The sequence below is a fragment of the Oryctolagus cuniculus genome, chromosome 15 (assembly GCF_964237555.1).
Source record: "Oryctolagus cuniculus chromosome 15, mOryCun1.1, whole genome shotgun sequence".
NCBI lineage: Eukaryota > Metazoa > Chordata > Mammalia > Lagomorpha > Leporidae > Oryctolagus > Oryctolagus cuniculus.
In genome coordinates this window covers 53,689,033-53,977,390 of record NC_091446.1, presented here as the reverse complement: position 1 = coordinate 53,977,390, position 288,358 = coordinate 53,689,033, and the positions used below count along the sequence as shown (strand labels likewise).

Here is a 288,358-nt window from a genome sequence, read left to right as displayed (position 1 = left end):
TGGGACAAAATATTTGCCAACTATGAAACTGATAAAAGATCAATATCCAGAATGTATAAAAAGCTCAAGAAACTCAACAACAACAAAACAAACAATCGAATTAAGAAATGGGCAAAGGACTTGAATAGGCATTTTTTCAAAGAGGAAATTCAAACAGCCAACAGACAAATGAAAAAATGCTCAGGATCACTAATCATTAGGGAAATGCAAATTAAAACCACCATGAGGTTTCACCTCACCCCAGTTAAAATGGCTTTCAAACAGAAATCAACAAACAATTAATCCTGGCGAGAATATGGGGAAAAAGGTATCCCCCTGTTGGTGGGAATGTAGCCATTGTAGAAGACAGTATGGAGATATCCCAGCAGTTTGAATATAGATCTACCATATGATCCAGTCATGCCACTCCTAGGAATTTATCCAAACGAAATGAAATCAGCATATTAAAGAGTGATCTGTACCGCTATGTTTATTGCAGCTCAATTCATAATAGCTAAGATACAGAATTAACCAAGACATCCAACAACTGAAGACTGGGTAAAGAAATTATGGTATACATACACTATGGAATACTACCCAGTGGTAAAAAAAGACAAAGAAAAGAAATTCTGCTTTTGCAACTGGAAACCATTATACTTAGTGAGATAAGCTAGTCCCATAAAGACAGATACCATATGTTTCCTTGATCTGAGGTAATTAATAGAATACCTCAAAGGTAATGTATAGAAGTGCAAGTGACATTTTGAGATTTGATGACTGTTTACAGCCTTTGTCTAGACTGTTGAGGAACAGTGTTATTTTCTTCATACTACTTGTTGAACTCTTTTCTTATAGTAGGGCTAATCTTATGAGTATAACATAAATATATCTTTGTAAATACATAGATCTTTGTAACAATTACGAGTGGGAATAGGAGAGGGAGGAGGAAGACGAGTTGGAGCGTTGGGTGGGAAGTATCACTATGTTCCTGAATCTGTATGTATGAAATACTTGAAATTTATAAATCTTAAATAAAATTGAAAAAAAAAAAGCTCAGGCCCAGATGGCTTCATAGGAAAATTTTATTGAATATGGAAGGAAAAAAGGAACACCAAACCTACATAAACTCTTTTAGAAAATAAAGGAGACAAATAGTGATTGGGCTTTTTTTACCCAGAGAGAGTTCTTTGTTCCTGACTTTAGTTTGGTCTGGCTCATCCCTGGCCATTGTGGGCATTTAGGAAATGAGACAACAGAAGAAAGATATGTTTCCCTTTCTCTCTCTCTTTCTCTGTCTCTATCACTCTCTCTCGCTGTCTCTCTCTTTCATTCTACCGATGAAAATGAATAAACATTCTTTATAAAGATAAAACTAAAGACTAATATCCTTCATGAAACTGGATGCAAAAATCCTTAACCAAATATTCAAAAAATTAAGTCAAGTAATATAAAAAACAGATAATACATGACAACCAAGTGGTATTAATACATGATGACCAATGAATTATAAGGTTGGTTGAACATTCCAAACTCAATGAATGAACATAACAATATAGAACATAACAGAGGAAAAATATGGTCATTTCAATAGAGATATAGTAAAAGTATCTTTGCAAAATGAATGATCTATTCAATCTAAAAATTCTCAGCAAAATGTATATATTCAGATAAAAGAAGAAAACTAGCTACAACAGTACTTAAGATGAAAGACTGTATAATTTCCTAGGAAGACTAGGAAAAAAGCAAGAATATCTGTTTCTATTTATTTTTTACACTGTGTTTAAAGTCACAACCTATAAACGAAAGCAAGGAAAAGAAATAAAACATACATATCAGAAAGGAAGACACAAAACTACTTGCATTTTTTAGTAAACTATTTTTATTTATTGAGTGTCATTAAGTATTTGCTTGTCCAAATTTGTAAGGACTCTACAAAAAACCTAAAAACAAAACCTACTGTCACTAGTCAGATATCTCACACTAAGACATCCCATGATACAAAGCAGTAGAGCAAAATCAGTTGTTTCTAGATACTGGAAGTGAACAATTACCATGCATTAAAAACCTTAATGTGCTCAGAGACAAATTTAACAGTATGCATAATACCTATACATTAAAAATGATGAAACACTTTTGAATAACATTAAAGAAAACAATTTGAGAAAAATCAATACCCATGAACTAGAAGACTGAATATTGTCAAGGTATTGATTCTTTCCAAATTTCTTTATAGATTCCATGTATTTCCTGTTAGAATTTCAGCAGAAGAAACTGTCTCTGAAGAACTTGTCAAAATAACTCTAAAGTTCACATGGGAATTCAAAGAATACAGAATTTTTAAAAAGAATGTAGGAGAGCATTTGTCCTAGTGGTTAAGACACCACTTGGGACACCTGCATCCCTTGGTGCCTGGGTTTTAGTCCTGGATTCATTTTCCATCTTCCTACTAAGGCGGACATGAAGAAGCAGTCATGATGGCTCCAGGATTTGCTCTCTTTCCGTCTTCATGGGAGACCAGGATTGAGTTCTTAGGTTTTGGCTCTGCCTATGCATATCAAGAACCTTTTGTGGAAAATGTATATTGTGAAAAAAATTGTGTGTGGATTTCAAAATGTTTAGCACCAAAGTAAACTTATCAATGAATCCAATTTTCCATGATTTTTGAAGTATCTTTACATGTAGTATTGTTTTTTATATTTAAATGTCTGACATACATAAAATTTTTATTGCTGTTTAATAAGTGAGGAGTTCAGAATCAATTGTGTATTTTTCTAAATAGCTACCCAATTGTCCTATGATCATTTATTTAAAAATGTATCTTTTGGGGCCAGCATTGTGGCATAGTGTGTAAAGCTGCCACTTGAAATGTCGGCATATCATTTGGGTGCTAGTTGGTGTCCAAGCTGCTCCACTTCTGATCCAGCTCCCTACCAAAGGCCTGGGAAAAACAGCATATATGGCTGAAGTGGTTGAGCTCCTGCCACCTATATGGGAGACCTGAATGAAGCTCCTGGCTCCTGGCTTCCTCCTGGTTAAGCTCTGGCCATTGTGGCCACCTGGGAAGTAAACCAATGGATGCAATAGACCAATGTATTTCTCCATGTCTCTCCCACTATGTAATTCTTTCAAATAAATAAAATAAATATTAAAAAGTATCTTTTTTCCCAGCAATTTGAGACATCATCTCTCTATATATATCAAAAAGCCACATATACTTGTTCTAATTTTGTGCTCTCTAGACTCTTATTTAATCTATTTGTTCTTGAATTAACATTACATTGTTTAATTATAGTGAATTATAACATGATTTAAGATACTTTTCCAGCATTTTCTTAAGTATTTGCTGTATATTTTGAGAATTAAATGTTCTAGCTTCATAGAAAATGTCAGTATTTTAGTTGGGATTTCATTTTTTTATAATATATACTTTGTATATTAACTTGAGTGATATAAACCAAATGGATCAAATTACCCATTCCAATAATATGAGCTATCTTTCTAACCAAGTGTTTTTTTTAATTTTCATTAGTGTTTTAATATTTTTATGTGTAGGTTTTGCATATTGATTGTTCATTTTATTTCTGGTTTCTCACTTTTTTAAAAAAAGAATTTATTTATTTATTTGGAAGGCGGAGTTACAGAGAGAAAGAGAGAGGAAGAGAGACAGAGAGAAACAGAGGTCTTTCATTCACTGTTTGACTCTCAAATGGCCACAAAGGCCAGGACTGGGCCAGGCTGAAGCCAGGAGTCAGGAACTCCATCTGTCTCCCATGTTGGGGTAGGGGCCCAAGTACTTGGGCCATCTTTGGCTGCTTTCCCAGGCACATTAGTGGGGAGCTGGGGACCTGGGGAGCTGGAGAAGAAGTGGAGCAGCAGGGACTTGAACCAGTGCCCATATCGGATGCCGGCAATTCTGGTGGTGGCTTAACCCACTGTGCCACAACACTGGTCCCATGGCTTCTCTCACTTTTTCAGTGGTGGTTGTGAATTATTTCCTTCTAGGTATTTTAAAACTAAATGATTTTTAATATCTGAAATAAAATTTTATATTAAATTTATATCTTGACAACTGAGGGAATACTATTGTTTGAGTTAATGTTTTCAAAACTCTTTATACTACCATAATTCATTTATATAGAAATATTTTATCTTTTTTAGTAATGATTATTCTCAAAATTATATTATGATTACATTGGGTAATGTTTCTAAAACAAGAATACATGGAACGGAAATGATAAACATCCTTGCCTTATTCTTGTCATAGTGAGAATTTATGCACTATCTTCCCATAAAATACTACTTTTTGAGTTGAGGAATGGATATTCAGAAACACATAGACATAATTATTTTAAGGATGAATTCACTGAATAATACTTCAGAAAGATTTTTTTAAGTTTGAAATTGATGTTGAATTTTCAAATGCCTCTTTCTTTCCTTAATCCTATTATTGTCCTGAATTACATTAATGTAAAAATGTTATTTGGGTAGGCCATATTATTCTATTGTTGCATTTTAACTTTGTTTGCTGGTATTTAATTTGATATTTTTGCATTGATATATTTTGCATTGATATATATAAATGAAGGTTTTAGTTTTTAGAGCTCCAGTTATCTATGTTTCATGTTATATTCTCCTCATGAAAATAATTTAAATATGTATTTCCTTTCAATGTCTTCTATGAATGTGTTATTTTCTGTAGTTTTAATAATTTCTAGCTTCAACGATACATTTTCCTCATAAAAATTATTCAAATAATTTTTTCCTTCAGTATCCTCTGTGAAGTTATTATCTATTATTTGCTCACGTCCTAGAACTGTATGTTTTTTTAGGAGCAGATACATGAGGAAATTCTAAAAAGTTGCTAGTGGACATTACATAATAGAATCTTGGAATTTTTAAAATTTATTTTATTTATTTGAAAAACAGAGTTACAGAGGGAGGTAGAGACAGGGAGAGAGAGAGGTCTTCCGTCTGCTGGTTCACTCCCCAGACCGCAACAGCCGGAGCTATGCCGATCCAAAGGCAGGAGCTAGGAGCTTCTTCCAGGTCTCCCATGCGGGTACAGGGGCCCAAGGACTTGGGCCATCTTCTACTGCTTTCCCAGGCCATAGCAGAGAGCTGGATAGGAAGTGCCGAGACTAGAACCGGCACCCATATGGGATGTCTGTGCTTCAGGCCAGGGCTTTAAAGAGCTGCACCACAGTGCCGGCCACAGAAACCTGGCATTTTTATCTGAGTATATAACTGATGCATGCTTATTGAAAAATGCCTACAAAGTAGACAAAGTTAGTAGAATAAAAATATGATAAATAATACTAATTATTCATTATTTTGAATAACCTTTTTTTTGTTACCAGATGCTAAAAATTTAGTAGGGATCAATGTCAGAAAAATGAGCATGCCTTAATATCTCTTCTCTCATTACAATGTTATCCTCAGAAGCCCAACTTTTGATTTATTAATATATTTTAATTTACTTATGCATATACTTTATTGTTTTTATACTAAAGGTATTTAAAACATTTCCATATATGTGGCTTTTTAAATAAGTTAATGATCCTATAATTTTAAAAGAGTAAAAGGAAAATTTTCTTGGTTATTTATTTATTTATTTATTTGAAAGGCAGATTTACAGAGAGGCAGAGGCAGAGACAGGGAGAGACGTCTTCCATCTGCTGGTTCACTCCCCAAATGGCAGCAATGGCCAGAGCTGTGCCAGTATGAAGCTAGGAGCCACAAGCTTCCTCCGGGTCTCCCACGTGGGTGCAGTGGCCCAAGGACTCGGGACATCTTCCACTGCTTTCTCAGGCCACAGGAGAGAGATGGATCACAAGTGGAACAGCAGGGACTCCACCTGGTACCCATTTGGGATGCTGGCACCGCAGACAGCTGCTTTCCCCACCATGCTGAAGTGCTGGCCTTGGAAAATTTTCTTAAAGACATAACTCTAATCGAACCAGATGGGACCAGACTATATTAATTATATGAATAACCAAAAATAGACCAAAATGAAGGCCATAATCTGAGAGCAGAAAAAACAATTAGGGCTTATTTTAACCTTTTCCTTTAAATAAGTCTTCTGTATACTCCTGAGTTTATTCCCTAGGTAATAATGTCTTATATTCTTCTCTTAAAGATTTATTTATCTGAAAGGCAGAGTGATACAGAGAGAGATTTTTCTATCCACTGGTTGACTCCCCTAATGGCTGCAACAGCCATGCCTTGGCCCGGATGAAGTCAGGAGCCAGAAAAGCCATTGTGGTATCCCACATGGGTGGCACGGACCCAAGAACTTGGGCTATCATCTGCTGTCTTCTCAGGTGCATTGACAGGAAACTGGATTGGAAGTTAAGCAACCAGTAACGGAAGTAGAACTCCAGATACAGGATGCTGGCACAAGTAAGTAGCTTAACCCACTGCATAACAACACTGGTCCCAGCATCTTCTTTATGACTGGATCTTTTTGTCAAGTGCAGCTACCCACATATCGATACCTGATACATTTTTTTTTTTTTTTGACAGGCAGAGTGGACAGTGAGAGAGAGAGAGACAGAGAGAAAGGTCTTCCTTTGCCGTTGGTTCACCCTCCAATGGCTGCCGCGGCCGGCAAGCTGCGGCCGGCGCATCGCGCTGATCCGAAGCCAGGAGCCAGGTGCTTCTCCCTTGGGGTGCAGGGCCCAAGGACTTGGGCCATCCTCCACTGCACTCTCTGGCCACAGCAGAGAGCTGGCCTGGAAGAGGTTGCAACCGGGACAGAATCCGGCGCCCCAACCAGGACTAGAACCCGGTGTGCCGGCGCCGCAAGGCGGAGGATTAGCCTAGTGAGCCACGGAGCCGGCCCTACCTGATACATTTTTTAAGACAGCAAACAGTACAAAAGATTTGTTTTCAGTTTCTTTGCTCTGTTTCATATGTCTCTGTTTTGCTCTTATGTTCCTGTGGGATATTTGAGCATACTTTTAGTATTCTAAAATGTTTTAATTTACATATTCTTCAGTTTCTGTAGTGATGGTCAAGGTATAACTACATGCACATGTGACTTATCACAGTAGGCTGATGGCACCATTTTACTACTTTGAGTGAAGTTTAGAGAGTTTACTCCCATTAGATCCCTTTATCTCCCACATCTAAAAAATATATAACTATTTTATATATTTCTTCCACATAAAATTGAGTACATTAGATGGTATCAATTTTCGCTGTTTTCGCCATATACAAAAACCTCATGAGAAGTAGAATTATCTATATACTTACTTTTATCCTTTCCAATGTTACTTCTGTAAGTTCTAAGCCTTTTGTTAATAGTGTCTTCCCTTTTGGAGAATTTTCTTTAGCCATTCTTTAATAGAAGATTTGCTAACAACAAATTCTTTTAGTTTTCCTTTTTCTGAAATGTCTTTTATTTCTCCTTCATTTTCAATGGCATTTTTTAAAAAACAGATATAGAATTTGCAGTTCAGTTATTTTCTTCTAATACTTGTGAAATGCCATGTCACCATTTTCTGGCCTTCATGGTTTTGGATGCAAAATTGGTATTTTCTTATAAGTAATATGTTACCTCTTTCTGGCTGCTTTAAAGATTATTTTCCTTGTTTTCAGTTTTCAGAAGCTTAATTATGATGTACAGAAGTATTTGAGTATAATCTTTTTGCAGTTTTCTCAGATTCTTGGTTCTTCAGGTTCATGTCTTTCACCAAATTTGGGTAGTTTTTGGCCATAATGCCTTTGAATCTTTTTCCACTTCTACTCAGTCCCTTCTAAGCTTCCAATGATACCAACATTAACTCTTTTATTATAGTCCCATAGATCCTTGAGGTCTTATTTATTTCATTTTCATCTATTTTCTCACTGTTGGTCAGATTGGCTAAGTTTTTAATGATATGTCTTCAAGTTTACTGACTCTATACCCTGTCATCCCCAATCTATTAATGTGCATATTCAATTAACTTTTTTTGGTTATTGTATTTTCCATTTCTAGGATTTCCATTTGATTGTTATTAAAATTATTACTAGAAGTCAAACAATTTGTAATTCTTTGCTGAGATTTTCTATGTGTTTTTTAGAGAATTTATGATTGCCCATTGAAACATTTCTATGATGGTTGCTTTAAAGTCCTTATCAAGTTGTCCCGACATCTGACTCATGTTGGTACCACTGGTTCTTAATAGAATGAGTAAATGTCTATTTATCCTAGATATTTTTATTATATTATATTATATTATGATCATACTATATTATGACATTATGACACTCTGGTTCCTATTTAACCGGCATTTTTTTCCTCCATGTGCAGTTCATACTTCTGCTAAGGTGCACCTCAAGGTCTGGCTGGTTGTATATGCTCAGCTTCTTGCAGGGTCTCTTCTACCACTCCTGGCAAAGGTGGGAACAGGCTCACACTACTTGCTGCAGGGTACAGATGGCAGCTTGGCTCCACACAGAGCCTTATAATACCAGGTAAGAAGAAGTGCAGGTCCAGTGATCCTTGCTCCTACTAGCCGTTCTGCCCTTTTGATGCCAGGGTAGGGGTGGAAGTTCACCTCCTCACTGGGTTCTGCTGATACCAGAGGAGGGGGCAAGTAGATAACTACCTTGCTTTCTACCACTTACTTCCGCTTCCTTGGTGTTAGGTACCTATAGAGGTTCATTTCCTGCTGAATTTTGCTGGTATATGGAGTATGGTTAACCTGGAACACCTTTTAATCTCATCTGGCACTTGCTTGTTCAACCTTGTTTATGTTTGGTGGGATAGAGCCTCAGCTGACCACAGGGCTGCACTGTTACTTCCTTAGTGGAGAAATTCAATCACTGCATATTTTTAATAGGCAAAGGATCTTCATTTCCCTGCTGAGCTCCTCAAACACTAATCAGATGTGGGGAATCAGAGTGCTGACTGTTTTTCATGTGGGCAGGGGACTGGAGTGGAAGATAAACTTCCTACTCCATGACTGAAACTACAGGGGTAAAAGGTATGTTTGCTTTCCCTTGGTGTATGGCTAAAGTAGAGTAGGACTTCACATGATTTTAGTTCATGTGTTTCCTGATCCTTTGGTTTGGAATATGCATGCTTTCCTTTGGGCCATTTTGGTCAGTGACAATGGCATGCCTGGGTTGTAGGTTTCTGCATTGAGCCCTCTTAGATGTGTGGAAGGCAACAAGGAGACCCAGATAGCTCACCAACATGTTGGTCCTCAAGTCATAAGGTCCTTTGCAGCCAGATTTCTTCTTTCTTACATTCTGAGAATTCCTATGCTTGTGTTGTTTAGGGCTTGCTGCTTTTTTTTTTTTTTTTTTTTTTTTTTTTTTTTTTTGTATGTTTGTTTGTTTGTTTGTGGAGGACAGAGCCTGGGAGAAATGAAACTACTCCATCTTGGCAGAATCAGAACTCCCTATCAAAGGAAGATTTAGATTTTGCAAAACCCACAATGAGCCTTCATTTTTTATTTCATGTGTTGCACAGGATTCATTCAACTTCCTGACCCTCCTCGTCAAATGAAATGGTATAAGATCAAGAACAGACCCAGTTTAAGTCATCATTAATCTGTTAAAAGAAGAAGAGGGGAAATAAACCTTTTCTCTGACTAACTATGTCAAAAATTTCTTAATATGTCTTTACATAATACATGATAAGTGAGAATATTTGATCTAGCGACAAGGGTAATATTTCCTCTGGATTTATATCTACCATTTAGCACCACCAAGTTTAGTTCATGAGCACATTTAATGATAAATATCCCTTTTAGGTTAATTTTTCTATATCTAAAATAGTGGCCCAGTGGGAAGTGATGGCCAATCCATTCCTCAATGGTTTCAGGTAGGAAATGGTGAGTTCATCATCAATCTTACTCTTCAGTCCTTCAGGGAAAATTATCTTAACAGAACATTGTAAAGCTAAATACATTTAAAAGATTATCAGAAACAGATTATAAATCTAAGCATAAGTGTCATGATTCTGGGCACCAATTAAAATCACCTGGGGAATAGGAAAAAATAATACTAATGGGATTGCATTGACCCACATAAATTACATAAGGATATCTTGGGTAAGGCATGAGCGTTAGTATTTGTTAATGCTCTCAAAGTGATTCTAATGTGCAACCAATTTAAAAGTAATTCATACAGGTGGTGCTGTTTTCTAAGACAGGGAATTTATATCTTATAACTACTTGCATCAACCATACCAGATAAAAATTCTAGACTGACTTGAAGGTGTACTGATTGTATGAGAGGTAGCTTAAATACAATCCCTTTAAGACTGTTCCTTCCAATTTTACTAGACTTGTTTTGCTACCTGAAAGTCTTTCAAATCAAGTGAAAGAATAGGAAATGCTCAAAAATATTATCAGCAAATAAAGAATGGAGCATCATGAATCTAGAGAGATGGGAACTTTAAAAGTCATGTCTCTTTTATAGAAATTGTGTTAATAGCCATCCAGTTTAGTTTGTCTGGTTCCTTAACTATGAGAAACATAAAATTCAGCCTTATAGAACAAAACCTTAATTTTCAAGAAGTACTTTCCAGTGAGTCCATAAAATGTAAAGAACTGATACTGTTGGATTTCTGTGTAGAGGGCACCAAACTGTGAGCCCACTGTTCCTAGTAGAGGGAGCTCATATTTGACCTGTCAAGCCAATTTCATTGTATCCATGGAGAACATTTCTAAGCAGGAGTTTCCATTTTTGAATTCAGGGTTTATTGGGCTGGTTCTCATAAGTGGCAAGTTAGTCATAACTAGAAACTTTTATCTAGAGGAGTGGTGTCAAGCAAAAAAGGATAACAGCAAGAAATTTCGGCCCTTCATTCTGGAAAAGGCTGGGGGAAGGTGCCTGTTTATGAGGCTGGGTACGTACCCACGGAATACATCACATGTCAGGGCTTCCTCAGCAGAAAACAAGTCCATATGTCAGTGAAATATTGCAAGGAGACATTACAGAAGCTTATGAATGAGATGAGTGTTATTGGGACAGAAACATCAAAGGTTGCTTAAATCATTTCTCAGGGAACGCAACTTCTATGGTTCTTTAATTTATTTTACCTTAGGAATATGGACAAAGGATTGGAGAACACCAGGCCTAGCCATCTCCTTTGTCTAAGAAGAGTGAGTTTGTTGATGATAAAATTAATCTTTTCTTTTCCTTACATTTTGATATCTGATATGGGCATTTGGTGTAATGGTAAAGATGCTGTTTGGGATGCCACATTCCATATCAGTGTGCCTGGCTTTGAGTCCCAGCTCTGCTCCCTATTCTAGCTTCCTTCTAATGCAGACCCAATGAGGCAAAAGATGATGATTCAAGTAGTTGGGTCACTGCCACCCATGTGGGAGACCTGGATTGAGTTCTTGGCTCCCAGATTTGGCCTGGCCCAGCACCAGCTATTGTCAGCATTTGGAGAGTGAACCAACAGATAGGAGTTCTGTGACCACCTTTTTCTCTTTCTCTGGCTCTAAGCCACTCAAATAAATACAGTGAATAAGTTAAAAAATAGTTTGTTTAAAAGTTTAAGATTTATTTTTTGATTTGAAAGGCAGAGCTACAGAGAGGCAGAGGTAGAAAGAGAGAGAAAGTCTTTCATTTGTTGGTTCGGTCCCCAAATGGCCGCCATGGTCACAGCTGGGTTGATCTGAAGCCAGGAGCCAGGACCTCCTTTGGGGTCTCCCAAAGGGTCTTCCCTTGGGTTCAGGGGCCCAAGAAGGGGCCATCTTCTACTACTTTCCCAGGACATGGCAGAGAGCTGGATCAGAAGTGGAGCAGTCAGGACTCAAACCGGCACTCATATGGGATGCTGGCACTGCATGTGGTGGTTTTACCCACTATGCCACAGCACTGGTTCCTTAAACTAACTTTTTATAAACTGTTTCCCTGATTCACCTATCACAGACTATGGCATATTAAGAGGGTTTCCACCAAATTTTTTTTCTAATTTCCTCTTGGATTTCACACTGACAAGGATCTCCTTTATGTTTGTTGATACTGATGAGACATTTGCAACAACTGCTCCTAGTGGCCAGGTAGTTTTGAGAGCATCATACTTCTCTTGATTTGGAGCATAAAATCAGTCTAAGATTTGTAATTTTCTACTCAAATAGGCCATTTTTCTTGATATAACAAAGTAGAAAGGCTCAAATATAGCACAATTAGCCAACCTGGCTTCTAGAAACTTTATAGGGAATTTAGCAAGTGCACAGTAACCACATAAGTAACCCAAGGAGTTAAACAGAGTTGTTCATGTAGGACAAACAGAGGATTCCTTGAAAGTTTGCCATTCCAGATTTCAAAGAAGGAGTAACAAATAATTCACTGTTCTAAAGACAGTGATGGTTAGGTTAATACAAATTTGTTTAATGTCTACTGCATGCTAAAATGAGAATATAAAGCAATGGATAAAATATGGTAAATGACCTTTAGAAACTTACAGATGATGATAGTCTATTTTTATCCAAACTTGACCTGGTAAATATCCCTGGTTTCAGAAAGTGTTGAAACAATTTTAACTTCTGCTTCACAGTTCACCAATGATTACATAATTGACTACAGTCCTTAATTCCAGCCTTGAATATAATTACTGCTGGTTGACTTACTCATCTCTCATTTTATATATTTATTATTAAAGCAATTCTATAAAAAGAATTCTAGAAGCATTCAAATTATATGAAGATGGTTCACTGGACAAAGTGCATAAATTATAGCTAGTGGTTTTTCAAAGTCTTAGCAGGCAGCCACCAACGTTCTCAATATTTATTGGCCTTCTCTTACACGTCTATGTCCAAAAGGAACATGAGCCTCACTGTCCACAACTACAAGGAGCTATATCACACATCCAGGATATAAAGCTTGTTCCATGATTAATTGGGTCTCCAAATATATTGAATGAGAGTCAAATGAAAATAAAAGCTCCCGATAGATAACTATAGTGCTTGAAAATATTTATTTTCACTTAATGATAGCTACAGAGTTTCTCCAAAATTAAGATGATTATCTCAATGTATATTACATGTTAAAGTGAAATTAAAGAAAAAAAGGATTCAGTTTGGACAAAAGAAACGATTGTGAAGAGAGGTCAGCTACATTACTTCACCTCTTTCCATATTGGCTAACTAAATCATGTGCTCACTAGATAACTGGGTTTATAAATGAACGGCTAAAAATGTGTATGGTCTTACCCATGAAATATTTTCACAGAGACAAAAAAAGTCTGACTAATTTGAGTTAGACTTAAGTCGTCTTTCTTTTGCAATGATTGATATCATGAGACAATGAAAGAGTAATCAACTTCTACTTCTGATGTGGTCAGATATTTGCCAGGAGAGAATTTGTGAAATTCTCTTCACACTTCAGACTATATCTGCTCATAAGACAACAAGGAAAGACTAAACTGATTATTGAGGCCCTACCTAGTTCTGTAATTCCATGTCACCAGACACAGATTCTGAAGGATTTTATATCCATAATAATCATATAAATGATAAAATTGACCTGGTGTTATTAAAGCGTATTCTTATAGGATCAAGTTCATTTAAGGACTGAGGAACATCCTAAGCTGAGAAACACACTAAGGCCAAGACCTAGGATATAGCTGCAGCAATTAAATTGCTGAGCTCTTAGAGGAGAGTAAGGCTGATATTATCATGAGATATGATGATAAAATTAAAATGCTTTGCATAAATTTTGGGGCTATATAAATGTCATAAATTAGGCATTATTTTTACTGTGTTTATTGAAGGACTAACATATAGAATTGATTTCAATAGGACATTGCAGAAGTTAAGGACAATTTGGAAGAAAATTCATTTTTTATTCTGACATTCCTTCCATTTCTTCATCCAAACAGTATTTATGGAGTTTCTTCTACTTGTAAAGTACCAGTGGAGGAATTGAAGATGTGTCTAAGATTCTTTCACATCCTCAATGAGTCTGCACTCTAGTGAATATATATGAAACAGCATAGTCTATTTTTCTTTAATAGTTTTATGTGTAGATGATCATTTTCCCTGACTAGGTTTTATGTTCTTTAAAGGTCCAAACTAGATGTTTTTTCTTTTAAGCTCCTACAGAATATTCAATAGGCTGTTGGGTATATTTAGTTAAAAAATGAAAATAATCTCTGGGATAGGATTATTTAAAGTGCTATACCAATGGACATTATGATCATCACTTACATTTGAGACTTTCTGTAGTGCAACTCAGAAAGATATATAGAAACTTAGATTTCATCACCTTGATATAATACTGGACCACCAACAACCAACAATAATAATACAACCAACAATGAACTATTCCTGAGGGCTAATTATGTGCCAGCACTATGTTATATATTTATATTCATTATTTCATTTACTCCCTACAACAATCCCTTTGAATTGAAACCTAAGCTCTTCATTTTACAATGAAAAAATCAAGATTTGCAGATGATAACCAAAACCACAGGGTTAATGAGTGACAGAACTGGAAATGGAATCCAGGCAGTACAGTTAACCAATATATGAAAGGAGATTGTGTTACAGGGAGCTGAATCTACCTAATTTACTATGTAAATAATATACAAAATGGGGCTGACTCTGTGGCATAGTGGGAAAAGCTGTCACCTGAAGTGCTGGCATCCTATATAAGTGCCAGTTCAAGTCCCAGCTGCCCCACTTCCCATGCAGCCTTCTTCTAATAAGCCTGAGAAAGCAGCAGAAGACAGCTTATGTCCTTGGGCCCCTGCACCCATGTGGGAGACCTGGAAGAAGCTCCTGACTCCTGGATTTGGATTGGCCCAGCTCTGGCCATTGCAGCCATTTGTGGAGTGAACCACTGGATGGAAGATCTCTCTCTCTCTCTCTCTCTCTCTGCCTCTGCCTCTCTGTAACTCTGCCTTTCAAATAAACAAAAAACATCTTTAAAAAATAATATGTTGGCAGGCGCCACAGCTCACTAGGCTAATCCTCCGCCTTGCAGCACCGGCACACCGGGTTCTAGTCCCGGTCGGGGCACCAGATTCTGTCCCGGTTGCCCCTCTTCCAGGCCAGCTCTCTGCTGTGGCCAGGGAGTGCAGTGGAGGATGGCCCAAGTCCTTGGGCCCTGCACCCCATGGGCAACCTGGCTCCTGGCTTCGGATCAGCGCGATGCGCCGGCCGCGGCGTGTGGCTGCGGCGCGCGGCCACGGCGGCCATTGGAGGGTGAACCAACGGCAAAGGAAGACCTTTCTCTCTGTCTCTCTCTCTCTCACTGTCCACTCTGCCTGTAAAAAAATAATAATAATATGTAGAATTTCAGACCAATCTAGACTAGTGGTTCTCAATGGAGGATGATATCCCTGGAGATACATGGCAATGTCTGCATACATGAAGATGCCAACTTGAGAGTGATACAGAATCTGGAGTTTAGAGGCTAGGAATGATGCCTGATATTCTGGCCCAAATGTCCATGAAGAATCTTCAATATAGACCTCTCTTTCCATGCCAGAACAGTTTTGTTGACCATGAGTGACTTCCTTCTTATAGCTCAAGCAGTCATGAACATACATACCCTATAAGGTTAACACAAGGTCAAGCAAATATGAAGTACAGTTAGGATCCCCGAGTTTCTATGGAAGACAATGCCATGTAGGATATTTAATTTTTTTCCAAAAGGAAAGAAAAGCATCTGCATCTGATATGCATCACTTTTTGATGGAGTTTGGAATCTGTAAACATTTGGTTTATAGGTCATTCTGTATCTCCCAATTAGTCCCTGTACTTCCTGCTAACTTTTATTCATGTCCTCTAGTTTTTCTAAAATATAAGTATAGCTTAAGTCTTTCTTATATTTGAGACTCTTTCCATCCAGCAGTTATATGGCTTTATCTATGAGTAGCTAAGATAAATAGCTGTAGCAATTTCATGGTACTTTAAGTCACATTTCTTGATTATCTCTGGATTTTCAGGGACCATTAGAGATCCCCGCGTGAATCTTGGAATAATGAAAAGTACATTTCGGCAATGACTTTAGGTACTCTGCTATTGCTGCATTGATTTAGAAACACATTTATAAATCATTTTTTTCCAATTTTAACTTGTAATAAAATGAGTCTTAACCAAAGTGCCCTTTTCAATCTAAATGCTTAGGTTTAAGCACAGCAGGCCAAATTGAGAATTAATTAACATTTTGAAGCCATAGTGCTATATTGTTTAATCTTAAGTTGTACTTCAAATAGCAATTGATTTCTATACCACAGCAAAACAACTGTTCCTTCTTCCCATGCCCTTTTAAATTAAAAAAATGGATAGTGTATATTTAGAGCATAAGATTAAATAATGCAATCATTAAATGTTTTTGATGAAGCCACCATAATATCTTATTACAGAACTCTGGTTTCCCCAAGTCATCTTTATAACTTTGATAAACAATTATTACTAAATAAGTAAGACAGAAAACCAACTAATACTGAATGCATTAGTATAATTTATGTATTCATAAACCTGATAATAGACATTTATTTCTAAAAATTCTTAAAGTACAGGTAATAATGGAATCAGTCAGCAATTTGCCACTTGCAATTAATCACTCTCTTCATATTCACAACATTCAATTTTTCTTGCTATTTGAGAGAGTAATGATTAATTGATAGAAGTTTAACAAGTGCACTAATAGCAGGTGCTCCTAATTGCAAAGTCTTCAGAATGATTCTATCCAAATCTACTTTATGCTAATTTGTACAGCATTAGTCATAACACTTTATGATTTTACTTTTAAAATGACTTTTCTTTTAGTCACCCTAATTTAATTAAGAATTTTAACTAGTTGCGTGTATCAAGAACACCAATGAATTTTAAATTTCTGAGTTTGATTACCATAAGAGATTAACAAGAAGGCTCATAAAAAATGCACGGCTGCCAATTAGAAGCATCAACACTGTGTAAATTAGAATTTGTTAATTGGTTTAGGAAATGTAAATTCAATTTTTTGAAATTTTATGAACTGAAAAATTGATTATATTTTTGTGAGCCTCCAGAAATATCTTATTAAGTGATATTTGTTTCAGTAGTTTCTGGAATTATACTTGTACTTTAGGCACAAATGTTTCTATTTCATTTGTTTCAAAAATATCTGACTTTAGCATTCATTTTTCATCCAAAAATATTTGCCCCTAATCATCTATGCTACTAAATGAATACTTAAAAACATATTTTTCTTTCATCTGTCTTTGCTTTCAGCTAGGTGGATAAAATATGCATCGTAGGTAAGGTCTGCTATTTTGTACTTTCAATATTAAAGTCCATGTAATTAATTCAGTTTCCTTAAACACTAGGTGTTTATGACTAAACCTACAGATGTTTTTTCAAAGATGCATATTGAAATAGCATTTCAGGTATGCAGATTAACACACTTTGCCTCTAGGAAATAGACCTAGCAATCTTACATTTTATGATTATAAGAAGAGAACTATATTTTTAGCATGCATTGTGGAATGTGGCAGTGTTAGCAATGTAAGATCAAAATCTCTTAACAAAGTCTATACACAGTTGAGTACCAACCTTTCATCAATTACTCGCATGCTATGCTGCAGTCAAAAACCACTGCTGGAATTTAGGTCAGGCCTAAAATACTCTTTTGGCTGTGTCTACGCAGTATACATGAGGAGATAGGGGAAGAACAGGGCATTAATTTGCTTTGCAAACTGGGCATTCTGTACATGTACTGTCCAAGAAATATGACTCATTTCCAGGTTTCAGATTTCAAGGTTTCAGATTCAGTGGATGTAGTTGGCTATACCAAATCTATATCATTAATATATCATCCCAAATTGGTACAACCTGATTACTCTATTTGTGCATAGCTTCCAAAGAGATAAGACACTGGATAAAACCAAGGGGTAAAGGAAACACAAATTAATGTTTTCTCTTTCAGTCAATGGGGTAGAAAGGAACTTACTTTCTATAGAGAACATACTTCATGCATTTGGTTCTGTACTCCTTATCTTTAAGCAGAATGTGGGGCCCCAGACAACTAGACTTGGGAAATGTGTAGCAGGAAGAAGATATTGTATCAGGGAAGGAAGCTGCATGAATCCAGACTTAAAAGAGATGTAGTTACTAGAAATCAGGTGGGTTGTACCAGAGCATCCGCTGATTATGGAGACACAGGATGAGTTTGTTTTTTCAACCCTGATATCTTCCTCTTTTCTTCCGTCCCCTCTCCACCATGATCCTCAAGTTACGCTAGTTTAAAAGAAAAGAGTGGGGGCTGGCATCATGGCATGGCAGTTGACGCTGCCACCTGCAATGCCGGCATCCCATATGGGTGTTGGTTCGTGTCCCAGCTGTTCCACTTCCAATCCAGATCCCTGCTTGTGGCCTGGGAAAAGCAGCAGAGGATTGCCCAAGTACTTGAACCCCTGCTACTCATGTGGGAGACCTGAAGGAAGCTCCTGGCTCTGATCTGTCTCACTCCTGGACATTGCAGCCATCCGGGGAATGAACCTATGGATGAAGGATCTCTCTCCCTGTCCCCTTTGGTTCTGCCTTTCAAATAAATAATAAATCTTTTATAAACGAATACAATAGAAACAACTTCCATTTCAAAAATAAAAGGATTAAATAAATTAAGATGTTAGTGGAATAGTATGCAACTATTAAAATGATAGATAGATAGATAGATAACACCATTCTGAGTAGCATGATAAACTCTAACAGTACTGTTCCATCTCATACAAGACACGAATTATCCTGTTGCTACCTACTTATTAGACACTTTGTAGTCATCATGGTTATTAGATTGACTGTCAGAGTATGACAGTGCTTGTATTCAAGTATTTTACTTAATGATGGCCCCAAAGTGATGTTGGCAATTCGGGTATACCAGAGAAGCTATGAAGTGATTCTTTAAGCGAAAAAATTAAGTTCTCAACTTGATAAGGAAACAAAAAATCATATGCTGAGGTTACTAAGATCTATGGTAAGGTATTGTTTTTAATCTCTTATTTTGATGAATTTATATATTAAACATCATCATAGGTATGTAAGTATTGGAAAAATATATTTGTAGGGTTTCATACTATCAGCAGCTTCAGCAATCTACTGGGAGTCTTAGAACATATATCCTGTGGATAAATGGGAGACATTTTCTATTGACATAGAAATAAGTTCACAAGCTATTAATTTATTGAGGCACCTATATGTGGCATACCTGTTATGTGTCAGGTATGACCTAGGTGTTTCAGCAATAGATAAAGCAGTTCTTAAGGAGCTTACATTCTAGAGGGCTATTCATAAAACTAAAATCTAAGCAAACAGGGACTGTTTCCATGAAGAAACAGATAGGGTAATGGGCCAAAGGAGGGAAAAAGTGACATTTGATTAAGTGAAAATTTGAGAGATTTGAGACTCACTCAGTTCTGTAGATCAAAAGAGGATAAGACATTGGAATAAGAACATCCCCAGCAGAGAGGCAAGTCAGCAAGAAAGCTCTGAAATGGATGTATGAAGGCCAAATGTATGGGCAGAAAGAATGGCCAAGGCTGGAAAGGAAGCAAAACAGCAAGTGCAACAAAGAATGGAAAGAAAAACCACAGTGACAGGAGTGAATTGATTACACTCATTACCCACACTCAGTTATCTTTTCCAAGGATGCCACCGAGTAAGCAAGTATCATATAGCCTGAGGTGGCAGTGACTCTGGGTCTAAGGAGGAATCTCTCAATGGTATATTCTCTGAGTATTAATAAACAGGAGTGTCAAATGCATTGTCTCATATCCAGTGGGGTACGGACAAGTATGGCTGCACCTTCATATGTTTATTAGAAGTAGAAACACTATGTGAGCCAGTCACACACATCTGGCTCCTGTGCTCTATGGGCTGGAAGTTTTTACATCCATCTTAAACCTGTTTATTATGGGAGTGTATATTCTGGAGGAATGGGGGAAACAGTCATTGCCACCAAATTCCCTAGGTAGAAGACTATCTCTTGGGGCATTTCAACTTTACTTCCAATTTGTCATCCTTTTCCCACTTTTATGGATGTACTCTATGATATTTTTTCTGTAGTAACTGAAGGCCTCTTTTAAGTTTCACCCCCTTTGAACCTCCTCTCATAATGTGGCATTGGGAACTTCTATGGTATGCACAAAATGTCTAATTCTCTGCTCTCCAGTTGGGGTCTTATGGAGGAATCCTAAGCAACACCGTTCCATGTGAAGTCACACTTCCTTAGGTTAATGAAGAAAACAATATTTATCTTGTTCAGGGTATGGAGCAATGCTTGATGAATAAATACTCCAAGTGTTTTGGAAATGTAAGTGTTGGTATCATTGCAATTATAATTAGCTGATCCTACCATCCAGACTAAGAATGAGCACCAAGTTATGGTTGACTCTTTTTTTTTTTTTTCAGGAGTAAGGGAAAGGGTCTATTGGGGAAAACCCAGCAGGCCAGAGGGAAGGGGAGAGGAAGGAAAAGAGAGAGAAGGAGACTGTAAGAGAGAGAGAGACAGAGAAGAGAGGAGATAGCAAAGAGAAAAGAGAGAGAGCAGAGAGAAGAGAGATGAGAGGGGGAGAGGAGAGGAGAGCAGAGAGTGCAGAGAAGAGAGAGCGAGAGAGCCACCTGTTCAGGAACAAGTCCTTTTGAAACTTTGCCAGGGGCCGGCTCCGCGGTTCACTAGGCTAATCCTCCGCCTTGCGGCACCGGCACACCGGGTTCTATTCCCGGTCAGGGCGCCGGATTCTGTCCTGGTTGCCCCTCTTCCAGGCCAGCTCTCTGCTGTGGCCCAGGAGTGCAGTGGAGGATGGCCCAAGTGCTTGGGCCCTGCACCCCATGGGAGACCAGGAGAAGCACCTGGCTCCTGCCATCAGATCAGCGTGGTGCGCCGGCCGCAGTGCGCCGGCCGCGGAGGCCTATGGAGGGTGAACCAACGGCAAAAGGAAGACCTTTCTCTCTGTCTCTCTCTCTCACTGTCCACTCTGCCTGTCAAAGAAAGAAAGAAAGAAAGAAGGAAGGAAAGAAGGAAACTTTGCCAGAGGGCAGGCAGGGAAGCAGGAGCAGAGAATCCCATTAGGATGTGGGTGTAGCTTGACAACAGCGATTGGGCCATGTGACCACCTGGCTTCCAGCAATGGGAGTGGGGGGGCTAGAGCCTAGGATGGTGTCAGGGTGTAGATCATGCCATAGATAAAACTGCGCCATTTTCCTCACATTCCCCCTTTTGTTTTTTATAAAGAGGAGTTGTGTGGGATTACATTAGCCCCAAAAGTCCAAGAGGGGTAGAGGGATGATAATCTGTCTTTAGAGCTACTTCCTGCTGACATGGGACGACGAGATACCCTTCGCTGGCATGGGGCGATGTCTCAGGCCGCTGTCTCCTGGGTGGGGAGCCGACTACATTCCTGTAGCAGCATTTGGTTGACCGCCTGGTTGCTGAAGGCCTTGGTTTGTTCCATTATCACCTGCTGTAAACACTTAAGCAGACACTGTAGTATAAAAGTCAGGGTGAGAATAGTAACCAATGATCCTAAGAGTGGCATTAACCAGGTAATGAGAGGATTTCATAGAGGAGAGGAGGTGGGGGGGGTTCTCTGGAACCTTGTGAGAACAGTTTTATGGATGTGGTTTAAAGCTGATCCCAACCAAGACCAGGAGAAAGGCCACTTAACTTTTGCAGGTAGCGGGCTTTGTCTGTAGAGAAATTCTGAACAATCATACAATATTAAGTAGGAGAGACAACCATCAGTACACACAGGTTGGGAGTAGAGCCATTGATGTTAGAGTAGGGGCTACGGTTACAAAGGAATGAGGCCCAAGTGGGCTAGATACAAAGGACAGAATCATTATTAGAGGACCTAAGAAAGGTGCTGTCTAAGCCACGAATAAGTTCTCCGATTGAGAGGCAAATAGAAACTGACAGAAGGGGCTTGATAATAATCTGGCAGGTGGGGTACATCATAAGGGAGATGTGAACCTCTTGGGGAAGGCACCCTGTTGACTTCTATTACCTAGCTGGCCTGGGAGGAGAGCTGGCCAGGTAAAGGCAGGTGGCATCTCACACAGGAAATATACAGTTCTGCCTGCAATGTTACTCACCCTACTTGACAGTCACCTCAGCAGCAGTGGTTACCTTGGAAGTTGGGCTGAATGAAGGGCTTTTCAGCTTGGAGCCAGCAAGATCTTGGCTCTGACCTAGGGGTCCTTCGACTCCAGGGCAGTTCCATTTCTAGTGATCCAACTCTTGGCTGGTAGAGCTGCCAGGGCTCCTCATAAGCAGACTTCTGCTGATTTTTTTTTTTTTTTGACAGGCAGAGTGGACAGTGAGAGAGAGAGACAGAGAGAAAGGTCTTCCTTTGCCGTTGGTTCACCCTCCAAAGGCCGCCACGGCCGGCGCACCGCGCTGATCTGATGGCAGGAGCCAGGAGCCAGGAGCCAGGTGCTTTTCCTGGTCTCCGATGGGGTGCGGGGCCCAAGCACCTGGGCCATCCTCCACTGCACTCCCTGGCCACTGGCCACAGCAGAGAGTTGGCCTGGAAGAGGGGCAAACGGGACAGAATCTGGCGCCCCAACCGGGACTAGAACCCGGTGTGCCGGCGCCGCAAGGTGGAGGATTAGCCTAGTGAGCCGCGGCGCCGGCGATCTTTTTTTTTTTTTTTTTTTTTAAGATTTTATTTATTTATTTGAGAGGCAGAGTTATAGACAGTGAGAGGGAAAGACAGAGAGAAAGGTCTTCCATCTGCTGGTTCACTCCCCAAATGGCCGCAACAGCCAGAGCTGAGCCAATCTCAAGCTAGGAGCTGCTTCTTCCGTATTTCCCATGCAGGTGCAGGGGCCCAAGCACTTGGGTCATCTTCTACTGCTTTCCCAGGCCATAGTAGAGAGCTGGATTGGAAGAGGAGCAGCCGGGACTAGAACCAGCGCCCATGTGGGATGCTGGTGCCGCAGGTGGAGGATTAACCTAGTGTGCCACAGTGCCGGCCCTGTGGCTGACTCTTCACCTTCTCTACAGATGCTCTATACTTTGGAGGAATGCAATTTAATGAAGCACGTTGTGAGTCTCAACTATTGTAAATGCCAAGTGTAATTATGAGAAATATCATAGTTTTGGTATGAACCATATAGTAATATTAGGTTCTGATGGGTTTCATTTACATTATAGATCATGTAGTCAGGGTCTTACTCTACATTCTCTGAAGTGCCCAGTAGCCTGCTGGCATATCACAACTGTACAATAAAAGCAGTAATGAACTTGAAATCTCCTCTCCTTTACAAGAGCTTGATTTGCTTCCATATTAAAAAAAAAAAAAACTAGAAAAGAAGAGAGATGCTGTCTTATTTTTGCAGAAGGTAAATCAAAATCTTTGCTAATGGGAACATGAAATTTTTCTTCTCCTTACCAATCAGGAAAACACAAATTATTTACCCTGATAAGTCTGGTTGTATTGCTCTTAAATCATTTATAGTCCACTAAGTGCTTTGAATAATGGAGGAGCTAAGAGGGCCCCTGATTTAATTTTGTCTCCTGTGTTTCTTCAGTATCTCTGTGCTTTCTTGCATTTAGGGGAATAGCACAGAAAAGAGAGTTAGGATTTTTTTTTTAAAAAAGAAAGCTATTAAGAGCTTTTACAAGGGACTAGACTTTTAATAAAACCTCTCTGTATGCATAAAGGGCAATCCTCCAGAGATCTGGAAAGAGGCAACCTCAAAGTTAAACATTTGAAAAGCAAACTAAATTCATGAGTTTAAAATCATTTTCTTTCTTCTTCCACTCTGATCTTCCTTATAATAGATACAACATTGGTTCAGTACATTCCATAACCTAAAGTCTCTGATAGATCATAGTATCAAATTATAAGAGCATATATTTGCCTGTCATTTTAGTTTATAAAATGCCACATTACACATGTATTCGTTTTCTATTGCTGTCATAACAAATTACCATGAATTTAGTGGTTTGAAATATATATTTATTATTTCAAAGTTCTGTAGGTTGAAAGTAGAGGCTCAGGTTGGATCAGCTGGCTCTGCTCCAAGTTTCAGAAGGCTGAAATCACGGTGTCTGTGGGGCTCCATTCCATTCTGGTGGTTCCTGGGCTGTGTTCACTTCCAAGTTTTTCACTTTGTTGGCAGAATTCAATTACAGGAGGTTGTAGGGCTGTGGTCTTTATTTCCTTGCTGATTTTGGCTGAGGGTTATTCTCAGCTTTCATAGACTTCCTGTATCCCTTCACTAATAGCATCCTTTCTCCATTCACAAAGCCAGTGGTGGTAGATCAAGTCCTTTCCCAGCTTAGAACTTTTGTGACTCCCCCTTTTACTTTTCTCTCCTCTACTTCTCATCTGAAAAAAAAATCTTCTGTTTTAAGGCCTCATGTGACTATAGACTGGACTCAGTTAGATAATGCAGAATGATCTCAACATAGAGAGATCATGTCAGCAGATAACTTTTTCCATCTGTTCCAGAGATTGATGCACAGACATCTTTGGAATTATCATACTAGGTAAGGTGGGCACTATTATCTCAATTTTATATATGAAGAACTGTAGGATCTAACTAGCAAAAATTATTTAACCCAGGACATAGAGCAAATAAATGAAAAAGCCCAAGGATCATGACTAAAACTCTTTTACTATTTTCAGTATTCTTTGATTGATGTTTCAGCAAAGATGGCCAACAGCAATTTTTGCGTACGTTTTCTTACTGCTAATAATGCTAGAGAAAAGAGCATTTCCTCTCTCTCTCAGCCTCATATTACTTTGAAAAAGGACTCTGATAGGTCTTGTTTACATGTGCCAACAAAAGACTAGTTAATCTGTTCTCACGTATGGGTGTAACACAGATAGCTTGTCTTAGTTATGCCTCCAACCCTCTGCCAAGAAAAGTGCAGCCAACCTCATGCGTTGCAGTTAGGGCATTTTCTGAAATAGGGAAATGATAGATTTACTGAAATAGAAAATGATAATTTGACAAATATATCAGGTCATCTTTATTCTGACATCCAAATCACCCAAGGATCATGTTAAAATATGGGTCATGATTCAGTAATACTGGAATTAGACCTGAAATTATGCATCTTTAACAAGCTCCTATATGATGCTGATGTTATTGCTCAATGGACTACATTTTGAGGAGCAAAGCACTATACTATTAGGGAAGCCCACACAAGCACATAGAAAGATAATAATAAAACATGAAACTGATGATTCAAGATGATGACAGAAGGGACGTAAAAAGAAATCAATGCCAAGTCAACAGATACCACAAGAATACAAAGAAGAGAGAATTTATTTTTGTCTAGGGTCAGAAGTTGTCAAACTATGGTCTGAAGTTTAACCTGAGATCTTAAATAAACAAAATCGATACACCATTGGCCCAACTAACCAAAAAAAAAAAAAAAAAAAAAAAAAAAAACCAGGGAGAAGACTCAAATCAATAAAATCAGAGATGAAAATGATACCACAGAAATAAAAAGAATCATCAGGAATTACTACAAAGAGCTGTATGCCAACAAATTGGGAAACATAGAAGAAATGGATAGATTCCTGAAACATACAATCTACCAAAATTGAGTCAAGAAGGCACAAAAAATCTAAACAGACCAATAACCAAGATGGAGACTGACTCAGTAATAAAGACCCTCCCAACAAAGAAAATCCCAGGACCTGATGGCTTCACTCCTGAATTCTACCAGACTTTTAAGAAGAATTAATTCTAATTTTTCTCTAGTGATTTAAAACAATTGAAAGGGAGAGATTCCTCCCAAATTCCTTCTATGAAACTTGCATCACCTTAATTCCTAAGCCAGAAAAAGATACAACTAAGAGGATTATAGACCAATTTCACTGAAGAACACAAATGCAAAAATCCTCAACAAAATACTAGCTAATTGAATCCAGCAACACATCAGAAAGATCATTCACCCAGGCTAAGTGGAATTTATCCCTGGTATGCAGGGATGGTTCAATATTCACAAATCAATAAATGTGATACATTGCATAACTGAAGAATAAAAAACATAAGCTATCTTAATAGAGGCAGAGAAAGCATTTGATAAAATGCAACATCCTTTCAAGATTAAAGTATTAAGCAAATGGGTATATGAGGGATATTCCTTAACACAATCAAAGCAATTTATGACAAATCCACCGCCAGCATCCTACTGAATGGGGAAAAGCTGGAAGCATTCCCCATATTATCCAGAACCAGATGAGGATGCTCACTCTCACCTTGCTGTTTAATACAGTCCTAGAAGTTTTAACCAGAGCCATTAGGCTAGAAAAAGAAGTGAAAGTGATGCAAATTGGAAAGGAGGAAGTCAAACTATCCCTATTTGCAGATGACATGGTTCCATATACAGGGGATCCAAAAGATTCTGCTGAGAGACTATTAGAACTCATAAAAGAGTTTAGTACAATGGCAGGATATAAAATCAACACAGAAACAATCAATAGCCTTTGTAAACACAGACAATGCCATGGCTAAGAAGGAACTGTTAAGGTCAATCCCATTCACAATAGTTCCAAAAAGAATTAAATAACTTGGAATAAATTTAACCAAGAATTTCAAAGATCTCTATGATGATAATTACAAACATTAAAGAAAGAAATAGAAGACATTAAAAAATGAAAAAGTTTTCCATGTTCATGGATTGGAAGAATCAATATCATGAAAATGCCCATACTATCAAAAGCAATTTACAGATTCAATGAGATCCCAATCAAAATCCAATGACATCCTTTGCAAATCTAGAAAAAAATATGCTAAAATTCATATAGAAATACAAGAGATCCTGAATAGTTAAACAAAAACACAAATGGAGGCATCACATACCAGATTTCAAGACATACTAAAGGGCAGTTATAATCAAAACAGCCTGGTACTGGAACAAAAACAGATGTGCTGACCAGTGGAACAGAATAGAAGCTACAGAAAGCAATCCAGCATCCACAACCAACTTATCTTTGACAAAGGAGCTAAAATCAATCCCTGGAGCAAGAACAGTCTCTTCAACAAATGGTGCTGAGAAAATTGAATCTCTGCATGCAGAGTTATGAGATAAGACCCCTTTCTTACACCTTGCACAAAAAATCCACTCAAAATGGATCAAAGACTTAAACCTATGATGAGATACCATCAAATTACTAGAGAATATTGGAGAGACCTGGAAGACATTGGCATAGGCAAAGACTTCTTGGAAAAGACCTCAGAAGCACAGGCAATCAAAACCAAAATTGACAAATGGGATTACAACAAGCTGAGAAGCTTCTGCACTAAAAAAGGAACACTCAAGAAAGCTAAGAGGTGGGGCTGGCACTGTGGCACAGCGGATTAAAGCCCTGGCCTGAAGTGCTGGCATTCCATATGGGCGCTGGTTCTAGTCCTGGCTGCTCCTCTTCCAATCCAGCTCTCTGCTATGGCATGGGATAGCAGTAGAGGATAGCCCAAGTCCTTGGGCCCCTGCACCCACGTGGGAGAGCTCCGGCCATTATGGCCATCTGGGGAGTGAACCAGCAGATAGAAGACCTCTCTCTCTGTCTCTACCTCTCTCTGTAACTCTGTCTTTCAAATAAATGAAATAAATCTTAAAAAAAAAAAAAAGAAAGCGAAGAGGCAACAGACATAATGGGAAAAATATTTGCAAACTATGCAATAGATAAAAGGTTAACATCCACAATCTATAATGAGCTCAAGATACTCAACAACAACAAAACAAAAAATCCAGTTAAGAACTGGGCAAAGGACTTTAACAGGCATTTTTCAAGATAAGAAATTTGAATGGTCAATAGACAAAAATGCTCAGGATCACTAGGCATCAGGGAAAGCCAATCAAAACCATAATGAGGTTTCATCTCACTCCAGTTAGAATGGCTCGCATACAGAAATCAACAAACAACAATTGCTGGTGAGGATGTGGGGAAAAAGGTACCCTAATTCACTGTAGGTGGGAACATAAACTGGTGCAGCCACTCAGCCACTGTGGAAGATAGTATGGAGATTCCTCAGAAATTAAAAGACAGATCTAGCATATGATCCAGCCATCCCCCTCCTGGGAATTTACCCAAACTAAAAGAAATTAGTATAAGAAAGAGTTATGTGTACACCCATGTTCACTGCAGCACAATTTACAATAGTTAAGATATGGAGGGGCTGGTGCTGTGGCATAGTGCATAAAGCTATCGCTTGCAGTGCCAGCATCCCATAGGGTCACCGGTTCAGTCCTGGCTGCTCCACTTTCGATCCAGCTCTCTGCTAAGGCCTGGGAAATCAGTAGAAGGTGGCCCAAGTCCTTGGGCCCCTGCACCTACTTGGGAGACCTGGAGGAAGCTCCAGGCTCCTGGCTTCAGATTGGTGCGGATTTAGCCCTTGCAGCCAATTAAGGAGTGAACCAGTGGATGGAAGACTTCTCTTTCTCTCTGCCTCTCCTTCTTTCTCTATGTAACTCTGACTTTCAAATAAATAAAATAAATCTTAACAAAAAAGATATGGAATCAACCGAGATGTCCATCAACTAAAGACTGGGAAAAGAAATTATGGTATATATACAATATGGAACACTACTCAGCTGTAAAAAGAATGAAATTTTGTCTTTTGCAACGCAATGGATGCAACTGGAAACCATTATACTTAGTGATATAAGCCAGTTCCATAAAGACAGATACCATATGTTTCCCTGATCTGAGATAACTAATATAGTACCTAAAATGTAATGTGCTGGAGTGAAATGTACATTTTGAGATTTGATGATTGTTTATAGCCCTTGTCTCTTCTGCTGAGAAACGGTGTTTTCTTTATACTATTTGTTGAACTCTTTTACTTCGTGAAGCATTAACTTTATGATAATTAAGTAAACAAAGTAGATTTTTGTAAAAATTAAGAGTGGGAATGGGATAGGGAGGAGGAAGAAGGGTTGGAGAATGGGTTGGAGGATAGGGTGAGGGCCGGCGCAGCTCAATTGGCTAATCCTCTGCCTGTGACGCCAGCACCCTGGTTCTAGTTCCGGTTGGGGCGCCAGAATCTATCCCAGTTGTTCTTCTTCCAGTCCAGCTCTCTGCTGTGGCCTGGGAGTGCAGTGGAGGATGGCCCAGGTCCTTGGGCCCTGCACCCATGTGGGAGACCAAGAGGAAGCACCTGGCTCCTTGAGGGGTGAACCAGCGGAAAAAGGAAGACCTTTCTCTCTGTCTCTCTCTTTCTCACTGTCTCACTCTGCCTGTCAAAATAAAAACTAAAAAAAAAAAAAAAAAGAAGAGAGAATAGGGAATAGGGAGAGAAGTATCACTATGATCCTAAATCTGTATATATGAAATACATGAAACTTGTATAACTTAAATAAATTAAAAAAATAAGTCCAAGAGGTAAAAACTGTTTTCATAATGACAGTAAGATTTTTTTTACCCTTTCCTGTGTTGGCATGCAGTGAAGATGCAAAGGCAATGTTAAGTCATATTCCTAAGACTTTGGCATAAATCAAGGCAGGAATATCAAATGATCAAGAGTGACAGTATTCACTATTAATATGCTTTCAATGTAAATATAAGAAAAGGACAGTTTTACTTAAAAGATTTCCTGGATGAAGCAATCCAAATTGTTAATTTCATTAAATCCATACTAGATTTTATTAGGTTTTTTAAGTATTTTGTGTTGCAAAATGGAAATTATGACTACAACATTCTTCTATGTGATGGTTTTTATAGGAAAAGTCCTTGTTTGGCTGAGTTACAAGGTCAAGTAGCCACTTTTTTCATGGAACACATTTCTTACCTTAAGAGTGACTGACGCACAGACTATGGTTATTCTGACTTAAGTAATTCTCACAAATGAATACCAAGATAGCTTTCTACTTCAGGGAAAACAAATGACACTTCAATTCTTAATGAACACATTTGAGCTTTCAAACAAAAACCAGAATTTTGGAAAATGTTTATCCATCACCATGAGTTTGACAACATTTCAATTATTATACCTTTTCCTGGTTAGATGGATGGAGTACTAATAAATCTAATTTGTATATCCCTGTGTCAAGATTTGACCAGCTGACATAATTGAATGAGTCAAATCTTTCCAAATGACCAAAGTGTGGTGTTACAAAATTATTATTACACTGAAAGTAGAACACACATATTTAGGTATCACTACAACATGTACAAAAAGTTCACTGATACAGTTTCAAATTCTACATTGCAATTTAAGTTAGGAAATTGCCTATTCTATGATTTGAGTGTCATAGCAAATAAGGATTTCCACAAATGTCTTAAAAGGCTCTTATAATACTCTTCCTATTCCAAAATACCTGTCTGTGAGGGTCAGATTGTGTTCACAGATTTCAATCTAAACATAAATTACAACAGATTGAATGTAGTGGCTGATAAGAGAACTCAGCTGTGTCTCTGAAACCAGAAATTAGTAGGTCTTGCAAAAATGTGAAATAATGTCACTCCTACCACTAAAGATAATTTTTGGCTTCAGAAAACATAATTACTTTGTCATAGTGTATTTCATTTACTTTAGCATGCATTTATTTAATATTATTTTTACTGACATAAAAGTAGAAATATTCAAATTTTCTCAGTTTAAAAAGTCTAATTATGCAATTATTTATTGTATAATTCACATAATCAAAGGCTGTCCTAATTCTTAATAGTTTTTAAGACTTCAAAATAATCCTGAAAGCAAAATGTTTGGAATGACAGGGAAAGGCTAATCAGAAAAACCTGAGGCTGCTATATTATTTTATTGCCTTTTAGTTATGAAGTCATAGTATAATAAGACAAAACTATAGATCCCAACTCTTAGAATCAACTTCCGTTATCTAGCTGTGCACAATTATTCAGATATGGTATATGGAAAAGAATTTAAGCTTTTAAAAATCTTTCAGACCAAAGAAAACTCCAAAAAACCAGAGTAAAAAATCCATAAATAAATATGTATAATTGATTTTATTTAAATAACTCTGAATACAGTAGCACACATTAAATGTCTGTTCCTCTACGTGAAGTGTGATTTTTTTCACAACAATACTACAACATGAAATCTCCTACATCTCTGAAAAAATTATATTTGGCAGGGTTTCCATTTGTCTTAATTTTTTGAGATGTCAAAATACATTTAAATAGGTATTTAGAATTAATGGTTCTCAGTTTTTGGTGCATTGTGTTCCCTTACCATGCAAAAACAAAGGCCATTTCCCTAGCAGATTAGTTGATGGATATATCCCACTTAATGTTACCACATCAAGATGACGTTATGAAGCTCCTTCCGTGTATAACCATATTCAAAAAAAAAAAAAAAAGAAATTGACATTAAGGAAAATAAAATGTCAGCATAAAAATAAAAACATAGCAAAATTTGTTCCATTTACTTTTTCCCATGTATTATTCTAAATGCTTTACAAATATTGACATATTGACATTTCATAGTGGTCTTATGAAAGACCTATGAAGGAACAGAAGCTGAGTTACTGATTCAAGGTCATACAGCTATTGAGTGGCAGAGAGCCCAGACATGTGTCCTTAACCAAGACATTGTGTTAAAATTGTGCTCCAACTGGAAATATTTTAAAAATAGCATTCCAAATGAAGAGTTGCTTAATTTTGATATGAATAACCTTAATTAGGATTTATTTGTGTATGAGACACACGCTTTTGTGCTTATAAGATTTCTGAGAAGAGATTCAGGAGAGATTGAGGCTGCAGGGGATAGAAGTTGCAATGATATGGAATTGGTGGAAGTCTAGTAATGTTCCTCAAATTTTACCTACAAAATATGCACCAATGGCAGAGGTATGCATATTTTGGTTCTCTGTTATAAATGACAAATGTCTTTAAATTTTGTAACTTAGCTTATAAATGTTCTTGAGTTCTGCATTTTATAATATTAATTTGAGTATGAAAACCATATTTTAAATTACTCACCACTGAATAAAAATGATTCCCCCAGAAGATTCAGTTGTATGGCATTTTGGCACTTTGTGACTTGAAGAGGCTCCTGACACATTGTTCCAATCTCAGTTAAAGAAATCTAGCTTCACAGAATACTTTTGGAAGACCATGGAGGATTAGCTCCTCCTTGTGTCTCCTCTTCTGCATTGTTGAACAGGGACACTATACTAGCACAAACTTGGTTGCACAGCTTTAAATAAAATGGTAGCAAAACGTTTCCAGGTGGGCAACACTTTAAGCTTACGAGATTTGATGAAGTCCTTGAATAGTCCTTTTTCTTTGCTCCTCTTAACTTTGGTAGCAGTTGTAGAATAAAACATCTGAAGAGACAAGTCAACTAGGCAAGATGAACGAGTGATATAGGCCAGGTGTGCCTCCAGCAGGAAATGCAGGAGACCCAGGAACACTGAATGGCACATGTGCTATTTAGTAGGGATACAACATACACTTCCAGGCTACTAAAAATAAGCATTGAGCTGATTCAAATTCTGATTTTTTTATTACAGAAAAAAATTTGTATTACTACCTGAAATAAAATTTTAATTTTAAAAATCATAATTTTGGTAAATAATTCAATTCCCTAAAATATGTGGCCAAATAAAAGAATTTCAGATCTTCGTGTTGTGTAGTCTTTCAGGAAAGAGACATGATTTATGTCGCACAATTATGCATATCTTTGGTTGATAAATACTCTGTGTGTGTGTGAGGAAAGGTGTGAGAAGGCAAACTTTTGTCCTCCGATCATCTTTTAGTTTTTGTTTTTGCCTACTTACAAGTCTCAAGAGAAGAAGTAAGATGTCTCTTTGTTTAGGATAAAGAATGGACGCTTTATCACATACCATCATCTGAGAAACATACATTTCTTTTGTTCTCTATGTAGTTGAAAAGGGGAACAGCTATTACCCATCCTCTGAAAAATTGCCCTTGTATATTGAAGGGGTTATTAGGCTCTCCTTGCCTACATCTTTACTTTTTTTCAACAAAATAACTCCAGATCCTTAAATTTTTCCTCAAGGGTTACTTTTCTCTTACTTTTTAATTATTTTCATTATAGACTTCTGGACTGTGTCCAAGTTTCCCATATCTTACTTATAATGTGGTCACATTGGAACAGCTTGTTCTCATAAAAGCTCAGCCAAAGCTAAATACAGAGAAAACGTTATTTGCAGTTACTACATGTTATGTCTTTGTGTTACTTTCAAAATGCATTGCATTTATGACCAATACACAACTTGTAATAATCTGCTACAAGTCTCATATCATTTCCATTATATGTAGGCATAGTCAGTCTGCTCTTAATTCCTACAATTTGTGACTCTGACTGCCTTGTAATTCATCTGAAATAATTTCCTTTCTGTTTAGTTTTTCTCCTATCCAGAATGCTGAAATTTTAATGTCAATAACTGCATTGTGTCCGAAACACTGCAGGTGTTTAAGATATGCTTAATAAATGAAATAACCAAAATATGATTTAGGTAATATATTCCAAATGAATTTTATTGACTTTAGTCGAGGGTAAATTTATTCAATCTAGCAGAATCTAGTAGAACTTTTTTTCAAACTTGACTAAGGTTTTGGATTCTATCCAGAGAAAAATCTTCTTAAGTCTTGGCTCCTGCTTCTTATTAGCTATTTGATTTGGATAGATTATTTAAATTCCCTAAGCCTTTTTTAGCCTAGAAAATGTACATAATAATATACCTTTAAAATTATTGAAGTAACATTTGCGTGAGATATTTATTGCATGCAAAGTACTTAAAAAGTTCTGGGTACATAATGAATCTTTCCCCAAAATGCTAGATTAATAAGAAAATATAATAACCCAAACATAGAACACTAAATATGAGTAAGTTAAAGAGGGGGTGGTTTTTCATCAACAGTTTTCCTTCTAAAAGAACTTAAAGCTGGATACTATTTTTACACACTCAGAATTCTAGTTCATTGTATTCTTTCTTGATAGTTCACTTTTTCATCCTTCTGATCATATTAAATGCATACCATGGATGTTTAGTACCACCAAAATACTCACTATGCAATGTTAAGATGTGAAAGTCAGAAATAACATCAGATTTATCATTTCCTATTACTTTTATAAGATTAGAATCTAAATGAAAAAATACAGGCTACTGATGCATAAAGAAAAAAAACCACATATAACTGCTAGTGAAATAAATCAGAGAATAATAAAATATCTGATCATTCAATGACCAGGTGTGGTCCCTTTGCAAGGAAAGCATTGGGTCTTATTACAAGTGTTAGCAGAGGCGGTACTCAGTTAGGATCTCAGGGTAGATGAATAACAGCGATGGTAGTAATGACAACAGGAATGAATTTCTATAACATTAAAAAGAAGGGTTGGGTACTATAGGAACAATGAAGTGTTAAGTAGCCCAGTGAGTACCAGACTATGGCAAAGCTTTAGAAATGACAGGAAAAGTAAGAGAAAGTGACAGTTCAGAAGTGATTCATAGCAACACAAAAATAATAAAGTGGCAGACTTCATGGAAGCTGAGATTCACAATTCTAAGATGGCCACCCGCTGTGTGTGCCTCAGCAGAAATTGTAGTTTACAGGGAAGATTTATAGTTTCTTTGGCAGAAAGTGAGTTGCTCAGGAACCAGATTTTAAAAGCTTATTAATTGTCATGAGATAATAGTATGAGTGTTTAGGGATGGCATCTGTTAGCACAAATTACTATAAGATGGTAACGCACAGAAAGCTTATATTAAGCTTAGAATTCATTAGAATAATTTTTGGAAACCAGGTGACTTTGCAAGACAATTTCCATTTTTAGCCACTAAGATAGATCATTTCCTACTCAGAACTCCTTCGAAATTATAATGTACCCCAAAGACTCACTGAATTTTATTTCAATACCCTTGCAGTTTTACCTATTCTGGGAACAAAGTCATTGAGATGAGACAAATAAAAATTAGAAGATTCTTTAGTAATTACTCTTTCTGTTAGGCCTCTCCATATATATATATATATATATACGTATATAAAATCTCCATATATATATATTTCATATTGAGAAGTAAAACAGCCTTGAAAAATTATAATATATTACTAGACCAACTATTTGGAGTGACAATTAGTTGTCTATATTGACTTGGAATAATTGGATATGCAACTGAATGGAAAACTAGTGAAACATAACCTAGTCTAGAAATCAAATGATAGAGTTTTCTATTGGCTTTACCATTTGTTACCATTGGCTATACCATTTGTTATTTGTTCACTTGTTAAGTAAATACTTTGAGCCTCAGTTTCCCCTTTAGTTAAATGATAATTATTTTCCAATGGCTTCACAGTGCTACTTGATAAGACAGAAAAGATAATGTAAGATTATTTAAAAAGCACAGAGCTGAACCACACAGCATTATTACCATTAGCCACTAATGCTATACTACTTCTACTACTGTTATCACTACTATTACAACTGCTGCCACCATTACTTAACAGTAATATTATTATCTTAGGTTTTGCTTTGAGTGGTTATTTCTTAATCTGGATTTGAATATGAGCAATAAACAGATAAGCTACTCATGAGGATAGTTCAAAAATTCATGAGAAATAGAATGAAAAGGTAACTTTGGGGGTACATATTTAGCCTAGGGGCTGAGGTGCCTATATCTCACATTAGAATACCTGGGTTTGATTCTGGCGGTGACTCTTGATTCTAGCTTCCTGATAATGCAAACACTATGAGGCAGTGATGACTCAAGTTATTGGGTTCCTGCCAATCTATGTAGGAATCCTAGATTGAATTCCCAGGTCCTGGGTTTTGCCCATTCCCACCATTGTGAGCATTTGAGGAGGGAACCAGTTCTGTCTGACTCTTGAATTTAAGAAATTTAATAAAAAATGATGTTTATTTTGGCACAAAAGTTTGTGAAACTCATGAATAGTTTTTCATAATACAAATTTTCCATGATCTTTTTGAAATATTTTCATATATATTCCTCCTACAACTGTATAATTATAAATACATTTTTGATGTAAACCATGTTCAATACTTTCACATCTTCTGTGCAAATAAGTTTGCAGGTTAGATTATAAACATTGTGCCGTCTAGTGAGAAGGCAAAACACCCTTAAAACATTGTCATTAATAAATAGACTGTGAATGCTTATTACACAGTATATTGAATATACTGAGAATTATGAATTCTCAGCTTTCCTTTTTGTTAAACTTCATGTGAGCAGTTCTCTTCTATCTAAATTCACCATTACAGCATCACTCTTTTTATTTTTAATAGATTTTCAGTTTACCCCACATTTCCAGCTTCATGATTTCTGTTAGGAAACTGGTGCAGTTTTAGCCAGGTGGCTGCATGGCCCAGCTACCTGAGCCAGGCTCCACTCCCATCCTAATGGGATTCGCTGCTCCTGCTTCCCTGCCCGCCCTCAGGCAAACTTTTAAAAGGGCCTGTTCCTGAACACGTGCTCTCTTGGCTCTTCCCTCCTGCCCTCTCTAGGTTGTCCTCTCTGTTCTCTCCTCTCTTGGCTCCTCTCATCTCTCTTCTCTCCTCACTAGCTCCTCTCCTCTGGCTCTCTCTCTTATACTTTCTCTTTTCCTTCGCCGCCCCTTCACCCCAGTCTGTTGGGTGTTCCCCAATAAGCCCTTTCCCTTACTCCAGTGTTCGGTGTGTTTTGTGATGGCTAACATTAATATATAACAATTTCTTTCTTCTGAAGTGTGCCCATTGTTGCATAAATATAGCCACTGACTTCAGAAAAAAACTTACACGAGTTCCCTTGCAGATATCCTGAAGACAGTGACTAGCAATGATTTGAAATGGAGTTGTTGAAGAAAATGAAAGGCAAGATCTTATATGTGGGTATATAAATGGGCCAAAGACTGTCCAACACAGAAAAGGAAGTGGCTAGCGCAGGTGAAATCTTGTTTCTAACATTGGCAGAACTAAGGCTACACATTGTTGTATAGAGAGAAGTCATAGAAGGGTGATGGGTGAAGTCGTAAAACAAACTTTCACTTGAAATTATAGTTTCATGAGCATTTTCCAAGTAAATTTAAATGATCATATGGTAGTCATAGATATACCATAATTGGCTTAATAAGTTACCATTGTATATTACATTGTTTATAATGTTGTGGTATAAATAATGGGTACATGGAATGCTTTTGGGCATAAAGATCTCATTATATTTGTTCCATTTCCTTAGAATAGAGTCCCAGAGATAGAAACTAAAGAATATCGAAATTGTGATGACATATATATACAGTATTACCAGACTTCCAGACCCACCAGTTTAACTCACAAGCATGAATACTTGGCATGACCTATCTCACTGCTTCCTCCACCCACTGCACCCATAGATTCTCCTTTACTAAACCTCTGCTAACTTGATATGAAAGGGATAAAGAGGGATTATATTTCTATTTTACTGATTGTCTTGACTATGAAATATTTCTATTTCTTCTGTTGCAGTGTGCTGACTAGTATGGAAACTCTCCTACAAGCATTAATAATTTGTATGGACTTTTCACACTGAAATCATTTCAACTCATTGTCATGGTAATGTTGCTTCCAGTTTAGTTTTTGACTTAATTTAGGTGTTATTTTTCCATTTATAGAATAAAAAGTATCTTATGATATCAAACCAATGACTATTTTCTTTACTATTTATTTCTATGAATGTAATACATCACAGGTGATACTACAAGGTCCTTTAATACTTTAAGCTACTACTATGGAAATCAAGCCCCTCTAAGGTCTGCAAATGGTAGCCCTTGTCTCCCATAGTCTATCAGCCTCCTTCCCTTAGCTTAAGGTTTCCTTGCTCTGCTTTTATGATACAAATCAACCTCTTACTTAAATCAGCTCACTAAATTGCCCCTACAGGGTACCTGCACAAAAGATTCATGAGATCACTTATCTCTCCTATAGATAACATTTTAATGTTTGATCTTATCTTAGGGGATTTCATTTCCAGGACAAGTCTCTTGCAAAAAGTAAATACCCCCTACTTGTAGCCCCTAGACTGTCTGGAGCCCACTTTGCAATCACCAGAATTCCCTAAATAGCATGATAAGATTGACCAATCAAAAGGGTGCCACCAGTTCTGCAGTTCAACCAGAACCTGGGCACAGGCTGAACGCACCTCTCAGCCCCAACTTCAGTCTTTGAAAACTTTTACCCTTAGCCCCTCTGGGAGTCTGGAAATGAACAGCTGCAAGCTCCTTGCCCTGAACTTTGCAATAAATAATCTGCTTTCTTTGACCACTCTGGTGCAAATCAGGGGAACAGTTCCAGTTTGGGGGGTTCTACAAGAACTCCTTCAACCAGTTTTGGGGGTGTTCTATAACACCAATAGTATCACTACATCCTCCACTACTACTGCTACCACTATTTAATTTCAGACCACACAAAATAAAAAGTGAAAATCTGTCTCCACCTTCACTCAAACTCAAACCAGAGATAATTGCCAGAAGTTTGATGCCTATGCTTTAAAGTTTTTTTTTTTTTTTAAGATTTATTTTATTTATTTGAAAGAGTTACAGAGAGAGATAGAGACAGAGAGAGAGAGAGGTCTTCCATCTGTTGGTTCACTCCCCAGATGGCTGCAATGGCCGGAGCTGGGCCGATCTGAAGCCAAGAACCAGGAGCTTCTTCTGGGTCTCCCACGTGGGTGTAGGGGCCCAAGGACTTGGGCCATCCTCCATTGCTTTCCCAGACCATAGCAGAGAGGTGGATCAGAAGAGGAGCAGCTGGGACTAGAACTGGCGCCCATATGGGATGCTGGCGCTTCAGGCCAGGGCTTTAACTTGCTGCGCCACAGCGCAGGCCCCCTAAAGTTTTTGTTTTCTATGAATTTGCAATCTCTTTTCCCCTTACTCTTATCATCCTATTACTAACATCAGTCATTAAGCTAAGCGGATGCAACTTTCTGTTTTTAAATATCAGAAAAGTTTATTGATTTTTTAAAAATTTTATTTGACAGACAGAGTTAGACAGTGAGGGAGAGAGACAGAGAGAAAGGTCTTCCTTCCATTGGTTCATCTCCCAAATGGCCTCTACGGCTGGAGCTGTGCCAATCCGAAGCCAGGAGCCAGGTGCTTCTTCCTAGTCTCCCATGCAGGTGCAGGGCCCAAGGACCTGGACCATCCTCCACTGCCCTCTCGGGCCACAGCAGAGAGTTGGATTGGAAGAGGAACAACTGGGACTAGAACCCGGTGCCCATATGGGATGCCGGCACCGCAGGCGGGGGATTCACCAAGTGAGCCACGGCGCCGGCCCCTAAATATCAGAAAAGTTTGTTGATTTTTAAAATTTATTTTGAGAAGAGAGAGAGAGAAAGAAGAGATGGAGGTGTGAGACCTGAGCCTGGATCAAGGTGTAACTATTTTAAATTAGGCCTCCATCTTGTAACTTGGCCTGACCAGGCCCTGAACCCTGAGCCAGAAGCTCCTAAAAGTAAATAAATGAGCTCCCCTTGCAATAAACTCCCCTGGCAACAGCCGATTAGCAGATAACAGAGAAATACTCAGATAAGGTCATTAATAGCTTCCTGAGACCCTGCAGTTCGGCACGTACACCCCAGCAGTCGGACCCTAGGCTTCGGCCAATCAACTCAAAAGGCATCAACCCCAAAGCCATCCAACCACCTTTAGTAGGTCCGTTCCCACCACTGGATGCACTATTCAATTCTAAGAGATGTCCTTTGAATTTCCCGCGGGATGAGATGATTTGCTAGATGGTACCATGATGTATAGAATGTCTCTGAAAACCCTATAAAAACCCTGTTAACTGAAGGGTCGGGGCTCTCAATTCAGACCCGCTGCGTCAGTGTTGATTGAGAGACCAGGCCCGGACCTGCAATAAAATTCTCATGTGCTTTACAGTGGTATCAGCTCCTTGGTGGTCTTTGGGGACAACTGAACTGGGCATAACAGAGGTAAAGACAGAGGCACACACAGAGAGCTCTCATCTACTGGTTCACTCCCAAGATTCACACAGATTGCATCCAGGAGCTGCAAAGTCTACAGCCACCCAGGGTCTATCAGCAGAAAACTGTAATAAGGAGCTGGAGCTGGGAACCAAATCCGTAGATTCTCACATGTGATCCAGATGTTTTGACCAGCGATTTAATTGTTAGGACAAATGTCTGCCCCAAGAACTCAGCTTTCAAAACACATCTTAAATCTCTTTTTATTTATGTTTCCAATCCACTATTCTAGTGCAAATCATCATCATTTCTCCCCCAACAGCCCAATAAGTAGTGCTCCACTTCCATTCTATTTTCCCAACAATCCAGTACCTTCACAGTAGCAGACAAAGATAATTTAAAAAGTATCTTTCCTTGTGATTTTCCATTACAATTGAATTCAAATACACATCTGTAATCATTTTATAGGGCAAACAGGAAAATTTCAATAGTGTAAAAAACATTTTATATATTAATTTGGAAATGGTTACATGATTATACACATGTATTTGACATGTAAACAAATGTACACTGCTGCTCCTCCGCACGCGGAGGAGCCGCACCGGACCGGACGCTTGATGTTCCCCTTTTTTACAAGTCCTTTCTATAGTAAAGTAAGAATAAGTAAACAGCGAACTCCCAAAGCAAGAATGAGTAGAGAGAAATGAGAAAGAACGAAGTAACGAACTTCCCCGTGAACTCTCCAACGCACTCTCCAACCAACCCACACCACCATGCCATCTCTCTCCTCCTATATAGTCCTCTCCACCAATCCGTGCTCTGCTACCCACACGCTGAGCACGCTGCTCTCCTCCAATCAGGAGCAGCTCCTGCAGCTTGTCAAGTTGGTGAGAGGCAGCTGGGTAGAAGCTGTTTGCTCCTCTCCCTGCGCCATATTGTGGGAGAGCAGATGTATAGAATAAGTCTTAATTCCAGTAACAGTATAGTCCGAGTTGCTCCCCACAGTACACATAGATAAAAATCCCTTAAGTTTTGTGAAGTTTATCACAGATACATAAAGATTATTTTTTTTAACTTTTATTTAATGAATATAAATTTCCAAAGTACGGCTTATGGATTACAATGGCTTCCCCCCCCATAACGTCCCTCCCACCCCCATCCCTCCCCTTTCCCACTCCCTCTCCCCTTCCATTCACATCAAGATTCATTTTCGATTCTCTTTATATACAGAAGATCAGTTTAGCATACATTAAGTAAAGATTTCAACAGTTTGCTCCCACACAAACATAAAGTGAAAAATAATAGATGATTTTTTAAATGATGATGAAATCAGATCAGACCTATTGTCATGTTTAATCCCAGTGAGAGTCAAGTTGGGAATTGCTAATTTCTTCTTTTTTTTTTTTTTTTTTTTACAGAAGATCAGTTTAGTATACATTAAGTAAAGATTTCAACAGTTTGCACCCCCATAGAAACACAAAGTGAAATATACTGTTTGAGTACTCATTATAGCATTAAGTCTCAATGTACAGCACATTAAGGAGAGAGATCCTACATGAGGAATAAGTGCACAGTGACTCCTGTTGTTGACTTTACAAATTGACACTCCTGTTTATGGCATCAGTAATCTCCCTATGCACCATTCATAAAGATTATTCTTAATTATTCATATATATTAAATTTGACAAATCATAATATTATATACATAATGTATGTGATATCATACATATTGTTCCTTAAGTAATCAAACATTCATACACATTTCAAACTGTCATAATAAATATCAGATTGTGCTTCTAAAGAGGTAACAATTTGGGACTGGTGCCATGTAGAGGGTAAAGCCGCTGCCTGCGGTGCCGGCATCCCATATGGGTGCCTGTTGGAGTCCTGGCTACTCCACTTACGATCCAGCTCTCTGCTATGGCCTAGGAAAGCAGTAGAAGATGGCCCAAGTCCTTGGGCCCCTGCACCCACGGAGGAGACTCGGAAGAAGCTCCTGGCTTCTTCGGATCCACCTAGCTCAGGCCATTGCAGCCATTTGAGGAGTGAACCAGTGGATGGGAGACTTCTCTCTCTCTCTCTCTCTCTCGATGCCTCTCTGTAACTCTGACTTTCAGATACATAAATAAATCTTTTTTAAAAAAGTAACAATTTATATTTCCACCAGCAGTGTATAAAGGCTCTCTTTTCCACCGATATGAAATGTGGAAGAATATGCCCTTAATGTCTAAATTTGTGTCTTTGATTTTTAGTGAATTTGACCTAACATTTTTAATCCATTTGGGACTTCAATATATGTTATATGTTAAATTTCTTGTTTCCTCTTCTAATCCTGGCACCATTTATTGAATAATCTTTTCTTTCCTGTTTGATTTGTTATGCCATTAATCTTTATCATATTTTGTGATGTCAATGGCCTTGATAATACAATAAATTCTTGTATAAAGTAGGATCCGCTTCTGAGATATCTATTCTCATCTATTCATTTGTCTCATTATTATTGCACCAGTGCTGCACTGATTAAATTAATATAACTTTAAAAAGTCATCCTCATTAATCTTTTTCAAATGTAAAAAGGATCCTGATACTTTAAATGATGTCTGAAATGGTTTTGTTAACTTAAAAAATACCCACAGAGATTCTGATTTGCAATTCATCTTAGGTTGGTTTCTGCAGGGCAACAGATGCTGAGACGGAGATTTGCATGCAGGAAGTTTATTTGGGAATGCTCCTGGGAATACACTTGTAAGAGAGTGGGGATGCAAAAGGAGAAACTGAACTGTGATGAAGTCGCAAAAGAGGATTCAGCAAGTATTGTTCTGAATTGACCAGAATTAAAACAAAGAAGCTACATCTACCACTTAATGGACAGAAGCTGCCTTCAAGAACAAGGCCAAGGACAGTTCCGGGAGAAGGACCAGCTAACAACTGTCTGCAACTAATGCTCTAAGCCTTTGGTAATGATCACCTGGATGTTATATGGGCATATACTTTATAGGATGCCACATTAATACACCATTACACAATTTTTATAACCCTGCTTCCATTAGCAGGAAAATTAGCTTTTCCTTTTATTCAATTATTCTATATCATAAATAACTTAGGCCAAAAATACAAAAGAGAACAACATGAAAAATTGAGTAACTTTCTGTAGAATGAGTGGTAATAATGAAAAAAATGACTCAGCAGACTGTAATAATGAGCTCAAATCAACAAGAGGACTTCACAAGAATAAATGGTAATCTTTTGCTCAATATTAACTGAAAGCATAATGTGGTCCTTAGAAATACAACTACTCCATTCCTTTGTTTTACTGGGTTTCTCCAAACCGTTTCATCCTCCTTGAGGTACAAGTAAACTTGCAGAGAATCCCCTCCCCATTCTCCTCACTCACACTCTCTGCACTTTTCGACATAGCTGACCAGCATTTGAATGGTCAAATATCTCCTGAGCATTTCTTTCCTCTCAATATACACATTATCTTCCTCACTCAAACCGGCTTCTCCCTTATGTCCTCCTGGAGCTATCTACAATTCTTCTCTCTCGGAGTCCATTTGTAGTCTACGGACAGAACTTGCCATGTGTACTGTGAAATGTGCTTGAGATTGTCTCTCAATACCACAAGCAATATTATTTCTTGCATGGACCGATGATACAAACTCCTGCGTAAACTCCTAACTCATTCCGATCTCTAACTACTGAGGTCACCAACACCAACACCACCATGCTTGTGAAATGCTTCGATGACTGCTGCTCACAGAACGCTAAACCTAAGTGCATTAAGATGGAATTCAAACCTTTTGGACTCTCGAACTCACCTAGAGTTTTGGTCTGTGGCCTGGTTTTATCATCCTTCCTGCATTCTCATACTTCTTGTTTATACTACTTCCCTGTTTCTTTTCTCGGTTACAAATCTAATTCTCCCTCTGTTCCTCCCCAGGCACTGTATTCATCTGCAAGTCCCAGCTTAAATGCTACCTCTTATGAAATATTCTTGCATCCCCACAGCAGAAATTATCATGCATCCTTTTCCTCCTCCTAGTGCTTTATGTATGCCACTCTTACAAAATGGATACTGCTTGTATAGATCTATTTGTGTATGTACTTCCCTTACAAAGTTGAGTTTTGGAAAGCAGAAGCTATGTATTTTATTCATCTTTGTATTCTCTACAAAGCTTAGCCTACCGCACTCTTTATTGTCCATATATATATATACACACACACACATATATATATATGGTTGTGGAATACAATTCTAATGTTAAAGACAAAGATATAGTTGTTTCATTTATTTGGTCCTCATGGAAAACACATCTAGAGTTGTGATACCCAATATGGTAACCATTAAAAACATGTGGCTGTTTAAACTTAACTAAAATTAAATGAAATGTAAGATTCAGTTCCTCGGTTGCACCAAGCACATTTCAAATTCTCTATAGCCACCTATAGCTAATAACTACAATAACAGACAATGCAGTAATGGAATATTTCCACCAAAAATTTTTAAAAAGATATAATATGTAGATACTATTATCTCTAGAAAATAGAAATACTAAATGGCATAAATGTGGAACACACTCAAATCACACAAGTTTTCTGACACCCCCCCAACATATTGGTAATTCCAAATTTTCTTACATCATTTTATATTTTATCTTTCACTCACTATTTTAATCTTTATCCAAAATCTTTTTAAAGATTTATTTATTTTAGAGATTTATTTATTTGATACACACACACACAGAGAGAGAGAGAGAGAGAGAGAGAGAGAGGGAGGGAGGGAGAGGGGGAAGGGAGAGGGAGGGAGAGACAGAGAGAGAGATCTTTTACCTGCTGTTTCATTCCCTAGAACTGGGTGAGGCTAAAGCCAGGAGCTAGGAACTCCATCCAGGTCTCCCACATGGGTGGCAGATACTCAAGCACTTGAGACATCATCTGCTGCTTTCCAGGCACATTAACAGGGAGTTGGATTGGAAGCAGAGTAGCTAAGATGTGAACTGGTACTCCAACATAGGATGTATGTGTCTGAAGTAGCAGCTTGACCTGTTGTATCACAATGCGTGCCCCATCCTAAATCTTTATAAATAAAAGCTGAATATTTAAAATTCTTACATGACTCAAAATAGTTTTATAATAGCCTCAGATTTGACCAGGGTTTTATGATTTATTTCTTATTAATGGCAATTTTGTTTCCAGGAATATCTATCATTAACACTCTTGTTTTCCTCCTGATAACTTCAAAATTACATTTTTCCATCATCCCTATGGCTATATTCTTGTTTTTAAAGATTTATTTATTATTTATTAGAAAGGCAGAGTTACAGAGAGGTAGAGGCAGAGGCAGAGACAGAGACAGAGGTCTTCCATCCGCTGGTTCACTCCCCAAAAGGCTGCAACAGCCGGGGCTGGGCCAATGGAAGCCAGGAGCCAGGAGCTTCTTCTGGGTCTCCCATGTGGTTACAGGGGCCCAAGGCCTTGGGCCATCTTCTGTTGCTTTTTCAGCCATAGCAGAGTGCTGGATCAGAAGTGGAGCAGCCAGAACTCACACCAGCACCCACGTGGGATGCCGGTACTGCAGGTGGAAGCTTAACCTTCTACACCACAGCACTGGCCCCTTTATCTCCATTTTACAGATTTGAAAACTAGGGTAAAGAAGTTAACAATTCAAAATCACATAGCTATAAAGTAGTGAAGTCAACCTTGCCACCCAAGCATACACTTAATCACTGTGCCCTTGAAATAAAATGTTTCTAAAGTTGAAATTTTTAGAAGATTGGCAATAAAGCACAAAGGAAATATACTAAGACATTTCTTCATTCCCTCCAAACAAACTTTTACTTTCTCAACTTCCATGTTTAAGTATTGGCCAACTTTAAACATCTCATATATATATATATATATATACACACTGCATATATATGTGTGTGTATATATATATGTTATATAGTAATATGGTATATTACACACACATGCATGCACACACTTCAAAGGTAAATGTTGTGTTAGGTATTCTTGAGCAAGTTCTCTTCCCAAACACTAAAATCATTGAAGCTAAACACTGCAGCTTATAAATTTTCTAAAGGGCTGTCTTGACCTTTCTTTAAAGGAAGTTCAAATTAGGAAATAAAGGCAAATTAGAGGGGAAAAAACTAGCCAGAATATCAGCGATAGAATTTCCAGTAGTTGTAAGGACAAACGAAACAAAACAAAACAGTACAAAGAGTAAAAGGTTTTAAATTCAAAGTACTAAAAGAGAAAAGCAGTGTAAGTCATATAAATATTCTTCTATAAGGAGAAAAAGGTAGAAATTTGGGGAAATGTATGCCAGTATATATAATCATAAATTTAGAATTTATTTTTATAAATCACTGAAAAAGAAAACTTAAGTGTCTATAATAAGATATAAATATATTTGGGAAGAAAAATGGAACCATTACTATGGAGCCTCACAAAAGGAAGGAAAAGGGGGACAGATATTTGGCCTAGCTGCTAAGATGCCTACATTCCAAATCAGAGTACTTGATTTCAATGCCCAACTCTGGCTCCTGACTCCAACTTCCCACTGGTGCAGGGCCCAGAAGCCAGCAGAGAAGGCTCAAGTTCTTGCTACCCATGGGGGAGACCTGCATTGAATTTGCACTCCCAGTTTTGCACCCCACCTCCTGTAGTGGTTAATGGTGTTTAGGGAGTGAATTGATGTATGGGAGCTCTCTCCATATCTATCTATCTCTGCCTCTCAAGTAAATAAAAAAAAAAAGACAAAAAGAGAAAAAGTTGAAGGATAAGGGAAAATACATCAATGCAATAACAACCAAAATAAGCAAGAAAGAAAAATATTGAGAGTGCAATAGTAACAGAGAAATTCCTATGATTTTTAATGACTAATAGCTTTAGGTACACAGCATGTGAGAGAAAGGAATCGTTGAGTCATTCGCACAGCTGGCTGCTGAATTCAAGACAGCAGTGTTTCTTTATTATGACAATTGACTGGCCAGATAAATTATGATTCAGTAAGTTACAGGTGTGGGAAATGAAGTGGAAACGTACAAGGGACTCAGCAAACTGTAAAACTGCTTCGGCTTTATCAGTGGACTCACGCCGCGTCCATCTAGTTGATGAACATCCTTATCAGCCAGCAAATATAAATGACTTATGGGAATAATATTTCAAGACATAATGACACAGCTATATCTAGTATTCTTCTAAGATCTGGGTTATTAAATATTAAATATCAAAGCTGTAAATTATAGTAGCAGCTTTATATAACTAAATTAAATTCAAACAAAACCTAATTTCCTTAATCATTGGCTGTAATCCTCCAGGAACATATGCTATTAACTCAACTACAAATGGCACAGAAATTGTATGACTGCAGTTAAGTTATTTGATATCAAATTCTAATCCAGGGCAGACTTCTTTGTAAATCTCCTACAGGGATTTTAATACTTCAGCAGTCATATTGGCTTTTTACAGAGTAACTAATCTTTTCACACTCTGATTTTCACTCCTTTATCCAATTTCTTTTTACATTCTTCTTTTTTTCCCTCAGAACAAATTCTAGGTCAAGTTTTTAAAACAAGCTTCCCGTGTAATTTTATTTTTATTTTTATCCACAGTTATCACCAGAGTTATTACAACCTGAGGTTTTGCACAGAGAACTAATTAAACTTAACTGGAAGTATTTATAGATCTAATTAACTGTTTATGGCCATGCATGTCAGTGCAAACCCAAAATAGTAAAAAACTGATCAGTATAATTTGGCTCATTGTCCCCAAAGCCAAATGTTTATCATAGAGCTTGTTCAATGATGAAGTGCATTGTGGTTGTCATAATTATGAGCAAACGGCTAAGGAGAATTACTTTTATGCTCTTCTTGAGCAAATATTAACCATTTTTTGAATAGTTCATTATGAACACGCACTAAAAATAATATATGATTAAGAAACTAAAATTGCTTGAAAGTAAAATCGTTTGAAAGGGAAGGAATATCAGCTCATATTCTGAGGGTGTAACAAGAGCAAGACACAAGGATGCTGGAGAAAATGGATAACTGGGAAGCTTGAGCTTCTGCTCATAACTGAAGTACACAGTGGGGGAAGGAATGAGAGCTAAGGTGATTAGTCTTGACAGACTTTTGAGGGGAAATAGTTCAGGTTTTAATGTTTGAATATCAAACTTCTTGAGTATGAGTCTGGAGTAGTCTAGGACTGCCTTGACCCCCAAAATATTCCTATTCTACTATTCAAGATGGTAGCCTGAATGGGCAGAGGAGATGGCTGACTTCCTGGTGTGCTAAAATACCTCTTTTGTATCTGTACATTGAAGACTCTTGAATGTTATTTTCTCCAACAAAGACATTATGGTCTTTCCAGACTCATTTCTGCTTGCCTTTGTGTATCTTGACTTGGCAGACAGATCAACATATACTTGGTTCTTGTCACATTCAGGGTCTCAGCATGGGATAGCTGGCACAATCGAAATGGTTGACTGAAAGGTTAATCAGGTGCAGTTTACCATGGTGTGGGCAGAAACGAAGGAGTTAATACGGGGGGGAGGGCAGCTAAAATGCACTGGGAGTAACAATATTGGGAATGTGTGACCTACTTTAATCCTGAAAGTACAAGAGGAAGGAGTCCAGAGGAAGCTTGGAACCATGGAACAAGGTCCATCTAACTGAAGCAGTAATTTCGCAGTACAGACACTGGCAGAACTGGAATGAGACAGGACTGGAGCAAAAGGAATCAATTATTCTACGTATCTCATCTCCAGCTTCCTGCTACTACTTCACATTGCCTTAACCTTAACCCAACAACGTCACATATGAAGGACAATCCTGGTCATGAAGCACAGCAGAGAAAGGCAGCAAATAGATCGTGTGTGTGTGTGTGTGTGTGTGTGTGTGTATGTGGTCATGATGGTGCTGCTGGTAGAGGGGAGATAACATGTAATAATCTATCATCATTCCTCCAAACAGCACACATACCATTATTTCCTCACCTTTCTGTATGAGTTCAAAAATGCAACATTATACACATAAATTTTTTTGTTATTTTGTTTTCATTTCACACATTCAAATAATTATTAGCCTCTATTGGTTCTTTCTTTCTGGGTTGCTACAGTCCTCCCCACTAACCACAATTCCTAGGAATTCCTTCTTTTTTTTCACACCTGCACCGCTTCAACCAACCTTCCCATCTTTATTTGGGAGAGACTTTTTAACTTAGTGATGACAAGGAGTTTTCTCAGCGTAAACAGCTGTCAATAAAGCAATACTTCACTTCATAATTTTATTTTATACTCACCTCCTGGGAACAGGCCACAGTAATAAGTAATAACTGTTTGTTCACAATTCTAAGCCCTGTAGATCTATCTGTACCAAAAAAGTCCTTACTCTATTGGAATTTACATTCTTGTAGGAGGCACTAAATAAATAACTATGTAATGTACCAAATATCGGAAATTATATTATGAGGAAAAATAAGTCAGCTAAAGAGTGATAGAACTGCTATTTCAGTCAAGGGAGCACTTGCTAACAAAGTGTTCGAGGAGAGCCCTGACTGAAGTGACAGAGAGTCAGAAGCCAAGTGCTTCAAGCAGAGGAAGAGGAAGTGCTAAGGCCCTGATGCAGGACTGTGCTTGGATTTTTTGAGGAAGTGGAGGAGGGGGCAAAAGGGAAAATGATTTCTCTTCAAAACCCATTTGTCAGCATGTCTCCTGTCATTTGTCTCCGGTTTTAACCTCATCCGTCATTGATCTACATGCCTCCCACGGATGGAATTTAGTTCTTTGAGGTTGAAGGATCCCATAGAAATCAGGGACATAGCTAGGCATACCACTCTGAGAAGTGCAAGATGGGAGTCGGGAGCTTAGGGAAGAATTAGCAGTCCCTGTCTCTTTGGAGGCAGGGGACTGCGTGGGAACTGGGAGTATGTATGGGAGGCAGGGGAGTGAAGGGGTGTGTGGACATCTTCCAGGTGGCATGTTCCTCCTCCATTCTAGGATTTATATGGTCAGTCATACCAAGAGTTCAACTTACTGTAAAACAGTTTTAGCTAAGTCCTTGCAGTTTATTTTCATTTGGAACTACACCTTCAACTCTTAGTAGTTTCAGAGAATGGTAAAAAATATCTTGAATGCCTCAGCCTCAGAATTGGGATGGATCTCTTATAAAAAATACCACTGCGTGGGAGACCAGGAGAAGCTCCTGGCTACAGATCAGCGCAGTGTGCCGGCCGCAGTGGTCATTGGGGGGTGAACCAACGGAAAAGGAAGACCTTTCTCTCTGTCTCTCTCTCTGTCCACTCTGCCTGTCAAAAACAAAACAAAACAAAACAAAACAAAACAAAAAAAAAACTGCTGATTAGCCCACCCCCTACCATTTCCTTTCACCATTAACACTATTTTGACAATACAACTTTGGGAATTTGTTTTTGTTATTGTAGGAAGGGCACCAACTAGATAGAAGGCAGTAACAGCAGAAGTGACAGGTCCATAGAAAAAAAAAATAAAAATGTCAGCATTGGTGTAATTCTTGGATTTGGGTCTTGTTTTAAAATCCATTTTTTTCCTACATTGGGGGATTTGAAAGTATGAAGCAGTAAGAACTGCAGTGAATTTCATGCTCAATACAAAACATTATGCGCTGAATAGTTCTATACCAGAGGCTTCAAAGAAAATAAAGAGTATGCATACAGAGAGAGCGAGCTCATTTTTAAAGGCATAACGCTTACTTGTTCCATTAGGTAATTTGAACAGTCCAAACAGCTTTGGCCATTGCTGTGAGGTCTCCACAACTTTTTGAAGACAGTCCTGTTTAAGCCACAAATGCTATTCAGTAAAAAGAAAGGATTCTGTGGTCATGTTTCTGCATTATCAACATTTGATTCAGAAAAGATGAGGAGGCCCCCTTATGTTCCCCAAGGAAAGTCTGTACCAATCTACTAAGTGAATCTAACATGGTACCTTTTGGAGATTTCAGAAATTGTTTCACAGAAAAATTTATAGATTTTATGTACAGCTTCATAGGTCATCTCTAAAGTCTATGAATGTGGTATGGTAAAAAATGGAAACATCTTACTGTTGCTACAGACCACTCTTTGTCTGGCTTTTCTTTAGGGCTTACAGAATAAAGGTGTTACATTAACAACGAAAATATTTGCAGAATTCTGTTTTTATAAAAAAAATGGAAAAATGTTACCCAAAGAATGAAAAATACCTCTTTACAAACGTATGGGTCTTGCAACAAATTAGTGTTCTAAAAGTGCCTGGTTTGAGTTCTGGATCCTCTGCTTCTGATCCAGTTTCCTGGTAATTCACATTCTGGGAGGTAGGGGATGATGGCTTAAGTATCCGGGCCCTTGCCCAGTTGTTGCAGGCATTTGGGAAGTGAAACAACCAGCCAGAGGAAATCTGTCTCTCTCTCTAGTTTCAAACAAAATGGAAAAAAAAAAGTCTTCTACAACCCAGCTGGTCAACATGATAAGGTACGCAGGCCATGGCATCTGCTACTCCTGCTCAAAGTCAAAGTTGATAAATGAGAAAGGGAACACCTTTCCCAGCTGAGGAAGTGCATCTTCCAGATAACGCTTCAAGGGTAGCTGTGATTTCTGCTAGAATCTCCAAATAAGCTTTTAAAACTCAATTTCGTAGAACTTTAAAGATTCAAGGTAAGCAATACTCTACCTCCTCCTAGAATTTAAGTCCCTCACTCGAATACTACTGTAGGGTTAAGGACCACATATACCTTTCCCCATCATATCTCCCAGGCACACCATCAAATGGGAAGCACTCAGTAAAAATTGATGGGTTATCTATTCTCTTTCCCAGCCATTTCTGTGTCTGGTTATTTCACCACGCTGCTCTTGAAGTATTGTGGTGAAACCTCCCCTTAAGACAGAGAGAGCTTTATAAAATGTAGCCCACAAAATAGCATGAAAATATGTGTTTTGATATATTTTACAAAAATAAGTTACTGTAGGCCTCTGCCCAGCCTAAACTTTAACAGAAAGGGTTAACATATGTAGATAATTATTGGACTGATATATGCTAATTACATTTTTCCTATGTTATAGAGAGATACCTCAGGTAGGTCCTGTCATCCTGTCACTGTATGAATGAACTGGCTGCCATAACAACAAGTTTCCGCAGATCGGGTGGCCTAAACAACAGGCATTTCTTTTCTCCCAGTTCTGTAGGTTGAACATCCCAAGAGCATGGGGCTGGCAGGATTTGTTTTCTAGTAAGGCTTACTGTGGGCTGCCTCTTCCCTGTATCATCACAGGACCTTTCCACCGTGGGAAAGGGGAAGGAGGGAAAAGTGAAGGTATCATGTGGCAGAAATGTGACCGAGTCATCATTCTCACTTGGAGATCACATATGGTGAAAGGCGATGAGTACAGTGCTGAGTTAACAAGAGGGGGATTTATGAAGGTTAATTGTATGTCAACTTGACTACACCACAGAATGTCTAGGTACTCGGTCAAACATTACTCTGGGTGTTTCTGTGGGGGTGTTTTTGGTTGAGATGAACATCTGAACATGTTTTTTGAGCAAAGCGACCTGATCTCCTAATGTTGTGGGCCTCATCCAATCAGTTGAAGACCCGAATAGAACAAAGAGCTGACCTCCCCCAGGTAGGAGAGACTTTCCTTCCTGAAGCCTTTGAACGGAAACATCTGGTTCTTTTGCCTGGCAGCCTTTGCACTGAAGCATGGGTTCTTCTTGGTTGTACAGCAGCCTTGCAGCCTTCAGATTCAAAGTGGGATATAGGTCTGAAGGTTTTGCAAAATTCTGTTGATTCTGTTCCTCTTAAAAACTCTGACTAATACCAACGTGCATTTTGGAGGCTATTTCCCACTTACTATCATTTAATGTGTGTGCTGTTAATTTTTCCTATTTAATCATGTTTGTATTTTACTGTTGCAAAATTTAGGAATCAGAAAATCTTAGCCATAGTTCATACAGTTTTCTGACTACAAACTTGAATGATTATAAAATATTTGAGTGACTATAAAGCAGCATGACCCAGTGTGAATCACTTACATATGTGAAATCTAGTTTGTCATTTATAAAGTTTAGATAAAAATATTCCCTTTCTGTCTTCCTGGAATTCATTTAGGTTCTCATGAGATGGCACATGTAAAAGTTCCTGTAAAGTTACAAAGTACCATCATGTGGCTGAGTTCTGCTGCAATTTGGATATGCTTAAATTGTCCCCTCGCTTCCCCAAAGGCTTATGTGTTACAGGCTTTGATTCCAGGGTGGTACTACTGGGAGGTGGTGGAAGTTTTTAAGAGTCAGGGCATAGGGCCAGTGCCATGGCTCAATAGGCTAATCCTCCGCCTGTGGCGCTGGCACACCGGGTTGTAGTCCCGGTCGGGGCGCCAGATTCTGTCCCGGTTGCCCCTCTTCCAGGCCAGCTCTCTGCTGTGGCCCGGGAGGGGAGTGGAGGATGGCCCAAGTGCTTGGGCCCTGCACCCGCATGAGAGACCAGGAGAAGCACCCGGCTCCTGGCTTTGGATCAGCGCGGTGCGCCGGTTGCAGCACGCAGGCCGTGGCGGCCATTGGAGGGTGAACCAACGGCAAAAGGAAGACCTTTCTCTCTGTCTCTCTCTCTCTCACTGTCCACTCTGCCTGTCAAAAAAAAAAAAAAAAAAAAAAGAGTCAGGGCATAGTTTGAGGGTCATAGGCAATTGGGGATTGCTTTTGGGAGGTAGTTCTATATGACCCGTTTGCAAGAGGGTTGTTATAAAAGGAGAAAGCCTGGTCAACCCAGCACCCTACTTTTTAAGCTTAAGATGTCATCCCCTGCATGCCCATTGTTACCATTTTCCTCTTACTATGAGGCCTTTCTCAGAGCTGAGTCAAAGCTGCTGCTTTGTGCAGGAATCTCCAAAACTGTGAGCTAAATAAACCTATTCTATTTATAATTTTTGCTGCTTGAGGTATTTCATTGTAGTAGCACAAAGATGACTAATTCAAGATTATTACTATTACTGAATAATATACACACTTATTTTCTACTGTGGGTTTATCTTGAGTTAAGAATTCTCAAGCCAGAAGAAACAGAGCTCTCTTTTAAAAGAATTTTTATTTATTTGAGAGGTAGAGTCACAGACAGAGAAAGGAAGAGACAGAGAGAAAGGTCTTTCAAGCACTGGTTCCCACCCCAGATGGCCACAAAGGCCAGAGCTGGGCTGATTCAAAGCCAGGACCTAGGAGCTTCTTCCAGCCTCCCACCCAGGTGCAGGAGCCCAAGAACTTGGGCCATTTTCTACTGCTTTCCTAGGCCATACCAGAGAGCTGGATTGGAAGAAGAGCCGCTGGGACATGAACTGGTGCCTGTATAGGATGCGGGTGCCAGGTGGAGGTTTTCCCTACTATGCCACAGTGCTGGTCCCAGAAACAGATCTTTTGAGGACAAATGTCTCTAGTTAAATCAGGAATGATAACCAGTAAGACACGTGCTGCTACTCTCCCTTCCTATTGCCTTGGCAGATATCTGAAATCCACCAAGGGAGCACTTTCCCACTGAGCAAGTGAGGGAAATGTTCAAGAGGTGGCCAGTGCCTGTGCAATTTGATACATTGTGGCTATCATTAAATTAGTTACTGATTATTCTCTGGTCCAGATTGTTCTATCAGAACAATGTCTAGACTACTGTTAGTTTACATAATGTAACATGGATGTGTAGATGAGGTAGAGAACATATGTCCAATATTCATTATTTCAGTTAGCCATGGGAATTGTAGCTCCTTCCTGAATAGCTTCATTACAACATTTCTAGTATGTCCTTCTGATTTTAACCATTTGTGGTCAGAAATACAGGCATTTCTGCCCTTCTCTGCAAACTTTCATGAGCACTTGTTCGCAGGAGTTGCCTTTTAAGAAAACAATCATTTGAAAGGGAACTAGAAATCAGACAGATCATATGCCAAGAGAAGAAAATAGGCCACATTGCCTACCTTTCTCATCACCCCTTTCTCACCTTCCAACACCAAGAGGCTAGTCCTTCTGGGAATATTTCTCAACTCATGTTCAAATTACACAGAAGAACCCAGAGTTCTCAGAGTAAAGTGTGCAGAAGGTTTTATGTTTCCTTTTGTCACTGAGTAATAAAAAAAGAAACAAAACAAAACACATTTAGCTCAATCGAAATCTAACCAATCACATAGCTTTATTAAACATAGCTTCAACAGAAAGAAAATATGGAGTCCTTGCCCAGGAAGGATGGATGCCAAGAACACAGTAATTTTCTGGCTTTGTGTTTGAGATCTATAAATTTTATTCTTTGTGCAAGTCACTATGTTCCTGAATAGCTGTTGATATTAAACTTTGAGGGAAACTTACAAATGGATAGTGAAATCCATTAGGGATTACCAGATGTTAACTAGCCACACTCCATGAGGCCCTACTCACATCTGTTTTTGACCTCCGGCCTGCATAAAGTACTTTCTTTTCTCTTCTATTATGATATCTCTTTATTTTTTGCGGCCAAGTGTATATTGGATGCGAAATTTGTTCAGACCAAAACTTGGCACGTGAACTCTTGATTTGGCTGCAGTTGGGTTACCACCAATTTGCAAAATAAAGTATGAATAATAATCTAAGCTGTAAGAATGCAATGTAAAATAAATCTTTACTTTACCATCTTATCAGGGAATATAAATCAATCTGGCATGTAAGTCAACCTTGATTTCAGTGTAAAAGTTCCAGATGTAGTTATGATTCTATTTTATAAATATAGCCAACATGTTAGGCATATTGAGAACTAAAGATGCCATGGTCTCATAAAAGTCCCTTGCCTCATAAACACAATCCAAGCTGAGGCCCTAGCATTCCGCTGAGTGCACTTGACAACTTTGCCTCTGTATAGGTTCCCCTTGTAGCTTGCTCTTGTCCTTTACTTCATTCAACTCCTTTCCCTTCTCCTTATTTTGGTCAATACATGCCTCCTCTCTACCTACAGATAACTGATTAGCTCTTTGGGGTGCAATTAAGACCAAAAGGGGGACTGTTTCTATAACATGTATATGCTCTGGTGATCTGAATTGTTGACACTACCTTTTTTTGTATCTTTCAAAGAAGGCTTAAATATTAGACTTGCTAATATTTCAAGCCTCTTGGTAGCCTTTAGTCGTACCAGGTGCTCTGTTCACATGGCAGCAGGGTGCCAATTAGCACTTTACACATGGTGCATAGGTCCTTGCACAGACTGCTAATACTTCCTACAGTCCCAGCCACAAAGCTGAAAAACGAAAACCACTGGCTCTCATATTATGTATCTACCACTCACTCTGGTATAAGCACATTACCTTCCTTTCAGTGCCACAGTATTTGTCTTACAAATGAGAAGAGAGAAGTTTACAGAGTCTAGCATACTTGCCTGTCCTTAGTCATCCTGTTCCCAAAGCCCATGCCCTTCCTCTGAACAGCTTCTCTCTCAGGCACAGTTGAGGAGAGCTGTTCCAACTGAGGTTTACATTTTGCCGCCCTTGGTCACCAAGCAGAAGACTTCCTGATCCCATCTCCTTGGTGCATTTTCATCTGTTACTGTTTTGCAATTCTACACCCCAACAACTCCAGAAGCTCAGGATGTGTTCTCATGACAGTCAATTAAGCTTCTACCCTTCTGTAAAAAGTGTTATCATTTTTTTTGAAGTCAATGCAGTATGATTTTAATTTCCTCTTCCTCTGTCAATATTCCAGTCACCTACTTCTATTCAGAAACTTTTCATATGAATTAGTATCCTTTTCTAACAAATTTCTCTTTAAGAGATTTTACCTCTCCTTATCCTAATAGAGACACTAAATTTCTGTCTCTATAACCTTCTAGTCTGGTGACTTCCTTCCCATCCTTGACGTATAACTGATAACAGAACAGTTGATATCAGCATTCTTGGTTCCTTTAGATGTTCAAATTCTGCTGATCCTGCCTGAGAAAACTGAACCTTGGATGCATGTTACAATTTATTTTCTTTCTACTCTCTTACACTTGGACTGCTAAGCCTACTAGAGGAAATTGCATATTCTGATATGTTGGCAATAACATTAGTCCCAAATTTTCCATTTCTTTTTATTTACCTTTGTTTGCATCTTATTCTTTTTTCTCAGAGACAAACCCAAATCTTTAACTCTTTCCTCAGATTCCCACCCAACACCTAACCCTCACTATCAGCACAAGGCCCCGTATCCTACTTCACTGTGATGACTGAGGTCATCAGGCCTGATACATGTCATTTCCTGTCTCCCTCCAGCCCTTGCCTTATCTAAGCCAACATGCTTCCTCCTCCCTGCTCCCTGCACTCTCAGAACAAGATGTCTCTTCTCCTGCCTGAAATCCCTTTTCCCTTCTCTCCATTTGACTGACTTCTCACTCATCATTTAAGCCATCTCAGATGGTTACTCTTCCAAGAAGGGAGCCTAAGCATTGTCCCATAGTTGGGTTAGGTGACTCCTCTTACACCTTTCCAAGTGTACATGTCTATCCCCATATTTAAGACCTACTGTAAAGCTGATTAGATATTTGCTTCCTATACCAGGCTGTAATATTCAAGGTGAAGGACCAAATATTGCTCACCCCTAAATTCTCAATGCCTAAAATAGACCTGCTTCATAAAACAGGCATATTATTATTTATTAACTTTATAATAATTTTTTTCTAAAAAACCCTTACAGGTCCAGAAAAGAAAGCATCTTATTTCTACTAAAGTATGTGTGTATGTATACAGATAATCACATATTCATATTTTACAAAAAATTTTATATGTAATAAAAACTATTTTCTTTAACATCTTTAAAGCTATCAAAATTTAAGAAGATTATAACTTTGGAAAAGTCCCCTGCCTTTTCTAGACCTCAATTTGTAAGTGAGACAGTTGGACCAGGTCAGTTATGTGGTCCCTCAGAAGGGATACAATGATTTTGTAAATGATATAACAATAAAACAGACTATATTCATAAAAGATAGAAAATTGGTTCTGCCATTCTAAAACTGTTCTCAAATTATCACACAGTAGCTCTTGTATTTGAAATTTCTAAAGTCAATTTTAAGTTTATAAAATGCTTCCAAGTAAAATGAAATAATCAAATAAATTTTAGAGATTGTGTTTCACACCCTGAGGTTCTGTATCTATGGATTCAACCATCTCTGGATGGAAAATATTCAGAAAAAAATTCCAGAAAGTTCACAAAGCAAAATCTGCATTAGCCACACACGAAGCTTGATGATGAATTTACATGAATGAAGGGATGTGCAGGCTTATCTTGCTGCAGCCTTTCTTCAGCACTTGTTTGAGCATTGATTACCTTGTGTCTCCTTTGTGTTCCATGTAGTAGTTAGGCCTAGAATGGCTTTCTCCCTGTGTCCTCCATGGCCTTCCCTCTGGGTGTACATATGCCTGGTATCTCTCAGGTACATTAACAGGGAGCTGAATGGGAAATGGAGCAGCTGGGACCTGAACCAGTGCCCACACGGGATGCCGCCACTGTAGGCAATGGCTTCACCCTCTACACCACAGTGCCAGCCCCCACATTTTCCAAATTTTGTCTCATAACAACACCAGCGAGATTAGATTAGGGCTTTCCCTAAGTGTCTGCTATGGTTTCAATGTGTCCCCTTCAAAATTCAGGTATTGCCACGTGGGTTTATTAAGAGGTGGAACCTTTGAGAAGTGATTAGGCAGGAGGCTTTCTCCTTCATGAGGGATTATAAGGTGTCCCTATAAAAGAGCTTACTAACGCTGGCGACACGGCTCAATAGGCTAGTCCTCTGCCTGCGGCCCCTGCACCCCGGGTTCTAGTCCCGGTTGGGGCGTCGGATTCTGTCCCGGTTGCTCCTCTTCCAGGCCAGCTCTCTGCTGTGGCCCAGGAAGGCAGTGGAGGATGGCCCAAGTGCTTGGGCCCTGAACCTGCATGGGAGACCAGGAGGAAGCACCTGGTTTCTGGCTTTGGATTGGCGCAGCGCTCTGGCCTGGCGGCCATTTTGGGGGTGAACCAATGGAAGGAAGACCTTTCTCTCTGACTCTGCCTGTCCAAAAAAAAAAAAAAAAAAATCTTACTAAAGGAGTTCATTCTTTTTGTTCTTCTGCCTTCTGTCATTTGAGGACACAACATTCATGCCCTCTAAAGGCTACAGAACTCACTAGACAACAGAATCTGTTGGCACCTTTATAAACTACCCAGTCTCAAGTATTTTTTTGCACCACCACAAATAGACTAGAACATGGTCTCGTTTTAACTCAATCAACTCCAAATTATCTCCAAATACAGTTACATTCTAAGGTGCCAGGGGAGGGTAGAACTTTAGTATTTGAATTTGAAGTGGCCACAAATAACAAAGCTCCTAACAGGAGCCATCTGATTCCAAAGTCAAAGTCTTAATCTCTGCTATCCTGGGAGATGAGTCTCCAGTCTCCCACTATTCAGTGCAATAAACACCAGTGATTTCAGACTTGCTTATCATCACACAAAATGATTCAGTGTTTCCACTAATCAATGATCCCCCTTCACACACTAGAATAAGGCACTGAGCTCACAGTAATGGCATTTATTAGCTTTATCTTTTGCCCCACCATTTACAAGCAGCTGGCTTTACGAGAAGACTTCACTCTGATACCAGCTGTAGAATGATACATTTCAGTTTGGGTTGTTGTTTATCTTTACTTATTTATTCAACAAATATTTACAGAGAACCTGCCATATTCCAGACATTTTTCTAAGCACTTTTTGAAATATCAACCACTTCAATTCTAACAATAGGCATGCTAATATTGTTATGATTCCATATATATATGAATCTAAAACTTGAAAGAAATGAAATAATTTGTCAGCAGTCACATCACTTAAGAGCTAGAGCCAACACTTGAAGAATGCAACCTCTAAGTGCACTTTAATTTCTCTTTCTCGTTAGCTGTTGAAGTGTTTGAATATTGATAATTACTACTAATCTTAACATTTTAAAGAAGACTATTTATTATTGCTTTCTTAATAAAACTGCCTTCTTCCATCTTATATATACTCTAAAATAATTGCAGTTTCAGTTCCTATTTAATCAACTCATTTAAGCACAGTAAAGAAATATGTGAGTTTTCTGTTTAAATTTGTGAACTAGGAATTAGGACTTCACCTTTGATATGACAGAAAAGGTTTTTAAATCCCAGTGGATGAAATAAAAGCAGTGCTACCTATTATGAGCACATAGATCAGAAATTCTGAAGAGTTCTAGGAAGGCAGGCTACAGATAAACCTGGATCAGTGGAGAAACCACAGCAGAAGAAAACAGCCTAAGGCATAGAGATGAGCACCATTCCTTCTATGAGAGTCCTCAAGAGGTTGACATCATAACAAGCAAGAACAGTAATGCTCAAAGTAATTTGTTCAGTAACTGTATTGAAAATAGGAAAAATGGTTGAAGATTATCTCCACCTTTTTACTTGGAAGTCATCACTAATAATATTTGCCCTCACTTGAAAACTGGAGAGCTAGCTAGTCTTTATTGGAATGGGGATGGTGAGGATCCTGGTAATGATGCAGTCAGAATCAGAGCATCACTGTAGGTAGATATGGGGCTTTAGAGCAGCCAGAGCTGAGCATACGGTAGAGGAGAGAAGTCAAGGTCGCTCTTTCAAGGACTCAGTGAGATGAATCAAGCTCCAGCTCTCAGAGGAATCGTCCTTACTCGACTCCCTTACTTGCTTCTCCTCATTGCAGCCCATAGGGAAACTGGCCTTAAAAACATAGGAATACCCAGGAACACAGCCAGAGCTCTCATTCAGTAGACAAACAGCACTTTAGAACACTTAATCCAAATATGAGTATCTCCTGTCACCAGTTCTTACTCTGTAAATATGAATAGGTATTGAAGGATCACCAGATTATAAAAGTGAATGTGAAGGATGGAACTGAATAAACTGAGCAACCAACGAAGCTGTCTGTATGTCATATTCTTAAATAGATTTTAAGAGGTATTAGTTTCTACCAGATAAGAATAAACTATTATAAAAAAGATATATCAATAAGTAAGGCTTATTACAAAATAAGTTAACAACAAAAAAAAAACCACCAATAGAGCTCAACAACAAAATGAAATAATCTGAGGAGTAAGTTAGGCAAATGAAAGGTAACTTTAAGGAACTCTACAAGAACATAAATGAAAAAGACAGATATGGAAAAACAGAAGGCATTCCATAAGGGTGAAACAGAAACAATGAAGGCAAAGACATTACTAAAGAAATAACAGGAGTGTTGACACATTTGATGACACAAGACCACTGTTTTGGGTAGGGTGCATGAAGAACAAAAGTCCAATGTTTAGACAGAGTCATTATTAAGTATTTCACAATACATTAAAATATTTTGAAAATCTAGAAACTACAAAAATACTTATAGACATAGAAAAGACAATGAGATGCACCTCAGACTTTTTAGCAATACTGAAGTCAGGGCAATAATGGAAAAACTTCAAAATTCAGAGGAGAAAATTATATCTCAGCTATATAATTGTATATTTTAAATACGATTTGTCATCCTTCATGTTTAGGATTGCTATGGTTTAGATATGCTTTGAATGTGTTCCCCAAAGGTTCATGTGGTGGAAGCCTGGTGATGGTCTTCAATTTGGTGATGGTGAGAGATAGTGAAACCTTTAAGAGGTAGGTAAGTGGTTGGATCATTGGGGTGCTGCACTTGGAAGAGACTGATGTAGTTCTCACTCCAAAACTTTGAGCCAAGTAAGCTTTTTTTATTTATAAAGCACAGTCTCAAGTATTTTGTATATAGCAATTGAAAACAGACTTCTACATGCAGTAGTAGTGACAAGACATGGTAGGCTTAATTACAGCTAGAGAATAGGATGATATTGTTAAAGAAAATAACATGGAGCGGGTATTTGGTATAATGGTCAAGATGCCACTTGAGATTCCTGCATCTCATACTGTAGTACCTGGGTTCAAGTCCCAGCTCTACTTTCAGTTCCAGCTTCCTGCTAATACATATCCTGGGAAGCATCAGGTGATGCAGGTGATGGCTCAAGTACGTGGGTTTCTGTCACACATGTGGAAGACCCAGAATGGATTTCTGACTTCTGGTTTTGGCCTTGCCTAGCCTCAGCTGTTGCAGGCATTTGAGGGAGAGAACCATGAGCCAGTGTTTTCTCTTTCTCTTGACAATAAAAATAAAAACAAAAATATGATTAATAAAATTTAGGTAGCAGAGGTGGAGTGAGGAGGCAAGAAGGTATTGAAGGAGTATTAGATTCCCAAAATTTCAAACTGAGAACTAAAGTGTTATAAGTGAGTAAATCAAGAAATGCACACACACACACACACACATACACACATTTAAATATGAGTGATGTCTGATTAGGATAAAAATGCAGCAAAGGGAAGAATGAAGGTAACAAGGAGACTCTGAGTTCTGAGTCAAACAAAACTTTGGTGGCCTCTGGATGCTATGTGACTTTGGATTACATTCCTGTTGGAAGGCCATAGGTGAGTGCGTACTGTATGCACAATGATGTAGACTGTACTAGGCAGGGGCATTTGTGGCACTGTTCGTATATGATGTGTACATATCCCACGGCTGGATGGTACTGGATACATCTGTGTGCTGATATGCCCCATTCCTCACTTTCTCAAACTGTTCTGCTCAGAATTTCATGTTAAAGATGAAGAGGGATTGGGGTGAAGCTGTACAGTGAGTTAAGCTGCTTCTTGTGGTGCCTGCATCCCAGACCAGTGTGTTGATTTGAGTCCTAACACCTCTGCTTCCAATCCAACTTCCTGCTAAGGTACCTGGGGGGTGGAGGAGGGGTAGCAGAAGATGGCTAAATATTTTGGATTCCTGCCACCCACGTGGAGACGAGGATGGAGTTCTGTGCTCCTGGCTTTGACCTGGCCTGACTCTGGCTATAACAGGAATTTGGGAAGTGAACCTGTGAACACAAGGTCTCTTTCACTCTTATTTTCACTCTCCTTATTTCTCTCTCTTTCTTTCTCTCTCTCTTTCTGTCGTTCTGCCTTCCAGCAGAGGAGAATGACAAATGTTTTTTCAAAAAGATGAATGAAGCAATATGAAATTGGCCTTTGTATAGCGATGGCTGACACCTGGATTACAACTAATCAATAGCTTGTTCAGGGACTTGCATTGTGGTGTAGCAGGTATAGACACTGCCTGTGATGCCACCATTCCATATGGGTGCCAGTTTGAGTCCTGACTGCTCCACTTCTGATTCAGCTCCCTGCTCATGGCCTGGGAAACCAGTGGAAGATGGCCCCCAAGTCCTTGGGCCCTTGCCACACATGTAGGGGAACTGGAAGAAGCTGCTGGCTCCTGCCTTCCACCTGGCTCACCGCTGCAATTGCAGCCACCTGGGGAGTGAACCAGTGAATGAAAGTGGAGTCCACTCTTGCTCGCTCTCTCTCTCTCTCTCTCTCCCTTGCTCTCTGTAACTCTGACTTTCAAATAGTTAAATATTTTTAAAAAACAGCTTGTTTAAAATGCAGCCTACAGTATAGCCTGGTACCTACAGTAGAAAGAAATCAATCAGATTCCTTTTCTCAAGATTTTGAACTCAGTATGGAGAAATTAGATTGGAAGTCAACAGGGTCAGAGAAACACTGTGCAAAGATTTTCAAATTGCAACGTTGTGATCCTGTTGCCTCCAGCTGTAGTTGCCCAAATTCCCTGTCTTATTATCTCTCCTGTCTTTAATCCCAAAGGATTCCATCTCCATTTTTAGGCCACAAATTTCCTTTCAATAACTTCTTTTAGTCCAGATAGATTGAGAAAGTCTATTTCTTACAGTCAAATTCAGGTTGAAAGAGGAGCCTGATAAGTATGTTCACTTTGCCTTTGGAAGGGAAGAGAGGCATAGTGGTTGCCTCTACCTGGGAAAACAGGCTGCACTAGTTCCGCTTTAGTGCAACCCCTGGCTATACCACAAAAACCGAATGTATGAGGCTGACATTGTTTTTTTCCAAGAAGAACAGACTTTTCAAAAATTGTATGAGGTTTTTCTTCTTTTTAAAAGATTATTGGACTGTTAGATTGGAGATCTCAAGATATTTGTCCAAGCTCCAGTTTTTGTAAATGAACTTAGAAGTTTAAAAGAAATAACTTCTAGATCTTCATTATATGAGTTTTGTTTTTCAGATGCATAGACCTTCTAAATATTAACAATAAACAACATGTTTGGAAGAAGTCAGATTAGCTGCCATCTTTGTTTATACCCTTCTCCTAGAAAGCCCTCTCTAGTGGCCCGAGAAGGAGAAGACTTCCCTGACAGGAGGTACCTGGTCTGGCACTATCAGCCAAGTCTTGGTATCCTCTTCTTGAACATAAAAATTTCATAGAATATTAGTCAAGGCCATTCTGTAAATCATGATAGATCAGGACACAAATAGGACTACCCCATAATAATGTCTAAATGCATTCCAAACATGAATATTGTACAAACCACAAAAAAATTCCCTGCCTAAATTAGATTTTCAAGGCACCCAATAATAAAAGTAATATCAACTCTTCTGTTAAGATTGGGGGTGGGGAGAAGATGAGACAAAGAGCACTCTAGTCCTCTAATTCACTTTCCAAATGCTTGCAACGGCTGGGCCTGGGGCTGGACCAGAGCTGAATCTGGAAGCTAGAAATTCAATCCAGGTCTTCTAGTAGATGGCATAAACATAATTACAGGAGCCATCACTGCTACCTCCCTGGGTCCACATCAAATAGCAGTTGGAGTGTCAGGAGCCAGAATCTGATATCAACCCAGATACTCTGATTTGGCATATAGACATCTTAACCACCACCTTATTTGTTAGACAAATGTCTACACCAATACCACTTCTTCATAGCACACAAGCTAGAGTAATGCCTACTTTGAGAAACCCAAAAGTCATCCACTTCAAGCCCAAATCCTTTCCAATAAGTCATTTCTAACATGCTTTAACTTTCTAATGCCTTCCTTAAATGCTCTGCTGATAGCGATGGAATTTGTCTGCTTCCTTGAAAAAGTTTGAAACCTAACATGTTCAATTTAAAATGTTTTTTGTGGTGTCTAGAGGAGGTTTTAACATGTTCCCATGGTCTGCTTCTAGTCTTATCTGTCTAGGATTATCCAAGAAAAACTCTGGATAGCTTCTCTTGAGCCTGGCAATTATGTCAGGTCTACAAAACACTTACTACCTACCAGGCACTTTATATGGATTAACTCTATGGATCCCCACAAATGACGCTAGGAGTAAATAGGTTTATTACCGAGCTTACTAATGAAGAAACTGGGACATGGAAACCACAGCACTCCTGAGTGGTGGAGACAGTAATTCAAAGCAGCCAGTTGGTGGGTGCCGGAGCCCTGACCTCCACACTACGCTGCTATCTCCACTGCCTTCGTCTACAGTGCTCTGCTTGTCCACATCTCTGAACAGCGAGTTGTACTGTCAGTCTACACTGAAACTTATTATAGTAAGAAGCCCCTGGAAATCACAGCTGGGTTTCCTCTAAGATGTTGGGGGACAATACAAACCCCCAGGAAAAATTGTTCTTGAGATTTCAGTAATGAAAATAACTCCAAGCTTCTTCTAAGCAGTTGTTGTTTTTTCACCTAATGCAGACATTGATTCCGTAATTCAGTTTTCTCATGTTGATTTTAGGAATGGTGTGACGTGTTTAGGTTGAATAAGTCTAAATGGTACTTAGGAAAGATACTCCCTTTGTGTTTTTCAATAGTACTAATATGGTCAAGAGAACACTCTTGCTTGGTAGTAAAGAGGCCATCATTTCTTTTTTCTTTTTTTTTTTTTACAGGCAGAGTTAGACAGTGAGAGAGAGACAGAGAGAAAGGTGTTCCTTCCATTGGTTCGCCCCCCAAATGGCTGCAACAGCCGGCGGCGTGCTGAGCCAATCTGAAGCCAGGAGCCAGGTGCTTCCTCCTGGTCTCCCATGCGGGTGCAGGGCCCAAGGACCTGGACCATCCTCCACTGCCCTCCCGGGCCACAGCAGAGAGCTGGACTGGAAGAGAAGCAACCGGGACAGAATCCGGCGCCCAGACTGGGACTAGAACCCTGGGTGCCGGCGCCGCAGGTGGAGGATTAGCCTAGTGAGCCACAACACCAGCCTAATTATTTTTATAATTACCATCTATTTATAACCAAGTATACTGGCTATCCGTTTAAAAGTGATACAAAGTTTCTTTTTTTGGTTGTTACACATTCTACGTGTTTTTTTTTTTTTTTTTTTAGTTATTTTCATCTACTTGAAAAGCAGCATGAGGGAGCACAAGGGCAAACACACTAGAGAGGTCTTCCATCCATTGATTTACTCGTCGAATGCCTGTAATAGCCAGAATTGAGCCAAGCGGAACCAGGATCCTGGAACTCCATCAGAGTCTGTTAGATAGTGGATAGCAGAAGCCCAGACCTGAGGCATCATCCCCCATCCTCTGCCTCCCCGACACATTTACAGGAAACTGAGTGTTACTAGGAAGAGCCAGGATTCAAACTGGCCTCAGGATGGGAGCACTCCAAGCCCTGCCTAAATTAGATGCTGTGCTACAACTCTGGTCTCTAAAGTTTCTTTTTAAAATAAATTTATTTCGGTAAAAATTCAAGTCCAGTTAAAGAAAAATGTAAAGAAAAGAGTAGCATAGGAGTTAGGGCTCCAAACAAGAACACAAAAATCACGAAGATGATTTGGAAAACTTTGACTAGGTTCCTCTTTGCCTTGGATTCTGCAAAGAGTTCGATTCTTAGGTCACTGGTTTCAAGAATGCAGTTCCAAGATCCATGAATTTCACCTTCTAATGTCATATTTGGCTTTATATTCCGCGCCTTCTCATCATCCCTTCCACCCACCTATTTTGCTACCATATATATCTTATCCAAGAAACAATGGTGGAGGTGGGGTAGGGAGATGGCATAAAGACATCTTTGTCTTTGCTTTAACAACTCTGGTTCCTAGAGGGAAAGCTACCAAGACGACTCATTAAGTGAGGTTCAAGACAGCCCCAGCCTTTCCCTAGCGGGGGGCTTAAGTAATCACGTTTCCAAAACTGCTAGGACTGCAGATTCTTGAGCTTCCCTGCGTCCCAGCTTCGAAACATCAGGACAGCGTGTTCCTGTGAAGCGTGGGAGTGAATGCCAGAGAGCGCTGTGGAGGAAAAGTAAAGAGGAGGTGGCCCAGTGGCGCTCGCTCTCGCTGTCCGGGCTTGGCAGCACCTTGACCTTCAGTCCATCCCCTCCTCCTCTTTCCTACTCCTGGGCCCGAGGGTGGGGACAGAGGCCAGGGATGGAGACTGTCCCCTGGCATGGGGAGGGAGATGGGCAGAGCCAGAGAATAACGCCCAGGAGCCGGGGCAGCTCGGTTTCAGACTCTCCGGAAAACCCAGCAGTCTAGAAAAGCTGGGGTTGGAGTCTCCCCTCTTTGAAGAGTTCTCAGGAAGTTTGGGGGAGGGGCGAGCCGCGCTCTCCTGTTCCACCAGGCAGAGCGTGCCGGCGGCTGTGGGGGGACCACAGAAGCCGCAGGTCTCAGTGCTGTCACGTCCGTGCCCTCAGGCGGGCTCCGCGTGTCTCCGGAGGGATCCGTGGGCAGTGCTCACAGGCCGATATGGAGGGGCTGGTTCTCCTCAATGCCCTGGGCACCCGGCTGCTGTTCGTGCTGCACTCCCTGGTCGGGGTCTGGCGAGTGACCGAGGTGAAAAAGGAGCCGCGATTCTGGCTGCTAGCGCTGCTCAACCTCTTGCTTCTTCTGGAGACTGTGCTCACCCTCAAGTTCAAGCGCGGCCGAGGCTACAAATGGTGAGAGTGCCCCGGGAAAGGGAAAGCGCATGGGGGCTCTGGGTATTGTCCCCCGCGGCACTGGCGAGCAGCCTTAGAGCCCATCACCCCACAGCCCGCTGATTCTTTATTGGAATTCGGGTCCCCTTTGTCCTCGCCAGGAGCTTGGAAGGCGCGCGAGATGCCTCCGCTCTTCTAGGGCACGCCAGGGCACCTTTGGGTCCCAGGGCAACCTGGAGTAGGTTGGAGCCAAGAGCGCAGCCAAGAGTCACCCTGTCCCAGGTTTGGAAACTTGGAAGGTGAGATCAAACGAAGGAAGCGCTTGTCTGTTTTGCAGAGAGTGCTCCCCCAAACAGGGTGGTCCTGGGGACAAAGAGGTTGGCATGTGTCCTGATTTCTGACTTTGGGTTGTGTGGGTACGCCAGGGTTCCTCTGAGTGCGTGCGCGCGCAGTTGTAGGAATGCCTTTCGCTGAACATCAGTGGTTTCTGCCGGAGTTGCATGCACCCCGCCCCCCACCGCCCTTTCCTCCTCCTCCAGGGAGAGAAGTCCCTGTCCACGTTTGCGGGTTCAACCTCTTCTCTGCTTCTCTTCCTTCCAACTCCGGGGAGCGTCTGGGATTTCAGCCGCTTCCTTTCCTTCCATCCCCAAGCTTCCAGGGTTCTCCGGCACTGCAGGAACTAAAGGTGTCTTGAGTTTGGTTGGGTTTGGTGGTTTCCGAGCTAAGATTAATGGCCAGCTGATCTTGCCAGGAACCAGTTGTGTGCGACACTGGTTTAAGGATCAGCAGGTAGTGGTTCATTCTTAACCTCAGCGTGCAAGAATTATGGGCCCTGCATTATGCTTTATCTCCTTCCCCAAAGACCTGATTGGCAGTAGCAGAATTAAGAAAAAGATACTCATGCCATTTACACACAGCCTCCACCTACCCACACCTTCACTCTCATCCCAAACTTCTCAAGGGAGGCCTCCCTCTGTATTCACCTTTAAAAAGAGTGAAGCTGTGTTTGCATCCATGTCAATACTATCCAAAATGCCTAATGCAAGGACAAAGGATAAAATAGTATCAGCCAATTTAAGAATTATATACACTATGGAATTATAGTTAGCCAATCATGTTCAGGGAAAAGAACCCACCTCTACAGTGGGTTGTCACTATTCAGGATGTCTATTGTACTTGAGATTTACACTGTTGGAAATCTCCTAGAATTATAAGTGCTCAAATTATTTAAGAATCAATTTAATGCTGCATAGATTAGAATGTTACTAGGCTCCCTTCCCTTTCCACAGTTTATTAAGCATGAGACATCTGAGGTACTTTCCAGTGTGCTTTTTGGAAATTTCTCTCTCTCTCTCTTTCTCTCTCTCTCCTCTCTCTCTCTCTCTCTCTCTCTCTCTCTCTATATATATATATATATATATATATATATATATATATATTCCAAATAAACCTTAAGCCTTAAGGTTAAAGAAACAAAAGAGAGAAAACTGTGTGTTGGTTTCCCAGGTAGTAGAACATTGATCTAGGTTTTCCTGGGTAGATTTAATACACCGGGGTAGAAATATCTTCACTATCAGGAGAGTGAAGTCTGAGGCAGAAAACTGCTCCATGTAGAATTGCCCTGCCACCAACCATCAAAGTTTGTGGGAGAAATGCCAACCTCAGAAGAGAGGCCAATGAATGTAGCAGGACCTGGACTCACTCTCCTTCCCCTTCAGCAGTAGACCAGAGCGCCTCATTCCACTGCAGTTGTGTAGCCTTACTGTAGCCAATGGAATGTTACCTTCATGCCTGCATCACTGACTGCCGTTCAGACTGACACATAACTTACAAACAGGAGAAAAATGGTATGAAAACGGATGATGATCAGTGAGTCGAGTTAATTAGGGAGCTAGGAATATTGTAGTGTGTGAGCCTCAGATTCCTATAAAAGGGTTGAATGTGCGCTTTCCTACTTGATGTGAGACCTTGAGCAACCTACTTGTCTCTCAGCCTCAGTTTCTGATCTGTAACTATACTTACAGTATTGGAAAAATATGAAAGGATATATGTTAATGTTCAATGAATAGAAAGGGCTGGTCTTTTCTAGTCCTAAGTTATTCCTCTTATTAAAAACTATTCTTGTGTTACCCAGACACATTTTAACTGCACAAGTCAAGCAATTGTACATAAGAGACTAACCAGTAAACTACTGGCTCAGAGAAAGAAGGAAAACATTCCTTTCACCTTTGTTTCAGAAGAGCATAGCCATAATGTATATTTTAAATTATAACACTAACTGAAGAAGAATCTTGCTGTCTGTATGTTGACTAATATTTGAAATGGCAACGTAAAAAGTTGACAGAATAGGCTTACTATAAAATATGAAGAACAAATGAGCTATTGTAAATATGCTGAAGCGAGATGTGATGCAATGTAATGCTTCCTTCTACTGATGTTAACAAATACGGTCATCTGTGAGGGGGATAAAGCCCTCACAGTGTTCTGTCATAAATGTGGGAAAAAATGATCAGAGGATGGACCACTAAAAAATAAGGAGTTAACATGAAATAACATGGGAACTATAAAAAGAAGTTTGATTTAAGGCACATTTCATTTCTGTGTTGAAGTTTTCAAAGTAAAGCAAGGCATAATGTTTTGTTGTTTTTTGAATGTTAAGAAAAATTTTCCATCAGAAAACCTAAGCTGATATAATAAAACAGAGATGAGGTAAACATTGTGGCAACATCTATGCTACCTCTATGTAGGGAAATATTAATACATAAAGATCTCTATATAGATCTATATAAATACAGATGGATAAGCCTTTAACTCCTTGGTCTAATGTTTTGAAATTCCCACTTGGAGCCCTAAGTACCCATATGAAAAGACATGAACAAAAATTTTAACCTCCAATTTGTTGGTGGAAAACATTGGGAAAAATCTGGTTATGCATCAAAGGACTAGTTGATAATTATGGTGTATTTATACTGTAAAATATTTTTCTGGTGTTAAAATAATGCATTAGATTTTATTTATTTTTATGCATTAAATTATAAATCATTGGCCAAGAGGTTATGTCCATGATATTTTGTGATCTTGTAAAAGAATTGCCATTTTTATCAATAGTAATTACTGTGTTTACAAATTGAAGAAGAGGAGGAAGAAGCAACATTGGAAGAACAGAACCACTTCAATTGCTACTATGTACCCATAATGAAAAGGAAAGAAGGAAGGAATGAGGAAGGAAGAAAGGATAGAAGGGAGGGTGTGAGGGAAGAAGGGAGTAAATAGAATATCTGAATGGTGGAATAAAATATATACATGTAGAGTGAAAAGAATCTTTTTTCCTTTAATATCAGATCCATGAACCTCCTTGGGACTACTTTGGGCTACTTTGAATATTGTTCTTTTTACTACAATTTACACTGTTACCCAAACAAACCAAATCTGCAGAAACTCATGGAACAATGAACGGAACTATAGAGGAAAATATGAACTAAATTTCTTGAAATGTAGCAAACATATTACATTTGTCTAAGGAATGTTTATTGAGCCTTCCTTTGGAAAGGAAAAATGGAACTAGAGTTGCTGAGCTCAGCTGTCCAGGGACAAGCAACATTACATCAACACTACTAACTTGCCAGTTAGAGAAGTTTAATTTGTTGGAATCCTATAGGATAGAAAGAGTGAGCCAATAACACATGCCTTGTTAAATTCAATAAATGTATGCTAGTGGAGTTTTTCCTTTTAAAAAAATCCAGTATCTATTTCATGTGCATATTAACTTACATCTTTGTAAGATGAAAAGTAATATCACCTAGCTTAAACTATTCTTGATTTTATTTTCCATTATCTGGGCAAGATTTCAATGGATCTGTGAATTACTATTTAAGTAAAGTCAAATAGAAAACAATATTGCAGTTTGTGCAATAGTGATAAAATATTCTTTAGGGAATAGAAAAATTACCAAGATTATGACAAGTTTGAAGCCTGTTCACTTGAGAGTAGGCAGTATCTGAGAGTAAGTAAAAATCTAAATGAATTTACTGGCAAAAGTACACAGTTTTAAGTACTGAGCTTTTTCTTTATGAGAATTTTAAGGAAAACATAGTTTTTGAATTAATAGATAATAAGTTGCTCATTTGGTCATTTTTCTTTTCTTTTTTTTTTTTTTTGTTTTTCCCTTTAGTTTATCAAGCTCAATCAGAGAAGTCTTTGTTGAATTGCTTAATAAGCATACATGACACTGTGCTAGACATGATAGTATGCCAGCCAGAAGAAACAGAAAACAAACACACTAGAAATTTTAAAGTAAAAGTAGCATTTTGAGTAAATGCTTCAATATGTGGGACTCAGAACAATTATGGATATTTAGCATTTACCATGTTCCATGCTCCTCCAAGTGCTCCATTTAGATTATCCCATTTAATCCTGACAACAGCTGTAATTATTTTCTGTTTTTGTTTTTTTAGAGGAGGAACTGAGGCACAGAGCTGTTAGGTTAGTTCATCCAGGATCACTGGGATGCCAATTACGAGAAAGCAAAGTGAAGACTCCAGTTTCCCGCTTATCCACTGGTCTCTTGAACAATTTAGAGGAGAAAGGATGTGATGCAGTTTACTGAGTGGGGAAGTGGGAACTATCTAGAATTTGAGCTGCAACAGGAGAAATGGGTACAAGCTGATTTTGGAGTGGGGAGTGAAAAGGCTACATTCGGTAGGAGTCATCTTGGATGAGTTGGTGAGTGTTAAGGAACCTTTAGCAGATTTCTCTCGAGCAGACACAGTCTCATCATTTTGCATTCAATTATAAGGTATGGAACTTTGATGGTATGTGTTAGGGACTGTTCATGTAATGCGAACATGGAAGTGAATTAAAGTATAATTCTGACTTCAAAAAACTCGCACTTTTATTCCAAGGCCTCAGAAAATAAGCAAAGAAGTAAATTAAGAAACACATGAATCAATAGGTAACATTAAGCAAGTTAACAGATGAGTGATGAGAACGATGAAGACTTAAGCGGTCTGGGTTATAGAGTGAGGGGATGTGCAGGGAAGTTCATTTGTATGGTCGAGGCCTGGCTGCGGAGGCTGTAGAGGACAGAAGGAACTAAGTATCAGAAGAGTGCTCCAGAAGAACAGAGAGGCCAGAGAAGGGGGCCATGCATATTATGCACTCTCCTCCATCAAAAAAGAGATGGGAAGTAAAAACACTCTTCTCTTCCCCCAAATCAAGTCTTTTTAGACTCCAGAGATGAAGAGATGGAGGGATTTGGAAGGACATCCTCTGACTTCCATATGGCCAAGTTGGACACTGCAAATTCTCCCAAAAGATAGATTATTTCTCTCTCTGTTCACACTTACTCTTCGGTTTTCCTGGATTCTCTCCTTAGCTCTTTAGTTATTCCAATAATAGTTTCCACTGTGTTTTGGATATAATCATCCTTGCCAACAGTAAGTATCTGGAATTTTATATTATTCATTCTCTATGTTTGTGGGTATGTCTGTTTTGTATTCCAAGCCTTGAGCTCAAAGCCAACATTTTAACTTAAATTTGTGTCCTTTCGGAAGCACACATTAAATGTTACCAGCAGACAACTTTTCTCAGTAAACTAAGTCATGGTTTAGGAAGAGCCTTCTTAAGCTAGTACTGTACTTCACTTCCAAGATGTCATATTTTCTTCTCTTATTTCACAGTGGACTTGAGACCAAGATAATAATTGTGTCTGCAATTAGAATGAAAACCTCAAGAAACTGAACAATAGAATGATGAAAATGCTTTCTCCATGAATGTGTTCAACCAAGACTTTTAGAACTGAACATTAAGGCTACTGATATTTTGTAATTTCTTGTATCTGGAAGAAAAATAAACTACAGATTAGTGGGGGTAGCTCCATGATTCAGTATAAATATTTTCCTACTTTTAAATTTCACCCATTTTTCTTTGTCATGCCAGTGATATTATGTATGCAGCATTAAAACAAATCTGAATAGTTTAACTTTTTTAAAATAGAAAATTCATATTTACATCAAGGTTTACTCTCCCCATGTGCGTGTGACTCACTATTCTAGAAATTTCCCTGAATTACTAATATCAGGAGAGTTAGGTCTCAGTTGAATACATTATGTTGTTAAATAAAACCAGCATTTCTAGCCAGCGCCACGGTTCACTAGGCTAATCCTCCACCTAGAGCACCGGCACACCAGGTTCTAGTCCCGGTCAGGGCGCCAGATTCTGTCCCAGTTGCCCCTCTTCCAGGCCAGCTCTCTGCTGTGGCCCGGGAAGGCAGTGGAGGATGGCCCAAGTGCTTGGGCCCTGCACCCCATGGGAGACCAGGAGAAGCACCTGGCTCCTGGCTTCGGATCAGTGCAGTGCTCCGGGCCGCAGGGCGCCGGCCGCAGTGGCCACTGGAGGGTGAACCAACAGCAAAAGGAAGACCTTTCTCTCTCTCTCTCTCTCTCACTGTCCACTCTGCCTGTCAAAAACAAAACAAAACAAAAAAACAGCATTTCTTTTTTAAAGTGTTTTTAAGGTAGGTACTATAAGATGTACCTAAAAAATATCTGAAAGATGGAGGGAGAGAGGGAAAGAGGGAAGGTGAGAAAGAGGGAGAGAGGGAGAGTGGGAGAGGAGGGAGGGAGGGAGGGAGAAAAAGGGGGAGAGAGAGAGAAAGAAGAAAGAGAGGGAAACCTTTTGGTTCATTCCCCAAATGCCAACAAGAGCAGAAACCAGGAGCCTGGAACTCATGGAATCTGACATGTGAATGGCAGGAACCCAAGTATTTGAGCCATTACTTGCTGCCTGTCGGGCTGCACATTAGCAGGAAGAGAGGAGCGAGAACTCAGACACTCCAGTGCAGGATCTCATGTCTTCCAAGTGGTGACTTAACTGCCATACCAAACACCCACTTTATATGAAATTCACACTTAAATAATATTAAGGACATAAGGATTGTTAATATTAAATACTAGGGTGAGGGGCAGGTGTTCGGCACATCAATTAAGTCACCATTTGGGATAACCAGTCCCAGTATGGTGAATCCTGGCTTCTTCACTCCCTGCTAATGGGCACTCTGGCAAGTAGCGGGTGATGACTCAAGTACTTGGATCCCTGCCCCTCATATGGGAGAACTGAATTGAATTCTGGGCACCTGGCTTCAGACAGGCCCACTCCTGGCTATTTTAGACATTTGTGAGGAGTGAACCAGCAGGTGGAAGTTCTCACTCCATATGTTTGTCTGTCTCTGTCTTTCAAATAAAATGAAAATAAATAAATGAGCATTTTTAAATGCTGTGGTGGATATTGATTTTGTTAGATGTCTCTGAATATAAGCCTACTTCTCATAGTTATTTAAGGAGGGAAATTATATTTTATCTTGTCTAACCTACCTCAGAGAGGTAGATAATATACAACTGACATTATGTTATATACCTATCATAATAAAATTAATAATTTTTAATAAACAAAACATCTTCTAACTTCAGTGCTACTCCTAGTCCTGGTCTGGCACTATAGTGTTCTTTTTCTTTATAACTTCCCAGATTGAGTCTCTTGTCCCATATATAAAATTTGTTTCACCTGGAAAAGCATCTGTGTCCTACCCAGCCTGTTAATAACAGTGATGAGGATGAGGATGAAGCTGATGGTGATAATGAAACTGGGCACAGTTATCAGTTATTAAACACAGAGAATCCCCAAGCATGCTTTATACCCAAATCACATGTAAATTGGTCACAGTGACCCCCTGGATGCATTGCTATCATTGTCACCATTTTAGGGTAAGGATGCTGATGCACAAGAAGGCTAAATCATTCATCTAAGGCCACAACTGGGAACCATAAATCATAACAAAAATATTAAGCATCTGGAGAGCACTCCTCCTTACTAAGCTAGGCATTTGCATTGCAGGTATCACTCATTCAATCATAGTGGAGGGAGCCAAGGTTCTGGACTTACAGGAGTCCCATACCCAGGACTGAACCTTGCTAATCAGTTCTTTGTTTATTCCTCTCCCTACTCCACCACCCTGTTTGTTGTGCTCTGCATTCAATAACCAAATTGGATTTTGCCAGTAGTCAGTACAACTTCATGATCTTTAGGGATAAGGATTTTATCTGATGGATAAAGTGTCAAAGTTGTGTCATTTTCCCCCCAAAATTGGTGGGCAAATCGCAGGTAACCTGCTAAGGGGCAGATGGTTTTGTTTATATCATAATCCGAAAAGTTCATGCCCTCCATGAACATGGCCCAGAAACTCTTGCATAAGCAGACATCCTTGCAAAAGTAAAACAGGTTGTAAGAAAGAAAAAAAGCAGGGATAATTCTTCAGTTCGGGTCTAAAAATGAAGAACTAACATTTCCACAGAACAGAAATAAAAGCCATGCCTTATCTAGAATAAAATAAACTGAAACATTATATAAGTAGCATTCATAAGGCATTTATCATCTCAGAGAACATCAAAATTCCTGCAGTCAACAGTAAGTTTAGTTCATTTAATGATTAAACAAGCATGTTTTGCACTAAATGATATAATGGTATTTTTGTGGAATATAAAATATATGTAGTTATATGAGAACATTAAAAAACATATTCGAGAAAAAAATTATTTTCCATAAGTTGAAAGGCTGCAGAAGCAAGATACCATCAGTAAGATAGAATTTTGGATAAGGCAGGTTTTCTGAGGTAAGTTGTATCTGTCCTGGCCTTTAAAGTAGCAGGTGGTCATAGGAAAGCGTAGGGAGGACTTTACATGTTGAAGGGGTATCCTGATGGTGGCCCTTAGGAATTTCAGTGAGGATGAATTCATTTTTTTTTGTTTTGTTTTGTTTTGTTTTGTTTTGTTTTTTTGTTTTTGTTTTTGACAGGCAGAGTGGACAGTGAGAGAGAGAGACAGAGAGAAAGGTCTTCCTTTGCCGTTGGTTCACCCTCCAATGGCCGCCGCGGCCGGCGCGCTGCGGCCGGCGCACCGCGCTGATCCAATGGCAGGAGCCAGGAGCCAGGTGCTTTTCCTGGTCTCCCATGGGGTGCAGGGCCCAAGCACCTGGGCCATCCTCCACTGCATTCCCTGGCCACAGCAGAGGGCTGGCCTGGAAGAGGGGCAACCGGGACAGAATCCGGCGCCCCGACCGGGACTAGAACCCGGTGTGCCGGCACCGCAAGGCGGAGGATTAGCCTAGTGAGCCGCGGCGCCGGCCTGAATTCATTTTTAAAAAGTCATGATTTTCTCTACCTAGCATATATTTTTTGAGACAAACAATATATAGATCCTAAAATTGATTCATAATTTGTACCTATAACTAGTTTAGTCATGGTGAAGCACACTGTAAGAGTTGGCATGTGAATTATTTCTGTTCTAATAATGCTTATGTTTGCTCTAGACATATTCTTGGAAATTTTTACATTGTGTGGTATATAGAGTACTAATTTTGTCAACAGTTTATATCATATTTTGGAAATATGACTATTAAAAAGGAGACAATTGGTAACAATGAAAATTGCCATTAAGAACTCTAATATTCATCTTCAGAAGTATCTTCTCTTTATAAAACCTAAATGTGTGCATTCAAGGCCATTGGAAGTACAAAGAATGATTCTGCTTTAATGGTTATTCCCAATCCATTTGACATTTCCCCATCTCTTTCTGCTGTTATTTGTATGATGTCCCATAAGATCTCCGAGAAAACAAACCATCATCTGAACTTGGCATCTGTCAGAAGTCTATATTCAGTTTCCTACATGTATGGAAATTCTCATGAACTTCTGGCCTTAGAGTTGTGGTCGCGCTTGCCAGTGGGCAGGCACACAAAAAGGACTCTGGGATGAGAGGTGATAGTAATAAGATAAATGAATGGTGATTGCAATCAGTGACTTCCTAGGCATTCAGATCATTTTGAGAGATCACAGAGAGATGAAATACTGAGGCTCTGTTATTGGCCAACATTTCTGCCCTGTGCACTAACAGAGAGCCCTTGCTTAGATATCTAGATGGAAATTTTATACGTTAAGGTCCACCTAGGGAGTCCAAGCTACGTGTAAGGATGGCAGACAATCATTAAATTGGTAGATAGGGGTGAGGGGCTCATTAAAGGGTATTTTGACCTACTTTTAGTTTTCCATGAAAACAAACCCATTACTACAAAGTGATTCAGAAGTTTTATTGAGGGCACTCATGGTATTTTGACATGAGATTTTTAAACTTGGGTCTATTCTTAGAATTGTACTCTATTTTTATACATTAGGAAATAGTGAGACGTGAATGCAAATAAAATCTGATTCACATTGAAAGAATTTTTGAGCATTAATTTTGCTTCACTTAAATAATAGTTTTAGATTTATACAGGTGACCAAATTAAATAGGGTAGAGGGTGATATTATGGTTAATTTTTTTCTTATATGCTTATCTATATTGCATATATATTTTAAAATAAATATTACTTCTTCAATAAGAAAATAGCAATATATGTAATTTTTAGAAAGAAAAATATGAAATCTTAATTCTAGAGTAATGGAGAATTAAAGTAAATAAAATCCATTGTAGGGCTAAATTGCTAAATGTTGTGACATAATCACGTTGTGAAAAGCATTATAATTTGTTGAAAGGACAACTTTGTATGACAAATATTGCATTTTTTGGATGAAATGAGCTGAAAAAAACAATGATTATAGCTCTTTAAGAGCTCAGAGAAATGTTTAGCATGCAGAAATATATAATCTGCATGCTAAATATATATTTCTGCATGCTAAATATAATTTATATATTTATTTATATATATACTTAATTAATAAAGAAGTGAATCTGCTCACAATACATAAACAAAGTTCTTTGTGATATTTCCACTATTGTTGTACTTTAAAGAGATTTAATATGTAAGCTTAAGGCTATGAGATTAAAACAAAACTGAAAAGAAATAATATTTTAAGAAAGATTTTAATTTAGAAAAATTAACAATGCAAAGTAACTTGGCATTAAAGTATTATTTGGGGTAACTTCAGTATTCTGACAGGATAGTTCTAACTGGAATTATGATAAATTTGAGTTGCTAAGGGCCAGTAGCTCGTTGGTAACAGAATATTAACAAACTTGTACAAATGTCTCACTTGGACATATCTCACTCATTTAATCATATATTTACAATTTTTTTATCAGTTTACTGCATTGTGTTTTTATAAACAATATCCACAAACATGATATTATTTCCGAGATAGCCATTATCTTCTATAGTATTAATCTTCATTCAAGCTACTTGGCATTTACTTACTCCTGATGCATTAAGACAAAGACTGGAGTAGAAATTATTTGGTAACTCCCAAGAAAGGGCATGCAATTTGATTAATTACACAGTAAAAGGGGAGAATAGAACTGATTTATTCATATTCTCTTTGGTTCTGAAAATGAATTGCATTGGCAATACATGATCAAGAATATTGCAAACCCTCAAAATAATAAATAATGGCTATAATGTCACATTGAAATATTAAGTCTTTCATAGGGACAGAACAATATTAAATGAATTTCCTTCAGTAAAACTTCCAATAAAAATCAATTTATGATGATATTTCAAGATGAGATTTCTTATCAAACCTGAACCAGCAACAAAGAAGTTGAAGCTGTAAATCTACTAGGCCCTTATTGAATTGCTAAATATTTGTGGGAAATACCAGACAAATACCAGACACTCTGGAAGGAGCAAAGGGTGTAATTATGAGCAGGCATATATAGTTCTGTGCTTGTCTTATTTAGAATTGCTAGGAGATAACCATGAAATTATATCAAATTCATATATATGTGCTTGTACATCTGTACCTTTATCATTATAAGTTCTGAAAATTTATGGAGTAAAAATGAACAGGGAGTGCTAATTTAGACTTGAGGGACAGGGAAAGGTTTTTTTGGGAGGAGTCTCATGGAGCTGACTTGAACTATGAAAAGGAGGCAATCAAGTCAAAAATGGAAGAAAGAGGTATTTCTAGGGAGACAGAGATACATTTGAAAGATGAGTTAGGGCCGGCGCCATGGCTCACTTGGTTAATCCTCTGCCTGCAGCACTGGCATCCCATATGGGCACCAGGTTCTAGTCCCAGTTGCTCCTCTTCCAGTCTAGCTCTCTGCTGTGGCTCTGGAGGGCAGTGGAGGATGGCCCAGGTGCTTGGGCCCCTGCACCCACATAGGAGACCTGGAGGAGGCATCTGGCTCCTGGCTTTGGATCGGCACAGCACACTAGCCGTAGTGGTCATTTGGGGGGGTGAACCGACAGAAGGAAGACCTTTCTCTCTGTCTCTCTCTCTTACTGTCTAACTCGGCCTGTCAAAAAAAAAAAAAAAAGAAAAAGAAAAAGAAAGAAAAAGAAAAAGAATAAAAAGATGAGTTAGGAGGGCTCTTAGCTTTTTTTTCATAACAGAGCTCGGTGAGGAAGAGGGACAAGTGATCTTAATTTGGGGACACATTAGCTCTTAAGCCATTTCAGAGCTTCTCTTCTGAAACTGACCAAACTGGAAAAGGAAAGAGCCCAAGAGACAGGCAGAGCCCTGAACATGCATCATTTTGTAGGTTGTGATGGGTAAGCAGCCCATGCAAACCATAGCAGTATGACAGTCATTGATTTAACTTCAATTATGAAGTTAGGCATTATAATATCCTCAGCAGTGTGAAAAACATCCCTCAATTCAAGGAGACATAAGTAGGTTTAGTTGTGAAAATCATGGTTTAAAAATATAACTGATTATAATTTAAAGAAAAAAATCTTCTAAAATGGTATCCCCTGAGTCTTTTGCAAGCAAGGCTACCAAATATGTAACCATCAGTAAATTTGCAGAGTTGGGCTTAGGGAAAGCAGCAAATGAATTTATCAAGCACTTACAATGTCAGTTGCAAGGCACATATTGTCTCATTTAGCTCTCAGAACTACCCTATGAGGTATTATTTAGATGTGAGTACACCGAATCTCAAGAAATGTAGTGAATTTGTGAAGATGAATGAGAAGAGGCAATCTTCGTCTTTTAAGTTTTATGAAATTTACAGTTCAAAAGCAATTTACAGAGTCAGTGCAATCCCAATTAAAATACCAATGACATTATTCACAGATCTAGAGAAAACTATGCTGAAATTTATATGGAGACACTGAATAGCTAAAGCAATGTTATACAACAAAAACAAATCTGGAGGCATCACAATATCTGATTTCAAGACATACTACAGGACAGTTACAGTCAAAAGGCACAAAACAGACTTGCAGATCAATGGAACAGAAACCCCAGAAAGCAATCCGTGTATCTACAGCCAACTTATATTTGATAAAGGAGCTAAAATCAGTCCATGGAGCAGAGACAGTCTCTTTAACAAATGGTACTGGAAAAACTGTATCTCCACATGCAGAAGTATGAAATTAGACCCTTACCTTACATCATATACAAAAATCCACTCAAGATGGATCAAGGACCTAAATTTATGACCTGTTTCCATCAAATTATTAGAGAACATGAGGGAAACTATACAAGATAATGACATAGGAAAAGAACTTGGAAAAGACCACAAAAGCACAGGCAATCAAAGCCAAAATTGACAAATGAAGAGGCAACCGACAGAATGGGAGAAAATATTTGCAAACTGCACAACTGATAAAAGGGTTAAAATCCTGCTTCCCATGTTGGATTGTTCTCTCCTTTTTAATTCTATCAGTATTAGCAGACACTAGTCTTGTTTATGTGATCCCTTTGACACTTAATCCCATCATTATGATCAATTATGAACTGAAACTGATCACTTTGACTAGTGAGATGGCATTGGTACATGCCACCTTGATGGGATTGAATTGGAATCCCCTGGCACATTTCTAACTCTACCATTAGGGGTAAGTCCAATTGAGCATGTGCTGAACTGTACATCTACTCTCTCTTATTCCCACTCTTATATTTAACGGGGATCACTTTTCAGTTAAATTTAAACACTTAAGAATAATTGTGTGTTAATTAAAGAGTTCAACTAATGGTATTAAGTAGAACAAAAATACTAAAAGGGATAAAGTAGTAAGTTGTTCTTCGACAGTCAGGACAAGGGCTGATCAAGTCACTGTTTCTCATAGTGTCCATTTCACTTCAACAGGTTTCCTTTTAGGTGCTCAGTTAGTTGTAACCAATCAGAGAGTACATATGATAGTTGTCCCTTTGGGACTGGCTTATTTCACTCAGCATAATGTTTTCCAGATTCCTCCATTTTGTTGCAAATGATCAGATTTCATTTTTTTTTACTGCTGCATAGTATTTTATAGAGTACATATCCCATAATTTCTTTATCCAGCCTACTGTTGATGGGCATTTAAAGAGCTCAAGAAATTCAACAACAACAAAACAAGCAGTCCAGTAAAAAAACGGGCAAAGACTTAAGCAGGCATTTTTCAAGAGAGAAAATTCAAATGGCTAACAAACACTTGTGAAAATGCTCAGGATTGCTTGCCATCAGGAAAATGTAAATCAAAACCACAAGGTTTCTCCTCACTCCAGTTAGAATGACTTGCATACAGAAATCAACAAAAAACAATTGCTGGCGAGGATGTGGGGAAAAAAAATTACCCTGATCCACTCCCAGTGGGAATATAAACTGGTGCAACCACTGTGGAAGACACTATGGAGATAGCTCAAAAATCTGAATATAGACCTACCATTTGACCCATCCATTCCACTTCTGGGAATTTACTCAAACCAAAAGAAATCAGTATATGAAAGAGTTATCTGTACTCCCATGTTCACTGCAGGACAATTCACAATAGCTAAGATAGAGAATCAACCCAGATGTCCATCAACTATTGACTGGATAAAGAAATTATCATGCACACATACATACTATGGAGTACTACTCAGCTGTGAAAAAAATGAAATCCTGTCTTTTGCAACAAGATGGTCACAACTGACAACCATTATACTTAGTGAAATAAGCCAATCCCAAAAAGACAAACACATGTTTTCCCTGACCCGATGCAACCAATAGAATACCTGAAATGTAATGTATTGAAGCAAAATAGACATTGGGAAATGGATGATTGTTTATAGCCCATGTCTCTTCCGTTGAGGAACAATCTTTGGTTTAGTTTTGTTTTATTTTGTTTTGCTTTCTTTCTCTTCAAGCTATTTACTGTTCTTAGAGTAGGGTTAACCAAATGATTACTAAGTAAACTGATGATAGATCATTGTCAAAATTAAAAATGGGAATCTGAAGGGGGGAAAGGGTTGGAATGTGGGCAAGAGGGAGTGGAAGCCCCACTTTGTTCCTAAATATGCATACATGAAATATATGAAATTTGTATTACTTAAACTAAAAAAGCATACTTGCTATAAGACCTCCTTAAATAAAAAGTTCTTGTGGATATCAGCCACCTCTATTCATTTCTTCAGTCCTTCCTGTATTCATTATTCAGATATTCAAACATTTAATTGTTTACATTATAATCATTAACTGAAGATTTCCTAAGACCCTAACACCACTGGGGAGAGGAGATGATGTAGTGGAGATATAAAACCCATGATATGCCTTCAAGGAGTTTATTTTAAGCATATAAAGTTGATATACACGTAACTATGAAACAGTACATAATGCATTGGGTCACAAGAGAAATATAGATTAAGAGTAGTTCCTGCTGAGTACTTAAAATACAACTGATGGTGGTGGCTGATAAGGGTGGGCTTAGAAGTGTTTGGCCTACGACTTAAGGCTTGGGTAAAAATGCCCGTGTCTCACATCAGAGTATCTAGGTTCAATTCACAGTTCTGGTTCCTGACTTCATCATATATATATGTAATATATATATTTACATATATATACACATATATGTTTATATCTTGCATAAAATGTATTTTATTTATATTGATATATCATATATGCACATATATAATTTTATATATCTTTTATTTAACTTATATACAGTTATATAAAATATTTATATAATTTCATTCATTTATTTTCATTTTATGTGAACAGAGACACAGAGGGAGGAACAGAGAGATCTTTCATCCACTGGTTCATTTCACAAATGCCTAAAACAGCCAGGGCTGGTCCAGGCTGAAGCCAGGAGCCCAGAACTCCATCTGGGCCTCCTAAGTTGGAGACAGAGACGCAAGTACTTGGACCATCATCTGCTGCCTCTCAAGATGCATATGCAGGAAGCTAGATCAAAAGAGGAGTAGTTGGGATTCAAATCAGGCATTCCAATATGGGATATGGGCAACTCAAGCATCTCAAGCAGTGAGTTCATCACTGTGCCAAATGCTTGCCCCTGACTCTAGCTTTCTGTCAATGCAAATTCTGGGAGGCAGCAGTGATGGCTCAAGTAATTGAGTTCTGACACCTACAAGGAAGACCACTGGGTTTCAGTTCCCAGTTTCATCCTAACACAGCATTGCATGCAACACTCTCTCTGTCATTCTGTCTCTCATTAAAAAGAAATGTAAAAAAAAAAAAAAACAAAAACCAAAAAAACATATCGGGTATTGATACACAGACATGTAAGAGAAGGGCATTTATTTGGGGAGATTTTTTTTTTATCAAAAAACATTTCAGGACCTCTCTTCTCAGATTCGCCAAGTTGGAAGAATATAGAGCAGGTTGTTCTTTTTCTTTTTTTAATGATTTGAGCTTTTACTCCAATTGGTTGATTCACTCCCCAAATCCCCAAAAGCCCAAGACTGGCCAAACTGAAGCTGGGAGTAGGAATTTCAGTCCAGGGTTCTCACATGGGTGGCAAGGAACCCAGGAACTTGAGCCATACCACTACTTCCCAGGGTCCCCATCTTTAGGAAGCTGGAATCAGGAACCAGAGCTGGAGACTGAGGCCAGGTACTCTGCATCCCAACTGGCATCTTAACCGCTAGGCTAAATGCCTATCCAAGCATGTTGTTAGAAAAGACTCATGGTTAGCTAAGCAAGACTGTGAATACATATTATATGTATAATATATATTCACATATATTTATATATAAAATGAATTCTTGAGCCATCGATATGATTTCATCTTCCTACCTCCTTTTTCCTTTGTGTCAAATGAGTCTCAGGAGAGGTTGAAGTTAGGAAGGCATTCCTAAACATTTTGTTTTGTTTGAAATACACAGCAGGTTAACATACTGAATTGTTCAGCATGGTAAAATACAGTAGGGAAAGAATAAAGATAAGATAATGGAGGTTTTGAATATCAGATTATGGAGTTTATGTTTTCTATGTTAGGTAACACAGAAAATATTAAAACTTGATGTTTCTTAGTTTTCTTTCTTATATAACCAGTTTCCTAATTAAATAAAATACTTTAAAAAGTTCATGGAAAATGTAGATTATGAAAAAAAACCTGGATTTCAAAATTTTTTTATACCAAAGTCAATTTATCTTTTAGTTTCCATTTTCATGAACATTTTGAAGTAACTTTGTACATTGAAATGGATATTTTTTTCTGATTGTAGAACTAAATCTTAGGCATAGCAGATGTTAAGAGTATTGTTCATTTTATTTTTAATCTCTTCCAAGCATTAATATATATCCATCCAATCTATTGTTTCCCTGGATTATTATTGTTAAAGTATTGTTAGAGGAGTTAACTTCAAAACTAATTCAAAAGCAGTCAATAAGATTGTGGGTCAGACAAGATTTTAAGTGTACAAACAAAAATTGAAATATTCCAACTGTTACACAGATTAGAATTTGCTTCCATCTCAATTTCACACAGGAAATAATCTCTCTTGATGTTTCCTTTGATATGAAAGATTAAAGAGTTAATTTTTCTTTTCTAAGAGCATGCTGAACTCAGACCTCTGGAATTTCTCCACAGCCTGGTCATCTTCCAAGTCAAATTTTAAAAATATCATGATTTACAATGTTTGATTCAAAATTGGGTTTTGCAGGAAATCAAAGGTGGGCGAGCATCTCTATTTTTTAAAGACCTCTCTTTCTTTTGTCCTCTTTCCCTTCCTCTCCCCAGAAGTTGACAGAAGATATTAGTGAAAAGGTTAATAGATTTTAGAAATTCTAAATTTTCTTTTTTCATTCAGTTTGTTGACTTTTCTGCATTGTATTATAATAACATAATTTTATTTCAAATAGTGCTAGCTATGGGACAATTAACATTTCTATTTCCCAGGTTACTTTAAATTGCCACATATGTATACTCAAAGTATTTTTTAAAGTTCATTTATTTATTTGACTTGAAAGGCAGAGAGAGAGCAAGCTAGAGAGAGAGCAGTCTTCTGTCCGCTGATTCACTTCTGAAATGACTGCGGGACCCCATCTTTGTCTGCCATGTAGGTGAAGTGGCCTAAGCATGGAACCATCATCTACTGCCTCCAAGGATACATTAATAGGAAGCCGGGTTGGAAGCAGAGGAGCTAAACTCAAATCAACACCTTGATATGGGATGTGGGCATCCCAAGCAGTAGTATAACCTGCTGTACTACAGTGCTCACCTTACTAAAAGTATTTTAATAAAAACAGACTGACTTACAATTTTGACATTCAAATGTTAAAGCAAGAATTCAATCTAAAGGGAAATTTGAAGAAATAAATTTGAAAAAATATTTTATGGTATTTCAAATTTTTAAGAACACAGTTTCATTGGAGAATCTCCCATAAGAGCATAATTGTTGACCTATTATTGAATTCCCACTTCTGACAGGAACTACCTTATAGAAGATGTAATAAAAACCTCTGTGATATCAGTGTGACTGCCATGGGCTGAATGATGTCCCCTTCCAGATTCACATACTGAAGCATCATTACAGTTTCAATAGGATATGGATCTCAAAATTATGCAGACACTTAGACTCCAGAATCTTATTTTAATAATTGATAGATTAAGGATACAGCTTGATCTTATAATGACATCTGGTAGGTAGACCTAGTGGGAGTGCTTTAGGTCATTGGAAGCTTGCCCCTAGAAGGTAGTTCCCAGAGTATTGATTATTTCAGCTGACTTAAGCCCAGCTGCTCCTTCTGTCTCCTGGTCTTTGCATGTGATTGTTCCTCTGTGCATACTCTGCCATTATCAGCCTCCACGTAAACAAGACAAACAGTACCATGCAATCTTGGACTGTGAATCTCCAAACCCTCATCTTCCTTCCTAAGTTATTCCTCTTGGGTATTTTTGTTAAAGGAAACAAAAGCTGACTAATTGAGCCTTAACCCCAACTGTGACAGGATTTGGAATTAATTTGGTAATTCAGATTGTATCCAGTCATAAGGGTGAAGTCCTAATGCAATAACATTGCTGGGCTTTTAAGGAAGAGAAGTCTCTTCCTGCACACGCAGCAAGGAAAGGCTGTGTGAGGGTACTTGGAGAAGGCATCGTTTACCAGCGAGAAGAGGGCCTTCACCAGAGCCCAACTATGCGGGCACCTGATCTGGACACCCAGTCTCCAGAACCATGAGAAAATGACTGTGTGGTGTAAGTCACAAAATCTATAGTATTTTGTATGGCAACCTGAAATGACTGATGCAGTGACTTCCCCAATGCTGTGGATTAGGAGACACATTGAGAGGTCAATGGCAAAACTAGCATTTTAACCTGAGCGTTTCTGCCTACAGAAGCCCAGCCTTTCAAGTCCAGTCTGAATTTTGAACCAGGAAACAATGAACATAGATAGCCTTTTAAAAAGGACCAAGCTCTTCAGCTGCTCTTTGTTTTTTTGCTTCACACGTTTAGCAAACCTGCACAAAATTACTAGATGTTTGTCCTTCCTCATTCTTTCACCTGATTTTTTTTTGTGTTCTAGGAGGATGTTATTATTTGAGCTTTCAAAATGCCAGGTTAATGTTGAAAAATGTAACCAATATTTCTAAAGTGGCAATATTGAAAAAAAATCCAAGGAGATTTAATATTGTTCTATTTGCTTTTTATAAAACATATAAAAAAACAAAATATCCAGTGTTATGGCTGTAACTAATTGGCAGTGTCCCATTAAACCATGTTAAAATTAACATCTATTAATTGGATTAGGAATTCAGTGAGAATGACAGCTGCTGCTAGTGCCTTTTACAGTTACTTTGTTTTTCTATAATCCATATGGCAGAAATCACATAATGCTTTTCTTTCCTACTGAAATAAACATTTACATTAAAAAGATTCTACTCAGTGTGGTCAGGGTATGTGCAATTGTTAGTATCTTTTCTTAAAAATGTTTCTGTTAAAGCTGAACTATCTTTCTCCCCCTCTTTCACAGGTTTTCACCAGCCATATTTTTATATCTGATTAGCATCATGCCATCATTGTGGCTTCTTGAAGTGCATCATGGGACTCAGGTACTTCATTTTGAAAAGTAGGAAATTAGAATATTCAGCAAAAAACTACTTGTACAGTATGATCTGATTTATTTCAATAATCCAATTTTCTAAGAAACTTGAGTTATTAAGGATTAAATAAGAAGCCACTATTAAAACAAAGTGAATATATGACTTGTCAAAGAACCAAAAAGAATACTATATTCATTTAATGCTTAAGACTACATATTAATTAATATTTTGCATTACAGTTCTTTTAAAAAAGATTTACTTATTTATTTAAAAGGGAAAGTGTCAGGAAGAGAGGGAGAGAAAGATATGTATATATTCCATCTACTGGTTCCCTCCCTAAATGGCTGCAACAGCCAGTGCTGGGCCAGGCCAAAGTCAGGAGCCAGGAACTTAATCATGGTCTCCAATGACTTGAACTCTGATATGGGATGCTGGTGTTGTAAACAGGAGCTTAATCCAGTGTGTCACAATGCCATCCCCCTGTATTAGAGACCTTATTCATGAGACCCACTCTTCTTGGGGCCAGTGCTGTGGCGTGGTAGGTAAAGCTACCACCTCTAGAGGTAGGACCCCATATGGGTGCCAATTCAAAACCAGACTGCTCCACTTCCTATCCAGTTCTCTGCTATGGCCTGGGAAAGCAGTAGAAGATGGCTCAAGTGCTTGGGCCCCTGCACCCACATGGGCAACCCAGAAGAAGCTCCTGGCTCCTGGCTTCAGATTGGCCCAGCTCTCGCCAGTGAGGCCATTTGGGGAGTGAACCAGTGGATGGAAGATACCGCACTCTTTCTCCCTCTGCCTCTGCATCTCTGTAACTCTACCTTTCAAATAAATAAATAAAGCTTAAAAAAAAAAAAAAAAGACTCACTCGCCCACCCATACCATGCTATAAGGGGAAGTGGGAATTTGGTTTTAATCCTTGTGGTTTCAATGAGTTTCTGTATTGTGCTGAAGTTGAGCAGGCCTCAATAATCTAGTGTACTGGAAAGTAACATTTTTAAGAACTACACAACCAAAGTCAAAACCAAACCCTCATCTGTACTCTTTTATGTAGACATAATCAAAATCGTAGGAACTATTTAAAATAGTCTGACTTAAAATACACCTTTGCAGATTATAGGAGATTCACTTCCAAGGATTTCATGAGCTTCTCAGTGAAAAAGAAATGCTATTGCAAAGCCCTCAACTAAGGCTAAAGGAGAGGACCATGAGATCCACTGTAGGGAAAGGCAGGCTTGTATGGATCAGACCACTAAGCCCTATAAAATAAACAATGGTTTCCAATGAGAGTTCTTATTTTTTATATGGAGATTTGTTTTTAAAATTAAAAAATATATTTAAAGGCTGGTATTGTGGTAAAGCCACATTTATTGGGGGCACCTGCAACCAATATCAAATTATCAATTCAAGTTCCAGCTACCTTGTTCTACATTACTGAGAGCTTCCTGCAAATGGAGTGATGGCTCAAGTGTCCCTGTCACCAAGTGGTAGACCGGATGGTACTCCTGACTCCTGGTTTCAGCCTGATCCAGCCCCAGTGGTATGCAGACTTTTGGAAAGTGAACCAGCAGATGTAAATTGTTTTTTTTTTTTCTCTATTTCTTTTTCTATGTCACTGTGCCTTTCAAGTGAAATAATCTTTATTTTTACTTATTTGATCAGCAGAGATAGAGTGACAGACAGAGCTTCTTCCATCCCTGCTGTTTCACTTCCCAGGTGCCTGAAATGGCCAGGACTGGGCTGGGCCCAAGCTGGGAGGCACAGTCTCAATCTAAGTCTCTCACACTGGAGCCAGGGAGCCACTAATTTCTTGAGTCATCATGGCTGCCCCTTAGGGTCTACATCAGTAGGAAGCTGTAGTCTGGAGCAGGAGTTGGGTGTAACATCCAGGCACTCTGATGTGAGCATCTTAATTGGCATTTTAACCACTAGGCCAAATGTCTGCCCCCAGAGAACTTTAACTGAGCTATATCCTCCAGGGACAGCTCTAGTCAACATGTTCTAGTCTGGGCTCCATCATCTCGTTGTTAATGCTCCTCTACCACTCTGAGAAGGCCACTTGGTGAAGTCCACCAGAGTCCAGCTTGAACATCAAGGTTCAGGTTACATTTCTCTGCTGCAGATGAACCGTACTTATGTTTTGGTACCTTAACTCATAAAACACTTTAAGCAAGATCTGTGAGAATTTAGCTCTGTACATATTACTTTGTTACAGTTAGTAATTTTATAGCAGGGCTAAATCTCCAAAATATAACCTTATCTGGAAAATGCTTGTTCCAAATTTTAGGCACACAGAGGGGAATTTAGCTTTGTGGGATATTTTTGAAGAAATCCACAAGCAAATCCCACTAACATAAGCATGAAGACATTATTTTTCCTCTTTAAATTTCCTTCTAAATACGTTAAAGTCATAGACTATGTCTATGTCTACAGCAAAAGTATTTTTGTAACTATAGATTGGTTGGTTCAAGTGAGCATGGCTTTTTTCAAAGCCATGCACCATAAGGAGTTAGGGAACTATTTCAATCTCCTTACTACTTACTTCTTTCAGGAGTATGGAAATAAGCTCTGGTGATTTGAATCAATTTTTTCCTTCACCTCCAATTCTATGACATGGCTATCATCCACAATAACAATTCATTTCCCCAAATGCTTTTATAATATAAATGCATTGCACAGTTAATTGATATATAGGTCAAATCCCATTACAACAAATAGCATGCAACCAAAAGCTCTCTTTTTAATAAAAAAAGATTTTTGAGCCCCAGGCAGTACCTCTCTAATTTCCATACTACAAAAGAAATTGAACCTTTAGTAGTAATAGATTTGACACTGAGAATTAAAATGAGTGCCCAGAGATTGAATTGGGCTGAGTGAACAGAGATGGAAGTAGAAACAGTATGAAAGACAAAAAAGGATGAGAATTGCTTTCAAAGAAATAAGAAATGTCAGAATAAAGAGAGAAACAGTAACTCTGTCAGTCTACTCATTTAGGAAAGTTTGGTTATGACAGTAATTATCTTTCATCTCCCATGTTTCAGTGTTTTCTGTTATACTTTCTCATTTACAGACCCAGCAACTCCATGAGTTAGGCATGGTGCATATATTTATATTTTATAAAAGAGGACCCTGAGTCTCAAAAAGGTTAATAATTTTCCTAAGGCCACACAGCTAATCAACAACAGTGCTGGCACTTAGAACCTAATGAACAACTATTTTCACTAAGCCACATTGCCTTTTTTCAGATATGTGCTGTATATTTTAGAAGAGTTTGCATTAAAATCTTCTGAATTTTTCATAAGAAAAAAGTAATTTAATTTCTGTTTACATTTTCCATTTACACTACAACCTAAATGTATTCACCTATGACTTGTAATAGGAAAACACCCTGACCTATGGCATGAAGACATTTTCCTAGATGACCAATTTGGTACCTACATTCCTGAATCTGGCAGGATCTACTTGCTTGGAAAAACAAATAGTTATGACGATTGTGACCTTAGCCCTTAGTCCGATCTCTTTAGGAAGCAGCACAACTAAAGTAATGGAAATGTCCTGCTCTTCATGATGTTCCAGTCAGGCTTGATCCAAAGGAATATTTTTGAAGCTAACAAGAGTTTTAAAGACATAAACATGAAAAAGTAGCCTGTTAGGATCCAGATCATGGATATGAAATCACCTATACAATGCTGAATGCTGAATGCAAACATTATCACTGCAGATTAGGTTTTAGGAGTCAAATCACTTCTTTACTGCAGTCCTAATATAGTTGACACTTAAAGGAAAATCTCACCCATCATAACAAATAGAATAACAAGAATGGAGAGAAATTCCGGTAAGTCTCCTTATCACAATATTGGCTACCAAGATGCTTGCTTCAGAGTTATACATTGCACTAAACAATGATTGTCTTAAAAAATAATGTGTTTCTAGATTTTTAGAGATAAGGATGTAAAAAGCACATGCAGGTCACTTTTTTTTTTTTTTTTAAGTCAGAAAGACATAGAGAGAAAATGAGAGACAAAGTGAAATCTTCCATCAGTTGGTTCACACCCCAAATGCCTGCAACTGTAGGTCCCTACATTAGTCAAAGCTGAGCCACATTGAAGCCAGGAGCCAGGAAGTCCCATGGGGGTGGCAGGGATCCAATTAGTTGAGCCATCACTTATTATTTCCTAGCTTGTGCATTAGCAGTTAGCTGGAATTAGAAACAGAGTGGGGACTTGAATCCAGGCACTCTGATATTGGTTGGGAGTACCCCAACCAGCCTGTCAACTGCTGCACCAAATGAATACCCCAAGGTCTCCACTTTTATTATACTGCTCTCGACCTGTAAACAAAATGTTCAAGTGTGCCCTACTGATCATTAAGTTCTTAGAAAGAAGCCAAATATTGACCCAGCCATGAGGATTCATGGCTTGGTTCAAAGATTTAATGTTTTACTTTCATTAACTTTTCATGGAACTTTAGCTGCACACATACACAGACACTCACACAAAGTGTACAAACAGCTGTATTTTTGCTCCTAGAGATATGGCACATGACAATATTTCTTAATTATTCATTTCACCCATGACACTAGTTGTTGGATAGAGAAAAATAGCTTCTTTGCAGACTTTCTTTTCTACTTTTTTTTTTTTTTGACAGGCAGAGTGGACAGTGAGAGAGAGAGAGACAGAGAGAAAGGTCTTCCTTTTTGCTGTTGGTTCACCCTCCAATGGCCGCCGCGGCCGGCGCACCGCGCTGATCCAAAGCCAGGAGCCAGGTGCTTCTCCTGGTCTCCCATGTGGGTGCAGGGCCCAAGCACTTGGGCCAGCCTCCACTGCACTCCCTGGCCACAGCAGAGAGCTGGCCTGGAAGAGGGGCAACCGAGACAGAATCTGGCGCCCCAACTGGGACTAGAACCCGGAGGATTAGCCTAGTGAGCTGCGGCGCAGGCTCTTTTCTACTTTTTCAAGTAGCTTGTAAAATTATCAAAAAAGTTCTAAAATAATTAAGGAAAAACACTTTTTACAGCTTTAGTTTTTAAAAAAATAATTTCTCTTTAAAAACAAATGTGTGATTGTGAACGTGTGGTAATGATAGTGGTGGTGCTGTTGACTGTGTTGTGTGTGTGTGTGTTTGAAAATATGTTAGAACCACAGATGTTTAAAAAAATGCTTTAACCTTTTTTGAAGTAGTCTGCAAAATAGGCATTATCTACAGTGACATTTTCAAGTGCCACTCCTTTTCTCTAATGTTCATCCTTGTTTTTCTCCACCTTAGATTTCCAGCACCTGGCTGGATAAAAATACACAGTTCACTTCTAGAAATACATTTGCAACATGAAGAAAACAGGAAAGAAAAAAAAAGTCACTTCTTTGAGGTCCACTGTCAAGTTTTCCAGAAATTTATAAACTGACTTCTCTACTTGACACTAAAATATATATAATACTGGGCCGGCGCCGCGGCTCACTAGGCTAATCCTCCACCTAGTGGCGCCGGCACACCGGGTTCTAGTCCCGGTCGGGGCGCCGGATTCTGTCCCGGTTGCCCCTCTTCCAGGCCAGCCCTCTGCTGTGGCCAGGGAGTGCAGTGGAGGATGGCCCAAGTGCTTGGGCCCTGCACCCCATGGGAGACCAGGAAAAGCACCTGGCTCCTGGCTCCTGCCATCGGATCAGCGTGGTGCGCCGGCCGCAGCGCGCGGGCCGCGGCGACCATTGGAGGGTGAACCAACGGCAAAGGAAGACCTTTCTCTCTGTCTCTCTCTCTCTCACTGTCCACTCTGCCTGTCAAAAAATAAAAAAATAAAAAAATAAATAAATAAAATAAAATATATATAATACTGAACACACTAATTTTTCTGGTTGTTTTGGTGTTTGATAGGCAAGATTGAAAGTAATTGAATTATATACTTAAACAAACTGGTATTTTAGGTAAGAGGCTTCTAGGTAAGAAACAAACTTGTAAAATAAATGTTTTGAATAGGATTTTACATGTTTGTTGTTGTCATTGATTGCTGGTTTGTTATAATTCTTTCAAGGTCATTGATTGCTGGTTTGTTATAATTCTTTCAAGGTTCAGGAAAGAATCAATTATTAATTCTTAAATTCTGTAGCTCTCCACAATAACTCTTTTTTTTTTTTTGACAGGCAGAGTGGACAGTGAGAGAGAGAGACAGAGAGAAAGGTCTTCTTTTGCCGTTGGTTCACCCTCCAATGGCCGCCGCGGCCGGCGCGCTGCGGCCAGCGCACCGCGCTGATCCGATGGCAGGAGCCAGGAGCCAGGTGCTTTTCCTGGTCTCCCATGGGGTGCAGGGCCCAAGCACCTGGGCCATCCTCCACTGCACTCCCTGGCCACAGCAGAGAGCTGCCCTGGAAGAGGGGCAACCGGGACAGAATCCGGCGCCCCAACCGGGACTAGAACCCGGTGTGCCGGCGCCGCAAGGCGGAGGATTAGCCTAGTGAGCCGCGGCGCCGGCCCACAATAACTCTTACCATATGCATCTTTTAAATGTCTATGGAAACATAAGACATGTAGAGCTCACACTCTTTAACATTAACTGAAAACTGATTTTCTATCTCAAGCCTATCATATTTAGATTTTAAGAAAATATTTATGTAAATTGTATAAACTACACATATATGATCATAATCTGTTGGATAGGTTGAAGCTGTTTTAAATTGTCCCTTGTTGTGATTTTTTTTGTATGTTGTCTTCCCAATTCCTAGTATTGCAGTGTGCCGTCTGAAGAAATGTCACAGAATACTAGCAGAAAAGAGGACATCAATTACACCGAGGTATCCAGTGAACAAACCAATGGAGCAGATTATCTCATTGAGTCGGTGAGAGCTTTTCCTACCACCTAACTAATGGTGGACTTGATGAGGATAACACACTACACATCCCTCAGCTCATTCTTTCTATGAAATTTGTCAATTGGCTAATTGTTTGGCTTAGGGATTAACAAAATAAGATTTTTATGTATTATTTAACATAGTTAACAAGCATATTTATATATAAATAGATATATTTTTCCTGCAGTATTAGGAACACTTAAATTAGACAATATGTACATGCAGAGAGACAAATACATAAAGGAATGATATAATTAAACAACTGGAATCTGATATATGTATATAAAATTTTAGCATGTTATTTTTTAGAGAAGTTTTTATTCACAGCAAAATTGAGACAAAGGCACAAATACCTCATATCCCCCTGCTTCCACATATGTAGTTTCTTCCAGCAACACCCTGCATCACAGTGGTACATTTGTTATAATTAAAAAATTAATGAAACTACATAGACACATCACCACCCAAAGTCCACAGTTTATACTAGGGCTCATTTTTGGAATTATGGAGACTATGGGTTCAGACAAATGAGTAATGATATGTATCTATCATTATATGTCATATGAAGTATTTCTATTTCCACAAACATCTATTCCTGGCAGCCAGTGGTTTGTTTTTTTTTTTTTTTTAACTGTCTCCATATTTTTGCCTTTTCCAGAATGTCGTATCATTGGACTCATAGAATATGTAGCCTTTCAGACTGATTTCTTTCACTTCATAATATGTTCCTGTATGTTTTTTCATGGCTAGTCATTTCTCTGTTGTGATAAATAATATTCCATTATCTTTTTTTACTTATCCACACACTTATTGAAACACATTTTGGTTGCTTTCTAGTTTTAGCAATTATGAATAAAGTGGTTATAAATATTTTTATACAAGTTTTTGTGTGAATATAAGTTTTTAACTCCTTTGAGTAAAAACTAAGGAGCCCAATTGCTGGATCATATGGTTAAGGCCACGTTTAGTTTTGTGAGCAATTGGCAAACTGTTTTGCTAAGCGGCTATACCTTTTTGCAATTCCCACCAGCAATGAATCAGAGTTCCTGTCTTTCTACATCCTCCCTGCATTTGGCATTGTCAGTTTTCTGGATTCTGGCCATCGAATAAGTGTGTAGTGTTATCTCTTTCTTAATTTGCATTTCTCTGATGACATTATATAGAATATTGCTTTATATGTTTATTTGTCGTCATCTTTTGTGAGGTACTGTTAAGGTCTTTGACACACTTTTTTCATCAGGTTGTTTTTCTTACTGAATTTTAAGGGTTCTTTGAATATTTTATGAGGTATATCTTTTACAAATATTTTATTCCCGTCTGTGGCATATATTTTGTTCTTTTGATGTTGTCTTTTACAAACAAGACTTTTTTTTTAATGTTAATGAATACCAGCTGTTAATTCTTTCTTTCAAGAATGGTGCTTTTGATATTGCATCTAAAATGTCGTCACCATACATGAGGTCCTATAGGTTTTCTCCCATATTATTTTTAAGGCTTTTATAGTTTTATATATATATATATGTATTTTTTTTTGACAGGCAGAGTGGACAGTGAGAGAGAGAGACAGAGAGAAAGGTCTTCCTTTGCCGTTGGTTCACCCTCCAATGGCCGCCGCGGCCAGCGCGCTGCGGCCGGCGCACCGCGCTGATCCGATGGCAGGAGCCAGGTACTTCTCCTGGTCTCCCATGGGGTGCAGGGCCCAAGCACTTGGGCCATCCTCCACTGCACTCCCTGGCCACAGCAGAGAGCTGGCCTGGAAGAGGGGCAACCAGGACAGAATCCGGCGCCCTGACCAGGACTAGAACCCAGTGTGCCGGCGCCGCAAGGCGGAGGATCAGCCTAGTGAGCCGCGGCGCTGGCTTATAGTTTTATATTTTAAAGTTATATCTGAGATCAATTTTGAGCTAACATTTGTGAAGGGTGTCAGGTCTGTGTGTGGGTTCATAATTTTGCATGTGGATATCTAGGTATTCCAGCACCATCTGTGGACAATAATATCGTTTACCCATTGTATTGCCTTTGTCCATCATACTTTCCACAATATGATAGACTACTGATTCTGTGAGGTTTAATATAATGATTCAATCTACAAGAACAATTTATATCACTCTGGGAAAACTGCTTAGCCTCTCTGCTTCTCAGTTTTCATCTGATCGTTAAAAATATTAATATTTTATCCTACTAATATGCTTCATATTTTCTCTACCAGTATGATTCCTGAATGTATTACACTGGATACATGTGCTGTTTTATAACATAAAGAATGGTGTAAATGAAATATTATTGATTTTTATGCATAGTTTCAATCAAATTAGCATCTGCTTGTTCTTTTCCTCCCTTTACTTGTACATTTAATATTGGCAAGTGATCAATAGAGGTAAGTAGATTTTAAAGAAAGAGTTAAATAACTTGCATAAATAAATTAGAATCATTATCTTATCCATTCTAGATCTAAGTTCTGGTAGTCTTTAGACAATCTCTATAGCATCAATATTATAGGAAATTGAGCAAGAGATTTCATCCAGACATGAGTGGAATATAAATTTTTCTCAAAGTACAAGAATACTGGCAGATTAAAACTTGCTTGCTAATTTAAGGATTATTGAATCATAGATTTTAATATCCAGAATAAAATAATAACTTCATAGTAATTATGTTTCTTTACATTTATGTAATGGATAAACATTGTTACGTTTTATATTCCTGGTTGACTACAATAGATTTCTAAGGCAATAATGAACAAAAAGGAAGCTTTGTACAGTGACAAAAACATCACCAGATGATTGAATTCATATTTAAAATCTATAAAGTCAAAATATAAGATTTTTGTGATTTTAATATGGAATTTATAAAATTTTGCTATATTATACTTTGTTATAGTGTACAATAAATAAAATGGGAAACAGTCTTCAAAGCATTGCAAAACTGGATTTTAAATATTATATAGTGCAATACCACTAGCAACTGTAAGGTTTAAATCACTTGTTAGTTATAGGGCAGTCCCATCTTAAGAACCACATTAGATATTTTTTTCAGAGTGTTTGGCTGAAAGGAGCATTGCTTTCTTTAAGTGAAGAATAAGTCCTATGAAAGACTATCTACAAAGCAAAATCTTGATTAAGAGCCATGGTAAAGTGGGCATTTCTCTCCAAGACTGTAGCTGATAATCCTTCTGTCTGTGTGACATTTCTGTTAAACAGGCCCGAGTTTTTGTAAATAACTTATCTGCAGTATGTGAGAAAGTTTGGACTTTGGGACTCCATCAGACATTCCTACTACTGCTAATAATTGGAAGATGGCTACTACCCATTGGGGGAGAGATCACTCGAGACCAACTCTCACAGCTTCTCCTTATGTTTGTGGGGACAGCTGCTGACATTCTGGAATTCACAAGTGAGACCTTGGAAATTCAAAGTGTGAGGTAAGCAGGCCCTCTAATGAAAAGATTTCTTACAGTAGACAGGACCATGCATCTATCTCTTTGTTCTGTATTTATGTTCTGAATGAATAGGATTTTTTTTTTTTTTTTGACAGGCAGAGTGGACAGTGAGAGAGAGAGACAGAGAGAAAGGTCTTCCTTTGCCATTGGTTCACCCTCCAATGGCCGCCGCGGCCGGCGCACCACGCTGATCCGATGGCAGGAGCCAGGAGCCAGGTGCTTTTCCTGGTCTCCCATGGGCCCAAGCACTTGGGCCATCCTCCACTGCACTCCCTGGCCACAGCAGAGGGCTGGCCTGGAAGAGGGGCAACCGGGACAGAATCCGGCGCCCCGACCAGGACTAGAACCCGGTGTGCCGGCGCCGCTAGGCGGAGGATTAGCCTAGTGAGCCGCAGCGCCGGCCGAATGAATAGGATTTTTAATATATGATACTCCATTGCTAGAATCATAGATTTTGCTGCTGATTAGGTATGTTGTAGAAACCAGCACAGTTTATATTTAAATCTATACATGAAGGCAGTTTCTGCTAAAGAAACAGACATGATATTCCCAGTGGGATATGAGAGAAAGTCTCTGCACATCTGTATGCCCACAGAGCAGGTGGCACTAAGGTCATCTGAAAACCTTCTAGAGTGGAATGACCATCCCCAGGCCCTCTTTCACATTCCAAAGTGTCAGGAACACAGCAAATCACACAGTGCTCTTCTAGCCCATCACATGGCTACAATTTCAAGAGAGAGACTGCAGGAGATGTGGAGAAAGCTCTCCCCTCCACAGCTGGGAAATGTGCATTCCCTGGTGGGAATGGAGAATGGGGTAGATGAAGTTTTATTTTACTAAATTTCATTTTCAGCCAGTTTTGTTCCAAGTGCCCAAAGGCTTTCTGGTGTAGATACCTATAAATTAAAACTTATTGAGTTGGTACTTTTATTTTTGCCACAAGCAAATAAACTCAGAATCCATGATCACATCTGTTTATAGAACCACTTTCTTACCATTAGGGATTTAAGTCTCAGTGCCTGAATGTACTTTAAGCTTGGGTTGTTCTGCACTATGCTATAAAAACAAATTGGAATGAGACTGGCTTTTAATGCTACAGTTTACTTTATGCTGTGTTTCTCAAACAAACAAACAAAAAAAAAGCTGAGCAAAATACACAAATTTACTGATTAAAGTAAATATCTCAATTATGGCACAAATGATATTTATAACCAAGAGTTATCTTTACAAGATCAGTTTCTATTTCATTTATACTAATTTTTCTTTTAGCTTATTAAGTTGACAGATTCTTTCAAAAATAACTCAATCTAAATCAACAGTCTTTAAACTGTTAATTTTAGTTTTGTAGTTGTAATACTTTACATATGATCAGTGATTTACATTCTTCATGTATAGAATGTTCAAATATTTAAGACAAATAGAATGTAATGTGGTTACAAGAAAAACATGAAGAAATCCTGACAGAGCTCATGAAAGCATTAAATATCTGCAGTAACAGAGACATGATAATATAAAGATAACTAATGTATGCTAAATATCTAAGGAAATGGAAGAGAACAGAGGATAGTAAAAGAGGTATTGGACAGTTTTGTGGGACCAGTCATACAAATGTAAGAAATGCCAACTTCAGCTATCTTAATGGGCTATTGATAGTCCTATTTACAGGTAGAACTAAGGGGATAATTTATAGACTGCATTTGACAATAATGGTGAATATTAAATAAGTAAATGAATGAATTTGTAGTTTGCCCAGCCTCTACCCAAATAAAAACTACACACCAATACACACCAATAAAAACTACACACCAATACACACCTTGAAAATTTTAAGGTATTCTTTTACTCACCAACTATTGGATAGACATTTGTGCCAGGCACTGTTCTAGGCAGCAAATGGGAAGAAAATGGTGAGGAACTGTTGTGCAAAGGGACACACAGTCCTGTCCCAATAAGGACTATTTCAATTTATCAAGAATTTAGGAAGCACTTGATGTTTCAAGAGAGCTTAAATACACCTAATTTATTCTGTTACCTACAAATTATTCTGAATACTTCACAAAAACATTTAAAAATTCTTTCAACTTGTATAACACTCCAAGAATACTAATGTTTAAATTGAGTCAAATAAACTACAGCCAGCCCTGCATATCCATGGACGAACTGCAGTTTGAAAATACCTGAAAACAAAAATTTCATCTGTATGAAACATACACAGGTTTTTTTTCCTAAACAACATGGTATATGTATGTAGCAATTCCATTGTGTTAAGGATCATAAGCAATACACAGAAGATTTTAAAGTATATGGGAGGAAACACAGAGATTATATGTAAATGCTACCATATTTTTTACAGGGGACATGAGTATTTGCATACTTTGGTATGTTCTAGGGTCCTGTCACCAATACTTGTAGATATCAAGGAGATATCCTAGTTTATGTGTTTAAGATTTGTTTTCAGTTTTCATTTTATCAGAATCAGTCATTTTTATTTTTAATAAAATTTATTTTTAATGATATTTTATTTTTAATGCTTCTGCATTGTACCAGTGGCCTTCTGTAATCTCTGTTCCACTCCGTTGCTTCCATGATGCGACTACTACTGCCTTCCCTCAAGGTCAAGGCATAGAAAGAGTCTCTAGTTTTCTCTCTTCTGAAACCCATCTTCTAAATGATGATTTCCTGTTTCAGGTCCCAACTCTTCTTCAATAATTGGCACTACAAATGTTTGATTTTTCAAAGGAGACCCTTAAACCTTTCCCTTTGAGCTCAAAAGGACAATTACGAAGAATATAGTTTATACAGAAGTAAAGGATATTTACCTGTTATAGCAGAAAGTCCCTCATTATAGTTTGCCTATTATTGTAGTTTTCCTATTATCGATGACATTTTGATTTTTCTTTTATTATATTCCATGTTTGGGGCTGACTGATTTAGGAGAAAATCTGCAAAAGAGTCTACATTACAATTATTTTTAAATCTCTTTGCTGCAATCTTGCTAATGTCAAAGTCTGTTTTAAACTATTTAAACCAATTCCATTCCATTGGCCCACATGACGTTCATCTGCCTAATTTTTATGAGTTTACATAGACTTGTAAACCTTATGGTGTTGCAATTTTTTGCCTAACAGCTTTATTTAGTTATGGTTTAAAACATCATAATGTTCAACTATTGTAATTCTACAGTTCCATGATATTTAGCAAATTATAGATTTGTACAAACATCCATGGTTAAAACATTCCCATGACTCCAGAAGGATTCCTTGTGACTTTTTCCAGATGATTTTCACTCCCACCACCAACTCTAGGCAATGTTGATATGCACATACTTTCAATTTTGTAGAGTTTCCTCTTCTAGAAATCTCATGTAAATGGTATTATAAAATAAGTGATCTCTTATATCTTATGTTTTTTACTTCACATAATCTTTTTGGACTTCCCCCATGTTATTTAATGTCTAGCTTCTTTTTAATTACTGAATTATACAAGGGGTTTTCCAAATGTTCATGGCAGATGCATATTATTTTTTAGTTCTACTTTTCATGAAGTTTTTGAAGTATCTTTATGTTCCACTGAATATGTTTCTAAATATTATTTGTCTATTCAGTAGTAGGTGCATGTGTACATTATGTCCAGCTTTTTTTTTTGCTATTAAGAATGATGTTGCTATGAACATTCATGTATAATTTTTCATTTATTTTGTGTAGATATCTAGCAATGGAACGGCTAGCTTTATTCTAAGTACATGCTTAACTTTTTAATAGGCTGCCTTTTTTTAAAGTAGCTGTACCATTTTATACTCCCACAATCAACATATGCGAGTTCTGTTTTCTCCATGTTCTCATCAACACCTGCCCCTCTTTTTGTTCAGTCTATATGATTATAGCTACTCCAGTGGTCATATAGTAGTATCACAGTCTTTGATAATAGTTACTCTAGTGGTCATATAGTGATATCTCAGTGTGTCTTTAATTTGCATTTCTCTAATAGTCTGTTGTTGAATATCTTTTCATGTGCATATGTCTTCTATGAAATGCCTGTTCAATTTTTTGCATATTTTTAAAATATTACTGTTGAGCTATATGAGAGTTATTTATGTATTCCAGGTATAGGCCCTTTATCAGATATGTAAATATATATCTGATAGATATATTTTCTGTTTACAGCTTATTGTCCATTTTTACAGGGTTATTGATTTATTTGAATGTCATAGTTAGAGACAGAGGGAGATCAGAGACAAACCTTCCATCCACTGGTTGACTACCCAGATGGCTGCAATGGTTAGGGTAGGGCCAACTTGAAGCCAGCAGCTTCTTCCAGGCCTCCCACATGAGTGCAGAGACCCCAGCACTCAGGCCATCTTCTGCTGCTTTTCCCAAGTGCATTAGCAGGGAGTTGGTTGGGAAGTGGAGCAGCCGGGGCTCGAACCAGTGCCAATATGGGATACCAGCATCACAAATGGTGGCTTTACCCACTACGTCACAGCGTTGGTTCCTGTTGTCTATTTTTATATGTACTCTTCTGAAGAACTCATTTTAAAAGTTTTGATGAAACCCAAACCAATTCTTAATTAAACATATTGTGCTGTTTGTTGTCATATCTAAGAAACTGCTAACTACAGATTTAAAATATCTTCTGTTTTATTATGGAAGCTTTTAGCTCTTACAATAATTTCTTTTAACTATTTTGACTTAATTTTGAGGTTAGCTTTCAACTTTATTTATTTATTTATTTTGACAGGCAGAGTGGACAGTGAGAGAGAGAGAGAGAAAGATCTTCCTTTGCTGTTGGTTCACCCTCCAATGGCCGCCACGGCCAGCATGCTGCGGCCGCGCACCGCGCTGATCTGATGGCAGGAGCCAGGTGCTTTTCCTGGTCTCCCATGGGGTGCAGGGCCCAAGCAATTGGGCCATCCTCCACTGCACTCCCTGGCCACAGCAGAGAGCTGGCCTGGAAGAGGGGCAACCGGGACAGAATCCGGCGCCCCGACCAGGACTAGAACCCAGTGTGCCGGTGCCGCAAGGCGGAGGATTAGCCTAGTGAGCCGCGGCGCTGGTCTCAACTTTATTTTTTAATTTGACATTGCCTCAGCACTATCTTATGTCCTAGTGTGACTAACTTGAAAACTTTCACTATTAAATTATCTTAACATCTTTGTCTGTAATCAGTTGATCACAGATGTAAGGGATTTTATCTAGGTCTATCAATGGAACGTCCATTGTTCTTTATATAATACATTATCATAATTTTATTAAGTTGGAAATTGGGTACTATAAGTCCTTCAACTTTTTTTTTATGTTTTAGCCATTCTAGGCCCTTTGCATCTCCACATAATTGTTATAATTATCTTGTTGAGTTCTAAAGAAAACCTTGATGTGGTCTAATAGCAACTAATGAATCTAAGGATCAATTTGTGAAGAACTGTTGTCTTTAAACTTTTAAGTTTTTCATTTCTGTGAACCTGAAATATTCATCGGGTGAGGATCCTTTTTGTCTGCCAAGGGCCATTTGGATATTTATAACATCATTTGCAGGCCATACAAAATTATCAACTTAAAAATTAGCTTGCTATATATTTCTTGAATTTCAGGTCCTACCTGTGGTTACCTTGGCAGGCAGACCAAATTATTTCATGGGCCTTAAACAGCCCACAGGACAGATACTCCCATCCCTTGGAAAGTCCATTACTCTCAGCAATGTTTTATAATTTTTAGTACATAGGATTGCACCACTTTTCCTAATTTTTCCTAATTATTTGAGTCACTTTGATGTTCTTACTAACATAATTATTTTTGTAATTTTATTTTAATATTGCTACATTAGAAACACAAGTCACTTGTGTATGGTTCTGTGCCAAGTGATCATGCTAAACTCTTAATTGCTCAATCTGTTAACAAATAATGCATTAAATTCTTTCTAATATGCATGCCTTAAATTTACTTTTCTTGTCTTATTGCACTGGCTAGAACTATTTTCAATGTCAAATAGAAGTAATGAGAAGGCCGGCGCCGCGGCTCAGTAGGCTAATCCTCCGCCTTGCGGCGCCGGCACACCGGGTTCTAGTCCCGGTCGGGGCGCCGGATTCTGTCCCGGTTGCCCCTCTTCCAGGCCAGCCCTCTGCTGTGGCCAGGGAGTGCAGTGGAGGATGGCCCAGGTGCTTGGGCCCTGCACCCCATGGGAGACCAGGAAAAGCACCTGGCTCCTGGCTCCTGCCATCGGATCAGCGCGGTGCGCCGGCCGCAGCGCGCCGGCCGCGGCGGCCATTGGAGGGTGAACCAACGGCAAAGGAAAGACCTTTCTCTCTGTCTGTCTCTCTCACTGTCCACTCTGCCTGTCAAAAAATAAAAAAAAAAAAAAAAAAAAAAAAGAAGTAATGAGAATTTACATTGTAGTCTCAAGCAATTAACATTCTATGTCCATTAAGGATGATGTTAGGTGCAGGTTTTTCACCAGCTGTCCTATGTCAGTTGAGGAAATTATCTGTTTGGAGTTTTTTTTCGATGAGCGTTGAATTTGTAAAAATTCCTTTGCTGTTTTTATTGAGATACTTATGTATTAATTGCCCTTTATCTTATTAAAACAACAATTTAAGTTATTTTCAGATATTAAGCAAACTTTAGTGTCCTGGGGTAAATTTTACTTGGCTATAATTTATAACATGTTATACATGTTACTGGATTCAGTCTGCTAACATTTAATCATTTTATATGCATGCTTATGAGGCATGTTGATCCTTTCTAATGATATCTTTTCCTGGCTTTGGTTTCATAGTGATAATGTATTCATGAAATACCTCAGGAATCATCCCCCTTTTCCTTGTTTTCTAAAGGAGTTTCTTTTAGCATTGAGATTATTTCTTCTTTAAATATTTTATAGACTTCACCTAAGGAATCACTTGGGTCAAGACTTTGTGGTAAGATTTTTTTTTAATTATCAATTCAATATCAGTACCTCTTATGATTCTATTTAGAAATCCTATTACTTCTTGAGTCAATTTTGATTATATTTTCCTTTCTAGAAATTTTTCCATTTCATCTAGGTTGTCTAATTTATGGCATGAAATTTTCCATTATGTTTACTTATTAACTATGTTAATTGCTATGGTGGTGTTGATGCTTTCTTCTACTTTATTGAACTTGACAATTTGTATCTTTACCTTTCTCTCTTCCCAGGAGGAAAGGGTGTTGGTTGGTTCGTTTGATTTGATCAGGTTTATTGGCTTTATTGCTCCTTAAGAATAACTAAGTTTTTAGTTTCATTGATTGTACTCTATTGTTACACTGTTTTCCACTTCATTGGTTTTTTTCTCTGATGTTTATTTTTTCTTTCTTCATGCTTTCTTTGGATTTAATTATTTCCTTCTTTTTCTGGTTGAAGATGAAAGCATATGTAATGGATTTGAGACCTTTCTTCTTTCCTAATGTAGGCATCCAGAGCTACAAATTTCCTTCCAAACACTGCTTTACTATCGTCCCATAACTTTTGGTATGTTTTCTTCTTATCTAATATAGTTAAAAGTAATCTTCAATTTTTCTGGTGATTTTTTCCTTAACTCATGGGGTATTCAGGCAAATAGTTTAATTTCCACATATATAATAATTCCTAGGTATTTTGTGTGTTGTTATTTTCTATTTAATAATATTACAATCTGAGACTATAGCTTAACTTGTTTTGGTTTTTAAACACTGCGACTCATTTTACTGTCTAGCATATAGCCTATCCTTAGAATAGTCCATGTGTGCTTGAGATGAGTGTGTATTTACTTGCTGTTGGATGGAGTGTTCTATAAACATTAGAAAGTTGGTGATAGGGTTGTTCGAATCTTCAATAACCTGATTTTGTCTACTTATTCTATCAATTATCAAGAGCAGGATATTGAAATGTTTAACTCTCATTGTTGAAATGTCTATTGTTCTTTTAAACATTCTAGGTTGTTTTTGCTTTATGTATTTTGGGCTCTGTTTTTAGGTGTGTAAACATTTATTTTTGAGAGGCATACTGACAGCAACAGATAGAAGGAGAGAACCTTCATCCACTGGTTCACACCTCAAATTTCTACAGTGTTTTGGCAGGGCCAGGGCTGAAGCTGACAGCCAGGTCTCCCACATGGGTGAACAGAACCCAACCACTTGAGCCATCAATACTAGCCATCAGGGTCCACATCAGCAGAAAAATGGAGTCAGGAACCAGAGATGGACATTGAACTAAGTCACTCCAGTATGGGACACAAGCATCCCAATTGGTGCCCCAAATGCTAGGCTAAACACCCATGCTTACACATCAAAGTTGTTTAATGTACTTTTGATGTAGCAACCATTTTCTTCATAAAATGTCACTTTTTTCTCCACTAATATTATTGTATGGTAATCTATTTTGTCTCATATGCATATACACACTCTAACTTTCTTATTATGGGTATGGGATTATACTTCTTCCATTCTTTTACATCAGACTGTTTGCATCTTTGTATCTAAACGTTTTCCCTTACAAACACCATATATTGGTGTCTTGCATTTCTTCTTCTTCAGTCAATTAAATCTTTGTTTTTTAATTTGCTTGTATTATTAGCTTCCCAGGGCTACCATAACAAAGTGCCAAAAATACCATGGTGTCAAACAACAGAAATTTGTTCCCATCCATGGCTCCAGAATGTAGAAATCCAAAATTGGGGTTTTGGTTTCTTTTTTTTTTTTTTTTTTTTTTTTTTTTTTTTTTTTTTTTTTTTTTAAACTTTTATTTAATGCATATAATTTTCCAAAGTACGACTTATGGATTACAATGGCTTCCCCCCCATACCGTCCCTCCCACCCACAACCCTCCCCTTTCCCACTCCCTCTCCCCTTCCATTCACATCATGATTCATTTTCGATTATCTTAATATACAGAAGATCAGCTTAGTATACATTAAGTATGGATTTCAACAGTTTGCTCCCATACAGAAACATAAAGTGAAAAATAATAGATGATTTTTTTAAATGATGATGAAATCAGAGCAGACCTATTGTCATGTTTAATCCCAGTGAGAGTCAAGTTGGGAATTGATAATTTCTTTTTTTTTTTTTTTTTTTTTTTTTTACAGAGGATCAGTTTAGTATGCATTAAGTAAGGATTTCAACAGTTTGCACCCCCATAGAAACACAAAGTGAAATATATTGTTTGAGTACTCGTTATAGCATTAAATCTCAATGTACAGCACATTAAGGATAGAGATCCTACATGAGGAGTAAGTGCACAGTGACTCCTGTTGTTGACTTTACCAATTGACACTCCTGTCTATGGCATCAGTAATCTCCCTATGCTCCAGTCATGAGTTTCCAAGGCTATGGAAGCCCTCTGAGTTCTCCGACTCTTATCTTGTTTAGACAAGGTCATAGTCAAAGTGGAGGTTCTCTCCTCCCTTCAGAGAAAGGTACCTCCTTCTTTGATGACCTGTTCTTGCCACTGGGATCTCACTCGCAGAGATCTTTTGCCAGAGTGTCTTGGCTTTCCATGCCTGAAATACTCTCATGAGCTTTTCAGCCAGCTCCAAATGCCTTTAGGGCTGATTCTGAGGCCAGAGTGCTATTTAGGACATCTGCCATTCTATGAGTCTGCTGAGTATCTCACTTCCCATGTTGGATCACTCTCCCCTTTATTTACTCCATCGGTTAGCGTTAGCAGGTACTAGACTTGTCTATGTGTTCCCTTTGACTCCCAGTCCCTTCACCATGACCAACTGTGAACTGAAACTGATCACCTGGAACAGTGAGATGGCATTGGTACATGCCACCTCGATGGGATTGAATTGGAATCCCCTGGTATGCTTCCAACTCCACCACTTGGGGCAAGTCAGCCTGAGCATGTCCCAAATTATACATCTCTTCCCTCTCCCATTCCCACCACCATGTTCAACAGGGATCACATTTCAGTTAATTTTCAACACTTAAGAATAACTGTGCATCAATTACAGATCTAAACCAGTCATATTAAGTACTGCAGGATCTGAGGAAGAATCTACTCTAAGCTTCCCTCCTAGCTTCTACTGCCATCTGGCAATCCTTGGTCTGCAGACATTATCACTCTAATTTCTATCTTTTTCCTCAACGTGTCTGTCTATGTCTCCAAATTTCCCTTTTCTTGTTAAGGATGCTGTCATATCTACAAAGATCCTATTTCCATATAAGGCCTATTATTCCTGGTTAATCCATGGACTACAATGTACAATTTCAATCGTTGCACTTGATTTCATATTAATACTAACTTAATTCCAGGAAAGCATAACAATAATGCTGTATTTTCTCATGGCTCCATTGTTCCATTTCTTCGATTGCTTATAGCTCCATTTCCTCCCCCTCCTTTTTGCTATTATTATATATGCAATGGCTTTCAAAAGTTTTTTTCCACAAAAATAAACTTATCTTTTAATTTCCACAAATTTTTGAAGTATCCCAACATAAGTATGTCTTCCCACGTATTAAAATAAATAGCCTCAAAGACTTCATTAAAAACCTAATTTTTCATGCTTGCTTCGGTTGCACATTCACTAAAATTGGGAAAATGCAGAAAAATTAGTATGGCACTTGTGGAAGAAAACAAAACACCTGATATTTCTTCTAAAGCAAATTTGCTAGCAACAAATTCTCCCTTTCTTTACCTGGGAATGTGTTTGTTTTGCTTTTATATTTGAAGGGTAGTTTGGTATATAGACAGTATTTCCTTTGCACATTATATATATACTGTTCAACTGTCTTTTGGCCCTCATTGTTTCTGATCAGATATCAGCCATGACTTATTTTGTTTTTATCCTGTACTTTTCATGAATCAATTTTCTGTAACAATCTTCAAGGATTTCTTTTTTCCTTTGTCTTCCAGTAATTTGGCTGTGATAGATAAGGGTAGATCTCTTTGTTGCCAGTTCTTTTAGGGCTGTTTTTTTTGTTTTGTTTTGTTTTTGTTTGTTTGTTTGTTTGTTTGTTTTGCCTTCCTGGATTTGTAAATATTTTCCCTCAAATTTTTCAACCACTGTATTTCTAAATATTTTTTCTGCTCTTTTTTCTCTTCCTCCATCTGGAACTCTTATTAACAACATGGTCACATTTCATAGGTCTTTTAGATTCTAGTAATTATTCTTCAATCGTACTTACCCTCTGTCCTTCAGATAAGATAATTTCCATTGATCTATTTTCAAGGTCCCTGATCCTTTCTTCTGCCATCTCAATTCTAGAGGTAGTATGAAGAGTAAGTCCATGTGGTGAACTCTGCACTCCCATTTTTACATTTCAGCTACAGAAATTCTGTTTAATCCTTTTCAGAGTTTCTCGGCCCTTACTTATTTGTTGAGCTATTGCTTTACATTTTCCTCAATTTATGAAACATAGCTTGCTTTCTTTCTTTGAAAGCGATTATAATAGTTGCTTTGATGTCTGTTTCTGCTGGATACAATATCTGGGGCCCTTAGGATCAGTTTCTACTGACTGCCTCCCTTCCCCAAGGATAAGTCATACAACCCGTGTTTTTTTGCATATCACTTACTTTTTGAAAAACATTCATTTGGGTGATATTTTGTAACAATGTATTATCCCCAGGCAGCCACCACCACCATCATCACTATGTCAGGTTTCTTTCCTTGAATCCACGGAGATCTTATTTTTTGTTTGCTTTTAATTCTTAGCTTTACTTTCAGTGTGGCATGCTACAGTCATATCTATGTAGTTTGTGGTCAGCCAGTAATTTAGTCAGATTATGCTCAAACACAGCTCTTACGACTTCTAGCCTCTGATGATCTGTTTATGTTTTGGGTAGCAAATTTTATTTATTTATTTGAGAAACATAAGTGGTTTTCTTATTAGAATCAAAACCAGAGAACTTTCTGGCACAAATAGAGTGTTGCTGCTCAGTTTCTTGAAGAGGAAGACAATACTTGAAAATTGTTATTTCTGAGAAGAAGCAAAAAAGTTGCCAGTCTGCAAACAAACATAACAGGTGATTTCAATGAAAGATAAAATATATTTTAATAAAACATAGTTTCAAGTATTATTCCACATAACAAGGCAAACCTAATATGGGAGGAAAGGGCTTGTGGAAGGAAAGGCCCCACTCCCTAGCACATTTTAAATTCAGGATGTTTTCATGTCTACTTCAACTTTTATTTGCCACTGGGTCTCTTGGGTTTTCCCTGTAAATGCCTGCAATTGCTCAGTCAGGCAAGCATACAGGAGAACTTATTTAGCTCTTCTATAGCTCTCTTATTTCTCTCCATTAAATTTAAAGTTCACCACTTATCCCAACAGGGATTGCAACCTCAGATAGAAGCTATGGATTTTCCCATCCATTTCTAATCAAGTTTGTTACGTTTATTGACCTTGCTTCTGAGTATGAGATTTCATACTGCAATTCCCATCGGTCAGCACCTGCTGACCACAGTTGGTTTCCACTGCCAATTCCTCCCTGGTAAAACCACTGCTCTGACTGGTCTACATGGTTTTAATGTTCTTGCAACTTGCATAAACTTTTCACAAGGTTTTTGTGTCTGCAGGCTTTACTTTTCCTAGAGAATTTACTAACTTTACTTTTCCCTGAGTATTTACTTTAAAAAACTTGAAATCATAAATTCTTTCTTTTCCCACTCTCCCAACCTCTTACCAGTTTACAAGAAAGAATGTCTACCCGTAAGGACCTGGAAACCATCACTGAAATGTACTAAGTAATGGAATATATGTAAAGAATGGACTAAATGTCTTACGGAGGTAGAGTCCCTACTCACCAGTCTGTGTACATGGTTTGGGGTGGTGGGTGGGGAGGGGAGGGAAGGGAGAGCCCAACTTCCATAAGTCTCTATTAGCAAATAAAAAAGGCCTAATCATGCTAATGAACTTCCATTCTAACATCCTCCAGTACTTTTACATCAGGTTACTTTTACCCCAGTGCTTAAAAACTCTCCCACCTTTAATTTCAGCAGAGTTAAGAAGTTCTAGACTATTCAGTCTCTCTCCCATATTGGAATGATATATCTCTCTTATTGGAACAGTCTTGAATAAATTCTGCTCTCCTTGTTTAACTCTACCCAGTGTAAGTTGTCCTTAATGTAGCCATTCTGAGGATATGACAATGTCCATGGGAAATGCTGCAGATTCCCACTGTTCCAACCTGAAGTTCTTCCGTGTTTTCATGAATAATTGTTACTAATTTATTGTTTGTCTTTGGATGATTTTCAGACACTGTAATGGTAATTTTGGGCAATTTTCCTGGTGTTATATTTGTTTATTGGGAAAAGAATTTACTGAACTTCTCATTTTGCTACACTTCCCAATATTTTCACAAGTATGAAATTCAATATCAGTACTAGGAAGGGTCCACAGGCCATTTATACTTTTGAAGATTACTCCATGCAGTCTTTTTTTGAACATTGACCATTTTCCCATAGCATTACTAATATTTCATTATAGCTGACCAGATACATCTTGCTTTGTTTACCCTGTTTCTTTCTTATTTCTTTTCATATTTTTTGATGAAACATTTCTACTGGCATAGAGTGACACTTTGCTTTCTTTTCTCTAAAGATGTTTGTCACTTTTTGGAAAAGTAGATGAATTCTACTCATTGATTCTCTCTTATCTATAGGAATATTTCCACTTCTGAAGGAAACAGTTATAAAATTGCCAAAATATGACCTATTCTTCCTAATTTTCACCCACTAGAATGGGTGTATTGAATCACCAAATTCCTGTCTTCTATCCTCCTAGTCTTCCAAGTAGAGAAGTGATATACATCAATAATTATATTTTCAAGGCCCTTTTTCCCTTTATAAGTCCATTCTCTGCCTACATGTTTCTCAGTTCGCATTTATGGAGGCAGATGTCACACATGAGACAGTGATGGATAAACCCACCACAGAATTTCTTTGCAAATCTTGAGGTTTTTGTCATTTAAACACAGTGATTTATTCACATGCCAGCATTTAGTCTTCCTGAGTATTTTTCTCTCTCATCTAATAAATATATCTGACTGCATAAAAGTTTTCCTGACTTATTTTCCTGAAGTTATTTCTCATACATTCACTAATATATGTGTTTTACAAATGCATTTCTTAACACTCACTCTATTCTGTCATTTCTTTGTGCACAGATAATATATTTATATGAAAAAGCATACATTCATTATTATACAGTGAGCATTGGATTTAATTAGTGGTAGAGTTAGGCTAAAATGGATTCCTATTTTGTATGATGATGAAATTAACACCAAAGATTTTAATAAGTATATTGACATAATATTAATAAAAGAAGCAAATATTAGGTAATGTTTATTTGTTACTTTTATTTGCCAAGAAGTCTTCTAAGGATTTAGTTTCAGAAGTTATTTAGTGTTCAATTTAACACTATGAGGAAGACACTATCATTATCACTATTTTAAAAGTAAGAGTATCAGGCAAAAGGAATTAAGAAAGTCTCAAGTTTACATGTGATATAAACTAACTAATTTGCAGTGACCTACCATACTTAGCCTGAGTTAGATGCTATTTTAAGAGCTTCATATGTTTACTATATATCAATATTATATTTAATAAAATCACATAAATCCAATGAATATGATTTTTCTCATTCTCAAATTGAGATGAGAAAATTAAAGCATACAGATGTTAAAATACTTGTTAAGATCCATATAGCTAGCACATTACCAAATGAAATTGAAGCCCCATCCTATGATTCTGATGAAGGTGCGAATCCTGGTGACTTGACACTAAAGTCCACACTTTACCACTGCTTTCTGCTGCCTTGCAGACAAACTGTACATGAATATTTGGTAAAATTATTGCCATGTGGGATTAGAGGAAACATCAAAATCACCATCTTGTGGAAGATCTATTTGGCATCTACTGAAAAATCCTCTCTAAAATATTCTCAAGAAGTTGTTCTATAGACTGAAAAACTCCACTACTAAAGAACATATTAACCCAAGTCACAACTTAGTCTCTCTCTCTTTTTTTTTTTTTTTTTGACAGGCAGAGTGGACAGTGAGAGAGAGAGACAGAGAGAAAGGTCTTCCTTTGCCGTTGGTTCACCCTCCAATGGCCGCCGCGGCCAGCGCACCACGCTGATCCGATGGCAGGAGCCAGGTGCTTCTCCTGGTCTCCCATGGGGTGCAGGGCCCAAGCACTTGGGCCATCCTCCACTGCACTCCTGGGCCACAGCAGAGAGCTGGCCTGGAAGAGGGGCAACCGGGACAGAATCCGGCGCCCCGACTGGGACTAGAACCCGGTGTGCCAGCGCCGCAGGCGGAGGATTAGCCTAGTGAGCAGCGGCGCCGGCCTGACTTAGTCTCTTTTGTAATAATATTATTAGAAAGTACTTTTATTCATTGTGATGAAATTTGGATTCTTACAGGTGCAGCTAAATTCTTTTTAGTACTCTGAAGTTACAAGATATAGGTTTAATTTCTCTTTCACATTATACTTGTTTAAACACACAAAATAAAGCTTCTGCATTATTTTCTGTAGTTTTCAGTTTCCTTACTTATTGCACATATGACACAGCTATGAGTTCCCTTCTCATTCTAGTCTCTCTTTCTCCCACCCCAGCTTTTTAAAAATTGTGTTTATTTGAAAGATAGACAGAGAAGGAGAGAAAAAGAGACAGAATGATCCTCTATCTGTTGATTGACACCTCAGATGCCTGCAATACCTGGGGCTGGGGCAGGCAAAAGCCAGGAGCCAGAAACTCCATTGGATCTCCATGCTGATGGCAGGGACTGAAGCACTTGAGCCATGACCTACTGCCCCCTAGGTTTATTATCAGGAAGGTGGATTGGAAGCAGAGTAGCCAGGACTTGTTGCAGGCTCTCTGATATGGGATGTGTGTGTCCCAATTGGTGGCTTACCCCTCTGTACCCATAGTCTCTCCTTAAAAAAATTATTTATTTTTTATTTCTTGGAAAGACAGAGATAGGTGGATAGAGAGATTCCATTTACTGATTCACTCCTCAGATGCCCACAACAGCCTGGGTTGACAAGGTGGAAGCTAGGAGGCAGAAATTCAAGTCTCCCATATGGGTGACGGGGACCCAAATACTTAAGCCATCACCTACTGCCTTCCCAGGATACATGTTAGCAGGAGGCTAGACTTAGAAGTGAAGCTTGTCTCCGCTATGGCCTGGGAAAGCAGTAAAAGATGGCCCAAGGCCTTGGGGCCCTGCACTCATGTGGGAAACTAGAAAGAAGCTCCTGACTCCTAGCTTTGGCCCAGAACCTGCTGTTGTGACCATCTGGAGAGTGAACCAGTGGATGGAAGACTCTCTCTCTCTCTCTCTCTCTCTGCCTCTTTCTCTCTGTAACTCTGCCTTTCAAATAAATAAATAAATAAATCTTAAAAAAAAAAAAAAAAAAGGCGAAGCTGGGACTTGAACCTAGGAACTCCAAAGTGGAATGTGGACTTCCCAAGCTGCATCTTAATCATTGTACCAAACAACTGCCCCCAACATCTCCTTTTTTTTTTTTTAAGGATTTACTTACTTATTTGAAAGGCAGAGTTACAGAGAGGCAGAAGCAGAGAGAGAGAGAGCTCAGAGAGAAGTTTTCCATCAGCTCGTTCACTCCCCAGTTGGCCACAATGGCCGGTGCTGCACCGATCCGAAGCCAGGAGCCAAGAGCTTCTTCCGGGTTTCCCACGTGGGTGCAGGGGCCCAAGGACTTGGGCCATCTTCTACTGCTTTCTCACGCCATAGCAGAGAGCTGGATCAGAAGTGGAGAAGCCGGGTTGCCAGCACTGCAGGTAGTGGCTTTACCCACGACGCCGCAGCACCAGCCTCTGTAGATATTTCCTTTTAATACAAATAACTCTCTAGTTTTGGTTTCTACTCCTAAAACAAATAACCATATTAGTATGGGCAAATTTGCTCAACTAATATTTGCATCTGCTTTTTGAGTTGGTATGAGGATTACATGTGCTCATAGATTTAAATATTTAGAAAACTATCTAATGTGTAAGTCTTAGACCAGAAACTGTAGGTAACATTATTTTAAAATTCAATCACTTATTGGAATCTTCTCTGTATAGACATCGTAAAGAGAGAGAAGTGTGCATTTCTAAGGCACTTCTACTTAAAATTCTAGAATTTTACATTTCTTGTAAAGTGACCTGTGATTCCATTTGAATTTGGAAAATCATGAATCATGTCACTCTGTGGACTTGTAATTAGATAATAGTAATGGAAAATCCCTGAACCTTTTTCATGGCTGTGACTGTGAAAAGCTATCTCTTTGATCCTATACTATCTACTAGGTTATCCTGTTACATCCTGCAAATTCCTGATTGAGTCTTCACGGTAGTGGTTTTCTACTGAAGCTCCATGTCACATGCGCACATGAGAAGTTTCTCATCACCAAGTCATTGACGAAATGTGAAGTGGAACAGAATCACAGTTGAGCCTGCAATAGCCCAATACAGAGCTCCCTTTGGGGAATTATTTTCAGTTAGGAATTAACCTGACAACACTCACACCCAGAGCATTTCTTAATTTTGTTAAGAGGGTCACTATGGGAGATTTTTCTTAGAAGCCTTGTTTACATACGAATGTCTTATCAATTTATATGGCATTTCCTGCTTGGTAATCCTAAGTCTATTATATAAAAACAAGGAAATGAGCTGAGTTGGGTACAATTGTTCTTAGAGAACCTGTGCTGATGTTTAGTCATTACTGTGTTCTTCCATAAGGACCCTCAGAAACCTTTTAAAGAATCACTTATATCATCTAATAAGGGATTAATAATAATGTATTTTTTGTACTTTAAGATATATTTCTGCTTCATTTTGAAAGTTGAGACTTCATTTTCCTGTCATCCAGCTGTGTCCACCATTAACCACCAAGATAGATAATGATGGCTTAGAAATAGCATTTACAAATTCTCTGAGTTTTGAGATTTAATTTTGCTTGGTTTCAACACTTGAAGCATTTAAAGATATCCCTGAAAATCACCTCATTTCATTTAGTTTCCATTATTCTTCCCTGATGCTTTTCTAGGCCTCTCCAATCTGAAAATCGCTCTCGTTAGAAGATGGAAATCAAATCTGTTGTTAACACCACTGGTCTCAAATGGATAACTTTCTCTGTGTTTTTGACAAGAATTTATATGACTTTGGTACTTTTAAAATATATTTTACATTTCTATTACCTCGGTTCTTTCTGATGTCAGTCTTTGAGTCCATTCTGTTAGGTCTAAGACATTTATATATTTGCCCAAAGAAAGGCTCTTGTTTTGTACATTTAACCATTTCATCTACAAATGTATGTTGAGTGCCAGCTAGTTGCTAGGCACTGTTCTAGGTACTTCAGATCCACTGGTGAATGAAACAGACCTATTGCTAGCCTACTAGGCTAATGTCTGATGTCAATCCTCCACTTTATTGTACATCAGTATGATTTTCTTTTACATGCCAAGTTTTAATTTGTGAACATCATCTAGCCCTTTTGAGATGTCTCTTCATTTAGAGTCTTGGGATATTAGAGAATAATTATCAAATTTTCCCTCTGAATCTTACTGAAATTACTCCGCAATCCATGTTGATACTTTAGTATTTTTCCTAGCATTTCTTTCACTTAACATTTCCATGGTTTTGTAAAACTGAAGAGCAATATGAAACCAAGAAACTTTGCCATCATTGGTGCTGCGTTAGGTATGAAGCTTTAGATGTTTTCCTTTCCATTTTTTTTCATTATTCCATTATGATCATGCATGGATTTTTTCATGGATTTATAAATCAGATATTGCAGCCACTCGCTTGAAGTTTATTAGCGATATACTCAAAGATATGTGATCTATTCAAAGATATAGAGATATGTGTTGAGATTTCTTTCTTCTGCATGTGATCATTCTTTGTATTATTAATTTTTTCTGCATTTTAGAAGTAACCCTGCACTAGTCTATGCCATTCTAATTTTATGGACTTGGAGCATGCTGCAGTTTCCACTTGACCTGGCAGGTAGGTGTCTTTGTCTTGACGTTCCTGTAAAGGAAGAGAAAATTACAACTCTTGATTATAGAATGTTCTGTTGCTAAATAGGTGATTGAAAGGATTATCATTTTGATTCACCAGTGTTCCAGCTTAGCTTAGAGAAAAATTACATAGAAATTTAGGAGTGCCATGTGTAGGTCTATTCTAGTGTATGATGAGCTGAAGATAGTTGAGTGGATTATCACACAACTTTATATTCACATCAAACAGATGTTCCAACACTTACAATTGTAAATCCTTCTGAAACTAGAAATTTTATCTATACCTCAGGTTTCACTCCATGAAATGGAAATGATCATCACAGTAGTGGGCTTGAAGGTTCTTGTGATGACTGAAGATGTAAAGTGCTTAGCAGGTAGCCGGCGTTGATATTTTTAAGGGGTCATTTTCATTCCTCTGTCAAACTCATGTATTAGAACCTCAGTAAGAGTAAGAATAGTTTCAGAGTCAAAAGTGGAAAACTAAAATTTTCCTCAGTGATGGCAATTGGAATTTGTTTTTAATTTAATAATGTCATAAATCCCCAGGATTTTCCAAGAAGTAAGCTGTTTTCCATTTCTTACTAATTGTAATCTAGAACTGCATTGTGCACTAGCTACATGTGACTCTGTAAATTTCAATTAATTAAAGCTAAATCAAATAAAAGCTCCATTACTCACTCACACTAGCCACATGTCAAGTGCTCAACTATCACATATGGCTGCCATATTGGACAACAGAGATACAGGAAATTTTTACAGCATGGAAAGCTTCTTGAAACCTTGGAATTTTGATTTGGGAATTCTCCTGGATGCCATTTTACTCTGAAGAAATTATAGAATGCCCTAATTACATGTTCCTTCATCTGGCTTATTTTTTATGACACCCTATTTGATGGCCTCAGAATTAGAATTAATCCTTTGGACAAGGATATTTAGCTTTGCAGTGCTTTGATAAGCCCTGAGATCTGATCCCATCCTTGACTTCATCATATGGTTTTTGAAGCAAAATTGTCACCAGAATAGAAGGAAACAGATGTTTGCTAATCACACACACACACACACACATTTTTTTCATAGTATGCCTTAAAGGGTACACTGTATTCATTGGTCAGATAGAATCTACGGAATATTGGGTGCCATCACTCTAGATATCAAGCAATACCCTCAGGAGGTCCTTTGGCAAACATTTCCTGACCCTAACTTCATAGGAAAGAATATTACTGATCTTATGTCATTTTTTTTCTTTTGTTATTTATTCTGCCCATTCTCACCCTCCCATATCTTGTGGTTTATAGCCTTGCTAAGAAAATTTTTATTTAAGAAAGAAATTTTGTACACTTTCAGGGGTGATAATGTTATACAGCTGTTTGAAAAACAAAGACCAAATGTTACCCTCTGACTAAATCACTATTGTATTTTCCAACAAACAGTACATTATGAACATTCATATCAAAGCAGCTTCATAATATTTTCAGACTTCAGTAGATGAAGGCATTCTTTGTTTTGAAACTCTAAATGGACAGCTTCATTATTATAAAAGGATTATTTTCTGACCTCGACCCTGAATTAAATTTACATTTTAGAAATTAAAACAAAAAGTTTCATCTGTTGATTGGACGTCCTTTTGTTCAATGAGAAAAATCAGTAATTATATCCAGTCTTTCTTGTAAACCGTGAAACAAAAGCAGTAAGGAGTTAAGACAAATACAAATAACAAAGCATTTATATGGGCTTGTTCCCGCACTAAAAAAATATATTTGACATGAATAAAGTTTGAATTTGAATATAAGACTTGAATTTCCACAGAAAAATTACACATCCAAGAGTTCTTCAAAAAGGTTGTGGCAATGTGTATTATGAAAAAATTATTCAAGGATATCATTTTGGGGGCACTAACATAAACTCATCTTTTAATTCCATTTTCCATGAACTTTTTGTAGTCCCCTGTATACCTGTGAGTCAACTAGGCTATAGGTAGATTTTAAAGGGTAGATCTAGAATGATCTGGGCTACATCTAGTTTGGTCCATCTCCCAAAGTTAATAGTCAAAACAAGTCATTCATTATTCCAAGCAAAAGACAGAATGAGAAACTAGAGAAGGGACACACATGTTGTTCTCCTTGAAACAAAATGCACCACTAAGTATTTAGGCTTCTCAGTCCTCACAGATATCATTGTTATCACAGTTTTCAAAAGAGGAAAACTGAGGCCCAGAATGGTTAAGGAATTTGGCTAGCTAGAAAATGAGGTTGCCAGACTCCCTGATTTGAGGCAGTGAGTACTGCCTCCCTACACTGTGGACTGCAAGAACGCACATAGCACCTTCCTTTATCCTCTCTAATTTACTCAACTGTACTGTCCCCACAGTGAGAGCTAGCAGATAATCTGAAATATTTTACATGGATAGAATGAAATTACAGAATCATTTTCAGTCATTTACTAGCGTCAACCCAGTTTAACTTCTACCCCCATTTCATTTTGTCTCGGATTTCTGTGTGACAGAGAGAGAGGTTAACCGGTCTGTCTTGCATTTTCAGTGCAGAATGTCGTGTGCTCCTCCACTGTGCTAGCCCGGGGATTCCCTAGCCTGTTCTTCTGCCAGTACAGTGCGGACCTGTGGAACATTGGAATCAGTGTCTTCATCCAAGATGGTCCCTTCCTCATTCTGCGCCTCATCCTGATGACCTGCTTCAATGTGACCAACCAGATGCTGGTATTCTTTGCTGCGAAGAATTTCCTCGTGGTGGTGCTGCATCTCTACCGCTTGGTGGTGCTGGCTTTGGGAGCACGTGCTTCCTTGCAAAGGCATTCAAAAAGCTCCAAAGGAGAGCCTGTGTGCCAAGGTCGGCACTCTGAGAGTGGGCCCTCCCTGGAGGTCTGGCAGGGAGAGGCTAAGGAGGACCTGGCTATTGCTTTGCAAGCCTCACCTGCCGCCTCCGATTCCCACTCCACACCCTAGTAATTTACTGACAGCACTACAGCAACTGGGACATGTGGCTTTCTGGTTTCTTAGAGGCAGACTCTCCCTCTGTTTTTTCCCTCCCTTCTTTGGCATATAATGATTCTCAAAGGAACAACATAAAAAGGCGATGTTCAATCAAAGCTGAGAAATTTTCTTTCTTCAACTGGAAGGCGCTTTGATTAGTGACTTTTACTACAACTTTGTGTGAGATGGTATCAGGTGTTATAGTTGTTGAACAACTAAAATGATTTGCTTGTAGTGAACTGTTTGAAAAGCCATGGACAAGGTTATAGTGATATGCCCTGGAAAGATTTAGTGCAGACAACTGTCACAGCTGTGACCTGAAAATGCAGACGCTTTGAACTTTGGCTCCATTGTCAGACTATCTATTCTGATCTTTTCTGCAATGTGCTCTGACATCAAAAATGTACATTTAGTGAATGCAGAACAAATGAAGGGAAAAGTGCCTTTAACATTACCTCATTGTGGGCTGTAAGCAGTGACAAATCTCTGCCCAGCTTCCATACCAGATAAAGTCCCATTCATCCCAGGGAAGGCCTTCCCAGGAAAATCTTTTTTCTGGGTTGATGTGGTTTTCTGGCATGGCGCATATGCTCTTCTAGGAACTTTCTTGCTTTTGGCTTGGGTGCTATAAAGTTCACAGCAAGCCATTTCAATTACGTATCCATTGGTGGAAAGACAGCAAATACTGGTAAAAAGCAAGCAAAGACGTGATTTGCAGAGTTCGTCGGTGTTTTTCTGAATTCCATTTTACCATTTCCTGTACTACCAAGTTGAATCTTATGAGCCGATGCTGAGAAGTTCAGAAGCAGCGTATAAAGGGGCTTGGGGCCCTGTCAACGTTACCATGGTTTCTGGTGTTTGCCAGCAGCAACAACCATAATTGCAGCTCCTCTCACCTGCCACCACTGGAGATGGCCTTTGGTCTCAGGGAATATGACCACGGATGACCGCAACCACCCCGCCTACAGCCAACAGCCGTCCTATTGTGGCAATCAAGGCAATCCGCTTCATCTCCCTGCACGATGACTTCAGTTCCCAGCACTGGGAGAGCCATGTATTTCCATTACACACCTCCATCCTTTTCCGATGGAAGTGATTGAGAAACTTTTAAAGTGATTTTTGCTTTGAAAGGTATTGTGTAAAACTTCACATGGATGTATAGCAATAATTATGGGAGACAAACAAGTCTAAAACTTCTTTTAGGCTTCAAAGCACACGTAATTCTTCCTCTGTTAGTATGCTCAGATCATTTACGGTAGAGTATGCCCTTAATTGTGTGTAACCTAATGACAACCAATTGGGACAATTTTATCTATATATCTGTGTGACATGATATTCATTCAAAACTTTCAATAAAACGTTTTATATACAAATTCTGTTTCCTATGCAGTACAACGCATATTTTATAGTTATTTTCTTTTCTTCCTTGTGGTTCTAGGTTTAACGATACGATAATTGTAAAATTACACATGAAAGAATACATTAATACTTTTCCATAATAATTTTATGCAAGTCAAGATCAGTGAATTATATTTATATGAAGTAAAGAACTTGACAACTTTTAAGGGCATGCTATTTAAAATGCTTAGCAATTGAAAGCAAAAATAATAACTGCTATTTATAAAAAGCCTTTAGCAGAATCTGTTTTTATGCTGACTGTTTCATGTTGAATATTTTCTCCCACAACATGTATGTGCCGCTTATTATTGCAGATTTGCTCATGGCATACTTGTCATGTTTTAATTTTTTTCTTCCAGCAAAACAAACACAAGCCTCTAAAAATAGATCAAGTATAAAGTAATACGGCTGTTACAAAGATATTTTTAAATGCTTTCAAATCTGAGACTTGGCTTGGCTTCGTGAATGAGTTTCTCGTGTTTAAATAAAGTATTTTGTAATTAGCACTCCTGCTAAAGGCCTGGGAAATAGAAAGCCTGTCCAAAGTCTAGTTTTATTTAGAGTGCCAGGAAGTCAAAGAGCACTCAGGACTGACTGTCTTGGCAATTAATGGCAGCAAAAATAGACACACATTCTGCAGAGTTTTCCAGGAAAATCTGCTAAGTGAAGCATTTGTTAACCTAACTGCCAGTACTCCCACTCCCATAGACTGGCTGTTTTTATAGTACAAAAAAAAAATCCATATTAGTTTACTTTATTTACAAAAAAGCCGTAAGTTCAGATTATATCCCTAAAGGAAACTTAAAAATTTATTCAATTAAATGTATGCTTTTATTGTAGACTGCTGAACATTGTAATGTTTTAAAACATCCAAATGTTTGCTTTAAAGTGGCTAGAACATCAGTTACTTTCCATATGGTGACATCCTGGGATTGTTTGCCTTTCATTTGTAATAAGATGACTGACTCACGTCATCTGTATGATGCGATGCAGACCGTACCTCTCTGCCACACTACAGGCCAATCCCCGACGGCTGCTGGAAGTGACTCATTTGTGGTCATAGGTGCTGTTGCTAATATTGATACTGTTATTATTTAATTTCTTTATTGAAGGCTAAATGTCCTTCCTAAAAACACATTCTTTTTGTAAGAAAACACAGTGTACATGTTATAATAATACTGTGCCGAAATCATCTCATGACCATTTACTGGATGAATTACAGACAACAAGATTAGAAAACTCACCTTTTACTTGATTATTGTGTCAATTTTTATTTAAGCTTGAAGTGATGACAAAAAAAATTTTTTTGACTTGGTCAATAACATTTTTTCTAATCTGTTGATATGGCAAAGAATAGCAGGATTCACTGTTGTGATATTAATTAATAACTCATTGTGTAATAGAAACTTTCAGAATCTCTGGGAAGACATGTGTTGTATTTGCACAAACTGCAGCATTTCCACCAAGCCTCAGAGGTGAACACTGACTCTTACCATCGTTGGCATTTGATCTTGATGACTCTTAACCTACTCTGCTCTTAAAAGAGAGAAAGAATTGCAAAATCCAGGACTCTTCATCTTAACTCTACTCTGAGAGAGATGTTGAAATATACTGCAGAGTTTCAGAGATGCAAGTGAAAAAATAGCGTTGAATTACAAGAAACAAAGACTGGCATTTTTTTCTAATGTCAGACTTTGCTTTTTACTTAGTAGACATTCTGATCGGCTCTCAGAAATATCTGATTGGGAGCTGAACTAGGCAGCTGGAGGATGTTTACAGCTTTGAGGCTTCAAATAACTTTCTGTATGAAGGGAGTAACTTTAAACAATGTTTAAATACTTAACTGCTACAGCCTTATATTTATGGGTATATATCTTCTGAATCTTTTTTTACTAGAATACAGTATAAGAATATTTTCTCTGAAGTCTTTATACTATACTATTTTACTATGAATGACCTTTGTATTTTATTATATGCATTAAATAGTGTGTGCACAACTTTATCTTAATGTCTGTTTTTTGCCAGCATTTCATGCCTTTGTTCTCTTCTGTAATTCATTTCCTTCATGGTTTTTAAGCTCTGGTTTAAGAAATATAACTGATTTATCTAGAATATGATTAAAGTGGCATTTCAAACTAGTGAGGAAAAGCTGACCAATTTTGTAAATGATGTTGGCAAATTTTGCAATTCATCTGGAAAAAATAAAGTTAGATTTTTATCTTATGCAATATATAGAAATAAGTTCCAGATGAATTAAAGATCTACATGTAAAATGAAAACTATAAATATTCAAAGAAAATATGGAATGTGTCTTTTGCATGGGGAGGATGGGAAAAATCATCAGGAGTAAGACATGAAACCCAGAAGCCAAAAAATAAGTGATTGACAGATAAATAGTCTAACATTCCTCAATGGGAAAACATATAATGAATACGTTGTTATTGTTTTATTTTCTGGAAAAAAGGAGCCAGCGCCATCATATGAGATAAAGGAGAGGTATAGATATTGGAAAGAAGGAGCTAAAATTATCATTTATTTGTAAGAGATAGAGTCTTGAACACTCAAGAAGAGCATATTGAAAACTAAGAAAACTATTTAAAATATCCTGAAATATATGAGAATTAATAGCTTTTCTGTATACAAATATCACTTATAATGATTTTTAAGGAAGAGATTGCCTTACAATATGAACTAAAAACACAAAATACATAGAAATAAATGTGTATTAGATCTATGTGAAGAAATCTTTCAGATGATATTGAGTGTCATAGTGAATAATTTAACACAGAAATATATATTCTATTGAATAGTCAAAAGTGTTGACATTTTCAAAAGTGTGAATTTCCCCCAAATTCATCTATAAATTTAATAAAACTTCATAATGGTTTAAATAATAGTTAAATTTTTATTAACAATGCAAAACTAATTCAAAAGATTTCATGATAATATCAACAAAAGAATAACTGGAGAATATGAAAAGGAAACAGAAAGAAAAGGTTTTCAATATATTTAAATATTAGTTACAATCACCAAAATAATCTGATTCTGGCATATGGGTAGGAAGGTTAAAACCTTTTTTTTTTTTTTTTTTTTTTGGACAGGCAGAGTTAGACAGAGAGAGAGAGACAGAGAGAAAGGTCTTCCTTTCTGTTGGTTCACCCCCAAAATGGCCGCTGCGAAACCAGGAGCCAGGTGCTTCCTCTTGGTCTCCCATGCGGGTGCAGGGCGCTAGCACTTGGGCCATCCTCCACTGCCCTTCCAGGTCACAGCAGAGAGCTGGTCTGGAAGAGGAGCAACCGGGACAGAACCCGGCACCCCAAATGGGACTAGAAAGCAGGGTGCCAGCGCTGCAGGCAGAGGATTAACCAAGTGAGCCGCGGCACCAGCCAGGTTAAAACATTTTAAAGAATGAGGTTAGTAAATAGACTGAACTGCATATGGGATTCTGATTTATGATAAATCATATTGTAGGGGTAGAATATTATAAATGAGTTAGTTTTGGGAAAATAATAAATTTGATCCCTGCCTCAATCTTTTACATCCAAAACACTTTTCCAGATGGTTCAAATAATTAAGTATTTAAAATAAAATATAAACTTAAGAACTCTGCTTTTATAACTGCAGTGTTAAGAATGCTTTTTGAGCAAGACACAAAACCAAAAAGCATTGAAGATTCATAAATTTTGGCTTGTAAATTTAAAAATTTTGGCATAGTAAAAATATCATGTCAATTCAAAAGTTAAGCAAACTGGGTAAATACGTCTGCACCAAATATAACAAAGCATCGGTTTTCTTAATATACAAATAGTTTTTTAAATATGAAAAAGAGCAAAACACATAAATGTTTGATTCACTACAAACAGAATTAAAAATGCAAATAAACCACAATGAAATATCATTTTTTTAAATGCAGACTAAACTACAAGGTAACCATTTTTCACTTATTGGGTTGGCAAAAACTCTAGTTTCTGGTTTTTTTTTTTTTTTTTTAAGAATGTTATATTAGAGGGAAGTAGGCATTCAAATCTATGGCTAGTGTGGGTACAAACTGGTAACTGCTTTGGAAGACCATTTGGCAATAGCAGTTGGAGTAAAAATATTATCTGACATAGCATCTCGACTTATTAGAATATATCCTACAGGTGCATGTGTGCATAAATGTGTATGTAAGGCTGTTCAGTTCAGTATTATTTATTAGAGAAGCATACTGCTTCTCAATAGGGTCATGGTTGAATAATGAAATTTCCAGAGTAAATCATGCAGTTTGCAAAAAGAATGAAATAGATCCATAAATGTTAATAGTCAATGATGTCTTAGATGTCTTGTTGGATGAAAGTAAGGATGCTATACAAGTTAATATATTACTTTTGTAATATATTTTGTAAATATATTTTATTAAATTTTTATAAATTTTATTAAAACTTTTGTAAATGTTTTCTATACATTGGCAAGTGGCTAATACATAGGAAATGATGCTCAAATTTCTGATGACTATGAACATCTACCCTTTTTTTAATGTCCATGCTTTTCATAGCTTGGATTTTTAAAATTGCCCATTACTTTTCTTAATTTAAAAGCTAATTATAAATCCAAAGAAATTTAACGACCTTATAATCCACATGAGCCTACTGGCATGTAAAGATGCTTTGATATAATTTTGTAAGTGAAGTAAATCGCTTATTTTTCACCCTAGAAAATAAAGGTAACTCTGATATTATAATTAAGGATGACCTTTAAAAGCTTTAGATAAATCAAGAATTAAGCCACATCAAAATCTGCTTGCCTTATGAAGTGTATAATACTTGGGAAATGAAATAATAAATAGATCAGAGAGAGTACAGAGAAATCATATTGATCAAATGGATTCACTGGACCTCTCTTGATGAGTACCATGGAGACTACTTTGCAACTGCCAATTGACACTTCTGCATTCCCTGATACTTATGGAGCCACCAAAACAATAGGGTGACTTCACTTGGAATCACTCAGTCAAGCTGACTTCTTCAGGAGAGACTGAGAACTGAAGCAACCCCGAAAAAAAGAACTTCAGAAATTATCTATGAATCTTTTTTCCAAGCTCTTGTTAACAGTCCATCTAATGCATGTAAGTAAGCTTTTTTTTTTTTTTTTTTGGTTCTGTCAAATAGTTACTAAATTTGCAAATTTGCAATTGACTGTGATAAGGCATCAATGGATAAAATGCAAATCTGGTCAAATTATTGAGGAAAACAAAACAAAAAAAATCCTAAACCAACCATATGTCAAATATCATACAGTCTTGTCTACAAACTGAGAATCCTGGGCATGGGAAATTGGATCTATGTGATAAAATATGTTTTCTCCGTGGATGCTGGTGTTCAGCTTCTGCCAAATGCAGAGTTGGAGAATTCAAATGGTTACAGTCCTGGGATCTTGGGGATTGTTTGTACCTTCTGGCAAAAAATGTTCTTCTCTATTCAACAGTTCCCATATGACCTGAGTGACAGCTAACAGCTGGGTCAAAAGCTGTAATTATTTCATCAGCTCCCTCAGTTTAAACTAATTCTAACAATCACAGACTTTTATTGGTGTTTCAAACCCAACCACTTTCCTGGACTCCATGCCTGGATTTGAGTCTCCCCTCATCTTCTGCATGTATTACAGACTCAATAATGTAAGGTTACTTCAAAAAGGTCACAGAAAATAGAATTAAAATACAAATTTATTTTGGTCAAAGATATTTTGAAATCCATGCATGGCTTTTTCATAATACCCATTTTCCATGAATTTTTGGAGATCCTTCAAATAGAATACATACTTTCCACACCCAATCTCTAATCTACTCCCTTTCCTGGGCTCCTTTTCATGGCTGTAAGCATCTCTACCCACTCAGGTGCCCATACACAAACCAGATATATCTTTGCTGCTTCTTTCCTGTACCTCCTTCCCAAGTTATTTCTAACTTCTTTCAGTTACACTGGTTCTACTTCCTTTAAATCTTTATCCTGCTGTCTCTGTTTTAAGTGCTACTATCTTAATTTAGGGTTGCAACTTGTTTTGCCTCAATGATCATAACATCCTTTTCCAACTGGTCTTCCAATTTCTTGGTTTAATTCTCCTTAATAATAATACAAACTGCATTTAGAGCTTGCCATTCTAAAGTCCACATTTGATGATGTGTTTCTTCTATTTAAATCACTTTGATGTCTCACTGCCAACAAATCAAGCCCAAAGTCCCACAACCTTTCACAAACTGGATTTAACTCAACTGTTCAACTTTGTTTCCCATCATTGCAGTCCCTCACTTAAACACACTGTATGTATGTGCACACACACACACACACACACACACAGCTCCTCTGCCCCCTCCCCAAGAAACTACTCATGTTTTTCTAAATTTGTCATTGTCCTTTATATCACCATGTACTTACAGGCATTATTTGTTTTTTCAGCAATTCTTACTATTGCCACAACTCCATTAATTGTTTCTTGTCTACTTGCCTACTCCTCTTCTCTCATCAATGGCCCAACTTTCCCATCTAGAGTTGATGAGTACAGAGAAAACAATACAGTATCATATTGTTCTACCAAAAGGGAACTCTGGAAGAGTGAGTGTAAACATCTAGAGTGAGTGTAAACACCTAGATCTGAAGCAGAGACATCCTCCAGCCCTTGGTCCTTGATTTCTAAGTTTGTCTTTGAAGCACCAAAGCAAAAAAAGAAATTAGGTAAGACAATGGAGATGTAGAGCATTGAAATTTATCGCTTATCATGGACCTTAACTAGAGCGTGAAGGAGAAGGTCAATGGTATGGTCTTAGAGGTTTTCTCCTTTTCTCCTCAAGTTTAGTTGAACATTCAGTTTCTCCAGTATAATACTCCTCCCCATCCGTAGTTTCAACTTCTGCAGTTTCAGTAATCTGCAGTCAACCGTGATCCCAAATTTTAAACTGAAAATTCCAGAAGTAAACAGTTCATAAATTTTATTTTTAAAGATATTTTATTTATTTTGAAAGAGTTACAGAAAGAGGCAGAGGAAGAGGGAGAAGGAGAGGGAGAGGGAGAAAGAGGGAGGGGGAGAGAGAGAGAGAGAGAGAGAGAGAGAGAGAGAATCTTCCACCTGCTGGTTCACTCCCCATATTACCACAATGGACAGAACAATGCCAGGCCAAAATCGAAAGCCAGGGGCTTCATCTGGGTCTCCCACATGAATGGCAGGGGCCCAGGAACTTGGGCCATGTTCTCTGCTCCCAGGCCATTAGCATGGAGCTGGATTGGAAGTGGAGCAACTGGGACATGAACCAGCGTTCATATGGAATGCCAGCAACACAGGCAGTGCTACATTATGTTAAAGTGTAGCTTGCTATTCTTTGTTCTGTGACAAAATCTCAAGTCATCCTGCTCTGTATGAATTATCCCTTTGTCCAAGTTATCTGTGCCATCCACCCATTAGTCCCTTAGTAACTGTCTCAGTTATCAGATGACTGTAGCAGTATCTAATGCTTATGCATGTTACCCTTATTTTGCTTAACAATGGCACTAAAGCAACAGAGTAGTGATGCTGACCATTTGCATATGACACAGAGGCCAGAAAGGTCTTTCTTTAAGTAGAAAGTGAGTTTATCGTAGACACATATGTGTTGGAAAATCATAGTATATATGGAGTTTGGTATTCCTTGCTGTTTCAGGCATCCACTGGGGGATCTTAGACCATATCCCCCATGGAAAAGGACGACTACTGTATTTACTATTCCAACAGCTTCTATTTTCATTGCCTTAGTGAGGTGTTCCCCAGATTCCTAGAAAGATTGCTGCTTCTAGCAACATCTCCTAGTCAATGCTTACCACATTCTGGCAAAAATTCCAACAAAATGGTTTATCTCCAATATCATGTTCCACTGGTTCTACAAATGAGTGGCTCTTCTCTTTACTGTGTATTTATAGAATCCCATCCTTGTCTTTATTCCAGTGCTTATCATAATATACTGTGAGGATTTATTCTGTCTGCCTCTCCCATCAGGCTATGAGAAGTCTGAGGGCATAGGTCATGTCTATTTTCTGTTACAGTAACTCTGAAATCCCAGAAACACTGAAATTTCATTTATTTCCAGGATTCAAGTGTTTCCTGGTTGTGTGATTCCACATTTGCTGGTGTTTCCTCTAGTGGTGGGGTCCCTATACCCCTCATATACTAGCCCACATTTCCTTCTTGTGTAGATTCCATTTTAAATGCAAGATCCTCAGGTTGGTTCTTGCGCTTTCCTTTCCCCAATAATCCTCACTGCATTGATCCTTATTTTCTTCCTCACACTTATCACCAGTTGGAATAATTTTACTTGATATTTTAATTTATCTACTGCTTATTTTACCTATATGAAAATGTAAAAGTCAAGGGTGTCTGTCTCATTTTTGTGCCCAGTGGCTAGCACACAGAACTGATCAAAAACTATTCTTGAAAGCCGGCGCCGTGGCTCAATAGGCTAATCCTCCACCTTGCGGCGCCGGCACACCGGGTTCTAGTCCCGGTTGGGGCGCCGGATTCTGTCCCGGTTGCCCCTCTTCCAGGCCAGCTCTCTGCTATGGCCAGGGAGTGCAGTGGAGGATGGCCCAGGTGCTTGGGCCCTGCACCCCATGGGAGACCAGGAAAAAAGCACCTGGCTCCTGGCTCCTGCCAGGATCAGCGCGGTGCGCCGGCTGCAGCGGCGGCCATTGGAGGGTGAACCAACGGCAAAGGAAGACCTTTCTCTCTCTGTCCCTCTCTCTCACTGTCCACTCTGCCTGTCAAAAAAAAAAAAAAAAAAAAAAAAAAAAAAAAAAACAAAACTATTCTTGAGTGCATTTGTTCTTTTATGTTTATTTATGCTTCTAACTCACTTACAAAACTAAAGCCACACTACATTTTACGTTTGTACTCTACTATGTTCATTTATTATCATTTCTTGAGAAATCCCCGATGTTAATTGTTCTTTGAGAATGTCATACCTACCTACTGCTCCATCAGAATGTAGAAGAATAAAGTATCAAATACCATGAGGTTTCCTTGCCAACATCTTTCCTAACCATCTGCCTTTGCTTTGTGGCCTCTTCCAGTCCTGTGATTATATGAGAACCATCAGCTCCTATTTCTTATATTTTCTCATTGTCATCTCTTTCTATATTCACAGGTCTTCCTACTTCTTCATCTCTAAGTATACAATTCATATCTTGTCAATTAGGGCTAAACTGTAGGGCTAATCTGTCCCCTTGTGACTCCACTCTCATCAACATCTCCTTACTGTTTATCACCTGCTTCCTTTCAAGTTTCTTTTCCATATTCCCATGTAGAATGCCCTTATGCACTTTCAATTCAATAGGTCCTCAACTGAATCAAAAATATCTCCTTCGCCAAATTTGTTACTCTTTGTGACCCCTCAATTTCTTTAAATAGAACCATCATCTTCCAGTTATCTCAGCTCAAATAAAAAGAGCCATCTTTGATTGACTTTTCTCATTTGCACATTTGTTTAATCACATATCTTGTTACATATAATGATTATAGTTTTGTTGCTTTTCTTGATAATGTAAGTCATATATATTCAATATAATGATTTCAAACATACAGAAAAGTATAAGAAAAAGAAGAAATTACATGAAATCCCACTTTACTATAATGCTCATCATCATTTTATAAATATTTAGTTACAGGTAGAAAGAGAGATTATTGGCAGATGGGATAATATACTGGGATAAATACAATAATATACTGGCTTATTTTTGAAAAGTAAAAAAAAAAACAAAAGAGTTGCAAAAGTTATGCTTAATTTAAACAACTCTAATTTAATTTAAACTACTTATTTTAAACAACTCTAGCTGTCAGTCTTGTCAATATGACCTCTAAGAATGCTTATATAACCTCACTTGGCGAAATTAAAAAAATAAATGGCCTTTTGTGGATTTGAAGCCTGGAGTAAAAGAAGTCTCTGTGGTAAACTCTGGAAATGAGGCCTCACTCTATTCATCTTTCTAGGCCCCATGGAGACTCACAAGGTACACATGGCATATTTTTTGCTCCGTGAATGATCAATAGCATCAGCAAATATCTTTTAATACCTACCATAGATAAACCACTGCCAGCCATGTGAGGGATACACAAATGAATAAGACATTGCCATTGCTTTTGAGGAAATTTATATCAGTGGCTTTTAAAAATAATGTTGCTATAACCTCTATAAACTTTATTCTCTGCCACCTATCTTCATGCCTGTGAAGGGCTCATTTTGCTTCTCTGTGGGTTTTGTGTAGATCTTGAAGTCCCTAGCCTTGTCACCAACATGCTCTTTGAAAAATGAGAGAGGATGCAAAAAAGAAAAGCGATTGTAGAGGGATGATTTAAAAGAAATAAAGTTGTTTGTTTTCTGAAAACACACTTTTGTAGGTTGGTGGTGCTTGATCACAATAGGATGGCCACCGTAGGGTCTCCTAAACATTGCAAGAGCTCATCTTGGACCTATAATGATTGTGGCTATAATCTGCTATCTTCTTTTCAAAGGACGCAGCTCTTCTGGAGAGGCTTCTGTCTGAACTCAGCCATATTTCTAGTCTCAAAGTGGTAAGGCACCATTCATGTGAAAGCCCATGCAAGACTTAAAAGCCTCACACAGACCTTCAGAATAATCTAAAGTACATTCCTGGGAGGAAGCCAGGGCTGAAGACGCTTGTTTGTCACATGTGAGGGAGCACAGTGAGATTTATTTTTACTGACTAAAAAGAAAGAACCTTGACAAAAAGTAACATTTGGGGCTATCACATTTTAGCCATCTCAATTACAGCAAGATAACCTCAGAAGGAATACATTCTTAGAGATTATAATCTTACATTATCTCTTTACAAGTATTTTTCAAAAAAAAAGTTTTAAAGTATATTTAAGTAATACATGGCATCAAAGCCTTATAAAAAGTCTTATTTGGGGAACATGTCTGTCATTTCAAAGAGTCAATGTCAACCATTTTTCCTTGTGAAGCAGTTCATTAAGCTGTGTGCTACTGAAGCACTTAATAACAAACAAGGTTTATTCAGTCCTGTTTATCCTTGGCTTGGGAGTCGACAGCAGGCAAGGCAATGGCTGATAAACCTGGACCCACCTTCCTTCTACTTTAGAACTATCGAATCAGACTTGATTTAACTCACAGACACCTCTGCTTCTGCTATACACACATGCCTCTACACTACCTGAGTAATGGTGATCTATAGCAGCTCAGTAATTTGTCTTTTAAAATTGTACACCTCCTTGCACAATGTAAAATTCAAAATCAAAATAAGCTCACTCTTGAACTTTTTTGTTCTGTATTCTCCATAGAAGACTAAATATGCAGGCTCTGTTTTATTTATTATACCTTACATGGCATCTCTTAGGGTGACAGACACATTCATCAAAGCACCAGTCTCTTGAAAGTGATAATATTCAGGAAATATTTGAGCAACTATCAGAGAATTCATCCTTGCCTTAAGACTTTTCTAAAACTTAATAAAAATCCTACTTTCATCAGAATCTTCCAGAGAAAACAGATTTCATTTCTCTAACTTATGGAGAAGCCAAAGCAAACATCAACTATTCTAACTTTAATTTTTTAGCTTCGAGTCCATCACAAATGCTATTTCACTTAGTGTCATCATATTGACTTCCTTTTTGATATTGTCGGCATACATTTTTTCCATAGAATAGACCGTTCTTCATTGTAATTTGAGCCACATATTCTGTCTGAGATTGAAAAGATGTTGGTTTTCCTTATCTCTTTGAAGCTGAAGAAATGGAAGCTGAGAGAAGACCTGTACACAAAAACAAAATACAAATAAAAATAATAATTTTCAATTTCCTGCTAATAACACATAAAATCTCTAATATCCTTGAATTTATCATACTTGCTCAACATTTTAGAGTTCACACACTACTCTCACATCTTTATCTCAACCCTCATGACCACTGTGGAGGTTGGTATTAGAAAAATAATGCAAAGACATGTAAAAGGGACATGTCTGGGGTCTAAGGAACTCAAGACCAAAGGTTTGACTCCAGAGGTAGAAAGCATAATGAAATGCTTGACTTCTACTGGTGAGCAGAGTGAACATAAACCAACTTAAAAGTTTGGATGGATTTATTTTTCACATTGCTCTGTAATTTTTCAAACTTGTCTTTGACCAGCAAAACCGTCTGCTGTCTCTAGAAGTGGGTCTAAATACACCTGCATAAGGTTACAACTACATCTATCAGCATGAGCAGACTAGGATTAAATTACAACTTTATTGAATTGATTAATTCCCTGCAGCTTCTATCCTCAGAACTATTCTAACAGTCATTAAAAATGAGAAAAATAATATTGTGCACATTGGTACAAAGAAAACTCTCACTGTTGTTTCTGTGGAACTGGGATTAATTATGTTAGAGCATTGCCTTTTGATTGTCTCCTTTTCGATATTTAATAGAGCTGGAAAAAATAAAACTCATTTTTTTCTCCTTACCACATTTTCTAAGACAATTAAGAAAATAAAAGAAAGACACGGTGGTAGGGGGCATGTGAGGTTCCGGGTTTTAGTTTCCATTTGACAGAAACTCGTGCCCTTGGCTTCACTTCCCTCGCTAGCTCTTCGTTTGAATACAAGCATTTTAGGCCACAGCAATATGAGTCTGCATTAGATTAAAGTGAAACTAAAACAGTAGATTCTCCTTTTTATTCTGTCTCAGACATCTTCATTTGCATAATTTAAAACCTATTCTAAAGTGACTCTGTCTGTATTTATTTTGGCAAGAAAACCAGATCCTGGGTACTCATTAGATGCCCAGCCCTGGTGGAGTCAGCTCATCCTGTCTTCTGCTGCCCTAACTTTTTGTCCCTCAACTTCTCATGGCTATCTCTTGTCTGACTGATAGAATTCTTTCTGTGAAACCTCAATTGGTAACCTTGGAAAGTCTGAATCATTTCCAAAAAGAATTCATTACTGTGTGGGGGTGACTTTGACTTTCATGAAAATGAATTCTCGAAACCATCAGCTTTGGAAAATAATTCATTATACTTTTTCTTTTTTGGATGGGAAGGGGGATAAAATGTTTCACATAAAAGCGCCTCTTGTGTGAGTATCCTGCATGACCTATCTCTTATGAAAGAAAATGTTAGGACAGTCAGCTATTTGGAAACATTGCACATGCGAGCTTTTATGCTGACTTTCAGTGAGAACAAGATGAATCATGAATACTTAAAATTTTTCCCCATAGTTCTGTTGAAATCCCAGTTTAATTGTTTCAAAGAATGCACCTGGGTGGCTCTATATGCAATATGGATTTGGAAGTTGTAACTTTCAAGAATAGTCCAGCCTAGTGACCAGCGGGAATGCAGCTCTCTGGAATTGTCATCTTGGTCCTCCCTTCTCTCATTATTTGGGTAGATACTTTAATGTCTCTGTTTTTCCCAAGGTAAAAGAATACTTTCTATTTGCCCCAGTTGTGAAGATTAACAAAATGCCTTCAAAGATTTTGAAACATTGCAGTAGAGAGCATCTAACATCTAACTATAAAAACATTAATATTTTGAAACATTTGCTTCAGATATTTTTTCATATGACTACATAAATATAATATAGATTAAATGAAAGCCTTCTTTGTATTCTTATTAAATTGTATTCTACTTTCTCCCTCCCTAGTGACATACAGTTGCATAGATTTGGTATGTATTCTCCCAGTCCACATTTATAAATCTTTATTATTTAAATTAAATAATATGTAGGGGCTGGTGTTTAGCCTAGCCATTAAGATGCTGGTTTAGATGTGTGTGTCCCTCAACAGAGTGCATAGCTGCTATTCCTGGCTCTAGCTCCTGACTCCAGCTTCCTGATAATGCATACCCTGGGAGGCAGCATTGATGGCTCAAGCAGTTGGGCTCTTGCCACTCATATGGGTGACATGGACTAAGCTCCTGCCTCTCAGCTTTGGCCCTGGCCCTGGCCCAGGACCAGTTGTTGTGGGCGGTTGAGTCTGTCTGTCTGTCTGTCTCTTTCTTTCAGTGTGTGTGTGTGTGTGTCTATGTGTGTCTGCTTTTCAAATAAATAAATTTTATAAATACATATTTTAAAATGCAGTATTTCAAGAAGACAATTTTAATTGCCCACCTACTGATCACTATTCTCTTCTTTCATTCTATCAGGACCCTGGTCATGTTCAAGATGTAGTGGCACTCTGCATACATCTCCCAGGCTCTGTGTCCACTAGCTAAATAGTGAGGTGGTGGGAAGGGAAAGACATGACTTCATTCATTAAAGAGCTGTAAACACAAGGTTAAAAGTGGAACTTCTAGGAAGACCACTGTTTTCCTGGCAAAGGAGTCTGGTTCGGATGTGTTTTATCCTCTTTTGCTTTCAGTCTAAGCAAGGATGCATTGTCTGATGCAGGAGCTATCATCATTCATTAAGAATGAAAGGACAGCAGAGAAAGAGAGAATAAGCCATGGTCCTTGCAGAAGGGGCCTGGATTTCAGCTTCAGCTTTTATGAAAGAAAATTGTAGGCCTCAAAAAAGGAGTACTTGTAGGTGGCAGGGGCCTAAGCACTTGGGCCATTGGTTTTGTGCTGCTTTCCCAGGCACACACACAGGAAGTTGGAAATGGAGCAGATGAGACTAGAACTGGTGCCCTTAGGGGATGGCAGTGTCGCAGGCAATAGCTTAAACCAATATGCCACAATGCTAGCCCCTATGGTGGCTAATCTTATAGCATTTAGGATTAATATTAAAGAGAACTGTGGAGGCAATGGCAGACCATGTAATTTTAAAAAATTGTCATTTTAAGTCCATTCAAGAAGATTATTATAGCACTTAATTTGAAGAAAAGTATCCAACATTTATTTTAAGGATATTGATTTAAGATCATTTTAAAAACTTTCATAAAATAAGAGTTTAAGAGATAATCAAAACTATATTTAATCAGTGCTGAGATTTTTCCTAATTATCCTACACATGCCTGCCTGTTTAATACTTATAACCTGCATCTGACATAGGTATTATTGTGTACCCATTTTAAAGATGAGAACACTTAAGGACAAGAAGGTTAAGACTTGTGCTTCATAGAGATTCTCTTTAAATCTAAATAATCCTTCAAGGTATCTGCTATTACCAACATTTTAGAGGTAAACAAATAGAAACACAGATTAAACTATTAGTAGGGATGTATTAATGGACATACATAAATTAAAACTGGTATTAGGAAATTTATTTAGCCTTATAAGTTCAGAATTAGATTTTATAATTTGCCATAGAAAAATATGTATATGTCTAAATTTATGAATTTCAAGTCCTTCCTTTTTCTCTCTTCTCCCTAACCCCCACATTCTTTCCCAAAATTACTTAAGGAAGGCAGCTGAATGGAGATGTATAGAGCTAACCAAACTTAATAAAACATGGTATCCGAACATAAAGCAAATTCAGAAATGATGGGAAAAACATTTACTATAAGATCTAGATTTGCCACTATAAGAGGTCTATAAATTAGAATTTAGCTTTTTCCCAGCCAATATGAAAGGGAAACCTGGTCAGTGAGACAGGTACTAGAGACCATTATTCAGAAGCAGAACCCCTGCTTTGTCCTTGATATTAAGATGAGACAGGTATTTTTCCCCCTGGGCTTCAAAAAGTCCCACTGCACATAGTGGATCAAACAACATCCTGAACAGCATTCAAACAGTTGCAATAAATCCGGTGATGAGTTTCCTAAGACTAGGGGAAGTTGTGGGCTCCATGCTAGGAAAGCATGACTACTATTAGTGAGCTGTTCTTTTTCCTGTTGGTTTTAATTTGCTTCTCTGATGAATACTTCCAAAGTCATCAAATTATCAAGAATTTTATATACTGTCCTCACTTTTTTTCCCAAATTCTACAAAATTTTCATTAATCACTCTTTGACACTCTCTTTATAAATCTTTGGAAAATTTACTTTTTTACTGTCCTTTTTGGAAACACTCCTGATTCTGCCTACTGTCCTGAAAGGACTATACCGAGCTATGGTAGGGTCACTGTGGTTTGTGCTAATAATTTAATATGACTTATGCAATTTATTTTCTCAGCCTGCTCAGTTGCTTATATTCTGTAAGCTCAGGGCCCTTTATAAATTAATAATTTTTTAAAAAGCTTATGATAATCTTTGCAAAACCAGCAAAACTCACAGTGGGCAGATTTCACTTTCTGTTCTAAACTCCTAGCACAGGTCTATTAGCAACCAGAACAATGCCTAGGATTATCATGGCTTTTCTTACATCCTTAAGAAGATTCAGACAATAGGCCCATGTGAAAAGAGTTCCTGTTGTAATTCTGAAAGTACTGATGTTTATTATTATTATTTTTATTATTATCATCATTATCATTACAAATAGTGAAAGTGAGAAAGCATAAATAAAGTCTGCCCTAGGGGAAGCCTGAAGCTATATCCCAGCAAGTTATTATGCCACAGTATTATGAGAATTTTTAACCATCATCAATAAAAAATGAGCATCAGAGTAGTTATGGCAGTTTCCACAGTCAAGACTGTTTCTGCTATTACATCTCTGAGTAAAAGGGTGATACACTCTCCATTATATGATATCAACTCATCCACCTTCCTGACATTAAAGTATAATGTACAATCTTTACATGGATTCTTCCCTAGTGAAGTCATATTTCCATGAACTTGGGGCAAGGACACAATGGGGCTAAATTAACTGTGAGCAGCAAGTGAAGTAAATTACATTTTTTGTAAAGCAATAGCAGCACTGAGATGCCTCCACTTCTTTTTCAGAAAAGAATTGAATTGAATTAAATTTGATAAAATAAATATTTTACAGAGTAGGCATATGCCCACCAGGGGTAGATTATGTCAGACCCGTATCCTTGATGCTTCTCTGGGCACACTCTCTGGAACCACAAAGGAAGCACATACTGCTCGTGGCTCAGGCTCCAGCACTAGTACTATATATCACCAGTCTGAGAAAACTTTCTGGGCTCTCAGCCATCTTCCCAGGAGCATGGTAGCTCAGGTTCTCAGGACCCTGTGGGCCTAAACCTTATAGTCTACATTTTTTTCTTCCTTAAGCCCCTTTATCTCATTTTGTCTTTCTCATGGTAAGCAAAGGGACAGAAGAAGGCACAAGTCACCTCATCAAAGAGTATAAATTGGGAAGTTCATGCTCAGCATTCGGAACAGAAGATCCTGGTTCAAGACTGCCTTTGTCTTCACTTTGGGAAAACTTCTTTTCTTGTTTGTACTAGTCAGCTTTGGTGGCTATCTGACAAACTCAAAATGATCCCCTCCTCTCTTAAAAGCAATGCCTTTGAGTTCTGTGAGATACCCGTATCTTAGGGCTGGAGGTCTTTCTAATGATTCTGTAGACTGTGCGTTTTTATTACTTGTAGTTATGAGAACTCTAAGACCCTCTTCAAAGTCTTAGTTTGAAGGACTAGCAATTCCTGAATTGCTATCCTTCATGGGCATATTGTGAGGGCAGTTGATGATAATGATGTGCTTTGTTTCTAATCACTTACAAGTTAATTATTTTGGTCAAAAAATGTTTACTGGGCATCCACTATATGCCTGACACCAGCAGACTACAGCACTAACTACAGCACTGAACAAAACAAAGTCATTTCCAAATGGAATTCATGTTCTAGGAGAAGGAAACAGAAAGTAAAACTTAAAAGTCAAGTACATATATTTTATGACAGATAATAAAAGAAAGGGAAAAAAGCAGTATAAAGTTGACAGGGATTGGTGGAGGAATGGGGTGTTGCTTTGGTAGATAAAGGTGAGAAAGCTTCAATAAGGCAATGGTATGTGAGGCATGAAAATAACGGGAGACAAAAGAGCATTTGGAAAACAGTGAATAGAGAAGGGAAGTACAAAAATTGTGAAGAAGACATGGACCATATTATGCTTCAGTGACATATCGACCAGGAAAAGAATGTCAGAGTAAGAGTATAGATTATTTAGTGGCTGATATGCTAAAGATTTTTTTTATTTTTATAATAGCTGAGATGGGAAGCAACCGGAGGTTGTTCAGTAGAATTAAAAACATTGGATGCTGTTTTAAGAATAGACAGTACAGGGGAAGAGTGATGCAAAAAAGATTTTACATTCTTCTCAGCAGTACATGGAACCTTCTCTAGGATTGACCACATACCAGGCCATAAAGCAAGTCTCAGCAAATTCAAAAGAATTAGAATCATACCATGCAGCTTCTCAGACCATAAAGGAATGAAGTTGGAAATTAGCAACTCAGGAATCCCTAGAGCATACGCAAAAAATGGAGATTGAACAACATGCTCCTGAATGAACAATGGGTCATAGAAGAAATTAAAAGAGAAATCAAAAACTTACTGGAAGTAAATGAGGATAACAGCACAACATACCAAAACTTATGGGACGCAGCAAAAGCAGTGTTAAGAGGAAAGTTTATATCAATAGGTGCCTACATCAAGAAATTGGAAAGGCACCAAATAGATGAGCTTTCAATTCACCTCAAGGATCTAGAAAACCTAGAGCAAACCAGACCCAAATCTAGTAGGAGAAGAGAAATAATTAAAATCAGAGAAGAAATCAACAGGATTGAATCAAGAAAAACATTCCAAAAAATCAGCCAAACGAGGAGCTGGTTTTTTGAAAAAATAAACAAAATTGACACCCCATTGGCCCAACTAACTAAAAAAAGAAGAGAAAAGACCCAAATCAATAAAATCAGAGATGAAAAAGGAAATGTAACAACAGACACCACAGAAATAAAAAGAATCATCAGAAATTACTACAAGGACTTGTATGCCAGCAAACAGGGAAACCTATCAGAAATGGATAGATTCCTGGACACATGCAACCTACCTAAATTGAACCAGAAAGACATCGAAAACCTAAACAGACCCATAACTGAGACAGAAATTGAAACAGTAATAAAGGCCCTCCCAACAAAGAAAAGCCCAGGACAGATGGATTCATTGCTGAATTCTACCAGACATTTAAAGAAGAACTAACTCCAATTCTTCTCAAACTATTCAGAACAATCGAAAAAGAGGGAATCCTCCCAAATTCTTTCTATGAAGCCAGCATCACCTTAATTCCTAAGCCGGAAAAAGATGCAGCACTGAAAGAGAATTCCAGACCAATATCCCTGATGAGCATAGATGCAAAAATCCTCAATAAAATTCTGGCCAATAGAATGCAACAACACATCAGAAAAATCATCCACCCAGACCAAGTGGGATTTATCCCTGGTATGCAGGGATGGTTTAATGTGCGCAAGACAATCAATGTGATACACCACATTAACAGACTGCAGAAGAAAAACCATATGATTATCTCAATAGATGCCGAGAAAGCATTTGATAAAATACAACACCCGTTCATGATGAAAACTCTAAGCAAACTGGGTTTGGAAGGAACATTCCTCAATACAATCAAAGCAATTTATGAAAAACCCACAGCCAACATCCTATTGAATGGGGAAAAGTTGGAAGCATTTCCACTGAGATCTGGGACCAGACAGGGATGTCCACTCTCACCACTGCTATTCAATATAGTTCTGGAGGTTCTAGCCAGAGCTATTAGGCAAGAAAAAGAAATTAAAGGGATACAAATTGGGAAGGAAGAACTCAAACTATCCCTCTTTGCACATGACATGATTCTTTATTTAGGGGACCCAAAGAACTCTACTAAGAAACTATTGGAACTCATAGAAGAGTTTGGCAAAGTAGCAGGGTATAAAATCAATGCACAAAAATAAACAGCCTTTGTATACACAGACAATGCCATGGCTGAGGAAGAACTTCTAAGATCAATCCCATTCACAATAGCTACAAAAACAATCAAATACCTTGGAATAAACTTAACCAAGGACATTAAAGATCTCTACGATGAAAATTACAAAACCTTAAAGAAAGAAATAGAAGAGGATACCAAGAAATGGAAAAATTTTCCATGCTCATGGATTGGAAGAATCAATATCATCAAAATGTCCATTCTCCCAAAAGCAATTTACAGATTCAATGCAATACCAATCAAGATACCAAAGACCTTCTTCTCAGATCTGGAAAAAATGGTGCTGAAATTTATATGGAGGCACAAGAGACCTCGAATAGCTAAAGCAATCTTGTACAACTAAAACAAAGCCGGAGGCATCACAATACCAGGTTTCAGGACATACTACAGGGCAGTTGTAATCAAAACAGCATGGTACTGGTACAGAAACAGATGGATAGACCAATGGAATAGAATTGAAACACCAGAAATCAACCCAAACATCTACAGCCAACTTATATTTGATCAAGGATCTAAAACTAATTCCTGGAGCAAGGACAGTCTATTCAATAAATGGTGCTGGGAAAATTGGATTTCCATGTGCAGAATCATGAAGCAAGACCCCTACCTTACACCTTACACAAAAATCCACTCAACATGGATTAAAGACCTAAATCTACGACCTGACACCATCAAGTTACTAGAGAACATTGGAGAAACCCTTCAAGATATTGGCACAGGCAAAGAGTTTCTGGAAAAGACCCGGGAGGCACAGGCAGTCAAAGCCAAAATCAACTGTTGGGATTGCATCAAATTGAGAAGTTTCTGTACTGCAAAAGAAACAGTCAGGAGAGTGAAGAGACAACCGACAGAATGGGAAAAAATATTTGCAAACTATGCAACAGATAAAGGGTTAATAACCAGAATCTACAAAGAGATCAAGAAACTCCACAAAAACAAAACAAACAACCCACTTAAGAGATGGGCTAAGGACCTCCATAGACATTTTTCAAAAGAGGAAATCCAAATGGACAACAGGCACATGAAAAAATGTTCAAGGTCACTAGCAATCAGGGAAATGCAAAGCAAAACCACAATGAGGTTTCACCTCACCCCGGTTAGAATGGCTCACATGCAGAAATCTACCAACAACAGATGCTGGCGAGGATGTGGGGAAAAAGGGACACTAACCCACTGTTGGTGGGAATGCAAACTGGTCAAGCCACTATGGAAGTCAGTCTGGAGATTCCTCAGAAACCTGAAGATAACCCTACCATACAACCCAGCCATCCCACTCCTTGGAATTTACCCAAAGGAATTTAAATTGGCAAACACAAAAGCTGTCTGCACATCAATGTTTATTGCAGCTCAGTTCACAATAGCTAAGACCTGGAACCAACCTAAATGCCCATCAACGGTAGACTGGATAAAGAAATTATGGGATATGTACTCTTTAGAATACTATACCGCAGTAAGAAACAACGAAATCCAGTCATTTGCAACAAAATGGAGGAATCTGGAACACATCATGCTGAGTGAAATAAGCCAGTCCCAAAGGGACAAATACCATATGTTCTCCCTGATCGGTGACGACTGACTGAACACCAAAAAGGAAACCTGTTGAAGTGAAATGGACACTATGGGAAACGGTGACTTGATCAGCATAGCCCTGACTGTTAATGAACAACTTAATACATTATCCCTCTTAGTTTTTTTGTCTGTTCTACTTAATATGACTGGTTTAATTCTGTAATTAATACACAGTTATTCTTAAGTGTTGAAAATTAACTGAAATGTGATCCCTGTTAAACATAAGAGTGGGAATAAGAGAGGGAAGAGATGTATAATTTGGGACATGCTCAAGCTGACTTGCCCCAAATGGTAGAGTTAGAAACATACCAGGGGACTCCAATTTAATCCCATCAAGGTGGCATGTACCAATGCCATCTCACTATTCCAAGTGATCAATTTCAGTTCACAATTGATCATAATGAAAGGACTAAGAGTCAAAGGGAGCACATAAACAAGTCTAGTACCTGCTAACACTAACTGACAGAATAAATAAAGGGGAGAGTGATCCAACATGGGAAGTGAGATACTCAGCATACTCATAGAATGGCAGATGTCCTAAATAGCACTCTGGCCTCAGAATCAGCCCTAAAGGCATTCGGATCTGGCTGAAAAGCCCATGAGAGTATTTCAGGCATGGAAAGCCAAGACACTCTGGCAAAAGATCTCTGTGAGTGAGATCCCAGTGGAAAGAACAGGTCTTCAAAGAAGGAGGTACCTTTCTCTGAAGGGAGGAGAGAACCTCCACTTTGACTATGACCTTGCCTAAACAAGATAAGAGTCGGAGAACTCAAGGGGCTTCCGTAGCCTTGGAAACTCAAGACTGGTGCATAGGGAGATTACTGATGCCATAGACAGGAGTGTCAATTTGTAAAGTCAACAACAGGAGTCACTGTGCACTTACTCCTCATGTAGGATCTCTGTCCTTAATGTGCTGTACATTGAGACTTAATGCTATAACGAGTACTCAAACAGTATATTTCACTTTGTGTTTCTATGGGGGTGCAAACTGTTGAAAGCTTTACTTAATGTATACTAAACTGATCCTCTGTTAAAAAAAAAAAAAAAAGAAATTATCAACTCCCAACTTGACTCTCACTGGGATTAAACATGACAATAGGTCTGATCTGATTTCATCATCATTTAAAAAAATCATCTATTATTTTTCACTTTATGTTTCTGTGTGGGAGCAAACTGTTGAAATCCTTACTTAATGTATACTAAGCTGATCTTCTGTATATTAAGATAATCGAAAATGAATCTTGATGTGAATGGAAGGGGAGAGGGAGTGGGAAAGGGGAGGGTTGTGGGTGGGAGGGACGGTATTTGGGGGAAGCCATTGTAATCCATAAGTCGTACTTTGGAAATTTATATTCATTAAATAAAAGTTAAAAAAAAAAGCCACTGCAGGGTCCAAGTGATAGATCGTCATGACTTGGCTAAGAATGGTGGCTAATGAGGAAGAAAGAGATTCCAGGTGTCATTTAAGATACATAGGAGCTGTAGAGTTTGTTGGTAGTTTAAGATGAGTTTGAGAGAAGATGAGGTGAGAAGGAATGGAAGATTGGGCCATATCAAAAGATGGTGCTGCCATTAATGGGATGAAAAAGATGACAAGTATAAAGTTATTTGAGTGGGAGAAATTAAGAATTTAACTTTAGATATAGTAAATTTCAAGCAACTACTAGACATATAAGCAGAAAATTCAAGAAATAATTTGCATATGCAAGTCTGAAGATCATCAACAGAGAGCTCCCGACTGAGAATCCAGTTTATATTCTTGCCTCTGCCTTACCCTGTATCCCCTTTCCCCTCCAGAGGAACATACCAACTGGGGCTGTCAGAAGATTGATTTTTTTTCAGTTAGTGGGATTAGAAGTTTACAAGTGATATAATACTTTAAGATCAAAGTGTTTGGAAGAGAAGCAAGACAAATTTTAAAGCCCTGATTGACCTTTTTGGCATTCTGTAATTAATTTGAGTCAACATATCTTTTATCTTTCAACTAAGATTATCAAGAGCAAAACATTTCACATCATACATACATTTATTAGAAACATTTGGCACTTCTGAGTCATAAAGTAACTACAGAAATCACTATGTTAACAGTTAACAAATTATAATTTTATGCATGAATTGTGAATGAGTAGATCAATAGTAGAATATTTATTAAGGATTACTTTTATGCTACTAAGTACAGACTAATAAAGGCTAATATAAACTAAATCAGTCCCTGATAAATAAATTTAATTAATTAAAGGAAAAAATCAGCCCCTGCCTTCACAGGGTTTACATGAGAAAGCTGAAAACTGGCATAGTTCCAACTCACAGCAAATGATAAATTTGTCATTGCTCTTTTTCTACCACATATTAAGAATTTTACTTATCTCTTAGCTTGTCCACCTTCCCAATCAACCCGTAAGCCAAAGAGATTGTACAGCAGGATATACTTTGAAAATATATGCAAACTGAACATATTATTTCCAGCAGATCTTTATTGGAATATACCAGGGAAACATGAGGGCGATCCAGTTTACACACAAAAGAACCTAATTAGAGCCAATTTTTAAATCCTAGTCAGGATTTTTAATCCTGCATTATTTATGATAAACTCATATATATGGAACATTTCAATGTCTCTGATACAAGAGAGTCAGCAATTAGGCCCCATTAGAGACTTCAGACACTTCTATTTGTAGTCCTTCAGACCGTATTCATAGCTTTATTCTTTGATTATTACTGTAGTGGACTTTACATACAAAACCCCAAAATAATTTAATGCATAAGATGAGCCCAGTAAACATTAATTGAGCACCTGTTGTGTGCCAGGCTCTGTGACATACACCAGAGACACAAAAATAAGATGAAACCCCATTTTTTGAGCAGAGATAAGAACCCACAAAAACATCATACATTATGGAAATTTCAAAGGTATGTCTTTGCATGGGATATGATGAGAGTGTCCCTCTCCCCTTAAAAAAAGGAATTTGTTAACCTGAAAGGGTTAGCAAAGCTTTCTTTGACAAGTTTTAGAGGACAAGTAGTTCCCCAGACCATGAGACAAGAAGACCATAGGGAGGAAGAAAGATCATCCCTGTTAGAGAGAACAGTAAAAAAAAAGAATGATTAGCCCATTGCCTGAGATTATGTACTGTTGGAATATAAATTTCAAAGCAGGAATTTATGAGTTGCAAGTGGAAGGATAAATTGGAGTCAAATCATGTGGGAGGTCTGATATCTAAACTTAATTCTGCTCTTCCTAGGGAGCCATTCTTCTCTAAGCCAGCCAAATCATTTTGGGGTGGAACAAGTAAGTTAAATAGCTAAGAATTAAATAAATGACTTTATACAACTGCAGCACTTTCTTCTTTTATGGCTTCTGGATGCCTGGGGAGAAATGACGCAAAGGGCAAGAAAATAAATATTATGAAAATTAATTAACTAGAATTTTGCTTGTTGTATTTAAAAGTCATCAGAAATAATGATATATGCTACAAACATCTTTCAAATGATTATTAGAGATTATAACCCAAGAGTATAAATATTAAATCAATGACCTGTGGGTCTCTTATAACAGCTTTAAAAATTTTTGTAATTATGATGTTACTTTGGTTCTTGTGTCTGAGAAATTGCCAGAGGGGAAGCTTCTCTAAAGAAGGAATTAAGAACTTCAGTCTCGCTTGCATTGCAACATCTCTCTGTTCAAAGGGCTTCCTTCATGGCAAACAATGAGAATATTTACTAAAGGTTTCTCAGAAACAATTTCAGGCTCAAGAAAGTACGCTGCAGAAATGCAAGGCAAACAATGGAAATATTTACCAAAGGTTTCTCAGAAACAATTCCAAACCCAAGAAAGTACATTGTAGAAATGCAAGACATAATCCAGATAAAAAGCTTGTAAGAAAGATGCCTAATGTAAAAATATTAATTTAAGTAATATAACAAATCAAGCTTACCATGGATACATAAACATATATATATATATATATATATGCAATTCATAAAGTGTGCCTCATTAGTGCTTCTCATGATGTGGATCTGACTCTGTGACTAAAAATATACTCACTGATACATATTTTTTTTTTGGTTCTGGAGCATTTTTATTTCTCCTCAAATCGTGTAATTACTGAGATTGCTGACCTATACTATTTGAACACTTTGTAGTCCAGGTTAATCATTGTGTTGGATAAAAATAGACAATGACATATGCTCCTTTTTAAGAAACAGAGTTCATCTAACCTAATTAACTGGTTAGAGTAACCATCCATAAAAACAGAAGCTAGCACTTCAGGGCCCATTAACATCACTCCATGAAGCTGTTCTTAGCTGGCTGCCTTCTTTCATTCTATGCCTAAGGGTCCTAACCGCAATATGTGATAGGCTCCACCCAGGATTCCTTTTATCTTTAATACAGGGGTGGGTAGAGTAGGTTGCTCATGGGTTAAATAATGGAGTGATATGCTATGTTGTTTTTCTGATACTGTTGTTCTTTGGGTTCACACGTTGCTGAGATCAGCATCAGCAAAATTAATTTGACAAGCAAGCAGCTGTAGGTGTATCTACACATTCTCTTCTAGAAAGTGCATTTTCTAGAAAGCCCATTTTTTGGAAAGCACATTCTAGAAAACACAGTGAATTTTAAACAACTGTTTCATAAAACCCTAATTCTCAATAAAATATCGCTTGAAAAAACGTAAATTCTTCAAGGTCAGCCCTTGCATGGCTCTCCCAGTAAGACTCTCAACCACTAGCTCATTTAAAGTTCTGAAATTTCCAGCTGTAAATAAACATGATTCTCTTCATTTAATTAGAATTATGAAACTTACCTGATCATAGAAGTTCTTTAACAAAATATATTCATATTCCAAAGTATTTCAATATTTTGGAACTTCTTACTGAAAGATACCAAATCCAAATCTTGTAATCCACAGTGTTCAAAACATTTATTCATTTTGTATGGTTACAACAAATTCCATTTGACAGATATAATTTGAGATCATGAATATCATTCTAAATTTGCTAATTCCAGTTGCAGAACTGTGTCAATAAAGTTTTCTTATTTCCATTTCAAACCATCTGATTGTTACCAGAGAATTCTTAGTAGACAAAAGCATTAGCTACAACACTAACTGGAGGCATAACAGATAAATACAACAGAGAAGCAAAATGGTGAATAAGACTGAATCTGTGTGTCCAGATCCAGGCTTTAGCAGCTACTGCTGTAAAGGAATTCCAAGTAAAATGGGAACCAAAATTAGAATTATTATCTGAAAACAGTGGTCAGAGTGGGATTCTCCTGCTCAAGAAGAAACAAAATTGGAGAAATCAAAACAACTATCGCTGACTTAGTGCCTAACTAGGGTGTTGTAGGAATATGGGAAGACAATAACACAACCACAAATGAAAGAACCATTTGTGTGTAGGCAGACCAAGAATCTAAGAAACAAGAATGTACATAGATGAAACATGCCCCAGGGGAGATGAGAGAGACTAACCCACAAACTCATGAAAAAATAGTTATTGAAATAAAAAAACAAATATTAGGCAAAAGAATTGCAGAATAAGAGGTAATTCATGGATTAGAGAATTATACTGCTAATTAACATAGATAACAGCACAAAGGGCAAAGTAAATTTATAAAGGACAAAAGAAAAAGTTAAGAAATATGGAGGATCTTAATAATTCAAGCATTAACCTTAATCCTAATCTGAGCCCCAACTCTAACCCTAACACTAATACCAAAACGCAAACCTAACCCTGCCTTAACCCTAACCCTAACCCTGGCCTAAAACCTATCCATAGTCCTAACTTTAACTATCACACTAGCTCTAACCATAGTCCTAACTCTGACTCTAACTTCAAAATTTACCATAGAACTAAATCTAACCCTAATCTCAAACTAATTTTAAATCTCATCCCAACACTAATCCTTTTTGCTTAGGCCTAACCCTAAAACAAACTAGCCTTCAGCGTTAACTTGACCATAGTCCTGATGCTAACTTTAATGCTACATCTAACACTAGCCTTAAACTAACCATCATGCCAACCCAAAGACTAGTTTTATAATTTGGTTTATTTTTATAAAATAAAAAGCAATAGAGATAGTAATATGAAAAACAAGAAATAAGGAGGATCGATTTGAGTGGCTCCTGGATGAGAGAAAGGAAGAAATGTGAAGAAACAGTGTCTGAACAGACATAATAGAAATTTCTTAAAGTGAGGAATGATTTTTTAAAAAGTAAATTTTCAATGCTGAGTGGTATGCAAGATAAACATAAATCAAATCAGAACTAAACAGGGTAAAAATATTAAAACAATCATAAAGCCTGGAGATAGAAAACATTATCCACAGAAAATGACACAGATGATCAGGAAATTCTCTTTAGTAATGAAAAATCCAAAAGAAAAAAGTGTAACTTATTTAAGTTTTGAAGACAACACCTGTGATCTAGAATCTTTCACAATTTTAAATTATAAAAGTGAAATACAAATGAAGTTATCTTCAGGCATAAAAACACTAAGAAAGTATGCCGGAAATCCTACACTTAAAAAAATTAAAGATTATTATCAGAGAAGTAAACTCAAAAACTGATAAAAATATCACTAAATATTGCAGTTTATTGACTGCAAAAACAATTTACTGTTTCATATATTTAGAATGTCATAAAAATCTAAGAAAAATTGAAAATATTGGTATGGAGAAAGGTACTATATAAACACCAATCAAAAGAAAGCTGACAGCCGGCGCTTCGGCTCAATAGTCTAATCCTCCGCCTGCAGCGCTGGCACACTGGGTTCTAGTCCCGGTCGGGGCGCCGGATTCTGTCCCCGCTGCTCCTCTTCCAGTCCAACTCTCTGCTGTGGCACAGGAGTGCAGTGGAGGATGGCCCAAGTGCTTGGGCCCTGAACCCTATGGGAGACCAGGATAAGTACCTGGCTCCTGGCTTCAGATCAGCGTGGTGCGCCGGCCACAGTGCACCGGCCATGGCGGCCTTTGAGGGGTGAACCAACGGACAAGAAAGACCTTTCTCTCTGTCTCTCTCTCACTGTCCACTCTGCCTGTCAAAAAAATTTAAAAAAAAAAGAAAGCTGACCAAAAATTATTATTTTCAGACAAGCAATTTAAGAAGAACTGAACTAAACAAAGGGTAACTTTAAAAAAGAATAATTCACAAGAAAAATGTAAAAATCACAAGTTTGTATAAAACTAAAAATGTAGTGTTTACCTTTATGAAATAAAACTCAGCAGAATTAGTAGTTATATTTCACAAACTAACAATTGTGATGGTATATGTGCATTCAACCCCGTCAGAAACTCCGAAACTCCATAGTCAAGAAGATAAAAGTAAAGTAGTTGAGGTACAGAAGTTTTGGATAACCCATTCATAAACACAGAAGTAGAGAAGAGAACCAGACTGATTTGCATCAGTGAAATAGAAAATATAGCTTCATTTTAAATGCACAGGAAACATTTTCTTATGGAGCTCATATGTTATACTCTCTTTGCATTTCTGATTAAAATAAAATTAAATTATAATCCAATAACAAATTGATTAGTCATATTAGAAAGCTGGAATCTTAGAAAGGCATCTATAAATTACATACAGAAATTAAAATATTTAGACAATAACCAATGTAGTGAATAATAAAAAATGAATATATATATATAATTAAGGTTTTAATTAGAATAAACACAGATTCAAATATCTTTGTTAAAGCAAGAATATTTGGAAATAAATGAATTTAGATTTTGAACCCAGAAGCTAGGAAAGTAACAAAGAACATATTAATCCTTAATTAGGAAAGAGAATATTCAAAATTAAGATCATAAATTAGGACAAAATGAATCAAAGGAACTAAAGACCTGCCAAACTAAGTATGGTTATTTAATACACTAATAAGACACATTCCAACAAGAATAATCAATAAAAGTGAAAAAAAATTCAAAATTAGGAATTAATGTGACATAACTACAGATACTGTATCCATTTTAAGATGGGAATATTATAACAATGAAAACTTGGATGAAATATAAATATTTTTAGAAAATACAATATTTTCAATAAAATAACACTGCAATAAATTGGTAGCTAATAAAGAAATTTAATTTATTAGCTAATTGTTGTTCCCCCTTTTAGACTTTCCCTATTCAAACAAAACACAGAATACTCCAGAACTGCAGCATTTGCAAGGTGTATTTTTTCCAACATGCAAAAAGCTAACAAGTAAAAAAAAATATTTAATTGAATAGAAAAAGGACAACCATCAACTCATTTTATGAGGCAAGTAATCACCTTGAAATCAAAATCAGATTAAGACAGGAAAAAATGAAAAATTATGGACAACAATCTAAAGTTCCTCAATAAAACAGTAGAAATAACATGAGCAGGTGATTTACGTAGGAAAAAAACTACTATTCCAAGAAACAATATCCAATTAAGGCTAAGAGAAAAATGAGGAACCATTTGCACTCACACAGTGTTGGTAAAATTTTAAAAATCTGACAATATCAAATATTTATAAAAGCAGAAAGAAAATCACAAAATGACAAATTTCCCACTTTAGTGGGAAAGTTAATTGGTGCAACTACAAACGCATTGCTTATCAATGAGAAATGGCCAATACAATTTAAGTACACATCTAATGATGCAACAATTCTTCCCTTAGGCATATTATCTAAATAATATTAAAATGCATATAATGATATGTATACATATGAACTGTAGCACTATCTACAATAGCAATAAATATAAAAGTAATATAAAAAGCTTCTATAAGGAAATTAGGTAAGCAAATTGTAGTTCTTATTAATATAAAATAATGGAATACACAGAAGTTTAAACAAACGAGCTAGGTCTACATGTATCTATATAATAAATATCAAAAACTTAGAAGCACAAAAGGGATAGAAGGATACAGTATATTAGATATATTGAAAACATAAAATATCACACATTGTGTATGTATCCATACATATGGGATAATAACCTACACACAGCCGTAGGGTGAGCTGCTGCTGATCAAGGCAGACTAGTAATTTGGATCAACATACTCCTAGAAAGCATCTGTATGTATGTATGTAGGTGTGCATGTATGCATGTATTCTTGTATGGTATTCTGTATTCTTTTAATGTATTCTGAATGAGACAGTTTTGAAACTGCAGGTCAAAGAAAAAAAAAGGAACCAAAGCAAACTTTATTAATGTATTTTGAATTAATGATAATAATGAGAAGACTACTTATCAAAATATATTTGCTGCAGTAAAGCATGTCAGAAAGACATTTCTAGCATTAACTATCTGATTCAGAAAAGAAAAATTGAATAGCCATGAGCTAAGCACTTATCTCAAGAAGTTAGAAAAAAAACAGTAAATTAAATCCATAGAAAATACATGGAAAGAAATAATAAAGACAAAAGAAGAAACTTTAATGAGAGCAGAAAAAAGAAAACCATTTTTCAACTCATTACCTGAGGCTAGAATTACTGTGATTTAAAAAAAAAATCGAGGGCATCAAATAAGAGAAAATTACAGGCCAATTTATTTATGAGGATAGATGTAAAAGAACTGAACAAAATACAGACAGTCCTTGACATACCTACCATATTTTAATTTTATGATGGTTTTAAAATAATTCAGGTTCATTAGAAACTACTTTGAATTTTGATCCTATCCCATGCTGGTCACACATAGTATAATACTTTCTGAAGACATTGCCTCAAGTTGCTGGGCACCAACCAAATCTTCCATTTGGCTCTGCCATCATGAGGGAAAACATCCAATACTCTACAGTGCACTGTGTTGCTGGAGATTTTTTGAATACAGGTATTTAATAAAATAGTCTTCATATCAGATAATTTTGCCCAATTGTAGGTTAATATAAGTGCTATTGTACATGTTTAGAGTTTGACTAGGCCAAGTTATAAGACTAGTAGGTTATATATATTAAGTGAATTTTAGACAACAATATTTTCAACTTACAATAACTTCATCAAGATATGTCCGGACTGCATGTTGCTAACAACAATCTAAATTTTGCAAAATGTACAGGGCATAGCACATCGCAAAGAAACAATATCCCAGGGATGCAAGGCAATTTAACATAAGAACATTAAAAATGAAGTCAGCACATATATAGAATAAAGATGATCTCAACAGATGCAGAAAATTTCATAACATTTATTTTCTGTGACAGGTTAAATAATGCCCCTTTATGAATGAGATACATGACTTAATGCCACGAACCTATGCCTATAGTTCCTTCCATGGTGAAAGAGACTTTGTAAATGTGATTAATTTAGATTTCATGTAGATTGCCCATTTTTAGACAATGTAATAACAAGGGTCCTTATAGGAAGGAAGCAGGATGGTCAGTGTCAGAGAAGGATGAGCAAAAGCAGAGGTTGTAATGATGCAGGAACAGGAGCCAAGATCTCCAAGTGGCCTTTAGATACTGGAAAAGGTAAGGAAACATATTTTGCTCTGAAGTCTCCCAAAGGAATATCGCCTCGATGACTCATTTGTACTTTTGACCTCCATAACTGAAAGATAATAAATAAACTACAGGCTACTAAATTTGTAGCAATTTTGTTACAGCAGCAATTGTACACTAATACTTCAGTATCAGGAAAAGAAGGAAACTTTCTTAATCTTAAAAGATATATATAAAAACATGTAGTGCAAACATCATCCTTAATGATGAAATGTTGAAAGCTCTCATGCCCAAATCAGATATGAAACCAGGGTACCCATTATCATTTTTTCAATTTAACTTTCTGCTGTTATGTGTATTAACTATGTGTTAACTGTGTGTGTTATGCCAGAATACAGGAAAAATAGATAATACAAATATTGGAAAGAAAGAAAACCAACACTAAAGCAGATGCCATGAAAATTGTCACTTAAAAGAACATACGATTAATGTTAAAATGAGAAAATGCATCCAGCAAATCAAAAAGAAATAGGACTCCTTGAGAGTCTGGATAATTCTGAAGCATTACAATAAAAGATGATCCCAGAACATCATGTTCTGTCAAAAAGCAAATAAATGCACAAAAAATAGAGAACATATCAAAAATTTTCAAAATCATGTTGAAGAGTCTTCATTGGTGGTAAATTTAGCCTTAAAAATGAATAATGATAGTCATATCACTTAAAAAAAATAAAAATCATGAATCCACGCTGATAGTAAATAAGTAAAAGAAAAGGAAAGCTCTTCTGTTTAGGATGGTGATGACAATTTTTAAAAAATCGTAAATTAATGTTTAAACTGTTGGATGAACATTTGAAAATGGTTCAATATAACTTCAAAAAGTTCATGAAGATGAGATAAAAGTGGAATTAAAAGATAAAGACTGTAAGTTTTATTTTGCAACCTAAGTTCCATCAAGTTTAAGACAATTTTGTAAGTGATGCTAGTAGCCATTTAGGCCATCTCTAAAGAACTGAGGGTCCTGTGAATTTCAGCAACACAGTACTTTTTTTTTCTTCATCTGTTGCTTATTTCTTTCTTTTTTTAAATTTTTATTTAGTAAATATAAATTTCCAAAGTATAGTTTATGGATTACAATGGCTTTCCTCCCCCATAACTTCCCTCCCATTTGCACCCCTCCCATCTCCCGCTCCCTCTCATCAAAACAAACAACCCACTTAAGAGATGGGCCAAGGACCTCAACAGACATTTTTCAAAAGAGGAAATCCAAATGGCCAACAGACACATGAAAAAATGTTCAAGATCACTAGCAATCAGGGAAATGCAAATCAAAACCACAATGAGGTTTCACCTCACCCTGGTTAGAATGGCTCACATTCAGAAATCTACCAAAAATAGATGCTGGAGAGGATGTGAGGAAAAAGGACACTAACCCACTGTTGGTGGGAATGCAAACTGGTTAAACCACTATGGAAGTCAGTCTGGAGATTCCTGAGAAACCTGAATATAACCCTACCATTCAACCCAGCCATCCCACTCCTTGGAATTTACCCAAAGGAATTTAAATTGGCAAACAAAAAAGCTGTCTGCATGTCAATGTTTATTGCAGCTCAATTCACGATAGCTAAGACCTGGAACCAACCTAAATGCCCATCAACGGTGGACTGGATAAAGAAATTATGGGACATGTACTCTATAGAATACTATACAGCAGTCAAAAACAATGAAATCCAGTCATTTGCAACAAAATGGAGGAATCTGGAAAACATTATGCTGAGTGAATTAAGCCAGTCCCAAAGGGACAAATACCATATGTTCTCCCTGATCAGCGACAACTAACTGAGCACCAAAGGGGAAACCTGTTGAAGTGAAATGGACACTATGAGAAACAGTGACTTGATCAGCCCTTGTCCTGACTGTTGATAAACAACTTAATACTTTATCCCTTTTAGTATTTTTTTGTTCTAGTACTATTGGTTGAACTCTGTAATTAACATGCAATTATTCTTAGGTGTTTAAATTTAACTGAAAAGTGATCCCTGTTAAATATGAGTGGGAATAAGAGAGGCAGGAGATGTACAATTTGGGATATGCTCAATCAGACTTGCCTCAAATGGTGGAGTTAGAAATGTGCCAGGGGACTCCAATTCAATCCCATCAATGTTGCATGTACCAATGCCATCTCACTAGTCCAAGTGATCACACTGATAGGTCTAAGAGTCAAAGGGATCACACAAACAAGACTAGTGTCTGGTAATACCAACTGATAGAATAAAGGGAGGAGAGAACTTCCACTTTTCTATGACCCTGTCGGAATAAGATCGAAATCGGCGAACTCAAAAGGCTTCCATAGCCTTGGCAACTCATGACTAGAGCCTAGGGAGATTACTGCTGCCATAAACAAGAGTGTCAAACTGTTAAGTCAACAACAGGAGTCACTGTGTACTTACCCCTCATGTGGGATCTGTCCTTAGTGTGTTGTCCAATGTGAAGTAATGCTATAACTAGTACAGAGACAGTATTTTACACTTTGTGTTTCTATGTGGGGTGCAAACTGATGAAATCTTTACTTAATATATATAACACAGTACTTTTTACCTTATTAACTGAAGTAAAGTGTATGCCCATTAGAGATTTTTAAGATTAAGTAACAAAAAGAAGTCAGAAGGAGTCAGATCAGAACTGTAAGCTGGATGTCAATGATTTCCCAGCAAAATCTCACGAGGCTTCCTTTGTTTAATGGTAGGAGTGAATGCGGAAAATGTCCTGGTGGAGGAGACTGGTGAAGCTTGCCTGAGTTTTTCTAATGAAGCTTTAGCTAACTTTCTCAAAACATTTTCATGATAAAGAGATGTTATTGTTCTTTGCCCTCCAAAAAATAAACAAGCAAAATGCCTTGGACATACCAGAAACCTGTGCCCATGACCTTTGCTATTGAGCAGGACACCTTTGCTTTCACTGGACCACTTCCACTTTTTGATAGCCCTTGCTTTGATTGTACTGTCTTCAGGATTGTATGGAAAGCCCATGTTTCATCTCCTTACAATTGTGTAAAGAAATGCTTCAGAATTTTCATCCTATTTAAAATTTCCACTGAGAATTCTGTTTTATTTCTGGGTCAGCAGTTTTCATACTCAGAGTATGAAAGGTTTTTGTGCACATTTAATTTTTCAGTCAGAATTATGCAAGCTGGGGCTGTTTAGCCTAGACATTAGGATGCCTCTTGGGACCCCTCTATCCCACATTAGACTACCTTGGTTAGAGCCCTGGCTCCAATACTGATTCTAGCTTCCTATTAATAAGCACCCTGGGAGGCAGCAGGTTATGGCTCTAGTACTTGGGCCTCTACCACTCACAAGAGAAATGTAGATTGTGTTTCTGGCTCCTGGCTTTGATCTGGACTGCTTTGCTTGTTGCATGCATTTGGGGAATGAATCAGCAACAGATAGAGTCTTCACACACACACACACACACACACACACCCATCTCACTGCCTTTCAAATAAAAAATAAAAAGAAAAAAGTAATTTGTGCACCCTGAACCAACTGAGATGTCTGTAGCATTGGCTATTATTTCTGTTGCTTATCATTGGTTCTTTTCAGTAAGGACATGAACAAAGTTAACTTTCCTCATTAATGTATGTAGAAGGTCTGCTGCTGTGGGCTACATATTCAACCTTGTCTTATCCCTTCTAAAAACAAGTCACCCACTTGTAAACTGCTGTTTTCTTTGGGATAGTGTCCCTATAAACTTTTAATTATCAGTGATTTCACAACTGTTCCACCCAGATTTTGGCATCTATTTGATGTATATTCTTGCCTCAATTTTAGTAGAAATCATATTGCTCTGATAGTGGTAGATTCCAGGCTAGGTATACAAGGACCAGGGGTCTCTCCCTCACCATCTGGAATGAGTCTTAGAGGAACTGAGAAAAGTCAAGCTATCAGCATCTGTGCTAGTCCTCGTAATTAGGGTTTTCTTGTGCTGTTGTAACTAAAGCAAGTAATGCGACCTTTGTGCATCTTACGGGAAAGTTTCATGTGCTTTTCTGTTATCTCTATTGAGTCTTGATTGGAACTTTTTAATCAATTAACCTGTCACAACTGTACCTCTTGTGGACCAATCATGCGAACTTCCCTTTTTACAGCCAATAAAAACCCATGGACAATCAGCTGTCAATGCTCCCTTCTGCAGAGAGCCCTTGCAGTGCTGCTGGGAGCTTTTTCTTTCACTTTTGCTTTCCCAGTTCTTTCAATAAATTACTCCTGTTTTATACAATCTTCTTTGTCCATGCTCCTCATTCTTTGTGGATATGAGATACCCTACAGAGAAAGACTCCTACAACAGTGGAGCCTCTTTTCAAACTGATTTTTTATCCTTCTACATGCCTCAAATTAGATTATGTTCATATATATTGTACCAAGTCAGTACATGTTCAAGTTTCTCATAAAGTGATTTTTTTTAAAAAAGAAGATGTATTTATTTATTTTGAAAGTCAGAATTTCAGAAAGAGAGAGAGAGGGAGAGACAGGGTCGGGGGGGAGAGACAGACAGACGGAGAGAATCTTTCGCTCCCCAGATGGCTGCTGGGGCTGGGCCAGACCAAAGTCAGGAGCTTCATCCAGGTCTCCCACATAGGTTACAGGGGCCCAAACACGTGGGCCATCTTCTGCTGCATTTTCCCAGGCCATTAGCAGGGAGCTGGGTGGGAAGTAGAGCAGCTGGGACACCAACAGGTGCCCCTGAGGGATTTGAGTGTCATAGTCAGTAGCTTCACCTGCTATGCCACACAACTGGCCCTATATTATTCATTTTCCATTAACTTTTGGAGTGCTCCTCATATTTATTCTTCAAGTATAATTTAATTATTAGCTAAAAGATGAATAAACAGTAGAGAAGTAATTTGTAACTGAAGTGAAAAAAATCTAGTGAATGCCAACTTAAACAAGTAATCAAAGTTGACATTGCTGAAAGGACAAAATATTTATGCACTGAAGAAGACAGATTAGATAGAGTATACACAAATACATATGTCTATATATATCTATATATAGAGAGAGACATGCATGTGTGTGAAGGGGAGAGGTTATACCAGCAACTGACAAACTGGGTGAAGAGTAAATGAGAATCATTCTTGCCAGCTTAATTAAATATATAAAATATCTGTACATGGAAAATTTAGAAAAATTAAAGAATATCTTAATAAATAATTATATATAATGCTCATAAATTAGAATAGTCACTCTTGTAAAAAATTAGGTTATCTTGATTGGGTCCAAACAAAATTCCATCAGTTTAGAAAACCTTTTTGTCACATGCATGCACTGAAGAATGCTGGGTAAAACATGTTTTTTTTTATAAATACTGCTGAGTCCACTTGATAAACATGTAGGGGAAAAAGAATATCATCCTTACAACACAACATGCACAAAAATAATTTCCAAGTAGATTGAAGATCTTAATGTGAAAAGTAAAGCAAAGAAGTTCTAGAAGAAAACATGAAAGAATGCTTTCATGATCTTAGATTGGGAAGGTATTTCCATAGAAGATAAGAAAGCCATAATCATGTAAACTAAAACTTAAAAATAAAGTTTCTACTGAGTATCTCACTTCCCATGTTGGATCACTCTCCCCTTTATTTATTCTATCGGTTAGTGTTAGCAGGTACTAGACTTGCTTATGTGCTCCCTTTGACTCTTAGTCCTTTCATTATGATCAATTGCGAACTGAAATTGATCACTTGGACTAGTGAGATGGCATTGGTACATGCCACCTTGATGGGATTAAATTGGAGTCCCCTGGTATGTTTCTAACTCTACCATTTGGGGCAAGTCAGCTTGAGCATGTCCCAAATTATATATCTCAGCAGACTCATAGAATGGCAGATGCCCTAAATAGCACTCTGGCCTCAGAATCAGCCCTAAAGGCATTCAGATCTGGCTGAAAAGCCCATGAGAGTATTTCAGGCATGGAAAGCCAAGACACTCTGGCAAAAGATCTCTGTGAGTGAGATCTCAGTGGAAAGAACAGGTCTTCAAAGAAGGAGGTACCTTTCTCTGAAGGGAGGAGAGAACCTCCACTTTGACTATGACCTTGTCTAAACAAGATAAGAGTCGGAGAACTCAAGGGGCTTCCATAGCCTTGGAAACTCCTGACTGGAGCATAGGGAGATTACTGATGCCATAGACAGGAGTGTCAATTGGTAAAGTCAACAACAGGAGTCACTGTGCACTTACTCCTCATGTAGGATCTCTGTCCTTAATGTGCTGTGCATTGAGATTTAATGCTATAACGAGTACTCAAATAATATATTTCACTTTGTGTTTCTATGGGGGTGCAAACTGTTGAAATCTTTACTTAATGCATACTAAACTGATCCTCTGTAAAAAAAAAAAAAAAAGAAAAAGAAAAGAAAAGAAAAGAAACTATCAACTCCCAACCTGACTCTCACTGGGATTAAACATGACAATAGGTCTGATCTGATTTCATCATCATTAAAAAAAATCATCTATTATTTTTCACTTTATGTTTCTGTGTGGGAGCAAACTGTTGAAATCCTTACTTAATGTATACTAAGCTGATCTTCTGTATATTAAGATAATCGAAAATGAATCTTGATGTGAATGGAAGGGGAGAGGGAGTGGGAAAGGGGAGGGTTGTGGGTGGGAGGGACGGTATGGGGGGGAAGCCATAGTAATCCATTATTCGTACTTTGGAAACGTATATTCATTAAATAAAAGTTAAAAAAAAATAAAGTTTCTATTTATCAAATAGATTTAATATCAGTTAAAATCAAGTGGAAGAATATATTTCTAACAGATATAATTTCAGTGAGGGTTCTCATACATAATATATGAAAATTCCTACAAATAAATAAAAGGAAAAAACAGACAATCCAATAGAAATTGAAGACATTTAGACAGGAACTTCAGTTGAATAAGCCATTAATCATATAAGAAAATAGCTAAACTTTAATGGCCATCAGGAAAATGCAAACAAAAATCTTAATAACATTTTATTATCACTAAAAGCTAAAACTACAAAAAAAACCCCTAATAATGTTAAGTATTGGTAAGAATGCAGAACAATGACTATTTCACACACTGCTGAAATCATTTTGAAGGCTGGCATTATCTACGAATTATACAATTTCCGTCTCTGACAGCCATCTAAAAATTATTACAGAAGAATGCTCATAGCAGTATTATTAATATTTGAAAGCTGGGCAAAATGAAAATGGCATGAATAATATAAAGGCTAAATAATTGTGATACATTGATACGATCAAATGTGGGTTGCAATAACAATGAACACTTATACTCACATGCAACAAAATCTCATGAATGTCTTTTTAAGCAAAAAAATGGATACACAAGGAAATACATAGTTTTATTTTAAATATATAAAATTTTAAAACAAGCAAAGCTAATCTACGGTGGTAGAAGGAAAAATTTTGGTTATCTTTGAGGAAATAGTGGGGTTTAGTGGATGTTAGGCACTGTGAGTTTTTGGGAGTTTATTCCTTGGAAAATATAATACTTTCTAACTCTTGATTAGGTTTCTGTGAGATTCTTCACTCTGTGAAACTAGTCAAGTTTCTCAGCATTATACATTTATCTGAACATATGGGACAAATTCAACTAACAGAGGCAGATATTTAGCTAGTGCTTAAGATATGAGGTAAGATGCCTATGTAACCCATGAGAATACCTAAGTCCAATTTCCAGCTCCAGCTTTCTGCTACTGCAGACCTCAGGCCTAGGAAACAGCAGCAAGAATTCAATTACTTGAGATTTCTACATTTGATGCCTGAGTTGAATTTGCGGCACATTAGCCTCAGCTCTTGTCCAATCCTGTGCATTGGTCCCATTTAGGTATTCGATCCATCTTGAGTTTATTTTGTATATGTTGAGAAGTATGGATCTAATTTCATTCTGCTGCATAAATACATTCAGTTTTCCCAGCACCATTTGTTGAAGCGGTTATCCTTTCTCTGATGTATATATAGTCTGAGTACTTCTGTCAAAAATCCGTTGGCTTTAAGTACTTGGATTAATTTCTGAGCTCTTTGTTCTGTTCCATTGATCTCTGTGTCATTTCGTATGCCAATACCATGCTGTTTGAATTTCTATAGCTTTGTAGTATGTTGATGTCTCCAGGTTCACCTTTCTTTCTTAGAATTGCCTTGGCTATTTTGGGTCTTTTGTGATTTCATATGAATTTTAGGAATATTTTTAATTCTGTAAAGAATGTCATTAGCATTTTGATAGGGATTGCATTGGATCTGTAGATTGTTTCAGGTAATATAGACTTTTTTTTTTTTTTGACAGGCAGAGTGGACAGTGAGAGAGAGAGAGACAGAGAGAAAGGTCTTCCTTTGCCGTTGGTTCACCCTCCAATGGCCGCCACGGCTGGCGTGCTGCGGCCGGCACACCACACTGATCCAATGGCAGGAGCCAGGTGCTTATCCTGGTCTCCCATGGGGTGCAGGGCCCAAGGACTTGGGCCATCCTCCACTGCACTCCCTGGACACAGCAGAAAGCTGGCTTGGAAGAGGGGCAACCGGGACAGAATCCAGCACCCCGACCGGGATTAGAACCCGGTGTGCTGGCGCCGCAAGGTGGAGGATTAGCCTAGTGAGCCGCAGCACCGGCCCTAATAAAGACATTTTAATGGTATTGATTCTTCCAATTCATGATCAAGAAATATGTTTTCATATTTTGTTTCCTTTATGATTTCTTTCATCAATGTTTAATCGTTTTCATTGTAGAGATCTTTCACTTTTTTGGCTAAATTTATTCTTTGGCTAAATTATATATTTATAAATATATATATGTATATATATATTTGTGGTACTGTTAATGGGATTTTCTTCTTGATTTCTCTTTCAGTGACTTCATCATGAGTATATAAGAAAGCTACTGTTTTTTGTATGTTTGTTTTGTAACCTGAAACTACTGAATTGGTTTATCAACTCTAACAACTTTTCGGTGGACAGTATATGGTTTTCCATGTATAACATCATATCATCTCCAAACATCAATGATTTGACTTCCTCTTTTCCAATTATAATGCCCTTTATTTCTTTCTTTTCCCTAATTATTCTTGTTAAAATTTGCGGTGCTATACTGAGTAAGTGTGGTGAAAGTGGACACCCTTGTGTTGTTCCAGATCTGAGGGGAAATGCTTTCAGCTTTTCCCCATTCAGTATGATATTGATTGTTGGTTTGTCATATATAGCCTTTTTTTAAATTTATTTTTGACAGGCAGAGTTAGACAGTGAGAGAGAGACAGAGAATAGTCTTCCTTCTATTGGTTCAACCCACAAATGGCTGCTACGGCTGGTGCTGTGCCAATCTGAAGACAGGAGCCAGGTGCTTCCTCCTGGTCTCCCATGCGAGTGCAGGGACCAAGGACCTGGACCATTCTCCACTGCACTCCCGGGCCACAGCAGAGAGCTGGACTGGAAGAAGAGCAACTGGGACAGAATCCGGTGCCCCGACCGGGACTAGAACCCAGAGTGCCGGCGTCACAGGCGTAGGATTAGCCTAGTGAGCCGCGGCGCCAGCCCATATATAGCCTTTATAACTGTGAGGTATGTTCCTCTATTTCTAATTTGTGGAGGGATTTTTATTTTGGAGTAGTATTGAATCTTGTGAAAAGTTTCTCTGCGTGTATTGAGATGACCATATGATTTGTGTTCTTCATTCTATTTATGTGATTTATTGATTTGCAAATGTGGAACCACACTTACATTTCTGGGATAAATCCCACTTGATCATGATGTATGATCTTTTTTATGTGGTTTTGGATTTGGTTTGCTAGCATTTTGTTGAAAATCTTTGCATCTGTGTTCATTAAGGATAAAGGTTTGTAGTTTTCTTGTAGTGTATGTGTTTAGTTCTGGTATTAAAGTAATGCTGCCTGCATAAAAATGGCTGGAAGATTCCATCCTGTTCAATACTTTGGAATAGTATGAAAAGTATTAGAGTTGGTTCCTTCTTGAATATTTGTAGAATTCAACAGTAAAGCTATAAGGACTTTTCCTTGATGGAAGACTTCTGATTCAATCTCATGGCTTGCTATGGGTCTGTTTAGATTGACTATATTTTCTTGATTTGATCTTGGTAGGTTATATGAATCCAGGAATTTACCCATTTCTTTGTGGTTTTCCAGTTTATTGGCATACAGTTTTTTGTAGTAGTTTCTTATGGTCCTTTTTTTGTATTTCAGTGGTGTTGGTTGTAATGTCTCCTTTTTATGTCTAATTTTGCTTTTCTTTGTTAGTCTGGCTACAGAATTAATACTTTATCTTCTCAAAAAACTAATGATTTGTTGATTTTTAATTTTTTTTTAGTTTCAATTTAATTTATTTCTGCTCTGATCTGTATTATGTCTTACCTCCTACTGAACTGGGGTATTAAAAGGAAGTTTATAGCATTAGTGTTTATATTAAAAAAAGAGATATGTCTCAAATTAAATATCTAATTATGCATCTCAAAGACTTGAATGTATTTCTTGAAACCTTCCTGGAATATAACTAGTTAAATATTCTTAAGCATATGATGATTTTGACCAATGATTTTTATTTAAAATGTTCTTTCAATCATTAAAAAAAGATTTTATCTGACAGACTGAAAGGCAGAAAGATAGAAGGGAAGAGAGAGAGAGTGAGAGTGCACACTCTCAACTATTCATTCACTCCTTAAATGCCTGCAACAGACAAGGGGGCCAGAATTGGGACCCAAAAGTTGGGTACTGAATCCAAGTCTCCCCGGTCGGTAGCAGGCACTCAATTATTTAAGCCAGTACTACTTCCTCCCAGTGTCTGTATTAGCAAGAAGCTGGAATCGGGAGCTGAAGCAGGTACTGTAACTAGCATGCCAATGTGGGATGCTGGCATCTTAACCAGCAGACCAAATGCCCAACCTTTCTTTCAAGAATGTATCCTCTGAGTTTCTATGTCACAACAAACTCAGAGGATATATTTATAGTTATGTAAATAGAGATTTATATAACCTATGAACTACTGAATAACAAGTGTCATGAATTCTGTTTCCAGTCATAAATAACCATTCTGTTTGTGGGAAATATGAAAGCTTGGTAACTCCTACTAGGATGAGCAGGTTTGGTTCTCCTCATGGAATTCACATATTCTTCTGCATGGTGAAATTTTACACAATGACAAAGGTAAAACCAGTTTTCTGACACTTTTCTGAATATCTTATATAGTGTATTGATGCCATGTTTTCAGTTTTATTGCCTTTAACTTTGTATTTCATTATTATAGTTAATTATCAGTTGCACTTAAGTTACAACTGATAGACTCTAGTTTCTCCTCTCCCCCCTTATTCTTTATATCTATACATGGGCGTACACACACGCACATATACGCACACACATACACTTAATTCAAATAGACATAAGTGATTTGTAAACTACTTCTCACTGTGTTTTCCATTGCAGTCTCATTAAAATTTCCGAAGTCAACCCTGGAGTTCAAGTCTCAAAGATCAACTCTGACTTCACTTACTGTTGGGTTGTGTTGATTCATCTATCAAAAGCCTAATTTAATTTCTCTCCACTAGGTAATATGTTAAGTCACTATTCTATGTCAATATTTATTCTACCTTTAAGTTCTTTTCCACTTGATATACTTCATGAGATGTGTAAAGCATTTTCTTGGCTCTTTAAGAATAGGTTATATATGTATGTAAAAGAAAAAAGGAAATGAGTGTAAACTTTTCCAAAAGGCCTTTCTGAAGTGAATGATCATTTTATTATTTTCTCAGATAAAATTAACTCAGTCACTTGAAAGAAATACAACACTCATATTTAATGCAAAGTATAAAGATGAAAGAATGAAATATGCCTGTATTTATAATTCATCATGGTATTTTACATTCAATTTTCACTTTGCCAAAATGCATTTATCACTATATTTTAGAAGAAGAAGAATTCTTACTATTCCATGAATAAAAGTCTGTGTGGCAGTGGAAGATTCCCTGTGGTGGTAGTTTTATTTCAACATGTCATATTTTCAATTCTTTGATGCAGGCAAAAATATCAAATAAAAAGTTTAAATGTTGCAACCTCTTCTTAATACATAAAATAAAAAGAAATAACTCCTTAGGCCTAGAAATGGAGCTGCAATAGCAACCTCCCGTATTTGAGCCCACCAAATTTAGGTCCTGACTATAGAAGGACTAGACTTGGCCAGTGAAAGAGTAATATTTCTCATTTCTGAGAGTCCATCTTATTCATGACTTATTTTTGCATGAAATGATAGCATCCCTCCTGGGGACAGTCCTCAATGTAACTTTCTGTAAATTACTTGCCATATATCAGTCTTTATTCAACAGACAATAAAATATAGGTGCTTTTTATTGGCAGGAACTGTAGGACAGTTTTACAATGGAAAACACTGCTCTGCAGCAGGAAAATGTGGAAAATGAATTAAGACTTATGAGACTATCATAAGAAATGGATCACTTCTTCCCTTGATAAACCTCTTCTATCTTCTTCAGAGATCTAATTCCTTTACTGAAGAACGAATGACTAAAGTTTTAAACATAAACTCAAACTTATTTGATTCAGCTCACCTCAACGATTAAGAATAACTCATTTCATTACCCTTAAATTATTTTCCACCTAATTGCCTGATTTTTAATAAGATTTGGAATCTTCTCTTTGAGTCCTATAGAGTTTGATTTCATGTATAGCATAATATTGGATACCAGAGAACTGGGTTGCATATTAAACTTATTCTACTCGAAATCTCCTTCATTTTGGTTCCTTTTGGATATTAAATTCCATTTATAGCTAAAAAACCATTAAAAAGTACAGCACAGAATACCTGATGCAATCAAGAAAGATTTGTGCTCTCATTATTAATCATTATGAGTTATATCTTTCTGAAATAAAATTATGTATCTATTGCATAATTAATGTTTTTCAATTTTATTATCATTTTAAAGAAATCAAAATTAAAGGTGGGATCACTCTTTAAGGAAACTGTGTTATAAATCCAAGTTCACATACACAAGCAAAATCCAAGCAGAGGTTCAACAAAGAGCCATTTAGTGTAAACAATCTCTTAATAAGGTATAAATGAAAATTAAATTTGAATATGAAAAATGATACTGTGTTTCCTAGAGGAAGATCTTCACCATTGGAAAAGATCTTTATGGAAGGGTCATAATGTTGACCAAAGTATGTTACCTAACTCTATTTTTCATTTTTTCCTTCTCTCTCTTATTTTGAGGGAGGCAGTAGAAGTAGATATCAAATAACCATGAAATAAGTCTGAGAACCAAAAGTTTAAAGAGAAATGAGGGGAGTTAGAACCCTTAGAAACAGATGAGATGAAGAAATGAAGGCAAATATTCATATAGCTACAAGCATGTTCATGCTATCAAGTAAATTTCAGATAATAAATGTTCTACAGTTGTGAATAAAATGTGTAACTATAAAGATTAAAACATCACTAAGGAAATACAAGGCTGAATTTTGCAAAAGAAAAAAAAAGAAAAAGTCACTTATGCTGGAAAGATTATCAGCAAATCCAATCACTTCATTAGAAGGGAGAAATGAGGGTCAGAAGAATTAAATAGCATGCCCACATATACAAAGATAAATAATGATGGGGCCAGGAGTGACATCTCCTGGAATTTTCTCTCTCACATAATACATAAAGGTGTGTGCTTCTAAACTTAATTTGTATTCACTCCAGAATTAGGTATTGAACATCTTCTATGTGCCAGGAATCATGTCTAGTGCTAAGAATACAAGTCATGGAAATATTATATAAAATATGTAGTCTGTACATTCATGGAGCTTATAGTTTTGAGGAAAACAAGTTTCAATCCATTTTCTACAAAATGAATTACAATTCTAATGAGTGCTACAAAGTAGAGAGCAACACAAAAACTTGGAACTATCAGCTATTTATCTAGGACTTCAAGTGCTACCACTGTGCTATAAATTCTCTCACTAAGGTCACTAAAAAACACATTTCTTTCATTGTTTTACCTGGATTCTCTAGTATTTTTGACATTATTATCAGTTCTTTTTGTAGTTCCTTGCCTTCTGGACACCACCCTTTTTTGGTGCTGTCCCATCTACCTTCCAAACTCAAAGCAAAAGGGATTTGAGGCTGCAGGCCTGGTCAGAGAATGATGGAAGGATGGGTTTGTGGCTTTAAGCCTTAAAAAAGACAGGAGCTAAAATACAGCATTGGGGACTGAAGCTTTAGTGAACTCAAATGGTTAGAGTAGAAGCTTTTGTAAAGTTTTACCCATAGAGCACTGAAGGAGTCATCATGAATGATGCCATGGAAAGAACAAACAATTTAGAGAACATTGAGATTGAGGCATGAGAACCCAACTGAAAATTTCCCAGATATTTTTATTTTTCCAAGTTTTTAAATTTCCATGTGATCTTACTTACAGTACAAGAATTTCTAAAGCAAAGTGAATGTAAGATAACCACAATTAATTTAACTACATAATTACTACTGCTATCAGATCTGAAATGAATACAATTTAATATTAAGAATATTAAATTTGTTTCATTTCCTCCTAAATTATACTGACCAATATCCCTTCTCCTTCTCTGGCCCAAGAAACGAGAAAAATTTTTGCTCTGCTAAAGAAACTATCAAGAGAACAAAAAAGACAAGCCACAGAGAAAATATCTATAAAAGATATATCTGATAAAAATATAGCTATCCAAAACATACAAATAATTTTTATAACAACAATTAGAAAACCAAAAATTTAGTAAAATAGAAGTCAAAGACTTTAATAGACAACTTTCCAATGAAGATATATACATGGTAACTAAGTATAAGAAAGTTTGCTCCACATCATATGTTATCAGGGAAATACAAATTAAAACATCAACAAGATATTGCTATATATCTATTAGAAAAGCTAAAATCCATAACACTGTGAATATCTTTTGGAAAGGGTGTGGAACAACAAGCAATTTCATTCATAGACACTGGGGACATAAAATGGTGCAGCCAATATGGAAGATGCTTGGTGGTTTGTTGTAAGATTAAATATAGTCTTATCCAATCCAGCAATTACATGTTCATATTGACCCACTGGAGTTGAAAACATATGTCTATACAAAACCTTGCATTCAGATGTTTGTATCAGCTTTATTCATAATTGTAAAAACTTTTTAAAAAATTTATTCCAGAGTTAATGCTGTGGCACAGTGGGTAAAGATTGCCTGTGACACTAGTGTCCCAAGTGGGCACTGGTTTGAGTTCTGGCTGCTCCACTTCTGATCCAGCTCCCTGTTAATTCACCTGGGAAAGCAGAGGAAGATGGCCCAAGTCCTTGGGCCCCTGCACCCATGTGGGAGATCTGGAAGATGCTTCTAGTCCAGCTCTGGCCATTAGGGTTATCTTTGGAGTGAAGCAGCAGATGGAAGACCTCTCTTTATTTGTCTCTCCCTCTCTCTTTCTCTGAAACTCTGCCTTTCAAATAAACAAATCTTAAAAAAAAAAAAAAGGTATTCAACAATTACTTATTGAATTTCCATTACATTGAAAACATTATTATGAGTACTCAGAATTTATCAATGGATGACATTAGCACTATTTATATCCTGAGACAATAGAGTAGATAACACTTTATATTTTATCAGTTCTTGTACTGCTCCTTCCAACAAATTCTTTAGAATTCCATTTATATTTGGCATATACTTTAAATCATTTTCTCTTCCTTCACAATTTAATATACTCAGTTTACATCAAAAAACTATTTGGTTATTTCTAAACATTTACATGTACACTTATTTCTAAGTTTTCTTAATTGTTCTTAATATCTATATTTTCAGTTTTAAAATTTTCTACTCATTTGGCAAAATAGGTCATTGAATTGAAATAGATCAATTTGACCATTTTCTCTTTGCTTGTTGTACTTCCTCAAGGTGTTCAATATTTATTTGCTCTGCAGTGATTCTCTGTACCTTTATTTTTAAAAAAGATTTATTTATTTCATTTGAAAGGCAGAGTTATAGAGAGGCAGAGGCAAAGACAGAGAGAGGTCTTCCATCTGCTGGCCCACTCCCAGATGGCCACAACGTCCAGAGCTGCATTGATTTGAAACCAAGAGGCAGGAGCTTCCTCTGGGTCTCTCATGCAGGTATAGCAGCCCAAGGAATTGGGCCATCTTCCACTGCCCTCCCAGGCCATAGAGGAGAGCTGGATCAGAAGTGGAACACCCAGGACTTGAACCAGCACCCATTTGGGATTCATTACTCACTATGCCACAGCGTGGGCCCTGTACCTTTATTTAAATTTTGCAATGGACACAAAACTGTCTATAAAAAAAAAAAAAAACAAAAAAATATTTTTTGAAAAAGCAAGAAGGGTAATAATACTTAATACAACAATAAGAAGGAATGGAATATAAGTCCCTGTAAGTTATAGAAAGAAAAATGGAGGTGGAGAAGGGAGGAAAACAAGTCAGAAGGTAATATGCTATCCTGTTCAGAGAGCAAACAACCTGCCACGTAAAAAAAGCAGAAACAGATAGGTGAGTGTGCATGTATTTGTGCGAGGGAGTGATGAGAGAAGTATGATGAGACAGGTCAATGGAGATGCAGAAAAAAGTGAGGATCCCTGGGTTCCACTTACACCATCAGGACAGAAAAGAACATTTTAAACCAGAAGCTGACTTGAGGAGTGGAAGGAAAAGATGAAGAACTGATAGGAAGAGAACTTTAAATTTCCTTGATAATCTCTGAAACCAGATGGTTCAAAAAAGATATGATTTTAAACTAGCAGGGCTTGAAACATTATTGACAACTTTTAAAGTATTCCTTGTCTTTTATTCTGTAGCAGGAATGGATGTCTCAGAGTGAGATGGGAACAGTTATAGAAAATAAAAGACCTCTTCTTTTGAGTACACCTGAGTACAGTATGCATATTTCAGATTTTAATGAGATGGAAAAAAGGAATAACTAATGCATAAGGCAGTTGTGTTTGTAACAACTCTTGTTTGAGTGGATTTTGCTTCTTTTGTCCTAACAACAATGTGGAAAGTTTTTTTGTTTGTTTGTTTGTTTGTTTGTTTGTTTGTTTTTGGACAGGCAGAGTGGACAGTGAGAGAGAGAGACAGAGAGAAAGGTCTTCCTTTGCCGTTGGTTCACCCTCCAATGGCCGCCGCGGCCGGCGCACCGCCCTGATCTGATGGCAGGAGCCAGGTGCTTCTCCTGGTCTCCCATGGGGTACAGGGCCCAAACACTTGGGCCATCCTCCACTGCACTCCCTGGCCACAGCAGAGAGCTGGCCTGGAAGAGGGGCAACCGGGACAGAATCCGGCGCCCCGACCGGGACTAGAACCCGGTGTGCCGGCAGAGGATTAGCCTAGTGAGCCGCGGCGCCCGCCATGTGGAAAGTTTTGAAATGGGGCTGGCAGCGCTGTGGTGTGTAGTGGGTAAAGTGACCACCTGCGGCACTGGCTTCTCAGATGAGCCCAGTTAGAATCCCAGCTGCTCTATTTCTGATCCAACTCCCTGCTAATGTGCCTGGGAAAGCAGCAGAAGATGGCCCAAAATATTTCGGCCCCTGCCTCCTACATGGGAGACCAGGAGGAAGCTCCTGGCTCCTAGCTTCAGCCTGGCCCAGCCCTAGCTGTTGCAGACATTTAGGGAGAGAACCAGTGGATGGGAGACCTCATTCTATCTCTTTCTCTCCTTGTCTCTGTATCTTTGCCTTTCAAATAAATGGATGAATCTTTTAAAAAAATGCTAAGTGTTGTATCTGTGGCAGTGCTTCTAATGATAGAAGCTGTTGCTTTTGAGCAAAAGTCAAGGCTCTATGCTATTTAGGCATTTCAACACTAGACTTATAATTGTAATTATAAGTGAAATTCCTACAGGACACAAACCAGCATCACAGGCAGCAGTTTTACTCATTATGCCAGACACTAGCCCCCTCAAAATATTTTAAAGGATTACTATTTTTAAAAGTTGAATGTTCTACAGGCATGGAAAGCCAAAACACTCTGGCAAAAAAAAAAAAAAAAAAAAAAAAAAAAAAAAAAAAAAAAACCTACATGAAAGATTTCCGCGAATGAGATCCCAGTGGAAAGAACAGGTCATCAAAGAAGGAGGTACCTTTCTCTGAAGGGAGGAGAGAACTTCCACTTTGACTACGACCTTGTCTAAATATGATCAGAGTTGGTGAACTCAAAAGGCTTCCATAGCCTTGGCGACTCATGACAAGAGCCTAGGGTGATTACTGATGCCATAAACAAGAGTGTCAATTTGTTAAGTCAACAACAGGAGTCACTGTGCACTTACTCCTCATGTAGGATCTCTGTCCTTAATGTGCTGTACATTGTGATTTAATGCTATAACTAGTACTCAAACAGTATTCTTCACTTTGTGTTTCTATGTGGGTGCAAACTGTTGAAATCTTTACTTAATATATGCTAAATTGATCTTCTGTATATAAAGAGAATTGAACATGAATCTTGATGTGAATGGAAGCGGGGAGGGAGAGGGAAAGGGGAGGGTTGCGGGTGGGAGGGAAGTTATGGGAAGGGAACCATTGTAATCCATAAGCTGTACTTTGGAAATTTATATTCATTAAATAAAAGTTAAAAAAAAAGTTGAATGTTCTACATGTGTGTGTACATATTTCGTATTTTGCCTTTAAAATTTTTTAAGATTTATTTTATTTATTTGAAAGAGTGAGGTGGAACAGCTGGGACTTGAACCAGCACCCTTACTGGATGCCAGCACTACAGGCCAAGGTTTTACCACTGCGCCACAGTACTTGCCCCTCCTTTATAATTTTGCAGCACTTACCACTGGCTTGAATTCTCTCATGACAATAATCAGAACAAGCAGTACTTGGCACATCCTTCCACAAATTTCTGTGCCTCTCCAACACCAGTTTCACTTTGCTCATTTTAGTAATTTGACCCCCATGATCATTGGAATGCACGTTCCTTGCTATAACCAAATGTGTGATGCCCTAGCCAATGAAGATGATTACACTGGTGAGCCTCACAGTTTGGGTTATGACACAAAATCGTTGACCTTTTCCATCTCTAGGTGGCAGACTCCATCCCTCCACCCATTTTCCAGCTCAGAAAACCTGAGATCATAACAAGTGAGCCAACATCCTTAATACAGAATCCTTTACTAACCAAGATAGTGTTATGCCAATTAGTTTGTAAAGTGCAAATTGGTATGCATACATAAGACATTATTATACTGTTGTCATTAACAAGGATTCTGAAGCTTAGCCAAAATTTTCTAGGAGATTATTTGATTACTATGATAATTTTGGTACAACAAATACAGTTGAGGCTCCAGATTAGTTAAAAATTGTCCTGGGAAAGCTGAAAGACCCTCAATACAATCATAAAAAAATAATATTTGAAATTTGTATGTTTGTATTACAGAACACATAGCCTCCCTTGTACATAAATAAGTAAAAGTATTCATTCGAAATATGGATTCTTAATGTTAGTACAGGGATATATGTTTCTTAATAGGTGTAGATGCTCTTAGGAAAATGGTATCTTCAATACTTCTGGCATCTCTCTCTCTCTTTTTTTAAAAGATGTATTAATTTATTTGAAAGTCAGAGTTACACAGAAAGAGAAGGAGAGGTAAAGAGAGAGAGGCCTTCTATCCACTGATTCACTCCCCAATTGGCCACAATGGCTGGAGTTGTTTGGATCTGAAGCCAGTAGCCAGGAGCTTCGTCCGGGTCTCCCATGTGGGTGCAGGGACCCAAGGACTTGGGCCATCTCTTACTGCTTTCCCAGGCCATAGCAGAGAGCTGGATTGGAAGTGGGGTAGCCAGGATTGGAACTGGCGCCCATATGGGAATACCAGCACTACAGGGGTTGCCCCACCCGCTATGCCACAGCTCTGGGCCCCCTGGCATATTTCCTGATTTAGGACTCTTATTGTCACAAATGTAAAAAGGAAACAGAGACATTTAGCAACCTGTTAAAGGTCATACAGTGACTCAATGCAGAGAAAAAAATGAATTGAATCTCTTAATTCCAACACCAGTTTTTATTATAACCTAATTTTTCTTAGTAGCAAGACTCAGTTAAATAAGCTTTTCATTTTATAATAATTGATTAAATAATGGCTCAAGATTTTCATTGAACTTTTATTATTTTAATTGCATGACTGTCAATAATTTCATAAAGATTTTTTAAAGATTGTTCTTAATGTGATGTAAGAATTGATTTTCTTTCAGAGAACTGATCATTCAGAGTTCTGAGTATGAAATTCTCTTAGAACTATACTTTGATTTCTCAATAGGACTGTGGTTAATCTCTTAATAAATGGTAATGCAGAATCCTTTATTCTGGGCTTTCTGTTTTGTGATCACTCATTTTGTTACAGTTTCTTATTATATGTTTTCTTTGGCTCTGCCAATAAGTACAAATATTTTACAGTCTGAAGATTTTGCTTAGTGGCTTGCTCTCCATCCCAGAAAAGTTGGTAGAAATAAAATGAAAAAGAAAAATTGAACTGCTATTTGATGCAAAACAAATTCATACTGGGAGATAAGGCACAATTTCCAAGATTTACTTGAAAATCTGCTTTCCTGGACATTTTTGGCCAGGGATACGCCAGCTGATCATTCTTCATCTCAGAGCTCTGTAGATTATTTACAAATTTCTGGGAAGAAAAAAAAAATAGGACAGTAATTGGGACAATGATGAAAACTGAAATTTAGGGCTGTGGCTTGCCTTTGTTTCAGCTGAGACACAGCTGAGTTTTATCGCTAAGTGTATTGGAAAATAAAAGAAAAAGAATTACTGCCAAAAAGTAAATACAATGATGGTTGAATATATACATTAATTTATTTTCCAAGAAGCTTTTGTATGGGAGCCTGTCTGATAGTGTACTTCGGTAATTTACATCTTGGAATTTTAAAGGGTCTGTCTATCAGTGTGCTTTCTGAATGGGTTTTCAATTGCACAAATGGTCTCTATCACATGAAAAGCAATACTGTTTTTTTGAAAGGCAATGTACTTATTGTGCTACCCACATGGGACTATCAGTGCCTATTGGCTACCAACAATTACCTTTGAAATGAAAAATATTGTTTGTATCAAAGAACTGTTTGAGTCTAAAGAAAAAGCTTTGCAGCCTGCCAATCATCCCCATATCCTGAGGATTATATTGTTGGGAGTTTTATACAATTTACATGCAGAACCTGACAATGACTCCAGTGAGTTATATAACCCCATGGGGTGTTTTCACTCCAGTTAGGCTGCATTTCCTGACACTGCTGACATCAGATTCTTTTTGTGGATGCAGGAACCAATGCCCTCCTATTTTTAGATGTCTGAAGCCTGTCCGGAAATTGTTATCATCAGTGATTACTTGGAATGTCTCTTTTTTCCTGATTTCAGAAAATCACCTTTATCAGTTCAGCAGGGGATTAAGAAAAACTGTTATTATAAATGTTTCCCTAGATTATTGGGTTGGAAAAGCAGTAAATAGAATAGTGAGTGTATCCTAGATTATCAGAATAAGTTACAAGGGCTACTAAATTTCCAGTAAATAAAACAAGCTCAAGAATCTTTGTAAATTAGTATTTCACAGAAAAATTTAAACAAGGTGCTTTGAAAAAGCTTCATGGAGATGAGCCAGGCTGTCATTCCAAAATGTATTCCATGTTCAAAAAATGCATCTGTAATTTCTTTATAGTGTGTGGATGCCATGGCAGTGAGCTACTCTAGAGACGTAAGACATGCCAATGTCATTAAACAATCCATATGTCTGCCTAATGCATGAGAGTGAGTTATTATAAAGCTTGATATAAACAGATGTGTTATTTGATAAATACATAACAGGATATTTAGTGGAGTTACCAGACACTTCTGGAAACTCCAAGGCACATTTCCAAAGGAACTCCTGTCTTAGCCTTTTTCTAAAATTAATTCTCATTGTTAACAGATAATAATAAAGTGATTTTGTTTTAATCTGAAACATACAGATTTTATACTTCAAAAACTGAAAAGCACAAGGAGGTAAAAGGAACAAGAACTAGGGTGATGTAGAAAATATTTTTGCTCTCATTTATAAAGTGAAACGTAAAGATTATAAATGTTTACTAGCAGAAAGAATCATAGCCTGAGTAATGGTTCTGTGAGTGAAACAGTATGTTTGTTTGGGTGGATACATATTTATATTTGCTAGATATTCATGAACACAAACAATATGCATTTGTAGCAATATAGACAAATTTATATAAATTCAAATATTATAAATAGAAATATCAGCCAGCTATTTGACATTTTATTTGATCATATCATACACCCAAGTTTTTAAGATACCACAGTATTATCATAAAAGTTTCTCAAATTATTTATACTTTGGGAGCCTACTTTTAATTTCATATAATTAATCTCATTAATTTCATATAAATCACAAACATAAACATTGGTTAAGCCACAAACATAAACATTGGTTAAGCCAAATCAATGACTACATACACATTGGCAATTGAGTACTTAGGCTTTTGCTGTGTACCATGACTAGCAGAAATGCTGAAGGGCATTGAAAGGAGAAGATTCAATGTATTAATTCAAATTTTCTACCCAACAGAAAAGATTCCCATTATTTTTAGCTTACAGGGAACACAAAAGTGCCAGTGAGAAACATATATAATCTAAATCATTGTATTAACCTGCTGAATTTTGTTGGTTCTAGAGTAAAAAGGAATTATAGTAATGCTGGTTGTGAGTAGGAGGGGATTCTGCAGTCTTGGGTGGTAAAGGCAGAAAAGACAAGGTAGAAGCTAGGAAGTCAAATGGAGATCAAAGTTTGGAGCAGAGTCAAACCAGGAGAGTAAGAGTCAGCACCGTGTAGGTTAACTCTCAATCCACATGCACACAACATGAACAGAGCTGGATCAACTCCATTTCCTTATGTGCTTTTGTTTATCTACTTATGACATTCTGATTTCTGGAAGAAACCAGGATGTTTATAAAAGCAATGAGGTCAAGACTATTTCTGGGGCATAGATGAATGAGAAGACTAGGAATATTTAAGTTCTGAGTTTGAGATAAGGAAACCAAATATCTGGTTAGGATATTGGTAACTGGGTAGATGGTAGGCATGGGAGAAACAGAGATGTACAAGAAAAACCAGGGAGATTAATTTGGCATTTGGAAAACTGCATAAGGACAGGATCCAAATGTAAGGAGAAATAAAACTGGACTAAAAGCTTGTGAAAACTCTATTTCTCCTTGGCAAGACATAAGTTTGAAGCTGAAGGACTTCATTGGTTCAATCCCAAATATTTGATATGCCTGTTATGTCATGAACACACCCCTGAGCCTGTTGGGATTTATAGGGAAGACAAACTGAAGTACTTGGAACAAATCAGCAGAAGAGGGATGTGAATAGTGATATTTCTAGAAAGATAGATGAGGACAGAAAGAGTTGGAAGGTAAGCATCAGCCACAAACTGATGAGAATATAAAATAAGGGGTGAATCGTGAGAATGGAGTGGAAAGCAAAGGAAAATATTTATGATGTGGGCACTGAAATACAACTAGTCATTGGAAGAGGTCAAGAAGTAGGCTCATCTTTCGCTGAAATTTAGCACCCTTGACTTTTATTCTTATGAGGGTTATCCTGGAATTGTGCTATTCATTTCTCTTCTTCTCTGTTATGCTACTGTTACTTGTGATCTGTGACAGCCTCAGTACTAGTGGCATTTTCAAATCAGAATCCCCAAACTGAACTGTCTGTGGATCACAACTGCTAGGATCAAATTACAAGGGATCCTGAAGATGAATAAACGCCTTGCAGTTTTCACGTGGGGTGACATTAAAAAGAAACAGAAATAAGTAAGCTTTGTTCCCATAAGAGCAAAGGGAATGTTTTGTGGAAGATCCTTCTCTGCAAATGTGGCTTACTCGTGCTGGCCCGTAGGCCCAATAAATCAAGTTCCCTTTCATGATTCCTGTATATACATCATAATTGGAAGGAAGCCAGAAAATTCTGAGACTAATTAAAAGAAACACAAGCTTTGTCATGTTCAGAAGAACCTCACAACTCAAGTTGATTGAAGATATTCTCATTTTCCCCAACCCTGACTCTCTTTCTCCCCTTCCCTCCACTTCTCCCTCCCTCCCTTCCTTCCCAGTTTCTTCTCTCTCTCTCACACCCCCCTTTTGTGTCTTTCCCCCTCTTTCACTCTCTCTCTTTCAACACTTGTTGATTCCTTACAATGTTCCAGGCCCTCTTTGAGATACAAAGGAATTTTTTGTGAAAAATACCTAGTATCTTCTCCCTTGGATTGTATAAGAGACCTTAAAAGGAAGAAAATTAGTTGGGTAGTTTCCATTTAATGTGTTACCAAAAGACAAGTAGTGGATGCTGTAGAGTGGGAGAATGGAAGGTCTGAAAATTCTGAAAACACTGTTGCTGGGGTAGTTATTGACTGCAGCAGTTAATTGCCCCATGGAAAGCCCACATTCTAGAAAAGTAGCAGGGATCATACTTTTCTTATTTTTTTAAATTTTTTTCTTATGGGCTGGCACATATGGGTACTTGTTCATGTTGTGCTCATGTCATGGCTGCTCCTCTTCCAACCCCACTCTGCTCATGGCCTGGGGAAGCAGTAGAATATGGCCCTAGTGTTTGGGCCCTGCACCTCTGTGGGAAACCCAGAAGAAGCTGCTGGCTCCTGGCTCCTGGCTTCGGATTGACCCAGCTCCTGCTATCGTGACCCTTTGGGGAATGAACCAGCAGATGGCAGACCTTTCTCTCTACCTTTGCTTCTCTCTGTCTGCAACTCCACCTCTCAAATAAATAAATAAAATCTTTAGAAAAAAAAAAGATTTGCTTATTTGAAAGGCAGAGTTACAGAGAGAGAGGGAGAGTCAGAAAAAGAAGAGAGAGTAGAGAGAGATCTATCCACTGTTTCCCTCGCCAAATGGCCCCATGGGCCGGGGCTGGGCTAGGTTAAAGCCAGGAACAAGGAGCCTCATCTAGGTACAGGGGCCCAAGAACTAGGGTCTTCTTTCACTCTTTCCCAAGGACACTAGCAGGGAGCTGGATCAGAAGTGGAGCAACTGGCTCTTGAACGGGTGATCTTAGGGGATGCCGGTACTGCAGGCAGTGGCTTATCCCACTGCACCAGAGTGCCAGCCCTGGGACAGACTCTTCCTAAACGATTTCTTTTCAAACTAATTATTGGTGATTGAATTGTTAAGAGTTCATCCAACCTTTATATCAATTGAAATGCGGATGAAAGCAAACATTTCAACCCACTAAACACCCCAGTTTGTAATATAACTTAGATATGGCAATAGCTTTTTTTTTTTTTTTTTTGACTGGCAGAGTGGACAGTGAGAGAGAGAGAGAGAGAGAGAGAGAGAGAAAGGTCTTCCTTTGCCGTTGATTCACCCTCCAATGGCCGCCCCGGCTGGCACGCTGCAGCCCGTGTACCGCGCTGATCCGATGGCAGGAACCAGGTACTTATCCTGGTCTCCCATGGGGTGCAGGGCCCAAGCACTTGGGCCATCCTCCACTGCACTCCCTGGCCACAGCAGAGAGCTGGCCTGGAAGAGGGGCAACCGGGACAGAATCCGGCGCCCCGACCGGGACTAGAACCCGGTGTGCCGGCACTGCAAGACGGAGGATTAGCCTAGTGAGCCGCGGCGCCTGCTGGCAATAGCTTTTTATCAGTGTATTACTCACCAAACATTTTTGTGTTTCTTCAGTTTCTTTTATTACCTATATTCAATATCCTTGCTGGTTGCATTTCAGTAGTTAATTGATGGGTACCTACAAACTGTAAAGGACTATGGGAACATGTTTTCCGTACTTGGTGGTTAAAGTTAAGATGACCAGGGACTGACAGGATAGTACATTGGGCTAACCCACCTCTTTTAATGCTAGAGTTCCATATTGGAGTGTTGGTTTGAGTCTTGGGTGCTCTCCTTCCAATCAGCTTCCTGCTAATGCTCATAGGAAGGCAGCAGAAGCTCTTGTGGAAGACCAGGATGGATTTCCCTACTTATAGCTTTGGCCCAGATCTGGTCGGTCGGTCGGTCGGTCTGTCTGTCTCTCTCTCTCTCTTTCTCTCTGTTACTCTGTCTTTCAAATAAATAAATATTTTTAAAAATGCTATGAAGACAAGATTTTATTATAACAGAATTGTTAAGCAGTTGCACAAGAAACTTTATAACTATGGCCTCCCTCAAATGAAAATACCCTGAAACAATGATTTTGAATAATAATAACTATCTTCATTATACAAATACCACAAAATATATTTAGGCAAGTATCGCTGGTTCTACTAGTTTTCTTCACCTTGTTAGCTTTGTTTCCTGGCATCTGTCACAGTGAGGTCAAAGTTCAGAGAAAACATTGTAAATCCTAACGTCATATGTACTCTACATTTTATATATATAATGTTAGGCATATAATCTTTTTAAGATTTTTATTTTATTTATTTGAAAGACAGAGTTACAGAGAGAGGTAGAGTCAGAGAGAGAGAAATCTTCCATCCACTGGTTCACTCCACAGATGGCTGCAATGGCTGGAGCTGCGTCAATCTGAGGCCAAAAGCCAGGAGCTTCTTCCAGGTATCCCACACAGGTGCAGGGGCCCAAGGACTTGGGCCATCTTGTACTGCTATCCCAAGCCATAGTAGAGAGCTAGATTGGAAGAAGAGCAGTGCCCATATGGGATGCCAGTGCTTCAAGCCAGGGCTTTACCCACTGTGCCACAGCGCCCGCCCCTGGCATATAATCTTTATAAAAAGTGATGCTCATCTTTTCCTTGTTTTATCCTGACTCTTTCTGCTTGAATGAATGATTGAAGGAGAACTTTCCATTTTTGAAATTGTGTTCCAAAAGAAGCTAACACTAGAATAACCCTTACTTTGTCACAGTGATTGTTCTATATGCAATACTAACATTAGTTCATTTTGTCCTTATTACACATATAAAACAGGGACGGATACCTCATTTTTCAGGTGAAGAAATTGGGTTATAAATAATTTGTGACCTACCCATGTTCATATAGCTAATAAGTTGATAATTCAAGTGTGTTAATGGGATTTCATTATACAAATGAGAGAATCAGAAATAATACAGATTCAGAGAATGTGGAAATAAACCATTAATCATTTCTATACCACAAGATTTTTAAAAAATCATTAAAACAATGATTCGATTCCCATTAATATATTGAAAGAGTTTAATTGCTTAATTATGAATTTCTAAAAGAATATAGTATGTAATATTCTCAAACATTTTGACTGAAGCAATTCTAAATCAGCTTACTTAGTAATAATTTACACGCTATAAAGAAACTCATCTTAAGTGAATACCTGAATGAGTTCTGATAAATGGAACAAATGCCATAACCAAAGTAGCAAACCATTCCATCACCCTTTCCCAGAGAATCTCCCCACACCTCACTCCAGGCAACTACTGATTCATTCTCTATCACCATAGACTAGATTTATCTTTTCCAGAATTTAATATATAGAGTTATACAGCAAGTACTCTGAACATTTTTGTTATGTTTCTGGTTCAATGCAGCATCTCCCACATCGGAAATCACTGACATGGATCCCTACAAATGACATATTGTCAGATACTCATGGACTCTTTTGAAGAATGAGAAACAAAAATCAGAAAGCAAGCCACATTACTGGTCAGGTGGTAGCTAAGGCATGGAGGGAAGAAACCAGCTGAGAAGCATCTTCATGTGAGACATTCTGTTGGATATATAACACAAATCACTTCGTCTTACTGTAATTAGGAGGACTACAATCAATAAGTATTTCAGAGAAAGGAATGTGTATTTGTGGAGGGTTATATAAGTCATCAAAAAATAAAATAAACTGTAACCTTTCTCTGAATGAATTGAGGAAGTTCTTGGGACAGAATGCTAATTTAACTTCAGTCTATAGAGAGATGGCAAGTGCTTTGTTTAAATGTAATTAATAAATATGAAAGATTAGATGTTGAGTCTGATATCTATTGACCTTGTGATTCTACAAACCTTACAGGCAATAAAATATCCCTTTATATGTTGTACTGAGTGTGTATGTTGTTTTTGTAATTATCCTTGTAACTGGCATCATTTAGTTACCATTCCAGAGAGTTCCTCTTCCCTATTACAGCACTAATAAATTAGGGGTTCTATAAGTGCCTTTGTTCAGATTCATTTTTTTCTTTCAGTTAATGAACAGCCATCTGCAGCTGCTCCTCGATCTTAATCCATCTGCGTGGACATGCCATTGTTATATACAGCATTCTATAAATATTGCTATGTTGACAAGCTGACTGCAGATGGGAGGGGGCATATTTTTATTATTATTATCCCTGATTAAGAGAGAGGCCAGATTGACAACACAAGGGCTCTGAGGTCCCTTCTCTTCTGTAAATTGTCTGTTCACATAATTATATTTCTTGTAACAATATTACGGTATGCATTACAATCATCATTGTGGTTGTTTGCTATTCACTGAATACCATTTCTGTATTCTACATTGTGTAAGACACAGCATGCAGGAAGACAGAGTTCAAACTTGAAAATATCAAATATTCTATTGTAAGGAAGAATTATACAATCCAAACATAAATAGATGTAATGTCTTGTGCCACATTTATATGCTAAGGGTTATAGCAAAGGAGTTGCACTATCGATCAATCAACCTCTATTTATACATAAAGATTGGATTGAAGTTCTTAAGTTAAATCAATGAATTTAAAGATAAACATTTTTATTTAAATTTAGAATATGAATACTTTAATGAGACATCTTGAGAAATGACAAGTTCGCAATTAGTAGGAACAAGTTTTATTACCAGTGAGTTAGGCTCTTTTTCCCATCAAAGAAGGAGGGAAAACTATAATCCAGTTTGTTTCATGGAAAAATCCATTTATTCAGTGCCTAATATATGCAAATCATCATGTTGGGTGCTGTGAATAGAGATTGTAAAAGGCTGACAAGAGAGTTTCTACCTGTGGGGAGGTTGTGCTCCAGTGGATCAGGACAGATATTGAACAAGTAATTACCACTGTAATTAAATAGAATTACAGGGTTCTGGGAGTATGTGGCAGGGTGAACCAGGGTGAGCAGGGCAAACAGTTGGATAAGGGCCCCAAAAGTTACATTCATATCTTAATCTGTGAATGGTAGTTTATTTGGAAAAAGAATCTTTCCAGTGTCATTAAGAATCTTGGGAAAGAAAGCCCATTTTGGATTATTAGGTGAACCCTAAATCTAATGAGAGACAGATAGACCAAAGAGTGAAGAGGCAGGAAAAAGGAATAGTCAGTGTTACTATGGAGATAGACACTGGACTGAGGTGGCCACAAGCCAGGGAGAACTGACAGTAACCAGCAAATTACATGAGGAAAAAAAAAAAAAGAGAGAAAGATTTCTCCTCTAGCTACAGCCTCCAGAGTGGGTGTGGTCCTGCTGACACCTTGGTTTTAGACTTCTGATCTCTAGAACCATAAGAGAATAAATTTTTATTGTTTTAATCATTCCAGTTTATAGTAATTTATTATAGCAGTACTGGGACACTAAGAAAAAGCCTATGATTTACTTTTACTCCAATTAGCATGGGGGACTTCTGAGGGGGGGAAATTTTGGTAAGTGATCCCACCAATGGTTTAGTCTCCTTTAAACATGATAACAAAACCTCCAAACAAATAGGCAAGCAGTATTTGCTAGTAAGAGACTACTAATCTACAGAATCTTCTTAGCATAATGTCATGAGTTTGTAAACAAACCTACATCCTATGGACTTATGAGTCATGGATCCCCAAAAAATGTGTACCTCTCCAGGGGCAAAAATTAAAGATATTTCATAACTGAAATAATACTTCATTTGTATATTTCACATCTAATATTCTGGGTTTAGAAGTCAGTGTTTGATGCAGGAAGATAGTTCCTGGAAGGTTCATGAGATATCACTGACCTTGCTCTATTCTGTCTACATCTTTTAATAGCTTTGCTTCTAGAAATTATTAGGAAGTCTGGATACTGAGGAAGATTTCTGATACATGTGAGACTGATTTTACAATCTGAAGTCAAACAAGTTGGAGACAGGGTCATTGTGAGATTCTGCCTTGAGAAAGTTATTTGTAAGCTGAGATTTGGAGGCATAATTAATAGCCACGTGGTAGACATAATTCTAAAATGACTCTTCCCAAGATTTTATCACCTCCTACTGTGTGAACCCTGTATTATCTCTCCACCCCTCCCCAACATAGATACACACACACTTAGGTAGGGAAAACACCCGTGATCATGAAGCATGACGGGAGAGCTCTTCCCACGGTTAGGTAATATGACACAGCAAAGACAGTAGGATAGGAACAGCTGTTACCATTGTGTGGGATTCTGTCATAGTAGACAAAGTCAGTAAGACTATCCTATTGGATTCAAAACAGTAAGCTGCCCTATTCTAAGAAAACTTGTTAGGTGACCATTTGGCAATGATCCAAGAGTAGCTTTTAATTGTCCAAAGCAATCCCCAGACAAGAGTTAGCAAGAAAACAGAGATCTCAGTTATATAACTGCCATGACCCAAATTGTACTTCTAGGAGTGTGGAAGGAGACTCTTCTCTGTTCTCTATTGTCTAGATTAAAATCTATACTGCTGAAAACTTGACTGCAGCTGGCCTGGATTCCTGAACCTCATAAATTGAGATTATATTATAAATTATTTATAAATTATAAATTGAGATACATTATTATATTTTGCTAAATTTGTGGTAATTTGGTACATAGCAATAAATAAAACTAATACATCTATTAGAAGTGAGAGACATTGGATAGAGTATTCTGGCTAAATATTTCAGTGAGTGCAAGAAACCTGTGCAGAAATCATCTTGAGGAGGCATAAGAATGTCCAGAACTGCACGATGACACATGCTCTCTGAGGAGCAGAATGTCTTCTTTGAGGTGAAGAGGGAGGCACAGGCAAATTGTGTCAGATTCAGGATAAGGATTTTAAATTTTATCAGTTCAATGGCAAGCATTTGAAGGTTGTAAGGAAGTAGAGTGATATGTTCAAACTTGAAATTTTGCAAGATTACTCTATTAGTCTGCTATTGCTGCTGTAATAAATAATACAAGCAGTAGTTTAAAGCAATAATAATTTATTTCCTTACATTGCACTGCATGAAAATACTGCCATGGCTAGCACTTAGGTCAAAAACCAATGTAATAGTAGGGCTGTGTTCCTTTCTGGAGATTATAAGCACGAGGCTGTTTCTTTGCTTGCTCTTTTGAGTTTCAAAGGCCATGTGCATTCCTTGGCTCTAGATCCTTTTTCTCCATCTTCAAAGCCAAAATTATTGCATCTCTCTGAGGATTCTTTTGTACTCACATTTCCATCTGCCTACAAAAAGGCACAGGGGTTACCCAAATGGAAGGATCTGATATTAGATTGGATCCACTCAGGTATTTCAATATAATTTTGCATCTCAAGGTTCTTTATTCAACTGCATATGTATAGTTCCTTTGGTCCTGTAAACTAACATATTCTCAAATTTCAGGAATTAGAACATGGACGTCCTTGCTGGCCTTTATTCTGAATGCCGTGACTACATGGACTGCCTATGAAGAATGGAAGAGGGACAGGTAAGACTGGACAAGGCAGGCAGGGAAGAAGGTCATTCTGGCAATCCAGAGAGACATATTATGGGAGCTCACAGCAAAGAAATAGCAGTAGGAATGGAGAAAGCTGGTCAAATTTGAAGGATATTTAACTTGTATTTCAGTACTTGGAGTAGAGGAAGAAGTAGACAGAAAATAGAAATCAAAGATAATTCTGAGGATTTTGGCCTCAGGATTCATATGGGTGGTGATGATATTTGCTGAGTTAGCAAATACTAGAGAAGGAGTTGGTTTATGCTTCATGATTTCTGTGTCAGATGGCTTCATTTACTTCTTCCCAATTTCATCTTCTCCTTTTACCACCCTACACTGCCCTAAGAGACTAAACTTTATGTCTTACACCAATAGGCTCCTTTGTCCTCTCACTTTAACCTGGGTTCAGAAAAAGGGCAGAAGAAAGAAGAGAACATGAGACAGGATTTTTTTTATACTGGGTGTCTTCCTGCAGAATTTCTCAGATTGGCTTTTTAGCAATATTGATCGTTGATCAGGAAATCTTTTTCTTTCTCTGTCTCTGTTTCTCCATCTCTCTCTCTCTCTCTTCCTCTCCCTCCCTCCCTCCCTCCCTCTCTCTCTCCATCTCCCTTTCTCTCTCCCTCCCTCCCTCTCCATCTCTCTCTCCCTCCCTCCCTCTCCATCTCTCTCTCCCTCCCTCCCTCTCCATCTCTCTCTCCCTCCCTCCCTCTCTCTCTCCCTCCCCCTCTCCCTCTCCCTCTCCCTCTCTCTCTCTGTCTCTGTCTCTCTCTCTCTCCAACCTTCCCCAGACCTGGCCATTGTGGCCATCTGGGGAGTAAGACAGTGGATGAAAGATATCTTTCCCTTTCAGTCTCTCTCTTAACTATGCCTTTCCAATAAATAAATCTTAAAAATATTTTTACTTTTTAAGTTTCAAAAACATAGAGAGATAATTGATGCCCTTCTCCCCACTTCCTCTGCTAAATATATTTTAATAACTCTAGCACAATGCAAAAACCAGGAACTTGACTTTGGTACAAAGTGTATCATCATGTCATGCTATTTTACCATATGTATAGACTGTGCAACCATGACAATCAAGATACAGCACCACACCCATTTCCTTCATTCTGTCCCTTCAAAGTCACATCCACCTCCACTGCCTTATTTCTAACCCCTAGCAAACACTAATCTGTTATCCATCTTTATAATTTATCATTTTACAGATATTATATGTGTAAAGAGAATTTTGTAGTATGAGGCCTTTCTCCAGTGGCTCTTTTGATTGAGAATAATGCCCTCAAGATTCACCCAAGCCATTGTATTCCCTTTTATTGCTATGCAGTAGTCCATGTTCTGGATATTCCAGAGGTTTGTTTAATCACTCACCTAATGAAGGACATGTTGATTGTCTGGAGTTTGCAGCTATTACAAATAAACGCTATGAACATTTCCGTACATATTTTCATGTGGACCTAAATTTTTATTTCTCCAAAATAAGTGCTCAGAAGAGTAACTGCTGTATCATATGGCAAGTATACAGTTATTTTCTTTTTGTAAAAAATTATTTATTTATTTGAAAGGCACAGTTAGAGAGAGACAGAGAGACAGAGAGACAGAGAGAGGGAAATCTTTCATCTACTGTTTCATTCTCCAAATGGCTGCAATGGCCAGACTGAAGCCAGGGACCTGAAATTCCATTCAGCTCTCCTACATGGATTCAGGGGTCTAAGGATTTGGGTCATCTTCCACAGTCTTCCCAGACATATTAGCAGGGAGTTGATTCGAAAGCGGAGCAGCTGTGACTCAAACCATCACCTCCATGGATGCCGGTATTGCAGACGACAGCCTAACAAGCTGCACGACAACACCAGCCCAGTTTTCTTCATGAAAAGGCAAAAGTATTTCCCAGAGTGCTGTATGATCCTACATCCCCAAGAACAACATATGAGAGATCCAGTTCTGCAGCCTCTTCAGCAGCAATCAGTCCTTTTTTTATGTCAGCTGTTCTAATAGGTACACAGTGATGTCTCACTATGGAATTAATTTGCATTTCCCTAATGGCTAGTGGTACTGAACATTATTCCATGAGCTTTGCTGTCATGCAGCTGTACATCTTTTTTGGTGAAAAATGTCTCCAAGTCTTTTGCCAATTTTCTAATTGAATTGTTTTTTTATTTTTTACTGTTTGGAGTTTTGAGTGTCCCTTTCATCGTTTATATCTCAACTCTTTATCAGATTGTGATTTACAAATATCTCTCCCACTCAGTTACTTGCCTTTTTTATCCTCCTAACAGATTCTTTTACAGAGTAAAAGTTTTATTTTATTAATACATATATAATATATATCTATGAACATTTGTATATATACTATTTGATTAACATATATGACATGTATTATTATCTATAATCCTGTAGAGTCATCAACTTGGAAGTCTTTTCCAATGATATTGTGGTTTGGATCAGAAAATCTGCTAGTGTTTACAAGTCGTGTCTTGGCAATAGCACATAAGACAGCAAATGTCATGGCTTATTCTATATCAGGCACTTTAGAATAACAGGAGTCCAAAACACAGAGAAGCATGTGGGCAAGCTGCTACTAATCCTTGTAAATTGTGTGTTAAGATGGCCTAGACTTTACAATATTTTCAAAACACTTTCCCTCAAGATAGTAACTGTTTCATAAACAGCATGAGGATTTCAGAGTCAGAGATTAAGAAAATTGGAAGGTCTATTCACAGAGATAGAAGTCATAAACTACAATTTAATGCAATTTCTTTAAATATCAAAGTCCATAAAACAACTGTGCTATAATGCATAGTTGATTAATCTAAATACATAAATTGGAAAACAAATTGTGAGCATTCAAGGACTGTATTCTACATTTTGCATCTGAGAAACATTCTGAGAAAGGGCAACTCTATGAGGTGAGTAGGCTTATTGTAGTAGTAAAGTAAATATGAACACAATCGTCTGGCTTCTTAAATTGTCTGAATTTTGTTTAGTTGTCTTGATTGATTTAAAAATCATTAGGAGTTAATATAAAACAAGATGAGTCCCTTCTAAGTATCAGATTCAATGCTATTAATTCTAGATTTTTACTAATAGAACTGTATATTGTAACTATACATTTGTCATTGCTTTAATTACTGTCTGACTAGAAAAGGAGGTAATTTAAGGCTATGCATGTCTAACTCTTAACTTCTATCAGCGGAGGGGAAATATAACACTACTTGGCATTTTTATAAGAATTATACTAACACAATACTCTTCTAAAATCAGTCCATATTTACAACAAAATACTTCAATATTGTTTTGAAACAGCTTCTTAATATAAACATGGAAGATATGTCCAGATTTTTAATTGAATAATATGTCTTAAAATCCTCAGAGCTCTCTTCCCAGTATTTTTTGCAATACTAATTTGAATTGTAAAGAACAGAAAATTTTGAAACGAATGGATTAGAAGCAAGCATACAGAATATTCCACAAAGCTACTCTGCTTTCCTCCACTCTGTATGAGCTGCCAGCTTTGGACAAAGAAAGTGTTCTGGTGGAGATGAATTTGCAGATCATCCGAGACCACCCTTTCCATGAGGAAAGAGGTCAGCAATTAGATAGGGTGCTGGTGGATTAACCTTAACACCAGGGGCTGTCCAGCTGCGGCTTAGTGTTCATTCCATTCTTTCAATTAAGTTCCTAACAGATTTTTCAGGAAATAAGGGAGAAAGGGCAAACTGGCTTAGAAATCAGAACATACAATAAGTGTACAATCATGTAACCAAAATGTAGTCCAGATATGTCTTTCTGAATTCGGTCAAAAATGTGTCATGGAAAGGGCAGACTTTAGAATGACAAAACAATATCTTCTCACTCCAGTGATGTAATTATTTATTCTGGTAAGTGGCACTGCCAGGAATATATTTTACAAATTAAATACGTATAACAAAACATTAATGTAATTTATCCCAAGAATGTCTGTTGAATCTCTTTCTTTTATGGCAGAGAGAGTATAGTGGCAGTCTGCCATGGTTATGTGATATCCTGGCAAGAAAATGCCTCATGTTATATCACAAACATATGGTCTGGTAATGGCTTTATATTATATTCCTGTAGTGCTTTATTCCCATTTCTAGGAGACCTCTTTCAGACAAGAGCAATATGCTTTCTTTTTGACCTATCACATCGACTGTTAACACATGTCTATACTTTTAGAGTTTACAATGGTTAAAAAGTTAAAGTTTAGCCTTATGTTACTTGTGACCTAAATTTTGATTATACAGCAAAGTTGATTGTCGGAGCTTATCTGTGTTGAAGTTACCATTCCTCTGTTTCCCTTTCAATTAAGACATCCTCTCTTCCAATGGTTAATGTTTCTTAAGTTACAACTGACTAAATTGGAATATGTACAAAATATGGCAGCCAGGACTGTAAGATGACTCGAAACTTAAGGTCTCAAACTAGCCTCCCAGAAGCCAAATCTGGCCCACAGATGTGTTTTGTTTTGCTTTCAGAATGTCTAAGCATTTTTTTTAAAAAAATGGTTGCTAACATTTTAAAAGTGAGAAATTTCTAATAGAAATATTGAATTTCAGGTTCTTTGAAAAATATCATCTAAAGTCCTAACCTACTTCTTCACAGAGCAATAACTGGTGGATGCTGTGTGGTGTTTGCTTCTTGGCTGGGCATGTTCCCTCTCTGGTTCACTTCAATCTCATTCAACATGCTTTCACTTGTTCACATTAGGTGTCCCACCTCTGTTGACATCTGAGCTGGAAATACTTCTTCTCAACTCCATTATATATAAACTTAGCAAAGAATCACTGTTGTGTAGCCCTGATAGAGAAATAATCACAAGAACAAGTAGCTATCCTCACTTATCTTGTTCATAAGGTGTGAGATACTGCCTGGGATCGCAGGAAAAAAATTTAAAGGAAGGCTAACATTGTCAGAATACCTCAAAAACATCTTGAGTGATAAGTCAATCAAGACAGCAAGCTAACCCAGGACAAAAAGAAGCTTCTATCACCAGAAGGGTGAGGGCAGGGTATGGGTGTGGAAGGCTGGTAGTGGAAGCATGGCTGCAGCAATCTCCAAGATCTCTCCAACCTCCAGGAATACATAAAATTTGCTTCTTTTTTGATCGTTCTCCTTGGTGATTTAAAGTGATGCCTCTACTAACTGGAAAGCAAGTTTGAATTTAGAAACATTATCGGACACATAGGTCTCTGACTGACACATTTTTGGACTCACTGGAATAAGGGGTACTGAATGCCAACATTGTCCTGCTGAAACACGGGCAGCTCCCTGATTAGATCTGTTTCAGAGTGTAACTCTCCAGTCACAGGGCATTTGATTTCTTTTCTAATAACACATGGCAATCAGATGTACAGTTTTTCTTCTGAGGGAAAACATTGATTATTTTTAAAACAGTAACATCAGCACAACTGTCAAAAAAGAAAAAAGCACAGTGGTTTTGAAAATCACTCTGAAGCTTTTATTTGCTGAAGGGATTAAAGAAAGAATATATAATGTCCCTATAGTCTTTAGAAACCACTGAAAAAATCACCATAATTGCTTTGTAAAGAAACAGTAATCGAAAAGCCTAAGATTGGTATAGGCAGATCTTTCTCCCTCAAGGTTTCTTCTTATATACACCTGGGATTGGCAAAATCAGGATTACAGGTCAAATCCGGCTCTACTCCTGTTTTTATAAAGTTTTATTGGAACATACCCACATCCATTTATTTACATATCGTTTATGGCTGCATTTGTACTAAATGGCAGAGTTCAGTAGTTCCAAAACACACTATCTGGTCTCCACAGCTAAAATATTTACTACCCAGCCCTTAACAACAAAAACAACAAAAAATTGCTGACTCTCGACATAGACTGGCTGGCTTATACTATTAATATCATTGTTTCTTGTCAGTAAAACAAGAAACAAATAAAATCTCTATCTTGACATTGCTATAAAAGAATATAGAATATTCTACAGTTTTTGGTATAAACCAAAGTTTTTCTTTCATCTTTTAATGGGATTGTGTCTGTTTTCATGATGTACCTACTGAAACACAAAACTCAACATTTTGTTTTCACACAAAAAAATCACTCACTCAGGAATATCAGTGAGCTATGTAGATCTCACTCCAGTGTTTGGAAGAGGTGGGAAGGGAAGCGAGAGGCATCATGTTCCCAATAGTAAATAATAGTAAAATCTCTTTTAAAATTCTCTGCAGAGTTCTTTTTGCCTGAAAGTGTTAAAAACTTCGAGAATGAAAATTTTGTACCAAATTTGATTCTCCTCCAGATGAATGAGAAGGAGCACAATGGGCGGGTTATTTTCTTAACAGAACTGCATCGCATTCACTTTAGTTTTCTTCTTCTTCAGGAGATGAGTAGAACACAGCATCATTGCAGGTTAGAATTCATTTGTACTCTCTGAACCAAACATGAAGATCACTGGTCTAGTGGACTGATCTGGTTCATTATTGCAGTCCTTCCTGGTTTCCTTAACAATACATTTTGCAAACATTATAGAAAGGTGACATTCTCTATGGTGCTGAGATGTACAACTCCAATAGTTATCCTTGAAATCACATTTTGGATGACGGACAGAAAATATGTTGTTCTTCAGAAAGACACATTAGCTCTCAAAGTGAGTGCCGACCCTTCTTCCAAAGGTAGCCATATATCTTGTAGCTGACTGGCATCTTTCCACTCCCCCCACCACCCAGTACTATCCTAAGAAGTGGTTTCAAAGCATTTCTATAAACAAATGCAGTGGTCATCCCAAGAAGAAATCTGTTACATTGCATTTTCCCCATTTCAGTATCCAATTTGGATAAATAAGCAAATGAATTTGTGGAGTGGAGTTACAATGAATCTTCTGAGAAGCAAAGTGAGTGTTAACAGGCTGCCTTCTTCCTATGATCAGAGGAGGCTGCTCAGAGAAGCAGTGAGCTGGGGGCACAGTGGTCAACACACAACGACCACTCAGTGGTTCAGAAGCTGTCCCTTGTATCAGTTACAACACCTTTTCTTACTTCTCCCAGAGCATCACTGGAAAGCATCTTTACAGGCCTTTATCTGCCACTGAGCAGTACAAAGCAGGAATCAGTCTGTGAATAGAGAACGAGGGATTGTGCAAAGGAAGTTTGAAAACAGATCACTAACACTTTATCAAGAGGGGCTTTTCTGGAGTCCTTGTGAGGCATGAATTATCTTGAGGTGTCAAGGAATAAACTGGGAGAATCAATGGGTTAATTAAAATATTTGCAGTTATATTTACAATTTCTGAGACAAAACTTAGTTCATTCTGATTCATCCTGTGGATCTCAGCTCAACTATCAGTTTGCTAAGGGTTTGCTGATACCCTGGAACGTCTCCTGTCATATTTTCCTATCATTCACTCTCTTAATCTCTACATTTGTTTCCTTTTTGCTGCCTGAGATCACTGTAGTTGTACAAGTAATTAATTGTGCCATTCTTTTTTTTTTTTTTTTACAGAGGATCAGTTTAGTATGCATTAAGTAAGGATTTCAACAGTTTGCACCCCCATAGAAACACAAAGTGAAATATATTGTTTGAGTACTCGTTATAGCATTAAATCTCAATGTACAGCACATTAAGGATAGAGATCCTACATGAGGAGTAAGTGCACAGTGACTCCTGTTGTTGACTTTACCAATTGACACTCCTGTCTATGGCATCAGTAATCTCCTTATGCTCCAGTCATGAGTTTCCAAGGCTATGGAAGCCCTCTGAGTTCTCCGACTCTTATCTTGTTTAGACAAGGTCATAGTCAAAGTGGAGGTTCTCTCCTCCCTTCAGAGAAAGGTACCTCCTTCTTTGATGACCTGTTCTTTCCACTGGGATCTCACTCGCAGAGATCTTTTGCCAGAGTGTCTTGGCTTTCCATGCCTGAAATACTCTCATGAGCTTTTCAGCCAGCTCTGAATGCCTTTAGGGCTGATTCTGAGGCCAGAGTGCTATTTAGGACATCTGCCATTCTATGAGTCTGCTGAGTATCTCACTTCCCATTTTGGATCACTCTCCCCTTTATTTACTCCATCGGTTAGCGTTAGCAGGTACTAGACTTGTCTATGTGCTCCCTTTGACTCCCAGTCCCTCCACCATGACCAACTGTGAACTGAAACTGATCACCTGGAACAGTGAGATGGCATTGGTATATGCCACCTCGATGGGATTGAATTGGAATCCCCTGGTATGCTTCCAACTCCACCACTTGGGGCAAGTCAGCCTGAGCATGTCCCAAATTATACATCTCTTCCCTCTCCCATTCCCACCACCATGTTCAACAGGGATCACATTTCAGTTAATTTTCAACACTTAAGAATAACTGTGCATCAATTACAGATCTAAACCAGTCATATTAAGTAGAACAGATAAAAAAACTACTAAGAGGGATAATGTATTAAGTTGTTCATTAACAGTCAGGGCTATGCTGATCAAGCCACCGTTTCCCATAGTGTCCACCTCACTCCAACAGGTTTCCCTCTTGGTGTTCAGTCAGTCGTCACCGATCAGGGAGAACATATGGTATTTGTCCCTTTGGGACTGGCTTATTTCACTCAGCATGATGTGTTCCAGATTCCTCCATTTTGTTGCAAATGACTGGATTACGTTGTTTCTTACTGCAGTATAGTATTCTAAAGAGTACATATCCCATAATTTCTTTATCCAGTCTATCGTTGATGGGCATTTAGGTTGGTTCCAGGTCTTAGCTATTGTGCATTGAGCTGCAATAAACATTAGGGTGCAGACCGCTTTTTTGTTTGCCAATTTAAATTCCTTTGGGTAAATTCCAAGGAGTGGGATGGCTGGGTCGAACGGTAGGGTTATCTTCAGGTTTCTGAGGAATCTCCAGACTGACTTCCATAGTGGCTTGACCAGTTTGCATTCCCACCAACAGTGGGTTAGTGTCCCTTTTTCCCCACATCCTCGCCAGCATCTGTTGTTGGTAGATTTCTGCATGTGAGCCATTCTAACCGGGGTGAGGTGAAACCTCATTGTGGTTTTGATTTGCATTTCCCTGATTGCCAATGACCTTGAACATTTTTTCATGTGCCTGTTGGCCATTTGGATTTCCTCTTTTGAAAAATGTCTATTGAGGTCCTTGGCCCATCTCTTAAGTGGGTTGTTGGTTTTGTTTTTGTGGAGTTTCTTGATCTCTTTGTATATTCTGGTTATTAACCCTTTATCTGTTGCATAGTTTGCAAATATTTTCTCCCATTCTGTCGGTTGTCTCTTCACTGTCCTGACTGTTTCTTTTGCAGTACAGAAACTTCTCAATTTGATGCAATCCCAATAGTTGATTTTGGCTTTGACTGTCTGTGCCTCCCGGGTCTTTTCCAGAAATTCTTTGCCTGTGCCAATATCTTGAAGGGTTTCTCCAATGTTCTCTAGTAACTTGATGGTGTCAGGTCGTAGATTTAGGTCTTTAATCCATGTTGAGTGGATTTTTGTGTAAGGTGTAAGGTAGGGGTCTTGCTTCATGATTCTGCACGTGGAAATCCAGTTTTCCCAGCACCATTTATTGAATAGACTGTCCTTGCTCCAGGAATTAGTTTTAGATCCTTGATCAAATATAAGTTGGCTGTAGATGTTTGGGTTGATTTCTGGTGTTTCAATTCTGTTCCATTGGTCTATCCATCTGTTTCTGTACCAGTACCATGCTGTTTTGATTACAACTGCCCTGTAGTATGTCCTGAAATCTGGTATTGTGATGCCTCTGGCTTTGTTTTTGTTGTACAAGATTGCTTTAGCTATTTGAGGTCTCTTGTGCCTCCATATAAATTTCAGCACCATTTTTTCCAGATCTGAGAAGAAGGTCTTCAGTATCTTGATTGGTATTGCATTGAATCTGTAAATTGCTTTTGGGAGAATGGACATTTTGATGATATTGATTCTTCCAATCCATGAGCATGGAAGATTTTTCCATTTCTTGGTATCCTCTTCTATTTCTTTCTTTAAGGTTTTGTAATTTTCATCGTAGAGATCTTTAACGTCTTTGGTTAAGTTTATTCCAAGGTATTTGATTGTTTTTGTAGCTATTGTGAATGGGATTGATCTTAGAAGTTCTTCCTCAGCCATGGCATTGTCTGTGTATACAAAGGCTGTTGATTTTTGTGCATTGATTTTATACCCTGCTACTTTGCCAAACTCTTCTATGAGTTCCAATAGTCTCTTAGTAGAGTTCTTTGGGTCCCCTAAATACAGAATCATGTCATCTGCAAAGAGGGATAGTTTCACTTCTTCCTTCCCAATTTGTATCCCTTTAATTTCTTTTTCTTGCCTAATAGCTCTGGCTAGAACCTCCAGAACTATATTGAATAGCAGTGGTGAGAGTGGGCATCCCTGTCTGGTTCCAGATCTCAGTGGAAATGCTTCCAACTTTTCCCCATTCAATAGGATGTTGGCTGTGGGTTTTTCATAGATTGCTTTGATTGTATTGAGGAATGTTCCTTCCAAACCCAGGTTGCTTAGAGTATTCATCATGAATGGGTGTTGTATTTTATCAAATGCTTTCTCGGCATCTATTGAGATAATCATATGGTTTTTCTTCTGCAGTCTGTTAATGTGGTGTATCACATTGATTGTCTTGCGCACATTAAACCATCCCTGCATACCAGGGATAAATCCCACTTGGTCTGGGTGGATGATCTTTCTGATGTGTTGTTGCATTCTATTGGCGAGAATTTTATTGAGGATTTTTGCATCTATGTTCATCAGGGATATTGGTCTGTAATTCTCTATCAGTGCTGCATCTTTCTCTGGCTTAGGAATTAAGGTGATGCTGGCTTCATAGAAAGAATTTGGGAGAACTCCCTCTTCTTCGATTGTTCTGAATAGTTTGAGAAGAATTGGAGTCAGTTCTTCTTTAAATGTCTGGTAGAATTCAGCAGTGAATCCATCTGGTCCTGGGCTTTTCTTTGTTGGGAGGGCCTTTATTACTGTTTCAATTTCTGTCTCAGTTATGGGTCTGTTTAGGTTTTCGATGTCTTCCTGGTTCAATTTAGGCAGGTTGCATGTGTCCAGGAATCTATCCATTTCTGATAGGTTTCCCTGTTTGCTGGCATACAAGTCCTTGTAGTAATTTCTGATGATTCTTTTTATTTCTGTGGTGTCTGTTGTTACATTTCCTTTTTCATCTCTGATTTTATTGATTTGGGTCTTTTCTCTTCTTTTTTTAGTTAGTTGGGCCAATGGGGTGTCAATTTTGTTTATTTTTTCAAAAAACCAGCTCTTCGTTTGGCTGATTTTTTGTAATGTTTTTCTTGATTCAATCCTGTTGATTTCTTCTCTGATTTTAATTATTTCTCTTCTCCTACTAGATTTGGGTCTGGTTTGCTGTAGGTTTTCTAGATCCTTGAGGTGAATTGAAAGCTCATCTATTTGGTGTCTTTCCAATTTCTTGATGTAGGCACCTATTGATATAAACTTTCCTCTTAACACTGCTTTTGCTGCATCCCATAAGTTTTGGTATGTTGTGCTGTTATCCTCATTTACTTCCAGAAAGTTTTTGATTTCTCTTTTGATTTCTTCTATGACCCATTGTTCATTCAGGAGCATGTTGTTCAATCTCCATGTGTTTGCGTATGCTCTAGGGATTCCTGAGTTGCTAATTTCCAACTTCATTCCTTTATGGTCTGAGAAGCTGCATGGTATGATTCTAATTCTTTTGAATTTGCTGAGACTTGCTTTATGGCCTAGTATGTGGTCAATCCTAGAGAAGCTTCCATGTACTGCTGAGAAGAATGTAAAATCTTTAGCTGTAGGATTGAAAGTTCTGTATATATCTGTTAGATCCATTTGGGCTATAGTGTCGTTTAAATCTACTGTATCCTTGTTGATCTTCTGACCGGATGATCTGTCTATTTCTGAGAGTGGAGTATTGAAGTCCCCCAGTACTACTGTATTGGGGTCTAAGTCTCCCTTTAAGTCCGTTAATAAATCTTTTAGATAAACTGGTGCCCTGTAGTTAGGTGCATATACATTGATAATTGTTATATCTTCCTGTTGAATTGATCCCTTAATCATGATATAGTGTCCCTCTTTGTCTCTCTTAACAGTTTTTGTGGTAAAGTTTATCTTGTCTGATATTAAGATGGCTACGCCCGCTCTTTTTTCATTTCTGTTGGCATGGTATATCTTTTTCCAGCCTTTCACTTTCAGTCTGTATTGATCTTTGTTGGAAAGATGTGTTTCTTGTAAGCAGCAAATAGATGGGTTTTGTTCCTTAAGCCAATCAGCCAATCGGTGTCTTTTAACTGGACAGTTCAGGCCATTCACGTTCAAAGTGACTAATGATAAGTGGTAACTTTGCCCTGCCATTTGCCAAAGATAAGTTCTAATATATGCTTTGAATTCCCTGTGATCTTTTGCTGTGAGGTTTCCTTCCTTGGTTTCCTTCCTTTACCTTCTTTCATATTGATGACCGTGTTTCTGTGTTTCTGTGTGTAACACATCTTTAAGCATCTTTTGCAGGGCTGGACGAGTGGCAACAAATTCTTTCAATTTCTGTTTGCAATGAAAAGTCTTTATTTCACCTTCATTCACAAATGATAGCTTTGCAGGATATAATATTCTGGGCTGGCAGTTGTTCTTTCTTAGTACCTGGGCTATATCTCGCCATTCCCTCCTAGCTTGTAGAGTTTCTGATGAGAAGTCAGCTGTGAGTCTGATTGGAGATCCTCTGAGAGTAATCTGACGTTTCTCTCTTGCACATTTTAGGATCTTTTCTTTATGTTTCACTGTGGAGAGTTTAATTACAACGTGTCGTGGTGAGGATCTCTTTTGGTCGTGTTTATTAGGGGTTCTGTGAGCTTCCTGTACTAGGATTTCTCTGTCCTTCTCCAAACCTGGGAAATTTTCTGCTAATATCTCACTAAAAAGGCCTTCTAATCCTTTCTCCCTCTCCATGCCTTCAGGAACTCCTAGAACCCGAATGTTGGGTTTTTTAATAGTATCCTGAAGATTCCCGACAATATGTTTTAGATTTCTAATTTCCTCGTCTTTTCTTTGGTCTGACTGTATCCTTTCCTGTTCTCTGTCTTCTAAGTCCGATATTCTCTCTTCTGCTTCACCCATTCTGTTTTTAAGGCTCTCTATTGTGTTTTTCATTTGATCTATTGAATTCTTCACTTCAGTCACTATCACAGTTTCCTGTTGTACTAGTTGTTTCGTTTCATTTTGATTCCTCCTTAATATTTCATTTTCACGAGAGAGATTTTCTATCTTGTCCATTAAGGATTTGTGTAGTTCCAGAATTTGTTTTTGAGAACTTCTTAATGTTCTTATCAATTTTTTGAGATCTGCTTCTTGCATTTCTTCTATGTCATCATCTTCATAATCTTGAATTGGGGTGTCTTTTTCATTTGAGGGCGTCATGGTGACTTCCTTGTTTTTATTACCTCGGTATTTGCGTTTGTTATTTGTCATATTGGAGATATTTGGTTTCTTCACTGTGGTGCTTTTTCTTATTATACTATGACTCTAGATTAAGTGGACTATCTGTTTTTGATGGAGCCTTAGGGCTTGAGATGGGTGTGGCCTGAGAGCTCTGTTTGGTGTGCCAAAGGTGACACTCCCAGGTTAGGCGTGGTAAATCTCTCTCTCTCTCTCTTTCTTTTTTTTTTTTTTTTTTTTTTGATTCAAAAGGGAATTAATTCCGCACAGCTGAACGAAGTTGGAGGTAGTTAGCAGGCAAATGATATACCCACAGGAGCCAGAGATCGGAAGCTCTTTCCCAAGATCCCCACAGGGAATCTGTTCGGCCCTCAGAGTGGGCTCAAATTCTCCTTCAGCCTCCCACTGGGTTGCCAAAGTTACAGAATTGTAGCGTCTCTGGAGAGTGCTCACGTGAATTCCGTGAGTTCTCTCCCCCACCGTCTCTTTTTTCACAGTCTCAGTTCAGTAGCACCACAAATTTACTAGGTCCTAATCTCCTGTTAATTCGCCCCGCCCAGAGTCAGGTTTTTCTGCTAGGCTCAGGGCCGGTGCAGACCTGAGGTTGCTCTGCTTATGACGTATGTCCAAGATGGCGCCTGCTCTTTGTCTTGCTCGCCCTTGAGAGGTGAGCGGAGAGAGAGAAACCCGTGTCCGTACTAGTCACCCTTTTTTCTCTCTCTCTCTCTCTTCCAGTTAGCCTTGTGAACTTCCCCCCCAGGGGGTCGTTCCCTCTAGTCTCCTCTCTCCGCTTGCCTGCTGGTGTCTCGGGCTATTGAGGTTCGGCTCACCTCGCGTTCCAGCGCTGGTGTGTTGAGTCTGCCGCTGATGTCCCGAACTGTGGGCTCCCACGCTCTCCACGCAGGTCCGCTGTGAGTCACGCGTTCTGGAAGAGTTTCTTCTGCTGTTTCCTCCCCTACTCTTCCTTGAACCTGCAGTATCTCCACTTTTATTAAACTATCTCTCCCCAGACTATCAGTGTGCTCCCTTCCTATTCCGCCATCTTGCCGGAAATCCGTGCCATTCTTTTTTTAACACATACTTCCCTTCTCAGTGCACAGTCCATGGAGGTGGAGATCTCCTTGATCTCATCCACTATTTCGTTTTCTGTGCCTACCACTGCAGGACACAGAGTTACATATGTTATATGAAAGAGCTACTGCAATGATATGGTCATGGCCATCATAACAGTACATCAGCCTATAATGCACTTTGAGCAACATTTTCCAAACTTTTAAAAACTGTCATCCAATATGAAACACCTTGTATATCCTGCTCACATACATACATATACACAAATTAAACAACACAAACAAAAATATTGTTCTAAATAATACTGAGAATACATGCACTTTACTCTAAATTTTCTGATTAAGTATGTTTCAGTCTTTAAAAGTGCTAGTTATGGGCCTTCTAAATTGATTCCATCACCTACTTATAAACTGAAGGCTACAGTTTGAGAAATCCTTCCATAGAGCACTTCATAATCATGACACAACCAAATATTAAATGTGCTTAAACTTTTCCTTCATTCACCTGGCTCTATACAATTCATAGAATCTAGACAAAATATTCTTTCTAGATAGAGCATAAATACTTGTGAAAGACTCCATTACTCCTTAAGTTAATATTCAGTTGGCAAAGTCCCACTGTGAGTACTTATAGGCAGAGGGCACTATGGAAAAGATGCCTTAGTAAGCCAAAGTTCATCATGTCCTAAAGTAATAATTTACTTGGAAGAAGTTTATCTGACATTCTGACTGTATGTTTATAATTAGACTTGGATTTCTTGCCCAGTTTTACTTTGCAACAGACTAACATATGCTGTGCTACAGATGGAAGTCCCAGGTTATTTAGCAACAGGGACCCTGGGGTCTTGTGATTCCAAATTAAACTTGGGTGTGCATATAAACCATGCAGATTGGGCTGTGGCCACATGTTCAGCACTGCTGCAAAGAAATAAGACAACAGGTCTAGAATGTATCAAGAGTGGCCTATCCTTGCTGGGAAAATTTTTTATTAGGCTTGGAGACTGAAATTTTTTGAGAGTAAGCACTTGAATTTCTGACCAGATGCATGTGCTTTCTTGAGCACAAAGACAGGCTAGGATAGTGAAGCAAGTACAACAAGAGTAAATACAGAAATTACCAGAATTTTTGCAGGGTCATACCAGGTAAGTATTTTCACATGTTGATGATCAAAGCTGTATTCTTCTGTGAGTGATGCTATCTCATTGGAAAGAAAGCTCTGTATTCTTTCCCTTCTTGCTTTATTGGCATATAGGTCACCTAATATCTGTCTGCCTGGAGGTATTCCTGGACTGAGTTCCCATCTCCTGGTTTTGGCTTGGCTCAGCCTTAGCTGTTGCAGGCATTTGGAAAATGAACAAGATGGGACATTTGTGTGTGTGTCTGCCTTTTCAATAAATAAATAAATGGAAAAAAACATGGAGACAGGAAAAATATCAGTGGTTGCCAGGGGTTATGGATGAAGGCAAGATAAACAGGTAGAGCAACAGAGGGCAGTAAAAACACTATGCATGATACCTCAATGGGGGATACGTGTCATTACATGTTTGTCCAAACCTATAGAGTGTGTAACACCAAGAATGAATGCTAATGTAAACTATGGACTTTGTGAAATAATGATGTGTCAGTGTGGGTCCATCAGTTGTGACAAGTGAATTATTCTAGTGGATATTATTGATAAGGGTAGATGTTCTGCATGCAGGAGAGTAGGGATATATGGAGTATCTCTGTAACTTCTCAATTTTCCTGTCAACCTGAAACTTCTCTAAAATATGGGTAACTTAAAGTAAATCTTATAACAATACTCTGCATAGTAAAAAACAGAAATCATATATTTTCAACAATCATTTTTAGTTATGCCAGAAGCACAATTCATGTCACCTCCCAGTCTATACCTCTTCTCCAAGGTTAACTATTATCACATTATCTATAATAAGATAATTTATATAAAATTTTAAAATAGGCAAAATTAACTCCTATAGAATGTACTTTCTTTTATACAGCTTCTGCCATTCAACTTTATGTATATTAGATTTAGCCATGTGGTTGATTATAGTTTAAGTTTCTGGATTCTTAGAGTGTAACAGATTATATTGTTTGAATATAACACATTTTTGATGTTTCTAGTTTGGGACAATTATAAATAGTTGAATATTCTTGCACATGTCTTCTGATATGTCTATGTATGCATTTCTATTGCTATATGTGGGAGTGAATTATAGGGACAGCAGGTGTGAAGATATTCAGCTTTACTTGAAACCTCTAACCAGTTCTCAAAAGTGATTGTACCAGTTTCAATTCCCAGAAGTCAGGTATGGAAGGCTTGTATACTCATGCATATTGTTGTCAGTATTCTTAATTTTGGCTGCCTTGGTGGATATTTTTAATTTGAAGAGTATGCACTTTGGAATTAGACAGATATTACTTGCATTCCTATTTTTGCCGTACTCTAACAGTTTTTGTGGTTTCTAGCAGATCCTATTTCCTCTCTGATTTTTATCTCATCGGCCCATGGCAATAGTTACCTCATAGCAGAGGTAATAATACAAATAATACAAAATATTAAGAGTAGTTTCTTAAGCATCTATTTTGTATAAGTATAAATATTTACTTATAAATTGGAGTATAACACATTGTACTTATGAGAAGCAACAGTAGTAAAAGCCATATTTCTCCTCATTGGACTTGTAAATATCTGTAGAGTAGAGAATATGGGTTACTATTGCCATAATTCCCTCAAGAAAGAAGGGTTATATCTTCCCAGACTAAGGAAGTAGAATCCAGAGCTTTATAGACATTCAAAAAATGTATCAGGGTGTCACTGAGATGTGACTTGTTTATTTATGTCTGCTATTCCAGGGCTCAGAGTCCCAGCATCATATCACATTGTCATGAAAGAAATGGCTGGGAGACCTCGTAACTAGCAGGTGAAGACACACATTTTTATTTTTCACCAAATTAAGAACAAGAAAGAATTGTTTGGGGGCATCAATCATACTTTCCAAATGCTTTTGTTATAGAGTCTATGTTTGAATGTACTCATTTGTCAAACCTTCACCACATCTTCTTCTGCAAAGAGGTGTCATGTTGCCTTAAGAATTGAAAAGTAGTTTATACTGTCTTCCTGCTCAACTTACGGTAGCTAAAAACTCTCAGTTTTAGAAGAATGAACCCATGATTTTCAGAAGACAAAGAGAACCTTTAGGTTGGCAACTCTCTTTCAATAATTAGTGTACAACCAACAGCTCTTTAAATAACAGGGCTTTGTCTACATGATAGGAAAATAAACATTTGCACAGGAAACTATGGTTGCAACTTGAAAGTGTAGCACTCATTCTCTCTGTTACTGCTGTATTATTGGGGAGGAGGAAGAGGTGATTTTATGAGCTTTCATGCTGGCTGTTAGGAACCCACTCCCATTTGGGTTTGTAAACATGAGACTCTTGGCTCTTACTGAACCGTGTTCTCACTTGCCTTTATGTTTAACAAATAACTGTAGTGTCCTCCCAATACATGGCTGTTTAGAAACCATGGAAGACTGATTCTTAAGTTAATAAACCTAAAACACATTTTCCCAGCATAGTTCCTTTAATTTTTAAAGGCTTGTATAATTTAAGGGAATTTAAATCCATGTGTTTTTTATTCGCGTGCACTGACATCATCAAAATAGCCTTTTAAACAGCTGGTTGAGCCTTTTTTAATAAAGTTCTCTTATGACTTGTTTCTTTTTTGAAAACAGGAATTTTTTGCCAAGGGCCAATGAACTAAATGCCAAAAGATTTGGATTTAGATCAAAATTTCATAAATTTAGAGGTTGAAATTTTTGCAAATAGGCTTCTGGCTCCCTTTTGAAATTAATCGCAAAGAAAGAAAATGTCCTAGCTGAATGAAGTTCATGATCAAACCTGCTGTCAGACAACAAAAGAAGTATCTATATTTACTGCTTAATTTCATGCCAAATCTGAAACAAATCAATGGACAATGTGTATTGGATTATTACAGAAATGTGATCCACTGCCAAGTAGTTAACTTTTCCACCATCTCTGGTTATCATGAGTAAACCACAACTCTATACTCTCCAGAGGTTAAAAATATAGCACACTAGAGCTGTCTGAGGTTTGTGAGATATGATTGTTTTAACAGAGTCCGTTTTAGAAAGTTCCTTTGCTAAGCACTATAGAGTTCATCACAAACACACATATGCATGTATACATAAGTTAAATATTCATAAACATAGACTTATATGTATGTGTGTATAGGACATATATCCGAAGGGATTGTTCTTTTACAACAAGAATATTCTCTTCCAAACTCATGCTTAATGATTTAGTAAATGAAATTAAAATCTTGACACAAACTGTGTAAAGGATTTTAGCCTTTAAATATATCCATATGCTGCAGTTGAGACTAAACTCTTAAAACTTTTTGGTATTAACAATCAAGGCTATTTTTTTCCTTGTCAAAATATATAGTGCTAAGCAGTAATCAGAGAGACGTATGGCTGAGAGAAGCTGAATTTTTACAGGGATCCATGAAGCAAACAAGGAGCATTCCCATCTTTTGGAGCCCTCCAGCAGAACTGCAACAACCAATGCTCCATTTGAGAAACAAATTTGGTTGCCATCAAGAAACTACACAAAGGATAATCCTCTGGAACAGGAAAATTAAGGGAGAGAATGAGAGAAGAATAAAATGATGAGTCTGATTTATTTTACAATTGGGATTTTAAAAGGAAAAGATTTTTCATGTCCTTTTAGCATTTTTGAGTTAATCAAAATCTCTTCCTTAGGATATCCTTATAAGAAAATTTTAAATAAAAACTTTAGATTTATAAAAGAAATGATGGTTCCTATGTATTTTGCTCTGGTCCAAGCTTTGTCCCAGATATTTCGTTTTTTAAAATTGTATCAAGGAAGTTCAGTTGGAGATTGTTATCTCCAATTGATAGAGAAACTTTGGCACAGAGAGATATTGTAGAATTAATGAATCTCATTATGACCATATATTCACTGATTTAGTGAAATCACTATAGGGTCCATTAAATATGAATTTTTTGTGCATTGAATGACTAGATAAAAGTTAGAGATGAAATATAGAAATAAAGCAGGAAAAAATCTAAAGGTGATATCATCCATTGAAGATCAAACAGAAATTAAAAAGTTGTCAGTGACAAATAGTATTTGATTTAAAGACATTTGATTTATATCTTTCAAATAACTCTTTGATTGAATAACATGAAGTACATCTCTATTTGCATTATTAAGCAACAGAAGTTTTCAGAAGTGACTTTTTAGCCTATTCCAGAGGTTGCTATTAAATACTAGCAGTACAACTGTTAGATTCTATGGCTTAGCTCTGTGACTTTGGCAAGTTACAATCTTTCTCATCTATAAAATGACAGTGATGACATATAGATATATTGTACAAGAATGACTGTAATGATATATGTGAAAATGTTTTGAGTTCCTTCTAAGCTACAAAGATTTCAATGTGTTCAACTATAATTATATATATATATATATATATGTCTCTCCATCTCTCCCTTTCTCCAACTCTCCTCCTCTCCACACCCCACCTTACTTCCTCTCTCTTTCCCTTTCTTACCCCATCCCTCACTCCATCCAACTATTTTCTCCTTATAGAATCTTACATTGTCAGAACTGGAAAAAGCCATGGAGATGATGCAACTCTACTAAAAGAAAAGGGGAGTTACAGAGACATGAAATAATTAGTCAAGGTCACAAAGATACAAAGTGAGTTAGTGGTATGAGTAGGATTACTGCGACTCCCAATCCTAATCTCTGAGGGAAACATTGCAGCAGACTAACATAAGATCTGATGACAAACAGGGCTCAAACTTTACCACTAACCAACATTTCATAACTATAAAATGGGGTTAAAAAACAGTATCTAACTGTTGGCACTGCTGTAGGAATTTATTAACACTGAGTAAGTAGCAACATTTTCTCACTGCATTTCACTCTTTTTTTTTTTTTATTTGACAAGTAGAGTTACAGACAGTGAGAGAGAGAGAGAGAGAGAGAGAAAGAGAGAAAGGTCTTCCTCCCATTGATTCACTCCCCAAATGGCCACAACGGCCGGAGCTGCGCCGGTCCGAAGCCAGGAGCCAGGAGCCTCCTCCAGGTCTCCCACGTGGGTACAGAGGCCCAAACATTTGGGCCATCCTCCACTGCCCTCCCGGGCCACAACAGAGAGCTGGACTGGAAAAGGAGCAACTGGGACTAGAACCGGCGCCCATATGGGATGCCAATGCTGCAGGCAGAGGATTAACCAAGTGAGCCACGGCGCCGGCCCCTCACTCTTTCTCTTGAAATGGCTTAGGCTGCATCCATTTCCTTTTTCTGAGACAGACCCAGAAGTCAGGAGCTGCATCCTCAATGACTCCGATAGCTCTGCTCCAAAGTATTAATAGCTAAACTGAGTGCTTGCAAAACAATATTTTAAGATATGTTGTGGCATGGTATGACTCATCATTACAGATGAGGAAACTGTGACCCAGAGAAATAAATTCTCCCAGGGTACAACGCTACTAAGTGTTTTGCAACCCATGCTTAAGTTATCACCATGATCCACGACATCTAAAGAAATGGAGATCATTCAGCTTCACCAAGTCCAGGTGAGCAGAGCTACGAACTCAGAAAATGCAATGCCTTCTCCATTTTCTATGAAGTCTATGTAGGGAACTGCCCTCTGGAGAATGGCATGCAAATAACTCCCAATCTACAGAGGAAATGAGCCCAAAATTGTAAAATGATGGACTCAAAGTTGGCCTTGAATCCAATGCAAATATCTCTCTCTCTCTTTTTTTTTTTTTTTTTGACAGGCAGAGTGGACAGTGAGAGAGAGAGACAGAGAGAAAGGTCTTCCTTTTTGCCGTTGGTTCACCCTCCAATGGTCGCCTCGGTCGGCGCACTGCGGACGGTGCACAGTGTTGATCCGATGGCAGGAGCCAGGTGCTTCTCCTGGTCTCCCATGGGGTGCAGGGCCCAAGTACTTGGGCCATCCTCCACTGCACTCCCAGGCCATAGCAGAGAGCTGGCCTGGAAGAGGGGCAACCGGGACAAAATCCGGTGCCCTGACCGGGACTAGAACCTGGTGTGCCGGTGCCGCAAGGCAGAGGATTAGCCTATTGAGCCACGGCTCCGGCCGCAATATCTCTTAAGAGTGACAATAAAAAAGATGCCACAGGGGCTGGTACTGGGGTGTAGTGGGTAAAGCCGGTGGCGGCAATGCCGACATCCTATATGGGCACTGTTTGAGACCTGGCTGCTTCACTCCTGATCCAGCTCTCCGCTATGGCCTGGGAAAGCAGTGGAAGATGGCCCAAAACCTTGGGCCCCTGCATCCACATGGGAGACCCAGAAGAAGCTACTCTCTCTTGGCTTGGGATCAGTCCAGCTCAGGCTGTTGCGGCCATTTGGGGAGTGAACCAGCGGATGGAAGAAATCTCTCTCTCTCTCTCTCTCTCTCTCTGCCTCTCTGTAACTGCTTTCAAATAATAAATTAATCTTTAAAAAAAGAGAGAGAGAGATTCCACATTCCCAAGGATGATTGCACAAGCCCAATCTACTTGGGGCACTCTTTCTACTGAGGGTAGTCCTGGCGACCATGCATCCAAGATGCTGCAGCTCAATGTTAAATGACTAACTGCTAAGGAAAAAATCTGCCCACTGATGTCATCATTCTAGGAAGTTGTATGCATCTCTCATTTCAGGGAGCATTAGATTCATGAGCACGTTGGTATTAAAAAGCTCATTTAAAAGTGGAGACGGATGTTTAATTATTGCTTGATTTGGGTTACAGCCTTTCATTTTTCAAACATCTTAAGAGCAGAGAATGAAAATTGTTACCTAAGAAACTATTGAAATTCTCTTAACTCTTCTGGGTATGTATTATGTATTCTGTGAGTTCTCTGCCAGGGATATAAGTCAGAAACTCTCCCGCTGGTTTTGATTACAGCTGCAAAGTCACAGATTTGAACAGCTCTAGACAATCATTCCTCTGAACCTGCACATAAATATAAAACATTTTCTTTATCCTTATCATATAAGCCTTCAACAAGGCTTGCTTCAATGTAAATTCCAGTTTTCTTCCATTTATCACTTTAACAATTAACAAACCACATTTTTGCAACAAAGCTACCCCACTTGCATGCTCAAAAGACATTGTACAGGTTCAAGCTATTTAATATCAAAGCAATGATAATTGAACAATCTCTGTCCCTGGATTCATATAAAATACAAAATTACCTACACCTTTTTAAATTTTGCACATTTACAGACACATAAAATATGAGATTAAGATAATGGCATGAACAGTATAATGAACCATCAGTTGAGCAACAGTAAACTTTCTTTATATGTAGCTTCAGGTCCTTGCATTGTCACTTTAATATTTAAAATGGAGCCGTCGCATTTTGGTAAGCGATATCAAGAACATAATTTGCTAAGACGCCTCTTTATTTGAGGTGCTGTCAGGACTAGCAATGAGAAATGACACAATCCTTCAGTTGTAAGTGACAGGCGCCACTATATTAGTTCAGTGCTTGTGTATTTCTCTGCTGTTTTATGAAAAATTGCATTTCCTTTGTGTAAGCAGAACAGAAAGAAATAGAAATCGGTTCCATGTGAATTCTGTGGTCCTCTATATTAAACTGTAATTGTTTCCTGGTAAAAAACCAAGCCTGCAGGATTTCCTGAAAAATAATTTACAAGGATGGGTACTGGGTCCAGCTTGCTTTTTTTTTCCTTGTGCTTCTGTGATTGATGACACTGCAAGGAGTTGATAGATTGCTGCTGCTGCATCTCCGGAAAGTTCTTCGTTAAACAAACTGCAGTCTTAAAAAATTCTTTACATGGCTTCCACTTTTCTGGCTTCTTGGTGGGGAGTTGCTTTCCAATCTGGTACTGTTCTGAGGGGACTCCATTAATAGACAACAATGAAGTGAACCTGAATGAATCATTTAAGGTAATAAGCAGGCAGAAACCTGTAATTCAATGTCAGGTTAGCTCAACAGTAAGATCTTTAAAGAGGTAATATGGAAATATTGCCGATGTTTCAGGGCTCTACACACTGGAGTTCAAATTCTTCCTCTTCTGCATAGTTTATGCATGACACTGCAACTTTATAAGCCATCATTTATTCTTCTACAAAACTAGGGAAGGATGAAGTCAATGTTTTGTAAGAGGAAGCAACAAGCATATTAGGAAGACAGATTGACTTAAACGTTGGAAGACAATCTGCATATTGTTGATGGCTTAACCAGCCATTATCGTAGGTACATCATACACATTATTCTTCACAAAAGCCATCTAGGGGATGTGTCATTCTTCTCTTTTACAATAATGTTTAATAATTATTGGTTGTATGACATATGCCACATAGCATCCTAAGTAATTTACCACACATAATTTCACATAATCCCTAAAATAATTTTATGAGGAAAATACAATTATTATCCTTACTGAACAGAGGCTCAGGGATTTAACTTACCCACAATCATACAGCTAATCAATGGGACTCATTGTACCACTTCCCATAAAAAAATCAGCCCATTCTCTCCTTCTACACCCCTTGCCCTCCTGGTTTTTGGCCTTTTGAATTCTTCAAAACTTGCATACATTTTAACCTGATTTTATTTATTAAAATATGCCATGGGACAAGGGTTAGCAGGAAGCAGTGTGATTTGCTTTGGAATCTTCACATCAATCACAGCCTCCATTTTAGTGTGGCTCAGCACATTGTCTAGAGTCATGTAAAAACCCTGAGGCCTAGAGGTATCCTCTCTTAGGTCTCCTGGTGTGTTTGTAGGCAAGGATTAGGAGCACAAAAGTCATAAAGATAAGGCTCATTATGTCATATATAGTGAGGTTAGGATAATGACATGAGCATTCTAATAAACTCCACCAGCAACAGCTTCACTATATGTTCAACATGGATTGTCAAAAGACACATGAAGGAAATTGCGCCATTGTGCTTTAGAAGCCAATACTAATAATGCTTCATAATGATCTATTCAGTCATTCTTAGTATTTGAGTCACAGTCTCACATACTGAAGTCTTAGAGTTGTTGCATCACAGGAAGAAAAGAAATCATCCTTCAAACCTGTTCTTCTGGGGAGATGGATTGTTGAAATGTATGGCTGACAAATTCCCTATCAACTTAGAAGAAATCCAAGAAGCAGAGGGGTGCAGCACATAAGAATTAGAGATACCTCAAAGGCCTGCCAAAAACCAGGTGAAGTAAACATTTCCACCTAGAAGTTCAGTTATCAAAATTATTTTGTATACAAAGGATTTTACTCATGGTACACACAATCTTTTTTACCCTCATGTACTATACGGCTTCTTAATGAATATTGACTTTTGTTGCTTGCTGTGTATACAGTATGGTGGCAAACAAAGAAGAAAACAAGATAATATTTCTGTTTGTGATGAAGTAATTCTTAGTATTAGACTTTTAATCCTTTTTCTGAGAATTAAATGATGCAATATATTCCAAACACAAAGAATATGCCAGGCACAAAGCAGAACTGTGCCTGGAACACAATAAGCGTTCAACAGGTTCTGGTTATTGTTGCTGTTGTCATTATTGTTGTCACACTCTCTCCTTTTCTATCTAAACTTTTTTCACCATCTCAGGATATATCCTATCCATTCATCCACCATTTTGGAGACAAAAAAGAAGACAATAGTAAGAGAAATAAATAAATACTCAGTGGGCCAGAGAAGGTTGCTCCAAGGTCTGATGAATCTCTCCAACCCTCTCATTGCAAGTATTGACAAGGAAATTCAGGCAGAATATTTTATCTTAGTATGTTTATCTATAAAATGGGAGGATAGATAATAAAACTGTGTTGGCCTCCTCTAGCATAGAAATGCTGTGTATGATTTACCCGGGAAAATAGGACACCAAAATATAGCCAACGAGCAAAGAACCCAGATTTCTGCTACATCCCTGAACTTTAGGGAGAGCCTCTCTGTTCTCACTGAGTGTTAACCATTCTTCTGTGAAGAAGGAAGTTCTTAATAATCTTTTGAGGACAATTCAGCATGTGATATGTGTATCTTAACTTCCCAATATGAGGAGATACAGAGTATAATGCAGGATACACACACACACACGATCATTGCACTTAAAATATCTTTGTTTATAATATTCCCTTATTATCAATTTGCACAGGACCTTGTCATTGTTTGCTTCAGTAATATATGAAACTACCAGAAAATCACCTACCTCATAGAAACTAAAACACTAGAAATATTTACATATTTTTCATTAGTGTTATTCCATTCTTCTTCCTGACTCCCCAAAATAACCATATTCCAAATTGTATGCCCAATATTAACCTTGTTTCCATTTACATCATTGTATCATGTCTAAAAATATATATTCTCTTATTTTAGTTATTTTCAACTTTTAAAATGTTGTGTGTAATATCCTAGGAATTGTTATTTTTATGTAAAATCATACCTAAATTGAACTCATTTTGTTTCATGTAGGTATGTTTTATTTTTATCATGTTTGTATTGTATTCCATTACATAAATATACCACACTTTGTCCATTCTTCTGTCAATGGACATTTGGATTATTTCTACATTTAGCCATCTGTCTTGGTTGAAATGGATTCTTATTAAACAATAATGGTTCAGTGAACACCCAATGCTTTTCTTCAAACACTTGTATAATCAAGATACATTTTTACAACAGCAATCAAAGGGAAGTATAGAGATTGAATTCATTTCAGTAAGGGCTTCTATTTGAGGAGGAGGCAGAGTTGATTATAGTAAGGATGACAGTTTCATTCCAACGGGTAAATTTCTTTAAGTATTTCCTTTTTCTCCCCCATGAACCAGCCATTTTCAATATATAATAGCTTTGCTGCCTTTAGCAAATCAATGTTCTTCTGTTTCTTCCTCTTTTAAAATAACTGAGTTGACCATAAAATTCAGTAAGTTTCCTCTTAGCCTCAAAGATTCTAGGACTGGAAGGTAGAAAGAGATCTTTCTCTACTGAAAAAAGCTAACATTTACTGTGCAGTTACATAGTACATGATACTCTAAACTTCACACATAGTATTTTATGTAATGCTCACCAAAACCTGACTATGCTGACAAATTTTTATTCCCTTCTCAGTGATAAATAAACAGATGTAGATGAATGAAGAAACAAAATCATACCTACCTAAGGTTTTATACAGCCAGCCCACTTAGGCATGGACTAAGGAGGGAAATCCATGCAGCTGAAGCCAAACGCTACCCTCTTAGTCAAAGCACTATGGGTTCCTCAATATCATCTGAGCCCTCTTCTGGTTTTCCTACAGTTCTAAGAATAATCATTATTAAATCCCACCACACTTTTATTGCTAGTTAGAAGATCTTCCTTCCAAAAATTAAAGTATGAAATTCACATATTTCTTAGAGTTTTTTTCCATAAGTATCTGATTTTAAAAATCACATGCATTTTATTTGGTTGGTTACAATGACCATTCAACAGTGAATACGAAAGAATGAAGTTGCTTAGACTGAAGGTGTTGTATTGAATTCTGATGAAGTACTATTGTGTCACCCATGTTTCAAACTGTCATATGATGGTGTGCTCTTTTGATGGTTTAGAGTTTTTAGACATTTCCCTATCATATAACTTTATTATTATGGAAATTTTAATTTAAAACATAGAAATGAATGTAATATTTGTATATTTTGCCAGCATGCAAAGTTGTAGCATTTTTAGTGTATGAAATATTATCATTATATGAAAACTTCTTCTCATTAGAAAGCTGAAAGAATTCAGTGTTGCTAACTTTATAATCACTCAGTGAACATTCATCATGTGTTGTGTGCAGAATATTGAATGAGGCAGTTGCAGCACTATAAAAGGAATAGAAGAGTCTTTCTGCATCAAATGATTTTATAATTTAATTGAGGAAATTATCTAAACTTAGATCAGCTTATTAGATATCAAATATAAATTTAAATGGTATGAATTGAATTGGTATGTACAGAGCATGGAGTAAGAGATTTTTTTCAGGTTAATTAGAGACAAGTTCTAAACAAAATGACATTTTCCCTAAAAATCATAAGTGTTGGGCATCTACTAAGTACAAGTCCCTGTTTAGCACTGCTCAAGAAGTATCTTACTTAATCTTCATTACAATCATTTAACAAAATATTATATTGCCCCCATTTCAATGGTGAGAAAATCAAAGACAAGTATAATATACCAACTGTGACCCAGCTAATGTAACCAGCTAATGATAGGCTAGTTCAGGATCTAAGCTCATGTCATTCTGACACCAAAGCTGGCATACGAGTCATTATGTATACTGTGTCAGAGAAAATAAAGGAAAATGGACAGTGGTTTCAGAGAGATAAACCACAGAAAGATGAACACATTCTTAGAGAATCAAGTAAAGACATGAAAGTAAAGCATCATTTGGAAGTAGAAACAATTTTTTTTATATTTTAACTTCTTATTTCTAACTCATGTTAGACTTATAAGCAAGTTGCAAAAGTAGCAAGAAGAGTTATCCTCAATGTTAACATCTTATGAAACCATATTGTGATGATCAAGAATAATAAATTAACAGCAGCTGTCGCTCCCCGTCTTCGTGGAGGAATGACACAGGACCCTGCGCTGTTCTTTCGTCTGCTCAGCCCTCCCCAGGTTTGCTGCTGGTTCTTCCCGGGTTGGCTACCGTCCCTTCCACCTCCGTGGAAGGGCGGTTCCCCCTGCCACTTTCCCCACTTCCGCGGGGGAGTGGCACACCACCGGCCGGCTCTCTCGGGGGCTGCTCAGGTGTTCCTTCAGATAGATGTTCCTGGTGCATGTTGTCTCTCTCCTCCTTTATAGTCCTCTTCCACCAATCCCAACTCTGCTACCCACACGCCGAGTACGCTGCTCTCCTCCAATCAGGAGCAGGTCCTGCTGTTTATTGGTTGAACTGGAGGCAGCTGTGTAGAAGCTGTTTCCTCCTCTCCCAGCGCCATATTGTGGGAGAGCAGATGCATAGAATAAGTCTTAATTCGAGTAACAGTCTAGTCTGAGTTGCTCCCCACAAGCAGCACAGTGTTATTAACCTTATTAACCTTGTCCAGGATTCCACATAGGATTTAGCTGCAATTCCTCTTTAGTCTCTGTTGATCAGTTCCGGCTTTTTAGTCTTTACTCTTCCTTTTGAAAAAAAAAAATTATCTATTTATTTGAAAGGCAGAGTCACCAAGAGAGTATGAAACAGAGAGAAAGAGGGGAGAGTGAGAACGATGGAGAGATATCTTTCATTCACTTGCTCATGCCCCAAATGACTGCATCAGCCAGGTCTAGGCCCCAGGCAAAAACAGGAACCAGGAACTCTGGCCTGGACTCTGACATGAGTGACAGGGGGCCTAAATATGTGGGCCTTCTTCCACTGCCTTCCCAGGCACATTAGCCTGAAGCTGAACTGAATGCAGATTAGCCAAGATCGAAACTTATTCCAATACAGGATTCTAGTTGCCTCACAATGCCACACCAAGATAGTGAACCCCATTCCCCACTTATCTTTCTTTTTTAGGGACACTAATCAGTTATTTTGCAAAATTTCTTCCAATTTGCATTGAATCAATAGATTCCTGTGGCTGGAATGAGGTTTTTCATTTTGGGAAAGAATATTTTTAAAATTATGTTTGTGTCTTTCTCAACGCATTGTATCTCGGAGTTCTTGATGTTGATATGTCTTGGTTATTGGTTCTTGTCAGGTTTCTCCACTGTAAAATTATCTTTACCTCTGTAGTTGATAGGGTTTGGGGAAGGTACTCTAAGACTATAAAAATCCTGTTTAACTTCAAATCATTGTCTGTAGGTGTTAGCATCCTTTGGTATATCCTGTCTGAAACATTTATTACCATGGTGTTTGCCTAATGGCAATTCTTTCACTCTTTTCATCTAAATTTATTACTTGGAATCCTATTGTGAAGATTAACAACTTCTATTCCTGTATTGATTTATTTGATAATTCATGTAAATAAGTAATTACCATGGTCAAGTATTTTATTTGATAAATTAATTCCAATATTGTTATTATTTATTTTCTTGATCAAGTTGGTTCAGGATTGGCCATTGAAAGCTTCTCCAGGTTAAATCCTGTGTTCTTATGACAAATACTTTTTAAAAACATTTCCTTATGTTCTATTCTCATTATATTTCTGTTGTGCCTTGTATTTTTCTTTCCCTAACCATGGAAGCAAGTACTTCTTTAAGGAGAATGAGTTATTTCTATTGAAGAATAGCAAAATGTGGATGCCAAGAATGTTAAGATTAGCTTTTGATTATTATCTTCAGACTTTTCTTTTCATTTATGGGAACAAATCTTGGTGAGATAGGAATGAAGGGGGCAAGTGGTTAGGATTTTATGGTACTTTACACATCCACATAAGAAGCTGGGAATTGGTATTGTTGGTATTACAAAGAAATTATATAAATCCGAGCAGGAGAATAGGTGATAAAATTGTGTTATAATAAGAAAATGCTTGTGCTGGAGTGTAGGATACAAAAGCCAATGGGCAAAAGCCTGGAAGAGTAAAAATAGCTAGTTAAGGCTCTGATGCATGGAGTGAGAGAGGAGTAGTGCTATAATAAAGGTGTCAGAGGAAGAAAGAGAGAGGTAGAAACATTAGAGGAAAAGTAATTGACTAGAGATTGTGACAGACATGGCAGAGGATTGGAGGAAGTGTAAAATTATTCTGTTTGTTATCTTAGAGAGCTACATATATGGAAGTGCCACTGAAAATATCAGGAATGATTGACTTTGTGTCAAGAAAGCACAGACTTCAGTTTTGACATATTTAGTTTAAGAATTACTGAGACATGTTAATAGAAATACCTCCAGTAGAAAATGGGAGGTATTATACTAAAGATAGATACCATATTTTTGAATTGTTAATATCTACCTCTTATACCTCACTTACAATGGATATTCAGAATAATAATAGCTAACATTTTTAAGTACTTACCTTGTACCAGGCATATGTCAAGAATTTTTATGTATATGATCTTATTCAATACTCAAAATAATCCTATTCATATCATTTCCATATTTTGGATGCAGAACCCAAGATATAAAGAGATTAAATATTGTGACCAAAGAGACACAGGTGCTAAGTTCTGAAATCATGACGTGACTTCAACTCATTGCCCCCACTTTACTAAAAGAGCGAGACTGAAAAATAACAGCCCTGACACTAAAGCAGAATCTGCAATAAAATAGATCCAAATAAGGAAGACAAGTCAAATGCAAAAGAAAAGAACGTATCAGAAAATAAAACAAGAAAGATTGTTGGCATATCAAAGTGAGAAAAGGCCAATGTAATGGTAAGAAATTTCCATTTTCATAATAGTAGACAGATGTATTGCAGACCAAAACTCCAACAATCAGAAAATCTTTTAAAATGCTTGATTGAGGGCATCAAAAACCTTACAAAATTTGCATAGACTTCAAGGTTCAAGATGCCAGAGATAGACAAAGCTCCTAGATAAACCTCACGTTAATGCAATTTTTCTTTTGAGGCATTTGCCAAATTTTAAGCAGTAGTGGAGAAACTGTATAGAACTTCTGGAAAGTCTTATTGGACTTGAGGCAAGAAATAGTTTAGAGGGTATACTAAGATGGAGAGGCCTTAATCAACACACTGAACTTTCAGTTGTGACTGAATCCTACCCCTAGAAACTTATCATTGTTGATATGGAATAAAGGTCACTTGCAGGCAACTCAATTCATGACAGGATTAAAGTCATCTGTCCAGTACCAACAGCCTTCCAGATTAAAAAGGAAGCCATTTTTAAGGAGGATAATATTTTTAAATATACCATGTCCAGGATTCATTGAAAACTAAACCAATACCCAAGAGATAAAAATGGATGCCCAAAATCTAAAGTAAAAAGCAGACAAACAGGGACCGGCAGAGTGGTGTGGAAGGTTAAGCCTCTTCCTGCAGGACTGGCATCCCATGTTGGCACTAGTTTGAGTCCTGGCTGTTCCATTTCTGATCCAGATCCCTGCTAACATGCCTGGGAAAACAGTAGAAGATGGCCCAAGTCCCTGGTCCCCTGCACCTACATGGGAGACCTGGAAGAAGCTCCTGGCTCCTGGCTTTGGATCAGCCCACCTCTGGTTGTTGCAGTTATTCAGGGAGTGAACCAGTGGTTGGAAGGTCTCTGTCTCTCTTTCTCTCTCCTTCTCTCTATGTATCTTTGCCTTTAAAATGAATATATAAATCTTAAAAAAAAAAAAAAAAAGCAGACAGGGGCTGGCGCATGGCGCACTAGGTTAATCCACCTGCAGTGCCGGCATCCCATATGGGTGCCAGGTTCTAGCCCCGGTTGCTCCTCTTCCAGTCCAGCTCTCTGCTGTGGCCCAGGAAGGCAGTGGAGGATGGCCCAAGTGCTTGGGCCCCTGCACCCGCATGGGAGACTGGGAAGAGGCACCTGGCTCCTGGCTTCGGATCAGCGTAGCTCCGGCCGTTGCGGCCATCTGAGGAGTGAACCAATGGAAGGAAGACCTTTCTCTCTCTCTCTCTCTCTCTCTCTCTCACTGTCTGTAGCTCTACCTGTCAAAATAAATAAATTTTAAAAAGCAGACAAACAAAAAACCCCAAAGACCCATACAGGAACCAGATATTATTATCAGACTCAAACATTAAATAATATGTGATTATCATATTTAAAAACTAAAATATAAGAAGAAATAATTCAGAAGAGAAGTGTAAACTATAAAATGAATATGATGACAGTCATAGAATTGAAAAGTATGATAACTAGAATTAAGTCTTAATAGATAGCTTTAAGAACAGATTAGATGAAACTAAAGAAAAGATTATGAACTATAATTTAAATAGAAGGAAAATATTCAAAATGAAACACAGAGAAATAATAGACACTATATGTTACAAAACTATAATGCAAATAGAAAATATGGTAAAAATGTATAGCACACATATAATTGGAATCCTACATATAATTGGAATCCTAAGAAAGAAAGTTAATAGGACAAAAAGAATATTTAAAAGTTGGTGGCTGATATTTCAAAAACTGGTGAAAATGCATCATTACAGATTGGAGAAATGCCACAAATGCTAAAAAACAAACAAAAATACATCTAGACAAATCAAAATTTTCCACGAGTTGCATTACATCAGCAAAAAGACGGAATAGGAGACTCCAGCACAAGCCCTGTTCCAGAAATATCAATGTGAATAGCTGTGCAGACACAAAACGATCTCTACAAGCTAAGGAATCCAGGAATGTCATCATATCACCCCAACGGAACACATAAACAAGAAAAGACACACTGAAGGGGGTAGAAAGTTTCACAATACCTCTGCCTATTCTCCCTCAAGCAGGCGCAAATGGAAGCAAAGTGGGATGAGCACCCAGCTGTCCATCAGAGCTCACAACCAGGATCACCACCAAGAACTCCAGTAACAGGCTGGTCCCTGTTGCCTCAGGAACCAGTCCCTGTGCCCCCAGATTTATGGCCAGGTCCTGTAGATCCAGGAAACAGGCCAACCTGTGCTGATTCAAGCTCCAGGCCCATCTCTCCAGTGGCCAAGCCTATGCTGGTAGACCTGAGCAGCAGGCCAGCTCTGCAGGTAGAGGATCCAGACCCACATCTACAGGCCTCGGCACCAGGTCCACTCATATAGTATAATATTAAGGACATACTTAATTTTGAAAGTGAAAAGAGAGCTAACACATACAAATGAAAATCAAAAGAGAGTGGGGTAACTATACTTCAATACAATATATTCTAGGTCAGGAATTATCACAAGACAAAGAAAGTTCCTTTTGATAAAGGGACAAATTGATATTAATTATTAATGTTGTAATAACTAGCAATATTAATAAAAGGGTCAATTAAGAAAACATAGCAATTATGCATATATACACACCCAATTTCAGAGCACCTAAATATATATAAAGCAAATATTAATGGAATTGAAAAGAGAAATTGATAGCAATACAATAACAGTAGAGGATTTCAATGTCCTACTTTCAAAAATGGATAGATTATCCAGACAGTAAGGAAATATTCAGTAAGGAAATATCAGACTAACTATACTATAGGCCAAGTGGATCTAACAGATATATAAAAAAAAAATCTAACCAACAGCAACAGAACACACATTCTTTTCAAGTGTTCGTGGAACATTCCCCAGGAGCAAGCATATATTATGCCGCAAAACAATTCTGTACCATTTTAAGACAACTGAAATTGATATCAAGTATCTTTTCTAAAATTGGTGGTATGAAACTAAAAACCAGTAGCAGGAGAAAAATGGGAAAAATAAGAAGCTCCTGGCTCCTCGCTTCAGATCCGCGTGGCTCTGGCCATTGTGGCCCTCTGGGGAGGGAACCAGGGAACGGAGGACCTCTCTCTTTGTCTCTACCCCTCTCTGTAACTCTATCTTTCAAATAAATAAAGTAAATCTTTAAAAAATATGGTAATCAAATAACATAATCCTGAACAATCAATGGAAAGGAAAAACTTTTTTAAAATTTTGAGACAAATGAAAATGGAAGCACAACATAACAAAATTTATGGGATTCAGCAAAAGAAGGTTTAAGGTGGAAGCTTATACTGACAAACAGAATCAAAGAAAAAAGTTCTCAAGTTAAATAGCCTAATTTTACATCTCAACAAAGTAGAAAAAAAAGAAAATGTTAAGCCCAAAATGAGCAGAAGGAAGAATATAACAAAGATCAGTGCATAAATGAATGAAATTCAGACTGCAAAAACAATGGAGAAAAATCAATTAAACTAAAAGTTGTGTTTTGAAAATAGAAACTCTGGGGGCTGGCGCCATGGCACACAAGGTTAATCCTCTGCCTGCAGCCCCGGCATCCCATATAGGCGCTGGTTCTAATCCCAGTTGCTCCTCTTCCAGGCCAGCTCTCTGCTGTGGCCGGGGAAGGCAGTGGAGGATGGCCCAAGTGCTTGGGCCCTGCACCCGCATGGGAGACCAGGAGGAAGCACCTGGCTCTTGGCTTCAGATCAGCATAGCTCCAACCGTTGCGACCATTTGGGGAGTGAACCAACGGAAGGAAGACCTTTCTCTCTCTCTCTCTCTCTCTCTCTCTCTCTCTCTAACTCTGCCTGTCAAATAAATAAATAAAATCTTTTAAAAGAAAAGAAAATATAAACTCTGTTGACAAAACTTTTGCTAGACTAATAAAAACAGAATCAAATAAATTAAATCAGAAGTGAAAAATAAGCCATCCAACTGATATCATAAAATTTGTTCACCTTATATAAATAAAACATTTTTAAAAAGATAGTACAATGAACAAATATACACCAATAAAGTTGATAACCTATAGCAATAGATAAATTCTGAGAAACATAAATACAATGGGCCCAACAATATAAGAAATAGAAAGTCCTAACTGATTAATAATGATTGAGGAAGTTGAATTAGTAAAAAAAACCTCCCAGCAAAGAAAATGTCAGGATCTAATGGAATCATTTATGAAATCTGTGAATCATTTAAAGAATTAATGCTGATTATTCTCAAACTCTTCCAAAAAATTAAAGACAAGGGAACACTTCCACAGTCATTTACAAGGCTAGCATTATCCTGACATCAAGGCCAAAAAATACATTATAAAGAGAGAAAATTATAGGGCAATATCCCTGATAAACATACACAAACACATTCACAACAAAACATTAGTAAATTGAATTCAATGGCACATTAACAGGATCATATACCATGGTCAAGTAGGATGATCTCTGAGATGCAAGGATGTATTGACACATGTAAATAAAAGTGACACAGCATATTAATAGAATATAAGATAAAAACTCTGGCAAAAAAAAAAAGACCTCAATGAAAGATCTCTGTGAGTGAGATCTGAGTAGAAAGAACGGGCCATCAAAGAAGGAGGTACCTTTCTCTGAAGGGAGGAAAAAACTTCCACTTTGACTATGACCTTGTCTAAATAAGATCGGAGTTGGTGAATTCAAGTGGCTTCCATAGCCTTGGCAACTCATGACAAGAGCCTAAGGTGATTACTGATGCCATAAACAAGAGAGTCAATTTGTTAAGTCAACAACAGGAGTCACTGTGCACTTACTCCTTATGTAGGATCTCTGTCCTTAATGTGCTGTACATTGTGATTTAATGCTATGACTAGTACTCAAACAGTATTTTATACTTTGTGTTTCTGTGTGGGTACAAACTGTTGAAATCTTTACTTAATATATGCTAAATTGATCTTCTGTATATAAAGAGAATTGAAAATGAATCTTGATGTGAATGGAATGGGAGATGGAGCGGGAGAGGGGAGGGTTGCGAGTGGGAAGGAAGTTATTGTAATCCATAAGCTGTACGTTGGAAATTTATATTTATTAAATAAAAGTTAAAAAATTGTATGATAATCCCAACACATGCAGAAAAAGCATGTAGCAGAAATCAACATCTTTACATGAAAAATAACTGAAGTAATGAACCACAGCAGAGTAAAAGTCACTTATGAGAAGTCCACAGCTAGCAATGTCCTCAACTGTGAAAAGTTGACAATTTTCCTCTAAGATTAGGGATAAGACAAGGATGCTCACTGTCAACAAGTCTATTTGATATAGTATTGGGAGCTCTAGACTAAGCAATTATGCAATAAAAGGAAAAACAGATATCCACATCAGAAGTGAAAAAGTAAACTTTTCTCTACAAATGATGTAGTCTAATATAAGAAGACCCTAAAGACTCCACCAAAAACTTGTTAGATCTAGTAAGCAAATCCAATATAGTGGCAAGACACAAAACTCAATTGCATTTGTATATACTAAAAACAACCTAGTTGAAAAAAAGTTAGTAAAACAGTATAATTTACAAAGACATTAAAAATACTTAGGAGTACATTTAACCAAAGACCACCAAAGATCTACATATTGAAAATGTAAAATACTGATGGAAGACAATTAAGAAAACACAAATAAACAGGAAGATATCCTGTGTTCATGGATCAGAAGAATAAATGCTGCTAAAATGTCCATGCTACTATTCCGAAATGACTGAATAGGGAAAAAGACATGCTGATCCTGACCAGGGGAAGATAGAAGAAAAGAAGTGGAGGAAGTGTATTCCAAGGTAGATTGGAAGAACTAATATAATCAAAATGTCCATATTATCAAAAGCAATATACAGATTCAATGTGATCCTAATCAAAATACCAATGACATTCTTTACAGATCAAGAAAAAAAACAATGCCAAAATTCATATGGAAATACAAAAGACCCTGAATAGTTAAAGCAATCTTAAACATCAAAAACAAACCTGAAGGCATCATAATATCACATTTCAAGACGTACTACAGGGCAGTTATAAAAAAAAAAAAAAACCAGCTTGTTATTGCCACAAAAATAACATGGAGGCCAATGAAACAAAATGGAACCCCAGAAATCAATCTATGGTCTACAAACAACTTATCTTTGACAAAGGAGCTAAAATCAATCCCTGGAGACAGGACATTCTCTTCAACAAGTGGTGCTGGGAAAATTGGATCTCTGAATGCAGAGGTATGAATCAAGACCCCCACCTTACACCTTATACAAACATCAACTCAAAATAGACCAAAGATCTAAATCTATGATCCAATATCATCAAATTACTAGATAATAATATTGGGGAATTTCTGCAAGACATTGGCATAGGCAAAGATGTGGAAAAGACCCCAGAAGTACAGGCAATCAAAGTAAAAATAGACAAGTTGGATTACATGAAGCTCAGAAGCTTCTGCACTACAAAGGAAACATTTAAGAAAGTGAAGAGGCATCTGACAGAATGGGAGAAAGTATTTGCAAATTATATAACTGATAAAGGATTAATATCCAGGATCTATTAAAAGCTCAAAAAAACTCAACAAAAACAACATAAAAACCAGGTAAGAAATGGGCAAAGGACTTGAGCAGGCATTTTTCAAGAGAGGAAATTCAAATAGCCAACATACAAATGAAAAATGTTCAGGATCACTAGCCATCAGGAAAATGCTAATCAATACCACAATGAGGTTTCACATCACCCCAGTTAGAATGGCTTTCATACAGAAATCAATAAGTAATAAATGCTGGTGAGAATGTAGGGAAAAATGTTCCCTAATCGACTATTGGTGGGAATGCATACTGGTACAGCCATTGTAGAAGACAATATGGAGATTCCTCAGAAATCTGAAAACCAATCTACCATATGACCTAGCCATCCCACTCCTAGGAATTTACCCAAATGAAATGAAATCACCAAATGAAATAATTATCTGTATCCCCCAATTATTATAGCTCAATTCATGATAGCTAAGATATGCCATTAACACAGATACCCATCAACCAATGACTAAAGACAACGTGGAATATTATTACTCAGCTATAAAAAAGAATGACATCCTGTGTTTTGTGACAAAATGGATGCAGTTCAAAACCATTATATTCTGTGAAATGAGCTAGTCCCAAAAAGACAAATACCACATATTTTCTATAATCTCTGGTAACTGAGTACAAAAAATGTAATACATAATTATTTAAATTGCAATCTACATAAAATTATTCCTATGTATAAACTGTTGAGAGGAAATGGCTTAAAGTCTAAATGAACTTAATCATTGTCTTATACCCAAACAGGAAATATTTAGATGTCACATTGTCATTGGTTCTATTTCATTGAAATAAATTATAAATGACTAATTGACAAAAAAACTGTATATGGGTGAAATGATAATTTTTCTATTCACTTATCATTTATAGTCATTGTCTATATTCCCACTAAACTAATGTGGTTTTTTTGTTTTGTTTTGTTTTTACTTGTTAAACTTCTTATTTGGTGAAGTATTAAGCCTTTTTACTGTAATGTATATTTAAAATATTTTACCTCAAAAACTACAAAAGAAAAGAAAGGTAGAAGGGAGCCGGCGCCGTGGCTCAATAGGCTAATCCTCCACCTTGCGGCGCCGGCACACCGGGTTCTAGTCCCGGTTGGGGCGCCGGATTCTGTCCCGGTTGCCCCTCTTCCAGGCCAGCTCTCTGCTATGGCCAGGGAGTGCAGTGGAGGATGGCCCAGGTGCTTGGGCCCTGCACCCCATGGGAGACCAGGAAAAGCACCTGGCTCCTGGCTCCTGCCAGGATCAGCGCGGTGCGCCGGCTGCAGCGGCGGCCATTGGAGGGTGAACCAACGGCAAAAAGGAAGACCTTTCTCTCTCTGTCTCTCTCTCTCACTGTCCACTCTGCCTGTCAAAAAAAAAAAAAAAAAAAAAAAAGAAAGGTAGAAGGAACAATGGTTGGAGAAAGTACAGGGATATCATTATATTATTAGACTTGTATCTAAAAATCATACTGAATCTGTTAAAATTAATTAAAATTAAAATTAAAAATGAAATTTAAAATGCCCATGCTAATACTAATCAAAGTGACCTACAGATTCAATGTAATTCCTGTCAAAATTTCAATGGCATTTTTCACAGAAATAGAAAAATAGGCCCACAATTCATATAGAATCACATTACACCCTAAATAGCCAAACCAATCTTGAGCAAGAAGAACAATGCAGGAATCTTATCACCTGACTTAAGAGTATCCTACAAAGTCAGAACATTGAAAATTGAATGGTATTGGCATAAAAACAGACATAACAACCAATTAAATAACATAGAGAACTCAAACATAAATCTATGCATTCATGGTGAATTAGTATTCAACAAATGTGCCTAGAAGACACAATTGGGTGATGATACTGTTTTTAATAAAATGGTGTTAGAAAATCTAGATATCCACATACAGAAGAATGACATTGGACACTTAACTCATACTATGTATACATACCAAAGTCAGTTCAAAATCTATTAAGAGTTAAACATAAGAATTGAAATTATGAAGTGACTAAAAAAAATAGGAGGAAAGGTTCTTGAGACTGACCTAAGCAATCATGTTTTGTATATGATTAAAAAAGTATAGGCAAATAAAAAGAAAAAAATAGACAAATGGTATTATATCAAACTAAAAACTTTGGCACTGAAAAAGAAATGGTCGACAAAGCGAAGAGAAAAGTTAAGTAACGAGAGACAATATTTGCAAGCCACTCATCTGATAGTGTTAATATATAAAATATATAATGAACTCAATTCAACAGCAAGAAAACAAATAAATTTTAAAATGGGCAGAGGACATGAATGAGACATAAAAATGCCAGTAGGTGTTATTATATGAAAAGGTTCTCAGTATCACTAATCATTACACAAATGCAAACCAAAAGCACAGTATGACATAGTTTCTTACCTTTTAGAATTGGTGTTATCTAAGAGACAAAAGAAAAACTTTGGCAAGGATGTGGAGAAAAAGGAAGCTCTTCACACTGTTGGAAGGAATGTAAATTAGAACAATAATGGAAAACAGTATGGAGGTTCCTCAAAAACTTAAAACTATAACTACCATAAGATTCTGAAACCCCACTACTGTGTTTATATTAAAAGAAAATAAAATCAGTGACTTGAAGAACTATTGTACACACATGTCCATTGTAGCTCTACTAATTATAGCCAAGATATAAATCAACTTGAGTCCATCAACACATGGACAGTTAAAGAAAATATAATCTATACCTATATTAATATACAATAGGATATTACTCAGCCTTTAAAAAGGAATTCTGTCACTTATGACAATATAGATGACATTATACCAATTGAAATAAGCCAGGCACACAAAGATAAACAGTGCTTGACTCACTTATATACAGAATCTAAAAAGTTTGAACTCATAAAAGCAAAGACTAGAATGGCATCTGCTAGGAGCTGGTGAAGGGAAAAATAATAAGATGTTGGTCAAAGGATAGAAGGTTTCAGTTACTCAGACAAATGAGTTTTGTAGACCTAAGGAACAGCATGGTGATTATAGTTAATAATATTGCCTTGTATACTCCAAATTTGCTTAGAGAGTAGATCTTAAAAATTCTTACCACACACACACACACACACACACACACACAGAGTTATATGTTAGGTGACAGTTATGTTGATTAATTTGTAGTAATCACTTCACAATGTTTATACATGCATATCAAAATATTATATTACACGCCTTAACTATATGAAATTCATACTTGTCAATTATACCTCATTAAAATTGGAGGAGGATGAACTTTCTCAAAAAAGGAAAATATTAAAATAGCAGCTGAATTATCACAGAAATTAAGAGGCTAAAAGATAATAAGAATATATTTTTTATACTACTATCAAAAAAGAAAAAACAAAAAGAAAATGCCAACCAGTATTTCCATATCTCATGCAATCCTTTGGAAGGTAAGGAGAAAAAAATAAGATGATCTCAGACCAAAATAGAGATTTAATTACTAGGAAATATCTACTAAAGGAAATACTGTAATATCTTCTTTAGGTATTACAGTAAAATGATCCCTGATGGAAGCACAGACATGGTGAAAAAATATGAGGAAAAAGCCAAAAGAAACACATTGACAACCTGAATGAATGTTGACTGTATATCCTAATGATCATTTGTGGGGCTTAACATATATGATTAAATCGCATGACAACAAAAGCATCAGATACAGAAGGAAAATATTGTGTTAAAGTGTTTTAAGATCTTTATGTAACTCAAGTAGTGACAAATAATTTAAAGTGGAATTTAATATGCCAAAGATGTATGCAGTAATAATCTTAGTGTATTCATTAAGAAGAATAAAAAATGTAGGCTGGCGCCGCGACTCACTAGGCTAATCCTCCGCCTTGCGGCACCGGCACCCCAGGTTCTAGTCCTGGTTGGGGTGCCAGATTCTGTCCCGGTTGCCCCTCTTCCAGGCCAGCTCTCTGCTGTGGCCCAGGAGGGCAGTAGAGGATGGCCCAAGTGCTTGGGCCCTGCACCCGCATGGGAGACCAGGAGAAGCACCTGACTCCTGGCTTTGGATCAGCACGGTGCACCAGCCGTAGCGTGCCGGCCGCGGCGGCCATTGGAGGGTGAACCAACGGCAAAAAAAAAAGGAAGAACTTTCTCTCTGTCTCTCTCTCTCTCACTGTCCACTCTGCCTGTCCAAAAAAAAAAAAAAAAAGAAAGAAAGAAAAATGTAGTAATCGAAATTAAGCCAACAAATAATAGGGAATATAAAAAGAAAGGGAACAAACAAAAACAAATAATAGATGGAAACCCAAACATCTCAATAGCTGCACAAATATAAACACATTAAACCCTCTAATTTTTAAATAAATATCATTAGATACTATAAAAACTATAGGCTATGGAGGCCTTTGGAGTTTGCAGACTCTGATCTTATTTAGACAAGATCATAGTCAAAGTGGAAGTTCTCTCCTCCCTTCAGAGAAAGGTACCTCCTTCTTTGATGACCTGTTCTTTCAAAGGCCTCCATAGCCTTGGCAACTCATGACAAGAGCCTAGGGTAATTACTGATGCCATAAACAAGAGTGTCAATTTGTTAAATCAACAACAGGAGTCACTTACTCCTCATGTAGGATCTCTGTCCTTAATGTGTTGTACATTGTGAATTAATGCTATAACTAGTACTCAAACAGTATTTTACACTTTGTGTTTCTGTGTGGGTACAAACTGTTGAAATCTTTACTTAATATATGCTAAATTGATCTTCTGTATATAAAGAGAATTGAAAATGAATCTTGATGTGAATGGAAAGGGAGAGGGAGCGTGAGAGGGGAGGGTTGCAGGTGGGAAGGAAGTTATGGGGGGGGAGCCATTGTAATCCATAAGCTGTACTTTGGAAATTTATGTTCATTAAGTCAAAAAAAAAAAAAAAAACTACAGGCTACTCAAAGAAATGTGCTTTAAATAAATGGAAACAAAAGGTTGAGAGTAAAAAAATGGAAAAAAAAAAACCAGTAAAATGAATCAAGATGAAACTGGTACAGCTATATTATCAGAGAACATATAGAAAGCCAAGAAGCATAGCTATAGATAAAACATGGACCACCTTTGATAATTATAAAATGGTATATTAAAAGGCAGTTGTTGGCCGGCGCCATGGCTCACTTGGCTAATCCTCCATCTGCGGTGCTGGCACCCGGGGTTCTAGTCCCGGATGTGGCTCCGGGTACTTGTCCTGGCTTCTCTTCCAGTTCAGCTCTCTGCTGTGGCCCAGGAGTGCAGTGGAGGATGGCCCAGGTCCTTGGGCCCTGCACCCGCATGGGAGACCAGGATAAGCACCTGGCTCCCGGCTTCGGATCAGCGGAGCACCAGCCATAGCGGCCATTAGGTGAGTGAACCAACGGAAGGAAGACCTTTCTCTCTGTCTCTCTCTCTCATTGTCTAACTCTGCCTGTCAAAAAAAAAAAAAAAAAGGCAGTTGAATAAAAACTGAGTGTACACACCCAATAAAATATCTGCAAAATAAATAGATCAAAAGTTGGCAAAAATAAAATGATAAAAAATAGTTGTAGGTAAAAATTTAACACAGATTTATCTGTAATTAATAGACTAGACACACCAAAGAAACTAAAACAAAACAAAATCATAATGCAAATGTAATAAATATGGAAAAAGAATTAATATATTTGATCTGCACAGAAATGTATTCAATGAGAGCGCTTATTCAAAAGTATATAGAACATTCACCAAAATTAAAAAGATGCTAAGTCACAAAAAAAATCACAACAAATTTCAAGACCAATCTCACAGGCATGCATTTCCTACTCAGAGTGAAATAAAGTTACAATTAATACACAAGACACAAGTGGAAAATTCACAAATATGGGTGCTAATCAATGTACTTGTTATAAAAGCACATAGATCAAGCAAAAAATTACAATGAAATGAAAAATATTTTAAAGCAATAGGAAAAACTATATGTCAAAATTTGTGAGATGCAGCTACAGCAATTTATATTATAGTATATATATAATATATATGTAATATATATATTATATTATAGCAAAAATTATAGTCTTAAAAACATATGTTAGGGGCCGGCACTGTGGCATAGCAGGTAAAATAGTGCCTGCAGTGCCAGCATCCCATATGGGCACTGAGTTGAGTCCTGGATGCTCCACTTCCAATCCAGCTCTCTGCTGTGGCCTGGAAAATCAATAGAAGATGGCCCAAATCCTTGGGCCCCTACCCCTGTGTGGGAGACCCAGAAGAATATTCTGGTTCCTGGCTTCTGATGGGCTCAGCTCCAGTCATTGTGGCCATCTGGGGAGTGAACCAGTGGATGAAAGACCTCTCTCTCTCTCTCTCTCTCTGTCTCTGTAACTCTGCATTTCAATAAATAAATCTTTTAAAAAATATATGCTAATAAAGAAGAAAGGCCAAAAATCAAGTCTCTAAGTATTATGAAAAATAGAATTAATTAAATGGGAGTAAAATAAAGAAAATAATAAAAAAAAAAAAATAACTGGGGCCGGCGCTGTGGCACAGCAGATTAACGCCCTGGCCTGGGGCGCTGGCATTCCATATGGGTGCCGGTTCGAGGCTTGGCTGCTCCACTTCTGATCCAGTTCTCTGCTATGGCCTGGGAGGGCAGTGGAGGATGGCCTGGTTCCTTGGGCCCCTGCACCCACATGGGAGATCCAGAGGAAGCTCCTGGCTCCTGGCTCCTGGCTCCTGGCTCCTGGCATCAGATCGGCACAGCTCCGGCTGTTGCAGCCAACTGGGGAGTGAACCAGCGGATGGAAGACCTCTCTCTCTCTCTTTGCCTTTCCTCTCTCTGTGTTACTCTGACTTTCAAATAAATAAATAAATCTTAAAAAATAAATAATAAAAAATTTTAAAAAACTAACAGGAAAGAGAATACACAAGCAATATAATATTTTAAAAAATAAAAGTAAATGTTAAGAAGACTAAGTTACCCCTTAAAAAAAGTCAGTAGCTGAAAAAAAGCACAAGTTAGCAATATAAAAAATAGGGAGATTATAACTTCAAATCATACAAAATTTAAAATGATATGAAGGAGAAACTATAAATACGATTCTAATAAATTTGACAACTTAGATAAAAATGCACAAATTCCCTAACAAACAAAAATTACCAAATCTAACCAATAAGAGATAGAAAATCTGAATAGTGTTGTATTAGCCAAAGAATTTGTGCAAGTAGAATCATTCCTGTAAGAAAACACTACAGCCAGAAGATTTCGCTGGTGAAGATTTCCAACCATTTAAAGTAGAAATAACACAATCTTATGCAAATCCTTTCACAAAAGTAGAAAATAGAAACTCATTTTATGAGATTGGCATAACTTTGCTATAAACTTTGATGGGGAACTTACAAGTAAGAAACACTTTCATGCATATACATGTGTAAGCATTAAACAAAACCATTAGCCAAGACCAAATAGGGATTGTTCCAGCAATGAAAGCTGACCCAGTATTTGAAAGTTTACAGATTTAATTAATTATATTCATAGAAAGGGTGAAAAATTGGCATATTTACTCAATAAATGCAGAAAAACACTGAAAATATAGCGTTTTATGGAAAAAAATGCTTAGCATTTTGGGAATACAAGAAACTTCATTTGGCAGAAAAGTCTTAAAATACTGTTTAATGATGAACTGTTGAAAAATTTTATATGAGAATAGCAGAGAAAGAAGCCCGCCTTTACTGTTTCTATTCAACACTGTATAGGAGATCCTGGACAGTTCCATAAATTATGGAAATGAAGGAATAAAACTGTCATTAGGTACTTACAACATAATAGGGTATACAGAAAATCCGAAAACTCTTCAGAAAAATTGGTAATTTAAATTGAACATCAGATCAACACATAGAAAGTGGTTGTATTTCTAATTTTCAGGAAGGAAAAAAGAGAACATAATGAAAAGAAAACAAGAATAAATCTAACAAATATATTTAAGACCTAAACACAAAAAACTATAAAATATATTATAGGAAATCTAAAAACATGGAAGAATATAGAGGTTTATGAGTTAGAAGACTCACTACTCAAATGTGTTAATTCCTTTAAATTAATTTGTATATGCAATAGTATCCAAATCAAAATCCTAGGATATTTATTTTTGTGGAAATTGTCATATTTGACATAGAAATACAAAGTATCATTTTAAAAGTCCCTGTTGAGTTGATTTTTAAGAAAGAGTAGATGATAAGCTCTCTTAGAAACATGCCTAAAAATATTCCCCCTTTTGGATGCTTGCTTTCAGAGACAAAACAAAGCAATTACAAGTTAATAAAATATTTGTGTGTTTTCTCTTTTTATCATCTCCACTGCCTTCTGCTTCCAAGCATCACTCTTCACCTGTAGGGCTAAACAGCTTCTTAATTAGTGTCTCTAATAGCGTATTTTCCCATTCTGTTTAATATTAAAATAGCAATTTGAAAGATTTTGTATAAACATACATCTCTGTGCTCCTTCTTGAAAGTATTATGTACATTTCTACCTCAGGGCATTTGCATCTACTGGCCCTTCCCTTGAAAAGCTCTTCCACGATTTTATGTTTGTCCCTCTCTCACTTCCATATCCTGGGTCGGAATTCAAATCGATTTCTCTTTCAGGTCTTCCTTGCCAATACTGTTTTAAATATTAATCCGCAATCCCATCCAGTGCCCTCTAACTGCCTTCCTGTTTATTCTTCCCTATTGCAAACATCACCTTCAGACACACCATGCCTCCACTTGTGTATTTTCTCGTCCCTCTTTTGCACACAGATGTGTAACTTATTTATTCACTGTTATGTCACAGCATCTATAATTGTGTCTGACATATAGTAAGCCCTTATTCTATATGTGTTGAAACAATTAAATTAATAAAGTAATGACTTGAGTAACATTTGATATTTTCAAGATGATTTTCATAGAAGAAGCCACTGTAATAGTTCATCCAGTCTTTAATTTATTTTTATATTCTTATTTGGTGTATTTTTTTTCTCACCAGAGTCCACACTCAGACCTTTGGGGGCTCATAAAGGCCTTATTTCAGAGTCTGGATGGAATGTTCCATGACACACACTGTGAGAAGAATGAAAGAGCATAATCCTGCCATGAGAGTAGAACATTTTCAAGTTGGCTTTAATATTTTTTAGTACATTCATAAAATGTTTAATGAAAGTATGATAAAAAAGGAGAGTGGTTTTATTAAAAGCAAAAATAAAAAGTTCCTGTGTTGTTTCAAGGGATCATCTTTTAGTTTGATTCTCAAAACGAACTGAAGTGAGAAGACAAAAATATGCTAGAAAATAACTGATTCAGTGTGTTATTTATAATCTATAATGGAACATGTTCCTGAGAAAGTAGGTTATTTCTTTATGCACATATAAATTTGAAATTAATACAATAAAAAGTTGAACATTTTTGGTTAAGGAGGACAGTAAGGTCAGATGTCAAACTCATAATAAAAACATTGCTATAGTCAGACCAGAAAGTTACTCTCAGATCTTTTTAGAGTCTTTCAATAATATTTTCTGATGACTTTTTCTTCTTCTTGCTATTTTTATAACCTCACTGTTAAAAGACTTATTTTCTTATTTTCTTTCAAAGACATATTCTTTCAAGAATAATCACTAAAGCAAAAAAGAAAATCTCCACACTTCAACAATAGTTGGGCTTTTTAAGGTTTTAGCTTTAAAAAGAAGATAAATAAGAAAGACCTTTGGAGAAAAATGACTAATTCTGTGCTCCTTAACTATTTCTAGAGCTTCTATGAGCAATTTTGGCATATCATTTTACAAAATTTTAGGTATTGAATTAATGGTCACTGCCGCATAACTTTTGAAAAAGTTAGGCAAAATATGTCAGTGTCTAGCAACTAGTGTACTTTAGCTTCCCTCCACCTGGAAGAGGGAGGCTCACGTCATTCTTAAGCAACAAAAACAATATTACCAAGCTTCCAACATCATTAATTCACTTTATGGTGCAGTATCTTGGGAAGTGATATCAGCACAACCTACAGTGTCTTGAAGGAGGAGGGGAGGAGGAGGAGGAGGAAGAGGAGGAGGAAGAGAAGGAGAAACTTCCAAAATGCCCTCTTTGATTTCTCATATTTCCAACCCCCCAATTAAAAGGCAACATAACATCCTGCAAGAAAATAGATTGTTTTTGATAAAAATGTTAGCAGACACATAAAAATTTTGTCTATTAATGAGGCAATGTGCTATCTTTTGTTATATATATATATATATACACATTGTATAATATCTATTCAGGAAAAATATATTTATCCTTTCAATCTTTTAATATTATTTAAAATTAAAATATCCAAAATCCTGTCTTCTAGGTTTTTTATATAGAGAAATATACAGTATGTTAATATTATCTATCATTATGTTGTTGTGCAATAGAACCCTAAAACTTCTTACTCCCACCTGGCACCCATCAGCCAACCTTCCTCCAATCATACTCCTATTCTCCAACCCTGCACCCTCCCAGCCCCCTGGAACCACACACACACACACACACACACACACACACATATATATTTATATATATAAATGTTTTTAAAATTTATTTTTATCAACTTGAACAATGGGGGTGGGTGGAGGGAAAGAGGGTAGGAAGAGGGAGAGAGAGAGTGAGAGAGAAAGAGCATTCCAAAATGCTCACAAGAGCTAGAGTTGAACCAGGCTGAAGACAGGAGGTTAAAACTCCATCCAGTTCTTCCATTTAAGCGGTAAGTGCCCAAGTACGAGTAGAGCCATCATCTACTGCTCCCCAGGATGCATTAGAAAGAAGCTGGATAGGAAGTACAGGAGTTGGAACTTGAACTGGCATTCCAGTTTGGGACGCAGGCATCCTGAGTGGCAGCCTAAATCACTGTGCCATACATCTACCCCTATTATATTTTTGACTTCTATGAGATCACCCGTTTTTCAGATTTCACATATAAGTGAGATGATGAGATGATGTGATATTTGTCTTTGCTTGGCTTATTTCACCTAATATAATGACCTACAGTTCCATCCTTGTTGGTGCAAATGACAAGATTTCATCCTTTTATGGCTGAATAATATTTTATTGCACATATGTACCACATTTTCTTTATTCATTCACTGGTAGATGAGATGGACACTTAGATTGTTTCCATTTCTTGGCTATTGTCAATAGCACTGCAATAAACATAGGAGTGCAGATGTCTCTTCAACAGATGGATTTTGTTTCCCTTGGATATATACCCAGGAGTGAAATTGCTGGATCATATGGCAGCTCTATTTTTAGTCTTTTTGAGAAACCTCCATACTGTGAAATAATATAGATTCTAAAATCAGTAAAATGCAGATTCAAATCCCAGCTCTGCTACCTTTTAGCTGTGTGACTTCGGACATAAATTTACTCGTCAGTAAAATGGGGCTAGAAGTTCTTCAGGTAGAGTTGTTAACAAAGATTAAGTGAGGTAATTTGTGAGCACAACAGGCATACAGTGTGGGTAATCTGGGAAACTATAAAAAGATTTTCAATCAGTATTTCTTCCCTTGTGTTTTATGTAGGACTTTTGGCATGTCCTCTCTACACTCAATAGATATCTAAATTTCACTCTTTAATCTGAACCTTTTCACCTTGGCCTACCAGCTGTAAAATCTTGGATAGGTGGTTGATTCATTTGGATCTCATTATCTCATACCTCCTGTCTTTTTTCTCTCTCTCTCTCACCAAATAAAATTGGAAAAAAAAATACCTGTAAAAATAGATAGTGCTTACTATGTGTTAGCACTGTTCTAAGAACTAATTTATTTTCCATGTCACCCTTATGAGACATATGCTCTTATTATTTGCATTTCACACATGGAAAGAATGAGGAAGAGAGAAGTAGAGAAAGTTGACCAAGTATACATACAAGCAAGTGTCAGAAAGGGCCCGAATTGAATCCAGAGCCTAAACTTGAGATCATTATATTAGATCATGAACCAGTTTATTTTGGTTTGACATCAGAATTTCATCTAAGATAAGTTCTCAAGACATTCTTTAAATCTGGGATTGAAATAGACAAAATAAAAGAAGAAATCCAGGTCTAGATAATTCTCAGCATGAGACAACCATGAGCTATAACTCCAAAAGGTGGAGTGGCTCTACTACATGGTAATCCTATTTTTGCCTGACTTCTCTTCAGTTCAAAAAGGCTGGGTGGGATCTGAATAGAGAAACTGAGATGAGAAAAGTGATGCTGGAAATAATGTCTTTGAAATAATTCCCATCATCTATCACTTTACTATCAAAATGAATAAAACTGGAGTGCCTAGAAAGCGAAATAATAGATAACAGTTATTGAATACCTATTCTATGTTGGACACTGTGCTGAGTTCATTCTTCAGATAATCTGATCTAAGCATTGCCATCATCCGTTTATTTTGCCTATCTTGTGGATATGGCAAAATGCTAATTAGTTTACTGACAATCATATAGTAGGTAAGCTGTGGAATTCAAAAAAGAACTTAGATAGGGATATTCTTAGTTCCTTGAATTAAATTGCTTGTATGGATGAAAAAACTGAGGCCAAAACCAATGGAGTGGTTTGCTCAAGACTCCCACATCATTAATGGCAATGCCAGACTTAAAATCCCATTTTCCTATTAGCCTGTATTTTTTTCCACCACACTCCCTGCTTATTGCTTGGGGCTAAAAAGTGATTACAGAACCCACTGGACATAAATTTTTAAAACTCCCAAAATGTCCTTTTATTCTGCAGTTAATTTGAAGGGGATAGGGGATGAGGAGTCAGTGAGGTTGGAGAAATTTTAGAGGTAGGGCAAAGAGAATTGAATATGGAGGGGAAAGTTCTAAAGAGTGTCCTTAGCTGGCCCCTAGTGAACACTGAAGTGCTTTGTTCAGAAGAACTCAACCAAAAATAAACTGGGAAAAGTGCCCCTATAGGAAAAACAACATTTCATGTGAAACCATGATTTCAATAAGTCAACCAAGTCCAAGTTTAGACAGTGATTCATTTACAAATGAAGTTACACCCCCATATCATGTATGCATCCAATTTGAGCTTTTGGCCATATTCTTCATCACTCTTGTGGGACATGTGTTTATTAAATTATAGTCCATTCCCTATTCTGTGGTGTGGCCTGTTTATCCTGTAGATCTGTAATAACATAATTACTTGAAGCAAGTTTGAATGGCATATTATTAAATTCCTTTTTTTCTTTTCCACCCAGAGAAAATGTTCTCATTTTCTCAATTTAAAATATTTATCTCTTTAAATTTGTGATCCAGTATTTTTTGATATATGTACAATAACATTAAAAGTTGTTTGTGTAATTATACTGTCAAATGGTTCCATCTTCCCTCTTAATTTTCCTCCCGCGAATTTGGCTTGACAGAGCAGAAGTGCCAGCCTCTAATAAATCATCTCTGCAGATCTTGAATTTTGTGCCATACCAGGGAAATTCAGGAAGGGCATATATTTTTAATAAATGCATACAGACATTATGTATTCGTACACATGACTGCATATAGTTGGCATTTGGGCTTAGTTGCTTGAATTCTGAAATATACTAAGTGGTTAAGGGTATCAAAACTATTCCATAGAAATGAGTGCTGGTGAATTTGAATTTGACTATCCTATGCTAAAGCCAAGGCAAAGTTGGGCAGATATAACACAACATCAATTATCAAATATCTATTATATGCTGGATATATTGCCTTTACAATTACAGACTCTCTGCAAACTAAATTGTATCAATTTTTATCAGATTTGAAAAATTCTGAGACCAGAGAGTTAAACAATTTCAGGACATCAAACAGTATGTGGCAGAGGTTGGGACCTAATTAATATGGGTTGGAAAACATTTTGAGAAATGTTACTCTAAATGGCTTATACAATGCCAACTTTGCAATTCTGTGAGTTTTAAGAGCAAGGGCCATCTCTTGCTCAACTGTGCTAACTCTTTCCTTCAATCCATGCCACCTTCTGGCATTTCTCAAGGAAAGGAGATGAACATTTATTGAGCACCTATCTTCTGCCAGTTTCCACACTGGTTCGTTGCACGCCATGCTTCATTTATGTTTTTAAGACACTTCCCAATCTCTGACTGCCCAGGTACCTGCTACCCATCATGGCCTAAAGTTAAGACCATTTGGCAGGCAGTTAGAAGATGTGAATGGGGCAAATCTCAAGTCCTTCCTGCACATCACTGTCTTCAGCTGTAAAATGGGATAATAACACAGTTCCTGCATGCCTGCATTAGCAGTTAGAATGAACATGTCAGAAGAAAAAGTATTTTAGAAGAAGATAAAATGGTACGTGTGAGCAAAGGCCCTGTACAATTCTACAAGTCACACTGTAGAATTTTAAAATAACAAATATACATGGTCTGTAAAAATAGAAAGAAAAAATTGTAGAGAAAGAGAGCGTGAGAAAGAATAATTTGATCGTGGTCAATAATTCCTTCTGTTATGCAACTCAACAAGAATGAAACTCCCAGTGAACAGGAGATGGGCATCCTCAATCTCCCTCAGTTCTCTGTGCCTCTCCAATTGTGTCAACTCCTAATTTCGCTCATGGTCTCTAGGGATTACATACATAATTTTCTAGTAAGAAGGCCTAAAATGCAAGCCATCTGGTTCTCTATCAAAGACACAGTCACTTGTTTTAATGCAGAATGAAAACCTAGCTGTGAGAGAAGATCTTCCTCATAGCACTTTCAAGAATAATCTAGATTCTGCATCTTAAACTATCTGTGGTAAAATACTTTTCAGCATTTTTTTAACTTTTATTTAGTAAATATAAATTTCCAAAGTACAATTTATGGATTACAATGGCTCCCCACCCCCCCATAACTTCCCTCCCATCTCCCGCTCCCTCTCCCATTCCATTCACATCAAGATTCATTTTCAATTATCTTTATATACAGAAGATCGATTTAGTATATATTAAGTAAAGATTTCATCAGTTTGCACCCACACAGAAACACAGAGTGTAAAATACTGTTTCAGTACTAGTTATAGCATTACTTCACATTGGACAACACACTAAGGACAGATCCCACATGAGAAGTAAGTACACAGTGACTCCTGTTGTTGACTTAACAATTTGACACTCTTGTTTATGGCGTCAGTAATCTCCCTAGGCTCTAGTCGTGAGTTGCCAAGGCTATGGAAGCTAATATGTTGTAAAATACAATAAAAGTTACCAGAAAATAACAGCCTGCTTGGATGTCCATTCTTGCTATATGGTTTACTCACGAGTCTAATGCTTGCCTTATTGCTGAACAGAAATAGCTTGAAGATTTGTACTCCTTTGCAAGCCATACTTCAAACAGCAACAATGTAAGCTGTACACATTGTTTACAACCAATGTCAATTCTAAAGCCCAAAATCTCTTTTTAAATAGGACTCTTTTTTTCTAGGATTTTTCATTGCCCTTTGATAATATCCCTTTTCCCTCTGTCCTAACTGTCTCAGAGGTCCCATGCCCTTAGACTACTATGTCACCTACTTAGCCTTTCTTCCAACTGTCCGGCCTTCATCCTTACTACAGAGCCCTAGGTTCAGTAACCTCTGCCCCTCAAACACCCTGCATTTCTCGTTTTCTCCTCCCTTCCTCACTTCCTGTGGCCCACCCTCCTTAGGTCTGGTCTGTGGTAGTTGATAGGTTACTTATGTGGTTCAGTGAGTTCAATCTGAGATATGTGAATTCATGGCTTATTGTGTTCAGTGGAATTCAATATTTATACATGTTTATTTGAGCCTACTGCATTTTAGGTGTTCTATTTGGAAGAATGTCATAAAAGATACACTCCTTAATCTAAAGCAGTTTATCATCACACTACCATTTCTTAACCAGGAGTTCTCCCAAAACAATTTGCTCATGAAACTCTTTGGCCTACAGATACCATTTAATAGCCATCAAAACTAATACTCTACAAAATATGTTTCAATACAATTAGGTTAAAATTCCAAACTTAAAATGCTTCCACTGTATTAGAGAACTATTATTAATTTTGACAGGTGTCATAATGGCATGTGATTTTGATAAAACATCAAAAAAAGAGTCTGAGACAAAATATTGGCAAATGTTAATTGATGAACTTTGGTCATTAATGTAGAGGTTCAGATAGTCTAAGTACAATGTGCATGCCTAAACAATCTATTACAAACATTTGATTTTTAACTTCTATGTTATTTAAAATTAAGTAAAGTCAGCCAACTTCCTCAATTTGAAATTCACCAATTTAAATTCCATGATCCCTAGGACAATACAGTAATTTGATTAAATTGAAAACTGGCTCTGCTGGAAAACTATATTCAAAGTTAATGTGATACAGAATCCTCCTTCCCAAATATATCAGAAGGTTCTTACAGAATCCCAGGGCACTCTGGAGCTGCCTGACTGGCCCTGCGGATGGAGCATGTGATTGTATCAGCACAGATCCCCTGTCCCAAAGCTGCAGCTACAACCAGACACTGCAACTCTTTAATGGAGAAGAGATCTATTCGAAGCTTTGTTTTTGAAAGGGTCCTACTGCTTAAAAATATGAAAGTGTGAAAACCACTGCTGTACCCTATGCCATTTAACGCAAATGGAAGTAGTATACCTGACTAAAGGTATACTTTAAAATGATAAAGCTTTGATAAAGCCCCTCATTGTTTTCATTTACCTAGATTTTAAAAATTGGTAAGCTTAATCCCCTTAACCTGTGCCTACCCACAAGAGCCAGAGAGGACTGCATTCTGGGACTTTACTGGGTTTGTGGTTTGTGGGTTGGCAGCTTGCTGGCAGTCAGCTCTCTAAATGGTCTGCTGTGTTTCATGCCAAAATGCTTCCCCTCAACCTGCAGCAGCAGGTCCAGAACTTGTGTCTCTGGCTGTGATTCTCCACGCCACATTCCCATGTAGGGTAGCTTCATACTACCTCTCAAACTCCAGGACTCAGCTTCCTGGAGACCCTTTACTCAGACAGTTTCAGAGGTGAACTTATTCCTTTTCCCAAAGGATATCCTAGGGCTGATTCTTGTTTTAGTCTCTACTGGAGGTATCTTGAAGAGTAAGGAATCCCATCTAGAGAAGACTTTACAGGGTGACTGAAATGCTCCTAAGTATTCTTCTCTATCAGGTCAGAAAATGGAGGCCAGTAAAGAGTTAATTCTACCCTGAAGTCCAGCCTGTTCTTAGTTCCAGTTCTTGACTTTTCTGCTCCAGCTATTTCCTGCCTCCTCCCCCTCGGGTCAAACTACCCTCTTTTTTTTTTTTTTTTAAGTGTATTTTCATCATAGGCGAAAAGCATTGTCCCAACCACAGCAACGTTTCTTCTCTAGATAAATGGTTAGTAAACAGGTTTTCTCTTCTGCAAAAGAATATGGATCTTTACAAAGAAGCATCAGTTTGATTTCAGCAGATGAGAAAAATGAAGCAGCCTCAGGAGATCAACTTTAAATACCTTCTTCACAAAGATTTCCAACATATAGGCAAGTAAATCAAAGGAAATTGTCATACTCTGAATGCTCTTCTAGCCCAGGCAAAACATCTAAGGATCTGCCATGAAGGGAACAATGGGTCTCAAAATAAAGTACAGCCAGGGAGAAAGGAGAAAGGAAGAAGATAGTGTCTGATTTATAAATATTTATGAAATAATCATTAGCTCGGCTCGAACATGTAGTTCTTCTCGGAATTCACTGCTGGGAAACAATAATAAAACAATTTTTTTTTCAAAAAGAGGATTTAATTCACTGTTTTTATAAATCTCACAATGCTCTCACACACCTTCACACTTTGCTGTGAGGAAGGGAACAGTAAATGAGCTTTATTCACTCTTCATTTGGATTGGGTGAAGGCAACTCAGCCATAGGTTTCAGCGTGACAAGTTTGCCTCCAGTCACATCCAGTCAGATCCCGCCATCGGCACCACTTGTAAATGGTCCTTAGCGGACGTCCTTTCTGCTTCTCTCCTGAGCTGTAGTTGCCCAAGCCACCCTCTAGTCTTCCCCATTTGTAAAGCCTGTGGTGACTGCTCAGAATGGGGCTCAAATAACTCCCCTTTAAGAGATGCCACTTGGGTCCCCCTTTCTGGACCAAAATAACTCAGTAATGTGCTTCTGAAAAGAAATTCTATTAGAAAAATTCATCTCACTTATATTCGTTCTGGGCCAGGCTTGCATAAACTATGGGAGGCAGTGTCTATGGCAAACACATTCCCCAACATCAGATCCTGGAAAACCACAGCATGCCAAAGGCAAGCTGCAAGTTGGCCAGGAGGTAGGACGGGTTATAAATTTTCATTGTGCTAAAAATATTTAAAGTTCTTTAAGGCCACCATTCAAATAGATACAATAGTCAAAATTATCCTCCAGCATGGTTTGAATGACTTTCTAAAAACTTCCTAAGCCAGGGCTCTTTAAGCGTCTCCCCCAGACCATTTACCTCCATTTATTTGTGCAAAGATTTCTGTTTATGAAAACAAGTTCAAGTTTCTCATTATATTTTAAAAATTATTTTATTTGGTAGTTATATATAAATGTAAAATTGTGTGTTTCCTAAGTGGTATTCTTTTTCTCATTGTAACCATATCATACATAACTAACTTTTGAAAACAAGGCCCTTCGAGCCAGTGCCGCTGTGGCACAGTAGGTTACTCCTCCACCTGCGGCATCAGCATCCCATATGGGCGCCAGTTCTAGTCCCAACTGCTCCTCCTCCAATCCAGCTCTTTGCTATGGACTGGGAAAGCAGTAGAAGCTGGCCCAAGTGCTTGGGCCCCTGCACCCGCATGGGAAACCTGGAAGAAGCTCCTGGCTTCAAATTGGCACAGCTCTGGCCATTGCAGCCGTTTGGGGAGTGAACCAACAGAAGGAAGACCTTTCTCTCTGTCTCTTCCTCTCACTGTCTGTAACTCTACCTCTCAAATAAATAAATAAAATCTTAAAAAAAAAAACACACACACAAGGCCCTTAATAGCTCAAAATCAGTCTCCCCCCAGTTTACCATTGTATACCCTAACATGAAGTATAATATGCAAGTACAATACTTAACTCCAACTCTACCTCCAGTCCTATTCTAGTTTTTTATACACATGTAACTTTGCTAATGCCTACAGGAAACCTATAAAGTTAGTCCTGTTACACCTGTTTTACATAGCTCTCCAGGTCACATAGACAGGAAGTAGTGGAGTTGGGATTTTTAACTCAAAGAACATGCTCTTAACACACAACTGTCCTATCTAGTAGGATTGGTATTAATCAAATGTTCTCAACCACAGTGATAGTACCCCAATGGGACAAAATTGGCTCTTGGGATACTAAAAAACTTTTTTATGTATAAAGTACTCATTATATTTAGCACATAAACAGGTAACAGTAATATCATGGGAAGGAGTGATTAGGAAAAATTATCCTTAGGGGACCAGTAATGAAAAAGGATTGAAAAACATTGCTCTATACAACATGTTAGGAGAACTCTACGGAAAGTCCTTCCCTAGCAGTGAAGCCCTCCTCAAATTCACAGGCCAAACAGACACACCTTGTCCTTTCTCAATCAGACTGCCTGGGGCATGAATATATTTTCACATGATAGAATCATTCCTATGGATCCTGGATCATGGTATGGTGTCTATAGATGGCTTCTTTTGACATACAAATATTTTTGTGTGTATATTAATCCCTTCACATGGATTAGTAAAAGAAAGACTAAGAAAGCTAAGGTGCTGAGAAAATGACTAGGCCAAGTCAGATTTCCAGACAGGAAAGATATGGTTCAGGTGCAGGTCATAAGGCCCGAGAGGAGGATACAGGGGCACGCTTTGACAGAGTGTGGATTCCTGAGAACTTCAGGTGCTCAAATCCCTGAGAAACCAGATGAAGAAGGGGAAAGATAAGAAGCACCTTGTTTCTAATCTTTGGCATAAAACAGATTTAAGCTCCCATCTGGGCTGTGTTACATTCCAGCTCTGCATCCTTTGACAAGTAACTGAGCCTCACTTGCTTGATGTGGCTGTAATAGACTTTAGAGCACAAATGCATGACAAGTACCCAGAATGGAATAAGCACTCAGCACGTGCTGGCTTAAATGTTGGTTGTTCTGTCTCTATATTTTCTATGGTATTTTTACAGTCATACGCTTAACATGCTATTTCATTCAGGGCAAGCAAGCTGTGTGTATATAACCACTGCACACTTTCCCTTGGGAATCAGTGAGAAGTGAAGGAAAGAAAGGTGCAGCATATTCTCACTTCCTTCCCACGGCACCTAATTGCAATGGCATCTCCTTTGGCTTCTCAGTGCTGCTTTGATCACATTACCCTGCAGACACATTAAGGCAGCTGTCTGGCTTTAAGAAAGTCAATTCTCCTCTTCATTGTTGCAAAATATTTCCAAAGGGAAATTAAAGGTAATTCTTCTGACTCAATCGTGTGATTGCCAAGACGGGGTAAATAAAAGGTTTTTTTCACAGAAAGAATCAGCAACAGAACTGACAAGTTACCCCTTTCGTCCTACCAATCCATTAAAGCTTTGATTCAACCAAACCTCAGTTTCTCTCATTTTAACCTATCTTGTCAATGCTTCAGTTTGGGGAACAGGATAGTGAATATGTTGTCCTCATAGGGAAGGCAACGTTTAAATGAAAGAAGTACATAAAGATGTGCACACTTAGAAGGTATACAGTTTTACTTGGGCCAAATTTTTGCAGTTCTAGTTCTACATGACCACTTTTTTCAAATTGACTATGAGTTTCAACACAGCTATGGAGGATGATGGCTCAACCCTTACAGTCTAAACTCCAGCCAAACCCTGAGCCAGAAAGGCCCCATCCTCAAACAGAATCTAAACATTCTTTCCTCACTGCAGAGAGGGTTCCAAAAGAAATCTTTCCTCCTTCTTTCTCAAACCACCAGAGAGAAGTAAGCCATCCAAAGTGACCACATGAATACAGAACTTTGTTTAGTCTTCTAGTTCTCTTCCTCAAAACCTAGGCTTTCCCATCAGGTTCCTGATTTTTCATTCTTGTATTTGCTAGGATGGAAGCAAAGTAATGTCTCTTAATATAGGACTCTAACACCAAATTCCCCTGGACTGTCTCGGATAGACAATTTTTTCATGGCTTTGGTACTCAACTGTCCCTGACTGATCATGCTCTTCCCATTTAAGGAGTCTACAGATTGAGGACATTTGAAGATTCTGATCCCTTACATCACCTACATCTTGGAGAAGAGAGGTATTCTAAAATTGCACTGTGCAATACAACAGTCACCAGATACGTGTGATTAATTAAGGCTAAATAAAATTTAAAATCCAGTTCTTCAGTTTACATAGGCTAAATTTCAAAAGCTCAATAGCCATATGTGTCTACATGGCTACTGGGCAGACATAGAACACTGCCATCATCAGAAACTTCTGCTGTGTGGTGCTGTTCTAAAGCAAGTGACACAGAACACGTGCTCATCTTGCCCATGCCTAGGATTGATTACCTCTGGAAACTGTTTTTGTTTTGAGGCCCAGCTATTTTCTCCAAGTTAGACCCCTTGGAAAATGACCTTCAATTAGTTCTGGTCCTGGACACTGATCCTTATTTTTGGAAATTTTGGACTTTAAACAAAATGCTTCTCTGGGTAAGCAGGAAAATACAGATAATATTTTGAGGACGATGTTATTTTTAAAGTCTAACCAAATATTTATTGTTATTATGATGTAATACATATAACATAAAACTATCCATTTTAGCGTACAACCCAGTAGTATCAAGAATACCCATGAAGTTGTGGTACTACCAACACCATCTCTTTCCAGGATATTTTTACTACTCCAAATGGAAACACTGCACCCCTTAACCCTTGGCATTTGTTAATCTAATCACTAGCACCATAAACTACCTATTCTAGATTTTTCATATGATAGAATGATATAATATTTATTATGTCTGGTTCCTTCATTTAGCATAATGTCATAAAAGTTCACATTGTAGTGTGTATCAGAATTTTATTTCTTTTATATGTGAATAATATTCTGTTACATGTATATACTACAGTTTATTTAAAGGAAGAGATCATTTTAAAATGATCAAAGACTGAGACAATTTATTTTGGATGGTTGAATTTACTGGCATTCCAATTAATCATTTTCTATTTATTAAAAAAAATAGGAGTTACTTTTCTATTTTCTGCTTCACATCAGAAGGAATTAAAGATCTCCCCAAGGCTGTTATCTACTAAAAGGTAAAGTAATTGCATAAGACCTGGCCTAATACAGTTAAATGTGCTATCTATACAAATGTTTGTTATCAAGGTCATTATTATTACTTCACTGGCTCAGTGGTACATGATTGATGGCTTGAGTCTAGATTTCTGAAAATGCATCTGGCATCATCTCTTAGTTTGCCACATGGGCAAGATGGTCTAGTTGTACTGGACATTGGGACAACTGAAAGGACTGATCTGATTGCACTGCTAAATTACCAAGTTATCAAAAAGTCTATCCTGTATTTCGAACCAATCATCCTATCTGTTGCACCTGCCACTAGTCCTGGATCTGCCACTGGAGTGACACATACAGGTCTTTTCCCTCACCAGGTAACACTGTATGGTATTTGAAAGTGAGTCTGCTATTTTATCTTTACTTCTCCAGGAGGGTTGTACCTACTTTCTTCCTGTTTATTTTACTCAGTAGTTTCAAGAGCCTTCCCTAGCCTAAATGCCTTCTACAGATTTTAACTTGCTCAAGACCTTCATAAAATGTGGGACCCAGGGCTGTATACAATACTCCAGATACACTGGGCCACGGAGGATTGCTTAAAGATTGTTGATTACATAGAATTACATAGGTAAATATATGAGCACACATATGTTTATCCATGTATCTTTCTGCATATGAACCTAATAGATTTAAATCACAGGCATACTCCATTGAAATCTAGACACTATTTACTATGGTGGCATGGGTGTTCTGGTGTATGTGTTCTTCAGTCTCTAACATCTCTGAAGAACACAGTGTTCTATTAGGTCACTCCCCAAAAGGTCATAGTGGTGACATGATTCTCTTGCTTGGCTGTAAGGCTGGACATGGATACCAGTGAAGGTAATGACCTATTGCCTTTGGAGGCTTCCCAGAAGAACCAAATCTGTTAGCCAGGACAAGAGACATAAAGAGACTTACAGAGCCTGACTGAAAGATTTTCCTATTTGAAACACTGAAATGAAACCAACTACCTTGTCTGATACTCTAAGAAAGTTTGCAAACTTTCAAAGCTTACAACTTTCTTTTCTCTCAGCCATATTTACTTTTTAAAAAAACAATTAAACTTATAAACCAATGAAGTATTGTTTTCATTACCTCTGCATCTGTAACATTCCTTCTCTCCTGCTGTCCCTCATTTTCCCCCTTCTGAACTCTTCAAAACATATTGTAAACTCCAAGAAGTAAGTCTTAAAGGTTGGGCTGCTTATATACAATGAGACAACAAACAACAGAGAGCTCAAAAGAAAGCTATAATTACAGATTAGCTACAGCTTGGTCAGAAGAGCTGCTGTTTGTTTATTTTATAAAGACAGAATGGATAGAAAGAGACATTGAGCTTCAATAATAAACTGACCTTTCTTCTGAATAGATCAGCTTTGTTGGTTAAAATGATTCAGGGCTCAATCCAATATCTGGGGAATAGAAACTTCTGTTTTCAAACACAGATGTGATTATGACACATAGTCAACAATGTTTTTCTTCATTATTGTTTGGCCTGAATTTGAGGTTTTCTGGGAGGGAGAAGGAGAGCAGGAGTGGAGGACTTGGAGAATAATGGGAGTTAAATGGGGATGCATTTGTGGTTCTGTGGCTGTGTTAAAGAATTTTATTGTTGGCTTAGGTAAAATATTATTTGGAATTTATCATAAGAAATTCTCCTAGGCTTTTTGGTAGACCATTCTCAAATAAAGGGATAGAATCAGAGTCTCATGAGGTTGATTTTCATTAACTTAACAGAAAAACCATACTCTTAAAATGAGGAAATGAAGCAGGATGTGAGTTTCCAAAGCTACCATAACAGCACAGTTTAGAATGTGGTATAGGTGTTATAGTTCATAGATCGTTCTTTTCATATTCAAAATGTGACTGCCTGTCCTAATGAAGTAGACAGATATACAGGTTAAAATAGATTAGGTTTGTGAGCTGGAAGACCACGCCTTCACCACGCCCCTGTGTGACCTCATGACCCTACCTACCCACACCTGAGTACCCACCGGCCAATCGGCCAATCAGGTTAATTAACCACGCCCCTTTGAAAAGTGAATTAAAAGCCTGGGACAGGGTGTGTCTGGCCCTTTCCTCCTTTTTTCTTTCCCTGGCCTCTTGCCAGCATGGGGCTGGCTGCAGCCCTGCGCCTCCAGGGCGCATGGCAGGGCATGTGGCCTTCGGGCCACCCACCCCATGCTTCCTGGCCTAGATGCTCTTCCACATGGCTGGTTCCTGGTACTCAGTATGAACCCAGATCTACCTCTCTCCTATAGATAAAGCCCTTACTCTCCTATGCACCTTTCGCACTGAATAAAAGCTTAAAATGTACCATGCTGCCTCGTTCATTTATGCCGGTATTCAGAATTCTTCTCTGAATATTAGGCAAGAACCCACACAGGCTTATTAATATTGGGAACTTATTAATAAACATATGGTGATATCGTATGGCACCCCAAATTCTGATAACATACATGGCATCACAGATGGAACTTTTGGGGAACTTTAAGGCTCACATTCTAGCATTATATTTTAGGGGGCCAAATTCCGATATCACTAAGATAACTAGTTATATTTCCTAGATTATTCTTACAGTTCTAAGACAATAAATATTGACTATAATGGCGTGTGGTAATTGTTGCATCCATTGTCAGCTAAAACAAAACGTTACAAAAACCAGTGACAGCCACACATGAATTTTATTGAAAATGAGAAGCAAATGAGAGACAAATGAGAGGCAAGGTTTCCGATCGGAACTGGCCACTGATTGGGACTGACACTCCTTACCAGAGTGCAGCCCCCAACAGCAGGTTACACAGCTTTTTATAGTATTCTGTCCACTAGGGCTCACAATTTCAAACCAGACTCCTGGTATGCACTGAACAATAAAGAGGAAAACCAGAATATGGTTGTAAGATAACAGTGAACAATAACAAACCCAATAGCAGATCCAAGATATGGTTGTAAGATAACAGTCAAGGACACATTTCGGTCAACCTAGTTCCTGGGAATTTAGACCCACATAGTCTCACATTAGACATTAGCAAGCAAAGCTAATATGTACAGAGGCAAGAGATCTTCGATTAGCTTTTTTTTTTTTTTTTTTTTTTTTTTTTGGACAGGCAGAGTGGACAGTGAGAGAGAGAGACAGAGGTCCTCCTTTTCCCGTTGGTTCACCCTCCAATGGCCGCCGCAGCCGGCGCACCGCGCTGATCTGATGGCAGGAGCCAGGTACTTATCCTGGTCTCCCATGGGTGCAGGGCCCATGCACTTGGGCCATCCTCCACTGCACTCCCAGGCCACAGCAGAGAGCTGGCCTGGAAGAGGGGCAACCGGGACAGAATCCGGCGCCCCGACCGGGACTAGAACCCGGTGTGCAGGTGCCACAAGGCGGAGGATTAGCCTAGTGAGCTGCGGTGCCAGCCTGCTATTAGCTTTTAACCACACTCACTCCATTTTGATTCTGATTCTACAGTAATGAAGATGTTCCTTGACACTGTCTTTAATGTCTAGTGGCAAGTCATTTAATTTTTATGTGCCTCAAATGCTAAACAAAATACATGCAACAGTTCAAATCCTACTGCCTTATTAGGATTACAATGAAAATAAAACAAGAAATAGCATGTAAGACAGCATATTGTGAAGTGAAAAAATAAGTATATTTAGACCATGTTAACTGGAATTGATGGCTCAGTTTTCATGTGTCATAGACTATCGTGAGCAATTTATGGACATTACTTCATTTAATCCTCATGGCAGACTTCTGAGGCAACAAGTATCACTATAACGTCCACTTCAAAGATTAGAAATGGAAGAATCAAACAAACAAAAATACTAAGAGGGATAACGTATTAGGTTGTTCATCAACAGTCAGGGCAAGGGCTGATCAAGTCACCGTTTCTCATAGTGTTCATTTCACTTTAACAGGTTTCCTTTTTGGTGCTCAGTTGTCACCTATCAAGGAGAACAAGTGGGATTTGTCCCTTTGGGATTGGCTTATTTCACGCAGCATAATGTTTTCCAAATTCCTAACAGGGATCACTTTTCAGTTAAAATTTAAACACCTAAGAATAATTGAGTGTTAATTACAGAGTTCAACCAATAGTACTAGAACAAAACAAGAGAAAACACTAAAATGGATAAAGTATTACATTGTACATCAAGAGTCAGGACAAGAGCTGATCAAGTCACTGTTTCTCATAGTGTCCATTTCACTTCAACAAGTTTCCCCTTTGGTGCTCAGTTAGTTGTCGCCGATCAGGGAGAACATATGATATTTGTCCCTTTGGGACTGGCTTAATTCACTCAGCATGATGTTTTCCAAATTCCTCCATCTTGTTGCAAATGACCGGATTTCATTGTTTTTGACTGCTGTATAATATTCTATAGAGTACATGTCCCATAATTTCCTTATCCAGTCTACTGTTGATGGGCATTTAGGTTGGTTCCAGGTCTTAGCTATTGTGAATTGAGCTGCAATAAACATTGATGTGCAGACAGCTGTTTTGTTTGCCAATTTAATTTCCTTTGGGTAAATTCCAAGGAGTGGTATGGCTGGGTTGAATGGTAGGGTTATCTTCAGGTTTCTCAGGAATCTCCAGACTGACTTCCATAGTGGCTTAACCAGTTTGCATTCCCACCATGTCCCTTTTTCCCCACATCCTCTCCAGCATCTGTTGTTGGTAGATTTCTGAATGTGAGCCATTCTAACTGGGGTGAGGTGAAACCTCATTGTGGTTTTGATTTGCATTTCCCTAATTGCTAGTGATCTTGAACATTTTTTCATGTGTCTGTTGGCCATTTGGATTTCCTCTTTTGAAAAATGTCTATTGAGGTCCTTGGCCCATCTCTTGAGTGGGTTGTTTGTTTTCATGTTGTGGAGTTTCTTGATTTCTTTGTAGATTCTGGTTACCAACCCTTTATCTGTTGCATAGTTTGCAAATATTTTTTCCCATTCCGTCGGTTGCCTCTTCACTTCCTGACTGTTTCTTTTGCAGTACAGAAACTTCTCAATTTGATGCAATCCCAAATGTTAATTTTGGTTTTGACTGCCTGTGCTTCTGGGGTATTTTCCAAGAAGTCTTTGCTGGTACCTATATCTTGCAGGGTTTTTCCAATGCTCTCTAGTAATTTGATGGTGTTGGGTCATAGATTTAAGTCTTTAATCCATGTTGAGTGAATTTTTATGTAAGGTGAAAGGTAGGGGTCTTGCTTCATGATTCTGCACATGGAAATCCAGTTTTCCCAGCACCATTTATTGAATAGACTGCCCTTACTCCAGGGATTGGTTTGGTATCCTTGATCAAATATGAGTTGGCTATAGATGTTTGGATTGATTTCTGGTGTTTCAATTCTGTTCCATTGGTCTATCCATCTGTTTCTGTACCAGTACCATGCTGTTTTGATAACAACTGCCCTGTAGTATGTCCTGAAATCTGGTATTGTGATGCCTCTGGCTTTGTTTTTGTTGTACAAGATTGCTTTAGCTATTCGAGGTCTCCTGTGTCTCCATATGAATTTCAGCATCATTTTTTCCAGATCTGAGAAGAAGGTCTTTGGTATCTTGATTGGTATCACATTGAATCTGTAAATTGCTTTTGGGAAAATGGACATTTTGATGATATTGATTCTTCCAATCCATGAGCATGGAAGATTTTTCCATTTCTTGGTATCCTCTTCTATTTCTTTCTTTAAGGTTTTGTAATTTTCATCGTAGAGACCTTTAACGTCCTTGGTTAAGTTTATTCCAAGGTATATGATTGTTTTTGTAGCTATTGTGAATGGGATTGATCTTAGAAGTTCTTCCTCAGCCATGGTATTGCCTGCGTATACAAAGGCTGTTGATTTTTGTGCATTGATTTTATATCCTGCTACTTTGCCAAAGTCTTTTATGAGTTCCAACAGTCTCTTAGTAGTGTTCTTTGGGTCCCCTAAGTAAAGAATCATATCATCTGCAAAGAGGGATAGTTTGAGTTCTTCCTTCCCAATTTGTATCCCTTTAATTTCTTTTTCTTGCCTAATAATTCTGGCTAGAACTTCCAGAACTATATTGAATAGCAGTGGTGAGAGTGGGCATTCCTGTCTGGTACCAGATCTCAGTGGAAATGCTTCCAACTTTTCCCCATTCAATAGGATGCTGGCCGTGGGTTTTTCATAAATTGCTTTGATTGTATTGAGGAATGTTCCTTCCAAACCCAGTTTGCTTAGAGTTTTCATCATGAAAGGGTGGTGTATTTTATCAAATGCTTTCTCTGCGTCCATTGAGATAATCATATGGTTTTTCTTCTGCAGTCTGTTAATGTGGTGTATCACATTGATTGATTTGTGCACATTGAACCATCCCTGCATACCAGGGATACATCCCACTTGGTCTGGGTGGATGATCTTTCTGATGTGTTGTTGCATTCTATTGGCCAGAATTTTATTGAGGATTTTTGCATCTATGTTCATCAGGGATATTGGTCTGTAATTCTCTTTCAATGCTGCATCTTTTTCCGGCTTAGGAATTAAGGTGATGCTGGCTTCATAGAAAGAATTTGGGAGGATTCCCTCTTTTTTATTGTTCTGAATCGTTTGAGAAGAATCGGAGTTAGTTCTATAAATATCTGGTAGAATTCAGCAGTGAATCCATGTGGTCCTGGGCTTTTCTTTGTTGGGAAGGCCTTTATTACTGTTTAAATTTCTGTCTCAGTTATGGGTCTGTTTAGGTTTTCGATGTCTTCCTGGTTCAGTTTAGGTAGGTTGCATGTGTCCAGGAATCTATCCATTTCTGATAGATTTCCCTGTTTGCTGGCATACAGGTCCTTGTAGTAATTTCTGATGATTCTTTTTATTTCTGTGGTGTCTGTTGTTACATTTCCTTTTTCATCTCTGATTTTATTGATTTGGGTCTTTTCTCTTCTTTTTTTAGTTAGTTGGGCCAATGGGGTGTCAATTTTGTTTATTTTTTCAAAAATCCAGCTCCTCGTTTGGCTGATTTTTTGTAATTTTTTTTTTGATTCAATCCTGTTGATTTCTTCTCTGATTTTAATTATTTCTCTTCTCCTACTAGATTTGGGTCTGGTTTCCTGCAGCTTTTCTAGATCCTTGAGATGCAGTGAAACCTCATCTACTTGGTGCCTTTCCAATTTCTTGATGTAGGCACCTATTGATATAAACTTTCCTCTTAACACTGCTTTTGCTGTATCCCATAAGTTTTGGTAGAATACTATAATCAATACACAGTTATTCTCAAGTGTTGAAACTTAACTGAAAAGTGATCGCTGTTAAATATAAGAGTGGGAATAAGAGAGGGAAGGGATGTGCAATTCGGGACATGCTCAAGCTGACTTACCTCAAACGGTAGAGTTAGAAACATACCAGGGGATTCCAATTCAATCCCATCAAGGTGGCATGTACCAATGCCATCTCACTAGTCCCGGTGATAAATTTCTGTTCACAATTGATCATAATGATAGGACGAAGAGCCATAGTGAGCACATAAACAAGACTAGTGTCTGCAAATACTAGCTGATAGAATAAAAAAGGGAGAGAATGATCCAACATGGGAAGCGAGATACACAGCAGACGCATAGAATGGCAGATGTCCTAAACAGCACTCTGGCCTCAGAATCAGCCCTTAAGGCACGCGGATCTGGCTGAAAAGCCCATGAGAGTATTACAGGTATGGAAAGCCAAAACACTCTGGAAAAAAAAAAAAAAAAAACTAAATGAAAGATCTCTGCGAGTGAGATCCCAGTGGAAAGAACAGGTCATCAAAGAAGGAGGTACCTTTCTCTGAAGGGAGGAGAGAACTTCCACTTTGACCATGGCCTTGTCTAAATATGATCAGAGTTGGTGAACTCAAAAGGCTTCCATAGCCTTGGCAACTCATGACAAGAGCCTAGGGTGATTACTGATGCCATAAACAAGAGTGTCAATTTGTTAAGTCAACAACAGGAGTCATTGTGCACTTACTCCTCATATAGGATCTCTGTCCTTAATGTGCTGTACATTGTGATTTAATGCTATAACTAGTACTCAAACAGTATTTTTCACTTTGTGTTTCTATGTGGGTGCAAACTGTTGAAATCTTTACTTAATGTATGCTAAACTGATCTTCTGTATATAAAGAGAATTGAAAATGAATCTTGATGTGAATGGACGTGGGGAGGGAGAGGGAAAGGGGAGGGTTGTGGGTGGGAGGGAAGTTATGGGGGGGGACCATTGTAATCCATAAGCTTTACTTTGGAAATTTATATTCATTAAATAAAAGTTAAAAAAAATGATTAAACTGAAAGAAAAAAAAAGAAATGGAAGAATCAACAGGGACACAGTTATGAAGTCAATGAGTGAAGATTAGGTTCTAGTTCATCTAACGCCAGAACTATGAGAACCTGCCTGAGCTACATTACAAAATACTCTCATTTAATATGGGAACCATTGAGCGGCAATATTACAGAGCGATCTGTGTGTACAGGCTACAAATGCAGTGGTTCAGAGCTCTGAAATGTCTCCCATTTTCCCAATTTCTTATTATTCCTGCCTTTATAATCTCCCCTTGAATGGGAGGAGATTTCATGAATCACTTATTTTAAATGACAATAGAAGTGATAAAATGTCACTTCCTAAGATTAGGTTATCAAAAACTTTGGCTTGTATTATGGGCATTCTCTCTCACTTTATCCTGACCTCCACACTCTAGGGAAAGCCAGCTTCTGTATAAGAAAGCAGGCCTGTGGAGAAGCCCACATGGTAGGGAAGTGAGACCTACCAACAGCCATGTGAATGAAGTTGGATGCAGAATGTCTGGGGCCTGCCTACAGCCATCTGAGTGATCTTGGAAGCAGAGTCTGTCCCAGCTGAGCCTTGGGATGACTGTAGTCTGGACCAAAATCTTGACTGCAGCCTCATGAGAGACCCAGGAAGTCTGAACCTGGACTTCTGACTCATAGAAACTATGGGATAACTATATTTGGGAGTAATTTTATGTAGCAATAAATAGTAAAGTGGCCACCAAATCACTGGTTAGAGAATCGGAGCCATCTCAAGGCTGCCTCCTTCACACATTCAACAAATACTTCATGGAATCCTACATGTCTGACATCAGATATGGTCCATACTCTCAAACTGCTAATCAGCTAGGGGGCATGGGTTTGGGGAAACAATTTTTAAAAAGTAATTTTTCTAAAAATCGGAGGGAATAGAAGGTAGAGATGTGAAGCCAGTCAGAATGCCTCCAATTCCAATTTCCAGTTACAATATTTGAGATAATTTTTCATCAATTTCCTCAACTGAACAAATGGATACTACCTCTGAAATGTTTAAAAGATTAAATAAAATAATGCATTGGAAACACTTCAGGGGCCAGTACTGTGGCTCAGTAAGTTAATCCTCCACCTGCTGTGCCCACATCCAAATAGGCACCGGTTCTAGTCCTGGCTGTTCCTTTTCTGATCCAGCTCTCTGCTATGGCCTGGGAAAGCCACAGAGATGGCTGCACCCACAAGGGAGACCTGAAGAAGCTCTTGGCTCCTGGCTTCAGACTGGCACAGCTCCAGCCACTGCAGCCATTTGGAGAGTGAACCAGCGATGGAAGATATTTCTCTCTTTTTCCATCTCAATGTCTGTAACTCTAACTCTCAAGTAAGTAAATAATATCTTAAAAATAAGAACACTTGGTGTTATGGTGCCTAGCATCAAGTAGGAGTTCAACAAATGACAAGTGTATGAGTTTTCCCATCCCTTTTTTTTTTTTTTTTTTTTTTTTTTTTTTGACAGGTAGAGTTAGACAGTGAGAGAGAGGCGCCACGGCTCACTTGGTTAATCCTCCACCTGCGGCACCGGCATCCCGGGGTTCTAGTCCCGTTGGGGCGCCGGATTCTGTCTCGGTTGCTCTTCTTCCAGGCCAGCTCTCTGCTGTGGCCTGGGAAGGCAGTGGAGGATGGCCCAAGTGCTTGGGTCCTGCACCCGCATGGGAGACCAGGAAGAAGCACCTGGCTCCTGGCTTCGGATCGGTGCAGTGCCGGCCATAGCGGCCATTTGGGGGGTGAACCAATGGAAGGAAGACCTTTCTCTCTGTCTCGCTCTCTCACTGTCTAACTCTGCCTGTCAAAGAGAGAGAGAGAGAGAGAGAGAGAGAGAGAGAGAGAGAAAGGTCTTCCTTTTTCCATTGGTTCACCCCCCCAAGTGGCTGTTACGGCTGGAGCCAGGTGCTTCCTCCTGGTTTCCCAGGCAGGTGCAGGGGCCCAAGCACTTGGGCCATCCTTCACTGCCTTCCAGGGCCACAGCAGAGAGCTGGACTGGAAGAGGAGCAACCAGGACAGGATCCAATGCCCCAACCGGGACTAGAACCCAGGGTGCTGGCGCCACAGGTGGAGGATTAGCCTAGTGAGTGAGCCGCGGTGCCGGCCCCCATCCCTATTTTTTAAAATAGGGAGTTATGGGGGCCAGCACTGTGGCACAGCGAGTTAAAGGCCTGGCCTGAAGGGTTCAGCATCCCACATGGGGCTGGTTCAAGTCCTGGCTGCTCCTCTTCTAATCCAGCTCTCTGCTATGGCCTGGAATAGCAGTAGAAGATGGCCCAAGCCCTTGGGCCCCTGCACCTGCGTGGGAGACTGGGGAGAAGCTCCTGGCTCCTGGCTCCTGGCTTCAGATCGGCACAGCTCCGGCCGTTGCGGCCATCTGGGGAGTGAACCAGCGGATGGAAGACCTCTTTCTCTGTCTCTACCTCCCTCTGTAACTCTGTCTTTCAAATAAATAAAATAAATCTTTTAAAAAGGAATAAAAAATAGGGAGTTATGAACCATGCTGTGCAATGCAATTGATCTATTTTAGATATACCCACAATATTCACTCCTACTAGTCTGTGAACCCTATGAGTCATGTTATGGTTACAGGAGATAAAAATAACTTCATCAAATCTTAGGATGGATCTAATTTTTGTTGAAAATTGACATTTTGCTTCTCTCATAGTCTGATTATATTTCACAAAGGACCTCATATAAGTCAATGAAGAATAGAAAACAAATATAGTTGGGACATCTGAGAACAAACTTTGGGCCACCATATGCGACAAAGTAGGGTCATAGCTGGTGATCAAAAATCAGAAATTCTGGATTTTCATTTTGGTTCATAAAGTCCACCGATACCCACCACAAAATGAATGTATCAAATCTTTTCAGTTTGTAAGGAATTATATAACTTGATGAATGATTATCCAACAGTTATTATTCATGAAACACTAACATTTCTAATACAACATGACAACACAAAGGTTAATATTCTTCAAGAATATTCCTAGAATTTGACCAATGTGTATTGCTTCTAATATGAACAAAATAATTTATGAGACTAGAAATACAGTTATAAATATATACTTATACATGCATAAATATCTCCCAAATAGCAAAATAAAAATCAATATCAGATTAGGAGTCTACTGGATTTTATTTCTAGAGGAATTAACTTGACCACTAGATGGCACTGGAGTCTGATTTCTATTTCCAGAACAGTCTCTGGGAAAACAACATAAAGCTGTAAATTTTTTGAATCAGTTATTTGTTTACCTGATGTGGCATAAGGTAAAAAGCATCTTGATATTATTTTTCAAGTTCCCAGCAATCTCCTGTCAACAAATTAACATACTGCCAACTCTTACCTGAAGCCAACTGGTCTGAGCTTGACAAATGAAATTCATGATCTCTTGAAGAATTTCTTGTAATTATAAGTTTCTACAATTGAAATAAATTTTAATTTACAAGTGAAAGAAGGAAACATGATAGATCTCTGCCAAAATATGGCTTAATTGCTTCTAGTAATTCAAATCTCAGATCCAGAACATTTAGGGCAGTGTCTGAAAATTTGTGTAACAAATAGCATGTTTAGATTGTCAGTATTCCATGGCTCCCAGAGACATGGAGAGGTAGTGGGAATCCTCATAGGATTTTCATTTTACTGGAGGAATCAGACAATAAATAAATCAATAGATGCAATAGTTTCACATGCCATGAAGAAAATCAATGGCTAACATGATGAAAACAAAAAGATGCAAGTAGATGTTAACCTAATAAGGGAGACAGAATTCTTCTCTGAAAAGGTAGCCTTTGAGATGGAATTCGAATCACAAGATGGAATCAACCACAGAAAAGAAAGCCAGCATTATTGAAGCACCAAGAAGGAAGGGAAGAAGAGTTTAGAGATGTAGACAAGCTAGTGGTGGAGACTTAGAATTTGAATTTCATCTTGCCATGCAAGCCACTGAAAAGTTTTAAGAAAGCAAGCTGCACAATCTGATTTACATTCTGCTTGCTAGTGGAGAATGCATTGCATGCATGATAAAAACAGCAATGTACACTAACTAAATAAATGACTGCTTACTAGGGGTCTAGCACCAGGTAGATGCTTATTATTCATTGCAATCCACTTCAGATTGCTGGACCACTTCCTTTATCATACCCCTGCCTGCTCATCACCTCCTTCCTCTGTAGCTTCTGATTCAGGTTTAAGGTGGTAAACAGGAATCTGCATTTCAAACAAATTCCCAGGTGATGTTGAGGCTGCTGGTCTAAAGTATGCTTAGAGGGGCCTGCGCTGTGGCCCAGCAGGTTAAAGCTCTGGCCTCAGGTGCCAGCATCCCATATGGGCGCCGGTTCAAGTCCTGGCTGCTCCACTTCTAATCCAGCTCTCTGCTATGGCCTGGGAAAGCAGTAGAAGATGGCCCAAGTCCTTGGGCCCCTGCACCCATGTGAGAGATCTGGAAGAAGCTTCTGGCTCCGGATCAGTGCATTTCTGGCCGTCACAGCCAACTGGGGGATGAACCAGCTGAAGGAAGACCTCTCTCTCTCTCTCTCTCTGCCTCTCCTCTCTCTGTGTAACTCTGACTTTCAAATAAATAAATAAATCTTTAAAAAACAATAAACAAAATAAAATATGCTTAGAGAAGCACTGCAGTAAAAGGATAAGCATAAAATGCCAATAGTTATTAAGATAACACCAAACAAAATAGGGAGAACTTATTTCCATTCTATTACAGTTCAGACTTCTGGATGTAAGAGGTCATATTCATCCACTGCTTATATTACCACAATGGGAAATACTGACTTTTTTTTTTTTTTTTTTTTGACAGTCAGAGTGGATAGTGAGAGAGAGATACAGAGAGAAAGGTCTTCCTTTTGCCGTTGGTTCACCCTCCAATGGCCGCTGCGGCTGGCATGCTGCAGCCGGCGCACCGTGCTGATCCGAAGGCAGGAGCCAGGTGCTTCTCCTGGTCTCCCATGGGTGCAGGGCCCAAGCACTTGGGCCATCCTCCACTGCCTTCCCTGGCCACAGCAGAGAGCTGACCTGGAAGAGGGGCAACCGGGACAGAATCCGGTGCCCCGACCGAGACTAGAACCCGGTGTGCCGGTGCCGCTAGGTGGAGGATTAGCCTATTGAGCTGCGGCGCCGGCCAATACTGACTTCTTAACCAAGGATGGTGTCCTTATCTCCTCCACAAACAGAGCCCCAGTTTTGTTTAGTGTTCTTGTGTCCAGCTCCATGATTGCATTAGTATTGGATTAGACCAAATACCACAGTCCCATATTCTTTTGCTAAATGCTATCTCAGTCTCCCTTATGTGATCCTGAGACCTAGGTCTGACCAGAGAAGTAATGTGTGTGGAAGATTCTGGGAAAGATTCCTATTAAAAAAAAAAAGAGCAATGGGGGAAACAATCTGCATTTGTATTAATATTTTCATGCAGAAATAGACCCAACTTGAAAAATGTGAATATGTGTCAGGCAGTGTTTACTAGTAACTAGTTAATAGGCTCCCAGCAATGAAAGTTGCTGGTTCCCATGGTGTAAATGTTCCTACAATGGCTGATGTCAAACTTCCAATGTGTATAGTCACTGAACACAGGATTGGGACTAGATGCTAACATCATCTCATGCTGCCAGTATGAGCTGGTTCCAGCAAATTGCTATATTCTAAAGTATAAAGAAAGGCTGGGTCTTGCTCTGAAATACAGGGTAAGCAAGGCTAATTTTCATGTTGTCACAAAATCTCTCCTTAAAGTCATTTGCCTAGGTGCAGAAACAGCTGAAAAGATTCAAGCACATTGCATAACACAAAGATATCCAGATTTGCAGTTGATGGAAAGCACCCTTGCTGAAACTGTTTACATTTGGTTAAAATGTAAACCTAAAAGCAGTTCTTTGTAGGGTTCTGTGCATCATTATCATGTACGTTAGAAAGCAGAGGTCTGTCTCAGACTGTTATACTGTATCTCTGATGCAGCCACCTACATCTCTGCTTGGTGTTATAGAAAATAATGTGTAAAACAGTTGAAAGCAAACTTTATTTGGGAATACTATTGAAAATCAGAAAATCAAATACCTTCTACAGAGCAGTTATCAATTTCTTTCAATTTCTTATTCTCCTCCAACATCTTTTTTTTTTTTTTTTTATGACAGGTAGATTGGACAGTGAGAGAGAGAGAGAGACAGAGAGAAAGGTCTTCCTTTTGCCCTTGGTTCACCCTCCAATGGCCGCCGCGGCCGGCGCACCACACTGATCCGAAGGCAGGAGCCAGGTGCTTCTCCTGGTCTCCCATGGGGTGCAGGGCCCAAGCACTTGGGCCATCCTCCACTGCACCCCCCGGGCCACAGCAGAGAGCTGGCCTGGAAGGGGGACAACTGGGACAGACTCCAGCGCCCCGACCAGGACTAGAATTCGGTGTGCCGGCGCTGCTAGGTGGAGGATTAGCCTATTGAGCTGCGGCGTCGGCCCCTCTCCTCCAACATCTTGGTAACGACTTAAGCTTCTGTTCAGCCATTATATGTGGTTCTAAAGTCTTATAACAATTTTGGCAAATTCTTTCTAACCTTACCTGACATCAAACTCCACCATCTAGTCAAAATGGCTATTGTCCTATCCATCTTCCGTGTAACACTTTTAATGGATATCCCTCAGCTTAGATTAGTTTATCTCCTCCTTCAGTATTTTGTAAACTTCTTGTATTGTATGAGCAACCTTCAGTAGTTACAGATACATCTCTGAATCCCAACTCTTGATCTGTTCAGAATCTCCAAGAGGAGCAGTCAGGAAATGTGCTATTTTTAGCAGATTTCCATGTAATTTTTATCAGCTTAAGATAAATCTTAGTTTATCTGCTACTTTTTATTGTTTTATGTTATAGTCATGGTACTTTAGACTACTTTTTAGGCCTTACTTGAGGTAACTTTATTGAGAGCCTTCCCCACAAGATTGTACATCTCATGAAGGTAGCAAGTGTTGCTTGTTTAAGGCTGTTCCTTGAACCCCTAGGACAATCTCTGGCATATAGCAGATGGTCACTAAATACAGGTTGACTCATTGACTCATGAACCTATTGTTCTATAGCTGTGAGCTAGGAAACATCTAAAGATAGTCATTTCTGCATCAAGAATATTCACTCATAAGGGCAAACACATTTTTTCTGGTCCCACAACTCAAATGCGTGTTCTTCTACAAATCCTATACAAATCTTGGATCCAATTTCGTAGCTCTTAAAGAAGTAGGAATGGATTGTAAGGAACTACTCCTGGTATGTTTAGTTATAACATCCTGGGGGTTTGAATGTGAGGCTTAGAAACCTGAAGTAATATGGAAAAGGACAACCTTGTCCTGAGGAAGTATAAATTTTTGCTTTTAGTCCACAATGGCTATACTTGCAGATTACTTATCAGAGATACGTAACCACAAGTTCTTTAACCTCCCTTCTGGGCAATCTCTGCTCCTCCTGGTGCAATCCTGTGTGTTGCTGGTTGAGTTGAACTCTTTAATCTCACTCTCTCCAGAGGGCAAATGTTCAGCATCAGAATCTAGCACCATGTGTCAAGACAGTGGTAGTGGAGGCGGAGATCAAAACGGAGATGCAGCTTTTTCAAAGAGCACCGTATGTCTCTTTTCATTTCCAAACCAAATGAGATGGGTTGGGGAATAAATGTAGAATTTGTGTCAAGCTCCTTATTCTTAGGGATCAGACACCTTAATTTTATATTTATCTTCTCCTCAGGCTTCTCTTGAGCCAAATGCTTGTCCTTTCTGATGTCACTCACTTTTTTTGGTCATTCTCACCAGTTCCTTTATCTAAAATCTAGAAATGTGAATCTTATAGGGAAGAGCCAATTCATTTTCTATTTATTGCATTCCTCCTATGCAGCACACACCATACTCATGAGCTACCCAATGGGTCTACTGTTGTCCGTCATGACAAATGAGAAAGAACTGTTTGAGAACTGGAGGTGAATCAGCTTAAATCCATTTCTTATATTTGTAAAATATAATTCTTAATTGGAATCCCAATGGATAAGAGACTAAGATGCACTCCACCACTGGTCTTAGATTGTTAGCAATCTGAGAAGTAGTCACGATCCTCTAGCACCATGGTTTTAAAATTTATTAGCCTTGGCTTGAATAAGATATTATTGGAAGCACATTATATAAAATGACTACAAAGAGTTATTAAGGTTTTTCATATAATTTTGGAACTTCCAGTATATCCATGCACTTTATCCTAGTAACATTTAAAGGACTGCCTAAATCCAGTTTGAAAATAATGCATATACTACTACATTTCCACGTACAGAACACTGAAGTCACAAAAAGGGAATCATTCCTGATCATCGAACTCATCAGTGGAAGCGCCAGGTTCAGAATCAAGATCACCTGATATCCAATCCAGGGCCGGGTTCATTTCGCTGTGATACAGAGTTTCATCCATTCATTGTTCCCTCCTAATGTATCCTATTCCTAAAAGTAGTACCTTAGTGAGAGGCAGGCATTTCCAGAGGTGCTTGATAGTAACATTTAGGGAAGTCAGAAGAAGCAGAAACCAAACTGAATCCAGCCAGCTCAGGACTTAACAAGAGCTAATAAGTGTATAAAAGGCCACATTCTACTTCCTGCACAAAATCAGGATCTCTATCAACCCAAAACACTTGAAGGAAAAGTAGAAACTGTAAGATTGCACTGCAGCAGAAATACTCACTTACTCACTATAGAACTCTCTCCCAAACGACTGAAAATTTTGCCTGGGGGCCTGATGGGTTTACTGGCATCACTGACACATTTGAGGTGGAAGGGGTCCTGAAGGACTTAACACATTTTAAGCTTTACCTGGTTCCCTTACTGGAACTGTTTCCTGCCTGCCTTGTATACATTATTGGATTCTGCTTACAACTCCACTACAGCTCATGAGCAGAGCTTATCTGAGCCCAAAGCAAATGAATTAATATGACATGATACATTAATATAGGAAATCAAAAGGAAAAAAAACTCTCTTCACTTTGTCTGACAGGTTACATATTGTTACCTGGAAGAGTAATTTGTGACTACTGAAAAGGGATGCTTTTACTGGCTACCCCCTGACAGACAAATTGTATTTGTCCCTTTGTATTTATTTTACTATTAATAAAACTGACATCAGAATATACTATTCTCAGACATGGAAGTCTGCCTTTACATTTATTTAGCCATCTTTCATGATTTTTCTTCCAGGAACCCATCTATACGTAGCAAATTTTGTTACTAGCTTGCTGCTCTTGTCAACCACTGTATGTATCTTTTAATTAAGTAGAAAAAAGATCTTAAAAGCACACATAAGCCCAGGAAACTCTATTTCTGGCTGACAGCAATGTCTCCTCATTTGCTAGTGAAAGCACAGATTGACAGAATAGATCAAGAAAATTGATCGTTACTCATATACTGGATTGAGTCAATATATGTAAATCCATCCCAGTTGCTGGCAGGCGCTGAGATGCTTGCCATGCAGAACAGACATAGTTACAGGCTGTTTTCTAGTCCAAATGCCAGCCTCTCGCTTTAATGCAGCAAAACTACAGTTATGTACTCAGAAAGCTCTTTTGTATTCATAACAACTGCAGTTTGAATGTGGTTCAGGACAGAGAAACTGTATTTACGAGCCACCATCTCTTCCGAGTCAATACAATTTGCAGTAAATACAGTTTAAGTTAGAGCTATGGTATAGATGCTCTGGGAATTTTCTTTGTGGTTTTACTACATTTTTTTGGAAGCATTTTAAATGTTTGCTGCTTTCAAGTTCATTTCTTTAAAGTGAACAGCCTTACATGGTTGTTGTGAAGATCAAATGAAATATTAGATATGAAAAGGGCTTTGAAATAAATGAAAAGCATTATGCAAATAGGAGGTGATTATTATTTTTTGTCTCAAGGTCCTTTTACTTAAGGGCAATGCTCCCTAGTTGTCCCAAGGCCTATTCATGATTTAAAATAGTTGAATATTTAAAGTAGTAGTGTCTCAAACAGAAGGCTTAGGAACATAAAATACACATTATATGTTTAGATATCACTTAATGTCTTGTCAGAGAGGAATAATTGTGAATCTTCTACTATCAAAGAAGTATCTTTTTTTTTTTTTTTTTTTTTTTTTTTTTTTTTTTTTTTTTTTTTTACTCAGGATTAGGAATCAATGGTGTGTCAATTTGAGTCTTTCAAGCTTTCTTAGAATTCCTACCTGCTGGGGCAGGCATTTGATACAGAAGTTAAGACACTGTTTGGGACAACCATATCTGAGACTGAATCCCTGGCTCTGCTTTTGATTCCAGCTTCCTGCTAATGCAAACCCTGGGAGACAGCAGGTGATAGTTCAGGTATTTGGGTCCCTGCCACCCACGTGGGAGATCATACTGAGTTCCTGCTCTTGGCTTTGGCCTGGCTCAGCCTTGGCTGTTGGGGCATTTGAGGAGTGAATTAGTAAATGAAATCTCTCCTCCTCTCACTCCCCCACCAATCCCAGGCCCTCTCAGTCTTTCAAATAAAATGAAAATAGATAAACAAATAATGTTTAAAAAAATCATTACCTTCTTTCCCCAGTCTAACTCAGTTAAAAGCTAAATACTTTTTCATGCTGTAAAATGCAGGAGGACTGTAGTTCAAAAGCAAATAAATGTAAACTGTCATGCAGGCTGATTTAGCATGCTCATAATATATGGCAGCAATCATGGGGAAAGCCCTGTTGGAAACAGTGGATGCTGGAAAGTGGAGACTGGGGTCCAGGATAACTTCATGAGATGCTTCCACTCTCCCCATCAATTTACTTCTACTCATTCTAGGCATTCTAACAGAGAGTCTATTTCTCTCACCCCAGAAGTAGTAAATGCCTGACTTATCCTTGCATTTTGTCACAAAAGTTTGCAGGAGTAGAAATTACATGTTAGAGCTGGAAGGCATTTTAAATATCCCTTATTTCAGCCCCCCTCTTTACAAATGATTCTTCTTCCATCATTTCATGTAACTTCTATTGTTAATGTCTCCCACTCTGCTCATCTCTTCCCTGTCCAACCCTATGATATTCTCAGGCCTCCCCTATTCCTAACGTTGCTGGCCTTGGTGGTGCTTCCTATACCTCCTTTGCCATCCCTACTGAAGTTCTAACATGGTTACCATTTTCACTTCCACATCATGATCTCTGGAGGAACTCTTCACGGTGAAACTTCCTCTGTGGGTCTGAACTTGCCTTCTCAGAAATCATCAGTGACTTCCTAACCACAACATCCCACATGACTCTCTCATTTGGTGTTCTGTTATCTTGCTGTAACTGTGATCGTGCTGAGCACACCCTTCCTCTTGCCTTTGGTGACTGACTTCTCTGCATCCTCTAATGCAGGTACTGATCTTACCAGGCTTCCACTCTTTCATTATAATCCTTTCTTAGTAGATTCAAATAGACCACTGGCTTTTGCTGTCCAGGTAGGTAATTCTCCAAGCTGTACTTTTAGCATTAACTTCAGCATGTTTTCAGGTATATTTTTCTCGTTGTCTAATGGCCATGGGTTTCAAAATTCATTAATCCAAGCTGAAATCATTCCACTCCCACAAAATAATCACATTCCTTTGTATATTAGCTGGAATACTTCAGTAACAAAGAAGTTCTCTTTATCAATTGTCGCTCCCCCTCTTCGCGGAGGAACGACACAGGACCCTGCGTTGTTCTTTTGCCTGCTCGGCCCTCCCCGGGTTTGCTGCTGGTTCTTCCCGGGTTGGCCACCGTCCCTTCCACCTCCGTGGAAGGGCGGTTCCCCCTGCCACTTTCCCCACTTCCGCAGGGGAGCGGCACACCGCCGGCCGGCTCTCTCGGGGGCTGCACAGGTGTTCCTTCAGATAGATGTTCCTCTTAGATGTTCCTGGTGCATGTTGTCTCTCTCCTCCTTTATAGTCCTCTTCCGCCAATCCCAACTCTGCTACCCACACGCAGAGTACGCTGCTCTCCTCCAATCAGGAGCAGCTCCTGCAGCTTGTCAAGTTAGTGAGAGGCAGCTGTGTAGAAGCTGTTTTTACTCCTCTCCCAGCGCTATATTGTGGGAGAGCAGATGCATAGAATAAGTCTTAATTCCAGTAACAGTCTAGTCCGAGTTGCTCCCCACAATCAATTATTTTTTATTTGTAGACAAAGGTCATATAGGAATAATAGGGCAACTTGACTATTTGACTTTATTTATTTCTTTACAAAATAATAAACTTATCTTCTAGCATCCTTCCAAATTGAATAAAATCTTTGTGTGTATATTTATATACCTATGAACTCACGGAGTTAATCTTATTTGCTATGGTTGAATCCATTGCAATCATCCTCTCTGGGATAACTATCTCATATTTGACCACTAACTACCTCCTCAAGTTAGCTATTGAGTATTTTTTTAACTTTTATTTAATAAATATAAATTTCCAAAGTACAGCTTTTGGATTACAGTGGCTTCCCCCCCCATAACCTCTCTCCCACCCGCAACCACCCCATCTCCTGCTCCCTCTCTCATCCCATTCACATCAAGATTCATTTTCAATTATATTTATATACAGAAGATCAATTTAGTATATACTAAGTAAAGATTTCAATAGTTTGCACCCACACAGACACACAAAGCATAAAATACTGTTTGAGTTCTAGTAATACCATTAATTCACATAGTACAACACATTAAGGACAGAGATCCTAATGGGGAGTAAGTGCACAGTGACTCCTATTGTTGATTTGACAATTGACACTCTTGTTTATGGCGTCACTAATCTCCCTAGGCTCTTGTCATGAGTTTCCAAGGCTATGGAAGCCTTTTGAGTTCGCCAACTCCGATCTTATTTAGACAAGGCTATAGTCAAAGTGGAAGTTCCCTCCTCCCTTCAGAGAAAGGCACCTCCTACCTTGATGGCCTGTTCTTTCCGCTGGGATCTCGCTCACAGAGATCTTTCATTTAGGAATACAATCTTGTTACCTTCAACAGCTTCCTTCTCTCTGGTATACTGTAGGCTTACCATACACATTTCCTGACTCGTATTTGGAACCATGAAAATTTAAGGACTAGAAAATACTATTTCAAAACTAGAGTTATATGTCAAATATGCTTATTGGTCACTGTAGCTAGGCCTTTTCAGTGGGCAAAACCAGAATCCCACTTTCACATATGCTCCCTATTTGACATTCTTCTTTTTGTTTAAATAGCTGTGTTATCTATATTTTTTAGTTAAAAGGGTAAATTTTAATCTTTGCATATGATAAAATTGGCTGTCCGAAACATATTTTTAATATATTGATTTTTAAAATTTTTAATCTTATTTGAACAAATACCTTAGTAATATAAAATGAAAATAAATTTCTAGAGACATGATTCATGTACTTGGGTGTAATGGTAATGTCAAAGTGCCATTAACAGTGCAAAAGGAATACTTTGAGTCAGTTCTTATTTCATTGTGGTTTGGTAAATTCCTCAAGAAGGGTACACAAGAACATTAATCCATGTGCTCCTGCATGTGCACTTAAACTGAACAAAAGCCTCTGTATTTGAAGACCGATTTGACTAAATATAAGATTGTTGGCTCACATTTTCTTTCTGTCTCTCTCTTAAATATTTAACTAAATTCTTCTTGGCCTTAAGTATTGCTGTTAAAAAGTTTGATGGTAATCTAATTTTCTTTCTATGAGTCTTTTTGCTGAGATGTTCAAAGGATTTTTTTAAAGGATGGTGTTGGCCTTTCTGGGTCAATTTCACAGTTTTCACTGCAATTTCAAATTGTCTTTTGTTTCAGAAAAGTTTTTGAACTATATTCTTCAGGGACTTTTATTATATAATAGAAATTACAAAATTCATTGTGCCATGGAAATTTATAGTGGCTCCTTGAAATCAATGGATCCTTTACCAGAATATTTTTAGATGAATAAAATAGCATATATAGATTTTCAAAAGAAATAAAAATATTTCAAAGGAAACTAATTATATAGTTTTCAAAAATAATTTTAAATTGTGATGTAGTGTTATACTTATTTCCTTATTAACATATTAAGTTATTGGATGTATATTTTAAATAACAAGATAAATATGGTTAACAACCATAGTTTGTAAAAGTGATCAACATAAATTATATTCAGTTTTTAAACTATAATCTCATATTGTAACATCTGTGGTCATTTTTGGTGACAAAGTCACAGGAATTGTTAATACTACAGTGGTTTGATGCATACATTTCAAAATTTCATAGTAAATAAAGATATTTTTCTCAGCTAAGTTCATTGGACAAACATAAATTATATTCACAACCCTGAAGTCCATCAACCCTTTTAATTTATTGCTGGATTTCAAAAACTTATGTAAGTTGCATTTTTAAATCTTCTCTAATCATTTCATCTCTGAGTTTTTCTATTCATGATTTATTGGCACAGCTTCTATCATTGGCTTGGTTTCTTTTAGCTCATTTTGAAATACTGGGTTTCAGTTTTCATCTGTTTCATGGGCATGCATTTCCATGTGCCTTCTAGGTCATGGGGAATTCATTCTGTTCCTCAGTCCTTTATTAGACTACATACTTTTTCTTTTGCTCATATGTAAACAGATGAGTTATTGTGTACTTTTAGGAGGGAGGAGAGGCCAAAATAACTTTTCTACAATTATGACTCTAGAACTCCCTATTCTGTATTTTTTCCTCAAGGTAATTAAAAATTATGTAGCCTTGTACTCTGAACTACTCAAAAGACGTCTTCCTCTTCTATTCCTTTAACCTCATTTTCATCTAGATTTTTTTTTGTCTCTCTCAGTTCTCAATTTGGAATCTATTCTCAACAGTTTCTCCTGGGAAGGAATACTGGCTTATTACTATGAGTAGTTTATAAAGCCCAAATTGCCCTAACACCATTAGATTTTATCAAATACCATCCCCATGTTCTCACTCATGATTTAAAACTCTCATGCAGTTCTGTTCAATTTCCAGTGAGTACAGGGATACAGGCATGCTGTGGAACTCCAAACCTCGAGATACACATTATCATCAATAAATATTCTATATTGGTTTCTGAATTTTTTTATCTTAGCTGCGCTATTGGTTTATGCAGGGCAGTGGTTCTCAAATGGTGATGATTTTGATTCCTAGAGATATCAGCCTATATCTACAGTGTTGATTTTTACAACTGGAAGGGGGTACAGTACTAATATCTAGTGAGCAAAGACAAGGTATTGTGTAAAACATGCACAGAGTTATATCTCATAACTAAGAATTTTACAGTCCACATTATTAGTAATGTTCATGCTGAAAAACCCTGGATAAGGTAATTTGGGGAGATTCAAAAACTAAGCCCATAACTAATATCTTCCCAGGTGCCTCCTTCTGCCAAAACATCTGTTCACCACCATTTCCTATCATCAATTCCCTTATTTAGGCCCATATTTTTCTTTGACCTGAACTATTGTGTTAGCTTCCTGGTTGATCTTCCCAATAAACATACCTCTGATCTAAATCATCCCACTCATGATGGCAGAGAAATTATCATACCAAACATTTGCTCAAAGAGATTCAGTGACTCACCAATACCTTGGAAATAAAGTTCATCTCCATTATCTGGAAATTCAAAGTTTTCTATGCTTTGTTCCCAATGTATCTTTTTGATTTTTTTTCTACCTCTATTCCCTCACCCATAACCTATAATGCAATCAAGTAGGAATCTCCACATTTGACAAGGATGTCTCTTTTTCTCACTTCCTTCTAGGACTATGCTCTCAGTTTTTAGTGCCTTATTCCCAAAGCTCCTTTGATTGAAGTCTTCCTCCTCTTCTGTGTTCCTCTTCAGCTTGTCCTGCATATACTCCAACAAGAAATTCTCTTTTGATTATCTTAGTATTTTGGATACACTTGTCTATAGCTTTTAATTTTTATGTATACATACATAATACAAGATGTATTTTAGTATATATCTTATTACATTGTAATTTCACTCTGAGAAAACACTGTATATTTTTTCTCTTGGCATGATATTCCCCATAAACCCTAGCAAAGGTTTATACTTAATAGATATTCAATAATATTTGTCAAATGAATGAATGAATAGAACAAGACATAAAGTACAGGTATCTTTCTGGTCAATGATAAAGACTAAATGGCCTTAAAATAAAATTATGGTAGTGGGTTCTTATATTAGCCATACTTCTCCAGATAATCAGAACCAACAGGATACACAGAGATATTTGGAAAGAGATTAATTATGAAGGTTGACTTACATGACTGTGGAAGCCAAGAAATTCTGTAATCTGCTGTTAGCAAGTTGGAGGCTCCAGTGGTATTGATGATATAGTTCCAAACAAAACCTGAAGATGTGAGAGCCAATGATGTTAAGTCCCAGGATGAGTCTGAAAGCTTGGGAAGCAGAAGGGCTGATGATATAAATCCTGGTCTGAATCTGAAAGTCAGAGAACCAGGAACACTGATGTCCAAGGGCATAAGATAGATGTCTTAGTTCAATTTAAAAAGTCAAATTCACCCTTCACATTTTTGTTCTATTTACTCACTCAATAGATTAGATGATGCCTACATGTTAAGTAATACAATGTCATTTACACAGTCTACTGATTGAAATGCTAATCTCTTCTACAAAAATCCCCAAAGACATACTCAGAAATATTGTTTTACCAGATATCAGATATCTGGGCTTCCTGTAGCCTAGTAAAGCTGACACATATCACACCTCTTGAGACCATCTTGTGTAAATTATAACCATCATCACTTCCTCCTCCTAATCCTAGTTTCCTGGGAGGAATACACTTCCCCATACTTCTGAAGCTGTCTTCTTTTGAACACATGGTAATCAGAGGGTAATCCCTAGCCTCTTGAGTTGGGTTTGGCCAATAAAACACTTTTCTTTGGTCACTTGGATATTTGCTGACATAAGAGACTGGAAACAAGTTGGCATGCTTCCACAGGAAAAACATGTCTTGTGTAAGGACAATGAAACATGTGAAAAGTCTTTGCTCTAATATACAGCTTACAGCCAGATCAGTTGAATCCCAGAAGGGCCACAGACATATGAAGAATGAAGGTATACTGTCGGTCAGGAGCATCATTTTGGTGCTAGTTAGCTAGTACCAAAACCTTCACTACCTGCTAACTATCTACTGTAATCACTGCCCATTTTGACCTCTCTGAACCTAGTCTCCACCATCTCCCATCTCTCATTTTGAACACTGCCAAAATCTCTCCTTAAATCCCCAAAATCTCTTTCAACCTCCAAATTCTTTCCTTAAATTCTTCCAATTTTGTATTCATCTAAATTTTTTTATTAAATGTAATATTGGTACAGCTTTATGGGGGCACAGTGCAATATTTCAGCAGATATATGTAACATAAATGATCACATGAGGCAATCAACATCACCACATCCCACCCTTCCTTAACATTTAGAGCCTACCAGCTCCTTTCTTTCAGTTCTTTATAGAGCATATAGTATATTATTATGATCCATAGTTACCCAACTGTGCTATGGAACACCAGAACTCACTACTGCTGACTTTGCTTTGGAACCTGTTATCCAACAGCCCTCTAGCCTCTGAGTCTCCTGTAATCAATATTTTAAGTTCAGAACAATATGACTTGAGAAATGATCTAAGCTACATTTCTTTTCAAGTTCAAAAATCAATTAACTCTAAAAGTCATTAACAAGTCACCAAATTTTGTGTTCATTACCTAGACCAGAGCATGGGTAACTTATTGGAAGATTTCTTCTGTAAGGGCAGGTTGTATACTGCACAATTCTATGAGTCCCAGACCTTAGTAAATAAGAGTAGATATTCTCCTAGTCATGACTGTCCCCTAATTGATAAGAAATATTACTTTAGAAAAGTATCTTTAATCATACTTATTTGGGAAACAAGGATAGGACAAATGGTTAGTAACTTTTTGTTGCATTATACTTGACTTTTGCTTGTTAGATTGATTTCACTGCAGAACTTCTCAGAGACTTCAGTTTAAATGTTCGTTCTTTTTCAAGCAGGAAGCATGGGAGCAATAATTTTTAAACATGTGGATCCTGGAATCCTATCTCTCACTAACACAGACAATTATCTCAGGGAGCATGGATATTCTAGTACAGAGTTTAAGAGATGGTAATCGAAGTTAGAAAGCCATAAACCTAACATGACATTCAAGACCCTCTATAATATGTCCCAAATGTACATTCTCATCATACTTTTATGATGTTTTCTATTACAAGATAACATAACTTCATAATGAAAAATTTGAAAATATAGAAAATAAAGTATAACATATACATAATGACACATTTACATATACACACACATCATCATCATCATCATTCAACTATAACCAAGTACAGATGTTCTTTGACTTATGATGAGACTACAGCCCAATAGGTCCATTGTTATTTGAAAATATGTAAAGTTGAAAATGTATTTAATACCTCTTATAGAACCAACTGGGACATCGATAGTTTAGCAGCACAGTACACTGCACAATTCACACTTCTGATCATATACTTGACCAGGAGTTGTGATTCCCACCCACCCAGCTTCATGAAAGACTATCATACCATGCATTGCAAGACCAAAAAAAGACAAAAGATTCCAAATTTGAAGTTAGGATTCTAATGAATGAGTATTACTTTCATATCATCATGAAGTAGAAAAATCTTAAGTCAAACCATTGTAAGTTGAACTATTCTAAGTTGAATCACTATAAGTTGAACCATTGTAAGTTGGTAACTATCTGTATTTAATTTAATTTCCTTGCAATCTTTACATTATAAGTATTTTATCTGCTTGTAATAATATTGAACATTAAATTATAAATACATGTTTTAATATTAATAATATATATTATAGATAAATACATATTTCATTTTCATTTTACAATGACATTTCAAGCAAATAAAATTGTACCTGCAGTCAATTTTGCAACATATTAACATATTCATATCTTCAGATGTTTATGTTTTCCCAAGGAAAAAAAATGCTGTTGAACTTCAGGCATCTTTTGTGTTTCCCTTTTCTCATTTCAAGTCACATCTTGCCTCCCTCAGGATAACTACCATCCTGAATTTATTATTTCCTTGAATACTTTTATAGTTTTAACACATGTTTGTAGCCATAAACAAAATAGGGATTGGTTTTTATGTTTTTAAACTTCTATATTGGGTAAGCTACAAATATTACTCTATAACTTGCATTTTCCCTCAAAACACTATGATCTTAGAGTTTTTTCACTTTTTAAAAGAAAGTCTGTATTCTATTTTATTTACTTGAAGAGCAAAGAGAATTCCCATTCCATCCCTTGGTTGACTCTCCAAGTGTCTGCAAGGGCCAGAGCTGGTACAGGATCAGCACCAGGAACTAGGACTCAATTCAGGTCTCTCACATAAGTGGCAGAAACTCAATTTGTTTTTCCTTTTTTTAATGTTATCATTTTTTTTTACCGTTTCATTTCTTTTTTTTCTTTCAAACTTTTATTTAATGAATATAAATTTCCAAAGTAAAGCTTATGGATTACAATGGCTTCCCCCCCATAACGTCCCTCCCACCCGCAACCCTCCCCTTTCCCACTCCCTCTCCCCTTCCATTCACATCAAGAGTCATTTTCGTTTCTCTTTATATACAGAAGATCAGTTTAGCATACATTAAGTAAAGATTTCAACAGTTTGCTCCCACACAGAAACATAAAGTGAAAAATAATAGATGATTTTTTAAATGATGATGAAATCAGATCAGACCTATTGTCATGTTTAATCCCAGTGAGAGTCAAGTTGGGAATTGATAATTTCTTTTTTTCTTTTAAAGAAGATCAGTTTAGTATATATTAAGTAAACATTTCAACAGTTTGCACCCCCATAGAAACACAAAGTGAAATATACTGTTTGAGTACTCGTTATAGCATTAAGCCTCAGTGTACAGCACATTAAGGACAGAGATCCTACATGAGGAGTAAGTGCACAGTGACTCCTGTTGTTGACTTTACCAATTGACACTCCTGTCTATGGCATCAGTAATCTCCCTATGCTCCAGTCATGAGTTTCCAAGGCTATGGAAGCCCTCTGAGTTCTCCAATTCTTATCTTGTTTAGACAAGGTCATAGTCAAAGTGGAGGTTCTCTCCTCCCTTCAGAGAAAGGTACCTCCTTCTTTGAAGACCTGTTCTTTCCACTGGGATCTCACTCACAGAGATCTTTCATTTCGGTGTTTTTTTTTTTGTTTTTTTTTTTTTGTTGTTGTTTGTTTGTTTTTTTTTGCCAGAGTATCTTGGCTTTCCATGCCTGAAATACTCTCATGGGCTTTTCAGCCAGATCGTAATGCCTTAAGGGCTGATTCTGAGGCCAGAGTGCTGTTTAGCACATCCGCCATTCTATGAGTCTGCTGAGTATCTCGCTTCCCATGTTGGATTACTCTCCCCTTTATTTATTCTATCAGTTAGTATTAGCAGGTACTAGACTTGTTTATGTGCTCCCTTTGACTCTTAGTCCTTTCATTATGATCAATTGTGAACTGAAATTGATCACTTGGACTAGTGAGATGGCATTGGTACATGCCACCTTGATGGGATTAAATTGGAGTCCCCTGGTATGGGCAGAAACTCAATTACTTGAGCCATCACTACTGCCTCCCAGAGTCGCATTGACAGTAAACTGGAGTCAGCACTCATAACCAGAATTGAACCCAGGCACTCTGGGCTTAATGCACACTTCCATTTTCTACCTTATTATATATAGGTCACATTCGGCTATCAAGACTACAGTATAGATTATACAACAAATATTTTACCCATTTTCTTCCTGTTGATGGATATTGCATCTTATTTTTGTCATTATAAACAATACTGAAATTACATCAAATTATAATTGCTGGATCACAAATAGATATGTAAACTGTCAACTCTCCTAGATATTGCCATATTCATTTCAAAAGTAGATTTGCTAGTTTACATTCTCAGAAGTGGACATGAGAGCTCATGTAATTCTACACCTGCACCATTACAGGTACAGTAAATTTTTTATTATTGCCCACTCTGGTGGGTATGTAAAGACGTATTATGGTGAGTTGATTTTGTATTTCCTTGATTACCTGGGAAGCAGAGTATTTTTTCATGTTTATTGCCCAGTCAGCTTTCTGCTCACATGACTTTAAAGGATACTATTTGTATCCTCTAAATATTCTGGAATTTATAATTCAATTTCTTCCTAATTACAAAAGTAATGCATGCTCAGTTTGAAATTTATAGCAAATTATAAATAAAAATGAAATCATTTCAAATATAACCATCTGCTAGTTATGATTTTTAATCTTTAGGTTTATTTCCTATTGTGTATTAGTATTCATAACTGTTTTATATAATCAAGGGAAGAAGAAATTGTGAAGAGAGCTTCGATGAGAATATTTACCACTGGGTTGCTTGTTATTCTTTTCAGATTAAATTTCATTGACAAGAATAATTCAACACAGGAATATGAGCATCTAGCCTAGTGGTTAAAAATGTTAAGATGCTTGGGTCCCATATCATAGTACCTAGGTTCTGTATCTAAGTTCACTCCCAGTTATAGTATCCTGACAATGTAGACCCTGGATGTGATGATGGCAAAAGTAATTGTGTTCTTGCTACTTGAGTTCCTGAATCCTGGCTTGGATTGGCCCAGCCTGAGCCTTTGCAAAAATTTAGTGAGTGAATTAGATGGGAGAACTGTTTCTCTCTCCTCAAATAATAATTTTTTTAAAAAAGAAAAGAAATATAGGACACCATTTGTCAAACTAGTTGGTATGAAAATGGCCAGAATATAGTTTTTTCATGCAGAACAAAAGCAAACATTTTGCTTAATCATTTTCTAGGTTCTCTAACTCAACGTTGTACATAAGTCATCCATTGTTAACAAGTACTAATAGATAAGATTTTTGTGACTATTGCCATGTAACCCCTTTAGGCTTTGAATTACAAAATCCCATTTGTTATTTATTTTTAGGATACAAAGTGTGATTTAATCAGTATAGTGCACTGAAATGATGTTTTTGTTCATTATTTTTATTCATTATTCTCCTGGATATTTATAGCATATTTTACAAATATTTTTAAGTAATAAAAGCTCAAAACACACTGAGTAGTTTGAGTCTTTAAACAATGGAGAAGATCTGTGCTGTTAGAAATGAACACAATCTGGATGATTTTTAAGTTCTTTGATTACAAACTTTTTTTCCCAAAACTTGAAAATTTTTCTCAAATTCTGGCATTTGCTATGACAGAAAGGTTAAAGTAAGCCCTTGTAGGCAACATTTTTCTTTTTGCTCTGGTGACTGTGGGATTTATTTTTGTTCTTCTACTTCAAACATTTTGGCCAGTCATGTTCAAGTATGGTTCTCTTCCCTTTGATTTTTTTCTAGCCCTCAGTGGATCCTTCTGTTCTGGATACTTAAGTCTTTGTATGGCTCAGAGAAGTTGCTTTCTACTTGACATATGTCTTTTATTATTGCTTCAGCTGTAGTTGCTCTGGTTTTCTCCTCTTGAACTTGTAAAATCATTGGCTTTCTTTTCTATTCTCTGCCAAAATCTTTTCCTTTATCATTTTCATCTTTTTATGCCTTTCTTTTGCATTTTATAACAGTTCTGGAGCTTGTTCAATGAAACACTGATTTCTTTTTCTATAGTTCTATTTTATTTCTTACTGCTATTCCCTTTTATACTGCGCTTTCATTTTTGGTGTTCTTGAAGGCCTGCATTTGCTCAGGAATCTTCCTTCTCATCCCCTCCAGTGTCTGTCTTTATGCCTTTCTGTTACTGCTTTCCATGTGCTGGTTGTCTTGTGCTCTAACCAATGACTACCCAATTTTCTACAATATCCATCTGTTTAACAGAACAAATCATTTTATTATGTTTCTCTTTCTGCAAATTGTTAGGTTAATGTGCTCTGCCTTTGTGATGTAACGTTGTAAATATTCAACATGTTTTATTTTTCTGCTTACTTTTCCTTCAGCAAGGAGAGACCTCAATGGGTTTTTCTCCCAACAGAAAAGTGTACAGCTTGTTTTAAAGTTCCTTTCTTATGGACATGAATGCAGGTTGACTTCCCTTTTACACTGGGTTGGAAAACTTCACGGCAGGCACAGCTCTTAGCATTAACCACAGAGTCTGGTAGGCTTTAATCTACAATGATCCTACTAGCTAAGAAGACAAATTCTCCCATTCTCCACTGCATAGTATTCTGACTCAATGATCATACACTTTTATAAGGATTGGGCCCTTTGGACATATCTCTAAATGTAAGACAAAAGCAGACTATAAACCAATGGTAAGAAATTCCATTTTGATGTTTTTTTTTTTTAATATTTAAATTGTTTTTACTTATTTGAGAGGAAGGGTGGATGGGGGGGGGGGGAGAGACATTAAGCTCCCATCCTCAGGTTTATTCCCCCAAATGCCTGCAACACCCAGGACTGAGCAGGGTTGGAAACAGGAGCTGGGAACACACCCAAGTCTTCAATGTAGTGGCAAGAACCCAAGTACTTGAACCATCACCACTGCTTCCTAGAGTCTAATTGCGTTAGCAGGAAGCTAGAGTCAGGAGCTGAAGCTAGGAATCAAACCTAGGCATTCCAAAGTGGGACATACGTATGCGAACACTCGGCTAAACACCTACTCCTCAGTTTTTGCATTTTGCTTTATGTAGCTCACATTCAGCTACAGCAACTAAGGGATAAAATATACCATAGATATTTTATCCATTGTATTCCTGTTGACAGATATTGCATTCCATGTTTTTGTCATTATCGTATTATATTCGCTGGATCATAGATATGTACACTGTATACAGATCATAGATATGTACACTGTACCTATATATTGACATCTCAAAAGTATCTGTATATGACATCTCAAAAGTATCTGTGCTATGGCCAGCACAGTGGCCTAGCAGGTAAAGCCACCGCTTGCAGTGCCAATATCCCATAAGGGCACTGGTTTGAGTCTCGGCTACTCCCCTTCTGATCCAGCTCTCTGCTAGGGCCTGGGATAGCAGTAGAAGATGGCCTGAGTCCTTGGGCCCTGCACCGCAATGGGAGACATGGAAGAAACTTCTGGCTCCTGGCTTTGGATCCGAACACCTCCGGCCATTGTGGCCAACTGGGGAGTGAACCAGCAGATTGAAGACCTCTCTCTTTCTCTCCCTCTCTCTCCCCCTCTCTCCCTCTCTCCCCCTCTCTCCTCCCCTCCCCCTCCCTCCCTCTCTCTCTCTCTGCATAACTCTGATTTTCAAGTAAATAAATAAATCTTTTTTAAAAAATTAGCTGTGCTTATTTAAGTTCTCAAAACAGGACACGAGAGTTCATGCGACTCTATATCCTCACCATTATGGGTTCAGCAAACTTTTAATTATTTCCCACTCTGGTTGTTATTGCAAAGGCATATTTTGATGGCTTCATTTTGAATTTCATTAACTACTAATGAGGCAGAATATCTTTTTCGTGTATATTGGTCAGTCAGGTTTTTGCTGTTAAAATTTACTTGTTTGTATTCTTAGCGTATGTGGGTTTTTGTTCAATTCCTTCCTAATTACTAGTAACCTCATTTTGATAATGTGAACCACTGAAATGTCCTTTAATAAATTCAAACTTAAAACTTTGCTTAGGGGCCAGCGCAGTGGCTCACTTGGTTAATCATCCACCTGCTGCACCGGCATCCCATATGGGCGCTGGGTTCTAGTCCCGGGTGCTCCTCTTCCACTCCAGCTCTCTGCTGTGGCCCGGGAGTGCTGTGGAGGATGGCAGTTGCATCCTCATGGGAGACCAGGAGGAAGCTGGCTCCTGGCTTTGGATCGGCGCAGCGCCGATTGTGGCGGCCATTTGGGGAGTGAACCAATGGAAGGAAGACCTTTCTCTCTGTCTTTCTCTTTCACTGTCGAAAACTCTACATGTCAAATAATAAAAACTTTTCTTAGGAGGAAATTTTTAGTATATATGTACTGAATCAAAGAGTATCACTGAATATAAAGATTTGATACTCAATCTGATGCTACCTGATTTCACCCATCCCCTCCTTTCAAAAATTCTACTCCTTAGAAACTAATTTGGTCTTATTTATTGTCCTTAAAAGCAGTAAGACTTTAATAATCTGTTTTCAATATTGTGTGGAGGACACAGAAGTGCAAATATAATCTCTCTTGTATGTATGATGTAGGCCTCTTTAAATAGCCATGAAATACCATTAAAGGTACAAGGAGTGGATAAGATACAATCCTTGTGTGTCAGTCAGGGTCCTCTGTTGCAATCAACAGAAACTGAGTTGTTATTTGAAGCCATTATGAGTATATTGAAAGGGTACAGGAAGCTCAGACAGTTGACAGGTAAGCTGTAAATCAAGTTTGAAAGAGACAGCAGAAATGACAACCTAAAAATCTGAAAGCTAGGACTACAGGTCTTAGAAGAATGAACTCACTGCAGCAACAGTTTGGCCATGCTCCAGGGTGACTGTGCTCCGTTCCTGAGCAAAGTAACAAGTTGCCAGCACAAGATTCAAATTCCAAGGAGTCAGTGTCCAGTTGGTTTCAGATCCCATCTACTCTTTGTCTGGAACAGTAGGGCTCCTGATTATGGTTCCACCATTCAGTATCCTGAGAGGAAGAGGGAAGTCCTCCAGAGAAACCAACGTGCTAATAAGAAGAAGTGAACCTTGAGAAGACAAAATCCTATGAATCTACATGTGAACCTAAGCCTCTGCCTTCAGGTTTTACCTACATTTGCTTGCATCTTTGCTTCAGTTTCTTCAAACATTTTACTTATGTAGCTGAATTTTCATTGCTTTTGTATCTCAAATTGGTCATTGGCTTAGTGTTCCAGGTTTTGAATGTTTGTTTTGAGAGCTCATACATTAGTGGGTAGTAATAGAGGATTTATAATCAAACAAATCTGGAATCAAATTTTAGCTGCTTGGCTCATTACCTAAGTAAACAGACAAATCACTAAACTTTTCTGATCCTCAATCTACTAATTTATCATGATTTGTTGGAGAATTCAGTAGGGTAACATATGACAAGTACTTAGAAAATGCTCGATAAATGACAGATTTTGTTATTATGGTGATATTTTCAGAAATTTTTCAAGTTATCATTCTTAATAGACTAACTTTTAGAGGCCAGCACCATGGTGCACTAGGTTAATCCTCTGCCTGCAGCACCGGCATCCCATAGTGGCGCTGGTTCTAGTCCTGGTTGCTCCTCTTCCAGTCCAGCACTCTGCTATGGCCTGGGAAAGCAGTAGAGGATGGCCCAAATCCTTGGGCCCCTGCATCCGTGTGGAGGACCAGGAGGAAGCTCCTGGCTTCAGATCAGTGCAGTTCCGTCCGTTACAGCCATTTAGGGAGTGCACCAGTGGAAGGAAGACCACTCTGTCTCTCTCTCTCACTGTCTATAATTCTACCTGTAAATAAATAAATAAACAATCTTTAAAAAATAGACTAACATATTTATCTATTTTTTCTTCACCATGAACACAAATAGAATGTCTAAATTTGTCCTCAGTAACACCAATTTTGAACAAAGAGAATACAAAATTCCAACCATCTCTCCACAAGCTATCATACTTCACCCCCAGTAAGTGATAAGCCAGGCCAGCCCCTACCTGGTCAGTCTACTAAAAGTGGGGGAGGGCTTAAGGAAATTTCAGTTCCACTGTGGGGACCAAACAATTGAAAAGGACCAAAGCAATTATGAACATACCATCCAGTGACCTACCAGAAGAGCATTCAACAAACATCTGTTCTTAGGACAGCAGCTGTAACTCTCCGAGTAGGAATATTCATTGACACACTATTATGTATACATTTGATTGTGGCATAACTACAGTAATATTAAAGATAAGATCCAAACATCCATATGAAGGCACACTTAGAGTTGTCTAATTGAAAAGACAAGTGGAAGAGACTGATCTTTACCAAAGAGAGTAAGAAGTTAAATGAAAGTCACCTGCAGGGCATTTAACTGTACAAGGGATTACATCTGTGTAATAAGGGACTAGAGGTAACCTAAGAACTGAGCACCAGGTATTTAAACCCTGGGATATTCACTATGAGTCTGGCTGTTGGCAAGAGTAGGCACTATTATATCACATTTAATTGCACATAGCCCTGGTACAATTACTGTCAAAAAAAGAAAAAGTATTGTCTAGTATGTTGGAAGTTTCCTATTGAATTTCTAACCATGGTCCTTATTGCATATCAGACATGGCATGGAAACTTATTTGTAAGGGAGAAGCTAACAAGGCTTCTCAAATGTTAACATGTCTTTAAATCATCTACGATATTGTTAAAGCACAGATTTTGATTTAGTAAGCCTGGGCTGGGGCCTGAGCTTCTGCATTTCTAAACATTTCCAACATGATGCTGAGGCTGCTATCCACATCCCAATTTTGAATAGCAAAGTTAAAAGGATATAACAGTGATTACTACACAGATTTCTAACTTCAGAGAAATTCTCCTAACTGTACTTTCAGGACTTGACCTATACAACTAGCTCATAAATATCAAAAGGTGTTATCTGTCTACTGCCTAGGCACATTTTCCATGGGCCCTGATAAAGCAGAAAGCTTCCTTAGTTTGCATAGCAATACTCAAGAGCATGTTTAAAATGTAGATTCCCTACATTTTCTCCCCCAAGTATTTGGCTTAATGGTGCATAAAATTTGTAATAAAATGTATTTAGTTATTTATTTTAAAATTTACACGAAAGGAAGAGACAAAAAGATGCAGACAGATAGAAAGGGATCTTCCACATTGGTTCACTTCTCAAATGCCCACATCAGATGGAGATGGGCCAGGCTGTAGCCAGGAGTTAGGAAGTCCATTCACACCTTCCACATGGGTGGCATGGACCCAAATACTTGAGAGATCCTCTGACCCATATTAACAGAAAGCAGACCCAGAACTCCATTCCAGGTAGTCCAACCAGGGACCAGAGGATTGCAAGCATACTCTTATCTGCTTGCCAAATGCCTAATCCTGAAATTTGCACTTTTAATAGGTAGCCCAAGTATTTCTGATGCAGATGTTACTTGTACCACCCTTTGAGAAATCCTGACCAAGTTATTATATGGCTATTTTTACCTGGTGTAGTCTACTTAGAGTTTATACTACAACGCTGAACAAGGAGACTATAGAACACAATGACCTAAAGAAGGCAGATGTCAACTTCTCATTCATTACTAGTCTAAAGATGAGGATTGCAAGCTGGTATGACAGCTCCCTGCCATGACGTCATTATGACCTAGTTTCCTGCTATTTTATTGCTCTGTCATCTCCTAGGGTGTCTTTGACTTCATGTTTAAATCTGAATGACTGTCTCATCTGTAGCCCTGGCCATAGGAAGGGGGGGAAAGGGTAGAAAAATTGAAGGATGAGCTATTTTCCTTTTTTCACATTATTTTGTTTATGTTTTCCTGAATTGTACTTTATGTACAGTAAACTATATCTGTTAAAGTATGCAGTTTGAAAAATTGCATCATACTTGTAACAATGCACATGTTCATCCATAGATGAATGAATAAGCAATCTAATTTTAGGAATGAATACAGAACATGAACATAATACATTGATAATAAATCAGTTACATGGTCACACCAAGCTACAATGGAGACTGCATAATGTTATTCAAACCCAGCAGCCATGAACAAAGCTGTATCTTTAGTACTACAGAGGAGATGATTGGCTCTGAGGGAAAGCTACCAATTCAAAACTGTTGGCAACCTTTGTGTCTTAAAATGTAGAACAGCTACTTCTTCAGGAAGCCTAGTTATCACTAGATAACTACAATATAATACTTTTAACTCAGCTCAGAGCTGAGTTAAGTTCCCCTCCTCTGCCTAATAGAACCTACTTTTCATGAATCTACCACTATACCTACTGACACTGGGTCAAGGAAATGACCCCTCTGCATCTTAATCTATGTGCCTTTTGATAGGGTCTACCTTTGTCAACAACTGACAAAACTGAATTGGCCTGACACACTTAAGAAAGAAAGGTGATAATTAGTAGTGTTCCCTTTTTAGCAGTAAGAACAGCAATCTGGTACTTAACAGGTGCTTACTATATGTCAAACACTATTCCAAACCTCCTAAACATTATCTTTCATTTTTTTTACAATAAAATAGAATTTTTATACTGATTTTTTGTGAAAAAAAAAAGAGACTTATAGAAAGTACAAAATATACCCCAGTCTATAGCAATAATATGTAAGAGAAGCAGAATTTAATCTAGGTATTTCTAATCCCAAAATCTGTCTTTTTCTACCTGAGTGGACCTCTTTCCTTCTATAATGTCATTGTATGATTGGACAAGTCCCTAAAATACACTGCCTGATTTTAGTTTTTCCTGGCATTTTTATATACTTTACTAATTTTCCTAGAAGGAAATATTTCCTATTCTTTTCCACATGCATGCCAAAAAATAAATTCTATGTAGCTCAAGTAAACTAAGAACTAAACTGATTTGATTCCAGATTCTTCTGTCTTAAAAGAGTCAAAACTAGAATTAAACATCTGACTTCTAGCTTATTTATCAGATGGGAAAATTGAGGCAAAAAAAAAAAAAAAAGAAAGATGGGTAGATGGGTGTTTGGTGCACTGGTTAAGATGCTGGTTGGGACAGCTGCATCTCATGGCGGACTGCCCGTGTTAGAGTCCCAGCTGTTCTTCTGACTCAAGCTTTCCGTAATGTGCACCCCAAGAGATAGCAGGTGAAGGCTGAAGTACTATAGTCCCTGCCACCCATGCAGGAGACCTGGGTTTGAGTTCCAGGCTCCTGTTTCCACCTTGGCCCAAATCTAGCTATTGTTGGCATTTGGGAAGTGAATCAGTATATGAAAAATATCTGTTTCTCCCCTCCCCCCTTTCTCTCTCTCTCTCCCTCCCTCCCTCTCCACTCCTTTTCAAATAAAAATAATTTAAATTTTTTAAAAAATATACAAAATCATTGTTAAGAGTCAAACAGGACACAAGCTCAACAGGTCTCGGGTCCCCATTTGCCAAGGAAGCAATATGCATTTGGAAATACTACAACAGTGTAACCAAACAACTCAAGATTCAAATACTGACTCTGCCCGCTTGAGCATGTGACCTCAGGCAAGTTCTCTAAGTTCTCTGAGCCTCTTTCCTCATTTGTAAAATGAGAATAATGATATCTACCTCATACAAGTGCTATGAGTGTTGAGAGGAACTATGAAAAGTACCTATTTCAGTCTTTGGCACAGATCAGGTGTTCATTAAACGTTGAGTTCTCCCTCTCCATTACAGTCCAGCCTTTTCCTGAAGCACACAGTGTCACTTCTCCTTTCTTTGCACCCACATAAATTTCTCAGGGTAGAAATCTTCAGCTGACTGTATATGAAACAGAGTCCCTTCCAACAGCTTTTTTGTTATTTAAAGAAAGAAAAAGTAAAAAGTGCTGAGCCAATATTTCTACTATTCAATCATTAAATATTAATCGATGTCAATGCATTTGAGGGAGCCTTTAGCTGTGACAGGTGAGCTGAAAGTAGAAATTCTGATTTAACGAGGCCTCCCGGCCGCTTTGGCGAAATGTCAGTGTGTAGGGTACGGTGGTGCATAATTAACTGATAAACAACCTTACGCCAAAGATCAGTAACTGAAATAGGACACAAGCAGGGTTCTCTTCTCCAGAACATGTTTTCTCTTTGGGATTTTTTTAGCAGTTCCTTCTGAATAGTCCCCGATTCTGTACCCACTAAATCGGAATGCCCTTAACTGTTTTGTTTAGACTGGGCTATGAAATGCTTGGGCTGTGGAAATGATGAATCAGGGAACGCTGTGGGATTTTTCCACAGTCTCTGTGAACAATGCCCCACATCACACTTACACTGACAGGCTGTATTTTTATATTTGACATGTGAGAGGAACATGGAAAATAACACACTGACAGTGCCTTAGATACCAGTCATACATCTTCCTAACACAGACTGATGGGTGGAAAAGAATGCTATTTAGTGAGCCCTTCTTAAGCTCTCCAAGGAAAATATATAGATCCACCAGTGGATTAACTTGAAACTCATATTAACATTCTTTATGAGACGGAAATAGAAAAGTAGCCCCCATCCATTCCTGTACTTACAATTAGATCACAGAAATTAGGAAAAAAACCAATCCAGAACCTGTGCTTTGCTCACTGATGGGCTGTGGTCTGTTCCTCCCTGTCCAGGAATCATAGCAGGCAGAATTTCTCCAGCGAGACTTGTTGGGATTTCTCAATTTCAAACCAAAGGTGAAAGAGAAGCTGAGAGGAAAACTGAAGCTGTGGGTACAGCTGCTCAGGGAACCACGTTGAAACAGAAACAAAAAAATGGAGAGGAATAGCCATGACTAGCTGCACGTCTGAGAGGAGAATCATGTGGCAGTGGCATTGTGGCTGCCACATATGAGGGGACCTTCGCATAAGAGAGGAGACGGGGGACACTGGCCCCTTCTTCCTATAGTGGAAGAAGTAATGTGATGGAAAATCTCCCTCCAGGGAAGCAGGCTTTATTCCTGCAGTAGAAGGAAGTGCTGCTGGTGACAGCCCTCAGCTGTTACCCCTCTCCAGGAAGTTCTCTGCTAAAGAGTATGCTGCCTTCTTGGCGTAGCCCACACCTAGTAACTGGTCAAGGCAGAGTATACAGACTTGGCTGCCGTTCTCGACAAGGAACAGCCGTGGAGGATCATCCTCGTTCCAGAGCCCTATGAGTTGGCTGATGGGCTCACTGAAACAGCATCAAAGCCCAGCTTCTCCCTATGCCCAGTCTTGTCCTGCTCCTTTCATTACACAGGTGTCAGTCTCATGATCATTCTCTGATAAATTTCCATTCTAGTCTTTTTGTTTTGTTTTGTTTTGCTTTTAAAGGTCCTTCACTTGGCCCAGCTTCTAAAGTAACCACCGCTGCTGAGGGGATGGCCAAGTAGGGTCAGTAGTATTTTTTTTTTCTTTTTGACAGGCAGAGTGGATAGTGAGAGAGAGAGACAGAGAGAAAGGTCTTCCTTTGCCGTTGGTTCACCCTCCAATGGCTGCCAGGGCTGGCGCGCTGCGGCCAGCGCACCGCGCTGATGCGAAGGCAGGAGCCAGGTACTTATCCTGGTCTCCCATGGGGTGCAGGGCCCAAGCACTTGGGCCATCCTCCACTGCCTTCCCGGGCCACAGCAGAGAGCTGGCCTGGAAGAGGGGCAACCGGGACAGAATCCGGCGCCCGGAAGGGGACTAGAACCCGGTGTGCCAGTGCTGCTAGGTGGAGGATTAACCTAGTGAGCCGCGGCGCCGGCCGCATTCTAGTCTTTATCTCAAAGTTTACATCCAGGAGTACCCAAACAGCAGATGCCCCTTTCAACTCCAACTCTCACAATGTATCATGTAACTAAAATAGTACCCCCCTCAAATAAAAATCATGTCACACTCAGAAATGTGTGTGTATAATCCACCAAATTATTAAAAAACCCAAATCAAAGTTATTCCAAATTTTAAGAAAGTAAACAGAGAAAGTTAAGCGCCATTATGTAGAAGGACCTACCACTATAGGTCTCTTATTGGTACAATATAGGTTTTTGCTTCTGTGTTTTTTTCTTTGTGTTTAAGTACATAGCTAAAGTGAAACAATAACAGGTAAACATACAAAAAATTCTAATGGAGATATTAGATAGGTGATAGGCGAAAAAAATCTTTTTCCTATTGAAGATGGTATATATTATATTGATGCAATTCTTCAAACCGCAAACTACCTTGTACTCCTGTTTCTAATGGGAAAAAAATGGGATATGAAGACTTTCAATTGGCAGTTTATTGATTACAGAGTGAGGAAAGAAGAATTAGAATCTTATTTAGTTTCTGACAGCAAGTTTCCAACATTTGGCTTAAACTAAAGGCACTAAATTTTTTGTAGCCAGGTGCCTTCACCTACTTTCTTTGACCTTCCCTTATCTGTATATTTCCCCTTGCATCCTTTAAATCTGCCTCCTTGGGTGTACATTCGTCACAATGGTTAAGCTCCTACTTGGGACACCTCCATATTGGAGAACTTGGGTTCAAGTCCTGAATCTACTTCTAATTCTGACTTCCTGCTAATGTGCACCCTAAGAGGCAGCACATGATGGCTCAAGTACTTGGGACCATGCCGTCCATGTGGGAGACCCAGCCTGAGTTTCAGGTACCTGGTATTGGCCTGGCCCAGGCCCAGCTGCTGGAATATTTGAGCACTTAATCAGCAGATCTCTCTCTCTTTCTTCTTGTCAAATAAAATGAAAATAATAAATAAAGAAACAAACAACTCCTCATCCTTTCTGCTCCCTCTGTTCTGCTTTCTTCCTCTTCAGCCTTCTCATCCATTTTCTCTCCTTCCCACTACACTGGACCGTTTTTATTGATGAGTTTCAATAGTGGTTGCATTTTACAGATTGCTATTTCAGCAGCAAAGCACCGATTCAGAAAGGGTAAAGAACTTTTCATCTGAGTGTGCAAATGTCAACCAAAAACGGTGAACTAATTTATTCTGTAAAACTTAATTAAAACCAATGAAACAGGATACAGCCCTTGAGGGAGCAATAACTCCCTTGGCAGGACTTAGGTGAGATGCATTCAGTTTGGACCACTGTAAACTTAACTTTTGACTTGGCCCCATGACTTTCAGAGAACTTGGTTTGGTTTTATACGCTACTAAAGTGCTTTTAAGTATTTCATGGTTTACACCAACTGAGAAAAGTTTTGTTAGGTTTCCTCTAAAGTTTACCACAGGAGAGCCTTGACTCTTTATTCATAAATGGAATATTTTGTGGCTTTGAAATTAACCAAGAAAATCTAAAGCACTACTTTTGTGGTGTTCCAGATGTAGACAAGTATATTTTCATATATATTACATCATATCCCTGGTTTTGAGGTGATTTTTTTCTAACAGAATGAATAAACAAGGTTAGAGTGGAAATTGCAGGGGTAGTTACTTGATGCTAAGATCTCCATGGCATTCTAGGTTTCTCGATTACAGAACGCTATATCAATAACCTTTAAAATACCTGAAGCCACATAAATAGAGTAGACACTGAGGGATGTATGAATGTTTGGAAGATGGATGAACGAACAACAGGCTGTAGAATGAGTAAATCAATCTATGAACGCCAGCGTACTGGGATATACATGGTTATATTCTTTATGTTGAAACCAGAATTAGTGGAAGAGGGTGAAACTACTTCAGTAGCCTCCGTTAACGGCAGAGGGAAGTGAGTGGTACAGCAGTTAAGGTGAAGCTTGAGACACCACATCAGAGTGCCTGAGTTCAAGTCCTGATTCTGCTCTCCATGCCTGGGAGACAACAAGAATGGTTCAAGTAAATGTGACAGATTTGGATTGTGTTCCACACTCCCAGCTTTGGCTAGGTCCACCCTGGCTGTTACAGGCATTTGGAGAGTGAACCAGCAGATCATAAATCTCTCTCTCTCTCTTCATGTCTCTTTTTCAAATAAATATATAAAAAATTAAAAAGCTATGGGATGACTGCTAAGCATGGAACCCTGGTAAAATTTGACAACCAGCACCAAGCTTTGCCATGATGGAAACAAAGAAATGTTGGCTAGATTGAATCTTCACCTCTGTTCTCATTAAAATTTTCCTCAGTGGCACTATAAAAGTAGTGTCAGTGCCAATTATTTCCAATATTTTATTATGTAAATTGATAAATATATAGAAAACTTTTAAAATCTTTTTATATAGAACACTCCTATACCTATTAAATATTCTTCCATTAGCATTTGACTTTACTTGCTTTATTACATAACTCTCCAAATCTCCATCCATTTATTCACACATTCATAAACACCTTACATCAGTATCCTCCATAAATACTTCAGGATGCATATCATTAGAGTTCAATATTTTTGAGTGTAAAAATGATCACTTGCTTAATTTTGGCAATTGAAAACACCTGTGTAACCCAATTCCCTTTAAGATAGATAACATTACTGTCACCTTATAAAATTTATCAACTTCTGAGAGCCTTTGAGTTCATTTCTTTAGCTTTCCCAAGAAAAAGACTGATCTTGGATAATGTAAAAAGTTTAAAATATGAAAGGAATTATTATCCTCAGAAAATACTCTATATCTGAAGCCAATAGTTCTTCTATTTGTTTGTTTTAGCAAATCCAAACTTCAAATGCACAGCTGATAACAGGTGGAGAAATGTGTGTGGATGTGAAGATGTAGTATGCTGGCAAACAGGAGAAAATAAAGCAAAATTAGGGTCTTAAGTTCTTATGTCTGTTATTTTTTGAAAAAATAATTGATACAAACAATTATTGTCAGTATAATTGATAGGCTTTGTGTAAATATAAATTTTGGGTATTGGATGTTTTGGGTATTGGATGTTCCTGGGACATCACCTTTACAGAGAAAAAAATAATCAAGGAGCCCTTGGTGATGTTGCATGTACTGTCACATTGAATACACTTTCAAACTTAATCCCTACCACATGGTACACACAGCTGAATCCCTTCCAAATTCAGAGCTCCTTCATAAGTAGCTACATTGACTAATTACTTTCATCAGGATAATTGTACCTAAGGAAAGTTACAATTATTTTTGCCAAGTGGAATGTTGACATTGTTTAATGAAGAATTAATGCATGTGGTGGCAAACCATGTATTTAAAGAGAAAACAAAGCAGTTACCACTGATCTGTTTCCAAGAATTTTTAAG

The 288,358-nt window shown here is 37.9% G+C and overlaps 1 protein-coding gene and 1 long non-coding RNA gene across 2 annotated transcripts; one reads left to right on the top strand and one right to left on the bottom strand.

Annotated features, from left to right (window-relative positions):
- The first annotated feature begins 66,885 nt into the window (after positions 1-66,885).
- On the top strand, positions 66,886-123,395 carry TMEM26 (transmembrane protein 26). Its single transcript, XM_002718471.5, has 6 exons — positions 66,886-67,554; positions 87,701-87,779; positions 94,481-94,594; positions 97,807-98,027; positions 116,919-116,995; positions 119,547-123,395. The coding sequence occupies exons 1-6, from the start codon at positions 67,364-67,366 to the stop codon at positions 119,966-119,968; spliced, it is 1,104 nt and encodes a 367-aa protein (XP_002718517.1). The 5' UTR covers positions 66,886-67,363; the 3' UTR covers positions 119,969-123,395.
- Positions 123,396-130,851: 7,456 nt separating this feature from the next.
- Positions 130,852-269,077, bottom strand: LOC127484266 (uncharacterized). The gene is made up of 3 exons (XR_011382402.1): positions 268,899-269,077; positions 224,589-224,664; positions 130,852-133,176 (listed from the first exon to the last, which is right to left on the bottom strand). It is a non-coding gene; the product is annotated as an uncharacterized lncRNA (long non-coding RNA).
- Positions 269,078-288,358: the final 19,281 nt, after the last annotated feature.

Coding starts and splice junctions, on each gene's coding strand:
- TMEM26 (XM_002718471.5), top strand. CDS start 67,364: ATGGAGGGGCTGGTTCTCCTCAATGCCCTGGGCACCCGGCTGCTGTTC. Junction 87,780..94,480: donor AAGTGCATCATGGGACTCAG/GTACTTCATTTT, acceptor CCCAATTCCTAG/TATTGCAGTGTGCCGTCTGA. Junction 98,028..116,918: donor TTGGAAATTCAAAGTGTGAG/GTAAGCAGGCCC, acceptor TCTGCATTTTAG/AAGTAACCCTGCACTAGTCT.